The 288,358-nt window shown below is 43.5% G+C and overlaps 4 protein-coding genes, 1 long non-coding RNA gene and 1 pseudogene across 11 annotated transcripts; 4 read left to right on the top strand and 2 right to left on the bottom strand.

Moving 5' to 3' along the window:
- Positions 1 to 548: 548 nt before the first annotated feature.
- On the bottom strand, positions 549 to 2,733 carry LOC121488845 (histidine triad nucleotide-binding protein 1-like). Its single transcript, XM_041751125.1, has 2 exons — positions 2,644 to 2,733; positions 549 to 1,045 (listed from the first exon to the last, which is right to left on the bottom strand). Exons 1-2 carry the CDS (start codon positions 2,731 to 2,733, stop codon positions 656 to 658), a joined length of 480 nt encoding a protein of 159 aa, XP_041607059.1. The 3' UTR covers positions 549 to 655.
- A 15,455-nt stretch (positions 2,734 to 18,188) lies between these two features.
- On the top strand, positions 18,189 to 20,022 carry LOC121489736 (annotated as a pseudogene).
- An 11,476-nt stretch (positions 20,023 to 31,498) lies between these two features.
- On the top strand, positions 31,499 to 52,557 carry LOC121489352 (translation initiation factor IF-2-like). The gene is made up of 2 exons (XM_041752315.1): positions 31,499 to 32,007; positions 52,431 to 52,557. The coding sequence occupies exons 1-2, from the start codon at positions 31,501 to 31,503 to the stop codon at positions 52,452 to 52,454; spliced, it is 531 nt and encodes a 176-aa protein (XP_041608249.1). The 5' UTR covers positions 31,499 to 31,500; the 3' UTR covers positions 52,455 to 52,557.
- A 47,441-nt stretch (positions 52,558 to 99,998) lies between these two features.
- Positions 99,999 to 222,079, top strand: CHD2 (chromodomain helicase DNA binding protein 2). Of its 5 annotated transcripts, none has more exons than XM_041752310.1 (39): positions 99,999 to 100,576; positions 100,919 to 101,051; positions 123,383 to 123,614; positions 126,960 to 127,046; positions 128,756 to 128,817; positions 138,039 to 138,146; positions 140,125 to 140,265; positions 141,507 to 141,640; positions 143,676 to 143,901; positions 145,390 to 145,490; positions 146,491 to 146,535; positions 146,709 to 146,887; positions 148,819 to 148,943; positions 151,492 to 151,708; positions 153,546 to 153,635; positions 154,450 to 154,640; positions 164,853 to 165,041; positions 170,281 to 170,443; positions 170,763 to 170,915; positions 173,058 to 173,129; positions 176,727 to 176,876; positions 177,614 to 177,762; positions 178,814 to 178,910; positions 179,333 to 179,425; positions 183,047 to 183,217; positions 184,041 to 184,216; positions 187,538 to 187,579; positions 188,930 to 189,069; positions 192,651 to 192,789; positions 192,985 to 193,135; positions 194,270 to 194,392; positions 195,687 to 195,815; positions 196,738 to 196,878; positions 198,686 to 198,820; positions 203,892 to 204,070; positions 205,958 to 206,057; positions 208,294 to 208,507; positions 214,268 to 214,511; positions 218,472 to 222,079. In XM_041752310.1, the coding sequence occupies exons 2-39, from the start codon at positions 100,990 to 100,992 to the stop codon at positions 218,803 to 218,805; spliced, it is 5,484 nt and encodes a 1,827-aa protein (XP_041608244.1). In that variant the 5' UTR covers positions 99,999 to 100,576; positions 100,919 to 100,989; the 3' UTR covers positions 218,806 to 222,079. The 5 variants fall into 5 exon arrangements, with proteins under 5 accessions (XP_041608244.1, XP_041608243.1, XP_041608245.1 ...); XM_041752309.1 differs by lacking the exon at positions 99,999 to 100,576 and adding an exon at positions 101,930 to 104,848 and having other exon boundaries at positions 100,916 to 101,051; XM_041752311.1 differs by lacking the exons at positions 99,999 to 100,576; positions 138,039 to 138,146 and adding an exon at positions 101,930 to 104,848 and having other exon boundaries at positions 100,916 to 101,051.
- A 12,537-nt stretch (positions 222,080 to 234,616) lies between these two features.
- Positions 234,617 to 279,335, bottom strand: RGMA (repulsive guidance molecule BMP co-receptor a). Of its 3 annotated transcripts, none has more exons than XM_041752844.1 (4): positions 278,959 to 279,335; positions 261,568 to 261,683; positions 243,890 to 244,404; positions 234,617 to 236,896 (listed from the first exon to the last, which is right to left on the bottom strand). In XM_041752844.1, the coding sequence occupies exons 1-4, from the start codon at positions 278,970 to 278,972 to the stop codon at positions 236,216 to 236,218; spliced, it is 1,326 nt and encodes a 441-aa protein (XP_041608778.1). In that variant the 5' UTR covers positions 278,973 to 279,335; the 3' UTR covers positions 234,617 to 236,215. The 3 variants fall into 3 exon arrangements, with proteins under 3 accessions (XP_041608778.1, XP_041608780.1, XP_041608777.1); XM_041752846.1 differs by lacking the exon at positions 278,959 to 279,335 and adding an exon at positions 275,201 to 275,336; XM_041752843.1 differs by lacking the exon at positions 278,959 to 279,335 and adding an exon at positions 262,421 to 262,773.
- On the top strand, positions 271,355 to 278,569 carry LOC121489613. The gene is made up of 3 exons (XR_005987370.1): positions 271,355 to 273,593; positions 275,440 to 275,502; positions 277,059 to 278,569. It is a non-coding gene; the product is annotated as an uncharacterized LOC121489613 (long non-coding RNA).
- Positions 279,336 to 288,358: the final 9,023 nt, after the last annotated feature.

Genomic DNA, 288,358 nt, shown 5'->3' with positions numbered 1-288,358 from the left:
TTCCATCTCAGTTTCCTGACCTGACTCTCCTTCACCCATATCTGCATTCTCTTTAGTTCCATCCCTCATGTCTGTGCCCCACTTTGTACAACAGAGGTAACAACGCCCACCTCTAGGATGACTGAGGGGAGGCCTAGCACTCTACTTTTTTTCCACCAAAGTTTTATTGTGTAAGGTAGCCTATGGGACACCTGGGTGGCTCAGTAGTTTGGCTGTCCAACTCTTGATTTCAACTCAGGTGATGATCTCAGGGTCCTGGGATCAAGCCCTGCATCAGGCTCCCTGATCAGTGGGGAGTCTGCTGCTCCCTCTCCCCCTGCCCCTCCCTCTCACTTGTGCTCTTGATCTCTCTCCTAATAAATGAAATATTAAGGAAAAAAAAGAAAGAAAGAAAAAGAAAGATAGCATATGTGACTAATTCAGGACACAAAGTTGGATTCTTCTTGACTTACATCTTATTTGACTTTAATATATATTGAGAAAATATTTCTTTTTTTTTTAACCATGCAACATTGTCTTTTATTATGTATGGGTTTTAAAAACTACTTCCTCAATCTATCCATACACAGGCAAAAGTAAGTATACTGTTTAACATACTGGAACTTAAAAATATTGACCATTGCCTAGAGAAGGGAAAATTATCCCTAAAACATGCTTAACCAGGAGGCCAATTCATCTGCCGGCCTCCAAGGACATGGAGATGAACATGATAGTCAGACTGTCCCCCATCTGAACCTTCATTCACCACCATTCGATAATAATTCTTCAGGCTCAGATCAGCAGCACATTTCTTGCCAACAATCATTAAATGCCCAAGAAGACTTTCATCATCATCTTCCGCTACAGAAATCTGGGAAATATGTTTCTTGGGTATCACCAGAAAATGAGTTGGTGCTTGAGGGGAAATGTCATGGAAAGCAAGACACTGGTCATCCTCAAAAATGATTTTGGCTGGGATTTCCTTGCGTATGATCTTTCTGAAGATCATGTCACCTCCAGGCCAGGTGGCCTGAGCCTTGGCAATCTCATCAGCCCTTGCAGCCTCCTCCCACGCCAAGAAAATATTTCTGATTCAGCAATTACTTATGAATAAAAAGAAAAGTTACATATGTAATAGGTATATTTTCAGGTAAATAGCTAATGAGAATCACGAATATTAAAATCTAAGTGGCTAAAATAACAAGAATTTGTAAAACGAATCATGGATAACTGACATCCTAACAATACAGCCTGCCACTATCCTTGACATGCACTAAATATTCGAGAAACATTAGCTGTTTCTCTGGGTTGTCTATTCCTGTGAGACAGGAATCCAGAGAGGGATCAGCTGGTGGCTTTTCTGTTGCAAGTGGCATCAACTGGGTCATTCACTTAGCTGCATTCAGCTAGTGGCTGAACTGGAATAGAATTTTCAAGAAAGCTTCACTTCTTTTTGTTGTGCCTCCATGCTTTCTTCCACATGGCCTCTCTCTTTTTACATGGTGAGTATGGGCTTCCTTCCAACACGGTGTTCTCAAGGGTATCAAACTTCTTACAGTCTGGTTCAAAAGGAAACATTCCAAAGAGGAAGTCAGAGCTGCCAATCTCTGAAGGCATAGCCTCAGAAGTTATACTCCATCACTTCCATTGCATTCTGTTGATCCCATGAAATGAGGCCCAAGGCTATAGATTCAAAGGGAAGGGCATAGGCTCTACCTCCTGCTAGACAAGTGGAAAGAACCAGCAGCCAGCTTTCATCCTAGTCATCCACTGCATTGTTGTCTGGCAATCTTGTCCACTCTATGCCCCGAGTTTAGAAGATATACGCATATCTTGTAGATATGCGTATATCTTCTAAACCTTTAGCTATGGTCCTGAGACTTCTCCTGAGCCTGGAATCACAGATCTTTCCAAAATGCTGACCTAGGCATGTCATCATCTCTCTATTCAAGTCTTCAAGGCTCCCACTGCCTATGGAAGAGAATTCAAATCCCCTAGCTTGGCATTCAGGACCAATCACAAATTGCTGGACTCTGCAACCCAACCTCTGACCACTATGTGCACATGTGCATAAATACACTCACCTCCTTTTGCACTCACACACGTGAACACACACATACACACAAAGACTTTTACGTTGTGACCACCCAGAAAAGACCACCAGAACATCCTGTGCACAAAACAAAGCCATATTTTTTACCTATGTGCTGTCAGAGGCAGCAGCTCCACCTCAATCAAGCCTAGGAGGCTCTCAGGAGCAGACCAGAGGCAGATACCTATTGGGTTTTGGTGTCTGAGCTCAAGTGGCTTAAGGCAGGTCTTTTAATACAGTCTAGGATTGGCAGCCACGGCAAGTCAGGAACCTTAGAATGAGTCTTTATTAGTAAATGGTTGTTTGGTAAATGGACTTTTTGCTGAGGAGAGCAGCCAGTGCTTCTAAGAACAGGACTATGTGCCCAACTGGGCAATCTCTTGTTTAAATAAATCGGTTTTCAGGAGTGTCCAAAGCAAATGGTGAAATATTTAAAGGTTTACAGTCTTATCTTCCCGGGCAAGAGTTTTCTGGAGTAAATGGTAATCATGTTGACACAGGTGGTTTCAATCTTCCATCCTGTTAAGCCACCAGCATCTCAGTCTTGGACACACAGAGTCACCCTGACCCACCTCAGCCAGACTCTGCATGGTCTTGATCTTCCCCAAACGCTGCATTTTCAGATCCTTGCCCTCCTTCCTCTTAAGTTTATCTTCTCCCATTCCAAATGAAATGCATGCTCATCACTGGAAAGATCACTGCAAAATTTAGAAATAAAAAAGGTTAAAAGAAGTCCTAATGCACATGCAGGGGCAGAGGAAAAGAAGTGAGGGGTGGATTATTTTCCTAGGACTGCCAGTAACAAATTACCACAAACTCCATGGCTTAAAAAGAAACTTATTCTCTCACAGTAGCCTCTCTTGAGGCTACAAGTCTGCAGTCAAGTTGCTGACAGTGTTGCTTCCCTCTGGAGGCTGTGAGAATCTGTTCCATGCTTCTCTTCCAGCTTCTGATGACTCCCAACCACTCTTGAAAGTCCTTGGTTCGGGGCTGCACACCTACTGGGTTTCTGCCTCAATGTTCACACAGCCTTCTTCTCTCTGTACCTGTCTGTGCGTGTCCTGTCCTTAACTGACAAGGTCACCAGTCACTGGATTCATGGCCCACCCCAAATCCACGATGGTTTCATGTCAAGATCCTTCACTTAATTACATTCACAAAGACCCTATATCTTAACCAACTGAGCCATGCTGACACCCCCATGCTATTTTTAAATCATAATGAACATTATCATTATTCGCTACATAAAATCCCACCTCATAAATGGTCCATCATTTTACTTCACATTGGTTCCTATTTTGTTCACATTATGAATAACCCTGAAATAAATATCTCTGAGTAATTCTTTGTTTCTTGTATTCAGATGACTTCCTGAAAACAATTTCTAGAAGGTGTAAATATTTTGAAGACTTTGGATATATCTGCCAAATTACCTTCTGGAGGAGGGAGAGATGCCAATCTGTCCTACCACCAGATCATGTAAAATGCACACCCTGTCAATCTTGCTTCTCAATTATCTCAGTGACCTTGTTTCATAGGATATTAAACAGACTTTTCCTCCTGCCCCAAATTTTACCTATACAGATGGTGCCTGACTTAAGATGGCTTGACTTATGATTTTTCGACTTTATAATGTTGCGAAAGCAATAGGCATTCAGTAAAAAACGTACTTTGAATGTCGAATTTAATCTTTTCCTGGACTAACAACACATCGTACAATTCTCTCTCGTGATGCTGGCCATGAGCTGAGAGCCCCAGCTTCTGGTCAGCCACACAATCACAAGAGTAAACAACTGACATACTTAACACTACTCTGTACTTATGCAACCATTCTGTTTTTCATTGTTGGTACAGTACTTAATAAATTACATGAGTTATTCAATAATTTATTATTAAATAGGCTTTGTGTTAGGTGATTTTGCCCAACTGCAGGCTAATATAAAGGTCGTGGGCACATTTAAGAGAGGTGAGGGTAAGCTGTTATGTGCAGTAGGTAAGGTGTATTAGACATATTTTCAACTCATGATATTTTTTATTTAGGATGGGTATATTGGGATGTAGCCCTATTATAAATTGACAAAGACCTAGAGCCCCAGAGCAAAGGAATCTGAGATTACGCCCACAGCTTGCCAGAGAGAAGTAAACTGTCCTTCAATGCTCACTTCCAACCAACCAACAGAACCAGAAAACTGAAGTTTTTAATGCAGAGATCTATGAAGGGAAGTAAGTTGTCAAACTGGTAGGAAGTATTGGGGGGATCCCTGGGTGGCTCAGCGGTTTAGTGCCTGCCTTTGGCCCAGGGCACAATCCTGGAGTCCCAGGATTGAGTCCCACATCAGGCTCCCGGCATGGAGCCTGCTTATCCCTCTGCCTGTGTCTGCCTCTCTCTCCTCTCTCTCTCTCTCTCTCTCTCTCTCTCTATTATGAATAAATAAATAAATAAATCCTTAAAAAAAAAAAAGGAAGTATTGGGACATTTCCCTTCTTCAAGGCAAGAAAATAGACACAGAAACAGAAGGTGACTTCATGGGAGCCGGTCTTTCTTCCTCCAGGTACAACTGAGGTAAGAAGGTCACAGACCACCTGATACATATAAACAGAAAGCTCAACAATCACTAGATGCCTAACCAGTATTCATTTCTTCCTTCATAACGGATCACTGGTTTTATTCAGAGCACAATGCATCCAGAAAAAGGTTGCATTTCCTGGCCTCCTTTGCAACTGGATATGCCCCAGCCAATGTGGTAGAAGTAGGGTTTCTGGGTAAGCTCTTTAAAGGGAAATAACTAAAAGGGTTCCCACCTCCTTCCTCCTTCCTGACGTGTGGAATGCGGCCAGGAAGTCTGGCATTCTGGCAGCCATCCTGGGTCATGAAGCAAAGGACTTAAAAATGGCGGAAGATCTATAGAAGCAGCCCAGATCCCTGAGGATCATGGAGCCACCATCTAAGTCCTGGACTGTTTATCTCTGAACTTAATGTACATGAAAGAAACTGAACTCTTATATGTTTAAGCTGCCCTACAGTTTTTGTTTCACTTTCTTATTTTGCATTTGTAGGAAAGGTGAGAAGATAATGCAGCGAGTTTCCATATTCCCCCACCCACTTTCCCCTAACGTTAACACTTTATGTTACTGTGCTTCATTTGTCAAGTCTAAGAAACCAATGTTGGTACGTTACTGTGAAGTTGGATGTCACCAGCTTTTCCATGAATGTTTGTTTTTCAATCCAGTAGTCTATCAGGATGCCACACTGCACTTAGTCACCATGTTTCCTTAGTCACCTCTGACCAGCGAGTTTAGCGGTCTTTCCTCTGCCCTTTCAAGACCTTGACCTTTTGAAGAATACTGGTCGGCTGTTTTTAAGAATGTTCCTCCATTTGACTTTGCCTGATGTTTTCTCCCAATAGACTGGGCTTAAGGGTTTACAGGTAAAAGTACCCTTCTCACTGCATTGCATGTAGGGCACATAAGATCACCACGATTTATCTCTGGTGATGTTAGAACTTGATCGCTTGGCCAAGGTGGTGTCCGCCAGGTTTCTTCATTGCAAAGTTGTTAATTTTCCATATTCCCATGTTTGAATGTGAGTCACCAAGTCCAGACCACACTCAAGGAGGGAGGAAATAAGTCCCATCTCTTGGCAAGAGGGGATATCTACATAAATTATTTGGAATTATCCAGTAAGGTTTATTCATTCTCTCCTATCTATTTATTCATTCATTCATTCATTTGTTAATAATCACTTACTTGGATTCTAATCTAATACTATTGTTATTTATTTTGTTGCTCAAATTGTTCCCCTTTTGGCCATGGGAGCTCTTCCAGACTGGGTCCTAAGTCCTCTTGAAACACCTTCATCCATTGTTTGTTTTAGTTTCACTTTGTTCTGGGTTTTTTTGACTACTTCTTTACTTGAGTAGTTACATAATGCTCCAGGCGCATCTTGTACTCTCCCTCCCCCAATCCTGGAATCAGCCATTCCTCAAGCTTCTGTTCCTTTTATTGGAGAATAGTGTTTAGAAACTAAGATGTGGGCTTCGAGTATGTTTGTTGCTCCTGGAGCATCATTCTTCCAGATAGGCAGAGCTAGGAAATGTATGAATGCATACCAGCTGATGCTATTAAACCAGCCTATGGAGCAGAGGGGGTTACTTTATACTGCCAAACTTTGAGCCTTCTCGGAAAAGTGCAATGCATATCCATATCCCCTGGCATTTCAGGCCCGGGGTCTGTCTGCAAACACAGACACTGATGTCTCCTTCCTATCTAGAGAACAGAGAGTGGTAGGTGGGTTGTAGAGGCAGGAAATAACAGGGCAGGTTGGAGTTTCCCCAAATGGCAGCACTGAGGTAACCTCTCTCAAAGTTTGGAGTGGCAGAGATGTCTGTTTTCTCCTGGAACAATGGGTTCTGAGGAAAGCAGTAGGGCTTGAGCCAACCTGAATCTTCTGTGTCTAAAAAGGTAACCTGCTGGAGAAAAGGAACCCCAGCAGTGAGTTTTTCTGGCACGTACTACAGGGTACGTTTGCTAGATAAAATACAGATTTCCCAGGTAAGCTAGAATTTCAAATAACCAAAAAATAAATTTTTAGTATAAATACCTCCCAAACAAATACAGCTTATCTGTGATTCCAATTTGACTAGAGTGTTGGATTTTTATTCGCTAAATCTGGCCTCCCCACACAGGGGACGGAAGTTGAAACCAGGGTTGCCAGGGCTTGGCTACAGGAAGCATCATCACATCAAAGAAGTATAAAGCCCTGAGCTCCTGAGTAATCTCTGCATCTGCTCCCAACAAGGCCTGTCATACAAAGGCATTATCAGCCAAGAAAAATCTAAAAACAGCACAAGGTCAATAAACTTGGTACACCTAGTTATCCTTCAGAAGGCAGCTCCAATGTCACATGCTCTCTGAAGTTTCATTACCTCCACCCCATGCCAGATAAACAGTTCTTCAGCTGTGTTCTCCAAGGCACCACATGCAGGCTTCTATGCAGCCCAGCAATGTAAAGAAGAGTTTTGTTTTTTGTGTGTTTTTTTTGTTGTTGTTGTTTTTGTTTGTTTTGTTTTGTTTTTTGAGAGAGAGATTGGAGATAGGCAGAGGGAGAGGGAGAGAGAGAATCTTTTTTTTTTTTTTTTTTTTTTTTTTTTTGGAGAGAGAGAATCTTAAGCAGGCTCCATGCCCAGTGCAGAGCCCAACTCAGGGCTTGATCCCACCACCCTGAGATCATGACCACAGCCAAAATCAAGAGTTAGACACCTAACTTTGTAGCCACCCAGGGACCCCAAGAGTCAGGCATTGTTGATGGATTATTGGGGCAGTTGCTCTACGGTTCTCTGAGCTCCCTAAGCACAAAGCTCTCACTCTGTCCATTTTCGTAGGCTCAGGGTCCATTAAAGGCAGAAATAGAGTCTACAAAAGCTCTAAGAATGTTTATTCAGTGAACAAGAGAATAAATGAATGATTGCTCTCATTTTAGAGACAGAGGAGCCAAGCCCAGAGAAATTCAGTTCAATGCCACAGTTTTTGGTTGGTTGGTTGATTGATTGATTGATTGATTTCTAAGATTTTATTTATTTATTTAAAAGAAAGAGCACAAGCAGGAGGAGAAGCAGAAGGAGAGAGACAAGCAGACTCCCCGCTGAGCAGGGAGGCTGATACAGGTCCCAGGACCCCAAGATCATGACCTGAGCCAAAGCCAGACATTTGGCCAACTGAGCCACCCAGGCACCCCGAGGGGTTTTTTAAATTTATTTATTTAAGTAATTTCTATGCCCAACATGGGGCTTGAACTCACAACCCCAAAATCAAGAATCCCATACTCTTCCAACTGAGACAGCCATGTGCCCCATTTTTTTTCTTTTTTAATGGGTCTACCAAGACCAAGGAAAATGAATAATATTTCAGAAGCTGGAGTGGAAGACACTGTGCAGTAATGAGGGAGCTGTCCGCTGTGAAGGACACTGAACATCGCCCTTCCTAGTCTGGGGCCAACATGGCATCAAGGGCTACAAGTTTTCTCTCCTCTACCTAGCTGCTGCCTTTTTGAGTGGTAGAAAGAGCCCCTCCAAAAACGAGAGTCAAAAGTTCCAGGTTCCATTCCGATTCTGACCCTGGTCAAATCACTCTGCCTCCTTTCTCTCCTCTGCAAAGCACCGGAGATAATCTATACTAAGCAATCTCTAAAGTGCTTTGAGCTTGTTTCTCTACTCATTCATCAGTCAGCATTTGTTAGGGCTCTTCCATGCAGACCTCTGGGGATAAAAAAACAGTACACAGTCCCTGCACTTAGGGACCTGGAAAGGCAGGGAGTGGAGGGATGCCTGGGTGGTTCAGTGGTTGAGCATCTGCCTTTGGCTCAGGTCGTGATCCCAGGGTCCTGGAATCAAGTCCTGCATCAGGATCCTTGCAGAGAGCCTACTTCTCCCTCTACCTGTGTCTCTGCTTGTCTCTGTCTCTCATGAATAAATAAATAAAATCTGTAAAAAGAAAGAAAGGTAGGGACTGGAAATTAAATGGATTACCATGTGGCCAGCACCATGATAATAAAAGCAATGGCCACCATCTATTTTGCATGCACGCTCACCATGGAGCAGCCACAGTCCCAATGATCACTGCCACCTTATAAGCAGGTGTTGTTTTAACCCTCATTTAAGGAGGTGAAATGACTTGGTCAAGGTCACTTAGCTAGTAGTAAGGGCGGGAGTAGCCACTGAAACTCAGATTTGCCTGACTCAAAAGAACTAGTGTGCATAACCAGTTGGCTACACAACTTTCCTGGTAGAAGTATGTGAAAAAAATCACGAGCAGTGCAAAGGACGGCATAGGGAAAGTTTCCTAAGGCCTCCCTAATTGTGACTCAAAATCTAGGAACCAAAAAAATGTTTTAAATAATAATGGGTACCAAATATAGAACTTACCATGTTCTGTATAAAGCATTGTTACAAACACTTTAAATATATTAAGCATTTAATCTTCACAGCCGTATGAGGTTGGCACTATGATCCTCATTCTATAGATGAGGAAATGAGCCCGGGGAGCAAATTTTCAAAGTCACATACAGCGTATTGGCAGAGCTGGAATGTGAATGTGGACAGGCTGGCTCCAGAGTCTGTGCTCATATCTGTTATGTTATACTGTCAAGGTCAAAGGTAAATGACAAATGAAAGAGAATAAATAATTGAAATTCATAGCACAAAGGGCTAATCTCCCTAATATGTTAAGAGATTCCTCCCAAGAAAAAGGCCAACAACCCAAGAGAAAAACCCAAAACCTATGAATAGACAGTTCAATAAAATTAAATGCATACAAGAAAAATGCAGATTCTAACCCTAACGAGATAACATTTCTCACCTACCAGATTGGCAAAAACCCAGAAGTTTGACAAAACATTCTTTGTGAGGCTGTGGGGAAGTGGCCTCACATGCTGGGAGGTGCACAAATCAGAAGATCCACGGATGACAATTTAAAGTGACAAATCCATATACTCAGCAACATGACGGCTAGAAATTTTCTTGCTCAAGCAAAATGGCATTAAGGCAAGCCTTGTCATTACAACCTTCTTTGTGACAACAAAGACCTGGAAGCAACCTTCATGCCCATCAGTAGGGGCTGGTTAACCACATTTGGCACAGACATATAATGGAATACTTTGCACTGTTAAGAAGATTGAAGAAGCACTTTATGGATTGATATGAGGCCATTTCAGGATATATTAAAGAAAAAAGCAAGGTACAGAACGGTGTGTATACATTATTCTTAAATGTGTCTTATAAATTCTTTTGTATAAAAATAAAAGGAAGGAAATAAATCTTGTATTGATCTGTAGCAGCATAAGAACCACCTCTGGGGAAAAACAGGGAGTGGGTGGATGGGAGGCAAGGATGGGAAGGAGAACCTCCCCACACCCCTTTTGCATTTTTTGAGGCTTGAGCCACACGATTGTATTACTTATTTTTAAAATTTACAAAGAATTTTTTAAAGAAACCAAAAAAGAAAGGGCTTTCAGCGGAGGGGTCATTTTAGAACTCTCTGGCTCCAAGATGACAACTCAATGGTCCTATAATGAGAAAGAGTCTTCATGAACCCATTAGTGATAAGAAAACAAAAAGGGTATCAGAGATGCCCACGGGGGCAAAAAGGTTCTTTCATTCAGACCCACTCACACAGTTCCCATTGCCTCTCCCCATTATGCTCCCCAGGCTCATTCAAGCTAAGACTCAAGCACCAGTGACATCTGCTAACATAGGTAACCGTGGGCAACCGGGCTTCTTTCGTGGTTGTCATAGCAACACTGATGTTCCTACAGTCAGGTTTTCATTGTGAAGTGATTATCAGGCCTTGTGGCAGGCTCTTCCATGTCCGCTGGATGAATGAGCCTAAATTAGATGCAATTTCAAATGAACTGTTAAGAGCAGCTGAGAATTGGGTGAGATTTACATATCCTTCCATCAGGACCCTCAAATCTTTTGAGTTACATGCCCAATGCAACTCAAGGATGGGGCGCTACTTTCACCGCAGCCATCAAAAGCTGCTGGATGGCCAAAGACTTGCCATGTTTTGATGCAAAATGGGCAGTCCCTTCTCCACCTTCCTTTCTTACTCTCCCCTCTTGAGTAGCAGGAACAGACCCAGCAGGATCTTGGTTTCAACGGCAATATACATAACAAAACCTCCTGATTTACCAGAACGTTGTAAAACCCATCGTCCTATTATAATGAGCCCCCACTCTACACTGGAGAAATCTCAAGTTTCTGCTTGCCTGAGTATCTCTACTCCAAAGTGATGCAGCCAGGATCCCTAACCACCTCTCAGAGTTTCTTTCACCTCCGCTCCTTCACTAGGGGCCAGGATAAAAGTTTTCTTTGTGTTTGGAAAATGAAACAGAGTTTCATGGTATCCATGAGCCTCAGTGAAAAGACAGGTGCTCTGCATCCATCAGCCAAAGGGCGGAAGGAAGGGGCTCAGTCCCGGCAGCCAAACACTGGGGCAACATGACAAGCTCCCAGTGACTCATACACACCCTTAATCTCTGATTTCAGTGGTTACAATGTATCCACCCACATTCAAATCATTTCTATCTCCCCCTGTGCTATATTATTCCGTTCCTATGCCATGTACCCTCAAAGAAGTGAATTCATTTATCATTTATAGAGTTATAGGAAGGAAGCAGAGGAAAGGAACTCTCTGGCGTTTGGAAGCAGCATTGACTGTTCCCCAAACTGTCCTCATTCCTGCTCCAAGTATGTGACTTGTGGCTTCCTTTGCACCTCAGGCATGTGCGGCAATTCCAATAGCAAGAGGTGTAAATGGGTGAGGACAACAGGTGCAGGCAGAGATGTAGCCATCCACTCCTGTTGGGTTTGACAGGCGCTGTCTGTGTGAGTCCAGCAACCGGTTCTGTTGGCTTTGGAAAGAAGCAGGATGTTGTCCAAAAAGCACAGAAAAGCTCCCTATCAAAAAAAAAAAAAAAAGAAAAGAACTTCTGGGCAAGTAAAAATGTGCCCAGAAATTACATTCAGTCACCCTTTATCCTTAGGGTTTAACCTGCGGTTGATCCATGTATTCTTGAGTGGGCTTCTCATCACCAATGAACCCTATACCATCACCAAAGTATATGCAAAATGCTCTACATATAGCAGGTGTCAATCTGCAACAACAAACTCGAGTGTGTAAGAAATATAGCAATTCTTTACTCTTGTTCAATCGATTTAAGTCTGTCTCTAAATGCTATCTATTTGGGTTGGCCAGAAATTCAGACATTACTGGATCTCCTACCACACTATGCCCCTATTTTAACACACCCTTCACCTCCATTCTGTGCTGGTCTTAGCTCATGGGTAACAATCAGGCATTTGGAAGTCTCTTTGGTCATTAGTCCACAATGTTTGTCAACAAGATGCTTCCTATTCTAGCTCACATGGTTCTGTGTATGTGCCCCATCTGGACACTGAGCCAGCCTGTCTGGCATATTTCACACCTGCCCTCCCCTCTGAGGATGGGATCCCCAGACACAGTAGAAATCTTCAGTTCCTTGGATGTAGCACTAGGACTTACAATTGAAATCATGGACAACAATGAGATCTAGGGTGGAAGAAGGATGATATAAAGCAGGGTGTTCAAATATTTTTGAAGGGGGAGTATAATCCCAAAAGAATTTTGTAAAGCAATGTGTCTCTTTGCAAATTTTAAAGTCAGCATGCTAATTTTTCATTCCACAATTAAACAGTTGCAAATTATATAATTTCTAATCTACTAAAATAGTGGTATTTTTAAACTGTTATACCACTCTTTTAAATGTATCTAGTGGAATCCAAATATAGTGAGTTGATGTCCATCTTTAGCCTTTTAAGAAGTACATGAGCAAGCTCTTCTTCAAAAAGCAAAAACTTTGTCAATTCCCTCCAACCAAAGATGACCAGCAACAAGTAGAGTTTACGGACTCATTGCAAGAAGGAAGAACATTTACCATGGGGAACCATAGGGCACATCCAAGTGGCAAGGTATTAGAAACAACTCAGAGAATTTAGGTTTGCGTTAGGTGCTTTCTGGGAGAATTCAAGGAAGTGGGGTTCTGCTCTGAATTGGATGCTGTCAAGAAGGATTAATTCTATGTTGGGTTAAATAAAGTTTAGCTAAAAGGAGAAAATAATAGAGAAGGCTAAAGCTTTAAATGGTAGAGAAACAATCACTTATAGTGATTATATAGAGAGAGCAGAATTATATTAGTTTACTATTGCTTCAGACAAATTACCAAAATTTAGCAACCATTTATTAAGCACCATTGTCTCAGAGTGTCTGTGGGTAAGGCTGTAGCATGACTTAACTAGATCCTCCACTCAGTCTCACAAGGCTGCAATTCAAGTGCCAAGGGGCTGCATTCTCATCTGGAGGCTGGACTGGGAAATAATCCATCTTCAAGCTCCCTCTAGTTGTTGGTAGAATCCATTTCTTTGAAGCTTATAGAATTCATGTCAGTGTGTTCTTCAAAACCAACAAAGAAAAGTCTTTGCTGCTGGAGACTCTGCCATTAGGGAAAGCCTAGACTTTCCTCCAAAGGGCTCCCCTGATTAGGTCACGGCCATTCAAGTAAGTCTTCCTTTGATGAATTCAAAAATCACCTGATTAGGGACCTTAATTACATCTGCAAAATCCCTTCAGCTTTGCCACATAATTTAAAGTAACCCTCATCTTTATCAGATTCAATTTGTTAGAAGCAAGTTACAGGGCCCACTCACTCAAGGGGAAGGGATGATACAAAGGCATGGCCTCTGGGAAGTGAGAATCAGGAGGCCCTTCCTAAGGGGTATCTGCCATAAAGATGTTTAGCATCACTTTGGTTTGCTTGTTTTCATCCATGCTTACACAAAATTATAATGTGGTCCTATTTCAGGGTGCCTGGTTGGCTCAGTCAGTTAGGTGTTTACCTTTGGCTCAGGTCAAGATCTCAGGGTCCTAGGCAGAGCCCCAAGTCAGCCTCCCTGCTCAGCAGGGAGTCTGCTTCTCCTTCTCCCCCTCCCCTTGCTCATGCTCTCTCTCTCTCTCTCTCTCTCTCTCTCTCTCTCTCAAATAAATGAATAAAATCTTTAAAAAATAATAATACAGGGGATCCCTGGGTGGCTCGGCAGTTCAGCACCTGCCTTCAGCCCAGAGCATAGTCCTGGAGTCCCGGGATTAGGTCCCGCATCAGGTTCCCTGCGTGGAGCCTGCTTCTCCCTCTGCCTGTCTCTCTCCTCTCTCTGTGTGTGTTTATCACAAATAAATAAATATTATTTTAAAAATAATTTAAAAAATAATACAGTGGTCCTATTTCTTTTCTGGCTCATATTGCCTCAATCAAAGATTGACCCTATCTGATGCTGGTGTACTGTGAGACCATCAGGTGCTCAGGAGAACATCATGGCTGTGAGTGCTGGGTCAACTTCTAACAACACTGAGGCCAAGCTCTTGGAGTCAGGCCAGCCCCCCAGATGTCAGAGGCTGCCTCTTTCTCACTTTTACATCTTTTCTTTATTCCTTGAATGATTATTTCTCTTCCACTTCCCCCAAACAACCGTATTCTGATGTAACCATTTATATTCTTGAAAATCTTTAATAGACCATTCCACCAGACTGTCCAGCAACCAAAATATGAATATAAATTGAGCCATACATATTTTCTGTATATGGCTAAGTGTTCAAAATAAATCCTTTCAGCTTGAGTTAGCATTACAATGATGATTAGTACACAACTGACAGATGCAACATAAAGACATACATCTTGACATATAATTTTTAAACATATAAAGTAAAATTCTACCAAAATGTATCTGCTAATGAAACAAATAGGCTGGTTTTATTTCCAATTAACTCATGCATTCACAGATAAGTGTTAATAACTGCCAGCATAAGAAAGGTTCAGCCTCAGTTCCATTTCTAGGTTCTGCTTGTCCCTGGTGGTCTAGTGGTTAGGATTCGGCGCTCTCTAGGTTCTGCTTGTATATCTGCAAGCACTGAGAAAGCATGTCCATGTAGACACATAGGTAGACATGGGAAGAGTATCATTAAGGTAATGTCATTCAATTCTCTGAACTTCAGAATTACATGCCCATTGCGAATTAGTTAAATCAACTTATGTGAAGCAGTACCTGGGGGTGTGAGTGGTGAACCTCTTTCAATGGAATACCACAAGGCAATTGAAATGGACAAGTTTATTACTCACAGGCACTGGAGGACATACTCAGCACATTCTGATATGCCATACGGGGTGAGGGGAAGTCAGAGAGTGTGGTTGTTACCTAGGGAGAGGCAAATGATACCTAAAGAAGGGCTAGCCCATATAGACTGCTTGGTCACACAAAATGATGCTGATGGGTGCCTGGCTGGCTCAGTCCTTGGAGCATGTGACTGACTCTTGATCTTAGGGTTGTGAGTTCAAGCCCCACAATGGGTGTAGTGATAACTTAAAAATAAAATCTTTTTTAAAAATTATGCTGGGGGATCCCTGGGTGGTTCAGTGGTTTAGTGCCTGCCTTCGGCCCAGGGCATGATCCTGGAGTCCCAGGACTGAGTCCCACATCAGGCTCCCTACATGAAGCCTGCTTCTCCCTCTGCTTGTGTCTCTGCCTCTCTCTCTCTCTCTCTCTCTCCCTCTCTCTCTTTCTGTCTCTCATGAAAAAATAAATAAAAATCTTTTTAAAAAAATTATGCCGAAGCAGTAATATTTTGTAGTAGTTTAGCTAGATTCTCAACAATATGATCTAGCACCAACATTATTCAAACAAAAAGCACTTGGCTGACTCAGGAAAGCCTGTGACTCTTTAAAAAAAAAAGATTTTATTTATTTATTCATGAGAGACACAGAGAGAGGCAGAGAGAGAAGCAGGCTCCACGCAGGAAACCCGACATGGGACTTGATCCCAGGACTCCAGGATCATGCCCAGGGCAGAAGGCAGACACTCAACCACTGAGCCACTCAGGCATCCTTAAGCCTGTGACTCTTGATTTCGAGGTTGTGAGTTCAAGCTTCATGTGGATGTAGAGCTTACTTTTAAAAAAAATGACTCAAATACATTAAAACCAATTGTAAGGGACACCTGGGGGGGCTCAGTGGTTAAGTGTCTGCCTTTGGCTCAGGGTGTGATCACGGGGCCTCAGGATCAAGTCCTGCATCAGGCTTCCTACGAGGAGCCTGCTTCTCCCTCTGTCTATGTCCTTGCCTCTCTCTGTGTGTCTCTTGTGAATAAATAAATAAAATCTTAAAAATATATATATAGTTGTAAAAATGACATAACAGATAAAGGACTAGTATCCAAAATCTGTAAAGAACTTACCAAACTCAACACCCAAAAAACAAAGAATCTAGTCAAGAAATGGGCAGAAGACATGAACAGACATTTCTCCAAAAAAGGCATACAAATGGCCAATAGACACATAAAAAATTGCTCAACATCATTTGGCATCAGTGAAATACAAATTAAAACCACCATGAGAAACCACCTCACACCTGTCAGCATGGCTAAAGTTAATAACTCAGGAAACATCAGATGTTGAAAAGGATGCAGAGAAAGGGGAACCCTTTCTCTTAGACCATTGGTGGAAATTCAACCACTCTGTGTGCAGAGTGCAGCCACTCTGGAAAACAGTATGGAGGTTCCTCAGAAAGTTAAAAATAGAACTACCCTATGACCCAGGAATTGCACTTTCAGGAATTTACCCAAAAGATAAAAAAAATAGTGACTTGAACGGGCCCATGCACCCCAATGTTTATAGCAACAATGTTTACAATAGCCAAAATATGGAAAGAACCCAGATGTCCATTGATAGATGAATGGATAAACAATATATATAATGGAATATTACTCAGCCATCAAAAAGAATGATATCTTGCCATTTGCAATGATGTGGATGGAACTAGAGGGTATTATGCTAAGTGAGCTAATTCAGTCAGAGAAAGGCAAATACCATATGATTTCACTCATATGTGGAAATTAAGAAACAAAACAGATGAACAAAGAGAAATCAAAGGAAAAATAAAATAAGATAAAAACAGAGAAGAAGGCAAACCACAAGAGAGTCTTAACTATAGGAAATAAATTGCTGGAGGGGAGGTGGTAGGGGGATGGGATAATCAGGTGACGGGCATTAAGGAGGACACTCGATGTAATGAGCACTGTTATGTGCAACTAATGAATCACTAAAGTCTACCCCTAAAACTAATAATGTGCTATGTGTTAACTAAATTGAAGTTAAATAAAAATTTTAAAAATTAAATTAAATTGGGGAGGTAGGGTTGGATAGGATAACTGGGTGACAAGTATTATTGAGGTCACATGATGAGATGAGCACCTGGTGTTATACTATATGTTGGCAAACTGAATTTAAATCAACTTTTTTAAATATTAAATTAAATTTAAAATAAAAAATAAAAACAATTACAGTTTTGGTACTCAACCATTAGGGTCATTCACTGTCTCAAACCTAACACAAATATTTTTTAGTCAATTCTTTATAGGTAGCTTAAAGACTTGTACACTCAGCGTAATATGCCACAGTAGGATTCAGGATGGGCAAGAGACAGGAAAATAGGGATTGAGGAAGATGACGCTTTCACCTCAAAGGAGCTCCCAAGAAGATCAATTTTAGAAAAGAGTGCATATGAAAACACAGGATCTGGAAACTGATTCCCATAAAACAATCCCCATACTTTATAGAATGTATATGCATGAGTGCTCCAATTAGAAGATAATAATCTAAAACATTTGAAGATCTTTGTATTTGAAGAAAGATAAGAAATTGATCGACCTGCTAAAAAACAAAAAACAACAACAACAACAACAAAAACGTCACACTTGGGATGCCTGGCTGGCTCAGTTGGTAGAGCTTTCGACTTTTGATCTCTGGATCATGAGTTCAAGCCCCATGCTGGGTATGGAGTCTACTTAAAAAAAAAAAAAAAAAAAGCCCAAGATAAGTCACTCATGCTAGGCCATGTCACCAAACTGGCACTTAATACATAATCAAAATCCAGTTTCAACCTCCCCCAGAAATGTAGTCTTAACCAGTTGGTCAGGAATTTTTGGCCAACACCAGTGAGGTAACTGTCACATGGGCCCTCTCGATCCCCCACAAAAGGAAGATGAAGTTATCTGCATGATGAAACCCTTTCTCCTTCCCCTTAAGACAAAGTAACCCAGCCTGAAATAATCCTTTCTCTTCCTTCACCTTCCTTGCCTCACCCTCATTCCTATTAAAAAAAAAAAAAAAAAAAAAAAAAAAAAACAAAACAAAAAAACCTTCCATTTTGGGACGCCTGGGTGGCTCAGTGGTTAAGCACCTGCCTTCAGCTCAGGGCGCGATCCTGGAGTCCCGAGATCGAGTCTTACGTTGGGTACCCTGTAAGGAGCCTGCTTCTCCTTCTGCCTGTGTCTCTGCCTCTGTGTGTGTGTGTGTGTCTCTCATGAATAAATAAATAAAATCTTTAAAAAAATCCATTTTGTACAACTCCTTGGATTTCCCCCTACTTGCTGGATAGGATGCTACCCAATTCATGAATCACTTAATAAGGCCGATTACAGCCCCTCAGTCGCGGCCGGCGGCCTGCCTCGCCGCCCACACGCTCCACCACCGTCCAGCAGAAATGCTTCGATTACCCGCAGTCCTCCGCCAGATCAGGCCAGTGTCCAGAGTCCTGGCTCCTCATCTCACTCGGGCCTATGCAAAGGATGTAAAATTTGGTGCCGATGCCTGAGCCTTAATGCTTCAAGGTGTAGATCTCTTAGCCGATGCTGTAGCCGTTACTGTGGGGAAGAACCGTGATTATTGAACAGAGTTGGGGAAGTCCCAATGTAACAAAGCATGGTGTGACCATAGCAAAGTCAATTGACTTCAAAGACAAATATAAAAATATTGGCGCTAAACTTGTTCAAGCCAATAACACAAACGAAGAGGCTGGGGATGGCACCACTACTGCTACTGTCTTGGCACGCTCTATTGCCAAGGAAGGCTTCGAGAAGATTAGCAAAGGTGCTAATCCTGTGGAAATCAGGAGAGGTGTGATGTTAGCTGTTGATGCTGTAATTGCTGAATTTAAGAAGCAGTCTAAACCCGTGACTACCCCTGAAGAAATTGCTCAGGTTGCTACGATTTCTGCAAATGGAGACAAAGAAATTGGCAACATCATTTCTGATGCAATGAAAAAGGTTGGAAGAAAGGGTGTCATCACAGTAAAGGATGGAAAAACACTGAATGATGAATTAGAAATTATTGAAGGCATGAAGTTTGATCGAGGTTATATTTCTCCATACTTTATTAATACATCAAAAGGTCAGAAATGTGAATTCCAAAATGCCTATGTTCTACTGAGTGAGAAGAAGATTTCTAGTGTCCAGTCCATTGTACCTGCTCTTGAAATTGCCAATGCTCACCATAAGCCCTTGGTCATAATTGACCAAGGTCACCGTAAGCCCCAGGTCACTGTGCCCTGCTTCGGTGCATTCCAGCCTTGGATTCAATAAGTCCAGCTAATGAAGATCAAAGAATTGGTATCGAAATTATTAAGAGAACATTCAAAATTCCTGCTGAAGATGTTTATGGAGAAGCTCTGAATACACTTGTTTTAAATCGGGTAAAAGTTGGTCTTCAGGTTGTGGCAGTCAAAGCTCCCCGTTTTGGTGACAAAGCTGCTTAAAGATACGGCTATTGCTACTCATGGTGCAGTGTTTGGGGAAGAAGGATTGACTCTAAATCTCAGAGATGTTCAGCCTCATGACTTAGGAAAAGTTGGAGAGGTCATTGTGACCAAAGATGATGCCATGCTTTTAAGAGGAAAAGGTGACAAGGCTCAAATTGAAAAACGTATTCAAGAAATCATTGAGCAGTTAGATATCACAACTAGTGAATATGAAAAGGAAAAGCTGAATGAATGTCTGGCAAAACTCTCAGATGGAGTAGCTGTGTTGAAGGTTGGTGGGATAAGTGATGTTAAAGTGAATGAAAAGAAAGAGTTACAGATGCCCTCAATGCCACAAGAGCTGCTGTTGAAGAAGGCATTGTTCTGGGAGGGGGTTGTGCCCTGCTTCGATGCATTCCAGCCTTAGATTCAATAACTCCAGCTAATGAAGATCAAAGAATTGGTATCGAAATTATTTTTTATTATATTTTTTTGGTATCGAAATTATTAAGAGAACACTCAAAATTCCTGCAATGACCATTGCTAAGAATGCAGGTGTTGAAGGATCATTGATAGTTGAGAAAATTATGCAGAATTCCTCAGAAGTTGGTTATGATGCTATGCTTTTGTGAATATGGTGGAAAAAGGAATCATTGATCCAACTAAGGTGGTAAGAATTGCTTTATTGGATGCTGCCCTAACAGAGAGTGGCCTCTCTGTTGTAGTCACCGAAATTCCTAAAGAAGAGAAGGACTCAGGAATGGGTGGAATGGGAGGTGGTACAGGAGGTGGCATGTTCTGATTCCTAGAATAGTGCTTTACCATTCTTTTTTTTTTTTTTAATTTTTATTTATTTATGATAGTCACACAGGGAGATAGAGAGAGGCAGAGACACAGGCAGAGGGAGAAGCAGGCTCCATGCACCGGGAGCCCGACGTGGGATTTGATCCCAGGTCTCCAGGATCGCGCCCTGGGCCAAAGGCAGGCGCCAAATCACTGCGCCACCCAGGGATCCCTGCTTTACCATTCTTAATGAACTGTGAGAGGAAGCTCAAGGCTGTGTTCCTCAACCATAACTTCAGAGAAGTCAGTTGAAGGAAATGAGTAAAGAAAAGACTGGCTGATGCTTAAGAAGATCGCTATAACCATTAGTTACCGGTTTCAGTTGACAACATATAATGGTTTACTGGTCATTGTCCATGCCTACAGATAATTTATTTTGTATTTTTGAATAAAAAGACATTTGTACATTCCTGATTTCACATACTCACTGAGCTCCCTTGTGTGCCAGGCACTGCCTCCTCCCCCAACAATCTTTATCATCAATAAACCCCCAGGTGTTCAGGTTCCCCCTGGTGTATTACTGGAAACAGCCATGGTGCGCAGAACCCACTGCACCTATCTTTGAATGCACTCAATCACTCAACACCACTACTTGCTGACTATTGACTGTGTCTCAGGATGGCCCAGATGCTATGGATACAGAAATGGAGAAAGAAAGCCCAGTCCTTTCCCCTAGAGCAGGGGTCCTCAAGGTGCAGCCTCCAGACCAGCACCATCAGCATCAACTGGGAGCTTGTTGAGGAATTCTCAGGTCTACCCCTTACCTAACGAATCAGAAACTATGGAGTGGGGCCCAACACTCTGCCTCAACAAGCCCTCCAAGTGATGCTGTCACATGCTGGAGGAGCTTGAGACCCACTGCTCAGAGGAGTTCAAAGTCCAGCGAACATAAACCAGCAATGATAATGCAGTGGGGAAGGGCAGCCACTAAAACAGTCAGGAAGGGAGTCTTGAAAGCCTCAGAGGTTGGGCATCTGCCTTTGGCTCAGGTCATGATCCCTGGGTTGAGCCCTGCAGCTCAGCAGCAGACTCCTTGCTCAGCAGGGAGTCTACTTCTCTCTCCCTCTGCCTGCCACTCCTCCTGCTTGTGCTATCTGTGTCAAATATTAGTGATATCCAGAGTCATCACAGTAACATTGGTTATACAGCAGAATTTCCAAGCCAATTTTTTCAGAAACCATGAACATTACGAATACTTTTTTATTTTTTTTTATTTTTATTTTTTTACGAATACTTTTTTATTAACAGGAATATTTGAAAAAAAATTATTTGTTACTGATAACAAATGTCCTGGGCACATCTGCCACCTTGTTAAGGTATCAGCATGATCTGACATGTGAGAGCCAGGACTGTATAATCTCACAGTTTTGAATGGGGTGAAATTTAGGTAAAAGACAGGCAGGTATGTTTGCATAGCTCTGGCACTGAGGAGACTATAATGCAAAGGATGGTGATTTGCTCGGATCCTTTTGTTATCAACAAACATTCATTCTAGGGGAAGGCCTATTCTTGGCTCCTGATCTGGAGACACCAGCCCCTTTGGACCTAGACATAAGCATCTATCCAGACAAGGCTATCAAATTCATCTGAAAGCAGTCTTCCTTACTGCTTTAGACTGCTTTGGAAGGAGTCGTCACTCAGAAGCCTTCACCAGAACAGCTGCTCAGAAGAATCAGGTCAAGGCTTTGTCCTTAAATTCATTTGGACAGAGCTTCTGAGTCAGATCAGCTTCTGAGTACTGCAACATTTGATCCCTAAACTGTTGATAAGATTTGGTTATTAAAAATCCCCAGGGGTAGTCAGAGAATCAGATCCACTGTTAATCTCTACAGAGAGTCAAGAGAATTAACCAACCAAGTTTAATTTAGTTTAAGTTTTTCTTACTGATTTAATTTAATAATTATTTATAAGCATAAAGCATCCCTCCTTATGTAAGATCTGCAGGAAATTAATTACTTTTCCCTCTAGACAGGTTATTTGCATTCTTTTCAACATTTTTTAATAGGAAATACATAATGCCTGGTACAAAATGTGAAAGCTATAAAAGAGTACAGAAAAAAGTATATTATCTCGTTCCCTCCCCCACAGTCTCTGGCACCTATGGAAAGCATGTATACATACCTTGTTTTGGATTTTTTTTTGGGGGGGTGGTATTATACCAAAAGGAGATATTCTATTTTGGTGACTGTTCTATGCCAGTATGGGAGAAGCCCCATTCTTCCTTATTCCACTGTGAGGTCATGCCTACTTTATACCACCAATCCCCCACCTATAGACATTGAAATGGCTTCCAATCTTTTGCTACCTCAAACAATGGTGTAAATTAAGTCTTGTACAAAAATCTATTCTCCGTATGAAAGAATAAACAAAAGGCAGTAATTGAATATTATTCAACCTTTTAAAAAGGACATTTGGACGCATACAACAACACAAATGAACCCTGAGGACATTATGCTTTGTGAAACAAGCCCATCACAAAGGGACAAATGCTGTATGATTCCACTGTACCTCGTAAATTGTATGTTACGTGTATGTTACCACAATTTTTAGAAAACCATTTTCTGTATTCTTCTGTATTCACTTATTCATTCATGCATTTGTTCAATCATTCAATAAACCCATGTGTGCCAGAATCGGAGAATTATGTACAGATTTATCCTCAGGTTCTGGAAGACAAAAAGGAATTAAGTAAGCAAAGAAATGATGCAAGGAAATTCTAAGCAGAAAGTTCGGGATGTGAGAAATCAAAATGCCACACTAGAGAAGAAAGGATGGAGAGGTAAAGAGGAACCATATATAAAGACCTCTGGCAACTCACTAAAGGGAAGATTTTGTTCTGTAAGAATAAATAATTATCCTGAAAGGTTTACACAGCACATCAACCACCTGACTTGTATGGTAGGAGGGCTCTGGCTTCCATGTGGAAGCTGGATGGAGACCAAAGCTGAAAAAGACTCTCTCCTTGCTGCTTTCCTCCAAAGGCTTGGTGAATCTTGACCTGTCCAGAAAAGACTGAAAGGAAACAGACTGAAGTAAATCAGGGTGTATAATTCACTGCTCTAGTAGTTTTCAAGGTGTGGTCTCTGGACTAGCCACACCAGCATCACTTGGGAGCTGGTTAAGATGCAAACTCTCAGACTCTCTCCTAGCTCCATTGAGTCAGAAACTTTGTGGGGTGGGCCCTGGAAATCTATGCTTTAACAAGCACAGGTAATTCCGATGCAAGTTCAAGTTTAAAACCATTCTCTATAGGATGCCTGGGTGGCTCAGTTAGTTACTGCCTTCAGCTCAGGTCATGATCCCAGAGTCCCAGGATCAAGCCCCACATTGGGCTCCCTGTTTGGTGGGGAGTCTGCTTCTTCTCCCTCTGCCCTGCCCCTTGTTCATGCTGGGCTTGAACTCAACACCCTCAAGTCAAAACCTGAGATGAGATCAAGAACCGGATGCTGGGGATCCCTGGATGGCTCAGCAGTTTAGCGCCTGCCTTTGGCCCAAGGCATGATCCTGGAGTCCCGGGATCGAGTCCTACATCAGGCTCCCTGCCTGGAGCCTGCTTCTCCCTCTGCCTGTGTCTCTCTGCCTCTCTCTCTCTTTCTGTGTGTCTCTCATGAATAAATAAATAAAATCTTTAAAAAAAGAAAAAAAAGAGTCGGATGCTTAACCAACTGAGCCACCCAGGTGCCCTGGTGTCTTTTAAATAGTACGTTTATTATACCTCCACCCAACTTGCCAATAAAAGTTAACACTCTGGCTCCTTTTATTTTAGTTTACTTGACATTGAAAATACGATCAAGGGGCACCTGGGTGGTTCAGTTGGTTAAGCATCTGCCTTCAGCTCAGGCCATGATCTCAGGGTCCTAGGATCAAGCCCCTCGTCAGGCTCCCTGCTCAGCGAGTCTGCTTCTCCCTCTCCATCTGCCCCTCACCTCACCCCACTCCACCCCACCCCCGCTTATGTTCTCTCTCTCTCTCAAATAAATAAATTACACCTTAAAAATAAATATATGATCAAATTTACCTGCCCCACCTAAAATCTATTTGCATAAACTTGTCATGAACATAATGCAAAGTACAACTGTCTCATAAATTTTATGTATGTTCTACCTTTATTTATTTATTTATTTATTTATTTATTTTTTCTACCTTGCTTTAAAAAACATTTGAGGCAGGACGCCTGGCTGGCTCAGTGGTTGAGCGCCTGCCTTTGGCCCAGGGCGTGATCCTGGAGTCCCGGGACCGAGTCCCACATCGGGCTCCCTGCATGGAGCCTGCTTCTCCCTCTCCCTGTGTCTCTGCCTCTCTTTCTCTGTCTCTCATGAATAAATAAATAAGATCTTAAAAAATATATTTGGTGGCCTGTGTACATATAATTAATGTATACCATAGATTTCAAATGAGCTTTAGGAAGAATGTTAAAAAAAAAATGTACCCCATGAAAGATCTGAAACTTTGTAGAGACTTAAAGACCAGAGCTTTCTAGGCCATAAAGTCAAAAAGCTTAAGAAATACATGCCTCGAAAAACCATCTGTGCACCATCCAGAAACACAGGGTAGCCAAAAATGTCCGGGAGCCCTGGAAATGAGAACACTCACAGGTCCTCATTTATTGAATAACCAGTAAATATTCCTCTGGGAGTTCAGACATTTTACTGAAATCTGAGGAGCCCCAGAGTATCCTCCCTAGTTACAAAATATGCTTCCTGCCATTAAACAGAGTTTTGTTCAGGCCTCTGCAAGCACTACAATTCCAGTCTTCTTATGAATACATTTCATATCATAAGTGGCAGAAACGCTGGAAACACAGAAGCAGTGGGGCACAGTAAATAAGTAAACAGACAAACAAACAAATAAATAAAGGCTCTGGTGCACGGTGTTGAATGAAGGGTCTTGTCTCTAGCTCCTGACCTTGGAAAGGCAGCTTTGCTCAGGTATCAAGCAGGCAGTGTTGTGCCTACTACAATGCTTGAAACAAAGCAAGCACGGAACAAGTATCTATTATTCATATATTGAGTTCCTTCTATGCCAGGAGCACAGCAACAGATCTTGCCAACCGTGAAAGGCAGTCAGCGACCATAGGCCCAACAATATAATAACATCAGCCACCACAAGATGGCGATCATGGCGCTGAGTAATTAGTTATTAACAGTGGTTCTTGGGACTGAGTGCTTTGTCAATCAGTACTCATTCATTCATTCAGAAAATACTTATTCAATGCCTGTTATGTGTCTAGCATCACGGTTACAGTACAAGGATCAGCAAAGGAAGACAGAGTCCCTGTCCACAAACCTTTAGTTCTAGGTGAGGAAATGGACAAAAAATCCGAACAGTAAACCATCACAGATGCTGTGATACTGCACAAGGGGAGAGTCACGCTGCTGGGGAGGAAACCATCCCTAAAGAGAGATGAGGCCAAGAAGGGGGAGCTAAGGTCCAAAGAACAGGAGTTCATGGGTGGGGGGAGGGAAGGGAGCACTCAGACAAAGGGAAGAGGCTGTCGGAGGCTCCCAGGTAAACCGGAGAACACCAAGTCCATGAGGCTGGAGCCCAAAGTGCAGGGCAGCAGCATTGGAGCTGCCCATCCTGGAGGATGAGCTGGAGCCAGGTCATGCAGGGCTTCACCAGCCTTGATCATTCAGTGGGATTTGGGTCTAGATCCAAATGGCAATAGGAGATGACTGTTGGGTTCTCTACATCCTGGGAGGGGAGAGAGCTGGGTGGTTAAATTGGATTTGCCTTTGACAAGGTCAGATTTGCATTCTGACAGGGTTGGATCTGTTCCAGGGATTCGACTGAAGGGTAGCCAGGTGGGTACAGGGAGACCAGCTGGAGAACCATCTCTGGTTCTGGGAAGGAAGGAGGAACCTTGGATCAGGGTGGGGGCAGTGAGGATGAAGGAACAGGATGGGGGGCGGGGGATACCAGGGGTGGTGGTACAAGGAAGGGAGGCGGCAGAGATGGCTCCCAAGCATCCAGCTCAGACAGGACAGCAGATGGAAGATAAACTGAGGCAGGAGGGGGAAGAGGATCTCAAATAGTGGTTGGGTAGTGGGGAGTCATGAGTTCAGTGTTAGACACACTGACTGTGAGGGGTTTTTGAGATATCCAGGCAGAACCATCCAGAAGGGAAAGAAACATTTGAGTCTAGAGTTCAAAGACAGAACTACATTGAGTCAATTGGGCGAGGGTGAAATCACCTTGGAGTAACACCTGGAAAAGCAGCCAAGCCAATGTGGATGAAGACCAGCCACAGGTCAAGGACAGAGAGAGATGCTGAGGGGGTATTAGAAATCTACAGAGGTCACGAGAGAGATAAGGGAAGGTCTCCAAAGAATCAAAGCAAAAAAAAAAAAAAAAAAGAAGAAGAAGAATAGAACTGAGAGATAATAATAGGATTATAGGAAGGATGTGATTCCATTCCCTTTGCAGCAAATTGGTCATTCTCCCAAATTCACTCTTAGAGAAGAGGTTGTAGCCTTTAATGACCTCTAATTGCTTAGGGGGGCTGTTCAAATAGGCTGCTCCAGAAACCTGAGTGTTAGCATTCCAGACACCTCCTCACATAAGCAGCCTCCAGCTCGGACCACATGGAGGGGCCAGCATGGCCGGGTAGATTGAGGGCTCTGAAGAAGAGTTCTTAAAGATTTTTTATTTGTTTATTCATGAGAGACACAGAGGCAGAGACGTAGGCAGAGGGAGAAGCAGGCTCCTTGCGGGGGGACCCCTATGCGGGATTCATCCTAAGACACTAGGATCACACCCTGCCCCAAAGGCAGATGCTCAACCACTGAGCCACCCAGGCATCCCACAATCAATCAATCAATCAATCAATCAATCAATAACACACAGTTGCTGTGTGGGGTAAAAGATATGCAAAGTGCCAGCACCCCGTTCTGCTGTTTGTTTAGCAGAGACCTTAATCCCTCCCATTTATCGTTTGTTCTTCTGCCCCAGGCAAAAGTAGCCCTATAATGCCATTTTCTTAGATTTGCTATAAACTATAGGGTTTGGGTTGAGGAGCTGGGTTTTGGTTTTTTTTGTTTTTTTTGTTTTTGTTTTTGTTTTTTTTTTTTTCGTAAAACAGCTGATAATGACTTAAAACACTGCTGGTGACTAATTGGATGCTTTGCACAATAACTTGGGTTGGAGAGCCCTACAGCCGAAAGGCCTTCCCTTCCAGTGGGCTTATCAACTCTAAAATGTAGAAAGCCACAGGAATGCCATGGACATAAAGGTAGGAAGACAGAGGTCCCCCCCCCCCTTAGTAGCCCAGTGGCCCAGCACTGCTCTGACCAAACTCTGAGCTTCTCGGGGTCCTTCTTCCAGGAGTTGAGGGGGACCCTGCAGCACCACAGTTGAGAAGCGAACCTGCCCCAGTGTGAGGACACAGTGCCCACTTTTCTGCCTCTCGTCCTTTCTCGATGCTCCATCACCCCACATCCCAAGCACCCTAAACAGGTAGTTCCCAGCTGGCCCTTGCCAGTGGCTCATGCCTGGGAAGCCTGACTCAGCATTTTCCCCAGCAATCCTGCCTCTCTACTTACCAGCTGGGTCAAACAGAACTAGTTGATTAAGCTGCTAAGGCTATTTTTTTCTGAGGGGATATTATTACCTTCTTCCTGGAATTGTTTTTGGCAGATCAGGAGAGATGGCATATAGATATGGCACTTAGCATAAGGAAACCAGTATTATTACTTAATACTCAGCGAACAGGCTCTACTGAAATTATCTTACTCCTTGCCAGATTGTAGGCTCCTTGAGAACAGGGAGGTATTTACCCTGTTTGCATCTTCAGTGTCTATCATAATACACAGCAGACAGATGGACTTGCAAATACCCATGATTCAGAATCACACAAGGGTTTGCCTTCACTTGTTACAAAATATAGATTCCGGGGCTCCAGACTCACTGGGAAACCAGTGACTGCGAGGCAGTGACTGAGTCAAGATATTATCCTCTGGGGTGCGGGGGGTGACTCAGTCGGTTAAGAAATCTGCCTTCAGCTCAGATCATGATCCCAGGGTCCTGGGATTGAGTCCCACATCGGGCTTCCTCTACCTCTGCACCTGCCCCTGCTCACTCTCTCTCTCTCCAATAAATAAATAAATAAAATCTTTTTTTAAAAAAAGGTATCACCTGATCTTTGTCATCTCTGGTATGGACAACTGTGTCTGCTAAAATCATATAAAGTGCCACACACACACTTCAAAACAAGTTTGGTTCTACTTTGTATTAGTTTCCTAGAGCTGCAGTGACAAATTCCCACAAACTAGATGACTTAAAACAACAGAAATTTGTTCCCTCATACTTCTGGAGGCTAGCAGGGCAAAAATAACACGTGGGTAGGGCTGTGCTTTCTGGAGCCTCAAAAGGAAGATCTGTTCCATGCCTCTGTCTCTGTAGTCACATACTCTTCTGTCTCCTGTTTATGGGCATATGTATGATGACATGTAGGGACCACCTTGACAATCCAAAATCTCCCCAACACAAGGTCCTTAACTTAATCCCATCTGCAAGGGTTTGGTTTGATTTTTTTTTTTCTTATATATATATTTTTTGCCAGATGAAGTAACATTCACAGGTTCCAGAGATTAGGATGTCTTCCACGGGGTGTGACATTATTCAGTGTATCACACACCCGAACCGCAGCAGATTAAACGGAGGTAGATTTGTAAGCTTCCCATGTGATTCTGTTGCAGCTGTGAAAACTACTGAGCTGGGCACTTACTACAGGTTTGTTGAATGAATGAACTCCATGGTGAAAAATGCCCCTCTCCTCCACTGCCTGACTTTACAGCTAGCCCTCAAGGGAGAGACTTTCTATAATATTCTACCCCTTTAAAAAGGTCTAAAAAAAAATGTTTTGGTGTTCCTGACTCCCAAAATACAGTGGGCCACAGACAGGTCCTATCAGCGAAGAATATGACCCTCTGCTCCTTTCATTCTCTTTCCTGGGATCCCTGGGTGGCTCAGCGGTTTAGCGCCTGCCCTCTGCCCAGGGCGTGATCCTGGAGTCCAGGGATCCAGTCCCACATCGGGCTCCCTGCATGGAGCCTGCTTCTCCCTCTGCCCGTGTCTCTGCCTTTCCCTCTCTCTGTGCCTCTCATGAATAAATAAATAATCTAAAATAATAATTCCCCTTCCTTTAAAAAAAAAAAAAGATTTTACCTATTCATGAGAGAGGCAGAGACATAGGCAGGGGGAGAAGCAGGCTCCCCGTGGGGAACCCAATGCAGGACTCACCCCAGGACCCCAGGATCACAACCGGAGCCAAAGGCAGATGCTCAACCACTGAGCCACCCAGGTGACCCTATTCCCTTTCCTTTTCAATGCAAGTTTCTTCACGGGGGGAAGATAGCTCCCCGAACTGCTCAGTTTCCCCCTTGCTCCAGAAATGCTTGTGCAATACTAAGCAGACTCACCCAAGAAAAACCCGTGACTCGGCCCTTGTTTACAATCTGATTTAAGAGAGGAAGGTTGTTGAAATATTTTAGCCCAAGGCCACTAAGGGGCTTCAGAGTCCAGGCACATCACACCAGGCAACCTGGGAGGAGCAATGTGCCTTCTCTGGGCTCCTCCCATCAGGGCTTCTGCGATAGGGTCACAGCCTGTGCAGATAAATATTTAACAACCAGGTTCCCAGGGGCAAACCTTGGATCTATAGCTTTACCTATTGCTGAGACATAAATATTCCCATGGTGGCCAATTTCAAGCTGCCAGGATGATGTCACCAAGAGACCAGCACGGTCTTACCTGCCAGCTGCAGCCACTACAGCTCCCAGCCATTGACCTATGGAAAAACCACTTTTCCCTCAGTGAGAATTTGCAGGCCCAAGAGCTGGACAGAGCAGCTTTTGGAGGATCACTATAAAGAGTTAATTTTCTAATTTCAGGGACCAAATACTACTACTAGGAACAAGGTTTAAAGGAATCACAAATCTTTTTTTTTTTTAAGATTTTATTTATTTATTCATGAGAGACACAAAGAGAGAGAGGCAGAGACACAGGCAGAGGGAGAAGCAGGCTCCATGCAGGGAGCCTGATGTCGGACTCCATCCCTGGATCTGGGATCACGCCCCGGGCTGAAGGCAGACGCTTAACGGCTAAGCCTCCCAGGCGTCCCAGGCATCACAAATCTTTATGATCCCTACCCAACATGAGAGTTCTAGGCACAAAACATCACTATCTTTCTCCTCTGACTGCTCTAAAACTTTATTTCTCTATCTCCATCTCTCTAAGGATTTATCTGCCATTGATTCCGTGCCAAACCCTATTCCAAGTACAGCACACACCTTGACTCAATATACCCTCCCAAATAACCTATGAAGCAAGCACTTTAATGATCTCTGTTTCAGGAGATGAGCAAATTGAACCACTGGGAGGTTAAGTAAATATGCCTAAAGTCACAGAGCCCTAAATTGCCCTTGGAATTCCCAATGAAGAGTGACAGAATGAATGACAGTCTCCCAACCCAGGAACTAGTATGTTTTAGGGTATAGATCTGTGTAAAAATAAGGAGCATTTATACATATTTAATTGTAAATTGAACCTAATAGACACATAAATACAACCGATAAAATTTTTCACAATGATCAATCTTGGGAATAAGAGCACTTTGTCTTTCCACATTCATCTTCACTAAAAAGGCTCAAATCTCTTTGCAATTATCAATTAATTACACATCAATATTCCTCTGAGGCTAGACAGTACATTTAGGGTCTATTTTATGGTCATTTTATTGCTGTTATTAGTAATGAAAATAAGATCAATGTTATGCACCATACAGTGTGTCACGTAGAGACCAGAATTAGACACGGTCATTGTTCCAAGGTTTATTTTATTTTTTCGTTCCAAGGTTTAAAACAGAAACGAAATCCCTAAGAAATGACAATTTCATTGTTAATAACAATGCCTCAAATTTATGGAGCATTTTATGCTTCACTTTTTAAAAATATTTTATTTATTCATTCATGAGAGATACAGAGAGAGAGAGAGGCAGAGACACAGGCAGAGGGAGAAGCAGGCTCCGGACCGGACTCGATCCCGGGATCACGCCCTGAGCCACCCAGGCGTCCCTGTGCTTCAGTTTTTCCCGTGTCTCAATGGAGCACATGGAATATAACCCGCAGCCAGCCAGGCCTGAATTCGAATTCTGATTTCTGCTCCTAATGCCGTTCTGAGTATGATTTTTAACCGTTTATTTGGAATAAGCGAGACTCATTTGATTGCAAATCACAAGTCACAAAGATTTATAGACAAAGGTTCCCAACTCAGTGCCCCGCAGGGACCCACTTCCTTTCCTTGGAGGTTTAAAAAAAAAAAAAAAAACTTTTTGATCTCCTTCCAGGGAAATTTTACGCATATATGGTACAAGCAAAAGCACACATAACCCTGCACCATTTTGCACCGATGTTAGCATTCGACCCTCGTGGAGAGTCTGATGTTCCTCTTCATACAACAGCGGCGGGGGAAGGTTACATCAGACAATCCCAAGAATACCTACAGCCAGTGCTGGGCGCGGCGCTGGCCCCAGGAAAGCCTGGGCGGGCAGGTGGGGCCCGGGGAGCGCCTGCCTAGCCCCGGGCACGACCCCGGGGTCGCGGGGTGCAGTCCTGCGCGGCCCCCCACGGGGAGCCCGCCTCTCCGTGACTCTCCCTGGGGCGAGTCACTCTCCGGGCCCAGCTTTCGTGTCTTAACGAACCGAGCAACTCCCATCGCAAGGGCTGCTGTGCAGGTCGGGGAAGGCGCGGCAAGGGCGCGGGCTCCTTCGTGCCACTCGCTCCAGAAACGCGGACGGACGGCAGCTAGGACGGCGGGGACGCCCCGGGCCCGCGAGCCGGCGCCCCCACCCACCCCCACCCCGGGGCCCGCGGGGTCCAGGGCCGCCACGTCTCGCCACCGACCAGGGGAGGCTCCAGTTTCAGAGACCTCGCGCCCGGATCACCAGGTACCGCCCCCGCCCCCGCCCCGACCCCAGGCAACCCCACGGCGCTGGCGGCTCAAACATGCAAAGACGCAGGTGACCCCGGCTGAACCCCAGCGTCACGTGGGCGCACGGGACCCTGCGCACGCCGGAGCCCCGCCCACACGCGCCCGGACTGGCTGCGCGCGCGGACGTGCGGTCGGCGGCGAAGGAAATGGCGGCTGCGGCGGGCGCGGCCGGGAGCGGCCGGCCGCCAGGGGGCAGTCGCGCGTCTGCGGGCCGCGGCCGGCTGGAACCGGTCTGGCCGGAAGTGGGGGCGGCACCTCGGCTTCCGGTGCGACGCGCCACGTGCGCGGCCGGGAGGGACCGCAGAAAACAACAAGATGGCGGCGGCGGCGGCGGGGGCGGGGCCTCCTGGTGCCCTTGAGGCCGTCGGTCCCTTAAAGGGCGGCGGCGTCCGCGCGGCGGGGCGGGGGCGGTCCGGCCGAGTCGGGCCGCGGGGTCTTCGCTGCGCTTGTGCACGAAGCTGCCGGCCCGCTTCCCAGATATTGTCCCGCTGTCTTAGGGTTCTGTTTTTTGGGTTTTGGTTTTTTTTTTTTTGCTTTGGAGGTTGCTCGGGGTTGGTTTGTCCCTGTGTTTGCAGCTGTCGCGGCCTGGGACAGCAGAGCCGGCTTTGTCCGGGCGTTTCCCGGGGCGGCGAGGGGCGGCGAGGGGCGGCGGGTAGAGCCTGGGCGCCTGGCCGGCCCAGGTGCGGCCCCTCCTCCCCGCAGCGCCGCGCGCTTCCGCCTTTGTTCCGCTTAGAACCTCAACCCTGTTGTTTTTTATTCTTTTGTTTAAATTGGGCTTGCCGACAAGTAGAGCCCCCGGTGCTCGCCGCGCCGCCGGCCCCCCGGAGCCCGCCTCCGCGCGTAAGCCCGTGGCCTGCCGGGTCCCGGGGGAGGGAGGCCGAGAGCGCCGAGAGCCCCGAGCGCTGCAGCCGCCGGCCCTTCGGCCTCGGCCCCGACAGTTGCCCGGGGCTGGGTTTTCCCAACTCACCGGGTGATTTGACGGGAGGTTGAGGCGCAGAGGAGCCAGTGTGGGTAAAAATAGTGAGCGCAAGTCATGCTGGTTGCGATGGTATATTTAGGTTAAAACAGACGTTTGTCCTTGGTTTTGTGCATAAATATGCCGTCTCGTTTGCATTTCAGATGCCCTCATTCTGGGTGACTTGTGAGGTCATTTAGCAAGACTGAAATGATGTGACTGTTTTTATATGGAGGGTGGGAGTCGTTTTTAAATACTAAAACTTGACTCTCAAAGCTTTGGGAGGTTTAATTAGCAAAACTTTCTTCATGTAATAAGGGACCCCCCCCCCCCCCACCACCACCACCACGAGGGCATGTTACAGTGACAGCTCAGGAAAGACACCGCTGTTTACAGGGGCGCCCTTAGGGTTTCCTCTGTCTGGCAGGGTTTTTGACACTTGCGCTGTGATCAAAACTGTCGCTCTTAAGGGACAGGCTAGAAACTGCATAATATGGTCAAGAGGGGAAAAGAATACTCAAGGCTTTTATTTTAAGGTTTAAATGCAGATTTTTGACCCTAACATGGATTCGAGAGCATTTCCCTTCAGCCATTCATTTTTGTATCCATGCCTTCCAAGGTTTCACTGCCATCATTTTGCAAAAAAAAAAAGGGGGGGGGGGCTGGACTGTTTCCAAAGGATCCTTTAATGTAGGGGGATAAGGACCCTCTTCTCTCCCTTCAGCCTGCGAAAAGATTGCAGCTTACTTAATACCATGTCGTTAAAAGAAGCCTGCTCCGTTTAGTTTTTATATTCTGCAGTGATTAACCACTTCTTTGTCTCCCTTTGGTACACACGATTCAGATCTTGGGAAACTTTTTCTGCAAATATCACTGAGCACAAGAATTGGTATATTCCCAGGCCATAAGTTGTTTGCCAAGAATTTCATTAACACTGCCTTCCTGTTGAAAGGAGAAAATGTACTTTAATTTTAGAATAAAGTATCATTGTAGCAATTTTTTTTTTCAATCTGGAAAAGCAGTAAGAAAATTAAAAGAATCTGTACTCCAATAATTCAGAGATACGTGTCTTTCTAGGCATAGATTTAAGTTTGTTTGGGGGACATTATGTTGTGTTAACAATTCTTTTAAAAATACATTGTTTTAGTTTATATTACTAAAGCAAATTATGCCCAATGGAAAACATGACAAGTACAGAAAAATACAAAGAAAAAAAAAAATCACCCAGAACGCCATCATCAAGGAAAGCCACTATTAAGCAAATTGTATTATTGTATTTGTCTTAAAGTAACACTGTATCTCACTTTGTAATCCAGGGTTTATATTTAGCTTATATACGGAACATCTTCTTATGTCAAGAATGTTAATGATTTTTAGAGCCTGCATAATATTCTATCAGATGAATTAACCATTAACTATATTCTTACTACTGTACGCTAAATTTGTTTGCCAATTTTTGCCCCTGTAAGTAATGTGGACACGAATACTTCGCAAAAAAAGCTTTTAAGATTTTGTAAAATAAAGTTTCAGGTTTGTTGGTACATATTTGACCCCCCAAACTAGTGAGTTAATGGTGTTCCATCTTGAACGTTCTAATTACTGTACGTCAGCATGCCACTTGAGGTTACATCCCATCTCTTGTACTTTCATTGCTCTCCTCTAAATCTATTTGTTTCCGTTAATAAGTCATTTATTCTTGGTGTATTATTTTTGATAGGGATGTGTGTCTAACAAGTTCCAGACTTGGATGTTTAAGTTAAATATTTAAAAGGAGTCCTTTTGCTGTCAACCTGTTAAAAACACAGAAACCTCTTTTCCTCGTAACTACTTCATTCCTGTGTGTAGACGTGACACAAAAGAAATTCATTGCTGAAGTTTTCTTTCCAGAACGAGACAAGTATATCAACTATGTAGTTCTCGTAAAATTAATGAACTAAGGGAATGTAGGCTCTTTTGGTGTAAAATCTCTAACCATCACATATCATCATTTTGTTAGTTATTTCCAGTTGTTGTGGATAGCTGCTAGACCTTTATCCACAGGGACAGGAAAAACAGCTCTGTTGGAAGCCAGGTGACAAGCACAGTAGTTTTAAGGTTTCTCTAGATCAGTGTAATGATACTCAGATACTCCTTACCAGGAAACCATTCTGTGTAGTCTGTTCTATCAAAATTAAATTGTTTGCTACGGACATCCTTCTCTCTAAAAATCATTTAGAGAATACCAAAAATAGGGATCCCTGGGTGGCGCAGCGGTTTGGCGCCTGCCTTTGGCCCAGGGCGCGATCCTGGAGACCCGGGATCGAATCCCACGTCGGGCTCCCGGTGCACGGAGCCTGCTTCTCCCTCTGCCTGTGTCTCTGCCTCTCTCTCTCTCTCTGTGACTATCATAAATAAATAAAAATTTAAAACAAAAAGAGAATACCAAAAATAAAAAGGAGTAAGACAAATGTATGAATAACGGATACGCATCAATCAGCAGCGATTCCGTGAGCATCTCAAAATTACCTCAGAGAATAGGACACTCTTTCCTAGGGCAATATCCATTTTAATCACCCCATCCTGTAAACTGCCCTAGTCTCTCTATTTTTTTAAGATTTTATTTATTTATTTGAGATAGATACCGAGAGAGAGAACATGAGCAGGGGGAGGGGCAGAGGGAGAAGCAGACTCCCCGCTGATCAGGGAACCTGGATGACACAGGGCTTGTCCCATCCCATGACCCTGGGATCATGACCTGAGCCAAAGGCAGGTGCTTAACCATCTGAGCCACCCAGGCGCCCCCCTAGTCTCTCTTTAAATGACGTCCTAATTACTAAACTTGGAATAAGATCCATTCTACTAGAAGAGGGAACACAGTGTGTTAAGAATATTTATTCAAATAGATTTGGGACTTGAAGAGCTACCATACATGGCAATCATTATTATTCTAGAAGTCTTCCTTTTGGTGACAGTACCCCATGCAGAGGTTTATCTCGAGACTATCATTTTTTGACACCACCTACTTCATGGTCTGATTCTACATATAAATGGCAATAAACACGCAAAGATTTTTTTAGTTATATCAGCGCTGTGTATCTGAAATTAAAACCTGTAATTAGAGATTCATTCACTATAATCCTTTCAAAAACAGCTCTAGATTTTTCTTGCTTTATCATTCGGATTTCATAGATGATATCCAAGACAGCAAATGGATGAATATTTTACATTTTAGTTCTTTTAAGGGACAATTGACTTTGAGCAGCTTTTGGGAGCTATATAGCTCTTAGAAACCTGTCTTCTTGGAGCTGAAGTTTAAAATCTGCTACTGATATAAATGAAGAAGGGGGGTGGGAGTAGGAAGAAGCAAGGGGAGAAGCAGAAGAAATACATATTTTTTTAACATTGAAAAAGTATTTAATATTCTTTAATCTTGAAAACATCCAGATTCCACTGTCAGGTACAGTTAGTGTCCAGCTATGAAAGGTAGAGGTCTTGTCAACTTGCCCCTTGAGTCAGCCCTGCCAGAAATAATAGAGGGGAGCCAGGTTGTCTTGTGTCCCGGACTTCAGGCCCTAGAGTCTACACTACTGTATTGGCACATTCCAGCAGGGCCAAGGTTGACAGAACCTTGCTGACCAAGGCATTATTCATTACCTTTTAGTTCCCCGCCCCCCCCCCCCCCCCACCAAATCTCCTCTGTTCTCATATTTAATTGCCTAAAGTTCTCATTCTTTCAAGGCTCCATAGTGCAGTGATTAACAACTGGGGCTTAGGAGTCAGAAGAGACTGGAGTTGGGTTCTAGTTCTGTGACTTACAAACTATGTGACCTTAGGCAGAGTACCATGTCTGGGCCTCAGCTTCCTTCCCTGTAAATGGGGGCTATCTCCTTCTTTGAGAATTAAATGATGGTCAGTACATAGTACTGAGCACAGTGCTTGGCCCAAATAAGCTCTCAATAGAAGGCATTGATTTTTAACCCCTCTACTTGCTTAACCCATCCTCTGCCTGCACTCAGTTCCTCATTCTCCTTTGGCTAGTTGCTTCCTGACCAGACCAGTCAGCATCCCGCCTAGTGCTCTAAGTGCTTACTATTCCTTGTCCCAGTTTTCCCTTTAAATGTACCCTTAGCTCTTTTATCTGTCTGGCAAACTCCTATTCATTCATCAACACCCAAGCTTTAATATCCTGATGATGAAAGTATAAATTGTAACTCCTTCAAAGGGAAATTCTTACAAAAACAATAAGAATTTAAATGCACCAACCTGTGGATCCAGGAATTCTGTTTGCAGGAATGTATGCTATAGAGATCCTCACCCATGGGCAAAAAGGGAATGTGCATAAAAATACTATTTCTAATAACAAAAAGATATTAAAACCCGACATGTCCAATGGAGCACTAGCATCAAAATTTTAATTTATCCCTGCTAGGAAATACATGGGGATATTAAAAACAAGTGAGTAGCTCTACAAGTACTGATTTCCAAACTATATTGTTACATGAAAAAATTGAGATGTAAAAAAGTTGAGAAGATACCTCCATTTGTCAAAAAAAAAAAAAAAAAAAAAAGAAAACCACCACAGAGAGACAGTACATTTATATTTATATTGATGGAGTGGTGGTGGTTGCCTCTGATGGGAAGTCAAGGGTCTGAGCAAGGAAAGATTTCCTTTTCACCATATATATCTTTGTTCAATTGGGAAAATGACTGTATAAAATATTAAATTTCTTTAAATTAGAAAAAGAAAAACCTTAATTCCAGCATCTATTCTTTTGGGAAGCCTTGACTGGCCCTCTTCCTCCATTTCCAGCCAGTTTCTTCTTCCTTCATACTTCCTGGGTTGCCCCTGAATTTTGAATGTAATTCACCCCATTGTATTGAATAGAACTATGAGACTGGTTTCCCTAGAAAACCAAGAGCATCTAGAAGCTAGGATTGATATTATATTCATTTTTAAAAATATTTTATTTATCTGAGAGAAAGAGCGAGCAGAGGAGGAGCAGAAGTAGAGGGACAAGCAAACTCCATGTTGAGCACAGAGCCTGATGCAGGGCTCCATTTCAGGACCCTAAGATCATGACCTGAGCCAAAACCAAGAGTGGGATGCTTAACCAGCTGAGCCACCCACGCATCCTGATGTGGTATTCATTTTTATGTTCCAAGGATCCAGCCTAAGATGATATACATACACACACCCTTTCTTTTTCTTTTGAAGGAATGAATTGAAAAGGTCTGGAATGAGTCTCTCCCACCACTGCCCTGATCCTATTCTGGTTGTCCAAAGGAGAGTTTGAGCTCTTGCAGACTTCTTACTAATCCTGCCCCACTCTATATTATCAGACATTCCCAGCAAACTCTCTTGTAGCTCCAATTACATCTGACTTGTTACTGTTTTTGTAATCATTGTTGTTTTGTCCTGTTACATAGAATTTTTTAAAAAGCCATAGTCTCTGCAAACTTCTTGCCTTTGGATATGCAGTATCTTCCACTAATGTTCTTTCCTTCTTTGGTCACTTTGTCTCCATCATTCAGAGTCATTTCCTCTTCACATTGGTGTTTTGGTAGTGAGCATAGCTGCCTTCCGAAAGCACTTCCCCTTTGAAGCCTTCCTGTTTTTAGCCTGCCTTTGTCAGATAAATGATGTCCCCATGGATCTCTGACCAAACTCATGATCACTAGTCATTTATTGCAATTATCATTTTGCCTGTTGGTTCACCTAACAAAAATAAGAACTCTTGAAAGGCAGGGATTTTTACCTTGTTCATCTTACTTGTCCTGGAATTTATGCCTGACTCATAGCAGGCACTCAATAAATAATTGTTGCATGAATAGAACAAGGTAATAGTAAGTGCTCACGGTATTTTGATGGGCTGCACGTGATAGCCATCTGTTACTTATTTGGGGCAACAGAGTTGTACACTGTGTGTGTCACATTCACACCTCAGCCTGGCATCTTGAACTGGGAGCTTTAGGTAGTGGTTACCACTTGAATGCAGGTGGAGAAACCTCATTAAATGTGTCCCTTTCAAGTCCCTCAAAGCAGGACTGCCAGATTTAACAAATAAAAATTTGATTTTCCCATAAACATATTTTTAGTGTAGTTATGCCCCAAATATCGCTTTTACTAAAAAAAAAAATTATTGTTTATCGGAAGTTCAAATTTGACTGGGTGTTCTATATTTTATCTGGCAACCCTACTGCAAAGACCGAATTCCCAAACTCTATCTTCCTGTGTTCAGACCCAGTTAATTCTTCACAGAGAATATTAAGAACCATGCAGTCTTATCATCTTTATGAAATAAACTACCCAAATCTCCTAACTCAGGTTACTAGAATTTTTTTACACATTTCAAAACCCTGCTTCCTTCCAAAACTCCTTTATTATATTTTAACCATCAGAGTTAGATTCTAATTTACACTAATTTAGACTGTTCGCCACTTAATAGTAGAATTAGATCTGTGAGGGAAAATCATAGGACTCTTTCCATTTGAATTTTCTGTATATTTTCTCTCTCTGGTGTCTCTCCAAAGTATGTCTTAGGTAACAGGAAATTATGTCTCAGCATGGGTAGGGCAGTAGGGCTGGTCTGGGTGGTTAGAAACCTTGAATTGCTGTTGGGGTTGTAAAGTGCCACTTTCCTGCGGAGGAAAGATAGGAGCCCCACTGCCAAGTGCTGGCACCTGCCCTTGCCAGCTCAGCCGCCATTTAGTATTATTACAGACCAGGCTTTCCACAACAAGGCTATTTTTAAAAGTTAGAAATACCATCTGATCTGAAACAGGCATTTTCAGATTTCAGTCTCTTAGCACTGGCAAATTATCTTGCAGGCCAAAAATGCAGACACCAACAGCGACTGCACATATTTTTGTTTCAAAGGAACATTTCCCATGACACGAAGTCACATTCCCCTGCAGCTTGGTAGTGAATGGCAGCTCTACAGGATACACCTTTTTGTTACATGTCATTAGTTTTCCCTCTGGTTCTATAAAGTAAGATCATGTCACAAGTGTCATTCCTTTCTTTAACACCCAACTTGAGAATTACAGGCTAAACATGGTCCTACGTGTCTAAACTCATGCAAAAAAAAAAAAAAAAATCCCTTAGTACTCAGATATCACAGCTGTGAGTTCTGAAAAACAAACCAATGACCGTCAAAAATTACTAAGAAGTGGCGATTAGAATGTGAGAGAATTTACATTAGGGGAGAAAGGGGACATTTTAAAAAAGGGCTTGGAGTGAAAATGCAGTGACTTAATATGGCAAAGAAGCATGGGAGAAATGGCTCAGTCCTGGAGTAGAAAATCAATCTGCCAGAGACATGGTGAGACTGGAACATCACCTCATTTCCAGATCACTGTGACACAGCCATGTCTGCAGTCAGAGCTTGAGCACAGGAGTGCATGAGGCCCCTGATACTTTTCAGCAGAAACGACAACTAGCACCCAACAAACCCCAAGAGAAGTAACAGCCTGAAAAGAGCCATCTTTCACATTTTTGAAACGGACGGACTGAACAGACATGCATTATGTCAAGAGCTTTACTTTACAAGACCAGTATTTCTTTTTCATCCCGTGGTTTCCAGGACAGCCTCTAGTAAATACTGCTTGGTAAGGGAAATAAATTCAGAGCCACGGAGTGCAGTAGAATATAGTCTCGATGTTTACGTTGCCCAAAACCAGGAGAATTATGTCATTTATTGGTTCTCTCGAAAAAGTAAGGCAGCAATAAGCTACCGCTTAACTGGTAAATCATAAAAGCCTCGCGCATGAAGAAAGTTCTTTGACGACTAGGAAGGAGAAAAGATCTTTTATAGATTATTTATTCTACTGTAAAAACTGATCCATAAAGAGAGTAAGTTTTCTGATCCACGCTGAATCCATTTTGTGGCCTCTTCGACACGTTTATCTTGGTTTTTTGGTAATTTTTAGTATGTTCTGATTGGTCAATGCACCTGTCAAAAATAGATTTACTTTGCTTCACAGCCCAGGCATTTTTAAACCTGTTGCATAGACAGCGTAACTTTATTCCTTAAGTTTTTTTCCTTTTGTCCCGTTCCTGGGTGTTTGGTGGCTCTTCCTGCACCAGAGTAGCTATATCAAGTGTTTGGGAGGGGTTTTTTTCTCCCCTTTCCTCGTTATAAAGAAGCCAATTCGTATCGACATTATTTGCCTAATTATGGACTAGTCCTAGAGACCTCGCACTGCATTTTATTTCCTCTAGGAAGATAAAACGGGGACCTCCCGTTTGCAATGACCACCAGTGCAGGATCTGCGGGTAGGAGACGTGGCGGTGCCTTTAAGAGCAGCCGCGGTAATTTTCCACGGCCCGGACAGCCCCGCCCACGCGGCAGCCGGCGGGGGTGCGTCCGAGTGCGGCTGCGCGCCGCGCCGCGCGCGCCTCCCGTTGCCTGGATACCGCCTCCTCCGCCCGCGGCCGCCGAAGGCCTTTTGTTTCCAAGATGGCCTCCGAGCTCTGTGTTAATGCGCCCGGAACAAAGCCCATTGACCAGCCTTCAGCTTAGCGGAAAGCAAGCGTCGTATGGCTGGCTTCAAGAGTGTTCCATGTCAATATTTATTTACTCTTATAGGTTTACAAAAATCCTTTCTGTTGGGTTGTCTGGATGGGAGAGAAGTCGGGGAGTCCCCGGCGCTGTGAGCCACGGCCGCTCAGCCTGTCGGTGACACGGCTCGGGGCTTCAAGGCTGGGAGACGGTCGTGTCTTTTGATAAGAATTCTGGTGGTGGTGGTGGTTTTGTCCTGTTAAACTAGCTCAGGAAGAAGCCTTTTCAGATTTCAACTGGACTCTGACGCTCAGCGTTAAAGACCATAGAAAATTAGGGGGAGCTTGGTCGAGGGAACCCCCTTCCCCACCGTGTCCGCTCTCCGTATAAAATACCTGTTGATTTTCCTGTTTTTCTTGAAAGATTAGTCTAAACCCAGATTAATCTCCTGGTACCATTATCATAAGATGGTAAATGCCTCTGGGAATAGGAATTAGGTTTTAGTCATCTTTATGTCCCAGAGGTGTCTCTGCCTGTAACAAATCTTCTAATAATGTAGCTAAATAATCCTAATTACCTTGAGGCTGCGACTCTCGCACGCACCGGGCTAGGAGGCGGTTCTCCGAGATAGCTCCTCGCTCCCCTTTTACAGGTGGGGAAACTAGGGTTAAGTCGTTGCCTCCAGGCGCACCTGGGCGGCTCAGCGGTTGAGCACCTGCCTCCGGTGGGGCCGTGACCCCGGGGTCCTGGAATCGAGTCCCGCATCCGGCTCCCTGCGGGGAGTCTGCTGCTCCCTCTGCCTCTCTCTCTGTGCCCCTCATGAATAAATAAATAAAATCTTAGAAAAGAGAAAAAAAAAGTTGCCTGAAGCAGCACAGCTAGTCCGTGTTGGCAGGGGGATTTCAGCCAGCCTGCCCTGGAACCTTAATGCCTCTGCAAAGACTGCAGGGAGTGCATGATGCCCCCTCATTGCAGCACTTCCAGGGAGGCGCATGGAAGTCTCTTTTCTTGAAATACGTTCCTCTTTGTTGTGAATAGACTTCTGGCTCTTATATCAGGGCATTTAGATGCTTGCCAGAGCTGAGAGCTAGAAGACACAAACCCAACCAACCTTGGTGGCAGGTTGTTGGGGAAATACCATTCAAAATCTGACAACCCAAAGAAATCTCTCCACAAGTAGGAGAGAAAAAAACGGTTTTGTTATCGAATAAAGAAAGCATTAAGCCAAAATAGGATGTGCATCACCGACAATCTGTTGCGAGATGGGAAGGATAGGAAGAAATTTCACCTTTTTGCACAGCTCAGCAGATAGACCTGTTATGTACCTGTTTTCAAAATAAACAACTAGTTTTAAAGTAAGAGGACTTGACAGCACCAGTTGTCACACCTAGTTCGTCTTAAACTCACCTTGGCAGTGGGTAGCTGGTACTCTGTATCAGCTAATTAGCATTATCCAAAGGTAAAAGTAAACATCTTTATGACTGGAGGTAGATTTGCAAGTTAGAACAAGGAACCTGAGTTAAACTCCCACCCTCCCACAGAAACTGGGAAATAGGGATTCTATCTTCCTTTTGGTGATCCATTTCAAAGAGATGCCTCCGTTTTTGAGAAAGACATTCCTGAATTGTAAAGCTGGCAAAGGCTTATTTAGCTTTTAAAAAGGATTACATACTTCTCAAAGGGGCAGACAATTTGCAATCATAAATTTTCTAAAGTCAAGGCTGAAAGAAAGGAGGGAGAGGGTCGCTTTCCCTTACTGTGAGGGAAATTTATTTAGACTTATTTTTACCCTGACATAAGCTACAGAGACAACTCAGGTCAGCTCTTCCAATCAGAGTCGGCTTGGGTTCAGATTTTCACCTCACTAGCCCACTATTTCCACAGACACAATAATGAGTCAAATCGTAGGAAGGCAGGAGCAGCATTACCTAATGCCGAGACCTAGGTTTTCTATTTTGGTTTGAATTCTTACTTCCTGGTTTCCTTGAAATTACATCTAATTTCTAGCAGATGCTGAGTGAATTTCCGTGCAGCACCAGACCATGAAAATAAATGTGTCCAAGAACTGCCAAACAGACAACTGGCTCTCTTGTACTCTTGAGTTCAGGCTTAACTCTTCTGTCTTCCCTCTCTTCATTACACACGCAGTCTTGGAGACGTCTGACAGGAAGGCCTCCCTCCCCTCCCCCCTTTCTTAAACCTCCACTAATCTACCTCAGCTGTAACAAAAAGGCTCAGGTTGCTCAGCCAAGGTATTGGTGCCTTACTTAGTATGTGGTGATACCTGACCCTGGACCACCTTCCTCTAGGTTTCTGCTTGCCTTGCTCAACTAGCAAGGCAGCTCGGCCATACCTTCCTACTGGAATCCTTCCCTGACCAGCCTCCCTGCTCACTAGCCTGCATCTGACTTGGTCTCCCCTGGGCTCCGGACAACTCGGTAACTTCCCCCAGTATGGCACGCACCTTTTTAACTTATTAGTTTGTAAACTTCTTGAGATTGAAGATCTGTTAACAAAAAAAATCCTTAAATCCCCAACACCTCACAGCAGGGTATGTAGATGAGCAGATCTGGGACCTCAATCATAGGCTTCATTCAGCCCACCAAACTATTTTGTTTGACTCTTAAACATTTTTTTTGTGAATTCCAGGTCACAATTTAAAATCTGGATTTACATGCGAATCAGGGTCTGTGACTTCTCTTTAAAAATAACATGTGGCCGTCCTGGGTCTGTTTCCACATGAGCAGGTACCTGGTACAGAGATCAGCCACTGTAGCTGGGACAGGAGCTTCCCACTTTGCCCCAGCCTTTGCCACTCCCTATTGCTTTCCCACTGAATCTAAGCATGAGGCATCATTTATAGAGAATACACACTGATGTTTTATTGGAGTAAAATACTTCTCAATACCGAAAGAGGGGAAGCAAGACTAATGTACCTTTCAAGGATAGTGGGAGAGAGCCTGTTTCGTGGTAGGAGAGAAGAGTTGGCTCTGGGTTGATTAGGCATATAAAGCATGTCTGTCTCTATTTTTCTTAAATACACCTTTGTTTATTTATGTTATCTTCCTGGCCACTGTAGATATTTGGGTTTTTGACCAGTAGGGTGGATACTCATAAGCTATTTGAAGAGACGAGGGAAGAAAGAAGAAAAAGTTTAGCAAATGGTTAAGATTCCAGACTTTTTAACCCAGCTACTTAAACAGACTTTCCAATTTAGCACCTTTAGCCAGTCGTCTAGTTTCACCCTGAGCATCTCTTCTGCTGTTTGCTGCAGTTGGGTTGGGTGCATGATACTCAGATTCCTATAGCAATTACCTTAGCAAAAGCCAGGGAGGAAAATTTGTGCCTATGCTCTGTTCTTGATGACTCCACGGGCATAGAACACACACAACAAAAAAATGTTCACTTCATGCAGGTAATTCGTTTTCAAAAGATTATTCACAGCACTTTTTAAAAAAAAATTTTTTTAACTTTTATTTATTTATGATAGTCAAAGAGAGAGAGAGAGAGAGAGAGGCAGAGACACAGGCAGAGGGAGAAGCAGGCTCCATGCACCGGGAGCCCGACATGGGATTCGATCCCAGGTCTCCAGGATCGCGCCCCGGGCCAAAGGCAGGCGCCAAACCGCTGCGCCACCCAGGGATCCCTGTCCACAGCACTTTAAGAGAGAGAATGTTTGGATAGAACTGAGAGCTATTTTGTAAAACTTATTAATAAGAGAAAATTGTCAGTCCTGTTGCAATCAGTGTTTACATATCACAACGAGCATCCAAACAAATACTACCTTTTCTCTCTAAACACCAGTGAGGTAAGAGTCACCAGTGCCGTACAAAGTAGGAGGATATTGATATTCTGTCTCACATAAAACTGATCAAGATAACAAAACCATATAAAGAAGTCACAAACGTTGTTTAATAGAGCTTCTGTTTTCAAGGAAGGATTTTTAATTAGCATTTCCTCCTAAATTGTCATAGCTTAGATTTACATTGTTTGACAATGTAAATGAACAGCTTAATGGGGTAGAGAATCTTTCTGAACACCTTGATGTTTGCTGTCTTTTAATGGTATTACTGAGTATGAAGTGATAAAACGGAGCCACCGAACATGCTGTGACATCATAAAAAAAAGAAAACCTCAAGTCCTCTGTCTCCTTTTCCGTGCCTGGGATTTAAAAGCCACTAAATTAGTGTTTTGTCTGGCCATATCTGTCCTTTTCAAATGTGTAGAGCTGCTGGGGCGGTAGTTGGTGGTAGGATCAGTTAGAAAAAGCTTCCCAGTGGATTCTGGTGATATCCTGCCCTTTAAAACTCCCAGTTTTCCTTTCAGGCCTATTTAAAAACAAGTGAAGGGTATACAACACGGATTCTACAGGGGAAGGGTACATCAGAGACTATTACATTTGTGAAAGTTCTATGCATTTGGAGAAACAACAATGGGCCATGCAAATTGCATTTCTTTTGGACTTGAGAAAAGCTGAATGAACCCTCCACCTACTAGAAGGGACCTAAAGCAAAGCTGGCATCCTGAGACCCGTGTTTTGTTGAAAAGACTGTAAGGATGAGTGGAAAGTGGCTATACTGCTGAGAAATGGAAATAAATTGCCTCTTTCAGCACCTAGAAGCTGCCCAGAAATTTAAATTCCCTTCTCTGTTAGAAAATCCAAACCATATTGCACGTAGTAGGGTTTGTTTATTCTCCACATCCCATCACAGTCCTTCAGATATTTTAACAGCCGTGCTCGATTATGTGGTTGGCACAAGGACCACAAAATCTTTAGTAGCTAAGGAAGCTCGTTGGCAAATAGATTTCTTGTATGTGATGTAAAACAGGCTCATTCAGAGAACTACACATTTACTTGTGGTTAGATGTGAGAAGCTGAAGCTCTGATTATTGCTGTTTCTCGAGGCATGCTGCAATAATTGTGTCCTGTCTACAAAAACAGAGAAATATTTACTCTTTGCAGGTTTTTGTTAGCTTCAACAAGGGTAATTGCAAATATTGATACCTCACTTTATTTTAAGGATACTGACAATCAAAGAAGAGACCCTCAATTTGCTAAATTATAGTGTTCGTTTGAAAGAGAGGGAAATATTTTTGTTATTTGTATTCTTTGTCATTCGGGATCTGCATGAGTTTCCATCCATGGCATGGAGTAGCCCTGTGAATCACAGGAAACCAGCCCAAAGCAAACCGGTCTCCTATTACTGCAGAAATTTGAAGAATACGTGAACTGATTGATGTCAATTACAGTGAGGGCATCTACTGCCATTTTATTAATCATCCTATGTAATCTTCATATCTTATGCATATTTTCTTTTCTTCAATACCATCTGTCCTTGTCTTTGTTCTAAGTCAAACTGACTTGGACTCTCTTCAGGGCTGTTACTTAACTTGATGAAGAAAACACTGCTGAGTGCTAACCTCCCAGATTTCAGTGAGAACCTATATCTGAATCTGCAGGACTTTTTTCCTTGCCTTTCTATTTATTCCATTTTCTACATCGTCCTTTTGAATATTTTCCTAGAAATCCCTAAACCGTAGGTAAGTAGATGGAAGAGGCCGTGAAACAAGAGTTCAAAATGTGTTGCACGTGACACACTTGCAGAAAGGTAGTACGATGTCTGCACAGTCTGGCTCTCAAGCTTTGAGGCTGCGATGTACTTATGGAAGGCAAAATATCCCACAGTCCAGGAAAATCTACCAGTCCAGTTTCCCAAGAAGCATAAAACTTGCTGACATTGAAGAAGGGCACCATACAGGGAAATGTGAGGTAGGGCATGATCATTAATACCCTGCTTTAGAATTGGGGGTGTGGAAGACTCATGTATGGGCTTCGATGCATGTGTGTCTTCAATTTGGCCATGGGAAACAATCAGTCAAAATTTCCATTTATACCAAGCGGGAATAATATAAAATCGAGTACTGAATCCAGTCCGACCACCGGTTTAGACAGATGGGAGGTTTATTTATTTATTTATTTATTTATTTCAGATGGGAGGTTTAAACCAAGTTTGCTTTGTGTCATAGGACTGTCACACAAGCTATAAATAAAAGGACCTCTGGCTTTAGGCCTCTTTCTGTTTGGAGACAGTAAATTTAAATCCTTTGTCCCTGCAGACCAACTCAAAGCAGTAACCTTGGCTACGGTGGCTGCAAAAGAAACACACTCTCCAGATTTCCAGTTCTATATTCAGTTTCAGAAAATTGGTTATGTCGAAAGGGAAAAAAAACAATCTTACTTTGCCTGGGTTATTGACACCTCAGAAGAAGCACTCCTCAGACGTTGTTAGGAGGGGAAACAATGAGTCATTCATGCTGTCAGCCCAGGTGGTGCATGAATTCCTGACAGAGGCCGCAGAGTTAACCCATGCAGGCCTCCTAGAGCAGAGAGAGGGCTCAGGCAGCCTGCCTTGGGCTCCCAGCAGCCTCTGGGGGAACCACAGAGCAGGCCTAGGGCTGGAAGGGAAGGTGAAGCCTGTAACCAAGGCAGTACCTCTGCAGTGCCAGTCCCAGGGGGCCTCGGAGCTGTTTGTCACCCTGTGATTGGCTCCAGGAGAAGGGTGGAGAAATGAAAACACTCTGCCCAGGATATATTTAGTTGAAGTGCAGCTGGGGAAGCGCTTAAAACAAGGGAGCTTTTGTCCTCATGCTCAAGTTTTTTTTGTAACTCCACAAGGGGGGCGGGGGACTTCAGCCACCACCTACTGATTTCTTCTTCTCCCCTTCCATGTGCTCCTCTTCAGGGGATGCTCTTATTCCAAAAGTTGAGAATTTTCCGTGGTTTGTTGTAGCAGAGGGCACCGAGCCATTCTGAGGCTGAGCTGACACAGAAATAGGAAGCACACACTCTTGCTGGAAGAGAGACACACTTAAGAAATTCAGACATTTCTTCACATGTTGTATATGTCTGCATCCTCACAATTAATTTTCTGTCAGTTCAAACTGGCAGTTAGGTATTCTCAAACGTCTTTACTTGGGTGAATTTATGGAGTTAGAAACATAATTAAGTTTTATAAGCTGACAGAACCCTGTTTCACTTGAGTTGATTCACATTTTCCAGTAATGAAAGATTTACTTCTGCGCCGATGAGCACAGCTTCTTTGCAACAGATTACTGATGAGCCATGTAATGGCTCCTGTTCCCGTTCTCTTCGGAGAAACCAACCACTGAGAACTGCCACCTTGCCATGAGGCTTTACAGCCACTGTGGAAATGCTGTATAATAGGGGTGCATTGTCTACCATGAAGAAGGTGCACAGGAAATATTTTATTTTAAATGAAAATGCTAGTTCAGTTCTGAACCAAGGGCAAAAACTCCTAAACAGGAAGCCCATGGTTTTGATGATACCTGGAAACCAGCTTGTATGAGTCTTAGGCACCTCTAGATAAGCAGAACCAAGAGTATATATTCTCTCCATATGGAGAGAGGGAGTGAGAGAACGAATGAATGAGATTTGTTTCAAGAACTTAGCTCACATGGTGATATAGGATTTCAGGTCCAAAATCTGCTGGGTGAATGGACAGGCTAGAGACCCAGGAAGGGTTAGTGTTGTAGTTCAAGTCTGAAAACTGCTGCCAGAATTGCCTCTTGCTGGTCAAGTTTGGTTCTTCAGTTCTTCAACTGATTGGATGAGGCCCACCCACACGGTGGAGGGCAAGCTGCTTTAATTCAAGTTCCTTGACTTAAATGTGAAGTTCATCCAAAAATACCCTCACACAAACATCTAGAATAATGACCACATGCCTGGGCACTGTGGCCCAGCCAAGGGGATAGATAAAATCAACTATCTCACAGGTTAAAACACCCATTTTGAAAAATTCACTTGCTTAATTACAAGCTTATTTACCAGGTTGAAGCCACTGTGAGGGTTTAGAAATGGGTAAGATATGATAACTCTTGAGAACTCTTTTTAAAAAATATTTTATTTATTTATTCATGAAAGACACAGGGAGAGGGGCAGAGATATAGGCAGAGGGAGAAGCAGGCTCCTTGCAGGGAGTCCGATGCAGAACTTGATCCCAGGATCCTGAGATCACGACCTGAGCCTAAGGCAGACATTCAACCACTGAGCCACAGGTGCCTCTTGATAACTCTTTTGATAACTACTTTCAGGTATTCTCTCTCTCTCTCTCTCTTCCTATCCCTATCTCTCTACATCTCTCTCTCCTTCTCCCTCTCTCCCTCCCTTCTCTCCTCTTTTGGGAGGCTTATATGGGGAATCAACCCAGACATAGTGAACCCATGTGAGGATATTCTAGACAGCAGCTCCCAGACAACACCAGCCTCATCTATAAACATGTGGGTAGCCCAGCCCTCCAGTGCTCTCATCCTCAGCTTTATCTTCCAGCCATACCCTGACATGGTGGACCAAATTGTGCCCTGTTCCAATTTCTGACCAATTTCTCAGAGAAACTCTGAGAGACTTCTTAAAAAAAAAAAAAATTAACACTTTTTTTAAGCCATGAAATTTGGAAGTAATTTGCTAGACAGCAATAGATAACTAATATAGTAAGATTATGGTCAACTTTATAAGAAGGTACCAAACTGTTTTCCCAAGTGGCTTTATCATTCTGCAATCCTGCCAGCAGTGGATGAGGGTGCCAGATGCTCCATCCTTACTAGCAATTGATCATTAGCAAGTGTTCCAAATTTTAGCCCTTTAAATGGACGTGGAGTTGTTTCTCACCGTGGTGTTGCTTTGCATGTTCCTGATGATACCATACTTACTTTGGATCAGAAATATTATTACCCAACTTAGAAACCAACCTTGTTTGCCACGATACTTCCTAGCCACGTGCCATAAAACCAACTCCTCCCTACCCTCAATATTAGCTTATTCTTGCATTTTCAATTTGTTTTAAAAATAATTGCTACCGGGATCCCTGGGTGGCGCAGCGGTTTAGCGCCTGCCTTTGGCCCAGGGCGCGATCCTGGAGACCTGGGATCGAATCCCACGTCGGGCTCCCGGTGCATGGAGCCTGCTTCTCCCTCTGCCTGTGTCTCTGCCTCTCTCTCTCTCTCTGTGTGTGACTATCATAAATAAATAAAAAATTTAAAAAAAATAATTGCTACCAACATGAGGCTGTGTCATTAATAATTATCCACATTGGGATTTCTCATGTGAGTTTGAAAGCCCCTGGAAGAATGAGTAAGAACAGTCTACCCACAGATGTGCGACTCCTGAGCCTGACTACACCATCACCTGTTGTTAATCACTATTGATATTATTACCATTGATTGAGAAATGCTCTGTGCCAGGCATCTTACACTTACCACAACAAGGTTCATGATTTTTATCCTCATCTTATTCCCAAAGAAGAGTAGGTTTAGGGAGGTCAAGAAACTTGGCTGTGGCCACACACTGAATTTGAACCTGATGTTGTTTTATTTGGTCCAAAACAGGTTTTTTCCTCACTTCTTTCTAATTTTATGCTGGGATGTAAGAAAACATTCTGGCCTAAAGTAAATAGTGGAAAATATTCCAGACTAGAAGTTGAGAGACTGGGTTTTACTCCTGGCTCTGTCACTAATAAACAGTCTACTTTTGGATAAGTCCCTTTCTGGACCACAGTTCCTCATTACGAAAAGTAAAAAGGTTGAGCTTATCCAACTCAAAAATCACTACAGACCAGGCACTAGGCTAAGCATTTTACAAGTGTTAACTTATTTATATCTCCTAAAAGCCCTATCACACTGGTACTATTATTGTGTCCATTTTACAGGTGAATGAACTGAGGCACAGACATTAAACTACTTTTTCCAAATTCACAAAACCAGTACATGTGATTTCAACCCAGTCTGGCTTTAGAGTCTATGATCTTACTAAACTAGGTAACGTTCATTGAAAGCTTATTTTCAACAACCACCTTATGACATTTTTTTTAAAAGATTTTATTTATTCATTCATGAGAGACACAGGGAGTGGCAGAGACATAGGCAGAGGGAGAAGCAGGCGTCCTGGGAGGAGCCTGATGTGGCACTCCATCCCAGGACGCCAGGATCAGGACCTGAGTCAAAGGCAGACGCTCAACACCCAGGTGCCCCAATTACCTTATGACATCTTTAGCGGCATTATTATCCCCTCACCCCACATTCCCTCCTACTTTTCTTTCTTTCTCTTTCTTTCTTTTTCTTTTTTTTTTTTTTTTTTTGGTTGGGGGGGGGGGGAGTGAGGACAAGGAGGAAGGCAGAGAGAGAGAGAGAGAATCCCAAAGAGGCTTCATGCCCAGCGCAGAGCCTGACATTGGGCTCAATCTCACAACCCTGAGACCAGGACCTGAGCTGAAATCAAGAGTCGGGTGTTCAACAGACTGAGCCACCCAGGTGCCCCCTCCTACCTTTTGAATGAAAAACTGAAATTCAGAAAATTTGTTGTCCCCAGTCCCACAGCCAGTCACGGGTAGAACTAAGATGGGAAGGAAGCCCAGTCATCAAAGTCAAAGTCTAAATGTCCCCACAAGTCAGAATGTGAGAGACCGCAGCCTCGTAAGCCCCAGGGAATCTTGCCAAAGGCCCACTTGGAAACCCCCTTACTGACCGACAGGGCCACACCTTCCTCTCTCAACCCCAACCTGGCTGCATTTTTCTCCTCTCTTTTCCTCCTATTTTACAAAACCAGTTGCCTGGAAATTAGAAATTAGAACTGCAGATGCCTAAGGGACACTGCCCTGGGGGCATTGGTGGTGGCAGTGGTGGTGTGGCTTCCGGAACAGACCCTGCTGCTGGCTATGGGGGAAGGGCTCTCCTTAGCCGGTCCTCACTGCTATAAACTGGAGTTCATGCCTCCAGGCCCAGTGTTGGATTAATTACCTGGGACTCCTGTGCGGGTACATGGGTGAGCTTGAGCAGCTCAAAAACCACAGTCTGGAGGCTGTGGTTTTGACAATCTGGTTTTGTTTTTACTTATTTGATGTAAGTATATCTTTTTTTTTTTTTTTTTTTTAGGATTTTATTTATTTATTTATTTGAGAGCACGAGAGAGAGCACGATGGCGGCAGCAGATGGAGAAGCAGACTCTCTGTGGAGCAGGAACCCCATGTGGGGCTCAATCCCAGGACCCTGTGATCATGACCTGAGCCATCCAGGAGCCCCTAGGATTTTATTTTTGAGTAATCTCTATACCCAATGTGGGGCTGGAACTCACAACCCTGAGATCAAGAGTCACACACTCCTCCAACTGAGCCAGCCAGGTGCCCCAAGTATATCTTTTTAAATAGAAAATATGCACATAATAAAAAAAATCAAATATCACAAAAAGCATATAGTATCTAGTGAATAGGATTCTTCATCCTACCCTTGCCAGCCTCTGCCCTCACCTCTGGAGATAACGTTTCTTATACATCCAGCCAAAGGGATTCCTGCACACATGACCACGTGGGCATAGATTTCTGACCACACAAATGGGCACCTGTGATACACACCCCTCTGCATCTCCCTATTTATTCCTCTTTAGCAATCAATATAGCTTGGAGATTATTGCTTGTCAATACCTAAATACTCTCTCTCCCTTTTTAAAAAGATGCCGTGAAGATTCCCATGGTAGGGCTATCCGTCTGCTCTAATGCTTGCTGAGGCTGTTTGTGATCGGAAGCTCTGACAAGTCAGCCTCGTGAATCTGTAGTGTGTGTGCTGTGTTGTATTGCTGCGCAGGCCCCTCTGAGATCTCGTATGTCACGTGTGTCAAGGAGCAGAGTTTATGGCTTGCCCTCCCCCAAGGCATAGATTACTGCTGGAGTTGGCTCCATAGGACTGTCATCAGAGGACAATTCGTCCGAGGAGGTACAGCTCAGAGAAAGCATCCAGACGGCAGCTCAACTGAGCACTGAAATTTGGTAGCAGCAGCAGCAGCAGCAGCAGAAAATACAACACTGTAAGCTTTCCCGAACATGCCTGGCCAAATATGCCACTGTCATCTATTGCAGCAGGACCTCCAGTCCCAGGGATGGGGCTGGTTCTCTGACTCATGTGGCTGGAGGCACTGCCTATAATTTGGGGTGATGTGGCCAACAGATAGTGAGAGAGTGAACAAGACGGGGTTCTCCGAAGGTGATCCAGCCTATGGCTATTTCTCTTAGGAAGGGACCTGAGCAACCGTTCTCATATTCTCTTGCCTGAGGTGAAAGCTTTTGGGGAGGCTCCTTGCAAAGCCAACAGCTGAATGTCTGCCTCTGCTCAGCTTTGTTCGAGGATGCCTGGGGACTGTCAGTCCTGGGCAAGCCCCTGCGTGATTTCCTTTCCGAAAGAGACACCAACACTGGGGAGCTCGCCCCCTTCCAAATACACTCCACCAGGAAGACAAGAAACCTTTTCTTATACTGAGGCCACTGTCCCAGTCCTCCTCACAACCAGAATTAGTTCAAAGTGACAAAAAGCCATCAATTCCTCCTGTGCCATCACCACATTTTATCATGAAAACTCTGAAACATACAGAAAACTTAGAGAATTTTGCAGGGAACTCCCATCTATTTTCCCTGTAGATTCTACGATGAACATTTTGCTAGATTTGCTTTCCTTTAGAAATCATTCTTCCAGGGATGCCTGGGTGGCTCAGTGGTTGAGCGTGTAACCTCTGGCTGAGGGAGCGATCCTGGGGTTCTGGAATCGAGTCCCACATCGGGCTTCCTGCAGGGAGCCTGCTTCTCCCTCTGCCTATGTCTCTTCCTCTCTCTCTCTCTGTGTCTCTCATGAATAAATAAATAAAATATTTTTTAAAAAGAGAAAGAAAATATCCTTCTTCCATCTCTGTAAGCCACCGATGCTTGAGGTGTTTTTTTTTTTTGTTTTTTTTTTTTAAAGCCTGGCCTAAAAATTCCATTCATTTGCTTCTAAAACTTCAGAACAGGAAACTTAACACCTTGTTTAAAGAACACAGGATAATTTAGTTCCATCCTAAAACAGGCTGTGTGGAAGGAAGACAGAGAGGACGTGAGAGGAAAGTGAGAAGGGAAGGCAAAGAAGTGAGAAGGGAAGGCAAAGAAGGAGTTAGAGAGACGAAAAGAGGGGACCAGGGGCTGCTGGCATGAAGATGCAGGAGAGGTCTGGGGTCGCCCATGAGCTTGGCTAGGTCAATGACATGGCTCATCGCAAGCTTGGGTGCAGAGGTTTGGCACCCAGTGGGCAGCTGCTACTATTAGGGATGCTGCGGGCCTCTCCCTGCTGCAGTGGGGGCAACCACGGGCAGGTGTGCCAGGACCATGGAGCCCACCACTGTTATCTTTCTTCGCAGACTTTCTGGCCCAGGGTCTCCAGCTCCTCAGACAGCTATAAAACAGAGCAGAGCCCAGATCTGGAGAACCAGACACCAGCTTTGAACCCCAGTCCTGTTATGACCACCAAAACCCCAGCCCTCGGGTAGTTATTCAACCTCTCTTCTCTCCTGTATTCTCTTCCGGGAAATGGGCCTATTAGGCACAGATGCCTCCAGGGGTAGGTGGGTGGGCAGGTACACTGTAGTAATGAAGGCCCAAGTACACGGAGTGCCAGCTGCCTGCCCGACATCAAGCTCACAGGCTTGCATGCTATTTCTCACTCCATCCTTGTGATGGCTCTAGGAGCTGGACGTTATTATGGGACTCATTTTAGAAATGTGGGAATGGAGATGTGGGGTGGTGAAGTCACTTCTGCAGGTGGTGCAGCTGGGAATGGTGGAGGCAGGCCAGGCCCCCAATTGCTGTGCTGCTCTGGGCGCTGTGCCTGCTACCAACCCTGCACAGTGTGACTAAACAGGCTTGCCAATGTTGGGTTCTTGCAAGGTCAAGGTGGGACAGCTCATGTGAAAGTGCTAATACCTACCAGGTCTTTAAAAGCGTTTGCTGAATGACTAACAAATGTTGGTGAGCTCACCAAATACTTGTTATGTTCTTCAGCTGTTTTCTCTAATTGTTAATTCCATAGAAGCTTCCCTCTGATAGGGATAACCATGGCGGAGGTAGGGGGCAATCTCCCTCAGCCTGTATTATACAAATGTCAGGTTTAACAAACAAATTACAAGGCAGTTGATTTTCTTTGTTTCTGACCTCATATTACAGCAACATTGAACTTATTTTTATTTTTTTATTCATTTACTCAAGAGAGACAGAGAGGTAGAGACATAGGTAGAGGGAGAAGTAGGCTCCCCATGGGGAGCCTGATATGGGGCTCGATCCCAGAACCCCAGGATCACAACCTGAAGTGAATGCAGATGCTCAACCACTGAGCCATCCAGGCATCCCAAACCTATTATATTTTTTGCCTGTGATCATACAACAGAGAAGCAGATGATAAATGTCAGGATCTAGGGCAAGCCCTTCCTCTCCTGCCTGTTCCAAGCTGGTACTGGGCTTCTCTAGTGTGCCAAAAGTAATCCAACACACAGAGCTGTCCTGGGAGCACAGGGCTGGGAGCCTCTTCACGTTCCTTGCCTTTGATTAAGGCCTCTCCACAGACTGGTTGCTGTGGCTGTTTTCCACCTGTTGTGATATACTTCCCTTTCAAAACTTGTAAACTAATAATCCTATGAATTTATCTCTAAATGCGACAAAGAAGATACATAGAATAAAGCAAGGCCACATATAGAAAAGTACTTTCAAACTTTCTCTAAAGTTTCTGTATAAACGCAAGATTTTAAAAACCGGCTTAAGAGCCAAAAGGTTGAAAGCAACCCAAGTGTCTATCAGCAGGTGAAGGGATAAACAAAATGGGGTATGTACAGACAATGGAATATTATTCAGCCTTGAAAGGGAAGGAAATTCTGCTGTGTGCCACAATGGAGGTGAATTCTGAGGATGTTATGCTAAGTGAAACAAGTTTCCAAAGGACCAATACTGTATGACTCCCCTTACATGAGGTACCAGAGTAGTCAAGTCAGTGGATTCAGAGGGTAATATGATGGTTGCTAGGGGCCAAGGAGGAATAGAGACTTACTGTTTCATGGGTACCGGGCTTCGGTTTTGCAAGACGTTCTGGAGATGGGTGATGGTGATGGGCGCACCGCAGTGTACCTTTAAACGTGGTTATGATGGTGAACTTTATGTGAGGCATATTTTTCTACCATTAAAAATAATGAACTAATTAAAAATAGGTTGACTTGCTTTATGACAGTGGTTTTGTCTCATGTTCCCCTTAGCCAGGTAAGAGGACACTGTATTTTTCACTTTTATTTTTTATTTTTATTTTTTTTAAAAGATTTTATTTATTCATGAGAGACACACAGAGAAAGAGAGAGGCAGAGACACAGAGACTCAGGCAGAGGGAGAAGCAGGCTCCATGCAGGGAGCCTGATGTGGGACTTGATCCAGGGTCTCCAGGATCACGCCCCAGGCCAAAGACGGCGCTAAACCGCTAAGCCACACGGGCTGCCCTATTTTTCACTTTTAATAAGATCCGGAGACCAGAGCTAGGACAGAGGCACACCATGACAAGGACACAGTACAGGGCGTGAAGCTGGAGGTTAGGCCTTTAGACTCACCTGGGCTCCAAAGATGGTTCCAAGGGCTCCCTGATGGCTCTTCCTTGGAGTCAGCAGACACAGTAGTTTTGGGGACTAAGTGAATGATGCCCCACTGAGGAGTCTTAGGACTGAAGGGAGTTCACATAACAGAGGGTACCCAGGAAGATTTGGGACCACAGTGCTACCTCTGTGAACCTAAAGGCCTGATACCATGTGGGAGCCTATATCCTGGCTCCTTCTAACTCCAATGAATCATCAGCACCAACAAAGAAATAACTCAGCCCATAAACCTTTGCTTTTAGACAAGACCATATTAAGCCAATCCCTCAATTTCAAGGGATATGTGGTGTTTTGGGAGAGAGCAGAAAATCCCAAGTTAAGTGTTTACAATTCGCCTCTGTACGTGTAAACACTCAACTGTGTTACCATTCCTCTTCCTCCTCCTCCTCTCTGTGTGATTATGATTTAAAATATCAGCAGGCCCCTACAGTCTCCGTTTTGTATCACGGAACACTACATCTCTTTTCAGCTTTTCATTCCCAGTATAAACTCATCCCATTTTGTTTTGTTTTGTTTTGTTTGCCCAAAGGCCAAGCCTTTCAGCATGTCATTATGACCGGTTGTAATTTCCATTCCTGTGGGTTCAAGATTGATGTAAAGGAGTTAAAAGCTTTCCCATGCCCTTCATTACCTCTTTCCCAGAGGTGAAATGTAACTTAATGTTACAACAACAGTTCTGCAGGTAATGTCCCACATGCTGATTTCTCCTTCAAGCATTTACGCTGATGGATGGACGGAACCCCAGCTCACAGATGTCCTTGTCTCTGACTGTGGACGATGGTCCTGTAGAACATGGAGAGGAGGGGAATCACTGTTGTCAGGTCCTAGCCTGGCTCCATCTGTCCATAGCTGCACAGCCTCCAGCCTCCTTCACCTGTACGATGGAAATAAAAGCAGGCTCTGGAATTCTAGAGAAGAGGAAATGAGGTGACATCTTTAAATGTCGGCCCCCTACTTCTTTCCGGTGCTTTCCCCCTCTGTCCTTCTTCATTCTCTTTGAAATCAGAATTTCTCCACGCTCTGTTTCTTTTATTTTTTCCTCTTTCTCCTTGTCTTTCTTACTCTTATCAAGGGAAACACTGCAGAGACCACAATAAATAGAGCACACTCACTGTCCCCTCCCCCTCAATGACAACGCATTTGTTTTATTTTTTATTATTATTATTTCTTTTTTCTGGGCCACCATTCCTGATTTCTGGTTGCAGGCTGGTAATTGGCAATTGGTCATTTGTCAGTTGGTGCCCTGAGATCTGCATACATTGTCACCAGCATCTCAATCTTTCTTTGCGAGTTTAATAAAATTTTCCAATTTCCTATCATCTAGCCTAACTGCATCCCAACAAATCTGTGTGTTTCCTTCACTAGGGAATTTTGCAGCAAAGTCCCTTCACCCAGCTGGGAGAATTTTGCCTCACTCTGGTTTTCATTGAGCTTCCTCTTTTTTGCTCCCGCATTAAGAGGCCTTATTTACAGCTCCGCCTCCAATGCTGTTTTCACATTGGCCCAGGCTTTCCTGTTAGCTTTTCACCAGTAGTGCTTAGTACTTCATTTAACATCAAACTGTTTCCTTCGTTTCAGAAACAAAACAGATCCTTTGTTCAAAAGTTCCTTCATTCTCCTCCTCAGGCTTTCCCCCTGCTTTGTAACGTTGTACCAAATAGCAGCTGTACCTTCTGGAATAGTTTTGGACTGTTTTATGCTATACAATGCAGAGAATGCACTTTCTCATAATCTGAAGTTGCTGGCGGAGCAGAAAGAAACAAAAAACAAAAGCTGCATTTCAGGAACTTCATTTAGTTCAATATACTTCCCTTTGGTAGGATGCCAGCTAATTTCTTCAGCAGGCAATGATATTTTGAAAGTAAATGACTATGGGGGGGAAGGAGGGAGTCAGTGAAGGGAATCAATAAACCAAATCAGGTGCCACTTTTAAGTGATGTTGTCCATTCATTCATGAAACTGTAGAAAAGAGATAAATTTACTGGTGAATGCAATGTATTACTTTTTAACAACTTTGTTCCCTGTTTCTCATATAGAGGAGAATAAAAACAATAACAACACCTCTTTGGTGATAGAGGAATTACTGTAGATCACAAATATCTTATAAGGTATATTAAAACAAATCTAATCTCTTACAGATGCACAAAACAGACCTTATATTAAAAATTCCAAATTTTGTGATAATTAAAATCTTGAGATTATCTGTATGTCTCCTTACTCGATATTTTCTTTTTAATTTTTATTTATTTATGATAGTCGCACACACACACACACACACAGATACATAGGCAGAGGGAGAAGCAGGCTCCATGCACCGGGAGCCCGATGTGGGATTTGATCTCGGGTCTCCAGGATCACGCCCTGGGCCAAAGGCAGGCGCTAAACCGCTGCACCACCCAGGGATCCCTCCTTACTTGATATTGAAGGGTCTTTAAATCTATTTATTAAGATTACAAGTAGATGCAGAGGAACTAAAAGGTCATTTTGCTTTTCTCTATATGGTTTCATCAAAGAATTCCATCAACTATCTTGTTTTTTCCTTATTCTAGATTAGCAAACTATGATCTAAACAGTAAGTGATATGCTTTTAAATACACAAGTCAACATGAAAGCAATATGCAGAGCTATTGATTTTAACATCTATTTTTTTTTTTTTTTTTGATTTTAACATCTATTTTAACTAACTTCTGAGCACCAAATTACATTTTTTCCTATTCAATAAATATTTTTGAACACCCATTATGTGCCAGAATTACATACAAACTATGGGAGAATACAAAGAAATAGAAAACAGTTTCTTCCAATGAAGAGGATTCTACTTTCAAGAAGACAAGACGCCTATGAAATGACTTGAAAACAATAAAGACTTCTTTATGAGAAATGATTATTTATGTATCATGCCCTTTCAAAACGTTAACAAAATCTATGAACATGTTTTAAAAATTCGGGATGGAAAAAAAAATAAAAAAATAAAAAAAAAATAAAAATTCGGGATGGTATAAGAGCACAGTGAAAAGCAATTCTCCCTTTCCCCTCTCACCCAGACTGTTGTGAGTTCCCTGTGTAGACTTCCAGTGAAGATACAAGCAGATACAAGCATATGTATAATCACATGCATCACTAATTTATCTACACAAATTTCTACCCACATTTTATTTTTTTTATTTTTCATTTATTTTTAAAGATTTATTTATTTATGATAGACACACACAGAGAGAGAGAGGCAGAGACACAGGAGGAGGGAGAAGCAGGCTCCATGCAGGGAGCCTGATGCAGGATTCGATCCGGGGACTCCAGGATCGCACCCTGGGCCAAAGGCAGGCGCCAAACCTCTGAGCTACCCAGGGATTCCCTCTACCCACATTTTAAAAGGAGATTAAGCAGCCCGGGTGGCCTCAGCGGTATAGCGCCGCCGTCAGCCCAGGGCCTGATCCTGGACACCTGGGATCAAGACTCATGTCGGGCTCCCTACATGGGGCCTGCTTCTCCCTCTGCTGTGTCTCTGTGCCTCTGTGTGTGTGTCTCATTAATAAATAAAATAAAATAAAATAAAATAAAATAAAATAAAATAAAATCTTAAAAAAAACTTTAAAAAAAACTTAAAAAATAAAAAAATAAAAGAAGATTAATCTAGAACAACTAGCCATTGTTTGGCAATCTTAGGGAATGATCACATGGTAGGTACTCAATAATTATTTGGATGGTTAAATGAAAAAACATTTCTCTTTGGTAGAACATTTCAATTTCTTACTATTTGAAATAATGCTGTGTGAAACATTTTTGTGATCCAACCTTTCTTTAGGTAGATTTTCAGAAGGTAAATTACTAGGTCAAATCTTTTAGGTATTACCAAACTGTGTTCCAACAGCTATTTACTCCTGTCAGCACCATCAGAGATCGTTTCATTTTTTTTTTCCATCTTTGCTAATTTGGTATATGGATAATGCAATCTCACTGTTGTTTCAGATTGCATTTCTTTGAATCAGTGAGGTTGGACATTTTTCCAGATATTGGCCAGTCATTGATATAACCTGTTTTTGAGAATTTTCTGGTAGAATCCTTTGCATGTTTAACTCTTAGGGTTTTTATTCCTGAATGGCATGGGCTCTTTAAATATTAAAACTATTAATTCTGTTCCTCATTATTAATAAATAGTTCCCCTCATCTAGTGTTTGCCTTTTGAGTTTTGATTTAATTAGCTTATTTTTGGCTAATTAAATATGATGTACATTTTTATCTGTTCATTGCTATCCACTGAGTCATTCATAATTCATTTTATTACCTTTGAGGCTAGAATAACCTACTTATTGCATCCTTTCAAGAACTGTGTAGAGACAGAAGGAGAGTCCACCTTATGCTAACAGCCTGTCAACAGGGGAGTTTTCTAAGCATTCATCTGTAGAGGCAGGTTGAACACTCATTCTCTCTTTGGGTCTGATGTATTCGGATTTAAGAAAACATCTTAGACATCCTTTTTGGAAGGATTTTGCCTTATTGGTGCAATTTCCAGGTGGGAAGCAAATCATTTGGAGTTGTGAAGTGCCATTATCTTCCTTCTCTCTTTCTCTACGATCCAGATTGGAAAATTGGTAATGTTTTGGTTTCCAGTCTCTAGCCAATGAGTTCATCTTACATCCTTTATTCAAACAATTCTTCCTGTTTTCTTGGCCACCATTAAAATAAGTCTGAATTTATCAATCACTTCTTCAGAGAAATAGAACCAATAGGACACACATGCTTTATCATCATCATCACCATCATCACCACCACCATCTATCTAGAGAGGCTCAACTTAAGGAGTTGACTCCCGTGACTGGTTGAGGGTAGTTAGCAAGTCTGAAATCCAGGCACGATTCCCATACTACAGTCTTGAAGCAGAATTCCTTCTTTGGAAAACCTCAGTTTTTTGCTCTTAAGAGCTTCAGATGATTTCAGGAGGCATTATTGGAGAGTAATCTTTGTTACTTAAAGTCTACTGATTATGTTAATTACATCTACAAAACTCCTTCACAGTAACATTTGGACTAGTGTTGGACCAAACAATTGGGCACCACAACCTAGCCAAGCTGACATATGAAATTAACTTTCAGACTGATTTTCCCATTGATTTCTTTCTCAGCCCATGCTTTTATGACCCTATAGGCTTGTTTGTGAGTGTGTAGTCTACTAGGTTTTATTAAGCATATTGTAAGATTTTGATAGTATTCACTTGTGAATACAATCATTGCCAGAATGTTTTTATAGCTGGTTCACAGGCTATATAAATGTACTGCTCCAAAAGTTGGATTGAATTGAATCCCATTCTAGGAATTAGGAATACACTATGTATAATTTTGACAATATGGTTATTGGAGAGTTTCAGGTCTAATAGGACATGTGATAAGAGGAACCATTGAATGTGTGGTTATGTATTGTTTAGGGTGGGTATGGAGGCTTGGGCTAAAACATCAGCTCTGAACCTTTTTTTTTTTTTTTTTTTTTAAGATTTTACTTATTTATTTATGAGAGACACAAAGAGAGAGGCAGATACATAGGCAAAGGAAGAAGCAGGCTCCCCACAGGAAGCCTGATGGAGGACTTGATCTCAGGACCCCGGGATTATGACCTGAGCCAAAGGCAGACACTCAACCACTGAGCCACCCAGGCACCCTGCTCTGCACCTTGATAGTCTTGAGAGAACAAGGCAAGACCTGGGGCAAGGAGACTGGAGGCATTAGTTGGCTAGTGTACCACTAATTCAGGGGAATAGTATGGAGCTGGATGTGATAGGTTGCAATTGTGACCACTCAGGTACCAAGAGGGTGAGAAGTGGGAGTTATGCCATCCTGGTAATGGGAGTGGAACTATGTGCATAGTTGCTGCCAGGCTGGTAATGAAGAGTAGTTTATGTACAAGGATTGCATTTGAATGAAACAAAGGACTCTACCACCAGCACTGGTGGTGGGGTAGGGGGATCCTGGTTACAGGTGCTTGTGTGAGCAGAAGAAGCAAAGCTGGGCCTGCTTCTCTCTCAGGCTATTCAATAGGACAGGCCAGTCCCTGGTCTCCTGGAGACACAGTCTTGGGAATGAGAATAGTCACAATAACCCTCCTAAGGAATGAAGACTCTGAGGTTCAGAGTAGGTAGATCTCTTGTACAATGCCATGTGGTTATCTGTTAAGATAAATGTATTCATATGTGTTTTTGGTTGAACTATGTCCATCCCCCCCTAACTTCATGTGTCAAAATCTTAACCTCTGGTATCTTAGAATGAGGACTTCTTTGGAAATAGGGTCATTACAGATGTCATTAGTTAAGAGGAGGTCCTACAGAGTAGGGTGGGCCACTAATCCAATATGACTGGTATCCTTATAACAAGGGAAAACTTAGACACAGACATTACATGCAAGGAGAACACCACGTGAAGATGATGCAGAAATTGGGACGATGCTTCCGTAAGCCAAGAAACAGCAAAGATTGCCAGCAACTGCCAGAATCTCGGGGTAAGGCATGGAACAGATTTTTCTAGCAATCCTTAGAAAGAGCCAACCCCACAAACATCTTGATCATGAAATTCAAAACTGAGACAGAATAAATTTCTGTTGTGAAGTCATTCAGTTGGTGGTAGTTTGTTATAGCAGCCTGAGGAAACTAATACAACATGAAAGCATACATTACCCTTTTTGTTTGTTTTTAATGAAAAAAAATCTCAGAAATCGGTTCAATTTCTTTTTTTTTTTTAAGATTTTATTTATATATTCATGAAAGACACACTGAGAGAGGCAGGGACACAGGCAAAGGGAGAACCGGGTTCCCTGCAAGGAGCCCAACGTGGGACTTGATCTCAGACCCGGGGATCACACCCTGAGCCAAAGGCAGAGTTCAACCACTGAGCTCAATTTCTTATTTTAAGTGAGAACAGTTTTTGCTTAGCAAACACATAAACAGAAGTTCTTATAATTTAACAAAAATGGTGGCATGAAAATTTGGATGCTGAGTATATGTTTATCCTGTAAAAAAAAAAAACCCCAAAAGATTTCTCAATAAGATAATTTGAAGGTGTACGTTATTTTCCATTAACCCATTAACTATGTGAAGACATTTAGAATGCCCGCAGAAACTTTGAGAATCACTGAGCCAGAATCACAATCCAGGATTATTCTGAAGTCTCAGAGACTTTCTCTGTAAGGGAAGTAGTAACCCAACATTCACCTTTTTGCACAATCCACCCTCAGACTAAATTATATTTGTTTGATTTTTATTTTCATGAGCATTTTTTTTCAATAACAGCTAATTTGAAACTTATACTGGGGATCCCTGGGTGGCATAGAGGTTTAGCGCCTGCCTTTGGCCCAGGGTGCGATCCTGGAGACCTGGGATCAAATCCCACGTCGGGCTCCCGGTGCATGGAGCCTGCTTCTCCCTCTGCCTATGTCTCTGCCTCTCTCTCTCTCTCTCCGTGACTATCATAAATAAAAAAACAAAACAAAAAACAAAAAAAAAACTTATACTGAAGCAAGCTGAGAGGTTTTTTTTATTTTTTATTTTTTATTGAAGCATAGTTGACATGGAATATTATATTGGTTTCAGGGGGCAGCCCAGGTGGCTCAACGGTTTAGCGCCTCCTTCAGCCCAGAGCATGATCCTGGAGACCCAGGATGGGGTCCCACGTTGGACTTCCTGCATGGAGCCTGCTTCTCCCTCTGCCTGTGTCTCTGCCTCTCTCTCTCTCTCTCTCTCTGTCTCTCGTGAATAAATAAATAAAATCTTAAAAAAATAAATTTATAATATATATATATATTGGTTTCAGATATACAACATAGTGATTCAACATTTATATACATTATGAAGTGATTACCACAATAAATCTAGCTACCATCTGTTATACAAACTTAATACATACTATTGACTATATCACTCTATGCTGTATATTGTATCGTTGTGTCTTATTTATTTTATAATAGTAACCGTGTACCTTTTAATCACTTATCTTTATATAACCAGTCCCAGAAATCCCTCTCCCCTCTGGCAACCACCATATTGTTTTCTGCATTCACGAGTCTATTTCTGTTTCTGTTTTTTTTTTTTTTTTTGAAAGAGAGAGAGAGAGAGATTGAAAATGAAGAGGGGGTAGGGGTAGAGGGACAGAATCTTAAGCAGACTCAGCACTGCGTGCAGAGCCAGATGTGGGGCTCAAACCCACGACCCTGAGATCATGAGATCTTGAGCTGAAATCAAGAGTTGGACACTTAACCAATGGGGCCAAACTATTTCTGTTTTGGTTTTTAAACTCCACATATAAGTGAAACCAGATGGTATTTGTCTTTCTTCACCTGACTTACTTCACTCTAGATCTACCCATATTGTCACAAATGGCAAATTTTCATTCTTTTTTTATGATTAATGTTCTATTGTGTAAATATACCACATCTTTATCCATTCATTCATGGATGGATATTTAAGTTGTTTCCACACCTTGACTACTGTAAATAATGCTGCCCTGGTCAGCTCTGTTGGTGGAGTATGTGACTCTTGATCTCAGGGTTGTGGGTTCAAGCCCCATGTGGGGTGTAGAAATGACTTACAAATAATATGTAATAATAATAATAATGTTTCAAGGAACATGGGGGTGTCCATATCTTTTCAAAGTAGTGTTTTCATTTTCTTTGGGTAAATACCCACAAGAGGGATTGCTGGATCATATGCTGGTTCTATTTGTAGCTTTTGAGGAGCCATACTGTTTTCCACAGTGGCTGCAGTGATTTACATTCCCTCCAACAGTGCACAAAGGTTCCTTTTCCTCCACACCCTTACCAACATTTGTTATTTTCTGCTTTTTTCAGACTATCCACCTCTGTGTAAGGTGCTATCTCATTGTGGTTTTGACTTGTGGGAATGTTCATTTTACTTGTTTTTTCTAAACGTGATGGAATTTGTTTTAACAGATTGGAAGAATAATAAATTATCTTTTCATAGATTCAGCAGCAGCAGCTATCCAAGAGGAGCTTGTTTCCACTAGATCTCTGGAGAGAGAGAGACATTTAAAATTTTCCCTCACTCCACAGAATAATATAGAAGATATAAATCTGATAGAGATACAAACATAGAAGTCCTTCTACTTCTGTGTTTCTTGGTGAAGTATGTTGATGGAAAAGTTAAAGTATCAAAGACAGAGTCCTGTTTTGGAACTCTTTGTTTTTTAGGTTGATTTGTTTGTTTTGTTTGTTTTTGCTTTTTTTTTTTTAATTTTTTTTATTTATTTATGATAGGCACACAGTGAGAGAGAGAGAGAGAGGCAGAGACACAGGCAGAGGGAGAAGCAGGCTCCATGCACCGGGAGCCTGATGTGGGATTCGATCCCGGGTCTCCAGGATCGCGCCCTGGGCCAAAGGCAGGCGCTAAACCGCTGCGCCACCCAGGGATCCCCTGTTTTTGCTTTTGAAACAGCAAAAGGTCAAACGTAGTCAATCACAGTTATAATGTGTAAACCAAAGGTAATCGGAATCATTCAAGGCTATTTGGAAGTTTCAGCTTTTTCTGTTGTCCTGTAAAATCCAAGGAAGGAATTTTGATTTGAGCACTGTTTAGGGACCAGAGATGGAATGTCTGTTTGGTTATTTACTTTTTCATCTGAAAAATGGAGTACCATTATTGATAATCTCACAGAAAGAACAGTAGGAAAAATATTGGTAGAATATTTCAAAGCTAATGTATATCTTTTAAAATTATTATCTAGTTAGATAAACTGCATGTGGTTTTAGGGCATTATTTTTAAAAAAGTAACTTCTGTTGCAAATATTTTCTTCATAGAATCAAGATCATCTTGGTTGTTGTCACTAAAGGTGACTGCTAACCTGAAAATATTTGGATGATGGGAAAAATGCCACCAAATTTGTGTATGTTACATGCCTGAAAAGGGATGGCCATTGAAAAACATGTGTTAGTTTTTAAAAGCATCCAACATGCTCTGGAAAGTTAGGAAACTGAAGAAATAAAGGAAAAAATATATAAAAGATGGTAGCAGGCAACACGGAATGACTGACTAGGTTTCTCACCACTGTCCTACTACTGTGCCCAAACACAAGTCAGCCTGCAAGGTTAAAATGGCATTATCTTACGATTTCCTTGTATTGTGGGTCCCCAAGACCTTCCCCAGCTTAAAAAATTTGCTAGGAGGATTCACAGAACCCAGAATATAGTTATATTCACAGCTATGGTTTACTACATCAAAATATTGTACAAAACAAAATCAGCAAAGAGGAAAGGCTCTCAACTTGGCTCAGACCCCACTTCACAAACAGTGCCTGTATCATAGACAGAAATCACATCTACTTGAGTTTGTTTTGTTTTATTTTGTCTCTACCCTCTTGTATTGACATGGCTCCATTTCTTTTAAGGCTAAACTGCAGAAACATCACCTCTGTTCCACCGCCCATATCCCGTCTACCCTCTCTCTCCTCCCCCAGGAACGATAGCTGAATCTCACAGCATGGCAGACACACCAGGTGCTGTTCTTAGGACTTGATGTATTTACTTGACTAAACCTCAAAGCAACCCAAGGAGGTGGGTGTTATTACCCAAGAGACAATAGAGGCACAGGGTTAAGCAGCCTCTCAAGGTCTTACAGCTAATAAGTGGCACAGCCTCAATGCAAAGCCCTACAGTCTCCAGACCCATGCTCTCAGCTCCTGTATGACACTGCCTCTCAGAATGACATACCCTGGGTTCCACACAATCAGGCCCTCATGGCCCTACCACACCCAAGGAAAAACAGGAGCACTAGAGAATCAAAACCTGTCCTCTGCTAGTTGAAACCCTCTCTTTATAGGCATTTCTAAGTCTCCTGAATAGTCTTGATTAATGTTCTCAACAGTGACTAATTGAGCCACAAAATCCTGAAGTGCTTCGGGACCTCTTAAAAAGCAGATACAACAACATGAACGTGTTTGTTATTGAACTGTATGTTTAAAAATGATTAAGGTCAATCTTATATGTACTTTACCACAATTTTTAGTAAGCACATGTAATTTCATGCAAAGCATATATGAACATATATGAATTTTAGGGTGTCACAGATACCCCTTCCTCATGCATCTAGGTAACTGTTGGGGAAAGATGTTTTTTAGTTTGCTGGACTCTCTATGCTGAGCCTGGGGAGCTCACAGATCAAGCGGTATTCGCTAATCCCTGCTCCAAGAACAAGCCTGAGGATAAAGCTATTGCTAATTATTATCCCTTTCTGTGTGTGAGCCCAATGCTCTTTAACAAGGGGGTTCTTTCCCTGCATTATCTCATCAGATCGTCATAGTTAACTGCTCTGCAAAGAAAACGGAGCAGGTCTAATCATCTATATCGTATGACAGATGAAGTTGTGAGGGCGAGGCCCAGGCAGCCCAGATCTTGAAGCTCATAAATGGCAGAGTTGAGGTCAGAAACAGAGCCTATTGGTTACCAGAGCCCTTTTCTCCAAATTGATAATCCCAGGAAAGCTGGGATTAGGATGAGCCAAGTGAGGCACTTGCCTGGGGCACAAAATTTAAGAGGCACCAAATCAAGACAAATATATTTTTTTAAGATTTTATTTATTTATTCATGAGACACACACACACATACAGAGGCAGAGACACAGGCAGAGGGAGAAGCAGGCTCCATGCAGGGATCCCAACAAGGCACTGGATCCCGAGTCTTCAGGATCATGCCCGGGGCTGAAGGTGGTGCTAAACCGCTGAGCCACCAAGGCTGCCCTAAGACAATGTTTTACGATAATATATTTTAGAGTTAAAATTAATGTTAAAATATCCCCAATGGATATTTTGGTTTTTAAACTCCACATATAAGTGAAACCAGAAGCCCAATGGGGTGCCTGGGTGGCTCAGTGGTTGAGCATTTGCCTTTGGCTCAGGTCGTGATCCTGGGGTTCTGAGATCAAGTTCTGAATCAGGCTCCCTGCAAGGAGCCTGCTTCTCCCTCTCCTATGTCTCTGCCTCTCTCTGTGTGTCTCTCATGAATAAATAAATAAAATCTTATAAGCAAGCAAATAAATAAAATATCCCCGATGAACAAAAATATCAAACTTGTAAACAAAGACCAGCTGTTTGCTTATTTTACGACCCTGCATTATTGTGCAATAGGAGCAATTGTTTCCCATCGGTCTCAGGTTCCCAGACTCACATGGCCATCTCCTCCTTGCCAGGTGAGGGTTATGAGGGTGGCCAATGGTGTGCAGACAGAGTGGGTGAAGCAGGGTTGTCTATAGAATCATGAATTTTTATTATAGAGGAGGTTCAGAACCCAGCTAGGGTCAGATCACCAGAAAATGGTCAAGTTCAGGTTGGATCCCAGTGTTCATGGTGTCAGAGAGCTTTGCTTGCTGCTGTGCTGTCTCTACCCCCTCTGTCTTCCTAGTGCTTTTATACCTAACAGGGAGAAAACACCTGTAAAGGAATCACTCTACTGCACACTGAAAATCATAAGAGCCCCAGTTAAGTCCCAAGGAGTGTTTGGCATGGAGATACTTCTGGTTGGCTGGTCAGGGGCTATTGCATAACATGCCAGCAATTCCAGAGATTCTATCGGAGTGCCAGGGGCAAGATCTATTTTTCACCACCCACAATACAGGGTGTGTCCTACTTTTAAGGAGCTCTAATAAATGGAAACCTATATTTACATTAAAAGTACATTAAGTTGTTATGATTTACTTTGGCTAAATCATGCTGAAGCCCATTCAATATCAAGTGCTCCTAATCTATGAAATGGAATTTGGTTTATAACAGGTGGGTATTTTGCCAATCTGTTGGGTAATTTTAATGTGGCAAATCTTCAATTAGCTGTTATTTGAGCATCTACAATTGTGTGGTGGTAAACAAAATAAAGTCTAAGTCAAGGTCTCTACCTTTAGTAAAGCCACACAGAGTCTACTTAGAGAGATACGATCCATATATCCAAGTAGACAAATATTAACTCATGATAAGTGCCACCTGACTACTGACTAGCATGGCCATTAACTCATAGAAATTCCAAGGAGGCCAAAGCAATCGCTTTTTATTTATTTATTTATATTGAAGAGAGAGAACAGTTTGCATGAACTGATTCTACAGGGTGGGCACACAGGTGGAAATGTGTACAGCATATATTTGAGGGCTGTAGGGAGGGCTGTGCTAAGGTAGGGGGCCTTCAGGTGCCAGCCAGGATCACGGGAGAGAGACACATCGGTCCCCCTGGGTAGCAGCTATATTAAGCTGGCAAAGCACCAATCTGCGACCTCAAAGTGGCCTTAGTTCAGAGTCATAAACAGATGAGATGTTCCAGGGAGCCCATCAAGAACAGCTCCTGGGGCTGTCTTCATGAGGAGATTCCAAGAAGAGCAGGATGGCAACCGGGAAGATGATTGAGAAAGAAATGGTTGATGTAGTCAGAAGGAAGCAAGAAGCATGCAGAGTCAGAAAGAGCTAGATTCCAATCCCAAGAACTACACCAATGGTCAGTGTGAGGTGCAGCAGAGAGGGCAAGGAGAGAAACATCTGAGACCAATGGTCATATTTTTAGGGAAGGGGTTTCATGATGGCATGGCTTCTCAAGGACTGTACTGGTCTATGTGATGCTGAACATGCCCTTGACCCTGCAAGCTTTTCTTTTGTTTCTTCAACTAAGGCAGCAGAAGAGATGATTTACTATGTACATGTAACATTCACCCACAGCTGAGAATAGAACTAGTCTAGAATGTCACAGGTCCAGGGCAAAGGACCAAAAGGGACTGTTTTGGTCTTAGCAAGGTGGATCCCTCAAAGATGGTGGCTGTGATCAGGTGGCAATGGATGTTCTAGACCTGTTAGATTCTGGACAGAGGCATGTGTCCAACAGTTGGCACTAGCATCCCTCAACTCTGGCTTTCCTTGTTTCTACTCCCGGGGCTCCCATGGGTATGTAAGCTCGTAATTCACTTGGACCTCGGCCTTGTCTTCTGTTCTTTTTCACTTCACCTGCACATTTGCTTCTTCCTGCACTTGGTTCTCATGGTGTGGAGGTTCCTAAGAAGATGACCCTAAGGCCAAAAGCTTTGAGCCAACAGGTAAAATACAATCTAATACAATCTAATTCATTTTAGTAGTCTGTTCTCTATAATAAAATCTGGAATGTCCTTGGAAGGATACTTAGGAAACTAGTTGCATGAACTGCTTTCCGCAAGGGGTACTGGGTGGATGGGAACAGAGATGGGGGACTTTTCATTGTATACCCTTATGTACTCTTTGAACTTCAAACCAGATGTTAACTAATTAAAAAACTAAAAATTGGGCATTAAGCAGGGCAAATGATGAGATAAGCACTGGGTGTTATATTATATGTTGGCTAACTGAATTTAAATTAAAAAAAAAAAACTATAAGTGAAAAAAAATCAAAGACTAGAACATGATGCTAAAAAAAAAAAAAAAAAAAAAAAAGGAATGGGGCAGCCCAGGTGGCTCAGCAGTTTAGTGCCGCCTTCAGCCCAGGGTGTGATCCTGGAGACCCCGGGATTGAGCATAGAGCCTGCTTCTCTCTCTGCCGGTTCTGTTCCTCTCTCTCTCTCTCTCTCTCTGTGTCTCTCATGAATAAATAAATAAAAATCTTTTAAAAATAAATTAAAAAAATAAAAAAAGGAATGAAATAGAAAAGTTTTAAGAGTACAATCTTCATAGGATGTTCCATAAAAAAATAAGCAAACAAACAAACCATTCTGCGTTTTTAAAGGAATAGCCTTCTTGATATATAGTTGACTCATGGTAACCTGCACGTATTTAAATTGCACAATTTGATAAGTTTCAACATGCCTTTCCATCTGTGAACCATCAGTATAATAAAGATAATGAATATATTCACTACCTTTGAAAGTTTACTCATGTCCATTGAAATCTGTACCTCCCACCTCTCCCCATCATTGTCTCCTACCCCCAGGCCACCAAAGCATGCTTTCTATTGGTTTGCATTTTCTCACTGTTTATATAGATGGAATTATTTTTTTTTAATTTTTTTAAAATTTATTTATGATAGTCACACACACACAGAGAGAGAGAGAGAGAGAGGCAGAGACACAGGCAGAGGGAGAAGCAGGCTCCATGCACCGGGAGCCTGACGTGGGATTCGATCCAGGGTCTCCAGGATTGCGCCCTGGGCCAAAGGCAGGCGCTAAACCGCTGCGCCACCTAGGGATCCCTATAGATGGAATTCTATAGTATGTACTTTTTTTTTGTTGGGCTTCTTTCACTCAAGCAAAATTATTATTTTAAAAGATTTTATTATTAAGTAATCTCCATACCTAATGTGGGGCTTGAACTCACAACCCCAAGATCAAGAGTCACATGCTTTACCGACTGAGCCAGCCAGATGCCCCAAGCAACATTATTTTCGAGATTTATCCACATTGCATTTATCAATAGCTCATTCATTAAAAGTTATTGAGTAGTATTTCATGTCATAGATATGCCATTTGAGTAAATACCTAGGAGTAGGATCATATGCTAAGTATATTAAACTTTAAAAGAAACCCTTTTGGGATCCCTGGGTGGCGCAGCGGTTTGGCGCCTGCCTTTGGCCCAGGGCGCGATCCTGGAGACCCGGGATCGAGTCCCACATAGAAACCCTTTTGAAGTGGCTATACAATTTTGCATTTTCACCAACAAAATGTGAATGAGCATTCCAGTTGCTCCACATTCTTACCACCTGGCAGGGAGTTTTTAATTCTCAACTTTCTATTACATGCATAGTGGTATCTCATTTAATTAAAAAAATTTTTTTAAAGATATTTTATTTAATTGAGAGAGAGAGCACAAGGAAGGCAAGAGGCAGAGGGAGAGGGAGAAGCAGACTCCCTGCTTAGCAGGGAGCCTGATGTGGGGCTGGATCCCAGGACCCTGATATCATGACTTGAGCCAAAGGCAGACACTTAACTGACTGAGCCACCCAGATGCCCCTCGTTTTGGTTTTAATTTGGATTTCCTTAATAACTAAAGTTACTGAGGGTGTATACAATGTTTGTCAGCCATCTGTAGATCTTCCTTGGTGAACTGTCTCTTCAAATACTTTGCTGGTTTAAAAAATCATGTTATGATTATTGAATATTGATAGCTCTTTATATATTCTGAATACAAGACCCATCACATATATGACTTGTGAATATCTTGTCCCAATCTGTTGCTTGCTTTTTCATTTTCTTAGTAGTTTTGAAGAAGAGACTTTTTATTTTTTATCAAGTCCACCTGGTGTGGTAGCCAGTCTTCAAGATGGCCCCAGTGATAGTCTCCTGCTCTGGCATTCCTGCTCTTTTATGGTCCTCTTTCACACTGAATCAGGCTGACCTGTGTAATCAGCAGAATTCTGAGGAGATGATGAGGTGTGGCTTCCTGGGCTGAATCATAATAGACATTACAGCTGCCTGCTTCTGCCTTTGCTCTTTCATGGATAAGTCACTCTTAGGGAAGCTAGCTACTTTGTTGTGGAGACACTCAAGCAACCCTGTGTGAGATCCATGCAAAAGCCTTGTGAGTGAACCATCTTGGATCCTCCAGCCCCACTCAAGCCTTCAGATGACTGCTGCTGTAGCTGACCTCTTGTCTACAACCTCACAGGAGACCCAGAGACAGAATCATGTAGCTCAGTTGCTCCTGAAATCATTGACTACAGAAACTGTGTGAGATAATAAATGCAAATTCTTTAAGCCACCAAGTTTTGTGGTGATTTTTAAGAATATTTTATTTATTTATTCATGAGACACACACACACACACACACACACACACACACAGAGACAGAGACACAGGCAGAGGGAGAAGCAGGCCCCATGCAGGGATCCGTATGTGGGACTGGATTCTGGGTCTCCAGGATCAGGCCCTGGGCCGAATGCGACATTAAACCGCTGAGCCACCAGGGCTGCCCCTTGTGGTGATTTTTTAACACAATATAGAAAATAGTGGAGTTTCTATCATTTGTAATAGGAAAGAGAGAGAGCACAAGGAAGGCAAGAGGCAGAGGGAGAGGGAGAAGCAGACTCCCTGCTTAGCAGGGAGCCTGATGTGGGGCTGGATCCCAGGACCCTGATATCATGACTTGAGCCAAAGGCAGACACTTAACTGACTGAGCCACCCAGATGCCCCTCGTTTTGGTTTTAATTTGGATTTCCTTAATAACTAAAGTTACTGAGGGTGTATACAATGTTTGTCAGCCATCTGTAGATCTTCCTTGGTGAACTGTCTCTTCAAATACTTTGCTGGTTTAAAAAATCATGTTATGATTATTGAATATTGATAGCTCTTTATATATTCTGAATACAAGACCCATCACATATATGACTTGTGAATATCTTGTCCCAATCTGTTGCTTGCTTTTTCATTTTCTTAGTAGTTTTGAAGAAGAGACTTTTTATTTTTTATCAAGTCCACCTGGTGTGGTAGCCAGTCTTCAAGATGGCCCCAGTGATAGTCTCCTGCTCTGGCATTCCTGCTCTTTTATGGTCCTCTTTCACACTGAATCAGGCTGACCTGTGTAATCAGCAGAATACTGATGAGATGATGAGGTGTGGCTTCCTGGGCTGAATCATAATAGACATTACAGCTGCCTGCTTCTGCCTTTGCTCTTTCATGGATAAGTCACTCTTAGGGAAGCTAGCTACTTTGTTGTGGAGACACTCAAGCAACCCTGTGTGAGATCCATGCAAAAGCCTTGTGAGTGAACCATCTTGGATCCTCCAGCCCCACTCAAGCCTTCAGATGACTGCTGCTATAGCTGACCTCTTGTCTACAACCTCACAGGAGACCCAGAGACAGAACCATGTAGCTCAGTTGCTCCTGAAATCATTGACTACAGAAACTGTGTGAGATAATAAATGCAAATTCTTTAAGCCACCAAGTTTTGTGGTGATTTTTAAGAATATTTTATTTATTTATTCATGAGACACACACACACACACACAGAGAGAGAGAGACAGAGACACAGGCAGAGGGAGAAGCAGGCCCCATGCAGGGATCCGTATGTGGGACTGGATTCTGGGTCTCCAGGATCAGGCCCTGGGCCGAATGCGACATTAAACCCCTGAGCCACCAGGGCTGCCCCTTGTGGTGATTTTTTAACACAATATAGAAAATAGTGGAGTTTCTATCATTTGTAATAGGAAAAATTATGATTTAAAAAAAAAGATTATTTATCTTGACAGAGAGGGATAGAGAGAGAGAGCACAAGCAGGGGTTGGGGGCAGAGGGAGAGGGAGAAGCAGGCTCCCCGCTGAGCAGGGAGTTGGACACACAAGGCTCCTGCCCAGGACCCTGGGATCAGGACCTGAGCCAAAGGCAGACACTTAACCAACTGAGCCACCCAGGTGCCCAGAAAAACTGATGGTTAATACCTGTTTTTATGTTTTTTTAATGAGGAGTCTCTGGGGATGGGATGAGAACTTGGGATCTTTCTCTTCATAGTAACTACCATGAAAGCTTACTATAAATAGACTGAGTCCTTTATTTCGCTTGATATTCTCTCCTTCTTGGTCCTCTGACCTATTCCTGTGACTTCTCTGTTGTTCCTTAGCATTCTACAGCCAACTGATTTGGGCTAATGCAGTGGTAACAGAAGACACTGGACAGAACGTGACCTTGGGCTTACACTTGTGACGATTCCTAGCTCACCCATCTCACACAGTGGGCCTTCCTCAGACATTAACTATTTCAGTACAAAGCAAGTTTGTTCTTGCCTTAGGGACTTTTAAGTGGCTTTGATCTCCTGGATCATTGTTTTTAAAATTATCATTAATGTAATTGAATTCTAATCAAATTATCTTATGAAATGTTCTTACATACTGAAGGGTATATAAAGCGTACACACACAGGTAAATAATAACCAATAATCTGTACCCACAACTCAGCTTAAGAAATAAACTGTGAACAGTACATTTGCAACCTCCTGGGTACCCCTTCATGATCATGCCCCTCCACCATCAGAGGCTACCCATATTTCTGAGTTTTAAGTTAATTAGAATTAATTTTCTCTTGCTTTTATTGACAGTTGAAAAAAAAAAATCAACTACACAAGCTCCTAGAATGGTCCCTATGTTACAGTCTGACTTTAGCTTCTCTGGGATTTTACCAGAATGTCTCCTAGGCAATGTTGTGAGTGTGGGAAACAGAGTACAGCATAGTCAGGGCATTGGTAGTAGAGCAAGAGTAGGAGGAAGGTGTTAGATGCCTGGCAGTTATGTGGGCAGGGGAGTTCGCCACTCTGTTTTTAATCTGTTTTCATGCTCATCATGGCCAAGCAGTAGATCAAAGCAAATCAATTCCATGAGGGAAGATGTGAGTCCTTAGCTGATCTAGAGTGGCCAGGCTCAAGGAGGATAGAGAAAAGCTTGTATCAAATAGATACATGGATAGATTGCATCAGATAGATCATGGATAGACTACAATCTGGGTCAGGTCCACCTGTGTATTTGGTCCTCAGATAAAAAGGAGGGAGCAATGGGTGGCAGCACTTGGATGAAAGCCATCCTCAACATGTCTGTCTCTTGGGTTACTTCTGACTGGTAGCCATCTGGAGCACAGTCGACATCCTGGAATCTCTCTGCACCATCCATCTAGGGACTGTTTGCTTGCTTTCTGCAATAGATCTCCTCCGTCCTCTGACTTCCTCTTTTTTTTTTTTTTTTTTTTTTGGTTAAGTGTCTTGTGGAATCCATTCCCTAGCAGCTCTTTGAAACAGCATGCATGGGAGGTAACATTTTTTGAGATTTTGCATGAAAATTGCCTTCATTCTCTCCTCATATTTACTAAATGATTTGGTTAGGTATAGGATTTTAAGTCAGAAATCATTTTTCCATACCATTTTGAAGATGTTACTTTACTATCTTCTTGATTCCAGCCATACTGTTGAGAACCGCAAAACTGTTGATTTCCAGTCCTTTATACATGACTTTTCTTTTCTCTCGAAGCTTGTAGAATCTTTTCTTCATCCCCTGTGTTTTGGAATTTCACAGTGATGAGCTTTGATGTGTGTGTGTGTGTGTGTGTGTGTGTGTGCATGTGTTTTAGAGAGAGAGGCAGAGCTTGTGCACAGGGAGGGGGAGGGGCAGAGGAAGAGGGAGAAAGAGAATCTCAAGCAGGCTCCATGCCCAGCACGGAGCCCAATGTAGGGCTCTATCTCAGGATCCTGAGATCATGACCTGAGCCGAAATCAAGCATCAGACACTCAACCTACTGAGCCTCCCAGGTGCCCCTTGGTGTGTGTTTATATTCATCTGTTGGTCTTATTTCTTGATCAACCTCTTCCATCTGGAAGTTGTTCATCTGGAGAGTTTTCTTGAATTATTTAATTAATGATTCTTTTGGGGGCAGCCCTGGTGGCGCAGCGGTTTAGTGCTGCCTGTAGCCCGGGGTGCGATCCTGGAGACCCTGGATTGAGTCCCATGTCGGGCTCCCTGCATGGAGCCTGCTTCTCTCTCTGCCTGTGTCTCTGCCTCTCTTTTGCTCTCTCTGAATAAATAAATAAATAAATAAATAAATAAATAAATAAATAAATAAATCTTTAAAAAAATGATTCTTTTGGGTTCATTGTGCTTTTTCCCCTTTTTCTGGAGTTCCTATTATTCACATGTTTAACCTATATGACTTGTCCTGTAATTTTCTCCCCTATTGTCCATCTCTGTCTTTTGGTTTTATTTCCTGTGAATTTTCTCCAATTTCGTCATTCTTTCTACTGAGTTTTCTATTTATGGGATAATGTTCTAGATTTCCAAGAATTCTTTTTGGTTCTTTGAATTATTTCTTTATATGGCATCCTTTCCTTTTTTCATGGATGCAACATCATCTCTTTTCCTTTTGAAAATACTGATGATAACTTTCTAAATTAATTTTTTGGTGTCTTTTCCCTGCATGGTCTGTTTTAACAAGTTACTTTTTCTTGCCCTGCTGGTTTTAGTCCTTATCTCTCATGTGAGAAGCTTTCTTTGCTGTTTGGCATTAGCTGTTTGCTCGTGATTAAGAGTACAGTTTCAAAGACTGTTTGGAAGTTCTGAGTGTGGGATTAGACCTTGCTGTGTATCTTACTCAAGGTTTCCCCCAGAGCAGAGCCCAAGACTTACATGGAGGTAGTACATTTGTTAAGCAATCCAAAGAAGCAGGAATAAGGGATAGTGGGAGGGGAAAAAAGAGAGAGAAAGCCAATCTAAGTGTTAAATGTGTTATCCAGCTGGCCATTGCTGTAGTAACTGGTGCTCCATTCCCTGGGATATTCTGAGTCTTATGGAATAAGACTGTCCACTCAGGAGATGAAAGAAGGCAATATTTATCCTTGAAGGTAGCTCCACAGATATTATCTTCCCTGAATTTCTGGGTTGCACTTGCCTGAATGTAGATGCTGAATGCTTCTGCAAACCCACATGGATAACAAAGAAGCTTTAGGACACAGAGCAAGATCAGGTCTGAAATGAGACTTTCCTTGCTGTATTAGTGAAGGTTCTCCAGAAAAACAGAAAAAATAGGAGATAGATATAGATGTAATGATTTGGCTCATCTGATTATGCTGCAAAGTCCTATGATTTCCCATCTGCAAACTGGAGATGCAGAAGAGCCAATGGTGTAGTTCTATTCCAAGTCCAAAGCCTGGGTCCCAACATAGCCAATGGCATAAGTTCTAGTCTGAGTGCAGAAGACCAATGCCCCAGCTCAAAAACAATGAGGCAGGGAGGGAGAGAGTGATCAAATTTTCCCTTCCTTCACCTTTTTTGTTCTATTTAGGCTTTCAACATTTGGGGTGAGGCCCACCCATAGTGGGGAGGGCAATCTGCTTTACTCAGCCTACCAATATGAATGCTAATCTCAACAGCAATATCCCCACAGACTCACTTAGAAATAAAGATTAATATCTGGGCATTTTGTAGCCTGGCCAGGTCGACACATAAAATTAGCCATTGCATTTGCTCTGGGAAGCTGTATGGAACTTGATGGGATAGTGGCTGTCACTGTGGGCTGAGTAAGAAGTGAGATCAAGAGGATTAGATGTGGAGCACACAAGAGGTCTGGCACTCTGACCCTGAGCTTCCCTGAAGGAAGGGTGACCAGGTCGGACTGGTTGGTGGATCCCCCAGTGTCACAATCCATGGGGCTTTCCTCATAGATTAGAGTTTTCCAGTCTTTTATCTAGTAGGTGAAGATCACGTTGTCAGCATTCTGAGAGCCAAATGGGTCTGCCTTTGGTGTATATCTGGCCTCTGGATTCCCCCATTTCTACTGTAGTTCCTACACCTTCAGTGTGTCTGGCATCCTCTAGACCAGGGACTCTTCCTGCAGGATAAACCTCCAATTTTCTGCTAGGATCAGGGATGGGGTGTGGCATCCCACCCCTGCAGGAATGCAGCTTTTCAAATTGCTTTCATTCAGTTCTCCTTCTTCTAGCCTACGCCTCTACCCTCAGGCCCAAAGATCCCTGATTCTGCGAGTTTCTGAGCCTTTTGAGGTAGTTCCAGTTTAAGTTGGGTTGCAGCTCCATTTTCTCAGGTCTCCTAAATCAGTTAACCACTCGTTCATCTATTTTTCAGCTTCTGAAATGTGTTGTTCTTTCCTCTTCTGTTCTCCTTTCCTTATGAGTTTATAACTTAAATATAAAAAAGAGAAAGAAAGAAAAGAAAAGAAAAGGAAAGGAAAGGAAAGGAAAGGAAAGGAAAGGAAGAAAGAAAGAAAGAAAGAAAGAAAGAAAAAGAGAAAGATTAAAAAAAGAAGAAAATCTGTTTAGAGCAGTTTTGGGTTGGAGCAAAATTAGTTGCATGCATACCATCTGCCATCTTAGCCTGAAACTTACATGCAGTTATACACAACACTGCTTCCTTTGTGTACTTCCTGCTTCAATTTAAATATCACCTCTTCCGTGAGGCCTTTCTTGACCACTCAACTGTAGTTAGGTCCCCTATAGCACTTATCACTACCTGGTATTTTCTAATTTATGGACTTCTGCCCATTAGAATATAAGCTCCATGAGAACAGGTACTCTGGCATCCCTAGCTTGCAAAACGGTACATCAAACACAGAAGAAGTTCATTATTGAGCATGTTATTATAATTGTGTTTGGAAAGGATGTTTTGACTATCAAATGAATGTCAATCCTATGTGTGAGGTACCCTGGGAAAAAGAAAGAAAGACTGCCACATGGGAAGAGGGAGGGGCGTGTGTACAGAAGCAAGACAGAGTTTGCATGTAAATTATGCAGAATATGAGTGGCAAGAGAAACTGCAGACAGCAGGAGCAGAACTACAGGAATCTGGAAAGGTCTGTATTTGAAAACTGTGTCTCTGACTAGAGTCAAGGACATCCTTAATTTCTGTTGAGTCTCCTTCATGAGCTGGGCTGGTCATTGAAGGGAGACATCCCAGGCCAACGTGGCCTCAGAGGATGGAAAACAGAGAGAAGTTGACTTTACTGGTGTCTCTACTTCTTTAATTGCCACAGGAAGACAGGAGGGTAGAAACAGGGTAACAGACCTGGAGAGCTTCCGGGAAGTAGGGGGCATGGTGGGAAGTCCTGTTCTGCAGTGTGTGAGGTCATGCTATATTGGGAATGAAAGTTGCTGCCCCCATTTTTATGTACCAGGAATCCTTATTATCAACTGGGGACATTTTAGGTGATGTTCACATCCTTGGAGATACTGAGTGTGGTGTGACCTTTATTCCATTAAAAAAAATAATAAAGGTGTTTATTGTAATAAATGCAGATGTCACAAAAAGTTATCTTCCTTACAGTGTTAGTTTTTAGCTCAGCAGATTGTTTGAATTTCATTTTTTTCCTTTTCTTTCTTCTTTAAAAAGGTAGTACTTTCACATGGTTCAAATTTCAGGGTCACCAAGGATCTAAAGGGAAAAGTGACGTTCCCACCCCATTCTCTGCTTCTGAGGTCTCCCTGGAGGCAACTGGTGCAAACAGATCCTTGTATCCTTACAGAAATATTCTCTGCCCATCATGTTTTCATTTGGTCACAGTTACATAGGACCAGAACTACTCAGAGCGTACATAGAGGTCTTTCCGTTAAGTGAGCCCAGGGTAAGGGCTCTTCATTTTCACCTGTAAAGAAACAGCAGTAATAGGAGCCAGTGTGACTGGGGGAGGGAGGAAGGGATTTCCTCTCTGTTCATTGGCAGATCACTTTGCATGAAAAGGGACAGGGAAGGGGACAGGATGAGGTCCTCCAGGTGTCAGGTGCTTTTAATTTAGGACAGAGCTAGTCTAGCTTTAACAAGGGATGGCTAAAGACATGGTAAAGATATGGCAAAAGAAATCATGGCTGATGTGTGTGGCAGGGAATAAAGTTTCAACATGGCAGTTGAGGGCCTTCTCTGAATATGTTGTGTGGGATGGAAGCTCAGAAGAAAGCTGTTTTTTGTAAGCCACCCAAGCTGTATCTTCATAAAGGGGAGTCACCCCACAGTTGAGCTGTGGGGGCCTACAGTCAAAGATGGAATAAAACAAGAGGTAGATGGTTCCGGGGTGGCAGGCCAGGAGATTGACAGTACTAGGGTGGGGCCCACGTGTAGAAATTTAGATAGAATGGACCTGACATCTGCCAAATTGGAGGGAAGCCCAATCTGGAAGGTGAAACATTTCAACAAAGTAGAAGATGGAGCAGCTGGCAAATCAGACAACTCAGAAAGATGGAAGATCCAACTGAACCTATCTGGCAGAGGGGCAGTATTCAAAAAGAAACTGGGAGATGCAGAGGGAATGGGTCTAGAGCCCTAGCACCTGGGCTCAAGCCTGCTTCTGGTGTGCCTCAGCAGTGTGAGCCTGGGCAAGTTAAACTTCTTGTGTCTCAGCTTCCTAATAAAGAAAATACAGGGGAGTAACAATAGTCTCTCATCAGGGGTGCCAAGTTAACCTACAATGAGGACTTAGAACAATGCCTAGCACATAGCTAACTCAATGCTTTTTGGCCCTTACTATTTTTTTTTTTTTTTTTTTTGGCCCTTACTATTTTTAATCAAGGCCTGTTCAGGCCTGCATCGCCGGCACAGAGTACTTGGTGAAGAATATGGAAAAGCAGAATCATAGATGGATTCAGGTAGTGGTAGGAAGGGAAAGGTAGTGAATGATAGCATAGCAAGCACACACAAGAAGAATGAAGAAAAAGGGTTCAGGGTGGGACTATTTCAGAGGAAAAAAAGTCTTGTTGCAGGCCTACAGGGCTCAAAGCTAGACTATAAGGGAATGTCTCTTGGAAATTAAATGGAGAAAATTTAATTTCAGTTAAAGAAGTACTCTTTCTGTGTGCCCACTTAGTGCTCAAGTTAAACTGCTAAGAAGGGTGGCCAAGTTGCATAGAAGGAACCCTAAGATCTTTATGTCAAGAGACTTAGATTCTAAGCTCCGCCCTAGGTAGCTGATGCCCAAGTCAATAAACAACTGTGCCATTTTTAAAAGAATGGCCAGAGATTGTTCCTAGGCCTGACTTAATATTTAGCATACTGAGCGTAACTCAGGGGCTGAGTCTCAAGAGAATTTAAGAGTTGCCCCCAAGAACCAGCCTCTCAAAGAAATCTGTTAAAACTAAGAGCCTCCGGTGTTCCTCCGGTGTTCCTTTTCTTTTCCCAAGGTCCCTTGCCAAAAGAAGCAAGACTTCTAAAATGCTGGCAGCCGGAGAGAGCCACTTTTTCTTTTCTCATCCATTTCAGGAAAGTTGAGGTTTTTCGGTTGTTCCGTTGAGTGCCTAGATTGCTTCCAGATCAAAGTAGGAAGACCTAGTGGGGGAAAAAAAAAAAGAGAGATTTCCCTAAAGAAAATGAAGTTTGTTTCGCTGAATTCTCTGGGAGAAGGCTGGACAGGTAGACTGTGATTGCTCAGGTTAAAACTACGCCTTTAAACAAGTAAGTGCCCAGAAGTGGTATGGGGTCCAACCGGGATTATAAAACACTGATTCACGAAGTTCTAAGGACACTGGACCTGGGAACAGGCTGTCTCATGTAAGTGGGCAACAACAGGAAGGTCACTGGCCCTCAAATAGAGGGCAACTACCTGTGGGTGACGGGCTAGGGGGAGCCGCTAGGCTGGAACACCACTGGTCCTGACTTGGCGACCCTTAGGCAAGGACCGGTTGGTGGGAAGAAAAATCTTGAGTTCTACAGCTCAAGATGCGGCTTGTTTGCTCGTCAACCCGTCAGTCATTTTCCTTTTTCTAAAAAAAAGAAGCCAAAAAAATCTGAGCTCAGACACACCGGATTCCGAGCTTTTTCCAGAAGTGCAGCCCTCCCCTCGAGGTCTCCGTACTAATGGCAGGAGACCCTGGCCTACGCGGCGCCAGGAACCGGCCCCCGACTCCCCCCCTTCCCCGGCCAGGCCGGAGGGGTCCGCACTGCGGGGCGCAAGGCAACAGCCCAGCTCCAAACCCAGAGGTTCCATCACCAGCCAATCGCGGGCTGGTGCCCCTCAAGAAAAGCAGAAACACCGACGGGAGGTGAGTGGCAGTAATGTCAGCCTATCCGCGCGCCTGCAGCCGAGGGGGTGGGAGCACAACCAGCCAATAGAATCGAGGTGGTTGTTGTCAGGAGGGAGGAAGACGCCTGCGAGCGTGCGTGAGGCCGCTCCCGGGAAGGGGTGGCAGGAAGCTCGCGCAGCCAATGGCCGAGGCGGGCGGGCGGCGGCGCGCGTGCGCGCTGGGACCCGGGGCTGCGGGCGGGAGGCGGGGAGTGGGGGAGGGGAGCGGGCAGGAGCGCGGCGGAGCTGCTGCTGCCGCCGCAGCCGCCGCCGCAGCGAAGAGGCCATGTTGTGTGGTGTGTGGGGCGGGGGGGAAGGAGGAGGAGGGAGTAAAGCCGAGAGAGGAGACGGGAGAGAGACACCACACACACACGGCACAAGATGGCCGGAGAGGCAGCAGCACCCCGAGCTGTCAGGCGCTCCGCCGCGGCCGCAGGGCTCGCCGGCCGGCGGGGAGCGGCGCCCGGGCGGTGCGCGGGCCCGCGGGAGCGAAGCGGCCGCGGCTGGGGCGAGGCGGGCCGCGCGCCGGCGTCGGAGCCCGCGCCCGAGGCGCCCGGGCGGCCGGGCCCACGACGCCGAGAGCGGCGCTGCGGCAGCGGCCGCGGAGGCTCCCCGGGGCCCCGGCGGCTCGACCCGGCGCGGGCGGGAGGCTCGGGCGGGCGGCCCCGCGCGGGACGCGGGTGCGGGCGCCCGGGAGGTGCCGACAGCCGCCTCGGACCCGGTGAGTGGCTCCCCGGCTCCTTTTATTGTCCTTTGTCCTTGGGAGGAAAAGCAAAATGTCCTTGAGCGCGCGAGCAGGAGGGGGCGGCGGGCCGGGCCTCGGCGGCCGGCTCTCCCCGGGCGGCCCCGCCGGCGGCGCCTGCTGGCTCTCCCCGCGGGAGGCGCCGGGGCCGGGGGCCGGGGCCGGGGCCGGGCCGGGGGCCGGGCCGGGGGCGCGCGGGGCCCGCCGCAGACCCCACGGGGGGCGCCTCGCCGGCCTGGCCGCCGCAGCCCGGCCGGGAGAGGGGCGGCGGCGGCGGCGGCGGCGGCGCAGGCGGGAGCCCGACGGGGACCGCGCCACCACGGCCCCTTTCTGTCCGGGTGAGTTATTTTGCTGTGGAGGGTGAGGGGCAAAAATTCCTTTCAGGTTCTCCAACGGGGGAGCTTTTTAACCCCTTTCCGGCGAGGTGGAAGCTCCTCTTCATGGTGGAATTTAAAAAAGAACAATGGAAGCCTGACTACGTTTAAACAAAAATAAAACTTGTTTTTTTTTTTTCCCCCTTTTGGGTGTTGGCTTTTAACTCTTTGCAAGCCGATTTTGAAAACGGCTGCAGTGTTAGAGCTGGGAAGGTACTTGCTGCTTGTTAAAAACCCCTATGACGTTAAGGTTGTCTTTTAAAGACGCAAGTGGGAGAAGTGCCGCTGGTATTTCAGAAATTACGAAGACAAGTTGACTGTGCCGTCAAGGCTGTTTGGTGGAAGTCGGTTTTAATTTCAGGGCTAGACGATGACGTTTGACTAAGATAGTTTATGTTATCGATTAGTTATGCCAAGATGAGCTGACATTCTTGATGTTTGAATAACGCTTAAATAGACTGTTTGGTACTTTTTAAAAGGTCGTAAGGAGCCGTTATCTGTAACTTAATCACACCTGAACGTTAGAACGTACTTGGATCAGTTCCTGGACTTCTAAAAGTTGAAGTTAGCACCATTTTATTGTTTTTAAGAAATAATGTACGTTAGCACAAGCCATGGTCGACAAAACTTTTACAAAGGAATATTCTGACGCCAAATCTCTTTGTGAAGTTACTTTCTCGTAGTGTAAATATTAAAGTAGGACTGTTCTCGGTAATGGGCGATGAAGAGGAGCCATATTTGTTGCATTTGTTGCATGCATAAAAATCTAGATATGCTCAAAACGGAACAGTAGTTTAATAATAAATCCTGCTTTCTCAAAAATTTGCAGAGTCCTCTGTAGTTCTGAGTCTGAAAGAGAATCGAGGGGGGATTTAAGTCTGATGATTCCAAGAACAGACCACAAATGCACAAACCTTTGTGTATTTTAGAATATATTTGTCTTCATTCTGCGGTAGCTGTTGTGTTGTAAAGGTGCAGATCTGCGTAAATATAGTGTCGGGCAGATATACGTAGTACCTAGAAAATCAGAGTTACTGGTGTAATCCACTGTATTTCTGATGGTAATTTTGTCAGTGAAATTGTTTTATGTTCTGAATAGCATTCATATAGTCCTACATGTTACATCAGTTGCGCATATCTTGATTTTACAGAATCTTAGGTGCCAATGTTGGTTCTTCAAAACAACATTTTTGAAATTTGGGAACACTGAAAGTAGTTTTAAATGTATATTCGGAATCTTTTTTTCGGGCTCCTTTTTTTGAATGGTGAAATGCAAAATAATTGTTAGCATTTTAACCTCATAAGATCTTTTTACGGGAGAAATGGGGGAAGGGAGAGACTGAAAAATGTTCAAGACCCTGGTTTGAAATTGAATAAAGGTCATAGATACTACATGTTTTAGACTTGCTTAAAAGACAAAGCTCATATCCCACTTGGTGAGATCAAATAACTTGTGGTTTAAAAATTTAAAGTAACCAGTAGCCATTTTAACTTGACCAATTTCTCCTGGAGGAGTTAATTTTTAATTGCTTATAATTGTAAAAGGTATTTTCTAGATGCTAATGGAAATTTTAACATGATTTCGGTTCTTAAATGGCAAACTTTTGTGTATTGCCTGGCATCAAAAGAAAAAATAAAAAAACAAGGTTATAATCCTAAATCTGTCTGAAGATGTGAATTTTCTGTAGTTTATTTAATCTCAGTGCCTTAATATCTAGTGTTTGTCCATGCCACTAAAAGATGAGGACAACAAAGACTGATGTGTTACTAAGAAATAACTGCAACATTAAATGTAAAGGTGGTGTCTTAAGCTGTCCCCAATTTGTCCATAGATTGTGTATTTGGAATATTTTCTCATTGTTTTATCACACTGAAACTTTGGCCAGGAAATGTTTAAAAATCAAAACGTTGATATCATCTTTTTTTTTTTTTAAGGTAACTTAACAAGATTAAAATTAAATTGGTTGATGATGGTTCTGAACAAATACAGCCCTTTTATTTGAGGTAAGACCATAAATTTTTATTACTTTCACTTAAAAATAAGCCTATTTGGTTTTTATTTTGCTCTTTGGTAATTTATATTTCTAGTAAATAGTGATGATAAGTATGAATATACTAAATAGCTGAAATAATTTTGCCAAACCTTTAAACCTGTCTATCGAATGAAAAGTATATGTGCTTAGCCGTTGTAACTTAATGTGCCTTTTGAATAGTTTAAAATACTGAAGGTCTCTTAAGCCTTTGTTTAATTTTGGGAACAAGAAAAGACTGATTATATTTTGAGAAAAACTGAACCAAAGATACATTTTTTTTCTTTCTAATTCTCTAGTGTACTGTGCAAACTAATTTTCTAAGTATTTAAAGATGAATTTATTGGAAAATTTGAGCTAGTCAATATTCATAGTAGTTCATTTTAGGGAAGAACATTTTAAAAATCAAGTTTTGTGAGCATGGATTTTAGTTTTTGTTCTCAATTAAGTTTTAAAACACTTACTCCTACTTGCTATTTGTTGTTCCATCAATAAATTGTTTAGAATATTGGTGTGTGTGTTTTTTTTTTTTTCTCCTCCAAAAGGTATGCCATTTTGAAGACTGAGATCCATGGAGTTTTATCCTTGAGTATAAAAGGAAATATTTGCTAAAATCTTTATTTTATATAGCAAGTAAGTAAATGTTTTATTCAATATCTGAAATTTAATAGCTACCAACATTTGAGAAGGAAAATATCACTGAAGTTTGTCAATGAAACATAAAATGTAGACTGTTTATCTCAAAAAGGAGATGAGAAAAAAGCCCATCAAATTCCTTTAACTTATATCAAAACACTTTTGTATTCTATTAAAACAGTTGATGTATGTAATTTATATCAGCAATAAGACATTCAGTACATTTCAGTATTATATTGCATCAGGATTATGGTTAAATCAGTAGTTGAATTATCAGAATCATATGGCTTTATAATCTGAAATTCTTAAGCCATTTTTTTTGACGATCTAGATCATGTTTTTGAAAGGGCCTAGAATTTTCCCTTTGCTGATCTTACAGTTCTTAAAAGAAGTATATTTTTAAAATGGAAGACACTTTTCACATTTCAGTTCTTATTAATGGATTTAATATATTTTACCTGTCTTTATGATTTTGTTTTCAAACAGGTACTAAAACGAGTTACCTTATAAGAAATTAGAATAATACATCTAAAGAGACTTGTAATTTATAGCTTAGTAAAATTATTTTTAAAACATAAAAGGAAAATAATTTTCAACATGTGTGGGATAGTTTGGTACCTTAAAACTAGATATGTGAATGAAAAAAATACGTCTGCTAATATTTTTCAAGAAATGTTCTTTTTGAGTTAACACTGAACATGGAAATTACTGTCAAGCTGATGTTAGGGATTTAGCAGAGAAATATGTATATATAGTAAAAAGATATCTTAGGATATTTTAAGAGTAGCCAAATAAGTAATACGAGGGCAAATTTATCTTTACCCTTGAAATCTTTTATATCTTGATGTTGGCTTATTGTATTCATTGAAATAGGTGATATAAAGGTAATTATTTTTGTTGTATTTGTTCTAGCTTAATTTTTGCTTTTCAGTCATTTTACGATTTGATCAAATTTGTGTATATTTTAGTGTGCAAAAGAAAACTAAATGTTAGACTTTTAACTATAGTGTTTTTAAAGATATACAAACGCTTTTCATTTTAACCTTTAACACAAATGCCAAGGTTAGGGTTTCTTGTATGCAAATGATAGGATATTAGATTAGTATTCAGCTGTGGTTGGGTACTATTGTAAAAACTGAGAATTGGGCACTCTTATAAAAGCTGAGAATTGTCCTCTTAGACACAAGTGTATGTGAAGTATAATGTAATTTTAAGTATAAATCAGCAATAAATTTATGGCTACCGAAGATACAGTTTGACCCATTAAAATAAAAAACGAATGGTCAAGGTTAGAAATGTTAAATGATGATTTTTATTTTTGTTTTTTTTACTCCAGTATCAATAAATATTAAAAAAATCTAAATGGTGTAGTAACTTCTAAATTAACCCCCGAATCTAGTGGAATACAGCTTCCCTTTTATCACCAACAAGATAAAGGATTATAGCAAATCACATTCTAAAAAGGTCTTAACATGTATTTTGACCTTCATGATGATGCTTGTATTCAGTGTTCTGATATTTGCTGCTTGAGTCATGCTTGTAAAATAGGCAGTATGTTTGATAGACAAAAGTAATGGACAAATTTCATTTAAAAAGTAACATTTACTTTACTAACTGTATTTTGCCTAAGAACTAAGGTAACACATTTTTATTTTGGCATTTTGAACTATTAAATCATAAAAATCACTTGATTGAATTGGTGACAATGTGTCATTGCATTTGTCACTATGGTACTGTTTAAAAAAGTACCTGAAATTCCACAGAAATGAAAGCAGCCATGCTCATAGTTAATTACAACGTTTCCATGAACTATGGTGTGCTACTTGGAGGCTACATTATGTGATACAGGTAACTTTGAATATAAATTTTCTTCCAAGTTGAATTCTCTGTTATTTGTAGTTTTTTGATTGCTTAAAAATTTGGACTGGACAACCAATTAATTTACTTTCTCTCCTCCAAGATTTTTTGTTGAGAGATGTAAGGGGGAGAAGATAATAAGAGGACCTCTCCATCTTCATTAATGAGTGGTGTGTGTGATAGAGTGGAAAATACAGCTGTGATTCAGCAATCTGGAGGGGAGCTTCTAAGTGTAGATTAGCCCTGTAATCTTGACATTGACTCTGGACCTTAGTCTCCTAATCTACAGAAAGTATTTGGAGTTTCTAATCTCCTAAAATACTTTTAGCCCTTAATTATGTGATAAAAATAATATTAAAGAGTATCTTATTCCTATATACAGGGAATAATTTGTAATTTTTGCATTAGAAATGCTGTTTCTGTGAAGAAATGATGTGAATGTGATATATAGTGTACCTGACTCTTCATGGTAGACATTCTAAAATATTAACAATATAAATGCAGAAAGTTGATTTTAAAAAATAGTTAAGGTGTGAAATTGTATTTAAACGATTGAGATTTAGAATGCTGCAATAACAAATTTGTTGGATTTTTTCCCCCTAATTATTAGATATACTTGAAATTTAGTGTATTTTATGTAACATTTACAGCTGGCTATCACAGTTCTTTATGAGGATTCATCATTTATATGTTTGACATAATTAATTTCCTTTAAGAAATTTTTATGCTTCAAAGCTAAATATCCTCATTTCACCAACTACTTTGACCTTCCGGGCTGAGCGGCTCAATACAAACTTCTAATTTTCAAATTGGCTGTTATTTCTGAATGTAATTAACCTTTACAATTTAAATTCAAGGATGTTCTGAAGTTTATAAATAGAAATATATGACTTGATTTCATAACATTCAAGTGGCATGTTTCCTACAATCAGATGAAATTTTGATTTGTACACTGTACAAAGCTAGATCTGTGTTTTGGAAAACAATCCTTTGCTTTTTGAAATTAAGCTATTTATTTGATAATATTTCCCAAACAACGAATTATACCCTTAATGTGTACTACATAGTGAATTAAAATGATCATAGTCATTTTGATTTAGATGATCAAGATAGTTTGCTTAAATGGTTTCTGAGTTGACTTATGAATGTTAATGACTTTATTGCTACATTATTTTTGTGGAAGATATCATATATTTTACAGTACTCAGGTATTTTTTTTAAAAAGATTTTATTTATTCGTGACAGAGAGACTCAGGTATTCTTACTTGAAATGTAAAAATTGTTCTAAGGACTTTCAGATTAAGATTAAAAGGTGACAAAATTTTTTAAGAAAAGCACAAGTGGGGTAATAAAGATAGGAGTCTGCCTTTAAAAAGGATCAGGAGTCAAAATGTACATTGCACCTATAATTTTATATTAAATGAGAATCTATAATATTGCAAGATATTAAAGGTAGGGAGGAATAATAGCAAAATTACCAACTTTTGTAGATTGCTTAAGCCAAGCTTGGCTCCTCCCTGCCCTTTTTAAAGGAAGGCAGAGTACTACTTTCTTAGTTTTAGGGAAGGAGATAGTATGGTAGATTACATTGGTGTCAGTAATTTTTGAAGTGATGCAAAGTGAGATCCAAGTCCTTTTTTTGCTTCTGGTGGAGTGAGGCACATACTCTTACTCATAGTAGCTTTTTAATCATATCTTCAGACCAGTGTGAAGGATTTCCCTCAGATATTCTTTTACCAATGAAAGTCAATTCCACTTTTCTCTTAGGAGTTAAGTCAGTTTAGTTCACTTGATTTAATATTTGTCTTTGTTCACAAACTATCCCTTATTAAAGTCAGATTAAATTTGGAAGCTTAAAGGTAAATAATGCTGTTTCTTGTAAATTACTTGATTTGTTAACTTGGTGGGGGAGGATATTTTATTTAGCATCTAAAGTCTTAGAGATAATTTTTAAGCAGATCTTTATATTTATTTATTATGATTGGTCAAAATGACTTAAGGGATTTAGATTTGGTAGTATAATCAGGAACTTTTCTTATATTTTGAAAATTTGAAATCTTAGTCCTGTAACAACATTTAAGTAGGTTTTAATTTAAATCCTAAACTATTGTGCATTATAAAAGTCCTTAAATTACCTTTTTTTTTTTTCTTTAAAGATTTTATTATAGTGCACATGCACAAGCAGCCTGGGGTGGCAGGGAGGGAGAAGCAGACTCCCTCATTGATCAGGGAACCCAAGCTGGGCCCAGGGATCCTGACGTGGGGCTCCAGGATCATGACCTGAGCAGAAGGCAGATGCTTAATCACTGAGTTACCCAGGCGACCCAAATTACTACACTTTAATATTGAACTTGGAGCTTTTTTGATAGCGTTACGTTATGATTTTTATAGTCATACTTAAGAGCAGAGTGACAAAAAATACATATCTTAATTCAGAGGGCATTTGAAACAAACATTATTTTCCATGTTTAGTTTATGGGGCATTTCCATCTAGTGAACAGCATGGATATGAGACTTTTGTTATCAATTACAGATTTTATTTATTGAGGACAAAGAGCACACGGGCTGGGGGAGGGGCAGAAGGAGAGGGAAAAGCAGACTGCCAGCTGAGTGGTGAGCCTCATCCCATCCCAGGACCCTGAGATTATGACCTGAGCTTAAGGCAACATTAACCAGCTGAGTCACTCAGGTGCCCCCCCCCCCTCAGTTAGATATCTTAAAAAGAGTTAGTGTTGCTTGAGTAGGTCAATACAGTTGGTAATAAAAGTTGTTTGAAATTTTGTCTAAAGTTTCCTTTCTCTTTACCTTAAAATAGTTGGATTAAAGTATTTGATGATGTAAAATAATAAGATGATGATAATGAGTGAGAAACATGACCCTGTAGGTGGGTAATGGAAGTTTTCTTTCAGAAGTCTTGAAAGTGGGGAGGGTGGGGTGCCTGGGTAGCTCAGTTCGAAAAGGGGCTGCTTTTGGCTCAGGTCATGATTCTGGGATCCTGAGATTGGCCAGTGTTGGGCTTCCTACTCAGTAGGGAGTCTGCTTCTTTCTCCCCTTCCTGCTTGTTTGTACTCTTTCTCCTTTCTCCTTGTCTCTCTCTCTCAAACAATCTAAAAAGAAAAAGTTAAAAGTGGATTAGATGAACGACCAGAAATTGGGTAGTTCTGTACTGTTAAGAAGTGATGTTGGGCTCTTTTAAACAACTAGTTCTCCACCCTGATTGCTCATTAAGTCTAGGGAGACCAGATTTTATCTACTCTGTTGGAGTTCTTGGGGACTGAGGCTTACCCATGGTTTTTAGAGTAACTTACTCTGCAGGTGAGCCTCCTGTACATCCAGATTTCAAATCCTCGGGATTAGAATTTACCTTATGCTTGGACTATACTGTTCAACAATACGTAAATGTCTTGGTTTTCTGATGAATGATCCTTAGGTTGAAGTTTGGGAAAAAATCATGGCATTTTAGTAGTCTTTTTATCTTTTTCTATGCATAATATTAGGTTCTTTTTGTTTCCTGCAGAAATGTGAATCCAGAGACTGAATTCTCTAAAGGGCCTGTACAACGTAATAGATGTTGGTGGAAGCATTTAGTAAGTTTTATTTAATTTTCATGTTTCTGTTTTTTAAGTTTTCAATGACTTTGGAAATTTGAATAATTGAGTCAGTTGGAGAAATATAAAGGGATTTAGTGAAGCTCAAAGCAGTACTACAAAAAATAAAAACTATGGTTAGATGTGTGTGAAGTTGATTAAAATTTTGCTTATTTGTTTACTCCATTTTTTTTTTTTTGTTTTGTTTTCTTAAACTGATAGAATGCAAAGTAATGTTTCTAACATTTCATCCTAGATCTGGGTATTGATAAACTATCTCCTGTGTTTGTAAATAAAGTTTTATTAGAACACAGCTACACTCTTTTATTTATACATTGTTTCCTCTGCCACTATAGCTGCAGAGTTGAGAATAATTGTAGCTAATGGTCACAAACCCTGAAAGGTTTATGCTATCTTGTTCTGTAAAGAAAGCTTACCTGTCCATGTCCTAGACCCATTTCTTGTGTCAACTTAATCCTTTCTATGTAGAACTTCCAAAAGAAGCTCTTGGGTTTTCTTTTGGTAACAGAACATAATTTTTCATGAATTTCAATGTAAAAATTATAGTAAATAAAGTAGTTCTGAACTTTGCTTAAACTTGAAAGCCCAACAAAAAGTTCTTTTCACACTGGAGTTATCTTTTGGTATTAGAAGACTTGGTTACTACTACTGTGAAATAGTTATTCTAACCCACAACATGAGGAAAAACTATAGAAATGAATTTGGCTGAATCCTCTAAAGGATTTATTTATTATGACAACTTTTTTTTTTTTATTATGACAACTTTTGAGGTACGATAATTACATACCGGCTGTTTCATAAATACTTTTGAATCACATTTGAGAATGTAAATTCTAAATGATAATTTTGCTTCTAATTAGTACTTCAACTTAAATTATATAAATGGCTCCTAGATCCTGCATAAGGGTGAAGTTCTGGGGTTTCGTTACATTTTGATGGGAATGGTAAGGGCAGAGATGAAAACTTTCCTAATGTACAATTACTGATCTCATGCCTCATATTTTAAAGAGATTAATTGCCTGGCACATAGTGGATGCTCAGTAAATAAACTTGATTTTTGGTATATCATTTGTTAAACATTATTTATCAACTAGTGTTTTAGGTCTAATTGGAAAACAAAGTTAAATTTATTATTAAAATTTATATTTTAATGCATTAACTATGTCTGAAAACTAAAACTTTGACTCCGTAAAGATTAAAAGGGATAAGAAACTACAACTTTCTGTATCAACACGTACATTTTGTCAGACTATAAACTAATACAGTGACAGTGAGGAAGATTTGTTGGATTGTAAAGCCTTAGATGATTCTTTTTCTTAGTTACCATAATTGATCTTACTCTCTTAGGGATCAAATAATTTTGTAGTTAGTTTTTATTTAGGACCCAAACTTAATAATACATTGTAATCCTGTTGAGGATTCAAGCTACTTTTGGTAGTAAGACAATCTATGTAAGTTCACTATTAAATGTTTCCAAATTTAAAGACCAGAACAAGGAAGACTAAAATCTAGTCATAAACACCAAGAATCTTAATTACATGATGGGAAGAATCAATTTCTACTCCTTATCATTATATTTGTCCTTTTGGTTTTGCAGTAAGTATTTGAGTTTTGAAGTGATATAAATTAACGTTAATGTTTTGTGGCATTATTAGAGCCACCTGCTTTAAAATTAAGAATCAAAAAAATAAAAAAAAGAAAATTAAGAAGCATTAATCATTTCTTACTCCTTGTAATCCTTCCTCCCTGTCCCCCACATTTTTTTTGCTATTTAAAAAAATGGGAGTTTGCTGGGAAGTAGAGGTAAGGAGATTGCTTATGCTTACTTTAGGGGACCCCCTTGTAAACCCAATGTAGTAATTGGATTGCTGAATTGCATTTCAACTGATTGTTTACTTTTCAGCTAACTTAATTTTACAATGTCCAGTGATTTTGGAACAAACTTAATGAATTCGAATTTTGAGAGATTTCCTTGCTCAATTTTCTATTCTTAAATTTCTGGATGTACAATATTTAGGGATTTTAAGAGATAGCTGTTAGTACCTTCTTATTCTTACCATAGAAACTTACTTTTGCTTTTGAGAATTTTCTTAGAACAAACAATTTTCCTTAAAAAGGAGATCTAAACTATAAACATCAGAGTGGAAAAATTTTACCTGTTCATCGAATGATCTTGAAGCCTGTATATAAAAACACAAAAGATCTAGGTCTATTTGATGATGGAATTCTAGATCAGACCATCTTTTCAGTATGTCTGCAGTAATTCACAAGTTATTGGAAAGATGTAGAGTAGTAGGGCTTTGATATCTGAACCCTACTCAGTTTTCTGTACTGACCTTATTTTAATGCAAGATTAAATTATCTTTTTAGAGCAGAAAATGTTTTAAATAATTGACCTCATTTATCCAGTGGATTTTTCAGAGATCTTGTTGCTATTGGAATATAAACTACTTTGATTAGTAAGGTTAGTTTGTAGATCTTCATGTACTTTGATCAGTGTGGTATATAGGAATAGTACCTAAATAACATTTATTGAGGTCTTTCTACGTGCCAGATAATGTAAAAGCTATAAATGTACTAATTTAATTCTCAGTACTGCCACATGAGGTAGGTGATATATTTCTATTTTACACATGAAGAACTGTGGATTTTGTTACTGAGAAAATACTCAGGCTCACAGAACTCATACCTACTTTCTTTTTTATTTTGTAACAAATTTGCATATTTGCAAATTTAGTTTTTGAAAAAATTAGGAATTCCATGAAAATAAATGGCTTACTTATGAATGCCTCATTGGTGTTTTTAGAATTGTTGATAAGTTTTGAGCGCTTTGCCTGTTAACAAAATTCTCACTTTTAGCTTTCATTGGCTTTGTAGAAGTGCAGACTGACCATGACATTTTTAATGCTCTTGGTAGCATTTGCTTGCTTTCTATTTTTAAAGCCATCTTTATATATATATATTTTAAAGATTTTATTTATTCATGAGAGATGTAGAGAGACAGAGACATAGGCAGAGAAAGAAGCAGCCTCCCTGCGGGGAGCCCAAGGCGCAGTCATGACCTGAGCCAAAGGCAAATGCTCAACCACTGACCCACGTAGGTGCCCCTTAAAGCTATCTTAAATATAATATGATAGAATGATCAGATTGCTAGTATTTTCTAATTTCTATTGTCACACCAACTAGTGCATTTTATTGAGTAATTTTAGAATGATTTTAATGTCATCAGGTTTTCTTCTGAAAAATTTTAAAATAATGATTTTAAAGGGAAAATTTGATGTCCTGGATAAATTTTACCTCTTGTCCTGTGGCAAAATAATATAAAAGCATTGAGTTTATCATTTAATGTTCTAAGAAACTCAATAAATTGTACCTATAGCCATTTAAGTAATTATAATGTGTTAACAATACATTAATGTTGTTGATCCATAATATTGTTTACATCCCCCTCTTCATTTAGAGCTTGATCATACATTGTAACAATCGAGATTGGGGTTGAAATTGTTTTATAATTAACAGTGCAAGAAAAATGATGGTATTATCTTTATACTTTTGTCCCTTAGTTTTAAGTAATGAGTAGTTCAAATGGAAGGTACTTTATTGATAGGAAGAATGAATGAGTTATGTAGTTCTTATTTTAGGGCGGGGGGAAATCAGGAAGGTATGTTGAGGAGAAACATCTTGTATTTCATGTTTATTCCTGATGATGTGACACTCCTTTTTAGTCGTTTTTTTATATGAGTGGCAGTGTCTCTTGGTTGTCAAGTATTTTACCAAGTAGATACTTATGTTGTGTATGTAGATAGCAGTTTAGGAGTTAAGATTTAACTACCTAAAGAGCAAAACTGCCTTATACTTAAATCTCCTAGTCACCCAGACTTTGTCTCTACAAATTTAGTTTGAGAGTTGCAAAATTGATGGAGAAGAGAGAGTTAAAACTTATTTTTGCAATTATGTTTGCTAATGATGGATTAGGATCATTAATAGTAGAATATCCTGGCTTCCCACTTAATCCCCTTAGTTAAAATTATTTAAATAATGGATATGTTTGTGTATGAGGAACATTTGATATTTTGGCAATAGGAGTATTTTACTTGTATTTAATGTGAAATATGCTAGCAGTTCATGGCAAATATTAAATAGGCCAGGTAGATATTTTGCATTTTTGATCATTTTTTTCCCTGGTTGCTACTTATTTCCTGTATTCTCAAATAAGTAGCTGAAGATGCTACCATCTCTGTTGGCCATTTGTGTTATCTAAAGCAAAATTAATTAACATCTGTTGGACTGGAAAACTATGCTGTTATCCACTGCTTTGGTTTTTTCTTTTTTTAATCTCAAAATTCATTTCCATAATTAGTTTTATTTGAAGAAGCTTGGAAAGTTTTCTGCACTGAAATTTAAAATCCATAGTGTTGCTGTAATTTAGCTTTCCAGGATTTTGAATTTGAATTTTTGTTTTTACTTCTCATATTGACAGTGTAACAACATTACGTATGTAAAATTTGAGTATTCACTGCCACCTTTTTATAGTTACATATGTATCTGTGACAGTAGAACTTTGTTACTTGTTTGCAGTCTTGCCATGATTCTCTGAGAAGTGTGTAGTACATACAACTTTAAACTTTAATACAGTTTCATAGTTTAAAGCTGTTACAGCATTAAACCTTTGTGTATGGTAAGAGTATCTTCAAGGTGGGTGGATGTTCTCTGTTTGAAGGAATAAGATCATTGGTATTCCAACAGCATTTTTTTCTTTTAATGTTTTCATCAAGCACCCAGTCAGCTTGAAGAGTCTCAAATGGATCCTACCACTGAGAAAACAAGATGGCAGTCCACTATGGGGAATTGAGGAAAATGGATTAATACCAGAGTGCTGTGATAATATACAACCAAGACAGGGTTCTTTTAACATGGATTTCATGAAATGAATGAAGACATAGGTTTCTTACCCAGCACAAATGGACAGTGGATTTGACTTTCCAAAGACTTTTTGTATCATTAAAACAAGTATATTTTTGACATTTGGAGAAGAAAGATGGCACATTAACACAGATGTTAGTTTGTATGCCTGGAAGTTTTTGCAGTTTGATTTGTATGAGTATGACTTTGTGGAATGTTAACTTTAATAAAATTTCTAACACTTTAAAATTTCTCAGTTTGGGCTTTTTTTTTTTTTAAGCTGAAATTTTGTTAAATGTTCACTTACTGCCTTAACACTTTGACCTTTACAGTTCCCCAGGGGTAACGTGTACAGAATAAAGCTGGTAAAATGGAAATGGTGTGCTGGAAGATGTTTTACTGGGTTCATTAAGATTGGTCTTTTTTTCACAAAATTGTGGAAATTTATTTCAGCATTAAGAAATGGTCGTTTGGTTGAAAAGCTATTTTGTGCTTTTATGAAACATCTTGGAAAATAACTTACCAAGGGGTAATAATAGGAGCTTTAATTTGCCATGAAGATTGTAATTAGCTTATAAAACAAAATGCCTTTTGCCTCAAAATTCAGAATGAGTGATAAAATATTTTTATAAGTTATTTTGTGTTGATGGAAAGGGTCTCTTTTACTTATGCTTTTTAATATTATAAATGTCTTAGAATATTCATCTGAACATTTAAACATATGCCTTCTGTTTTAATAGTTAATATTAATTAGGGGAAGAGATGTTGGATTTATATGAAAGTGTCCTTAGGGTATTCATAAAGGACTTAAAATTTTGGTGGCAGTAATGTCAGTGGTACATTTTATATAAATATGAAATAGGGCTATAATCTATCTAGTATTTTTCTTACTCTGTTTAGGAATTTGGAATAAATCATACATGTCATGGATTACTGTTTGAGTTCTAGGCAAATGCTGCTGTTCCATTTATTGATAATTGACTAAATACCAGTTTTAGCAACTATTATAAAGATGGGGTAGACTTCATTTTGATACACCAAATGACTTGTTGATTCTGTTTTCCCATTATACAGATAACAAGGACTAGTTGAGCTTGAGTTTTTTGTTTTTTTTTTCTTTTGGTGAGAATCATTTCTTGCGATCAGTGTCAAATACCATAATGCACACATCTCTCTGGTCAATACATGTGCAGTATTCTCATTGATTGATTTGAGGTGGTTGGTCGTCTAAATCAAAAGTGGAATTTTGAATTTTGATTTTGGTAGAAAATTTATGTTCTGTGGAAAGTACAGAATTGAAACTAGGTTTCGATTATGGATTTTACTACCTAGAGGCAACATTGTTACCTTTGTTAGGTATAAACCCAAAATAGTTTTTTTCAGTGAGGGGAGGATATTGTTCTGGCATAGTCTAATGTTATGTGAGGAAGGCTTATTTATTTTTGGATTCATGAATGTCTTCTTGGGGTGCTTGTTGAGAGAAAAGTATTAAATAATTTGTTTTTGGCCTTCGTCATTTTGTTTCCGTAGATCAAATGGTGTTGGTATTTAGGAGAATTCACCCTGTGACAATACTTTGATAACTTGCTATAAGATAGGACCAATTGTTATTAATTTGCCATTGTTGAAATGAGGGTATATACTTAGAATTTGATTTGAAATACAAGGGAATGGCTGGGATATATGTGTTCTGTTGGTTTGGAGATGGAGTTTCTTGGGTTTGTTTCCTAAGGGTGCCCATAGTAGTTTCACGCTCTTGAATTTAAGAACTTTGTTTTGTCCGACTCTGTGTGAAGTAAATATATGGTGATTATGAGAGCTTTGGTGAAGTTTGCAAGGTTATATATAATGGGTTAAAGAATTTTATTAAAGGAAAATTGAGATTCTTAGATAAAAGCTAGTTGCCTTAATTTTTGCTCTAATGCAACTGAACACTAGGGAGGCGCTGTTGAGTTGTACCCCCGTTTTCCAGTTGGGATGGAAGATTCCCCCTTTAACTTTGTCTTTAGATAATTTTTGGCTTCACAAAGAAGGCAAGACTTGAATTTAATTTATGAAATAGAGGTTTTGCTTTTATTCAGAAACCATTTTACCCTTGGGGGGGTTAATTTTTTAAAAGATTAATACTTAAGCTAAGCTTTATATTCTCTAAGAATTATCCCTCTTTCAAAATGGCTTGATAAAACACCACTTCCTGTCCAGAGAGGAAGTTATTTTAGCTCAAGGACTGAAATATTTAGCAGATCTTTAGACAAAAGGAACAAATTACATTTCTCTCTGGCTTAAAAAGGGTGCTTGAGCCAGAGGGGGTTAAGAAACCCTCCCTCCTCCCCTTGATGGGGTGGTCTGGAGGGGCAGGGAGGTGTGGGGGTAGGGGTCCTCAGGCTCCCTGGGATGGAGGATCTTTTTTTTTTTTTTTTTTTTTTTGGTGGAGATGAAGGGGTGGGTCTATGGTACATCACCTGAGTTGTGGGGTAAATGTAGAGAGTGTCAATCAAAGGCAGAGCTCTCAGAGCTGGGAAGGAGGCTCTAGATGGCGGCTGTGCCTTAGAGAGAGCGCGCTCTGCTCCCTGCCTTCGCCTCACTTTACGCAACTTTCCCTAACTTTCGGGCAGCCTCAGGGGGCCCCCGCAGCCCCCTGCCTCTCCTAGTGACTTACTGGGGTCGATTTGAACCTTTTTAAGGGAGAAAAGCAGCTTTTAGGAGCTTTCTTTTCGTGCCTTGTTGGAAAGAAGCAGCCGTACTGAGAGCCCAGGTCGTTGTTTTTTCCAGCTTAGAAGCCATGGCGCACCTCCATTTTTGTGCGCTCTCCTAATGAGGTTTTTTTTCTTCCGGACCCGTTTTAGTATTAATTATTGCTTTATTTTTTTGACCAGTTAACATATTGGAGGATTATTGTATTTATTTTTCGTTTTTGTAACGGAGGATTTTGTTTTTATTTTTAATTATTTGGGATCTGCTATTTTTCTACTACTAGATAGGACTCTTGCTCTGGACCTACTACATGGATCAGGTAAGTCCATGATCGTTAGTGATAATTTTAAAGATTTATATGTATAAGTTTGCTTTATTTTCTGTAAATATGAGAAATTCCTGGATGACGCAATAAGATACAGAGATTGTTATTTGTATCCAGTGTGTTACTTTGAGAAACTTTCCTTATTGATAGTGATGATTTCCTCTGTTCGGTTTATCCGTTTTTGGTTTTTTTTAAGGAAAAAATAGAAATGTTTTGTTTTTTGGTGCTTACCGCTGTTGTATTATAACAATATCGTTACATCGTCAGGACTTTGTTCCTGATAATAAAAACCATCGATAGAAGCTGGGACCTTACCTTTCTTTCAACTTTTGACAGTAAATACCTGGGCACAGGACTTCAAAGCAAACACAGATTCCCCCTCCCCCTTAATATTTAAGAATTAAAAGATGATGAGAAATAAGGACAAAAGCCAAGAGGAGGACAGTTCGCTACACAGCAATGCATCGAGGTATGAGCTATCAACTTTCTTCCTTTTTTCTTTTTTTTTTGGTGGGGGGGAACCTCAGCTTACATTGTTTACCTTGACAGACAGGGAGAGCTGTCTGTTTTATTTTAGTATTTTACTAATTTGAGTTCGTTTTTTAAAGCGTGACCTTGAGATTGCTAATATGCCACACCCTAATTTTTTGGTAGCAATTTATGAAAGTTGAGTTGTGACTTAAGGCCTCTTACAGCAGTCAAAAGGTAAGGTACCTTTATTCAAGGGGGCCTTTCCTGCAAACTACAGTTTTTCTGTCAATAAATTTCAGGTTTTAGGTTTTTGTGCTGTAGAAAAATGACCTTGTCGGTTTAGCCATTGCTGCATTGCACCATTTTACATACAAGGCAAATTTTTTCTTTGAAGAATCTAGGATACCCAAACTTGTAACTGAAGGCCATAGAGGAGCCTTGTGGTAGTAAATTATAGTAAATAGACGTTTGAGAAAGTTATATGAATGAAAAAATGTACATTTTAAAATGAAATTGCAAAAAGGACCCTTTGACTGATGCCTCTCAGTTTATATTTTTATTTGACTCTGTATTTCTTTTGATACTCTTGACATTTTAAGAAATTTTGGTAAGATTTATCAAAACCTTTACTCCATGGTTACAGTTCCTGCATTTATGAAATCAAACCTGTGATCACAGAAATCCTGGAATACTCTTAATATACTTCTCTTTTGTGTTTGTTACTGATTATACTTGTATCATTTTGCATTTAAAATATTTTAAGGTTTGCATTTATATACTTATATTCAGACAGTGCTTTTTGGTTGGTAGATGTGTAGTGTCTTATTTTTGCATTTTAGTTGTAGCTGCTTTAAATTTATTGATTTATTTTGACAGAGTCGCCTGGAATGCTTTATCTTCTGAAGCTTACAAACACACTGTTTGTTCAAATCACGATATGTTTCACATTTGTTGGAATATCTTATTAGTGACTAAGTAATAAAGCCTCTCAGATGTTTTGTTGTTACAATCTGTATATTAATTTTTTAAAAGTACATATGAATGCATTTCTTTGACATGTGCTCTTATAAATTGTCATGTTATGAATTTTAAATCCTACAGTTAAGGATGTGATTAATTATATGATTTTTTTTCCCTCAATTTTGCTTTTACTTTTATAATTTTATAGAAGTAATATTAGGTTAGTGAATTTGAAAGTTTTGTTGAACTGGTTTATTACAAATGTTGAATTTTATTTATGTTTTATTATACTTAAAATATTTTGACCCTTGCTTTTAAAAATACTTTTCCAAATTCTTTTGCAAATTAAGTTGTCACACAATTTGGATTGCTGTCTTTTGAAGTGAATTTGCTCTTGTAATTACCTAGATTTGATTTAGGACAGAAAACTTCTCTACTAAACCTAAACTGATTTTTTTCTGAAAAGTAACGGTAATTTGAAGAACTAGGAATCCCCAGGTGTATTTGACAAATTATTAAAGATTCAGTACCTAAAATTGTTGCTCCCTTGAGTATGTCTGATTTGCATAGTCTCACATAGGTTTTGGCTTTCTTATGTAGGGTTTGTGGTTAACATCATTGATGAGACTGCCTTCTAATTTAAAAAATTAAGCAGTGTTGCTCTTCTTTCTTTTAATAATTTGTTTACCTAGAAAACTATTTGGAAGTTGTCATGCATCTGCCTGTTGGCAGTGGGAGATTACAGCTTAACAAGGAAGCGTGTACTGTTCTTTCAATTGATTTTTGTCAGGTAGTTTGATTCACATACCTGATGAATGTTCAAAAATATCTGAGAGACTCCTTGGAGTTTTAAAATAGTTATCTGAAATTGCATACCTTAATACATGTACATAATTATGACATCACTTCCTTTTAAAATTGTAAAGCTTAATGGGATGCTAGTGGTGTTTATTGTGGTAGATGAATGTTAATTTTAGGAAGCTCAAGTTAAGGAGATTGTTCAGGTACTAGTACTTGGTTCCTTAATCTATCACAATTTCTTTGCAAGGACCTAGTTTCCATGGCACAAAGTCTAGTGTTCAGGGAATTCTACAAAAATCACTTTTACAGCCTGAGCCACAAGAGAGGAAGGGAGGCGTTTGCAGGTCAAGTAAACTCTGTTCTGAGAATTAGTTTAGGATCTGAAAGGATTGAGTGCAAGTTTAGGTAAACCTGATACTTCACTGTTTTTGGAAATAATGCAGTGACTTTATAGTTTCTATATAAAGTTTGTTATTCTTGTATTCTTTTGTTAATGCTTTTAACTATGTTATATGTTGTATATCCTGATTTCTGAAGATTAAAAAGTTCACTTTCAAAAATATGATTTCAAAAATACTTGATCTATCTGTAAAGTTTCTAAATATTAAAAGAAAGTTTTAGTGATGGACATACAGAAACCATATACCACACACTTCTTTCCTAAATAATTGTCAGTGGGGTAACGAGTAGTATTGAAGCTTGGAAGCAGGAGACCAGGGAATGTGAATGGACCTGTGTGCACACAAAGGTTCTGTGTGTTCTAGGACGCTGCGTTTGCAGTTTTATCTAAAGAACTGAGACAGTTTATTAAATTTATCTCTGAATCGTCTGCCTTTGAACCAGATTTATTTTGACAACCTGCGGTGCGGCAAAAACCTTCTGCTTTTTAATCCTTTTAGCAGTTAGCCGAAAGACTGGGGCTAATTAGAAATGGCATAATGCAGTTGCTCGGGACTGAACAGGCAGTTTTTAAGTGGCAGCCATTTTATGATGCTGATAATTCTTAAGAATCGGGATTTTTGGGAAGACTCAAAATCGAATGTAAACTTGAAATACCAAAACTCCTTCCCCCCCGTCAGCCTTCCGTTTTTTTGGTTCTGTGGTGCTAAAAGAAAGGGCAGCTTGGTAGTTAGCGCGGGCAGCAGCTCTGTGAGCCCCTGGCATCTTGGTGCAGGTCCAGCTCAGTCACAAAATGGCTGTTCCTTTGTGCCGCAGCGCTGACAGACATACTGCATTGCACTGTGTACTCGCCAAACAGCAGGAAGTTGCCGTGCCGAGTTCAAAGGCCGGCCGGCGCCGGCGCCGGCTGCTGATTGGCTGTGCGCACGCCTGGTAACAGCGGGTCAACAGCGGCGGCCCCCGGCAGGCCCCGCCCCGCGACGTCAGGCGCGTCGTCTCGCCCCTGGGAGGGGCGAACGCAGTGACGTGCTGCGTGCGCCGCCGGGGTGCTTCCTGTCGGTCCAGCGAGCCCGCGGCCTTGGGGCGGAGGGTCGGAAGGGGAAGGGTGCGAGCTGCGGCCGGGCCCGGGGCCGGGGCTTTCCGGGGGCGGCCGCCTCCCGGCCGGTTCGCTTCGGCGGTCCTCTGCGCCCTCCCCTCTAGCCGTCCGCAGCCTGCGGCGTGTGTTCCTCGGCCCGTCCCTCGGAAGGGCGCTCCTTTCTTAGGAGCCGCTTCTACTTTGGGACAAAGTACAAGCCGCTGGTCGAAAAACCTGTGGGGTTTGACTTTTTTTTTCCGCTTTCCTTTCTCCTATCCTAGCGGATTTTTTTTCTTTTTCCTTTTTCTTTCTTTCTTTTTTTTTTTTACCTTTTCCTGTTCAGTGAAGAGATTAGTGAGCTTAATCTTATCATCACTGACCAAAACCTTTTCTCTGTCAGAGGAAATATTTTTGTTGGAAGTGAGACGTCCCAGCGGGTGTTAGCGCTGGTGTCTAATCATGGCTCATAAACACAGGGGCGGTTGTGTGAACTTGTCCCCGTGCATTTTTACTTGGTACCACACATTTTCTCAGTTGGCATTTGATGGAGGAACACTCAGGTCAGTATGTGCAAAGTGATTTATTTTTAAGATTACGGGATACGTAGAAACCAGTGTTAGGAGTTTCCACTTACCAAGACGATGTTAACTTCAAAAATGACAGAAGACGGCGTGTGAGGCACCCGTTAGTGTGCACACAAGTGTCAGGGAGAAAACCGCTCCTTCCAGGTGTTGGTCGCAGTTTGCCAAGGAGCCGCGACTCCCCGAAACTCCGTTGATGGAACGAAGCACTTGGAAGGCCTTGGAAACCTCTCAAGCCCCCCGTTCGTTCTTGGGTATTCTAACTCGGTCCTGGTAATTCTTAATAAAATGCTTTGCTTGTGTCCGGTCTGGTTGGGAAAGCTTTGGCAAGGATTTCTGGCTCTAAAAAAAACAAAACAAAAAACAAACAAACAAACAAAAAAACCAACCCCCCCCCCCCCCGCAAAACCCTAGTTTAGCAACGATTATTTCATGATTGAGTCACAAGTAATGAATTTAAGCTCCAAGAGAAGGCTGTACTACGTTTTCCAACTGTACCCCGACGAAGCGGTGTTGTTCCCCCTGCGCTGCCGGAGTGCTGTTAGCAGGCCGGGAGGGAGTCGTCGGTCCTGGGCCGTATTTCAGAAGTTCCTTGCAGAGTGAGAGAGAGAGGCCGCCTCCGGAGAGATGTGCATTGTAGGTAGACGGGTTTACCTGGGCATCTCTTACGTTTCCGAATGAAGTTTAAAAAAGTTAAAATTTGCCATAGTAGTTGGCTTTGTAGGTTCACACAATTTTGAAGCTTTTGGAAGAATCTTTTGAATAGCTTATAGAGACTTCAGGTGAAACTGGAATTTTGGTTCTGTAGACTTGCCCATCAGGTTTAACAAGAGATTCTTAAATTATGTTCTCAGGTATAAATTACATATGCAAGAATTAGCTTTAGAGGTGAATACTTGTAGAACTTGACCATGTAACTGGAGCTTCAAACCTCAGAAGTGCGTTTAAAGCAACAAGAAAGAACATTCTTCTTGTGTATTGAGGTTGAATTCTGGTTAGTTGTATAAATTTTTTACTATTTGCTGAATGTCTTTAAATTCCTAAAAACTGGAAGAGAAGTAGTATTGCAGTCATGTTTGAAGATATAAACTACTTTGTTGAAGATGTTTTAACCCAAAATGATATTATTAATACGTGAGTTAAAATTTATATTATGATAACAGCAATTTATTTGCAAACTGTTTGCATGCCACTTGGAGCCAGTGAACTTTTTAAAGAACCAGAGTAAGGTCTGTTCATTAAGACTTCTGAGCGTTTTTCCTTCTGTGCAGAGAATGGCAAAAAATGGCAAGAAAAATGTTGATTTAATCTCTTTTCTGTGGCTTATTTATTTTTTAAAAAAGATTTTATTTATTTATGAGAGAGGCTGACACACAGGCAGAAGGAGAAGCAGGCTCCTCACTGGGAGCCCGATGTAGGACCCGATCCCATGACCGGGATCATTGCCTGAGGCAAAGGCAGGTAGATGCTCAACCACTGAGCCACCGAGCCATGCAGGGGTCCCTCTGTGGCTTCTTTTAAAACCTACATGGCACCTTGAAAATTAAAATCTGTAAAGATTAAGTCCTCACAGGAACATGGTTAAACAGTATTTGATGAATTTTGTGAAAGTTTTAGCAAGTTCTGGTTTGAGAGGTGAATCTGGAAGTTGAATTTTTTTCTGACAGTATCTGACACAGATTTTAGTTCTTTCAGAGACAGTGTGGACAGGGGGAGGGGCAGAGGGAGAGGAAAGAATCTTAAGCAGGCTCCAGGTTCAGCTAGGATCCCAACTTGGGACTTAGTCTCATTACTCTGAGATCATGAGTCTGACACTCCAACTGACTGGGCCACCTGGGCACCTCTCAGATTTTATTTTTTAAAAGATTTTATCTATTCTGACAGAGAGGCAGAGACACAGGCAGAGGGAGAAGCAGGCTCCCTGTAGGGAGCCTGATGTGGAACTCTATCCCAGGACCCTGGGATTACAACCTGAGCCACCCAGTTGTCCCACCTCTCACAGATTTTCTAATTAGTTTACTCCTCTCCTTTCTCTCATATGGCAAATTCCTAATGATTGTGAGATACTTTTTGAGGCCTCTGGGATTTCCAAACTCCTATCCTTTCTCCCATAAAATGTGGTAGGGTAAACTTGTTCCTGACAAAAATTAAGTGTTCTGTGTGATACCTAGTAAATTTTTTCTGGTTATGACCTTTTAAAAAACAAAAAAGTTTTTAAGGCCCTTTAGGTTCTTCCTGCAAATCTTAGAACTCAAGAACTCAGTTGGCTTGCTTGAGGGGTGGTGGTGGGGGGGTCACAAACGTATTATTTGTTTACTTTTTTTAAAAAAAAGTTTTATTTATTCGGGGATCCCTGGGTGGCTCAGTGGTTCAGCAGCGCCTGCCTTTGGCCCAGGGTGTGATCGAGTCCTGCATCAGGCTCCCGGCATGGAGCCTGCTTCTCCCTCCGCCTGTGTCTCTGCCTCTCTCTCTCGTGCGTGCTCTCTCTGTCTGTCTGTCTGTCTGTCTCTCTCTCTCTCTGTCATGAACAAATAAATAAAATCTTTAAAAAAAAAATAACTTTTATTTATTTGACAGCAGAAGCAGAGGAGCAGCAGAAGGAGAGAGAGAAGCAGGCTCTCTACTGAGCTCTTGCAGGGCTCAATCCCACGACCCTGGGATCATGATTTGAGCCAAAGGCAGACACTTAAGTGACTGAGCCACCCAGACGCCCCATGTTGGCCAATTTATGCTGAGTGCTTGTTGTTATTCTAGCTGTTCAGTTGTCTCCTGCTTTCTAGCCCGCCCCCGGGCATTGAATTCAAATTTATACCTTAGCAAAATTGCTAATTGCTGCTGTTTTGGAACTTTAGTGTTAGTGTAAAGCCAGAACAATAGAAGTTGACTAAGTCATCATACCCATCAAACCAAATACCATCAGATAGACTTAAGGTCTATCCAATGTTTATTTTGTAATCAGTAACAGTAGTACAGTGTGAGAACACATTGTTTATATGTCTGCTATGACCTTTTGACTTAAGTGTTTAAAGTTTAATTGACAGGGCAAGTCTGGGGACAGACTTTCTAAAAAGCTCGAGTGCAGTTTATGAGGTGAGGAACGAACTTTTTGCTTTGTGAAATAAATCATGGAGAACCTAGGTGTATGGAAGCCTTTCATGGTACATTTTGAAACAGTTCCTATGTAGTATTTTAGTGTTAAGATACTTGGTTAGGGTTACCTTTTTTGGTTAATTCAGTGACCTTATCAGGATTATATTCCATACTGAAAAGAACTGTAAATTCCCTTTACTGGAGAGTTCCCATAGTTTGGGGAAATGCTGCCGAGGAGCCTTGGCTAAGGTCCTGATTTTATGCTTTGGATTCAATATAATGAGTTATTTTGTTGTTTGTGGTGGGTTTAATTGTTAACTTCTGTGCCTGGCAAGAGCTGTGTACCTAATACACACCATTGCGACGTTTACTTCAGTACTGAAGGTTTTTTTCCCAATTTAGGCCCATGATGTCTACTGTTGGACTTGCAGAATTCTCACTTAAAAAATGTCGATAATGATAATCTTGGGGTTATGAAGTCAAGTAACATAAAGCCTATAAAGTGTTTGTTAGCAAATAACCTGTTACATTGAAAGTGCTCTTTAAATGTAAGCAATGAGTACTATTTTACTTCTAATGCTTTATCTTACTTTCTTACCCCTCCCTCTGCACTTATTCCCTTGTTAAGAGTCAGTACTGTTCCTAGAGTAGAGGTTGGTGTCCTGGCCTCCCATAAGAGATCCATTAGGCCTAATCTAGGCCCCTTTCCCCTCCTGCTGATACAGGTATCTGTCTAAATCATTCTAAAATGATTTTAGAAGGCAAGTCCTCTTTTAGTTAGCTGAAACCTTAGGTGTATTTTGTAGTTAATCCTCTCTTAGAATTTTCTTCTGAGACAGCCAGCCTTTTGAAGGGAGTGTTTGATGCTTTCTGGACCAGAACAGCTTCTTGTTCTATGCTTGTGAGTCACAGCGCAACTGTGGGCAGTCACTCTGAGTAGATACCTTACCTCACTTCCGGAGCAAGTGGTTATTGCCCTGGTTTACCCTCTCAAGCTGTGCAGGAGTGAATAATGAATACCAAGGAGCAATGCTGTTTGGATACAGATGTAACTGCAATAATACTTGAAACTAATGCCCAGTTGGCAGTCGCTTGCTCTTCCTAATCCACCTTCATCATAGCACCATATATCTGACTTAACATAATGCCCAAAGTCCAATATTATTCTGCTTTAGCTGTAGTCTAGGTTTAAGATTTCTGTATTGTTGGTCTTCTTAATGTTATTCATTTCCCATTCCTTATGGTTTGTGGGTTGAGTTCTATTATTTGTTCCTATAGCAGACCCTGGAGAGGGCATCTAAAAAGACTCAAGTCTAGCCCAGTTCTCTAGGAGTCAGTTAATTTTCCAAAGCCCTCCATGCGTTTTAAATGTGCATGTATTTCCACAGGTTTGCATGTGTTTTGATTCTTTTGACAGAGAAACTCTTGTTGGATTCCTTTCTAACCCTTGGTGTTCCTGTTGCCTCTCATTTTTTTCTCCTTGTCCCTTTAGGGCAATTTTACCAGTAGCTTGCGTTTGGAGGTCTGGAAGGGAAAAGTGGGTGGGGTGCTGGTACGGGTGGTTGTGTCTTGATGGAAGAGGGACATTTTCGGCACTAAATGTTATGTCAGATCCAGCAGTAGTGTATGGTGATAGAATTTTTCACCCCCAGGATTTTTGAATTCTTGTCCTAATTGCTTTAAATCCTAGTGCTGTCACTTCCTTACTATAATTCTCCACTTATGCCCTTTTTAGATCCTTCTAAAAGTTTGGATTCCAGAATTAACTTTGAATGCAGTGACATTCCATTCAGAATTCCCTTTCCCTCAAGCTGATACAAGTAACTGTCTAATCCAGTGTATGTGGGCTCTGCTGTTTGGAATAGGGTTTGTTACACATTGGTGGGTTGTGAATTGTCACCAGCATTAAAAAATAAAATAGGATAGAATATGATAATAAACCTTATGGAATGGCATGTGTATGGCTTATTTCTAAGTTCAGCAGTATCCATAATGTTGGTAATCTTTCATTTAGATTTTATCATAGGGAAAAGCAGTATGTAGTAAGAATTTTATGGGAAAATACTGGAGTAGATTTATGCTTTTTTGACTACTTGCTCTTGTGTCAGGGCACAATTTTTTTTTTTTTTAAGATTTTATTCATTTATTCATGAGAGACACAGGGACACAGGCAGAGGGAAAAGCAGGCTCCATGAGGGGAGCCCGATATGGGACTCCATCCCGGGACTCCAGGATCATGCCCTGGGTCGAAGGCAAGCACTAAACCACTGAGCCACCCAGGGATCCCCCTGTCAGGCACTATTTTAAGGTGTTTTTTTTTTTTTTTTTTTGATGTGCATTTTATTTCATGTGGTGGTTAGTGTAGCAGAAATGCTACTGACCTGCCACTGGTTAGCCAGTTCCCCAAATTAACTGTCCCAGAGCACTCTCCCTTTGAAGGCCTGTGGGTGGTCCGGCATCTTGCTGAGCTCTTTCATCCCATCCCATTGTGTACCTTCATTTGAGTCATATACATAAAAAAGGATTTACAGATTTTTCTCAAATTTGATTATGCTGGTTTTGCAGGTAATTTTGCATTTCAGTAACATACCAAACTAGTGGACTGAGGTAATTGTGAGAGAGAGATTTCAGTGAAAACTAAGTTGTTTGTTTTGGAAAAACACAGTAACTGTTATTTATAGTGCCTACTATGAGCCTGGAATTCGTTAGAACAAGTCCTTTATATGTGTTAATTTGGGTAATCTTCACAAGCCTATGAGGTAGATGTGATTAACCTCCCTATTTTGCCAATAGAAAACTCAGGCATTAGGGGGAAGGAGTAAATGGTAGAATTGGATTCAAACACTGGTAGTTTGGTTCCAGGGGTCACTAAAGCATTTTGTCGAAAATTACCATCAAATTAGATGGCTAAGAAGAAACTGTATAGTAAGGGAAAATGTAAAAATTGAATTATTCTGTATGCTCTTTTCTCATAAAAACTGTGTTTTAAAGAAACCGAAAACTCAAAATCTCAATGCATTGTAGGGTTAATGGGCACCAGAAACTCAGTGCTGCTCAAAAGTCATTGTTTTGGATAAAGAATTTCTAGTTAAAATGTGGCTGCTTTAAGTGATTCCCATGGGGGTGGTTGGGGACTCGTGATAAAAGAAGGGTGGATGGGAGGGGGAGGTACTGGGAATCTCAGAAGATCTTTTTGCAGTCCTGACTCCCATTGCCCCCCACACGCTTTGGATTTGGCAACGGATTATGAAGGCTGGGTTTCTAATTTGTTGTCTTGTTCTAAACTTAGTTCTCCTACTTAACTTCCAAATACCCTTTGCATCAGAATCATTTGAGAATTTTTTTTTTTTTTTAAACAGGCCCCAGGGGCACCTGCGGGGCTCAGTGGTTGAGCATCTGCCTTTGGCTCAGGGCAGTGATCTTGGGGTCCTGAACTCAAGTCCCTTTTCGGGCTCCCTGCAGGGAGCCTGCTTTTCCCTCTGCTTATGTCTCTGCCTCTCTCTCCGTGTCTCTCATGAATAAATAAAGTCTTAAAAAATAAAACAGGCCCCATACCTGATTGGATTTTAGGAGTTCTATATGTAGTAGGGCAGGGGCGATCATGGGCATTGTCATTGCATTCCAGGTGGGTGTATTAGGTAGCCAGGAATGGAAACCATTGTTCTCTAGACATGCCGTGAAAGGAAATAGCTCTAGTGTCTTCAGTTTCAGTAGAGGTTATTTGACATTCAAATAGAGACATTCAAATAGTGTCTGGCTGATAAGCTGTAATTTTGAGGAAGGTGAGTGATAGGTCAAATTCTCCATTTCCCTTGCTTGATTTACCAATAAAAATAAAAAATTGCTCCTTTTGAAGTTAGCTTTATAAAAGCATGTAAGTCCTCAGATTTACTTGTTAAGAGTCACTTGAGTGATTGTTAAACATATTCCCAGCCTTTCGCCTGGAAGTTTGAATTCAGTCAGGTCTGGGAGGTCCCAACCCAGGAACCTGTATGTTGAACACCAACCACGGTTGTTTCTTGTACGGAGGCTTGAGGCTGGTTTGGGAAACAAGGGCTAATTAGGACAGAAATTTGGGTCTCTGTTCTGCTTTTTAGCTGTAAGATCTTGGGCGGAAACCTCTGAACTTGTTTCTTTATCCTTTAGAAAAGGAGAAAGGGTAGACTGTGTGTGTCTCTTAGGGAAGTTTAGAATGAGATAAAGCAGTAGTTTCCTACTTGGGACATCCCCCCTTCCTGACTTTTGGCAGTGTCTGGAGATATTTTTGGTTGGGGCTGGGGTGCACCTGGTATCTGCTGGGAGGAGGCTAGGGATGCTGCGTAAATGTCTTACAACATGTAAGGACAGCCTCCCACAACAGAAAATGAATTATCTGGCTCCAAATGTCAGTAATGCCATGCTTCAGAAACTGTGGTCTAAAACATTTGGCAAAATGCTTGCCACAGTGAATATTGATTGTTACTAAGAAAGTTGAGGGAGTCCTCCCCATTAGTATTGCTTTTTCTGTGGCTTGATTCAGGGACCCCACTTAGGTGGGGTACCCAATGACTTTGGGTAGAAGTAATTTGCTATTGAGGTTAGCATTCTGGCTTTTTAAGCCCTCTTTGAACGTTGAGTTGCTACCTTATGGAAGTCTAGAGATTTATAGCCTAGAAGTAAGGAAAGATGAGACTCAAAGGGCTGCAAGGAATTTGTGGTCAAACTAGTTCATCTGTCCTCAGGGCTCTAAAATATACCACTTGAGATGGTGGGTTATAGGAAGAGCTTTCTTTCTCCCCGCTTTAACTACTTGTCCTGTTCTTATATGATCCTTAGTGCATTAGCAGATCTGAATTGGGTAGATGTTCATAAAGTGGTTATTTGGTTTTTACCTCATCCAGGCTCCTTGCTCTAATTCACTTTTTCCTGGTGGTATATGTCCATGGATGCTTCCTGAACTGTTTATTTGATGCTTCTGGAGCTATTTAGGACTACTCAGTATTAATTGGTTATGGGGGAGCAGAGGTAGCATGATGAAGACAAGGTGACTTCCGGCACCAGTTGAAGATGTTAGGAGCATGCTTATTACATACAGGTGGATGTTTTTCCCTTGTTAGCACTGAATTTCTGAATCTGAGAGACTTTGCCTTTTACCCCCTGAAACTGGAAGTAGCTTTTTGTGTGCTTTTTTTTTTTTTTCTTTTTGAATGTACACCTTTTTTCTGGAAAAAAGAGCCATGGTTTTAAAACAGTGTTTGAAGTAACTTCCAGGGAACCCTGGGTGGCTCAGTGGTTTAGCGCCTGCCTTCGGCCCAGGGCCTGATCCTGGAGTCCTGGGATCGAGTCTCACATCACGCTCCTTCCATGGAGCCTGCTTCTTCCTCTGCCTGTGCCTCTGGCTCTCTCTCTCTGTCTATCATGAATAAATAGATGAAATCTTAAAAAAAAAAAAAGTAACTTCCAGCACTGTCAGACCCCAGGAAGATCTGCTTCTGAATAGTGATCAGTTTTGCAAGTCTTTTTTGAGAAATTCAGAAAAGCTCAGAAAAATTCAAAGAATACAGTTTAAAGTTCTAAACAAATTAGATATGGCTAAAGTCCTGTTTACTATGCCTTCTCTTTAGTTACGGTCATGAACTTGACATATAAAAAACTTGGCATTTTAAAAATATACCTGGTTTGCATAATGGGTTTTGTGTTTTAAAAATCTAATAGTTTTGCAGTTGTTGTGTTGATGTTTATAGATCTAATCCATTCCTAGTCTAATTTGTTAATTGCAGAGTATGAATCTAGATTAGATTAATTCCTTTATTAAGGAATTAATGGTCTTTATGAGCAGAGCTGTGAATTTTTATACTTCCACTTCTTGCACAAATTTAATAATGTGTCTGCTTTTATATACCCATAGATCAAATTGCATGATTCATATGCATATTTGGAGGTTTACTGGAAAATGGCAAGTTGCTTTGCAATGCCTCTGCCAATTGCTTTTTCAGTAATGGTGTATCATTACTATCTTGCCTATTTTCTCCACATCACTTAGTATTATCATACATTTTAATTTCTACAACGCAGATGGATGTAGAATAACCTGTTTTAATAATACATTTCTCAAATTACTCCTGAGGTTTAATTTCCTTTTCATAAGTTTCTTGGCCAGTTTCTTTTCTGTGGTTGATAATCCCTGTCCTTCCCCTGGTTATCTGTGGATTTTTCTTTGATCTGTAATTCTTCTTATGTTATTGAAATTTCTCTTCTCAATTGGTTGTCTTTTAACCTTGTTTATAGTGTGGTGTATTCCTCATAATGGTAGGACTTGAACCAGGGGCAGGCAGTCCCAGGTCTCCAGGATCAGGCCCTGGGCTGAAGGCGGCACCAAACCGCTGAGCCACCCGGGCTGCCCTAATGCTGTTTTACCGAAGAATGTCTGCATGGCGGGGACAGCACTGTGAGTCCCATAGTTCATGCTGTGGGGCTGGGAGGGGTGACATCATGTATATGCACTTGGGCTAAGCCTCTTCTATAATGAGGGTAGTTTGTCTTGGTTTTTGTAAAGGTTTAGAGGAAAATTTTTGCATATGCTTGACACCTAAGCGCTTCATAAATATTAGCTACTGAATCATCGATAGAATTTAGTCTGAAAATGTTTTAAAAAAGGAATTTTAGTGTAGGTTGCTTTGTGTTAAAAGATTTTGCTTTCACCAACCAAAAAAAAGCATCCTCTGCCAAACAGTTCAGCCATTTTGTAAATTTCAGAAAAAATAAACACCCAAGTGCTGAAATGGCAGCTCCTGGGCAGAGCACCCACAGGCTTACTTTTCTCTCCTTGAAGTGTTGCTGTGCTGCCCTCTTGTGGCCATTTGGGAAACAGCGATAAAGAATTGAAACGGGAACTCTGGGTGGCGCAGCGGTTTGGCGCCTGCCTTTGGCCCAGGGCGCGATCCAGGAGACCGAGGATCGAATCCCACGTCGGGGTCCCGGTGCATGGAGCCTGCTTCTCCCTCTGCCTATGTCGCTGCCCCCCCCCCCCCCTCTCTCTCTGTGACTATCATAAATTAAAAAAAAAAAAAAAAAAGAATTGAAACGGGAACAATAGCTCTTACAAGGCTGCTTGCTTTCAAAGCCCAGTTGTAAAATATACTTCATCACTCCATTTTTGCCAACTTCAGTTTTAAAAAATATTTTATTTATTTATTCATGAGAGACACACACGAAGAGAGAGGCAGAGACGCAGGCAGAGGGACAAGCAGGCTCCATGCAGGGAGCCCAATGTGGGACTCGATTCCAGGACCCCAGCATCACGCCCTGAGCCCACAGCAGGCGCCAAACCACTGAGCCACCCAGGGATCCCCGATTTTTGCCAACTTCACAAAGGATTTTGAAGAGATACCAAATCCTTTTCTACCGACAAGTGAAAAGAGATGTTAAACTTTTTTTCATAAACATTTATTTTCAATTGGAATCCAGAAATCTGGTTTTGATGAGTCCCTTTCATTATTTTTGCATTGTATTTCCTGTGTAGTGATTTTTCAGACTCAAATTACAAGACTTGTTTGCAAATTAGATTTTGAGTGATTTTAGGATACACTTATTTTTCATAAGGATTCTGTGTGACAGATTCCTGAATATTCCATTTTTAATTGCTTTATCACCATTAATGTCGGAAGTCAGGTAATGTTATGACTTTGTTTAGGTGAGAGCTTATTTAAAGGACTCCCCCATCTGCCCCAACTCCATTTGACCCATTTAGTCAAGTCTTGTGGATTTTCCACATCTCTGGGTCTAAATTGGCATTACAAGCTACAATTGAATATTGATAATGATTTAGTATTATTATAACTAGGCATTAATAGCAAGTCAGCATAATAGTTAATCTTGTCTTTTGAAATAGATTGTCAGCGCTTTAAGTGTGGAAATATAGTTTTTTGGTTTGTAGATATTTCTTTTCTATTTTAACACTTAGAATCTTGCCCTCCTAAGAGAGAAGTATGCAAATTAATTGTTATGCCTTTATTAAGACTTTTTTTTCTTACAAATAAAGTATATTTTTTCAGTTTTACTGAGGAAATAATTGGTATAAAACACTGTATAAATTCAAGGCATACAGGGTGGGAGTTTAATTTACATATACTAAAAAATGATTGCTACAGTAGCATCCATCCATCTATACAGTAACCTAAAGAAGAAAAATTCTTTTCTTGTAGTGAGAACGCATGGGATTTACTTTAACTTTCCCATATCTCCTACAGCAGTGTTGGCTGTAGTCATCATGTTGTATGTTACATCCCTAGTACTTACCTATCTTATAACTGAAAGTTTGTACCTTTTGTAAATACCTTTCTCCAGTTTTCTCTCCCACCACCATCTGTATCCAGTAACTCTTCAGTTTGATCTTTTTCTCTATGAGTTTTTAAAAAAGTTACTGTTTTATTTATTTCTTTTATTATTCTTTTATTTATTTCTTTTTTTAGATTCCACATCTAAGTAGGACCATTTGTCTTAGTTTGTTTCCATGTCTTGGCTATGTAAGTAATGCTGCCCTGAACATGTGAACATGGAGTTAGGTATCTTTTTGAATTAGTGTTTTTGTTGTTTTGGGTATATTCCCAGAAGTGGGATTACTGGATAGTTCTAGTTTTAATTTTTTGAGTATCCTCCATACTGTTTTCCTTTTTTTTTTTTTTTTAATCCATACTGTTTTTCTTGGTGACTATACCAATTCACTCGCAGTGGACAAGAGTTTCCTTTTCTCCACATCCTTGCTAACTTGTTTAATCTCTTGTCTGTTTGATATGGCCATTCTAAATAGGTGTGAGGTAATATCTCATTGTCGCTTTAATTTGCATTTCCCTACTGACTAGTGATGTGTTGAGCATCTTCTCATATACTTGTTGATTTTTTTGTATATCTTTGGAGAAATGTCTTTTGAGGTACTTTGCTCATTTTTTAATTTATTAATTTTTAAAAAAATATTTATTCGAGAGAAAGAGAGCGCATGTGCATGAAGAGGGAGCAGAGGGAAAGGGAGAAGCAGGCTTCCCACTGAGCAGAGCCTGATGTAGGGCTTGATCCCAGGAACCTGGGATTATGACCTGAGCCGAAGCCAGACTGAGTCACCCAGGTGCCCTATTAACTTGTTAATTTTCAATGTATTTGCTTTTTGCTATTGAGTTGTTAGGAGTTCTTTCTATATTTTAGATATTAACTACTTAATCAGATCTATAGTTTGCAGATGTTTTTCCATTCTGTAGGTTGTCTTTTCATTTTGTTTGTGGTTTCTTTTGCTGTGCGGAAGCTTTTTAGTTTGATGTGGTCCCAGTTGAGTTTTTGATTTTCAATTTTTGATTTTGTTGTTGGTTCTTCAGATATCATATCCAAACAATCATTACCAAGACTGCTCTCAAGGAGCTTTATTTCTGTGTTTTTGCTTGGGAGTTTCATGGTCAGGACTTACATTCAAGTTTTTAATCCGTTTTGCATTAATTTTTGTGAGTGAGTGAGTAGGATATGGGTCCATTTTGATTCTTTTACATGTGGATTTATTCCAGCTATTACAGCACCATTTATTGAAGAGACAGTCTTTTCTCGGTTGAATTTTCTTGGGTTTTTTTTTTTTTTTTTTTAAAGACTTTATTTATTCATGAGAGACACAGAGAGATGCAGAGACACAGGCAGAGGGAGAAGCAGGCTCCATGCAGGGAACCTGACCTGGGACTTGATGCCAGGTCTCCAGGATCACATCCTGGGTTGAAGGCGACTCTAAACCGCTGAGCCACCCGGGCTGCCCTTTCTTGGATTTCTTGTCAAATATTTGTTGATTGGAGACACCTGGGTGGCTCAGTCGTTGAGCGTCTGCCTTTGGCTCAGGTCATGAACCCAGAGTTCATGGGGAGCCTGCTTTGCTTCTTCTGCCTGTCTCTGCCTCTCTCTGTGTCTCTCATGAATAAATAAATAAAATCTTTAAAAAGTATATATTAGTTGACTGTGTATGGCTGGGTTTATTTCTGGGCTCTTGATTCTGTTCCCCTGATTTATTTTTCTGTTTTAATGCCACTACCATCCTGTTTTGATGCCTGTAGCTTTATAGTATAGCTTGAAATTAGGAATTGTGATACCTCTTTTATTCTTTTTTTTTCTCAAGATTTTGGCTCTTGGGGTCTTTGGCGGTTTCATATAAATTTTAGGATTGCTTTTTCTCCTATTAAAAAATACCATTGAAATATTGATATGGATTGTATTGAATCTAAAGCTAGCTTTTGGTAATAGTGATATTTTAACATTATTCTTCCAACTTATGAACACGGGATACTTTTCCATTTGTGTTGTTTTTTTTTAAGTTTTTACTTTTAAGTAATCTTAAAAATAATAATCTGCATCTACTGTGGGGCTTGAACTTAAAACCCTGAGATAGTCACAGGTTCCACTGACTGAACCTGCCAGGCATCTCCCTGTTTGTGTCATCTTTTATTTTTTTCATTAAAGTCTTATAGTTTTCAGAGTGAGAGATCTTTCACCTCTTCAGTTAAATGTGGTCCTAAGTATTTTATGGTTGGTACTGCTATTGTAAATGGGATCAATTTCTTTCTTTTTTTTTTCTGAAAATTTATTTTTAGTGTATAGAAATACTACTGATTTTTGCGTGTTAATTATGTATCTTGCAACTTTCCTAAATTCATTGATTAGATCTAACAGTGTTTTGGTTGAATTTTTAGGATTTTCTCCTTATAAAATCATGTCATATGCAAATAGAGACAAGTTACTTCTTTTTCAGTTAACTTGTATTTCCTTTTCTTGCCTGATTGTGCTCTAGCTAGGACTTACAGTACTGTGTTGATTCGGAGAGCTGGGAGTGGGCATACTTGTGCCTGATCAGATGGGAAAAGCTTTCAGCCTTTTCACTACTGAGTATGTCATTAGCAGTGGGAAGCCTTTTTCTTCCCTTTTTTTTCCTTAAGCACCTTTTTTTTTCTCCTGAATATTACTTTATTAAATATGACTTGCTGGTTTCAAAAATAATTAAAAAACACCTAGTCTTACTTTCATTCACATCTTTAGCTCATTTTGTGTTGGATTGGGGTAATTTATCCCTTGCTTTGCATTTGATTCTTTTGTCTGGATTTATTATGAACCATTTTAAATGTTAAAAAGGCTAATACTTACATAATGAACAACTGTGAACTCGCCACTCCGCTTCAGTCCAATATCATTCTCTGATCACATCTGCCTCCTTCAACCCTAGAGGTAAGTACAATTGTGAATTTGGTGTTTATTTTATTTTATTTTATTTTATTTTTTTTTTGGTGTTTATTTTTTTAGAGGTTTGATTTTCATACTAATTTATCTATATATATTTTTGAAATTATCTATATATATTTTTGAAATTACACAAGTAGTTCATTGTATCCGTTAGTATACTTCAAATAACTCATCAAACAGAGTAAACCACTGTTAACAGTTTGGTGATTAAAATGTATCTGTGCATATAGATTAGGTGTTGATAGAAACATGATTGTGTTTTTTTTCTTAAAAGCTATTGTGTGCACTGTTAGATTTCTAGAGTCACTTTCCTACACAAACACAAATATACAGCTGCACAAGAAGCCTTATACAAGGATATATATAGTCTATTACAGTGAGCAATTTGGAAAACTAAATATTCTAGTCAGAGATAAATATGGAAGTATATCAAGGATATTTGTAGCTTATTGGTTAAGATAATGGTTTAAGAATAGCCTAAATGTCTCATGAATAGGGGACGGATTAAATAAAATATAGAGCATCCATATTATCATCATAGAGGCTGTCAAAGGGAGTGAGGCATCCTATGTATACACGTACCCTTATTGTGGGTGCTGGCAGGGGATGTTTCCATCACGTCTCAGCACAAAACGCTCCCAGGATTTCTAGCTCTGGACTGTCCTGGTATCTTCAGCAGATTAATGCTATTTGTGATTTTCTGTTTGAGAGTTGAATTTTTTTTTTTTTAAAGATTTATTTATTTATTTATTCAGAGAGAGAGAGAGAGAGAGAGAGAGAGAGAGAGAGAGGCAGAGACACAGGCAGAGGGAGAAGCAGGCTCCATGCAGGGAGCCCAACGTGGGACTCGATCCTTTGTCTCCAGGATCACACCCCAGGCTGCAGGCAGTGCTAAACCGCTGCACCACCGGAGCTGCCCAAGAGTTGAATATTTTCTGTCCTGTTGCTGGAGTGTTCTGTATTTCATGGAACATCCTATGATCTTGCGACAGTTTTAGCTGGTGATGATTGCCAAAATGGGATTCTTGCCTTAATCTCTTGTCTGGAGATACTGAAGCAGTATAGTAATTAGAAAACTAAACCATTCATTCCAAAAAGGTTGCAGAATGAATGCATATTCTAGCAAAGTCAGTGATTCCCCCTGTCCTCTTCTCCAGCATTCCAGGCCCAGGGAACATCAAAGAAGACAGTTTAGCTCTCAGGAGGTGGACACACGACCAAATTACTTGTATAGGATGGGATATATGAGAGGCAAAGGAAGCCTAGATGTTAGCAACTGGGGCTTTGGAGCCTGTCCTAAAGGTTGAGATGTGTCATTGCTAAAAGTGAGAGCCAGTGGAGCGTGGTGGTTGAAACTCAGACCAAAATGAGCCTGCCCGTTTCAGTTCCCAGTGACAGTAACTGCTGTGGCAAAGTATCATGGAAGTACTTAATAGGCGCTGAGTTTAGGATTGGAGAGGGCACAGAGAATTTTCCTAGAGAAGGTAATGCCTGAGGCTTCAAGAATTGGAGAGGTGCCTCACCAGCAAAGATTGAAGGTGAACAGTACTCAGGCTTACTGTGTTGTGTGCTGTACAAGTGGTTCAGTAAGGCTGGACTGGTGGGGGTGAGGAGGGAAGGAAGGGTGAATACTAGATCTTGAGAACTTGGAGAGGGAGGCCAAGTTTCCTGGGGCATGCTGAGACTGGATGTTCCCAGGGACCAGGCCCGGGAGGTGGGCAGCCAGCTCTTCCTCCTCCAGGCCTCTCTAATCACTCAGCCCCTTTGGCTATGTAAATGCAGCCTCCAGGTACATTCCTAACACTTTTTTAAGTGGAAAGGAATTTCTTTCTAAATTCTTCTGGTGCAGAAATGCTGGAGCTGCCTCTGTACCTTTAAAACTGAGCAAATTATGGAGGCAAAGGTAATAAATTCCAACTAGTGCCATAAATTATGTGGTACTGATTCACTAATGAGTGCTAGCTGGGGAGAACTTTGTGTTAGAAGAGCTGGGAAGTGAAAATCTGGAAATCCTAATGTTTGGTAAGGCCTTGTCATTTATAGGGTCCTGGTGTCCTATCTGCCCTCTGGTGCTCTCATAACCTTGCCAGGATGGCACGGTTTACAAAGTGCCATGGGGGAGAGATCTAGGACTAAGACCTGAGCCGTCGATGCTGAAGCCTGCACTTGTTGCTATACTGTCCAGCCTTCGTCTTTTTATTATTTGCCAGGTGACCCACCTTATGCTTGGTCACAGAGAATAAGTGATTTATGATGCCATAGTCAGCTGGATTAGTTGGCTTTTACTGTCTGGAGGGCCAGGGAATCAGTCTAATGAGACCTTAGCAGTATTGAGTCACTTATTACTGGGGTGCCTGACTGGTTTTGGACATAGTATAACAGGGAAAAGTTTTACTTTCTGAGTCGCTAAAGTTTTGAACTCCTGTGATAAAATAAAGGATATGGGCATTAGAGCCAAGCTGGGGGCGGGCGGGGGGAATCCCAGCCCTGCTGTCTCATTTCTCTTGTCCTTTGCATGGGGATACTGATTCCTAATAGGGTTGTTCTGGGTAATAAGCAAAATAATGCATATAAAGTCCTTCGAGGGATCCCTGGGTGGCGCAGCGGTTTGGCGCTTGTCTTTGGCCCAGGGCGCGATCCTGGAGACGCAGGATCGAATCCCACATCGGGCTCCCGGTGCATGGAGCCTGCTTCTCCCTCTGCCTGTGTCTCTGCCTCTCTCTCTCTCTCTCTGACTATCATAAATAAATAAAAATTTAAAAAAAAAATTAAAAAAAAAAGTCCTTCGAATATTGCTAGGTACCTGTTAGATGATTAGGCAATTAATATGTGGTTTTACCCTTCCCCGCACCTCTCCGCCTCCAACACCCTTACCCCCTCTTCAGTGTCACTGATTAATTACTTCCTTATCTTTACTAAAAGGCTGCTGTGCTCTAATGTGCGTACTGTGGGTCACATGGCATTTGGGGAGTCAATCCCATTCCCCAATGTACTGTCTTACCCATTCTGTGGACATGTTTGTCAAGTGATAGGCCCTCATTTCTAGTTGGGAAGGTACAGTGGTGGTAAATTCAAAGCTTCCCTTCTTTACCCCCTTGGGTTTCATGCCACATGTCTTTTCTCTCCTGCTTCCTAAACACCAGGCCCCTTCTGTTAAGTGGCTATTAACCCTGGGTTCTGGGTTGCTACTTGCCTCCCTTCCTGTGCTCTGACTCTAAGCAGAAGAGTTCTGTGAACTGTCCAGGTCTTTTTGTGGAGTCTACCCAGTTTAGGTCTTTCCCTTTAAAGTAACTTCACTATTACCAGTGTGCCCCTGAATTGCTTTTTTACTTTATGGGGAGGGTATATTGCCTACTTGGCTCCCAGGGTTGATACTCCCATCTTCCATCTCCTTCTGATATTTCTGTTTTGTGGCTTTTGCTATCATGTGCCTCCTTAGGTTGCTCTTTCTTGAGGGGTATTTGGAATGAGGAAGGGGTGGGATGTATGCTAGCCCATAGTGGGTCTTTATTGGATTCACATCAGACTCCGAATGCTCTTTGTGTTTATTTTTTTCTGTTAAGTCTACCAGGTCTGGAACTCCGTTGCCAGAGATTGCAAGGCAGGACCTCTGGTTGGGGTTAATGTGTGTGTGTTTTCATACTGCTCCCCAGATGAGTCTGATTTGAACCTGTTGTTGAGAACCAGTGATTGGATAATTGCAACCAGATTGCATTCTTACTCTTTGGGTAACTTTGCCTTGGTTTTGTTCTATGTTGGTTTTTTCCTTTGTGTGTGGTGGTAGAGTTGTCTTGAGGAGGAAGAGACTGATACAGAACAAATAAGACTTAGTGGATCCAGACTGATCTGGTTTCAAATCCTGCCTATGTCATTTTGGGAGACTTGCTTAATTATTTCTGAGCTTCATTTTGAGTTTTGTAAAAGATTTAATCTATATAAATTAAATGGTATATACCATCATCTAAGCACTCAGGAAATGGTAGCTACTAGGGATGTTGGGAATGATGGTGGTAACATTATTTGCAATATAAGAATATAAATCTGAATTTGAAGATTTTGATTTTGTGTTACCAGAATTATTCTTTGCTGTCATTTTACAGCTTTTTAAAAATAGATTTATGTGGAATTTTTTAAAAACAGATTTATATGGTGGATCTTAAGTATTTTTTTTTTTTTTTTTAATTTAAGTCACTCAGCATCTGAAGAAGCTTCCGGTTCAGACTCAGGCAGCCAGTCGGAGAGTGAGCAGGGCAGCGATCCAGGAAGCGGACATGGCAGTGAGTCAAATAGCAGTTCTGAGTCTTCAGAGAGCCAATCGGAATCTGAAAGTGAGTCGGCGGGTTCTAAATCCCAGCCAGTCCTTCCAGAAGCCAAAGAGAAGCCTGCCTCTAAGAAGGAACGGATAGCTGATGTGAAGAAGGTATCTACTTTGCTGTACATTAAAAATGTGCTGCTAGCTAGGACCAGTTAGCAGACCTTTGTTTCCCATGGAAAACTCATTAGTGGATCTGGATAATGAAAACTATAGTCACCTTTTGTAATAATACACTGTCTGTGGGTATAAACAGAGATTGCATTCTCTCCTGCTATTTGATATAGTAGACACAAGGCCATAAGGAAAATTACATGATCTGTCAAATTACAAGGCAAGGACAAATTTTTATAATTTTGTTTTTTGTCTTTTTAGAGTGAATGGTAGGGGGAGGGGCAGAAAGAGAGGGAGAGAAAGAGAAAGAAAATCTTAAGCAGGCTCCATACCCAGCACGGAGCTGGACATGGAGCTTGATCTCATGACCCTGAGATCATTACCTGAGCTGAAATCAAGAGTTGGACGCTTAATGGACTGTGCCACCCAGGTGCCCCTATAGTTTGGTTTTTAACGTTTAAAAAAGGTAATAGTCAATACTGAAGAATACCAGAGAGAATCACTGACAGATGATTATGCAATGCAGTTGTAAAGCTTAGTGATGGATGATAATTTAAGAATAAGGGCAGTTTCTCTTATCTGAAGGATGGAAGAAAAATATTTCTCATAAGAAAAAAGTTATCTGCATTTAGGCAATGTAGGTATTGTTCACTTAACAAAAGAGTTCTCTCTCTCTCTTTTTTTTTTTTTTTTTAAGATTTTATTTATTTATTCATGAGAGACACAGAGGCAGAGGGAGAAGCAGGCTCCTCGAGGGGAGCCCGAGGTGGGACTCGATCCCAGGACCCTGGGACCATGCCCTGAGCCGAAGGCAGATGCACAACCACTGAGCCACCCAGGCATCCCAACAGAAGAGTCTTCTAGCAAAGAATGCAAAGAGACAAAATTGAAATGCAGAGTGTGCTCTCATTGATGCACAAACTTTGGAGTGCATTCCTTTTGGTGAAAAACGAATGACTTGACCTAATTAATCACAAGAATACAGCTGATCTTTTAAAATTTTGTTGAGACCATTGCATTTGAATCACTGAAAATACAAAAGAATATTCTTTTAGGAATTTAAAAATAAAATGGCCTAATGAAATTAAAAGCTATTATGCTACATCAGTTTTTATTCTTCTAAGATAGAAGTCTTCTGAGGTCTCAGATTTTTGTAGTAGTACAGACAATTTTAAATTACCTTGCAGGTTCTGTAGAATAGCTTCAACAGATGTGCTGTGAGGGGTAGGGAAATGAGAGCTATCCTTGTTGCTTCACTCAACAGAGGAGTGACTTTCAGATACTAAAGTTATTGCACCGTGTTGTCTGCTCAGTGTGGGTGGACCTTTCACAGAATTCAAAAAGACCCTGCATGTAGAAGCACCACTTAGAGATTTTGCTCTGAGTATCACTAACCTCAGAGACTTATTACGCAGGCTTGTAGCAGAAGGCATTGCTTGTGTGATCTTCAGTGTGTCATGTGTCATGCTGGAGCCTGGTTTTCTCTGCATCTAGATCAAGTGTTCTTTTCAGAGCACCACAATACACTTTTGAAGGAATGGTAAAGGAAGGAAAAAAATCTGAATATAACTTTCATCTGTGCAGTGGAGTGTTCTTAACTTGCAGAGATTAAAGGAAAACAGACGCCATTACTTAACATAGTGCTTAAAACTTCACTGAAACTGTGTTGACCACCAGGATTCACAGCTGTTAAGTTTTAAGACCTTATATAACTTTATATAAAAAAATAAAAGGTAACTAAGAAAGAAGGGAAATCATTGCTAAGATCGATTTCAAAATAGAAATATGGCTTCAGGCAGAAACATTCAGATAAACATATCTACTTTGGCAATATCCTCCCTTGCCTGAGTGACATTCTGTTTTTCTGGGTTGTCTTTCATCAGTTTTGTCTTTTTTGGGGTCCATTTTTCCACATACTTCATGAGTCTCAACCAGTGGTTTCTCCTCTGGCCTCACTTTGTAAATATTTTAATGATATATTAGCTGTCACCTGTATTTTGACAACAAACTCACATTTCTAATCTTGGCTATCAGGCATTTCTTTCTTTCTTTTTTTTTTTTTTAAAGTCTTTATTTTGTTTATCAGCCTGTATCAATGTATGGCTATAATATTCACAGTAGACCTTTATCTTTTTTTTTTTATGATAGTCACAGAGAGAGAGAGAGAGGCAGAGACACAGGCAGAGGGAGAAGCAGGCTCCATGCACCGGGAGCCCGATGTGGGGATTCGATCCCGGGTCTCCAGGATCGCGCCCTGGGCCAAAGGCAGGCGCCAAACCGCTGCGCCACCCAGGGATCCCCTATCAGGCATTTCTTCCACATTTTTTTAACATCTTCATTTCAGTGTTCCACAGCCCATCCAAATTCATGTTGGCTCCTTGTGACTGATTTCATTAAGAGAATACATGATACACTTGGTAGTAGTTATCTGTGGGAAGGAGAGTGAGATTTGGGGTTTATAGACTCTCATTGTTAGAGGTCTTTTTTACATTTTTTCTATAGATTTGTTGAGTCTTTTTATACAATGATTTGGTATATTGTGAAGAAAAAAAAACTTTTTCTCCAACTAATCTCTCCTTTCAACTTTATTTTTTTATTTTAAGGTTTTATTTTATTTAAGTAATCTTTGCATGCATGCAACAAGGGGCTTGAACTCAGAACCCTGAGATTAAGAGTTGCATGTGACTGAGCCAACCAGGGGTCCCTACTTGTTTTTTTTTTTTTTGATTGCTAGTGAGGATTGTTATTGAAAATCAAATCCTGAAGGCAAAGGGTAATTACTGTTGAAGAGTAAAACAGAGTGTTCCAGAGAATGAGGGGTGGTGGTGCTTATTCTGAGGACTTGTAGCTAAGTGTCAGAAATGACTATTATCCATGCTTCTGGCATGTTATGTATCCTGAGGATTTTAAAGAAATACACAAATGTCCTGAGTTTTACTTAAAATTAGACATGTTGGGGCCCTGGTGGTTTTTTGAATTCTCAGATGGATCAATACACAGTCAAGAGCTGAAACTGGAAGGCATTAGGGAGTTAAAATTCATCAGTAAAGATTCTGTATTGTTTAACTGTATGTTTATATTTTAATGACGAGTAAGCAGTGTGCCATGTAGTTTAAGTTCGAACGAACTTCATTCAGTAACGAAGAGACATTGTTAAACTTTACTGTGTTCCAGGATAATACAGATGGTACTTTATTATCTTTAAACAGCTAGTAAGAAACAAGCCTTTTGATACTTAGTTATTTGAATTTTCTTAGATGGAAATACATGTTCTAGTGATGAAAATAGTTAATGGAGATCAAGAAAAAAGGATTCACACATGGTCTATTAATTTTACAGATGTGGGAAGAATATCCTGATGTTTATGGGGTTAGGCGGTCAAACCGAAGCAGACAAGAACCATCACGATTTAATATTAAGGAGGAGGTAAGAAAAATAAATGTTTTAAGGGGATACATTTAAACTCCTTATCTTACTTATCATTTTCAACTCTGGTTGTGTATGTTATCATTAACATGACTGAACATTATGCCTCAGTTAAGTGACTCTTATGTGAGGTTTTTCAACCTAGAACTGCGAGGAAAACCATAGGTGGCTTTTAAAGAAAGAACTTTCCCAGAAAGATTGTTTTGTCATATAATATTTTAGGAGAGTGTTGGAGTATTCTACAGTATTGGTTTCACATTTGTATTTTCATTTTTTTTAATGTTTATGGATTTCAAGTGAAATTGATTATCTCAACAGGTTTAAATTTAAAATACCTAGTTTCTAAATCTATGTTTTGTTAGAGTCACTTGCGTGGTAAATGTGATAATGGACATACTTTCAGATCTATTTCTGAGAAGGGAAGGAGAGTTTAACTTAAGTAATGTGTTTTAACTAATTATTTAAGTTTACTTTCTGTTTTTAGTGTGTACTATATTTCACACATATTTACTCGGATATAATTGAGAGAGATTAAATAGATGATTTTTTAAAAATTGGTATTATGTACTGGGTTCTGTGGTTTCTATAGCATCAGACTTTTCTCATCTTTCTCAGTTTGTGTGGTATTTTTTATCAATTTTTACCTCTATATTTTATAGACCAGTCTGAAGAGATGCTCTTTTATGTCTCAGTGAAATACCCCCTTCCTGCATTCTTAGGAGGACTTTGCTATTCTTAACTTTGTAACATCTTTCTGATGAAAGTTAAATATTAATATCCAGAGGTTAGTGAGTGGAGGTGGGTTTTGGTAAATGTACTTTACAGATCAACTGGACTGTTAACATCCACATTGCATTCAAGGTGTTTTATTTTTGGTGACCTGTGAGCTGGTTTGCCTCAGCTTTCTTTTTCCATAGTGTCTAGGATTAGATTCCTGACCTATGTTTAACAACCAGTCGCATGGTTGTGTCAGCCTTTTCCTTTTTTTTGTGTAAATTAACAGGTTCTCGCTAGGGCGCAAGACTAACAGCAATAGGAATATTAGCCAGTTTGCCCAATTTGGGGGGAAAAGAGCTTTGAGATGTTTCTGACTAATGAACTTTCCTTAGCTTAGTGCTGTCATCAGAGCACTGTTGGCTGACGATTGAACATGCTCTTCAGTGAGTCTGAAATAGAGTAGATCAATAGGTCACCACCTTTAATGGTACACTAGATGTGGCATTTTCACATGATATTCTAGATCTGCAGTATCCAGTATGGTTGCCACTAACATGTGGCTTTTTTTTTTTTTTTTTAACATGTGGCTTTTAAAATTTGTATTAAAGTCCAGTAAAAGGAAAGATACCTTTCCTTAGTTGCACTAGACACATTCAGGGGCTCAGCAGTCACACGTGGCTGCTGGTCACTAGATTGAACCCTGCAGAGACAGAAAGAACATTTCCATTACCACAGAGCATTTTATCAGACTGTGCCTTGTAGAAGTCAAGCGGAGAGAAATATTTCCTGGTGTTAGAGGTAACCACATTGTAACAAATTAATTTTCAAAGGAAAATAAGAGTGAGAACCACCAAACACAGATTTCTTTTGTCTGAGAAGCTCATACTGAATAATGTTATTATTGAGTAAATTGTTGAACCAGGGGGTTGTGTTGTCCCTAAGAACTGTGAATTAAAGTCTGTGATCGTTTTTCCCCCCCTCACACACTGAAGGCAAGTAGCGGGTCTGAGAGTGGGAGCCCAAAAAGAAGAGGCCAGAGGCAGCTGAAGAAACAGTAAGTTTTTTCATGGGGCACTTATTTCACCCAGGAGTTTCGAGAATGTCCACTTCTCTGGGGCTGTTATTGCTGTGTTGTAGTCCACCCAGGGTCCCAGAGCCCCCTGCTCCTCTTGTTGTCATGGGCTCTTGTCCCTGTGACCTGCTGCCGTGGAAGCCTCTGAAGCTCAGATTCCCTATCTCGTGTGTGTGCCACCTGGGTACCCCGTTAACCTGGTTGTTTTTCTTTAAATGTGCACAGATTCTCTTCTGGTTGAGCAAGGAACAAATTTTGATTTGCTGTTTTTCATTTGTTCTTTTTGTGGGTGTGGCAAATTTATATTGATTGGGCAAAGACACCCAATGTATTGTGAAATTTCATCTTGTTACCATATGATTTTAATACTGTAGTTCACAAGCTAGAAAATTCTAATTCTTGGGCTTATGTGAAATTCCTTTAGGACCTAGATTATATATAATTTTTAAATTTTACAAATTATACTTAAGGTGAAAAGTAATTTGCCTTTTTTTTGGGGGGGAGGGGGAATTTAAAAGTCCTATTTGGAGCGGGTATGGATCTCTGACAGTTTGAATTCTACAGCCTGTCTCCTCAGGGACTGCACTTGAAAATGTAGATATTAAAAACCTGGCAGATAGGGCAGCCCTGGTGACTCAGCGGTTTAATGCCGCCTTCAGCCCAGGGTGTGATCCTGAAGACCCGGGATCGAGTCCCACGTCAGGCTCCCTACATGGAGCCTGCTTCTCCCTCTGCCTGTGTCTCTGCCTCTCTCTCTCCCTCTGTGTGTTTCTTATGAATAAATAAAATCTTACAACAAAACCCAAACACCACCTGGCAGATAAATTCAGGGGTCTCTTGTGGTAAATAATTGTGGCATCTTAAAATAGAGCCCATTTATGTATATTCTCTGTCCTAAAATATTAGTTCTGCATAATAAGTATTTGGCCTAAGGCAAAGGAGTTTGAATTTTTTAAACTCTTTTTCTCATTTCTAAAATAGAGTAATACTTTTTCTGCCAACCTAACAGGGTTGTTGGAAACTATGGTAAGAAAAGACAAGTAGTTTTGCCATCCCCAGAACACCTGCAATTTTCAGTTGTGTTTTAAGTATTTAGTTAGATTTTGAGGAAAAACTGTAGGCAAGCCTGTATTTCTTGGCATCTTAGAAGAAGGCTTTTGTTCTACTCCAATCTCATGGCCTGCTTGGGGGACTTATTTTGGTCTAATGGCCTTTTGGAGCCTTTTGGGAAGTCCATGCATATGCTCTTTCCTCCACCATCTGGCTATGTTCTACTGGTCTCTTGGCTGGGATCTAAATGGTGCTGTGCTTGAAAACCTCCACATCCTGCTTTAATGGCCTTCTCTGGGTGTACAGAAGGCCGACTGGCCCCTGTACTTCTTTTCCTTCTGTCAATCCTAAGAGTTTTCTAAAGTTGATGGCCCTCAGAGACCTTCTTTCCCCTGAGTAGAACCTTAGTTCCTCCTAGGGAGGTGTATGTTCTGTAAGGCTGCTTCCCCACCCCAGGCCTTAGGAACTTAGTGGGAGCTGAGGAGTTCCTATCAGGCATATTTGTTGGGGCACTGGGCTAGCCTCCCTTCCTGCCATCATCTGGGCGGCAGGTTGGGAACTGGGGCTTATGGGGAGCTCTTCTGAGTCCGTTTAATTCGTAGAATTAGAGGAGGTGCTATAGGCATAGCACTACAAGGGGCCCTCTGTTACCTGAGCAAGCTTAACAGAACCTAGTGTGTGGGCACAACGGATTTCAGAATTGAGAGACTGTAAGGGAGCGGAGATTCTGAAATATTAGCGCAGGGAAATGCTTTTCTGAAACCCTGCAGACTGTACCACAGTTTTTGAAGCTTTTTAAAAGGAGCTATTTTTGTTAACGTTTTTGTTTTTTTGAAATTGTAACTTTATGAAAGTTCTAAGAATAAAAATAGTACAAGAAATGCCTGTGTACTTTGCGTAGAATTACACTGGTTAGCATTTTTGCCCCATTTGCTTTATTGTTGGTGCTTTCTTTGTGTGTGTGTGTGTGTGTGTGTATATATATATATATATATGTGTATAGATACATATATGCATGCCCATAATATTTTTTTCTGAACCATGTAAGACTAAAATTGACATACATTATGGCCTTTTATCTTTAAATACTGAAGTGTGGACTCCCTAAGAAGAATATTCTCTTTCATAAGCACAGAATAGTTTTAATATAGATTTAACTTTGCTAAAATTCTTTGTGTAATTCATATTCCCATTTTGTTAATTGAACCAATAATGTCTTTTTATAACATTTCAGGCTGCCACTGCAGCGTCTTGTCTGGGGTTAGATGTTGTGTATTATTGGTCATGTTTCCTTAGAGTACTTTCACAGTGCTTTCACACTTTGCTTTTATGACCTTGGCATTTTTGAAGAATAGAGTCATAGGGATTAACTCCCCAGAGTCATAATGTGAATTATCATTTTAAAAATGTAGAAGTAAAGCAGTATAATGCTTCTGTACAATATTGGGAACATTTTTTTTTTTTTTAATTTTATTTATTTATTTATTTATGATAGTCACACAGAGAGAGAGAGAGGCAGAGACACAGGCAGAGGAAGAAGCAGGCTCCATGCAGGGAGCCCGATGTGGGATTCGATCCCGGGTCTCCAGGATCGCGCCCTGGGCCAAAGGCAGGCGCCAAACCGCTGCGCCACCCAGGGATCCCAATATTGGGAACATTTTTAAAATTAGTTGGCAATGTTAAAAATTTGAGAAATGATGCTTAAGAATCCAGATTTCTAGCTGCTTCTGAGAAAATCTGTTAGTGATGACCCCCGTAACAGTGGATATAATTTTTAAATTTTACAAATTATACTTAAGGTGAAAAGTAATTTGCCTTTTTTTTGGGGGGGAGGGGGAATTTAAAAGTCCTATTTGGAGCGGGTATGGATCTCTGACAGTTTGAATTCTACAGCCTGTCTCCTCAGGGACTGCACTTGAAAATGTAGATATTAAAAACCTGGCAGATAGGGCAGACCTGGTGACTCAGCGGTTTAATGCCGCCTTCAGCCCAGGGTGTGATCCTGAAGACCCGGGATCGAGTCCCACGTCAGGCTCCCTACATGGAGCCTGCTTCTCCCTCTGCCTGTGTCTCTGCCTCTCTCTCTCCCTCTGTGTGTTTCTTATGAATAAATAAAATCTTACAACAAAACCCAAACACCACCTGGCAGATAAATTCAGGGGTCTCTTGTGGTAAATAATTGTGGCATCTTAAAATAGAGCCCATTTATGTATATTCTCTGTCCTAAAATATTAGTTCTGCATAATAAGTATTTGGCCTAAGGCAAAGGAGTTTGAATTTTTTAAACTCTTTTTCTCATTTCTAAAATAGAGTAATACTTTTTCTGCCAACCTAACAGGGTTGTTGGAAACTATGGTAAGAAAAGACAAGTAGTTTTGCCATCCCCAGAACACCTGCAATTTTCAGTTGTGTTTTAAGTATTTAGTTAGATTTTGAGGAAAAACTGTAGGCAAGCCTGTATTTCTTGGCATCTTAGAAGAAGGCTTTTGTTCTACTCCAATCTCATGGCCTGCTTGGGGGACTTATTTTGGTCTAATGGCCTTTTGGAGCCTTTTGGGAAGTCCATGCATATGCTCTTTCCTCCACCATCTGGCTATGTTCTACTGGTCTCTTGGCTGGGATCTAAATGGTGCTGTGCTTGAAAACCTCCACATCCTGCTTTAATGGCCTTCTCTGGGTGTACAGAAAGCCGACTGGCCCCTGTACTTCTTTTCCTTCTGTCAATCCTAAGAGTTTTCTAAAGTTGATGGCCCTCAGAGACCTTCTTTCCCCTGAGTAGAACCTTAGTTCCTCCTAGGGAGGTGTATGTTCTGTAAGGCTGCTTCCCCACCCCAGGCCTTAGGAACTTAGTGGGAGCTGAGGAGTTCCTATCAGGCATATTTGTTGGGGCACTGGGCTAGCCTCCCTTCCTGCCATCATCTGGGCGGCAGGTTGGGAACTGGGGCTTATGGGGAGCTCTTCTGAGTCCGTTTAATTCGTAGAATTAGAGGAGGTGCTATAGGCATAGCACTACAAGGGGCCCTCTGTTACCTGAGCAAGCTTAACAGAACCTAGTGTGTGGGCACAACGGATTTCAGAATTGAGAGACTGTAAGGGAGCGGAGATTCTGAAATATTAGCGCAGGGAAATGCTTTTCTGAAACCCTGCAGACTGTACCACAGTTTTTGAAGCTTTTTAAAAGGAGCTATTTTTGTTAACGTTTTTGTTTTTTTGAAATTGTAACTTTATGAAAGTTCTAAGAATAAAAATAGTACAAGAAATGCCTGTGTACTTTGCGTAGAATTACACTGGTTAGCATTTTTGCCCCATTTGCTTTATTGTTGGTGCTTTCTTTGTGTGTGTGTGTGTGTGTGTGTGTGTATATATATATATATATATATATATATATATGCGTATAGATACATATATGCATGCCCATAATATTTTTTTCTGAACCATGTAAGACTAAAATTGACATACATTATGGCCTTTTATCTTTAAATACTGAAGTGTGGACTCCCTAAGAAGAATATTCTCTTTCATAAGCACAGAATAGTTTTAATATAGATTTAACTTTGCTAAAATTCTTTGTGTAATTCATATTCCCATTTTGTTAATTGAACCAATAATGTCTTTTTATAACATTTCAGGCTGCCACTGCAGCGTCTTGTCTGGGGTTAGATGTTGTGTATTATTGGTCATGTTTCCTTAGAGTACTTTCACAGTGCTTTCACACTTTGCTTTTATGACCTTGGCATTTTTGAAGAATAGAGTCATAGGGATTAACTCCCCAGAGTCATAATGTGAATTATCATTTTAAAAATGTAGAAGTAAAGCAGTATAATGCTTCTGTACAATATTGGGAACATTTTTAAAATTAGTTGGCAATGTTAAAAATTTGAGAAATGATGCTTAAGAATCCAGATTTCTAGCTGCTTCTGAGAAAATCTGTTAGTGATGACCCCCGTAACAGTGGTCTTTGTAACCTTCTGATGGACTTGGGGGTTCTCCATTTGACCCCATTTAGAGTCCTTACCTGGCCTCAGTGGGTATTTGAAATTATAACCCCTGACCTAGTCACATAAACCAATAAATTTTTAAATTTTATTTAACCTACTCCTGTTTTGATCACTGAACTCTCTTCCATGCAGTACTTTTTTAAAAAAATATTTATTTTTATTTATTTATTATAGACATAGAGAGAGAGAGAGAGGCAGAGACACAGACAGAGGGAGAAGTAGGCTCCATGCCGGGAGCCCGATGCGGGACTCGATCCCGGGACTCCAGGATCACGCCCGGGGCCAAAGGCAGGCACGAAACCGCTGAGCTACCCAGGGATCCCCTTCCATGCAGTACTTATTTAATGTTGTCCAAGTTTGTGAAGTGTTGTATAGGATTTTTGCTGACTCATTATGGTCCCTTCAGTGCTTCAGACTACTCTCTAGAATTGTTCTAGAATCTTCTCTCCAACTGGAATAAGAAAAAAATGTGTTAGCTATAAATCACTTGAAGTTTTTCTCCTGGAGAAAAGAGTTATTTTTTTCTCTCTAGTGCTTTGAATTGGAACTCTTTGACAAACGCATGACACAGTGGAGGAGAATCTATTACCCCAGATTATCATTTTTCATTGGAACTTGCTCCTGAATGGGGTTCTCTCTGGGAAAATGTACTGAAAATAACTGAAATTTAAGCAGTTCTTTTCTTCTTTTCCTGATCTGCCTTCTAATGTAGAGGAGAAAGGAATCGCCTTCTTTGGGCTCTTACAGATAGTTACTAAGAAGCATCATTAATTCTTGGCCAGAGTTTAGGCCTGTTTTACTTACAAAGGAATTTTGTTCATTCCCTCCTTCACAACTGTTTATTTATTTTTTTTAAATTTATTTATTCATAGAGACACAGCTAGAGAGAGAGGCAGAGACACAGGCAGAGGGAGAAGCAGGCACCATGCAGGGAGCCTGATGTGGGACACGATCCCGGGTCTCCAGGATCACGTCCCTGGCTGCAGGCGGTGCTAAACCGCTGTGCCACTGGGGCTGCCCGCACAACTGTTTAGATTTGATTTGTGTCTTAGGGTCTGTGTTCTGCCAAACACCTTTTTCCAATAAAGGAAGAAAACTATACCTAGTTAGCTTGGATTCTCACTTTTTTATGTCTATTTACATTGTCTTGGGGCCTCAGTGGCTAAATCTTAATATTTTTCTCCCCAATTCTGACAATTTTGGTAAAGAAAAAATTACAGTGATTCCCCTTTAGGGAATCTTAGGGAATCTCATGATGCTCTCTTAGAGCTGGGTCTGGCAATTCAAGTCTCCTTTGAAATACAAAAAAATTTTTAATTACAATATTGTATTTTGGATAACTCCTCATTGTACTCTTACTTGTAGTGTATGGCATAGTCAAGGAGTCATCCTCATACATTTTTTTTTTTTTTAAGATTTTATTTATTTATTCATGAGAGACAGAGAGAGAGAGAGAGAGAGAGAGGCAGAGACACAGGCAGAGGGAAAAGCAGGCTCCACGCAGGGATCCTGATGTAGGACTCAATCCCGGGACTCCAGAATCATGCCCTGGGCTGAAGGCAGGTGCTAAACCTCTGAGCCATCCAGGGATCCCCATAACATTTGTATTAGGTATAAGAAACCAGTGATCTAGGAGAGCCCTTGACATCTACAAGGTTGAGAAGTAAATCGTTTTGTAACTGATCACTTTCCTCATCTCTTTATACAAAGTGACTTACCTAACTTACTTTTCCTCCTGTTCTTGAAAGTTAATAGAAAATTTAAAACAATCCAGCCAATTTCAAATATATGTGCAAACTAACCCAGTTAGGCCTTTTAAGCCTTTGAGTTCAGATCCTCCCAGAATGTGCAAGCCTGGTGTTTTCCTGATTTCTGTGGTCTTCAGTGGGTTATGATGGAGAGAAGGATGGCTGGAGGTTTGACATGTTATGACAAACACCTTGTTTTCACTGGGCTTTGGTTTCCTTCTTTAAGAGGAATCCTTTGGGCCAGTTTGTTTGCTCAGTTTTTGTACATTTCTCATACTGGAAGATTCTGAGTCTTCCTGATTGTCCATAAGTATATAAACCTGCAACTTTAAGTGGAAAACTCTAGCCTCAGCACGGATTCTGTCAAGTTGACTGCCATTTTAGTCTCTTAAAGTTGTAGAAGTGGACCTCCTTAGCTGCCCAGATTTAGATTCTCAGTTCCTGTGGAGTTATGTAAATTACAGTTAATATTTGACTGTGGATCTTTCCCATCTGACCTGTTCTCCCTTACATCTTAGTTGTTTATGTTCTCTCCAGGTTCTTTCCTGTGAAGTCACATCTCTACTTAGGCTATGTGAGCCCCTTCCTTTTTTTTTTTTTTTTTTTTGTGAGCCCCTTCCAAGAGGTTAACTGTTCTGGACTTGGTCTAAGGAAGATTGTAGCTGCATGTACCCATCCCCCAGCACCTGGAGACATCTTCCCTCCTTCCTTCCTAACCATCCCCTTCTATTCCTTAGCAAACATTTATTGTACTAAGTTCTAGAAAGGAGACTAAGACAGGTGCCCAGAGAGTAGTTAGACAGAAGGAGGTGTTTGTTTTTAAGAGAGATGGAAGGATATTAGGCAACATTAATAGGCCTCAGTGTCTTAGCAGTCTGCTTCCAAAGTACCTACCTGTCTGTTAGACTGATAGGGTTTATTTTTAAATTATTTCTTTATTTAACAGAGGAGTATCTCCCTCCATTTGTTTGCCTTTGTGGTAAGCTCTGGTACAAAGATGAGCAGAAGTGGGCCTGCCCAGAAGCAGTCCCCTACTCCCAGCGTAATGGGTATTAAACAAACATGCCAGTTGAACTTGAGTGCTGTACATAGACATGCTCTACTGCCTTCTCACTCATCCTAGAGTCTCCATTCACTTAGGTGTAGGGTGGCTCAGGAGTTGGTACATAAGCCACCTTCTGGCAATAAACTTCCATTATTCCTTTGACCTATTCTCCTGTGAAGAATGACTTTGTGATTCTCTAATAGTTGTCTTTAGTATAAGCTTATTTCCTAGTCATGGACCCAGAGGCACAGAGGTAATTGTTTTGGAAAATCTCAGGTACTAGGAAGCCCGGCAGGTACTTTATCGCCTGCCTTCAGCCCAGGGTGTGATCCTGGATTCCTGGGATTGAGTCTCACATCGGGCTCCCAGCATGGAGCCTGCTTCTCCCTCTGCCTGTGTCTCTGCCTCTCTCTCTCTCTCTGTGTGTCTCTCATGACTAAATAAGTAAAATCTTTTAAAAAACAAACAAAAGAAACAAAAAAACAAAACAAAATCTCAGGTACTTGGCTTTGAGTTTCAGTGTCGTTTTTCTTTTGGGTATTTCATGCCCAGTGGCGATTATATGTTCCTTCTCTAGAAATGAGCTAAGTCCCACATTTGGTCTTTTAAGTAAACCTCAAAAACTGGGGTGGTAGGAAAGACCTATAAGGTATGGCTCTTGAATGCCCTCTGAGATCTCAAGGAGCAAAGGAACACCTGCTGTATCTAATAATTACTAAAAACTGCATTTTTAGCTGAACAGATTTTTTAGTAGGTAGTAGGTTTATTAGTGAAAAATAATTTTAGAGACTGTTTAATCAAATATATTTTAAAGATGTTAAAATATGTAGCATAGTAGTTCTAGAATGAGTCTATAACCAGTATTAGCATCAGCTTTGAATTTGTTAAGATTCAAATTTTTAAGCCACTTATTAATGACGTACTGAATCAGAACCTGTGGCTGTGGTCCAGAAATTTGTTTAGTAAGTCCTTTAGGTGGTTCTGATCATCTTAATTTGAGAACCATTGGTCTAATTTATATTGCAGCTTCAATCTGTTCGAGAATAGTAGTAAATAAAAATAATAGTAAATAAAAGTAGAATATGAGAAATTTAACTGCTTCCCCGCCACCCAGAATAGTTTAAAAAATACTTCTTCAGTTTCCATTTTCATTTATTTTTGTTACCAGAGAAAAAAAATAGGAAAAGAGAATAACAGCCAGAATTTAAGTGGAGCTAGAATAAACTTTAGCTATAATACTAAAACATACATGTTCTGCCTTTTGGAGAGTACAGTTGAAATTAATTTTGTCAGATTCTTCAAACTATATTATCTTCAGGAGTTCTTTTAGAAAAAAACATTTTGCTTTGCTTTTGATCACAGAGAAAAATGGAAACGGGAGCCCTCAGAAGATGAACAGGAGCAAGGCACCAGTGCAGAGAGCGAAGCAGAGCAAAAAAAAGTGAAAGCCAGAAGACCTGTCCCCAGAAGGTGCAGTGTTTACTTGAAGATCTCTGCTTCTGGTGGCGCTTAATTTGCGTTAGATGGAGGATGATATAGTGCTTAGAACGACAGCCTTAATGGATGGGATACATGTTACGATTCTGGGCTTTGGAAGTCTGGTTCACTTCTTGCTGGGCTACCTCGTTAGCAAGTGATTAGATGATGGGGATGTTACACTTGACTGGGTATTTGCATGGTATGTTGTGCAGGGCAAAGCTTCTGTTTCTTACCCCATGGCATACTGGTTATTAGGGGTGGATATATCTTCTGCTTTTAAAAAACCTCCCTGTGTATTTGTGTAGCATGCAGGTTCTTTTTGGGAGAAGACATTCCTAAGTTTAAAACACTGGCTGGTTGAACACATTCTTCACTATTTATTACCTTGTTCTTAGAATCTAGCATTAAGCAGAGAATCTGATTGTGCAGAGAAAGAAGTAGGCCGAGGTGGCAAGAGACTGGTAATTTTTGGTCAGATATCAGTAGCGGAGAGAGGTACTGCTGTTGGGAAAAGGAAGGTGGGAGGCAGATATAAATAGGGAAATTTACCCCTCAGTATTGCTTTAGGATGGGGTTGACTAGCCAGATCCTATCACCACCTATTTCTGTAGGGCTTGCAAGTTAAGTATAGATTTTGTAAATAAACATTTATAGTTTGATGATAGGGAACACTAAATTTGAACCTCAGTTAAGTGAAATTAATTCAAAAAGAATTTTGTTCTTATTAGCTGTGTATCACAGTATGTGTACTGAGTGATGATTGAGTTTTGTTAATAAACATTGTGTGAAAACTTACTTTCCCTTGTTATGTAAGTACCTGTGTAGTGGCCTCAGTTTTGCCTCTTGTCTGGGAAAGCCAAAAATGTTTATTATGTGCTAGCCATTTGTGGCAAAACATTTGCCTACTTCTGACTTAGGATATTGTACACCAGTCCCACCCCAGCAGGGAAATTTGTCATCTGAGTTTGGTCTCTTTTGGTCCAAATTTAAGCTCACAGGACTAGGAAGCTACTTTAGCTTTCTCTTTTAGAGTTTACCTGTCATTTATTGAGTACTTGATCATCTGTCTCTGTAGTGTTGTTTGTGGAAGGTACAAGAGAAACAGGGTTTTGAGTTTCCATCTCCCTCTACCTCCTTTCACCTTTCTACCATGGGTAGAATATTTGGGAATTTCCTTCTGAGAGTATCTGGGCTGTGGCCCCCAATCCTGATTGTAAGTGGGAGTCACCTGTGGAGCGTCTCCTCAGCCTGTTCTGCTGGTCTGTGGAAGGGCACGCACTCTCAGGTTGTCTTTCAGGTATATTTTGTACACATGTAACACAAATACATGTGTAGTGATTTCTTTTGCTCCTTTTATATAGATAGAATTTCATGCATCTTGTTCTGCATTTTTCTTTCGTTCTCTTGGAAATCATTTCATATCAGTTCTTGGAATTTTTTTTTTTTTTTTTTTTTTTTTTTGTGGCTACCTAGTATTCTGTTCAGTGAACTGATTCCCAGTTGATGAAGACTTAGAGATTTTCTAATCTTTTGTTATTGCAAACAGTACTACAGTGGATACCTTATTATGCCTGTATCTGTAAGATCAGTTCTCAGAAGTAAAATTGTTAACATTTGTGAGTTTGATAGATATTTTCAAATTGCCCACCAAAGAGATACCATCAGCAACATGTTGCGTATGTATTTTTATATCCAATAGCACTGAGGAATAGTTGAGAACCATTGCCTGAGAATCCACTGCATCTTCTGTATATGATTGGGGATTCTCAGCATTAGAATCACTTTTGTGTTGAAAATGCAGATTTTCTAGTCAGTTAGAATCTCAGCAAGTGGGACCCAGAAATAGATATTTCTGACACTCCACAGGTTAATCTTATTTGTGTACTGCTACTCTGGGAAATTATAAAGATGTGAAACAGACACCAAGGGATAGAGTGAAAACTTTGCCATTTTTCTTTTCTGATTTTAGAACAGTGCCCAAACCTCGTGTTAAAAAGCAGCCTAAGACTCAGCGTGGCAAGAGAAAAAGACAGGATTCTTCTGATGATGATGATGAAGACGATGAAGCTCCTAAGAGGCAGACTCGGCGCAGAGCAGCTAAAAATGTTAGGTGGGTGATGGCTTCATGTGAGGGTGATAGTGTAGTTGGTTAGAGCTTGGTCCTGGTAAGTCCAGGATGTTGCATTTGAAAGGCAAAAGTAATGACCTGAGGTATCTGGAGGTTGTGCTCAGAAATCTGATCAGAGTTCTTGCAGAAGGAATGGTGTGGACCAGTGGGAATATGGAAGAAATAGCAGTGACTTATTTCAGGCCTTCATTTGTGGAAAGAAAACTGCTTCAGGTTATGTTCTGTTGAGATGACTTAGTGATGCTCTCTTCATTTCATATCATCCTTTCTCAGGAAAGATGCTTGGATTGTATTCTCACTTCTAAATTGGTCCTTTAATCAGATTCTCCTGAGGGTCACCTTATATACTTGGGTGCCATAGTTTTATTAAGTTTTCTAATAGGGTATGAAACATTAGTAGGAAATAAAACACTGGAAGGGACACATGCAGGCATCAAGATTTTACTTTATAGTATAGGAGTCGAAGAGCATTTCATTTTCTTCTAGAGGATACACAGGTTTCTTCTGGTCTACTTAGAGATGGTGAAGCTAAGTCCTGGAGATCCTAACCTGTCCATGTGTCCAGGTATGATGCCACAGCTAGGAATTAGGTGCGGAGTATGCTGACATATAGTTAGCCCTTCTTCCTCCTGCACTTGTTGTACATTCAGGAGTGTTTTTCTCACATGTAACTCCCAAACCATTTGTTGCCTATTTATTGTAGGAGGTTACATTTTAATATTTTATTACCAGGAAGTATGTTAGTTGTAGTTTTCAACACTTTGAGAATACCTAAATTTCATATTCTGTTCACTGATAAAATACAGGGTTCAAACATTCAGTCTTAGAAGTAACTGCTTCCTTTGTGCTTAATAAAAGAGTAACTTTTTTTCATTTATCATGCATTTTCTTTGTAGTTGTTCCCTCGTTTCTGTGGTCATGATCTCCTATCACAAAAGGAAAGCATAGCCGTGTCCTTGGAGTTGTGTGTATCTTACTTACACAAATCACTACAAAATGTAGTCTGGTTTTATTTTGAACTATGAGTGAGCCTTCCTGCAGTTCTTTGTGGACATGCATAACTACTTAAGTAGGAAAAAAGGAACTCTGAGCCCACTTTAACTGTGGCTGATCTTAAGACAACATGGAACCAAAAGGGTATAGTTCTTTAATGGTGATATATTTAATGTTGTTTAAGTCTGAAACGGTAGCTTCTCATTTATTCGGCATTATTCCTCATGCAGTTACAAGGAAGATGATGACTTTGAGACCGACTCTGATGACCTCATTGAGATGACTGGAGAAGGAGCCGATGAGCAGCAGGATAACAGTGAAACTATTGAAAAGGTCTTAGATTCAAGGCTGGGAAAGAAAGGAGGTATGTGTCTTTGGGAAGCAAATTACTTCGTATATCTGCTCAGCGAGGTCCAAATCTTGTGTATTTTCAGCTCTGAGATGAATTTCAGTCCATGCTTACATTGGTGGTGAAATGTGGATTTTTTTTTTTATCAAGTCTTAATTTAAATTTTAATTAGTTAACATACAGTGTAATATTAGTGTCAGGTATACCATATAGTGATTCAGCACTTCCATGGATCATCTCATGCTCATCAGAAGTGCACTCCTTCATTCTCATTACCTGTTTGACCCATCCCCGCCTACCTGCCTCCATTCTGGCAACCAACCATCAGCTTTTCTCTGTAGTCAGGAGTCTGTTTTTTTATTTGCATCTCCCCCCCGCCCCTTTCATCTGTTTTGTTTCTTAAACTCCACATAAGTGAAGTTATATGGTACTTGTCCCTCTCTGACTTATTTCACTGAGCGTAATACTCTCTGGATCCATCTATGTTGTTGCAAATGGCAAAATTTCATTCTTTTTTATGGCTGAGTAATATTCCATTGTGTATATGTACCATATCTTCTCTGTCCATTCATCTGTCAGTGGACATTTGGACTCCTTCCATAATTTGGCTGTTGTTGATAATGCTGCTGTAAACATTGAGGTACATGTGCGCCTTCAAATCCATATTTTTGTATCCTTTGGGTGAATACCTTGTAGTGCAGTTGCTGGATTGTAGGGTAGCTCTGTTTTTAACTTTCTGAGGAACTTCTGTATTGTTTTCCAGAGTGGCTGCACCAGTTTGCATGAAAATGGAAGTTTTTCTGACCCAGTCTCATGTTTCATTGCTGAGGATGTAGGGATATATGTGCTGTATGTCTTTGAGACTTGAAAATTAAGATAGTAAAGATATGTTAATCTCTTAGAAAGCAGTGATGTAGCAGAGATTCTTGCTCACAAACATTAAACAATTTTACCTTTAATTAGGGGTTTCTGAATCTCCTTGTGAAGTGTGTCAAACTGGCGAAATACATATGTGGATGACAGTGAAGATTTTTATTTTTATTTATTTTTTAAGTTTTGTTTATTTATTCATGAGAGACATGGAAAGAGAGAGAGGCAGAGACATAGGCAGAGAGGGAAGTAGACTTCATGCAGGGAGCCCGATGTGGGACTCGATCTCGGGACTCCAGAATTATGCCCTGGCCTGAAGGCAGGCGCTCATAATTAAATGAAATCTTTATTAAAAAAAAAAAAAAAAAAAAGAAAGGCAGCTCAGGTGGCTCAACGGTTTAGTGCTGCCTTCAGCCCAGGGTGTGGTCCTGGAGGCCCAGGATCGAGTCCCACGTTGGGCTCCCTACATGGAGCCTGCTTCTCCCTCTGCCTCTGTGTGTCTCTGCCTCTCTGTCTCTGTCTCTCTCTCTGTTTCTCTGTGTGTGTGTGTGTGTGTCTCTCATGAATAAATAAATGAATTCTTAAAAAAAAATAAATGAAGGCAGGCGCTCAACTGCTGAGCCACTCAGGCATCCCAAGATTTTTTTTTAAATATCTAACTTGAGGTGTCTCCTAACTCTGTTTCTTTAAAGTAAGCTTCCATGTAGAAAATATGAAATATTGCCTAATTCTTTTTTCTTTGTCTTTTTTTTCATCCAGCCTCATTGGAGGTTGAGAGTTAACAGAGTACTTTGGGTGGATGGGTAATTGGACAGGGTGATGGTGGGGATTTTTGTTTTCTTAGATTTCTGGGAGAGACAGACTTGTTTTCTGAGTTAATAGGGACCAAACCAAAAGGATATTTCTCTTCCACCTTTACTTTGGATACAAGGATTTCTTTGATTTCATCAGCAAATTTTGGAAAACATTTTAAAGTTTAGAAATTGGGTTTGCACTTTGAAAATATTTGAAATTACAGATCTTGTTCATCCTGTATTGTTTGTGAATTTGTGCATATTTTTAAGTCAGAGTATTTTGTGCTTCATCCAAAAAGAGACTCTTCAGATGAATCCATACTTGAGAAGCTTTTTCAGAGTCTGGTTTAATACACTTTTCAAAGTTTATATGAATTGTTTTGCAGCCACTGGAGCTTCTACTACTGTATATGCGATTGAAGCTAATGGAGACCCTAGTGGTGACTTTGACACTGAAAAGGATGAAAGCGAAGTCCAGTACCTCATCAAGTGGAAGGGTTGGTCTTATATCCACAGCACATGGGAGAGTGAAGAATCCTTACAGCAGCAGAAAGTGAAAGGACTAAAAAAATTAGAGAACTTCAAGAAGAAAGAGGATGAAATCAAGCAATGGTACATTTTTAAAGTCATGGGATATTTGCAGCCTTCAGGGAAGGGAAGGTTTTTAAATAATGTGGGGAATGCACAGCTGTCTAGGAACTCAAATTTTGCCTTGATTATTGAGCACAGAGCCAGCCAAAATTCCGTTTTATAAAATTGTGACCTGAAGACAGTATATATTTCCATATGTGGTCACCAAGTTTGTAGAGTTGAATAGTAATAAGTAGTTTATGGAGCATTTTGTGCACGTGATTTTTTTTTTAATCCTCACAATAAGCCCATGAGATTCTCCTTGTTGTATACATTTTGTAGGTGAAGGAGTGAGGCACAGAGCAGCTTTTCTGGGGGGACCCAGGTTTGGAACTCTGGCAGCCAGAGCTCCTAAACACTTTGTTATTTCTCATGTATGTTGGGGTTGCTTAGATGTCAGGAGCTAATATTCTAGAACTATCTGGGTTCTGATGTACTTAACACTATTCTTAGTTTTACACCGTTTGCAGAAATGGTGTGACAAAAACAGAACTCCTGAAGCTGTGTTAGACTGTTGTGTTTTTAGTTTTCTTATAACTTTGAATGTGATTGAGTTGCATATGAGAAATATGTGGGGGCTGTAGTACCCACAAACCTAAACTAATAATCAAGTTCAATCCTGAAGACACACCTGTTAGTGTAATGTGATCTGGTTTTTTTTTGTGTTAGAAGTAGGGCCAGATGGGTTCTAGGTCCCCTTTCACTATTACCCACAGTATGGTCCTTTCTTTCTTTATTTTTCCTTTGAGTGTCCTGAAGATGGTGTAGGTTGTAAAGTGGTTAGAAATTTAAAGTCCTAAGAGGTACAGTAGCATTTCATTTCTGGTTACTGCTGTTATCCTTCTATAGAATTTTGATGCCAGGAATAACTGGTTTTTCATAAAAGCTACATTGAATCACTCCTAAACCTCATACCTATATGAAAAAAGGCATGTTTCCTTTTAAATATAGAAGATTGTATTATTGTCCTATTCTTTTTCCTTTTTTTTTTTTTTTTTAAGATTTTATTTATTCATTAGTGACACAGAGAGAGGAGTGAGAGGGAGAGCGAGAGAGAGAGAGGCAGAGACACAGGCAGAGGGAGAAGCAGGCTCCATGCAGGGAGCCTGATACGGGACTCAATCCTGGGTCTTCAGGATCACACCCTGGGCTGCAGGCGGTGCTAAACTGCTGCGCCACTGGGGCTGCACTTATTGTCCTATTCTGTTTAGATATATGAATTTATCATACAAAGTAGTTATTTTTAGGTTTCTCTGTAAAGAAAGAACAATGGTGTGTCCTATGAGTCTTAAGAGTTTTTGAAAGTGTATTTTTTTGTAAAATATCTGGCCTTACTAGTAGTAAAAGATTTCCAAAGGGACAGATGGAAGTAAAGACTCCATTTCCTTTTCTCTTTTTGCCTTGACTTTGATAGATGTATATAGATTTTCCAAATCTAACTGGTATGCATTTTTTTTTTCTTCTGTGTAGGTTAGGAAAAGTTTCTCCTGAAGATGTGGAATATTTTAACTGCCAACAAGAGCTGGCCTCAGAGTTGAACAAACAGTATCAGATAGTCGAAAGAGTAATTGGTGAGCACATGGAAACTTACTTGAGCAGTGTTTGATCTCCATGAATAATGGCTTTTGGTTTTGGATAATGTAAATGACAAAATGCATTTTGCGGGCTTACTCTTTGAGACTAGATATTTTGAAGGAGAAGTTAACAAGATTTGCTGGTAAATTATGATTTGGGGCTTGAGAGATAGATGTTAGGGTGATATCAAGATTTTTGACCCAAGCAAACAGGAGAACAAATATTTACTGAAATGGAAAGATTAAGAGAAGAGCTGATTTTTGGAGTGAAAATCAAGAGCTTGGTTTGATATTTGTAAGTCTGCTTTACTTCTTAGTTGTCTAAGTGGGAATATTGTGAAGGCTGTAGCATATGTGAGCCTGGAGTTTCAATCTCTTAGTCTGTGCTGGGGATTTAAATTTGGAAATTTATCCGTGTATAAATAGTATGTAAAGCCTAAGATTTACTGAGAATATCAGAAATAGTATACATAGTGAGAATAGGAAGTCTGAGAACATTACAGGTTTTGGAAGACAGGGGGAAGCCCCAGGAGACAATAGCCAGTGAGATTGGAGTGGGTTTGGGGGAGTATATCCTGGAAGCCAAGTGATTCATGGGTTTGGGAAGGAGGAAATTCTGCTAGCCAAATGCCAGGAGGGCTAAGAGTTGATCCTTGAATTTGGCCCCAGGTGTGATGCTGGTGAAGTGGAACTGTGGAATGGTAGGGATGATGCAGGCCTGACTGGGGCGGGGGGGGGGGGGGGGGGGGGGAGGGGCTTTAAGAGAGAATGAGGGGGTACAGTGAGTAGAAATAAGTCTCCTGGGGAGTTTTGAGGTAAAGGGGAACAGAGGAATGGGGTAATTGTGACACAGAGCTGTGGGAGGACTGTGGTTTTTTGTTTTGTTTTGTTTTGTTTTTTAATGCAATATTGTATATTTGTGTTCTTACTCATAGGACCTAAAATGTCACTCTTTGTTATAGTGATAATTTTTTTATCTTATTTTCCATTTCTTTAGCTGTGAAGACAAGCAAATCTACACTGGGTCAGACAGATTTTCCAGGTGAGCAAGGGTTCTGGTTAATAAATGTTATTGAGCATTTAAGAGCAGTTCATGTTTTGCAGAATATTTACTGTTTTGCCAGGTGGCTTTTCAGTGGTTATATGTAAAACAGAATGTCACTCCTCCTCCTTTAATGACAGTTGGTAATTTACCAATTTTTGTATATGAAATAGCTCACAGTCGGAAGCCGGCGCCTTCAAATGAACCTGAGTATCTATGCAAATGGATGGGACTGCCATATTCAGAGTGCAGCTGGGAAGATGAAGCCTTGATTGGCAAGAAGTTCCAGAGCTGCATTGACAGCTTCCATAGTCGGAACAACTCAAAAACCATCCCAACAAGAGAATGCAAGGTGTGGTGATTGCTGGCTTTTGATTTTCCAGGGGAAAGAGGTGTTAATAGAAAGGGTTGGTCACATAGATATTTTATTGGGAAGAGAAAATAGTACAAACCTAAATGATAGTTCCCGTTTTGAAGTGAAAGAAGTTGAATTAACCTCAACATCACAGTAAAAAAAAAACAGGGAGAGCATGAGTTGTATAATGGCTTTGCTGACCTCTTTATTCTTAAAATCCACACATCCAGGTATGTCTAATTGGAAATCATGTACAGGATATTTGAAAAAGATTAAGCACTTTAAATAGAAGGGACAGGAATGAGGAGAGGATTTAAATTCTCAGAGCCTAAATAGATATGGTCCTTTATTTAGATTTATTTATTTAGATTGATCGCACGTATGCTTTCCCTTCATTGGAATCCATTCCACGTATTAAAAAATGTGCCTCCGTAGTAAAAGTCTATTAAGACATGGGCTCTGTCTCTGAGAAGTTGACATCCAGTTCATGGCACCAAACCTCCATCTGTGAACTGCTGTGTGTAATTAAGGGGGCAGTGAGTGTAATAAATAATTGGTGTCAGAGAAGTAGAGAGGCAGAGTCACTGAGCTCCAGTAGTCCTTGAGGTTTTAAAGAGCTAAAGAGGAGGTTGTGGTACTTGAACTTTCCTGGTCCTTGAGGAATGGGTGAGTGCTGGACAGACAGACAAAAGGGGGCCCAGGTTATTACCCTCCCATGAAGGATGCAGGAGAAGGATACACTTTGGGTGGGAAGGGAGGAAGGTGATGTTGACGAGTGCATTTAAGTCGAGTGTGTATGTCTTGAATAACTTGAAAAGTAATTTGAACTTTATCCTGTGGGCATTGATGTGAGAAGAGCAGCTGCATAAAAAACGAGTTAGAAAGCTCCATCTCAAAGGAGTGTGCAGGAAACTCTGGAGGAGGCTCTTAGAAAAGCCAGAAGGTCCAGCCAAGAAGATGCCATAGAAGTCCTCCATTAGGGAGGAATAGTGTAAGGATAAGGGAAGTGCCATGGGATGAAAGGATCAGATGGGAGAAGCATTATGGGGGAGACTTGGCAGAAGTGGATACAGTGTTCAGTGTATCGAGCACGAGGAGTCAGATTCGATTTGCTGCCTGGTGTCACAGAGGAGAGCTGTGATGATGAGTAATCACCTTATCAAACTGCTAGGATGACACTCCATGTAATAGCATGCGGATTCCACAGAGCCCTACTCTTCAGGGAAATACTCCCTGAAGAAAGACTTCATGGCCAAAGAACTTTGGAAAGCATTCCTAAATGAATTTTTCCTGTAAATTCACAATATGCACAAGCATTTTAGACATGGGAAAGGCACAAGTAATGAAATCAGTGTAACCTATTACATTGTTTCCCACATGGATTTAGCCACAGAGTCCATATTTTGTACAAACCATAGAGACGTGGCCTTACTAGACTGCATGGTTCTTCATGTCCTTTTCATTAGAAAAACCAAACTTGCACACTGGGGGTTCCAACTAGGTGGAGGCTGCTTTTCAGGATTTGCAAATGCTATCATGGTACAGTTCTGCTGGGTTTAGTGTATAGAGACTTTCCCAGAGGTGGTGTTTTGTACGGTTTAGAAGGAGATAATGTAAAAGTGATAGTATAGCGTTCCTTGTTGTATGATAGAGATGATATAAAACGAGTGCTGTGTAATTTTGTTCATGGACTGATTTCAGGACCAGGAGCATGTGAACCAAAAACTATTTGGGATGCATCTGGCTTTGGGAATACAGACCACAACGGAAGGAGGTGGGGTAGGCTGGGTTGGGTGGTTGGTGATGCAGATATGAAATTTAAACATTTGTGCTATGGTTCAGAACACATAAATCACAGCTAGCATTTTATATAGGAATAGCAAGAAAGTCTTCTTCAGACCTGGACTTTGTTAATTTTTGTTTTTCAGGCCTTGAAGCAGAGACCACGATTTGTGGCTTTAAAGAAACAGCCGACATATTTAGGAGGGGAGAATCTGGAGCTCCGTGATTATCAGCTAGAAGGTCTCAACTGGCTTGCTCATTCCTGGTGCAAGTAGGTAGAAAAAGACGTTTGACATTTTCTTTACAGTTTCTGACTTCTTTATTGTTAAGTACAAATAATTACTTCTTTGTTTCTTTGTGTATTACAGAAACAAAAAGTATGTGATTGAGGGAAAGCTTTTCTAGGAGTTTATAGAAGTATGTAATAACCATTTTAATCTGAAGTAAATAGTACTTGGTTAATTAGTTGGGGCTAATTTGTCATAGCCAGAGACCTACATCATAACATGTTATTCATGGGTATAGATAGCAAGATAGTTTGCCCAGATCTTTAATGTAGAAGGAGAATGAAGAAAATGTCTGTTTTCCACTCATTTTCCTTCTAGGCCAGGGAAACCTTTGACTTAATGTCCTGTGGCCATGCTGAAGAATAGTGTGAAATTTGCCTTCCTGATATTGCTGTACATGCTGTTTAGGGAAAAGTCTGGTTGAATCTATAAAATTATTCTTTCTTCTTTTAACAAAACCATCTTAATCTTAAAAAAGAAAAAGCTGTGATGATAGCGTTAGAAGTTTAAAGATACTTTGAGACAGTACTCATGAATTTCATTCATCAGTTCAGTTGCAATTCGTAGTCTCTGATTACTGTGTCTGAGGGGTCCCAGAGGTGTTTTCATTTCATTTCCCTGCTCTCACAGGGTATATACAATGTGAGAAGTACCTGAATGCCTGCCTACAAACTCATTCACCTACATGCAGCTCTTAATTTCTTCAGTGTTTTATAGTAAAGCAGAAATTCTTGTTTGAGAGTTAAACTGCAGCCTGAAAATAAAAACGTGTGAGCAGCTTTTCTCGATGCCAGAAAAGTGGTTTCTAGTTAGGGATAAATATACAGTGTCTGCTTCCCAATCCAACCACCTCTGTGTCCTATAAAACCTAATGCAGTATCTGACAGGAACATGAGAGCTCTTGAGATTCTGTTTGCATGACTAAGAATGTGTATCTCATAGAATTATTCTAAATTGTTTGAAAATGGGTTTGGTTTCAGAGAATAGTGAGACCTACTCTTCCTTTAGGATAGTTATAAGGCTAGGTGGAACCTCAAGCTATGTCTCCTGACCCTCTTATGAAGGCTCCTAGGAACGAAGATGTCATGTACCTGATTCATAGTTCTACTTGTTTCTGTGGAGTCCTTGGCTAGCTTTCTCTACTTCCATCTGAACAATTCAGAGTCAGCTGAACAGGCCCAAGAAGTCGTTGGGCCCTGGTCATAGGAACTTTATGTTAAATAGTATGCTGTATTAGCTTAGTTTTAGAAAAATGGGCAGATGATTTCAAGTCTCTTATAATATGTATATACAAACAGTGGTAGCTTGCTAGGGAGAGGAAATGTTGGAGGAAATGAGGTTAGTTGCTCCCCGCCGGAAGGGTGAGAGAAAGAGGAGGGAAATTACTCAAAGGGACATACTATGTCTGAATAGTGCATAAAATAGGTCAACCTGATTATAGAAAGGTATGGCTCCTCCTTTTCCCTTCCCCCAGTATATTTTTGACTTTGTTCTTTCCCTCTAAAATTAGCTATTCTGTGGAACATACAATGTATTTTTAAAAATTTAATCTCTTCTTGGTAAATAGAATGTCTTGTTTTTCTAATCAGTTCTCTTTAACTTGCATATTACTTTCAGTTCTTTCTGGTTCATTGATTAAGCACTTGTTAGTATTTGTAAACCTTCATAGCCTGATTTTCAACAGTCTCTTAATGTTTGTAGCCTTTTGCCATATATCTATTCCTAATTCCATGCCAAATGGGTTGTTTTCTGTTTCCTGAACATACTTCCTACTCTGGCCATTGCTTGAGTGTTTTTCTTCTATCTGGAAAATCCTCTCCTGTTAGTATCCAGTTGAAATCTAGACTGTCTCCTAGAGCAGTGTTTCTCAAAATGTAGTCCAAGGAATACATCTGCATCAGAATATCCAGAAGTATCTGTAAAAGTACAGATCCCTGAGCCCTTTCCCAGATATTTTCATTTGGTAGGTGTAAGTGGATTCAGAAATCTGATCTGTAGCCTGCCTACCTTTCCTGTAGACTGTCCTGTATCTAAAACAAGCTCCATGCCCTACAGCACATGTGCCTAGGGAGTTGCGTGTGTAGCATTAAACAGTCCAGTGGCATGTAGTGGAATGGGTGGATGATTTGGGCAGAGACACAGGACTGTCAGGCTGTAGGGTTCACCAGCAGTGGTGAATAGCCAGTTTGCTTCTGCTTTCTGTAATGCTGAAACCCAAGGTCCTGTTCCTGGACACCCCAATATAATAAAATCTGCCTGCTCTGTTACAAGGAAAGAAAGACCAAAATGCAAGGTAAAGAATATAGTCTGAATAAGGTCTCATAGTAATCCAAATTTGGTTATACTCTGATCACTTGTTACTTTTCCTGTTGTATAGCTTCTGCTTTCTTCTTATGCAGGAGAGGAAATAAATTTGAGGCTTGGATGGAATCGGTGCCTTGATTGGTGAATTGTGAGGCATTGGCTTCTTTGCTGTGTGTGTGTGTGTGAACTAATGATTTTGTTTTGTTTTGTTTTTTTCTCTTTCTGCAGAAGTAACAGTGTAATCCTTGCTGATGAAATGGGCCTAGGAAAGACCATCCAGACCATATCATTCCTCTCCTACCTGTTCCACCAACACCAGCTGTATGGCCCCTTTCTTATAGTCGTCCCTTTATCCACCCTCACCTCATGGCAGAGGGAGTTTGAAATCTGGGCACCAGAGATTAACGTAGTGGTTTACATAGGTGACCTGATGAGCAGAAATACGGTGTGTAAACAAAAAGAATTGGGATAGAATCTGTGTTATAAATGTATTTTGGAAATTGACCTGAAATCGTTATAGTCTTCAGTAACACTATGATTCTGACACTGTGCTATGTCCCCAATGTTGGGAGATTTATGTATCACAAAAGTGCAACTCAGATGTTCTTTAAAACATGCTGACTGCTTTAAAGGAAAGCTACGGCAGTACATAAATGGGAATCTCTTTTAGTTGGATTGCTGTAGTTTTTTCTTCTGTCTTTTGTATTTCTAAGACCACTTTATTTATAAATGAATAATGTAATGTATTTGTGGAAGGTTGATATTTTTGCTGTTTGAGCAGAGACCTACTACTAAAACCAAGTTCTTATAGTTGATTTCCCAGCCTTTTAAAATAGTGAGGTTGTAGAACTTGAAAGAATAAAGAGAAAGGAGAATGAGCCATTCTAGGGCTATAAAAATGAGAATTATTTGTCTGTTTTCAACCTTAACATGAGCTTCAGGAACTTAGAACATGGAAGGTTGAGTTGATCTCTGTTTAGCAAATCATTTCTTCATAATGACTGACTTATTCAAAAGCACCTGTTAATATGCGAGGACCTGTGCTGCGTGCTTTGTGTATATTAGCTGTAACCCTCGTGATTTTCCTCCAAGTAGATGGTGCTTTCTAACCAATTGATGAAGAAAAAGGACTCCGAGAGTTTAACACTTGTCCCCACCATCTAGGATGTGGCAGAGCTGGGGTCTGGACAGAGAAGTGTCTGGTCCCAGACCTTTGCTCTTTTGTTCTGTGTGAAGTTAGAGTAAACTGTTTCTAGTAGACTGCTTATCACAAGAGCAAACAATCAGGAATCCTCAGACCTTTAAAAGAGATGTTATGTATTATGCTTTTTGAAATTTATTTTTTATTAAATATTTTCATTCAAATTGTCTAACCTAAACCTTGGCAGATTTCACTGCTCTAATTTTGAGTTTCTAAAAAAATTGCAGTTCTTAGCTGTGCTAATCCATTTGTTAGCCATTACAAAAGGAAAAAAACCTCAGATTATGCAAAATGGCTTCAAGCAGTGCATTCACAGGTGAAGACAAAGTGAACTCTGAAAATTTGTAGAGTCAGGGTAGTTTCCTATGTGGACTCCTCCAATCCTCCTTTTCTTTGTTCTTTCTGCCCACTTGCTAGTGATCACCTGCACACACTCCTTGTCCTGTTCTCCGATCCATACAAACTGCGGGAGCTTTTTCTTGGGCCATTGTGCTTGCTGGAGCTCATTACACTGCAGTATGAATGTGTTAGTTTTGTGTTCCTTTACATTGACATTATTTTCACTCATTAAATTGCATTTTCATCCTAAACCCTTCTTTCCCTTTTTCTTGGAGGCCACATCTTTCTGCTCTAGATTAATGACATTTCTGACTGAGCCAGAGGTTGGGATTTGTTCTACTTGTTAATAAAAGTATTGCCTTACCAAAGAGCAAAGAATAATAAAATATCCTTAAGAAAATTAACATTCAGGGAGATCACTAGATAAGTTCAAGTCACCAGGGTTTAGTTGTAGTTGCAGTGAGGTTTTTTGGTCAAATGTGTTGGGGCAGGGGTAGGGGTTGATGACAGTTTATTTGAATTCTCACAGTAAAGTTTTTGCTGCTCAGTGAGTGATCTTTTTATTCTCTACTGCTTAATATTTTGGTTGCCTAGGTCAATTTAGAATGTATAAAATATTCATTAAATTCTACTCAGGTTTATTTTTTATTTGGCATGTTTCTGTTGCATTTGTCACAAGACTGCTGGTGATCTAGAAAAGTAAAAGTAGAAATTGTATCTTAATTACTGGTTTCTCTTCTAGATACGGGAATATGAATGGATTCATTCTCAGACTAAAAGACTGAAGTTCAATGCACTTATAACAACATATGAGATCCTCTTAAAAGATAAGGTGTGTAATTTTGTAGTGTGACTTGTGGAAATGGCGGGGCCTGTGCTTCCCACTTGCCATGTTACTTTTATTTATTTAAAAAAGCAAACCGTGAACAAGCAATCTGCAAAGAATATTAAGGTTGTAAATAAAAATCAGAACCTTACAGTTGAAGGGGACTTTAGATCACATCTAACAGGATGAAAGGGTATTGAGGCCAGTAACTTACCTGAGCGCCATCCTGGGCATTTCCCATCATATCATTGTCAAGCAATTTTCCCACAATAGATGATGTGAATGGTCTCTGTGAAGAGGACAGAAAAATGAAGGTTTTTACACCATCTCCTTTCTACAGTTACTAAGAAATGTATGTGGCAGGTGGTTCCATTGGTGACAATAAGTGTAAATGAGTTCAATTTGGTGGCTCTTAAGTGTTTCTGTGCTTCAGGGTTGGGGTGGAGAATAGGCAGAGAAGAATCTTATTTAAGGAGAGACTGCAAAATCATGTTGTTTTTTTTTTTTTTGTATTGTTTTTGCCCAGCATACCAATTTTTGTGTTCTTGCTGTGGGGCATGCAGCAACACTTGGCATAAAAGACTCCCTTTTCCCCCTGAATAACTCAAAAGTGATGGTGGTGATATGCTCTTCTGAGTAGACACCAATCTGGCCAAAAACAGAATAAACAGAGCAGTCCTAATATAATTTAAATATGTGAAGAATAAATGTTTCTATGTATACCTTTGTGATGGTATTTGTACAGAGATAATTAACAGTTGAAAGTACTTTTGGGTTCCCTTCTGACCTGGTGGCTCGTTCTGTTTTGTTTTTACTTTAGACTGTGCTGGGCAGTATTAACTGGGCCTTTCTGGGAGTGGATGAAGCCCATCGGTTGAAGAATGATGACTCTTTATTGTATAAAACTCTGATTGATTTCAAGTCCCACCATAGGCTCCTGATTACGGGGACCCCTCTTCAGAATTCCCTCAAAGAGCTCTGGTCCTTGCTGCACTTTATTATGCCGGAGAAGTAAGCTCCTTCCTGTGTATTTCGAAAGATGCAGAATGTCTGAAATGCCAATGCTTCTTAACTTTTTAAAAATAGACCTTAGGGAAAACAGATGGCATGATTTGGGGACAGCAAAACATTAAACTGGTGCAGGAACAAAATTAGTAAAATGTTCCATAATAAATGGTAGGAGGCACAGAATTGAGCATGTCAAGGAGGAAAGCCTGTTACCTAGCAGATGTAAATCAATCACTTAATGCTTTGGGGAAATAATTGGTAAATAGGTAACCTCAGACCTTCTCCCTATTCTTATAAGGTAATCAGTAATTGAAATGAAGTATATAAGATACACAGTCTGATAGCATTAATATCTTAAACCCAAAGCTTTGATAACAGAAGCCATCAGCATTGTGTATTATTCAGATCTTTAACTTATTAAGGAATCATGGAATGTCTTTTATTGAGAAGATTTTTATGGGAGAGATGATATGCACGTTTCTTAAAACTTACCCAGTGGTATTCAGTGATCCTTGGCATGAATTCTAAATTTGTTACCTTAACTTGGAAGACCCTGCCCCATGTGGTCCTTCATAGTACTCTGACTCATCCCATCCCGCTTTGTTCACCACTCCTTCTGCTTCAGCCAGTCTGTCATCTCTCTGTACCTGTAGTGTGCCACGGCCCTGCCACTCTCTGTCTGCAATGTTCTCCCTCCTCCTCATCTTCACATGGCCGTCTTGTCTTAACATTTTTGCCTCAGCCTATATGACCACCTCCTTTTAGATGTCTCCTCAGACCACCTAACTGAAGCTGCCTGTGGGACAGGCATGTCACCCTACCCTGTTTATTTTCTTCACAGCACCTCCCTTTCCTCATTTCTTCCTCGTTCACTTCATGTCATTAAATTACATATCAGGGGGCAGCTCTGGTGGCTCAGAGGTTTAGTGCCACCTTCAACCCAGGGCGTGATCCTGGAGTCCCAGGATCGAGTCCCACGTCAGGCTTCCTGCATGGAGCCTGCTTCTCCCTCTGCCTGTGTCTCTGCCTCTCTCTCTGTATCTCTCATGAATAAATAAATAAAATCTTAACAAATTTTTTTTTTACGTATCAGAAGCATCAGGGATCTTGTTTACGTAATTCGTTGATGGTCTGTGTGGCCTGGAGTAGTTTCTGGTATGCAGTAAACGGTCAAGGGTTGTCCAATTGACAGGGAAATGCTCCACAATTTTTTTATTTTAACTCAGAAAAGATTTGAGTGCGTACTATGTGCCATAAACTGAGCAAGGCGTTTTGGATAGTGTAATTAAAACCATAAAGGAGGCCCCTTCCCCCATGTGTTGTTAACGTTTTGTAAACACTGTTGAGATAGTTTACATACCATAAGATACATGACTGTGAGTATACAATTCAGTATTTTTTAGTAAATTTCTGGAGTTGTGCACCCATCATTATCTAGTTTTAGAATACTTTCTTCACCCAGAAAAGTTCCCTCTTGTCTGTAGTTAATTTCTGCTTCTACCTCTAGCCTTAGGCAATCACTAATTGACTTTCATCTCTAGAGATTTAACTTTTCTAGAAATTTCATATAAATGGAGTCCTAATACGTAGTCTTTTGTTTTTGGCTTGTTTCATTTAGCATAATATTTTTGAGATTTACCTGTGTCACAGAATTTATCAGGAGTTAGTCTCTTAAAATTGAGTACTATTCTTTCATATGTTTGTCCAGTCACCAGTTGATGGGCATTTTGGTTGCTTTAGTTTGGGCCTGTTGTGTCTGTGTGTGGACATGTGTTTTTATTTATCTTCATTAGAACTTTTGAAATTGCCGGTTGTTTGGAAAGTATGTGTTTAACTTAAGCTACCAGGCGAGGCTGTTTTCCTGTTGCCATTCCCACCATAAATGTCTGAATTTTTAGTTTCTCTGTATTATCACCAAAACTTGGTGTATTGTCAGTCTTTTGGATTTTGGTGATTCTGGTAGGAGTGTAGTGATACCTCATTGTGGCTTAGAATTGCATTTTTACAATGACTAATAATGTTGAACATTTTTTCATGTATTCATTCGCCATTTGTGTATCTTTGGTGAAATGTCTGTGTAATTAAATTATGTTGTTTCATGAGTTGAAGAGGTCCTTCCTTGTATTCCAGATTCAGTACTTTATGATTTGCAAGTATTTTGTTCCAGTCTGGCTTGTCTCTTTTCTTAATGTTGTCTTTTGAAGAGCAAAAAGTCTGTTAATTTGATAAAGTATAATCTTACCAATCTTACCAATTTTTTTAATGGATTCTGCTTAATGTCCTATAAAATAATATAATATATATATTATATATTTATATATTGTATTATTATAATATATATTATTATATAATATATTATATATTATATATTTATATATTTATGTATATAAATATATATAATATAAAATAATATATTTGCTCAACCTACAGTTACAAAGACTTTATTCTTTATTTTCTTATAGGAATTTTAATTCTTATGCTTAGGTCTCTGTTCTGTTTTAGCATTATTTTTTGTTGATAGGGTAAAGTATGAGGACTTAAGGTCATTTTTTTGCAGTGGGATTTTGGAAGTTGTCCTAGTGCCATTTGTTGAAAATAACCTTTCTTTATTGAATTGCCTTGATACTGTTGTTGAAAATCAGTTGAGATCATGAATGTAAGGTTCTATTTGTGGTTTATCAGTTTTGATCTACTGATATGTATTTCTGCCCTTAATGCTGATGCCTCACTGTCTTGATTACTATGGCTGTATACTGTTTTTTTAAATGGTGAAATATAAATTAAATTTTGTTCCTCTTTACCAAAATTATTTTGGCTATTCTAGATCCTTTGTATTCCCAAAGGCATTTTAGGATCAGCTTGTTAATTTCGGAAAGGAAAAAAGTTCTGCTAGAATTTGGTAGGCATTGTGTTGAATAGAGATACTGATTTAGAGAGAATTATCATCTTAACAGTATTGAGCCTTCTAAGCTATCATCACAGAAAGTTTCCTGTTTATGTAGATCTTTTGTAATTTTTCTCAATAGTGTCTAATAGTTTTCAGTGTATAAGTCTTATATACTTCTTTTGTTAAATTTATTCCTACTTATTTTGATTTTAAGTGGAATTGTTTTTTTTATCTAATGTTCAGATTGTAATAGAGTAACTGAGTTTTGTCTTTTTTAAAAAATATTTTATTTTTTTATTCATGAGAGACAGAAAGAGGCAGAGACATAGGCAGAGGGAGAAGCAGGCTCCATGAAGGGAGCCCAATGTGGGATTCAATCCTGGGACTCTGGGATTGCGCTCCTGAGCCAAGGCAGACGCTCAACTGCTGAGCCACCCAGGCATCCCAAGTACCTGAGTGTTTATTAGCTATCTTATATCCTATGAACTTGCAAAAATTCAACTGTATTTGTTATTGTTTGTTTATTTCTTAGTGTTTTTTTGGATATAGGATCACACCTCCAAGTAAAAGAAGTTATGCTTTTACAATGTGGATGGATGCTTCTTATTTCCTGGCCTGTGGTATTTATTCTCTGTAACATCCATGTTGAATATAGTTGGGAACAGGATGTTAGCTGTAGAATTTTTGTAAATACCTTTTTGGGCTTGAGGACATTTTCTTCCAAGGTTTTGAGAGTTTTTATAATGAATAAGTGTTGGATTTTGTCACATGGCATTTTTTTTCCTGGGTCTATTAAAATGACTATGGTTTTTGTTCTTTCTTCTGCCTATATGGTATATTATATTAGTTACTTTATGGATTTTAAGACAACCTCTCATTCCTGTGATATATCTGACTTAGTCATGATGTTGTATCCTTTTAATGTGTTTCTAGATTCATTTTGCTACTGTTTTGTTAAAGACTGTTGGATCTGTGTGTGTGTTTAATACTTTATTGACCACTTAATCAAAGGCAAGCATCTGTGTTTTTTGATGGATATTAGTCTCTAGTTCTATGCCTGCCTGTGTGATGTCTGCCTGGCTTTGGTATCAGGATAATAGAATGAATTGGAAAATGTTCATTCTTCCTTTATTTTCTGAAAGAATTCATTAGGATTGGTATTACTTCTTAAAATATTTGATAGGATTCATCTGTGTAGCCTTGTGGGCCCTATCTTTTCTTTGTGGGAAAACTGACTAATTCAGTTTCTAGTTACAGATCTATTCAGGTTTTCTGTCTGTTTCTTCATTTAGTTTTGTTAATCTGTGTCTCTAAGAATTTGTCCATTTTGTCTAAGTTGTCTGATTTATTGGCATAATCTCATAGTGTTTCTTCATGATCCTTTTACTTTTGAAGGATATATTGTGATCTCAGTAAGTTTTGATTGTGGTAATTTGTGTCTTGCCTTTTTTTCTTGGTCATTTCAGGTAAGGGTTTAACAATCTGAAGAAGGATATTTCAAAGAAACCAACTTTTGACTTTATTTTGTTTTGTTTTGTATTTCACAAATTTCTGTTCTCATCCTTATTGTCTTTTATTTAATGTTCTCATTTTCTTTTTTCTTTAGGTGGAAGCTTAGATTATTGATGTAAGGCTTTTTTTCCTTTTTCCTAATATAGGTGTTTAATGGTGTAGGTTACCTTCTCTGTGCTGCTTTAGCAGCATTCAGCGAATGTCGATACATGTGTTTTTGGCTTTCATTCAGTTTTCATCTGTTTTCTCTTGTGATTACTTCTTTGGTGCATGGGTTTGTTTTAAGTGTGTTGGTTAATTAAAAATATTTAGATACTTCCCAAATGATTCATAATTTAATTTTGTCTTATTGAACGTGTTTTAAATGAATTTACTGTTACTTGTTATATTGTCTGGTATGTTTCCTATTTTGGAGAATGTTCTTTGTGTACTTGAAAAGAAGAATATTTTGCTTTCCTAGGGTAGAATTTGTTATATTAACTTCGTTAATAAATAGTTTTACTCAAGTCTTACATACCTTTTTTAAAATTTATTTTTTACATGCCTTTGCTGACTTCATGTCTAGTTCTCTCTAATATTGACAGTTAAACATTTAGATATATAATTATAGTTGTTGAGTGATCTACTTCTTTCGGTTCTGTGAGATTTTCTTTCATGTATTTTGAGGGGTTTGTGTGTTAGGTTTGTGCACATTTGGAATTGTTCTATGTTTTTGATGTATTAATCTTTTTTCAGGAAATGTCTCTTTATCTCTAGTAATATTTCTTGTTCCTTAGATCTATTTTGTGTGATATGACAGCTCTTTAGTTCTCTTTTGGTAACTGTTTGCATGGTATACTGTTTTCCATCACTTTACTTTCAACTACTTTTAATTATTCTAGAATATGTCTCTTATAGACAGAATATAGTTGGATCTTCCTTTTTTAATATAGTTTGATAATCTCTGCCTTTTGATTAAAGGGTTTAGTTCATTCACATTTAATGTAATTATTGCAGTGATTGAATTTATGTCTGGTATTTTGCTCCCCCCCCCCCATATGTCTTGTATCTTTTTTGTTTCTGTTTCTCCTTTACTGCCTTTTTTGTTTCAACGATTATTTTTAGTGTGTCATTTTAATTATGCTGTTAATTGATTTTGTTAAAAGTATTTTCTTACTGGTTGCTGGGGCTTTTAGTGTGCATCTCATCACAGTCTTCAGTTTAATGCTGACCTACTTCTGGTAAAATAGAGCTTTTCTCCAGTATGGCTTCATGAAGTGTAAACTCAAGAATACAGTGATCAATTTATTGCTTTATTCAGGCTTGTTTTTTAAAGAAATTAAGAAAAGAGAAAAATGTACTTACATAGTCTTTGATATTGCACATTTATTTTATTATTTCCAGTGATCTTTATTTCTTCTTGTGGATTCAGCTTGCCATTAGGTATTATTTCTTTTTAGCCTAAACGACTTCTTTAGTATTTCTTGTAAGGCTGACCAACTAGCAACAAATTCTGTGTTTTCATTTGTTTGTGACTGTCCTTCTTTCACTTTTATTTTTCAAGGATAATTTAAGACTCTTCAGAAGATGGGTAGAGAAACTTGACCACTTTGACTGTGCTGGCCTCACTACAGCTGTTAGTAGAGTAGGCTTAAACTATTTCCTGTGTTTGCAGGCATCCTGTTGATGGGGGTGTGCTTTTGGGAGTGGGGGGCCCCCTGGACACCCTCCCTTCCTCTGCCTTCTCTCAGAGCAGCATTTCTCATTTCTCATCCTCAGCACTATTAACATTGAGCTGGATAATTCTTTTTTGTCAGGGGCTGTCCTTTGTATTAGAAGGTGTTTAGCAGCATCCCTGGCCACTACTTCACATGCCAGTAGCTGCCCCCTTTCTCAGTTTCAGTAACCAAAAATGTCTCGAGGCCTTCCCAGGAGGCAGATTCATCACCAGTCAAGAAACACCGTTCTATAAGAGATTCCTTTTCCTGTGATGTTTCACCCATCCCCGTCTCATTGCTGCTGTCTTGTCTGTCCTGTTGTTGCTCACCTGGGTCTTCTGTCCTTTCTGCAGAGCTCTGTGAGTGGATACTGCCTAAGGATGGAGGCAGTTGCCTTCTTTTTTTCTAATCTGATTTTTTAGTTTCAGAGGTAGAACTTAGTGATTCATTAGTTGCATACAACACGCAGTGCTCATTACTTCAAGTGCTCTCAATTTAATGCTCATCATCCAATTACCCCATCCTCCCCACCGCCAGGCCCTCTTCTTTTTTTTTAAACATTCTGCTGTACATTCTGTAATGAGTAACCTATTCATGATGTATTAGTAGAAGGCTGTGTTTTTATGAAGTGTGCTTTTCAAAGGTACAAGTGTTGTAAAACAGATAATGTATAAAAGTTCAGAACTAGTCAAGATTTTCAATTATTGGTTACATTTTTTTAAGAGTTTATTTATTCACGAGAGACAGAGAGAGAGAGGCACAGATACAGGCAGAAGGAGAAAGCAGGCTCCATGCAGGGAGCCCGACATGGGACTCGATCCGGAGTTGCCAGGATCATACCCTAGGCTGAAGGTAGTGCTAAACTGCTAAGCCACCTGGGCTACCTGGTTTTCAATTATTTGTTATTAATCTTTGTTTTCTGAAATGAAGAATTTTCATGTGTATTTAAATTTTTCGTATTAGATCTTTTTGGTACACCGGAAGTACCATATATATGGAAGTACCAGTGGTTTAGCACCGCCTGCAGCCTGGGGTGTGATCTGGAGACCTGGGATCGAGTTCGGCGTCAGGCTTCCTGCATGGAGCCTGCTTCTTCCCCTGCCTGTGTCTCTGCCTCTCTCTCTCTCTCTGAATAAATAAATAAATCTTAAAAAAAAAAAAAAAAAGAAAGAAATGCAAGTGTGTGTGTGTGTGTGTGTGTGTGTGTGTAAGAGAGCTTTTTCTCTTGAAAACTTTGTTTTTAAAATACTGTCATTTTCAAACATTTTTTAAAAGATTGTTTTCCACAAATGTGCATATAACTCCATTAGTTGAGTTAAGATTTAACCTTTGTTTCTGCTTGAGCTTTGCTGGGCGGGTGACCAAATCCTGTGCAGTATTTTCCCCATCCTTACCAGTAGTTTCTTAGGTTCCAGATGGTTTTGTGGGACCACTTAGTCCTTTCAAAGAAATGATCCATTGAAGAAGTATTAGTGGATAGAAAGGAATTAAGTTTGGTCAGATAACTTTTGAACCTTCATCTCCTTGATTATGACAGGCCATCATTTTTTAAATTCAGAAGTTAGTTCTCATTTTAGCCAACTGAAATGCTATTTCCTTTCCTGCATGGTAGCTTTGACCAGACTACCACCATTTTTATAAATCTGACCACTACCCTTATTGTAAATATATGCCAATCAATTAGTTTGTATGTAGTATTTGGCAAAGCACAGGGCTTGGTAATAAAGGTAGAAAAAGATAAGGCAAGCCCGAAAAATTGAGTTTATAATCACTTGCAAAGTGTACTGCATACCCATTCCACAAAATAACTTGATAGAGCATATTTTAGAGATGTGACCGTTTCATGTAAGAAATGGTTTTTGTTTTGCTTTGCTTTGCTTTTGTTTCTGCTGTCTAGGCCAGTCTGATTTTTTTTTTTTTTTTTTGTACCTTTCCCTTCACATATTTATCACATGACTTCTAACATACAATTTTCACTGCTCTGATTTAATTTTCTTCTTTGTTATTCCTCAGTAGAGTGAACTTCTATTTTCTAAAACCCCAAAGTCTAGAAAATTGAAGTAACCAAAATTGCCCCTACTTTCGTGAGAGACCTATGTACGCAGGTTAACAACAGGGATATATCTAAAATAATCTCTAGGTCATTTCAATGGCATGCCATTATTAAGTTCACTGCTGTAGCCCTATATCTTTTATGTATGTAGTATTTTAAGTTGACAGTTCTATTGCAGGGAACAGCAAACTTTTTCATAAGGGACCTGATAAGAAAGATTTCTAGCTTGTAGGCATTATGGTCTCAGTTACAGCTACTCATCTCTGCTGTTTAGAGAGAAAGCAGCCATAGACCATTCATAAACCATTCAGCATGTATATAAAGAAATAGTGTGTCATATTAACTTTAAGTTTAGTAAGAATACACTAGGCAGGTGAAAGTATTTGTTGCCTGAAACAGTAGGGGAAGTAAATCTTGTAAATAAGGTTTGTATTTAAGTTTTTAGACTAATATAATAGTAATTCATGATAATGAGTGTTAAGTAAATTGAAACATTTTCTTGAAACTGTCTCCCAGCTTTTCAGAGAATAGCTTGATAAGTGATAGTCCCTGTTTTCCAGTCGTTTCATACATTTTGTGGGTGACCTGCCAACCCTAGCATTGAGATAGTTCAGTTGGCATTGTTCCTTTTAATCCTCTTACTATTTTTAATTCCTCACTTAGTTTTGTTCCTGGAGTATTTGCATAGCAGTGACAAAATACAACTTATGTTAACTTTATCAGGCTGTAAGCTTTGACGTTTTTAGATTCCTACCCTAAAAGTTCTTTTTGTCCACTTCCCTAAGGGTGGCTATTTTGCGTGTTACCAGGCGTTACTGAGGCTGGTGTAGACCTTCCTCCCAGTACCTGATATAATGCAAGGCCATTTATCCGTTCAGAAATGGCAGGAGACTCTGTTGATGCCATTGTAGTCTCTGGCGGCACTGGCATCTGTGCTCTGACTTTCCATCTCCTCAGAGGGCAGATGCTTATTGAGTCCTCCAGAGCTCTAGATAATGTTGAGCTATTCTGTCTTCTGGGGTGTGATTGACCTCAGCAGAGGAGGGCCACCTGGTGTCAGAAGGCAGACTGGGAAGCAGTGACTGATTGAGCTTTCAGTTCTAGCCTTCTTCCATGGCCTGTTCTCCCCTGTGGAGCATCCATCCTTATGCACATAGGACCCAGCTGGTTCTTCCAAGTGCTTCCCTGGCTTTCTAGTGGCAGAACAATGCACATTTTTTTTTTTCAATCCTCATGAAAGAAGTTTCTTTCTTTTTTTCTTTCTTTCTTTCTTTCTTTGTTTTGTTTTGTTTTTGAAAGAAATCTGTTCACAGTATCCTATTCTGGACTTCTGCCATAGGTCTTTTAGTAAATCAGAGATGATTGAATTAAGATTTAAACAAGAGAAACCTTTGTCTATTGAGTTGAGGCAGAATTACTATGGTGACAGGTTTTAAAATTTATTAGTAAAACTTCTGTCCCCAAGTTCTAATGCTATTAAAGTGGCATCACTCATATTGCTATTCTTGTTTGGGGGCCATGGTCTTGTTTACTGTTATCATAATTCATTAATTTTTTTCATCTATAAACTGTGAAGATTATTGATGAAAATTATGTAATAAACTTTCACCTTTGAGTAGTGACAGCTGTAATATTGCCACTAATTCTCTTACCTCTGAATTTGTTTTCCCAAGAAATTGCAGCTTTACAGATAGCTTACAATTTTTTCTGCAGAATGTTACATGACAATAACTTGTCTATACTTACATACACATTGCATGTTCCACTGAAATATCTTGTGACTTCTAGACCCAGTCTGAGAATTGGAAACTTAATGTTACCCAATACAGACAGATGGAATTGATTCAGGTGGTCCCTTTCCTTTGTGTTTTCCCGTCTCTTGTGTTCACGAGTTAGTGACTGGTAAAATTTATATTTCCTTATAGGAAAGAGTCTTTTTAAAAAAAATTTTTTTACGGATTTTTTTTTTTCCCATTTAGTTAATTAAAATTATAGTTTGAAAAAAAAATTTTTTTTCCCCCTTCCTGGTTGCTTCTGTAACAATTGCTGTCCTGTTTTATTTCCAGGTTTGAATTCTGGGAAGATTTTGAAGAGGACCATGGGAAAGGGAGGGAGAATGGCTACCAGAGTCTCCATAAGGTGCTGGAGCCCTTCCTCCTCCGGAGAGTCAAAAAGGATGTGGAGAAATCCCTTCCTGCCAAAGTGGAACAGATCCTCAGGGTGGAGATGTCTGCTCTGCAGAAGCAGTATTACAAGTAAGCTGTGGGCTGGGTCACCCTGCAGTAGGATTAATACCCATACAAAGGGGCCCTGAGGGGGGATCCCTGGGTGACTCAGCCGTTTAGCGCCTGCCTTCAGCCCAGGGCCTGATCCTGGAGACCCAGGCTTGAGTCCCACGTCTGGCTCCCGGCATGGAGCCTGCTTCTCTCTCTGCCTCTCTCTGTCTCTCTCTCTCTCTCTCTCCCCGTCTATCATAAAAAAATAAATCTTAAAACAAAACAAAACAAAAACAAAGGGGCCATGAGATAGACAGTTGACAAGCTGCTTTTTTCAGTGATGCCTAACAGATGTGAATAGCAATATATTCATGGTTAGAAAGAAGTTTTATTGTTTTTGCTTTTTTATTTGGATGAGAATTTGCACACAGCACTTTCCATTCTGTAGGTGGTCTGAAGTATATGGTAAATCTTAGTGCTAATCCCCTCCAACAGGCAGGCGTATTTCACTCACTAATCCATTTCTTCTCCACTATTCTTTCAGTCATTTACCAAGATTCTGCAATGTGTCAGGCATTCTGCTAGATACTGAGAGTATGAAGATGAGTGGAATGTGTTTCTGCCAGAAGTGTTGCTTAAGAGGAAAGACAGAATAGAGGCAAGGATTTAAAACAGTGTTGTTTAATAACCGAGGCGTATGCAGGACTCTGTGAAAGTTCAGAAGGAAAAGTTCTCCATTATGTGCTGGAAGGGGAAGATGCTCTCCTTTCTGGCACTCCCAAGTGGCCCAGGCAGGTTGTGGACTTGGTTTAGGTTATGATGGGCAAAATATTGGGTTTAGGACAGGGAGTGGTAAATAATGTGCTTTAGTTTTGATGATTTAAAGTTGAATCTGGAATGATTGGAAATAATTACATGCTGTGAACATTACGGTCTTTTACAGTTAAAACGTGGTAGCCTTTCTAATATTCCCTGCTTGTTCTAAATGCAACTGAATAAAAACAAGATTGTAATTTTCAAAAATTACTGTCTGACCCTTTTGCCTAACACTATATTGACTTTAAAAAATCTTTTTCTTAGGGGAAATCTAAGATATGTACAAAAATGGAATAAGAAGTAGTTATATACCCATAGTCCAGCTTCAGTTATTGACATGGCCAGTCTCAGTTCACGTTGTCTTCTTTTGCATCCTCATGTCCACCCTTAGATCATTTAAAGCCTGTTTCAGGCACTTATCAATCAAATATTTCTGTATATCTCTAAAAGATGAACACTGTTTTATGAGTTAACAGTGGTAACAACAAAACTGAGCTAATAGGTACAGAGAACAGAAAAATGGTTGCCAGAGGCTGAAGTGAGGGTGGGGGTGAGAGAAATGAGTGAAGGGGGTCAAAAGGTACAGACTTCCAGTTATAAATGAGTCATTAGGATGTAACATGCAGCACGGAGGCTGTGGTGATAATACCGTTGCATATTTGTAAGTTGTTGAGAGAGATCTTTTTTTTTTTTTTAAGATTTTATTTATTTATTCATGAGAGACACCGAGAGAGAGAGGCAGAGACATAGGCAGAGGGAGAAGTAGGTTTCATGCAAGGAGCCTGATGGACCCCAGGATCACGCCCTGAGCCAAAGGCGTATGCTCGACTGCTGAGCCACGCAGGTGTCCCCCGAGTCTGTGTTCTGTGGATTTTTTTACAGCCTGGACTTAGCTGATTCCAGCTTCATGGCATTATTTAACATTTTTCTCTGAACCCTTCATATTTACAGATAAATGTAGAGGCTTGATTAGACTCAGATTCAATATGAGTATTTCATAGAATGCAAAGGTACATTCTTTCACAATAGATTATTGTCTTTTTTTGATATTAGCAAGTAATAGTATGCATTGCCTAGGTCATTAATTCATTAGGGATTACAAACTGGTGATATTTAAATTTTATTACTCTCTGTTTATTAGCTGGAATACTACAAAAAGAAACTTTACCATATCAGGTGAGGAACAGTTCATTTAGGAAAGACAGAATAAATGCATGATTCTTCTTGATTCTTGGCATTTAAAAATCTGTTATTATTTTTTTTTAAATTTTTATTTATTTATGATAGGCACACAGTGAGAGAGAGAGAGGCAGAGACACAGGCAGAGGGAGAAGCAGGCTCCATTCACCGGGAGCCCGATGTGGGACTCGATCCCGGGTCTCCAGGATCGCGCCCTGGGCCAAAGGCAGGCACTAAACTGCTGCGCCTCCCAGGGATCCCAAAAATCTATTATTTTAAAATTATTTTTTTTAAGATTTTATTCTTAAGTAATTTTTGCACTCAGCGTGGTGCTTGAACCTACAACTCCAAGATCAAGAGTTGCATGCTTTACCAACTAAGCCAGCCAGGTGCCTCTGTGGTTTTTAATTTTTAATTTTTTCCTAAAGATTGGATTTATTTTTTGAGAGAGAGAAATAGCAAGAGGGAACACAAGCAGGGAGGAGAGGGAGAAGGAGCGGGAGAAGCAGCCTCCCTGCTTAGCAGGGAGGCTGATATGGGGTCTGATCCCAGACTCTAGGATCATGATGTGAGCGAAGGCAGATGCTTAACTGAATGAGCCACTCAGGTGCCCCACCTCACTTGTTTTTTAAATTGAGATGTATTTGGCATATAATGTGAAAATGTAATGTGTACAACATGTTGCTCATATATGATACATTCATATGTAAGAAGATGATTGCCATTGTAGCGATAATTAAGCACCTCTATCCACATCACGTTACACAATGACCCTTTCTTTTTAATGGTTGCGATCTTTAAGTTCTAGTGTCTTAGCAAGGTTGATGATGATAATACAATATTGTCTGTATTCACTATACTGTGCATTAGATCTCTAGGGATTATTTACAGATTTTAGGTTCATACCCTTAGTATCTGTCCCATTCCCCCATTTCCAGGTAACCACTATTTTACATTCTTTTTTTCTGAGTTTAGCTTTTTCAGATTCCACATATAAGTGACATCATATAGTACTTGTCTTTCTCATTCTGACTTCTCTCACTTAGCATAATATGCTCAAGTCCATTCATGTTGGAGTTTTGACATCTTTAAAAGAAACAATAGGTTATATCTACCCTTCTTCAAAGGTTTCGACCAGTAAGATTTGTTTTGGTATGATTATGAATTCATTGATAAGCATATTCGTGTTTCATTCTGTGATTGTTATTCTTTTTATACTCTGTGACGTTATTCTTGATAGCTCCTTTTTTAACCTGGAGGAGCTCATTCAAGTCCGTTCTGAGTCCTTTTGACATAATCCTACTTGAAGCTCAGAGCTTTTTGCTTTCTGGAACAAATTGTTCACGTTCATCTTGTAGTACATTTGTGCCCCATAGCAGGAGTCAGCCATATATCCAACGAGCTCTGTGTACTGTTTTATTGGAATGTGAAATTTGGAGGCCTCAGGCTGGGTACTGGAGCTGTGACTTGCAGCCACACTGGATATCACCAGGCTTTTTCAGTGGACAGAATTTGGAAATTGTTTTTATTTTTATTTGTTTTAGGAAATCTGTTTTTAAAGATAATACATCTTTTTTTTTTTTTTTTTCAGTGAAACAGTGAAACATAGATATTTTATTTGACCTTAATGGTCTTGTCCCCATACCAAAAATTCCACATCTCAACTCCACCAACTTAATTAACATTGCACATATGGTCTTAGTAATGAATAATAGTGCCAGGATTACCATCAGCAGTGTGAATAACGAAAACAGGTTAAGGGTAAAATGATATTTTTTGGTTTGTTTTTAAAGGTATATTCCACTAGAAATGGATAAGAATCTTAAAGTACTTTGAGATAGTTTTCCTTTTTTTTTTTTTTTTCAATATTTTATTTATTTGAGAGAGAGAGAGAGAGAGAGAGAGAGAACAAGTGAGGGAGGAGTAGAGGGAGAAATAGACTCCCTGCTCAGAGGAGTCTGGAGCCTGGTGTGGGACTCAATCCCAGGACTCTGGGATCATGACCTGAGCTGAAGGCATACACTTAACCAACTGAGCCACCCAGGTGCCCTCGAGATAGTTTTTCTTTTCTTTACTTGTGGTTACGTTACCAGCTAGATACAATGGTTTATTTATTTCATTTTAGTTTTATTTTTTAAAAGTTGGCTTTGCTTAATTTTGCTTCCTAATATTTTGCAATATTTGTAGAGTTCCAAAGGCAAAGCTACAAAGCCTGCTATTCTTTCCTTGTCCTCTCATTCTAGTCCATCTTTCCCTTAGGTAATAATAATTATCAATTTAAATGCTTACTTTTCCTTTATTTTTTAGTTTTTAAAATATAAGCAAATACATTTTAACTTTTTTGCTGTTTCCTTCTCCTATATAGACAACATACTATACATGTTTTTCTTTACCTTACATTTTACACTTAATGATGGCTGAAGAACACTCTCATTGTTTATAAAGATATTCTTGTTTCCTTTTTACATATGTATAGTATTTCATTGTGGATCTGTATCATAGTTTATTCAACCAGCCCCCTGGTGGTGGACATTTAGAGTGTTTCAAATACTTTACTCTTAGAAATAGCACTTAAAATCCTTGAACATTCTACTTTGAGAGAGTCCTAAAATTGGGATTGCTAACAGTGTAAAGAAATTCCATTGTTCAGGACAAAAAGCACTTCTAATATTTTAGAGTGGTTAAAACTTACATGTGGATATATGTGAATACACATACATTTCTCCTTCCCTTTTGGAGATAAAACATAGTTACTGTGAGCATTTTATTTTATTTTATTTTATTTTATTTTTTTTATTTTTTATTTTATTTTATTTTTTTTCTGTGAGCATTTTATAGTGTAAAATGTCCTTTTATAGCAGTTTGTAAACGGGTACATAGCTTCCATCTGATGGTAATCTTAATGTAACTAATCCCTTATTAGCTTACTTCCATTTGTATGTTGTGATAAAGAATGCTTCAGTGACTCCTTGTATGACGTGTGTGTGTGTGTGTGTGTGTGTGTATTTATTTCACTCTTGTTAGTTTCCTGTGTTCAGATTGCAGTGCCCAGTAGAGCAGTGTTTTCCCAGAGTCTAACATTTGAATCAGACCAAAGATGTGAGTGGTCTCCTAGGTGGTGGGAGATGCAAAATACCATATCCCTCTGTGCCTTTTTAACGGTCTTAGGTCTTTTCTGCTTTGGTTTTTCTGTTTCCAGTAACACAGCTCTCTCTCACAATCTTCTGATACCTCTGATTCTCTGTTTCTTCAAATTGAATGACATCATTATTTTGATTTATAGGTGGATCCTGACCAGAAACTATAAGGCTCTTGCCAAAGGGACAAGAGGCAGCACATCTGGTTTCCTGAATATTGTGATGGAGTTGAAAAAGTGCTGTAACCACTGCTACCTGATCAAGCCCCCCGAGGAGAATGAGCGAGAGAACGGGCAGGAGGTTCTTCTGGTGCGTGGCCTCTGTATTTGTAATTAAATTCTCAAACACTGTGGTTTCTATAGATGCTCTTTTCTTTCCTCCTTTGATGACTCTTCAAGGAGTGTCAAAAGAAGCTTTGAAAAGAGGTGAGGAAAGTTCACTAGGAAAAATATGGAAAGAATGATGTCACAGATGCCAGGTAAAGAGCATTTTGGGTATTGTCAGCCAGATGGCAGGGGGCTTCACCAAGCTGAAAGATGATTGTCAAAGTAGGAACTCTTAGCAGTTTTAAGGGCAGATTGAAGTATGGGTTTGAGTGTAATGATCAGAATGTCTTTTCAATCTGCAGTCCCTGATCAGGAGCAGTGGGAAGCTGATTCTCTTAGATAAACTGTTGACAAGGCTTCGAGAAAGGGGCAACAGAGTCCTAATCTTCTCCCAGATGGTCAGAATGTTGGACATTCTGGCTGAGTACCTGACAATCAAGCACTACCCTTTCCAGGTAAGGATGTTCAGTGATTGGAATCCCTCCTGGCTCCCTCCCTGCAGTTGTATGCTTTGCTTGCAGAATCATCCTAATGTTAGGAAACAAGTTTTTCAGCTAGAAACAAATTGAGATGAAGGTTCCACGAGGGTCTTTGTGTTTACTTCCATACTTTTCAGTAACCTATAATAAAAGTGGTCATGTGAGGTCCTTCAGGTTTTCAGGGGGTGGTACGGAGGTGGGTGATAGAGGAAAAGCAGACAAGAGTAAAGGCTGTGAGATGGTATCTTCCAGCTCCAAAATCTTGGTTAACACTATAGAGGAAGGAGGTGTGGGCCTAATTCCAGAAGCCCAAATCCTAGGAAGAGAAAGGGAGTAGTTCTGTGCGGTCACCCTGGAGAAAGCTGACCCTGGCTGTGAGGCTGGGAACTCAGCAGAGTGGTGCATGTGAGAGCTTGCTGGGCCCTGAAAGGGGTGGTGATGGTCCTCTCATCTCTGTGAGATTGTTACTGTGGCTTTTCATCTTCACTCAGTTGTCTCCTACAAGATAAGGGGGAAATGAGTTTCTTCAACACAGTATTTTTCTGGGTGTTAGAGTGTGTGAAACTTTTTTTTCTGATCTGTTTATGGACGTATCTGCTATTTTTCTTGACTTTTGGCATAACATTTTTATAGTGACTTTTGACTTTTAAGATTGGCTTAATATTTTTTCTTTGAGTGGCTGGACTTATGAACCTACTTCTGTAATTGTCTAGTATTAAAGAAAGTGAGGTTAGTGATTGTACTGGGAGATGGCCAAGCTTTTAACTCACTAATATTGTCTTTCAAAAATGCCCTGAAAGACAGTGCTCTATCATAGTATCTTTGTGTGGTCTTTCTGCAGCTATCTTAGAATATGGTTTGATACTGTGGTTATTTAAAAATGGACTAACAAAAGCCCAGCACACTGCAAAAAGATTATTGTCTCTCAATGCATCTGATCTCTGTGAGCTTTCAGGTCAAGCTAATCATTCGATACCACATAAAATAAGAATGCATTGGTTTTCTCTGTAGGGAATATTTGGCTGGGATCCACTAGAGTCTGTCATGTCTACTGTCTTCTATTAATGGGGATATTAAAAGGAAGGCATTTGGGTTTTCTGATATCAAATATAGGCTATGAATCTGCCATGTAAACATATCTTTGGGTTAAGGCTCTGAGTAGAGTTGGTAGTCAGAAAGAAGAGAGGGCGTTCCCAGGTGTGATTGACTTGTTTTTTGGTAGCTCTGGGTCTGGTCAGCAGAGCTCTGAGCTGGGGAGATATAGGTTCTTCTACAGCCTGTGTCCCCATCACTGGGCAGCTGACCTCATCTCTCAGGTCAGTTTTGCCTTCTGTAAAATGAGGTATTTTGTTCATCTCAAGATGTGACTGTAAGGGGAAGATGTGAAAATATCTTTAAAGGGTAAGAAATAAACACTTTACATGTATAGCATACAGGTAGTGATTCTCAAGTGTCTATTTGACATGTGGTTTTCCCTGGTGATATTTGGAACCTAGAACTGACACATACTCAAAAGAGCTAGTAAATTCCAGAGGCTTTCTTAAATATGCACTTTGGCTACTTAAACACTTTGCTTTGATTTCAGAATGTAATTTTTGGAAAAGCTGGAATATATGACCAACTTAATTTTAACACTTTCAATGTTATGGCAGAATGTTTACAAACAAACTTGTACAAATGAATTTTTGGTTTGTGTAGCACTTAATAACTGTGGGACTTGTGGTCACATTATTTAAAAAGGATCATTTTCTGCACAAGCTAAAATGACCAGTGGTCTGGTGACCTAATCTCTTCAGGACCTACAGATGTAGAAGCAAACATAGCTTCTGAGCATAGCTTGGGTTACCATCATTCTCATTAGAGGTTCTAGCAGTCGTTCTGATCCTTGGGTAGACCTAGATAGTTCTTTGAGTCAGAAGCTTTTGACCTTGGGTTTGTAACCAGAGAGCTTGGGCAAGTAGAATATGCTGCTTAAGCAATGTCCCTTGCCAGGATGTTGCCAGTGCATTCCGGTTATTTTTACTAAGTGGGTGTTGGAGTGATAAAGGTTGCAAGTCTGGTGTTCTGAGAATAGCTGATCTGCCTACCTTATGATTTTCTTGTGGTTTATTTTTACAGCGTCTGGATGGTTCCATCAAGGGAGAAATCCGAAAACAGGCCCTGGACCACTTCAATGCAGATGGGTCTGAGGTACACCATATATGGCTTTGCTTTTTGGGCAGCGTGGGCTCTGTATCCAGGAGAAAGCCTTTCTGGCTTTAATGTATTTCATTTCAGAAACAGTTCACAGCAAAGTTCTCCTGCTTTGGGAAGGAAATGAGAAATCACTAATATAAAAGATGCCTCTTAATTTTGTTTGTTATTCCAGAAAAGCATATGCATGCTTGTTTATCTGCCCTGGTCTGGATTAGTGACAGAGCAGTTCTAATAGCAACTGCGTATTCCATAGTGGCTTCCAGACATCAGATTTCTGGACCTAGGAGAACAAACAGTAAGGCAAGAGTCAGGAAAGCTGGTCAGTAGAATTAATTTTGACATGTATGTTACATCAGAAGGTTCTGATCTGTTCTTTTTTGGTGACTGAGGCATGTAAAGTACATTTACTGTATCTCAAATGTGTTGGATTACTGGTATGATCAGTATAACTTATGGTCTATTGTCCAGCTTGGATTTGCATTCTAAAGTGATTTTAAGACATATATAGAAGGGGTGCTTAAAGAGAAGTGAGAAACCATGGTAAGATTGTAGTTCGTGCATATCAAGCTGTGAAGTGCTGTGGGATTTGAGAGAAGTGGGGGAGAAGAGGTTCAGCAGAGGTAACTGCAGCACCCTGTGTGGGTGAAGGCAGCAGTGGAGAGAGCCAGAACTAACTAGTGTTTTGGAGAGAACGCTAGTGCTTCTGAAGCCTGGGCCACTACTTCATATAGATGGAACAGACTTCATGTTCTGCTTTCTGAGGGGCTTTAAAAACTCTCTCTGTACAGTCTGTTACTCCAAAATGGTATGCCTTCTGCCTCTAGAAATGGATGTGGTCCCAGTTAGACTATAGCATTCTGGCTTCTTTACCCTAAAATGTTAGCTGTACTTGAGGAGCTTTGGGCGTGAATCTGGATAGAACTGAGGCTCTGAATGGTTCAGGAGAAGAGGAATTGGATTACTGAATACTGCTCACCCATTAATTCCCATTCCTTCTTTTTCTGTTTCCTCGAGTAAAATCATGATAATTTCAATACCTGCTTTGGAGATTAAATGCAAGCAGTAGGCTTGCATTTACTGCCTGGGGCATAGTGAGCACTCAGTAAATGCTAGGCTAGTGTATGATTTGGTATTTATTGAAACTAGTTTTGTGTTCCCTATTCTTAGTTTAAAAAATGGTATGAATGTTTCTTATTACCCTTTCTTAGAGAAACACTATTAAAGCTGCCTTTATAATTCTCAATTCTCCACCTCATGACTATATATAGAATACAGGTTCTCTATCATTATTCTGCACATCTGAGCCTTTTTTGTTAAGAAAATACTTTATCATTGGGTGGAAATATATGCACCTTTAGAAAATTTAAAAGATAGTATAAAGAAGAAAAATCGCACAACCTACCCCCAAACAACTTGCTATTCTTATCATTTGGATGTATTTCCATTCATACTGGATAAAACCGATTTTCTGTATGTTCACCTAATTTGGGATCATTCTGCATATAGTTTTGTCACTTTTCATTTAGAATTCTGTGATCATTTTTCCCATGTCATTAAGGATTAAAAAAAAATTTAGTTTCTAATGTTTTCTCATAGTTGTACCATTATTATTTAACCCAGTGATTAAACTTAATCACTTATTTTGTTGTTTTGGGGTGTTGAAAGCATACGAGCATTTTAAGAAAGGTTTTTCACATACTTTGTTAAATTTCCCAAAGCAGTTTATATCATTACTATTTGTGTATGCATATTTCTATCTCACCCTGAGCAGCATTGCATGTCATCAAGTTTGTTTTTTCAGTCTGATAATAGACACAAATAACATCTTCTAATTCACATTATCTATGGTAAAGAGTGCTTGGTTGGCTCAGTTGGTTGAGTGTCCAACTCTTGGTTTTGGCTCAGGTCATGATCTCACGGTCCTGGGATTGAACCCCATGTTGGACTCTTGTGCTCAGTGGGGAGTCTGTTTAAGGATTCTCATTCATTTGGGGAATATAAATAATAGTGAAAGGGAATATAAAGGAAGGGAAAAGAAATGTTGGGAAATATCAGGAAGGGAGACAGAACATAAAGACTCCTAACTCTGGGAAACAAACTAGGGGTGGTGGAAGGGGAGGAGGGCGGGTGTTGGAGGGGAATGGGTGACCGGCACTGAGGCGGACACTTGACGGGATGAGCACTGGGTGTTTTTCTGTATGTTGGTAAATTGAACACCAATAAAAATTAATTAAAAAAAAAAAAAAAAAGGATTCTCTCCACCTCTCTCTGCCTCCTCGCCCCCCCTAATAAATAGATCTTTAAAAGAAAGTAGTGACAGGGGATCCCTGGGTGGCGCAGTGGTTTGGCGCCTGCCTTTGGCCCAGGGCGCGATCCTGGAGACCCGGGATTGAGTCCCACGTCGGGCTCCCGGTGCATGGAGCCTGCTTCTCCCTCTGCCTGTGTCTCTGGCTCTCTCTCTCTCTCTATGTGACTATCATAAATAAAGAAAAAAAATATTAAAAAAAAGTAGTGAGAGTGAAAATTATTTATGATTATTCAGATCCCAGATTTTATTTGGTTTAGGTATCTTGTTCTCAAGTCTCCAGCATTTACTTGCAGGCTTCTGTAAATTAGAGAGTGTGATGTCACTTGGTATTTCTATGGATCACAGAGCATATGTGCCTCAGCATTTGTTTAAAGTTCTGAGATCATTCTCTCCATTTTCATTTCTGTGGCAGGATGCTGGTGAGTGGGATTTAGTTAGAGTGTGGAGAGCCTTTCATTGTTTCTGTGTATAGTAAATACACCCATTGATCAAATATAACTCAGAACTATCAGCTTTTGAGCACCACTTGTGTGCCAAAAAGGTGTCAGCCTTTGACATACATGATCAAATGCCCTAAAGACAGAAATCTCTGTGGCTTTCTTTTCTTCTGGTTCATATAATTTAATTTTTGCCTCCTGCTCCATATTTTCTGTGCTCTCAGATGCAGGCAGGTATACCATGCTTGCTCAATCTCTTATTATTGCTGCGTAGAATATGTCAGAGCCTGTATCTTTCCCACACGTGGCTCTTCAGCGACATGTGCTTTGGTTTTCTTTTTGTGTACGCTGTGCTGATCGAGGACCCTGTGCTTCTGAGCAGTGCTGGTGCCTGATCTGTTGATGTAGTGTTGTTCTATTCAGCCACTTCATTATAAAGTACCTTTGCTTATACCAACTACCTTATGTGGTATAATCCACCTTTACCTGAAAATGAGTGTGTGGGCAACTTGCTGGAATGATCCCCTTGCTAATTAAGTTTTTCTGGGTTTTGTTAATTGCTTGTAATGCTAGTTTTAGCAGAGAGAACACTATTTCTTTTGTTCCAGTTGACTTACCAGAATCAGCTTTACTCCTTAGTTCTCTGCACTGATTCTTCCTGCTTAATGAAACGAAAATTCACTCTACCATCAAGTCCCTGGCCTTCTTGTAGCTTCCATAAAGTTTGTCCATCATATCTCACTTTTCTTCACACCTGCAGGGGTTTCCAGGTATAAGGGCTTATTGGACTGTGAAACTGTTTCTGAGAAGGCCACTGCATAAAGTAGTATATTGCATTGTGTACAGGACTTCTGTTTCCTGCTCTCGACAAGGGCTGGTGGCCTGGGAATCAATCTGGCTTCGGCGGACACAGTCGTCATCTTTGACTCTGACTGGAACCCCCAGAACGACTTGCAGGCACAAGCCCGAGCCCATAGAATTGGTCAGAAGAAGCAGGTCAGTGGAGTGAGACATCTGGATGTGGTTTGGGTGAGGTGGGAAAGAGAGGGGTGTTGTTTAGCCCTTTCAGGACATTTGTAAAATGCTTTTTTCCTGTTTTGCTCTCTTTTCCCCAAGGGTAGATGCCTGTCTTTTAACTAGTACAGAGGTGTCTTTGGGGCTCAGATGAACTTCTTAGGGAACTATTTTCTTGTGCTGTTTGAAAATTATGTCACCTGTAAGTTTCAGGTTTACCCTAAGAAAGAGATATGATGAATAGATTAAGAACTGGAATGTTTTTCTATTTGAATGTGGATAAATTGTTAAATAGTCCAACATTTTTCAGGATGGTCTACTTTTATTATATATGATTGTTAGCTCTGAGCTACATTGGGAAAATACATGCTTGTTTTTTTCATGTGAGAATCTCAAACTCTGCTCTAGCATTGGGTAACTCTTAAGTTTCACACTCGGCCAACAGTTCAGTTTGGTGAAACTTTCCATCAGCAAAACTATTTTTTAGCAAGATTTTTATCATTAGACTAGGCTGTAATAATTTTTAGAGGAAGTTTTATTTAAGATTACAATATGTTAGAGTAAAAATATTGCATCTACTTAAGCTGCCTGTTTGTATGAATTGCTTATAGTCATTTTTAGTAGAAGAGAATAAGTCTTTTTTACTTATCTTTTGGTTTTAGACAGGTAACTTTTTTTTTGCTGATCAAGTATAAACATAACATTTTGTTTTTCTATAGGTAAATATTTATCGCTTGGTTACAAAGGGGACTGTGGAGGAGGAGATCATTGAACGGGCCAAAAAGAAGATGGTATTGGACCATCTGGTGATTCAGCGCATGGATACTACTGGTCGGACAGTTCTGGAAAACAACTCGGGAAGGTCCAAGTAAGTTCTAGAAAGGTGGAGGAGGTGATCAGAACCAAACTGATTTTACATCAACATTTGATAGAATTTATCCTTTTAGTAGGATTTTCTATAATTGACGTTACCTATTAATTACCTAGAAAAGGCCAAGCCAAAACCACGAGAAGGTGTCATTTTCATTTTATCTTGTTTTCCCTGTTTTCTTTTTTACCTCTCAACCCTGTGCTACCTCTCTTTCTTATTCCCTCTCTTGCTTTTAGCTTTTGGCTCTTTTTTGGCTTTTTGTGACATATGACTGCAGCAGTGGCAGCTGTGTCCCTCAATTAGGCTTTCATCCCAACATAAAGTTGCCTTGAACATATTAGTAGTAAGAATCTGCCAGATGGAATTGGCAGCTGTTTTCTTATTATTGGTAAAAATATTTGTATGGAGATTGTTACTTTTCCTATTGAAAACAGAAAGATGTAGAAGGAAAACAGTCAAGTTTCAATTGACTTTTTTAGAAGCACAGCTATTTCTCTGAGTTTATATTTTGGCCAAATTGTTCAGTGTCTTCTGTGGCAATTGTGCAGTTTGTGTCACAGGTGGAAATCAAATGAGCCCTTCCCTAAATAGAATATTTTCAGATAATCTTCCATTCAAGAAGAACCTAAATGGGAAAGGCTTAGTTCTTTTATTTTAGACTGGAGATGAGAAGGTTGAAAATTGTTGGGGCGTGGGGGATAAATAAATAAAAAAGAAAATTCTTGGTGAATGATAACTGCCTGAGTCAAAAGACAAAGAGCAAAGAACTGTCTTCTTCACTGTTGCTAATTTTCTTGCTTAATCATGTAATAGATAAGGCATTAGGAAAATAATTCATTTTCTAGTCTTTTGCTAAGTTAGATTTATCATCACAGACTCATCCTAGGGATAAAAAAATGAAATCTTTGAGAGATCATTTTTCCTGGGGCAGAATTTATATTTTCAAAAGTAATTTCACCCCTTTGTGAAGGGTAGCTATTTTATAGTAGAACTTCATGGCGGTTACTTGACATTCCTAAGGGATTACAACTACATTTTACTTCTACAGCTCAAATCCTTTTAATAAAGAAGAGCTGACAGCTATTTTGAAATTTGGAGCAGAGGATCTCTTCAAAGAACTTGAAGGGGAGGAGTCAGAGCCTCAGGTAATTAACAATAAGGAAAAAACTTTTTTGACGAGTATTTGTAAGAGTCTAAATTTTTCTGGAAGTAGATTTTTAGTCTGTGTTAGAAGCTTTTATAAAGAATAGTAATTGAAAGATCTAGCTTTTTAAATTATAGAGCTCAAAGCTCTTACTAAATAGAATTGGAAAGAATGAGAAAAATATTTGAGGATTTTATCTTTGGTCCTTTTAATTCTGGTTTTATTTTGTGTAATTTTTGAAATTCACCTTGTCGTTTGTATAAATAATAGTTTGAGACATTAGAGGTAAAGGATATAAACCCAAGTACTGTAAAGGTAAATGGGATCTGAGGAAAGAGATTTGGTTTATTCACACCAAATGTTTTCAGTCTGTACTGATCACTGTTGCCTGTTTACCGTTATCATATTGTTGGTGTCCCTAAGGAAATGGACATAGATGAAATTTTGCGCTTGGCTGAAACTAGAGAGAATGAAGTGTCAACAAGTGCAACAGATGAACTTCTGTCACAGTTTAAGGTATGAAAATTATTGTGGGAGAGAGTCCTCAGCACTGATACATTATCTAATAATAACCAATGTCTGTGAGTACTTCCGTTGTGCAAGGCACTTTACTTTCTCCTTTACCTAACTTGACTCCTTTCTTTCTGCTCCTGAGTTCCAGGTCCGTTATGAGTGTAGGTTTAGTCTTCTGCATAGAGATAATCACTGATGTGGTCTCTCCTGCCCAGAGTCCGTGGATAGAGGAAAAGCCAGCAAAGAGGGCAGAATCTGTGTCAGTGGGATGGGTGGAGAACGGGATAATGTGGAGCTCCAGGAGGTGTGGAGGGCATTGTGGGAGAGACATTGATAGAATCAGAGAATGAGGAGAGGCCAAAGGTATAAAGCAGAAGGTAACAGTTAGAAAGCCCTTGATGACTTGGTAAAAATATTAGACCACCTGGGCTTTTTTTTTTTTTAAGTGTGATGATTATGGGTGGTATCTGATAGAACAGAAAATTAAATGAGATCAGGACTAAGTGCAAAAGCTGGGCACCAGGTGAATAGGAGGTGGCAGCATTGAGTGGAGTTACTTTTAAAGCTTATAAAGAGTACAGTGAAGGTGATTTATGAGGTTAGAAGAGTCCAGCAAGGCAAGGGTTTTGAAAGATATTCTAATGTCTCCTGGTTGAAGGAAGAGCTTGAGAGTAGGGAGAGATGGAAGGCTCTAAGGAAAGAAGGAAAATTTGTTAGCACACTGCCTTAGAAGAGACTTAGAATGGATGTAATCAAAAACACTGGTGGTGCAGTTGCCTTCAAAAGAAAAAGGAGACTTCAGGGAATGGGGAGGAGAGAAGAGGTGGGATACCTTTCTTTGTGATGGTAATTACCAGTAAGTAAGTAAAATAGAAATGATTTGGAACAGCCACAGGTGGGGCCAGGAAGGAGGAACTTGATAGTGAGTGAACTGAATTTGGAAGGTAAGACTTCACATTAGAGCTGGTCAACAGGGTCTTAGGATTTTCTCCAGCAGTACTTGAGGTCAGAGGGACTGGATCATTTTGTTGTCCTAAAGTGGGAGGTAGGCTTGGGAGACTAAGTCACAGTTGCAAAGGTTTCGCAATTCCAGGTGAGAACATGGGTAAAGGAATTGGCTTTGGGTTTGTGCCCTACAGGTTAGAGAAGCAGTGGCGACTCGAAGGTTCCAGTGATGGTTAAGCACAGTACATCTTGTGGGATTGAGGGAGATGTGGGCAGAGTGTTTAGAAGGAAGTAGTATTGTGTAATGAGGTCCACAGTTGGCCACAGGTAGAAGTTGTCTCAGCGAAAGAACACAAAAGGAGCTGACTAGACGAAAGAGCTCTAGAATCAGAGTAAGTGTGTTTGCAGTTGAAGGTGAATTATTACCGTTTCAGCTGGACTGCACTTCTTACACTGCTGCTCTCTTTTAAAGAGAAGCAATCTTCATGACAATGTTTTGGTCAGAATAGTATATGATGATTTAGATATAAAAATTTCTGCATATTAACAGGTTAATCAAAAGTGGTTGGCTGGTGACTTTTGCCTTGCTTAAATAAGCTCTTTTGGCTGTTATGTTCTAGCACCTGATCAAGTGATGTAATTAACAGTAGGAGTCTGTCTACCTGGAGGCTTTTTTATTTCTGGAATGCTTCAACTGAATTGACTTTGTTTTTCCCACTAATCTTCTCTTTCTCTCTCTCTCTCCCCCTTTCTCTATTAAACCCTAATTTAACATGTTGGAAACATAGCAAAGCTTTTTTTGAGATAATTTAAGATTATACTTTTCTTTAGTAATCATAACTGGTACTTGTATAACTCTTACTGTGTATGTCAAGCCCTTTTAGAACCTTAGAATGAATCAGATATTATTTTCTTCATTTATAGATAAGGAAACTGAGGCACAGGCATGCCAAGTAGATTCCTAAGGTCACAGATATGTGGAGTTGTGATTACGTCCTAGGCAGGTGGTCTGGCCTATATATAGCATGTGGCTCTTAGCCATAATGTGCCCTGGGAAAAGTTCAGTTCCCAACTGTGTGAACCACTAATGTATTTATTTGTCATTTTCATCTGGCTGTTTTAAAAGTCAGATCTAGGGACGCCTGGGTGGCTCAGCAGCTGGGTGTCTGCCTTCAGCCCAGGGCATGATCCTGGAATCCTGGGATCGAGTCCCACATCGGGCTCCCTGCATGGAGCCTGCTTCTCTCTCTGCCTGTGTTTCTCCCTCTCTCTGTGTCTCTCAGGAAAAAATAAATAAAATCTTAAAAAAAAAAAAATAAAAGTCAGACCTAAAATAATTAGAAATAGGGGCATCTGGGTGGCTCAATTGGCTGAGCATCTGCCTTTGACCCAGGTCATGATCCCATGGTCCTGGAATTGAGCCCCATGTTGGGCTCCCTGCTCAGTGGGAGTCTGCTGCTCCCTCTGCCTCGGCTCCTCCTCCAACTTGTGCTCTCTCTCTCAAATAAATAAGTCTTAAAAAATAAAATAAAATAATTAGAAATAGTATTTAATTTAAGAGTTTGGTCAAATGACTCATTTCATAAAACAAAAATTGATAAATTTTCAACCTAAGAAATTACACCTGTTATTTTTGTCTTAGAATTTAAAAAGTCTGATTGTGAAGATCACAGTATCTTTGGTGAAAATGATAATTAATTGGGCCAAAAGTCATGAACTTCTGACTTCACTGTCAGGTCCACATGGCTTTGAGGAATGGAACCTCCAAGAAACTCTTCTGGGGCACCCCCTGTGGCTCAGGGCAGCCCCGGTGGCTCAGCGGTTTAGTGCCGCCTTAGCCCAAGGCATGATCCTGGAGACTCGGGATCAAGTCCCACATTAGGCTCCCTGCATGGAGCCTGCTTCTCCCTCTGCCTGTGTCTCTGCCCGCCCCCCCCCCCCCCCCCCCCGTGTCTCATGAATAAATAAATAAAAATCTTTAAAAACAAAAACAAACAAACAAAAAACCCAAAAAGCTCTTCTGTACTTGATTATAGCTTTAAAAGACTAGGTGAGAAGGAATAAAAAGGATGTGGAGCCCATGCCTGGGGCCTTCCCACCACTGCCCATAGCCTGGCCAGAGCTGATAGATATGTCTGTGTGTAGCCACAGGCTGCGACTTTGAATTGCATAGATATTTTGAATGCCAGATATGGAATATTCTTCTAGATTTGTTTGAATTTTTTGCATTTTATGTTCTCATTTTCATTTCATTTATGTTCTAAGAGTAGAGTGCACTTTTGAGTGTATGAGATCATTACATACCTTTAGTTTCTGTATTCAGCATTTGATCATCTGAGTAAAAAAATTTCTAATTAGTATCGTATTTATTAGAAAATGTGATAGACTTTTCATAAAACTTATATGACAATTTCTATCTTTCCATAAAACTTATAAGACAATTTATATCTTTATGTTTCCCTGTTTCTCAGTAATGTTTCTGATGAACTTGAGGGTTTGGCAAGGTGATTTACGGATGATAAGGGAGAGATTAGCAGAAAATTGATGGCCTGATTATCACAGGAGTTCTGATATTACTCATAGCATCATATTTAGATTAAAAATGCTGGGTGAGATTAAAAATGATGGTGTTTGGGAAAGAGGGAAATGTCAGACAATGAGTTATTCATGTGTCTTAAGGTTGCCAACTTTGCAACAATGGAAGATGAAGAAGAGCTGGAAGAGCGTCCTCACAAGGACTGGGATGAGATCATTCCAGAGGAGCAAAGGAAAAAAGTAGAAGAGGAAGAGCGTCAGAAGGAGCTAGAAGAAATTTACATGTTGCCCCGAATTCGGAGTTCCACGAAAAAGGTGATCGAGTTAGGTGAAAGATAAGAAAGGACTTCTTCTATTGTAAAGGCTAAGGAAATGCTAATTATTCAAGGAAGAGGCTTTGCATTATTGTCTTGACGGGGAGGCAGTTATTTTATAGTGAACCTAGCAGAGGAAAACTGTGGAGTACCCCTGGGTTCACTTGTGAGACATTTGATCTTTGTAAATTGGCTTTTTGTGGCACCGGTGTAAATACTTAGTAAGAGATTATATAACTGTAAACAACATACACGTACTTCACATCTTATAGCACCATTACAAGCATGATCTAATATGATTTTTGCAACATCATTGAAATAGGTAGAATAAGTTTTATTATTACCCAGTTTATTGGACATAGATTTATCCAAGATCGTAGCAAATCAGTAAGTATTAGCTAATAGTAATAGCTACCATTGATTGAGCACTAATTGTGTGCCAGGCATAGTTGTGTTGTTATATCTATCGACTCATTTAGTGTTCGTGAAAACCCAAATAAATAGGTATTTATCATCATTTTACAAATGGAAAGCCAAGACACAGAGGGGTAAAAAACTTACCTAAGCAAATAAATAAGAACCTACAATTCACGTATTTTTATTCTAGTTCATTTGTCATTACATTGCATTATGTCTCTGGAAATGTGACTTTTTCCCAAGCAGATCTTCTTCCTTTATGTGACGCCTGCCTCCTTATTTTCTTAAAGGAAAAAGGGCTTGTTGAATATGATGAAAAGTTTGAGTACTAAAGAATTGAGATGGGCTGGTTTTAGTCTTGACTTCTTGTGCCTGGCACTTGCTACAATGAGACTTTGCCTTTTCAGGCTCAGACAAATGACAGTGATTCTGACACTGAGTCCAAGAGGCAGGCCCAGAGATCCTCTGCTTCTGAGAGTGAGACAGATGACTCTGATGATGACAAGAAGCCAAAGCGCAGAGGGCGCCCCAGAAGCGTGCGGAAGGACCTTGTCGAGGGATTTACTGATGCAGAGATACGAAGGTTAGTGGAGGCTCTGCTCCCTCCCCGGAGTCTGTGTGGAGGGCATGCTATGAGCTGTGGGCTTATGGTATTCCTGACATTGAAGACAAGGTAGGCAGAGGCTGCAGTGTGCAAGGAAGGCGGGGGACAGAGTCATACCCCACAGATGGAGTCCTGCCCCAGAAGATTCTGCCCTCCAGGGTTTTCCTCACTTGAGGTCTCTTTTGTTGGTTGCTCAGCTCTTGTTTTCTTCCTATTCTCTGGTTACTCTGAGCATTTTCACAAAGAAAGTCCAGCCAAGACAAAAACAGTTGGAGGCAAACTGGGACTGAGCGTTTTTTATTTTAAGAATAGGAATACATGTCCAAACATACATAGACACACACACAGGTCTATGCATATAAAAGAGATAGTATAAATATAAAAAGTTAAAATGGTACAGATAACGCTGCCCTCCTATCCCTTGTCTCCCCAATTCACTTCCTGACAGTATTAGTACTGATAACAGTTTGGTGGTGGTGGTGGTTTGGTTTGTTAGTAATCCACCCAACATAGTCTTCTGTAGCTTTTTTTTTTTTTCACCTGTAATTGATTTTAGATATCTTTCTATGTCTGTACTTATTGTACATTTGTTGGTATTTAATTCATACATCTGCCTTCCAATAAAAGAAATCTAAAATTGTTGCTTCTAAGTGATATTTCCCCACTTTGCATGCATTTTTTGTTTTAGGCTGAAGAAAATAGTATTTATAGTATTTACTTACAGTAGCTTTATGGTCTAATCCATATTATAATAATTATGTCACATATAGTTACACTAACTCTTTTAGGTTAGTATATTTTAAACCAAGTCTTTATTTTTCCCTAAATGTTATAACTCTTCTTTTTTTCTTCTCTTTAATTTATTATGGAAAAATATAAATATATATAAACATTGATATATACCCTCCAGTACTTATCATGTTATCATCTTAACCATTTTGAATTTGTAGTCAGTCTTCTGTGTACATGCTACATCCTCTCACCTCCTACCCTCAGTATTGTTTTGAAAAGAATGTGTATTCTCCTGTAGGTAACACAGTGGTGTACAGATGTTTGTGAGGCCTCTCTGACTCTGGATTGTCTGAGTCTTACATTTCCTTACTCATATTCTGCTTTAATTTTTAAAAATCTGTTATTAGTGTAGCCACTTCAGCTCTCTTTTGGGTACTGTATGCACATTATCTTTTTCTATCTTTTTTACTTCAGTATGCCTGTCTTTGAGTCTAGCTTGTGTCTCTTATAGACAGCATATTGTTCTATCAGTTTTTAAAAAATTTATTGTCAGTCTCTTCTTTTGGTTGGAGTCTTTAATCACATTTGTATTTCATGTAATTACTGATAAGTTAGAATTCATATCTGCATTTTGCTATTTGTTTTATGTCTTGTGTCTTTTTTGTTCCTTTATTCTCCCATTACTACTGTTATTTGTGTTATGTAGGTATTTTTTAATATAGCATTTTAATACCCTTGTTTTTGTTTTTTTGTGTTTCTCATTATTTTCCCATATAGTTTTTTACTATTTCAAAGTTATTTTCTTAGTAGTTGCCTTGGAGGTTATAATTAGTACCTTAATTTGGAACAGTTTAATTTAGATTATCATCAACTTAATTCCAATGGTAAAATAAATTGTACTCTAATATAACTTCATTCCTCTCCCCTTTTCTGTGTTCTTATTGTTGCAGAAGTTATATCTTTACACTTTATATGCCTGTCAACACCGTTTTGTAATTACTGTTTTTTAAAAAATCTAAAGAGTTACAAAAGTACATTTATGCTGTCTTTATATTTATTTACCTTTTTTTAAAATAAAGATTTTATTTATTTATTTGACAGAGACAGAGCGAGCACAAGTAGGGGGAGGGAGGGACAGAGAGGGGCCAAAACAGACTCCCCACTGAGCAGGAGCCCGATGCAGGGCTTGCTATATCCCAGGACCCTGGGATTCTGACCTGAGCTGAAGGCAGACACTTAACCGACTGAGCCACCTAGGTGCCCCTATTCAGTTACTCTTTGTGAGGCTCTTAATTCTGCCTGTTTAGTGGCTGCTGTGATGCTGCTTTGGACAACTACTGTAGTTACAAAGATGTTGATTTTTCAAGACTCATGGAGCATGCAGAGAGGAGCACGGGAATAGAGCAAGTTAAAATGCCAGAGCGCGCTTTCAGTTTTTACTGACATCCAGCCATCTGCTTGAGTAAACGCTCCTGTGATAGTTGCAAGCATTTGGTTAATTTCCAGAGTTCTAACAAAGTCGATCTTGACTATATTGCTGGTGTTCTTCTTGCTTTTATGGAGGAACAACAGATTTTCAGAAGTCCTTTTCTTGACCATTCCAGAAATGCTTCCTTCTCCTAGTGTTATTTCAAAGTAATTCCCAAACGTCATATTCTTTTATACATAAATTATTTCAGTATATATGAATGGGAGAAAGGTAGAGTCGAAGAATAAGCTAGACATTCACTTTCCCCGTAATGCTTTCCTAATCCTTGTGTTCATGCTGTTCATGTAGTATCATTTCTCAGCAACAGGCCTACTCATTCCCTCCCCCTTTTTCTTTAATTGCTGTGTTCTCTGTTTCCATTTATCCCTCCGTAGTGTCTCACCTTACACTGTTACCTAACGAGATGATTTTAGTAATGTGGTCGATGACAGTGATGACTATGATATATCGTAACATCTTGCTTCTTAGTGACAATGGTAGTGGTTAGTTGTAAGGAAGGAATAATAGTATAGGGTAGAGACTTGTGAAAGGATTGGTTGGATATTTGTTTGAAGACAGGGTCCGGTAGGCATAGTCAGCAGAGTTTCCAAAATAGATTTATCTAAGAAGTTTTAAATCACATTGCCTTATTCCCAGAAGTATTTGAGACAGTCTTAAAAATTTTACAGCTGTGTAATTGACCAGAAAATAATAAATATTACTGTTTAGAATCGATAGTAACAGTAACTGAGTAGAGCGGCTGACCATTTTGAGGTCTTATCACAGGAGTTAAATGGTGGTTAAATCATTTATTATGTATTGAACTCTATGAACTTGCACCTTCTAAAAGGGTAATATTAAATTTAGGTCACTTTGCGGTTACATTCCTTAATGGTTTCTTGATTAGTATCTGAGAATAAATTTGACTGCATCTCTAACACTCGCTATTTTAAGTGGACCAGTTTCGAAGACTCAGCATTCTTTGACTTAGTGGCAATTCCATGGTTTGGGCTCAGTCTATTTTGACAGTGTGCATGGCATGTTTTACCACTGAGCCAAAACCTCTGTTTTTTAATGTGTTTTAATGATCATGTTCGCAGGTTCATCAAGGCATATAAGAAGTTTGGTCTCCCTCTTGAACGGTAAGCTTCTTATCCACCTGTTTTTCATTTTTATTACATAGCATGCTTTCTTTTTTTTCCTTGTATTATTTTCCACTTAGTACTAATGCTGGGAACATTTTTTTTTGTCCTGGAAATGTTCTTTTACAAATATTTATATATTGTGCAATTGTACATATGTTTTTGGGGAGGGATGACAAAGATGACCATCTGTACAGAGATTTTACTTGAGTGGAAAATGAAGCAAGTACATGCAAAACTACAATACAGAGAGAATTTCCAGAGGAGATGTTCAGATAATTCAATTTGAAAGAATGCACCTATTTACTATTTGCATCCTAGTTCTTATTTAGTAATAACAATTTGTGATTTTTGTAGCCTCTTACTTTTTTAGTAGAGTATCATGAAGATTAAACGCAAATAACACCTTGCCAGCAGCAACTTACCAAAGGGTTGGCTGTTGTTACTCTTTTACAGGCATTCAGGAAATGAACTCAGAAGTTGGATTTTAAGAAAAGACTATCTGAATCTGAACTAGTTCAGTATTTTGCTTTGTCCAGAATCAGCAGTATGTCCTATGAATAATAGTACTGACTTAATAGAAATAGTAGATGCCTTACTGTTTTTCCTAGTAAACTTCTGGAGTGGAAGAAAATTATAGTCTGTATGTTTTGTTCTGTCCTCTCCATTTAGAGAGGAAGCAGTGATGTGTAGCATTAGTGACGGTGAAACCGAGAAAGTCAGGTGCACCTTTTGGAGGTTGTTGCTGGCCACCCAGGATAAAATGTGTGTCTGTGAGCCAGTGACCATAAAAACCAGCAGGGTGAGGAAGAGTGCATCTGGCTGCTTCTGGCACACTGATTTTTAGACGTTAAGTATGTTTGCATGCTCCATATGAGATCACTGAAACATATTGTAGAAGTAACTGTACTTTGCTTCTAGGATAATGTGATGAATGAAAGTAGGCTGGAGGAAGAGAGGTGAACACAGAGGATCGGAGGAGTGCAGACAGTCGTTGGCACCTCACCTGCCACCATTGTCAGGCAGCTGTCTAGTTAGTAATAAAAACCTAGTAAGAAAAGCCGACTCCTAAAAAAATAAGAAAAAAAAAGAAAAAGAAAAGCCTACTCCTTTCCCTCTGTTCTTTGAAATTACTTTGTGGATTATTCCAAAGAGCAGTTCTTTATGATGGAAAATGAGTTACCTCTCAGTCACTGTTGGAGGCTTCTTGTTGGAGCCTTGGAATGATCAATAAAATTGAGGAAAATGTCTTTGCAGGAGCAAGTTTCTATGAGACCAGATAGTATCTCATGTGACATTAGAAAAATGGGCATAGGGCATTGACAAGTCTCCGTATTTTTCCTTCCTCAGGCTGGAGTGCATAGCACGGGATGCTGAGCTGGTGGATAAGTCTGTAGCAGATCTGAAACGACTGGGGGAACTGATTCACAACAGCTGTGTGTCAGCAATGCAGGAGTATGAAGAACAGCTGAAAGAAAATGCCAGCGAGGGTAAGTTCTCCCAAACCCAGTATTGTGGATTGAGAATACTGCTGCCAGGGGGTTTTGTTTTTGAGGAACAGACTCCTATCCCAGGCATCCCTCATCCTTTGAGGTGTGTATTCTGACCTGCCTTTATGTGAGCTCAGTGTTGTAAGAACCCAGATATCTACTCCACAAAGTTGATTTGCAGCAAGTGGAGAGTAATAAGCAACATGAATGATTTCATCTTTTTTTTTTTTTTAAATAAAGATTTTATTTGAAAGAGCGTGCATGCATGAGTCGGGGAGGGGCAGAGGGAGAAGCAGGCTCCCCACTGAGCAGGGATACAGACTACCTGGGGCTGGATTCCAGGACCCTGGGATCATGACCTGAGCCAAAGGCAGACACTTAACTGACTGAGGCACCCAGGTGCCCCATGAATGGTTTCTTCTGATGTTATAGAAACCTTAGACTGGTTTGAATGATGTAAAGACCTGAGTGGGCAAAGCCTAGTGGATACATTTATATTTTGGCTGGAGGTGAGGACATTATAGACCACAAGCATCACTAGTCATCTTGGATATACAAATATGGATTGTAATATGGCAAACTTAAAGAATTTAGAGAATTAATTGGAATATATAAAATTTTGGATGAATATTATAAACATTTTTGTTACTATGCGATTTTCATGGTGCTAGAATTTCTTTTAATTGAGCTCAACAAGTTCTTCCCACACAATGGTCTCATTTGCAGAGGGGAGTAACAGTGTCTGCCTCAGAGGCTGAGGGTGACTCCTGGCTCAGTCTGTTCATGGGAAGTGCATAGTGTGGTATCTGGCTTGCCCCATTCGCTGATACCAGGAAAGAAGTATTTGTGCTATAGATTTTCTTTTTAAAGATATTATTGAAGGTAGTATAATAATAAAGTATCTTAAGTATAGTCAAAAATTTATTTAGCTGTATTTTCCTATTTTGTAAAAGACATTGATGTGGTTAGGACAGTGATCCAAGTACATGCTTTTATATGTATGGCACTCAGAAAACACCCAAGAGTCAACTCTAAGTTTACCATGTTTTCATTTTTCATTGTAATTGTTCTGAATAAATTTTACATTCACATGGTTCCAAATTGAAAAACTGGTATCCCTCTTTCTTGTATCTTTCTAGAAATGAGAAAATATGTACTATGGAAAATGAATAAATCATGTTTTTTCTCCTAATACCACAAATGCAGCAAGCACACTATTCTGCACCTTGCTTTTTCCATCTCTCATAGGTCACTGTTTCTATTAATTTCAGGTGTTTATCTTTCCACTCTTTCTATGTAAGAATTTCAGTGTGTGTGCCCCTCTTATACAGAAGATAGCATAGTGCGTATTGTGTTCTGTATCAACATATTTTCACGTGTGGAGATCATGCCGCATGTTGTAGAAATCTCTTTCCTTTTGCAATTGCAGTGTTCTATGTTCGGTAGATGTTGATTCAGACTTTACTGTTTCTGAGCGATGAATATTTGGGTTGTTTTTAGTCTTTGGCTGTTACAAAGACAGCTGTAATGAATTCATAGTCTAAGGGAGATGCTGTGTTGTATCTCTACAAGCATGTCTCCTGGATGGGTTTCTGGAAGTGGGACTGCTGGATCCTGGAGAAGCATGACTTGATTGGATTTTGCCAAATTCTCCAGCAGTCATACCATAACTTATAGTGCCACCAGCAGTGGATATTGGTACTGGTTACAGGTCTCACAAACAAAGGATATTGTCAGATGGTTGGGTTTTTGCCAAACTGATTGGTGAGAAATGGTATCTTGTTTTTCTTTTAATGAGTAAGATTGTTGAGTGTTTTTCTGATGAAAGTTGCTGTTTTTCACCTGTAGTTTGTGACTTGTCTTTTTACTCATGGCACTTTAAGAAAACTTAAATATTTTATATAATTAAATGTATGTCTTTTACCTTATTGTATTTAGATTTTGAGTCCGTTGAATACATTTCCTCTACTCCCAGTATAAACAGGAATTTGCTGTGACTTTTCTTCCTCTTATACTTGTGTGATTTCATTTACTTTTATATCTTTGATCCACTTGGAGTTTCTCCTGGTGTATCCAGTTTTATTTTTCTGTATGGTTATTATATGTTTCAGTGCCATTGAAAGTGGTTAGTTTTATCCAGCTGCCTGATTTTTGTTTTAAAGACTTGCATAATCTATTATGGATATACTATATGTTAAAGGACATTCAGCTATATGATCTTGCTTTACAGTATTGTGGTAGATAATTTTGTATGCACACCACTTTGCACTATACTCTCCCACTAAGCATTGAATAAGCATGGCTGTTTCCTCTTGGTCTCATCAACATAATGTTTTCAAATTTTTGAATTTTTCAACATGATAGAAATGTTAGAAATGGTATGTATATATATTTAATTTGCATTTCTCTGATTATGAGTGAGGTCAAGTATTTTTCAGATGTTGAGGAATCATTTATTTTTCCTTCTCTGAATTGTCTCTTTATCCTTTGCCCATATTTCTGTTGCAGTCTTTTTATTTTACAGATGAGGAGACTGAGACCCAGAGAGGTCAACAACTAGAAGTGAGAGGGGAAAAGGGAAAGGAACCAGGATACTTTGTGCAAATTTGGGAATAAATCCCAGATTTCTGATTTTGAGAAGTGCCTTTCCCATTTTCTCACATTCTGTTCCAGCTCTCTTCAGAATTGCTGGGAATAGCATTTGCAAATGAATTCTAGAGGATTACAGAAGAATATCTAAATAACTATATGATCATAGCACCATTTCATCAACTTGAATGTTAAAAAAGGAAACCGTTTCTTAGGCTCTGAGCCCTCTCCTCTCACAGACAAGTGTCATTATCTTGTGCTGCCATCTTCCCAATATCTGGCTAAGTTGACGGAGTTTCATCATCATTTTTATTTATTTATTTATTTTTAAATTTATTCATGAGAGACTCAAAAAGGCAGAGACACAGGCAGAGGGAGAAGTAGGCTTCCTGTGGGGAACCTGATAGGGGACTCGATCCCAGGACCCTGGGATCACAACCTGAGCCAAAGGCAGATGCTCAACTACTGAGCCACTCATGTACCCCTGGGTTTAATTTTTAATTCTAAGATTATTTTCATTTGGCACTAGGGCTAAGGAAATCTTTTCAGGACACCTTTTGTTCATTTCAAATGGTATTAACTTGATCCCCTATTTTTTCAGTAGAGAAAATCATCTTTAAGACACTTGAGTTTTCTTGAACTCTGTTAATAAGGTAGTTAGAAAACAAAAGGAAAAACTTCAGTATTACTATTAATCCTTTAGGATCTTTTTTACTTTTAATTTTAGAACCAAAGTATAAAAGATAGGAAGATTAAAATAGAAATAAATACTAGTGGATTAAAAAAATCCTCAATCTTAAAAAACTGAATTGTTTAGAGGTTATTTTATGCCTGTTAATTGGAAAGCTTTTTTGACTTTAGGTTATCTTAAAACTAACAATAAACCAGAGATACATATCAAGTGTGAATAAGCATTCAGGGTGTGCTGATAATGTTTTCTGTGGAACTGCAGCAAATTCTCACTTAACTGATATGAAATTGGTATCCTTTAGGGAAAGGACCAGGGAAAAAAAGAGGCCCAACAATCAAAATATCGGGGGTTCAGGTTAACGTGAAATCCATTATACAACATGAGGAAGAGTTTGAGATGCTGCATAAATCTATCCCTGTGGACCCTGAAGAAAAAAAAAAGTGAGTCTATTCTGTGCATATGCATGAGTGGTTGTGCTGTCAGAAATGCGATTCCAAGTTAAGAGTTGTGTGTTATGTAGGGTTTTCATGGTCTTGTGTTTAACACATCACAGTGCTTTGTCCATGTTCATTTTTGTTCCTTTCCAAATTCTAAAGGCCCCTCCTCATGTCCTCCTGTTTTTGAAATCCCTTTAGATACTGCTTAACCTGTCGAGTGAAAGCTGCACATTTTGATGTGGAGTGGGGGGTGGAGGATGATTCAAGACTACTGCTGGGAATTTATGAACATGGCTATGGAAACTGGGAGTTAATTAAGACGGATCCAGAGCTTAAGCTAACTGACAAAGTAAGTAAATCTGTGATGCTGGAGATTTCCAGAAGATTTGTTACATAATATTTTTATATTGATAACTTATTTTTAACTATTCTCTGGGGTTGGCGGATCACATTGGAAATTAGTACAGTAATAAATTCCTGGGATTTCTTTTGTTTTGGGGAATATTACCATCTTTAGTGGACTGTGGTACTGTTAGATGAAGATAATAGCCAGGTAAAATTTTGGGGAAATCACAGGAGAAATCTTAAAATTCTAATTCTTACTATACATCAAATCTTATTGCAACAAATACCAGGGTAAGATTATTAAGAATACAAGGATTCCTTGGCCTCAATCATTGACCCTCTTGTTTAAAACAATATTTGAAGCAATTGTGTTTCAGTTCTCCAAAGAATGAGCTACACCTTGGTATTTTTTGTAATGGAATTAAATATTGGCTGTACTTCTCCCACAAAATCGAGCCTCCCACCCTATCTGTTGTAAATCAGGCTACCAAGTAGTAAGGCCGTACTCAGAGCTATAAGCAGGGAAAGCTGACTGGCTCAAATTTTAGTAGGATGCGCTCCATGTTGTGCTCCTGGCAGGGCTTTTCCTGGCACGTCAAACAATGCTCATCCCATGTGTGATGCTCTAAGAGGGTGACAGCACCCTGCCATAAGCACTGAGACCAAATCCAGCCTGGCCTGAGAGGTCCAGCTGTGGTAGCAGGGACGGATCATGTCCTGGCATAGCTCAGTGCTCTCCGGCAATGCTCTAAGAAGCATTTTCAATCTAAAACGAAGCTTTAACCTAGCTCCAGGGATTCCCTGCTCCTGGAAGGAGGAAATCCACGACGGCTGGGATGCTCTAGCAGATGAAGCCAACAAGCCCCTCCTACCTGAGTTGTTCTACCCTGTTAACAGCACAGGTAGGAGCCAGTGGGAGAGCTGGATTTCTCCATCCCATTTTGTAAAATGAGAACGGCTCATAAGGGATTTTCAGTGACTGGGAGCCATGGACATGAGATAGGATCTGAGGCTTTTTCTGTATTTTGGGTGGTTGGGGAGGGAAAGGACTGCTTAGTTCTTTGTTGACTGTATGTATCCTGATCCACTAACCGGGACATGGGTGGTGGCGGGTGCTTCTTTTCCTTTCCTGTTGAAGATTCTGCCTGTGGAGACAGATAAAAAGCCTCAGGGGAAGCAACTGCAGACCCGAGCGGACTACTTGCTGAAGCTGCTCAGGAAGAGTCTGGAGAAGAAGGGGGCTGTGACGGGCGGGGAGGAGGTGAGTGCAGCTGCCAGCAGAGCATCCTTCAGAGGGCTGAGGCTACCACCCCCCACAGTTAAGTAGGAGAAGGGATGCCTGCCTTCTCTGGGCACAGCACACAATGCAATCATCCCATAGTTAGGTGTTGCTTTTGAAGTTCCAGTAATGATGGTTTGGTTGGTAATAAATAATAGGAATGTTCATTCAGTAATTGGCCTGAACATCTTGACAACTTTCTTACAAGCTCATTCTCCTCCAGTTCTGCCTCAGAATAGTCCTCACCTCTCCCAGTGCCACTGATCCAGACATATATGTTGCTGTTTTTTCAATTTTGGAGCTGCTTCCTCAATTTTGGACCACAGTTCTTGTTACTGTATGAATACCACCAGATTTAACTTGTATAACTGACCCTGGGCTACTTGTAACAGTGGGTCTCAGAGGTACAATGGATAGAATCCACAGTTAATGCAGAAGCTGGTTTTCATTCTGACTGCCTTACTTACTCTGTACCGAATACCAAAGAAGTTGCTTATGATCTCATTTGAACCTTATCTCCTTTTATTTTCCCAATTTTTCATTTCAAATTCAGGCCTAGAAAGCTGGCAATCACAGTGAGATGTTATATCTGGTACTAGTGGTCCTTGTTAGGTGTGTGTTCTCCATGCTCTGAGAGCTCTGCCATTTGCATATATTTCCATATATTATAAACAAAATGAATTTTAGGGAAAGAAAATCCCCATGATCCCACACCTTGTTTTTGTTTTTTTGTTTTTTTTTTTCATGTAATAGTGTTAAAAGTAGTGCCATTCTCCAGATAACATGTTGAGTATGAACTATATGTTGGGTTCTGGAGGGACAGATTAGGTCCTGTTTATACTTGTTTTATATGTCTGTATCCTGTTTGAGGGGATCAACAGTATTTTAACCTTTCCCTTAATTTTTAGATAGAGCGTATGTCTAGATTTTTTAATGTTACTGCTAAGTCTCATGTGTTTATTTGTGTCTTTGTGCATAAATGTGCTTTTTCCTTCTTTTGAATTCTATCTTTAGCATAAATTCTGAGCACTGGAATTAATACAGTCAAGGATATGGGTGCTTTTATGTGGTGTAGGGACATGTGTAGGGCTTACATTACTGTTTTCCTCTCCCCACCCTACCACCCACCCCCAGGTAAAATTGATGACAGCCTTTTGAAATAACTATGAATTTTCTCATTTGAGTTAGTGGCTACTACTGCTCTAAAGAGTCCTAATGTTATTTGGTCTTCCTTTTTTAAGTTTGTGGTTTTATCATCATTTTCTCTCCTTTCCAGGCCAAATTAAAGAAGCGGAAGCCTCGAGTAAAGAAGGAAAACAAAGAACCCAGGCTGAAAGATGAGCATGGGGTTGAGTTTTCATCTCCTAGACACTCAGACAATCCATCAGAAGAGGGAGAAGTAAAGGTATGCAGCTGGATTTCAGTTGAGGGTTGCCTTTTAGGCTACATTTATTGTGCCAACTGGTATAAAACCATTTTGGTTTGGCTTATATGCAGAGTCAATAAAGTGAAAATAGAATATATATGTCTCTGCTTACCCAGTGAGAGAGCAATTTGTTCATTTAAGCCAGCCATCACAGATTCATGGGTAATGGAAGTAAATGAAGTGAACCATGCAAGGTGTAATGATCAGTGGCCTGTGACACCCAGTCTTGTGGTTGAAGAAGATGGAGTAGTGGTGGGGACTGCAGCTCACCAGGAGCCTCATGCTTGAGGCAGGGGGGCAGGTGCTCTGCAGTTTAGTTTATTGTGGGCCAATAAGACACATCTGTGGGTCAGGTTTGGCCCAGGGCCTGCCAGTTTGTGACCTCTGGTTTAAGCAAAGTGAAAAAGTGGTAGCATTCAGTGTGTTGTTTCAGTGAGTGACAGCCTTATGGGATTTTATGTTGTTGCCCTTTGAGTGTGATTGTACTTTGAGATTAGCTCCAAGAGGATCAGCAGTGGGTACAGAAACTGGCATGAAATTGTCATGCACAAATGAATTCAAAAAGTTGTAGCAACCGTGACAATTACTTGGTGACAGGTATATCTCTGGTCCTCAGTTTTTTTCTATCTGTGAAAGGGCAATGATAATGCCTATGGTTGAAGGGTTGCTATGAGAATTTAAGAGAGGATATGAGTTGCAGAGCATCTGTTGCTACAGGCTTACCTGGTGATTACCAGAGAGCTTAGAATTGTGTGAGCGCCTGCATTAGGGCTGTGTGCTTGAAAACAAGCTTAGTGTGGATGCAGTGATGAACCACTGTGGACAGTGCTCCTGTCTCTAGAAAGTAGACCAGTAGATATAAAGTTTGTGGCAAAAGCTCACAGCCCTGTTTGTTTTCTAGGATGATGGCTTAGAAAAAAGTCCAATGAAAAAGAAACAGAAGAAGAAAGAGAACAAGGAGAACAAGGAGAAACAAATGAGTTCTAGGAAAGACAAAGAAGGGGACAAGGAAAGGAAGAAGTCAAAAGATAAGAAAGAGAAGGTATCAGCGTCCTTGTGCTTTACTGAGATTCCCATAGCCTCGGAGATTTCTGCTAGGACCTAGACAGAATGGGCCTGGAGCGCCCTGAAGTAATCGTCTTTGTGGGCACATCCAAGAAGGAAGGTCTGGGCTGTCAGAGGGATACCTGCCCCTCTTCTTACAGAGAGGAAATGTGCAACTGTGGGGTATTTATAATACAGAAGGCCTTTAGTTGATCTCTTATTACTTATTTCAGAGGGGAAATTTTGAATGGATAGGACAGGTGAGAAATGTGCACTTACAAGTAATGACCTGAAATCTTCTCATTTTCACGGTACAAGAGTACAATCCATAGATGAATTTGAATATTTGAAAAGTTTAGGAGTCAGCCCAAACATACCAAGAGAAACTTTTGGAATAGAAATGGATGAAAAGCCCAGCTATTATATAATCTTCCCTTTGGGACTTCTGTGAGGTGAATCCCAAACCACAGGATTCTGGTAGAGTGTTGCATGTATGCTTTCTGGCTTCTGATGAAATTATTTTGCATCTGTGTCTCTCATGAATAAATAAATAAAATATTTACAAAAGAGGGGGCAGCCCTGGTGGCTCAGCGGTTTAGCACCGCCTTCAGCCCAGGCCCTAATCCTGGACACCTGGGATCGAGTCCCACGTCTGGCTCCCTGCATGGGGCCTGCTTCTCCCTCTGCCTGTGTCTTGGCCTCTCTCTCTCTCTCTCTCTCTCTCTGTCTCTCATGAATAAATAAATAAAATATTTTTTTAAAAAATTATTTTGCAGTTAACCCTTAATCCTGCTTTTATTCCACCCTCTATTGATAATCTCTAGTAGATTTTTTGATCTTTGGAACTTTTCTTATATATATATATAAGTACAAAATGAAGATCAACTCAGATTCCTTGGGCAGCCTTTTCTCCCCACAGAAGCAGTATATCAGAAACAACTTTTCCAAGTGAATAAGTATTAAAATCACTTTTTTTTTTTAAATCACTTTGAATAAATAAAGAAGATTCTATTTATAACACCTTGGAAGCAGTGTACACTTACCATGCTGAAATCACTTTCAAATTTTTTTATGTTAGGAAGCTTGCTGTGCCAGATACATTTGCATTTGTACTCCAAATTCTTTTTTTAAGTGAAGTATTTCCAAAATATAAAAGTACAGGGAGCCATTTCCCATACATCCACTCATCCACCACCCAGATAGAACTGTGGCCAGCATTGTTTCACGTTTATTTGCAGTGCCTTTTGTTGAGCTGATATATTTTGTGTTTCGTGCACATTACAAATACTGTTGAAGCCCCTCTCCATTTCCTCTTTCCCAATTTCATTATTCTGCCTCCCTCTTTTCTCCTCTCCTGGTTTGAAACCTTTCTGCCCATGTTTTTTATACCTTTACTTTATGTTATATACAATTGTAAACAAAGCATAGTATTATTTTTTTAAATGTTTATACCTGAAGTTATTATATATATATGTATCTCCATCCTTTCATGGATAAATGAGATTTATCCATGTGGCTTCATTACACATCAATCATTTACAGCACTGTAGTTAATACAGACTCCTAGATGAAACTGTATGATTGATTATAAAGCTCTTAATAAAATACGATACATGATACTGTTCAAGAGCTCTGCCAATTTACAGTCTTCACCTGTGGATGTTTTAGATGACTTTATTTTACCATTTGTGTGAACTGAGCCTGTCACATTTACTCTCTGGAGTGATGTGACATAGATAAGATGTCCAGCTTACAAGGCAGGATTGCACAAATGACAATGATTCCTTGTAACTCTTTTTTAAAAGCCTAAAGGTGGTGATGCCAAATCTTCAAGTAAATCAAAGCGATCTCAGGGTCCTGTCCATATTACAGCAGGAAGTGAACCTGTCCCCATTGGAGAGGATGAGGATGATGATCTGGACCAGGAGACATTCAGCATAGTAAGTCTTGAAATGGAGGGGTGCTGGTGTGTGGCCATAGTGCTTGCTGTGGCTCTGCCTTTCTCGGGCCCAGCCTCACAGCCTTAGCTGGCTTGATTGAGCATTAGTATGTTACTTTGGAATACATTGCTTCTATTAGCTAAAGAACTTTTGCTCAGGAAAGATAGGCAGGAAGAGATTTCCTTATGCTCTAGTGAGAAAGAAGTCTGGGGACTTGACTTCTTGTCTTGTGCTCCGAGTCAGAAAAGCTGCAGGGGAGGTGGGAGACTGGGTGGCTCAGTTGGTTAAGTGTCAGACTCTGGGTTTCAGCTTAGGTCATACTCTCAGGGTTGTGGGATTGAGCCCTGTGTCAGGCTCCATACTGAGTGCAGAGTCTGCTTGAGATTCTCTGCTTTTTTCTCTCCGTCTCCCTCCACCCTGTGTATACCCCCTCCCAAATAAATGAATAAATGAATACATACATACATTAAAAAAAAAAAAAACTTTTAAAAAAGAGAAAGGCTGCAGGAGCCCTTAGAGGCATTTGGGAAACAGACATGTTCATTGAGCTAACTTTTATTGAATACGCTCTGTGTGCTGATCCCAGAGTTACCTACGATGTTGCGAAGAGAACTGCTGTCACTGCAGACTTCACACTTGAGTAGGGGAGATAGTCGGATAGCCATACAGATGGAGCTTGTGCTACTGGGATGGGCTTTGGGAGAGGGATAGCAGATGCTCTGAAGATTCTGTGAGAAGGGGATCTGACCCAGGCAAGGGCTGTCGGGAAGGCAGCTTTAAGGAGATGATGTAGACTTGGGTTCTGAAGGAAGAGGGAAAGGTCACAAGAGATGAGGGGAGGGAAGAACATGTCAAGGCCAGGCAATGGCATGTGCAAAGGCTGTGTGGCAGGGACTGCCTGTAGTGCAGCAAGGAGGTCACAGAAGGCCACTCTGGCTGGTGTGGCGAGAACCAGGGAACAGCACGACATGAGACGAGGCCAGAGTCCTGGCTGAGTGAGCTAGAGCAATGGTGTGCGCGAGCATGGTGTATCTTTCTTACTCCCACACCTCAGTGCTGGGGGCTAAGTCATGGCCAAGTTGTGGCCTAGGACACTGTCTCTTTCCTCCTGTGAGATGATAATGTGATAGGGAAAGGGAGTGCATGGACCAGGTTTCAAGTGGGAATGGAAATAGGCTAGCATGCCCTCAGGGATCCTAACCCTTCACCAGGGCTCCATGGTCCACGTGTGCTGTGCTCTGTGATTCCTCCCACCTCCTCTGCCCAGAGGTGTGTAAATCACAGCTAACTGACCGTTACTTCAGTCTCAAAGAGAAGAGAACCTGATCTTCCAGATCAAGATACTCCTGCTGTGTGGCAGCAAAGGATAGGATATTGATCTCATCCTGTAAGGTAGTCTCCTCTCTCATTGCTCCTTTCTCCTTACTCTCAAAAATCTATATACATATGTATATATATATTTTTTCTTTGTACTTACCTAATTATTCTTAATTCTCTGTACTGTTCTGTTTTGAGCTGACGGCAAGTAGTGATTCTTATGTAAAGTATGTTTAGGTATTAGAAGTATGTCTAAAGAAATATTTTTAATGAAAAGGGTATATCAATGAATGTGTAAACTGACTGAATGAATAAATTCATTGTACAACCAGCATCTGATCTGCTGACCTTTTCCTGATTTTTCCTCAGTCCAATATTTATAAGAGAAAATCCTAACACAGTATTTCTAATAGTAACCATTTATTTTAAAAAATGTTTTCACCTATTGGCTTTTTTTATGTTTTAGTATTATGAAATCTTTAAAAACTATAGAAAATTTAAGGAATATAATAGTGATACAGGTACCACGAAACCTTGTCATATGTGTATTTTAAGACTCAGAGTAAAGTTGAAGGCCTTACTGTTTCTTACTCTAAACCCACACTTTCCTTTCTTACCTCTCACAAGTAAGGCTGGTTTCAGATTCAGTTACTGTTCGTGTTTGGTTTTAGCATTTTATGACTTCTGTTGGTCTGTAAAGACAATAATGACTCACATAAATAGCCAGGCACTGTTTGTGCATTTTTGTTTTTTTTTTCTCCACAACAATCCTATGAGATAGGTAATTCTCTCCACTTTACTTACTAAAAAAATAAAGATGAAGAAGGGCACCTGGCTGGCTTACCAAGAGCATGACTTTTGATCTTAAGGTTGTGAGTTTGAGCCTCACATTGGGTGTGGATATTACTTAAAAGTAAAATCTTTAGGGTCACTTGGGTGGCTGGCTCAGTTGGTGAAACATCCCAACTTTTGGTTTCAGCTCAGATCATGATCTCAGGGTTGTGGTCTCAAGCCCCGAGTTGGGCTCCATGTTCAGCAGGGAGCCGGATAAAGTTCTTTTTCTCCCTGTGCCTCTCTTCCCGCTCCCTGCTCATGTTCTCACTCACTCTCTTTCTAAAAAAATAAATAAATGAAAATAAAATCTTAAAAAAAATGAAGAGAGTTACATAAGTTATGTGTTAACACAGTAAAGATGTAGGGCAAAGGTTTGACCTAGATTGTGTGGCACGAGCACCTGGGTTCTTAACTGTTCTAGTGCACAGCCTCCCATGTGTCCATACATAGCACACAGTATTGCTTTTCATGTTTAAAAACTTTATATAAATGCTACACTGTGCATATCCTGTAGCTTGATTTTCCTCCTACAGGATCTCTATTTTTGAGGTTTACCCATGTTGGTAATTTAAACTGTTTCAGGGGCTCCTGGCTGGCTTATTTGGGAGAGCATACCACTCGTGATCTCAGGGGTGTGAACTCAAGCTTCACCCTGGGCATAGAGCTTACTTTAAAAAATTTTTTTTTTAAAAGTTTATATTATTATTCTGTATCGTGACTTCCACAATTGATGGTTTCTCCTGTAGATAACCTTAGGGTTTTCCAAATGTTTATTACTAAAAGTAGATGGCAGCAAAATTCTTGTAAATATTCTTAGTTATACATGTATGAGCGGTTTTCTAAGGTGTATAGCTTGCACAGAGCTCTGGGTCTTTCCTTGGGCACGCATGTCCACCACTTTACTAGGTACTATTAAATTATCCCTTCTAAGCTACTTGTGGAGATTTATACATTCCTAGCAGGGAATTTGAGTTCTGATTGCTTCCCAGTCTCAGAAACACTTGGTCATTTCTGATTTATTAATTTTTGCTAATCTGAGGGGTATGAAATTGATCAGTGGCAAAGTTGAACATTTGTTTTTGTATCTGTTGGGCATTCATGTTTCCAGCAGATTGCCTGTTTGTATACTTCGCCTATTTTGGTAATTTGTTCTTAGCTTTTATTTTTTATTTTTTTAAATTTATTTTTATTTTTTTAATTTTTTTTTTGTTCTTAGCTTTTCTATAGAAATCCTTTATACATTCATGATACTAATCTCTTACCCATTATAGTCCTTAGAGACTCCTTCCAGGTTATGATACATCTTTTAATTTTGTGTCACTTTTGAAAATTGAAGTATAACTATGGAAAGTAAATGGAATTACCACAGATAGAAGCTTCAGGATTTTCTTGTGAAGCTTCATGGTCATCTTTAGTTTGTTGTACCAGAAGCCTTATGGTTGACAGCCATGCCCTATGGGTCTGAGAAGTTTTCCTGAATTATTGTATGGTGATTTCCTCCTGATTCTTAGTTTTAGCTTTATAGAAGTTTTTGTTTTTGGATATTGGACTCTGGGAGTGGTTCCCAATATTATTACTTCCTTTTTTTCATTTGTGCTTTTTAAATTCTGCTGTCTAGGAGATCCCCTCCACGTTATCTCACATTATTTCTTTTAAGCTTTTTATTTCTTTTGTTTCATTTCTAAGATTTCTCTCCTGTCCGTGGTTCTCTGAATGTTTTTTTATATTTCTCTTTAACTTGTTTTCCATCATTCATGTTAGATGCTTTTTCAGGTGATGGTGATTTAGAATTGTTGGTTGTCTGCACACACATTTGGGAGTAGGGGACTAACCATCCGACCAAAGCTCTGAGCATGTGAGTGGAGCTTGGTGGACTTCGTGTGATCACTGTTCGGTGATGTGGCTGGGTTGGTTCATTGGGAGACTGGCTGGCAGGGGGTAGTTCCTCCTCTTAGATGGTCAGATTTTGTGGACAAGGACCCTCCAGTCTCCTGAGTGAAGGGTGAAGGCCTGGCTTTCTTCATTCTGGAGTCTGGGAGGCAGAAGGCCAGGTGCTGACTCCTCTGGTATATGCATGGTCATTACTCCTGTTTCAGGAGTAATTACCCCTGCCTCTCCCCTGTGCCTGTGTTGCGCAGTTCAGAGACCTCTCCTTCATCCTCCTTAGATAATAACCTCTGTACCTTTTGCTGAGCAGAGTTGGAAGTTTGGGTTTCTCTTGTGAATCTGGGTATTTGTTACTTTTAAGTATTGTTGAAAAAACCAGTCCTTAGTTTTAACTCTCCTGCTTCAGAGATACATCGCTCACCTCTGTGGGGGATGTTACAGTATAAACCAGGTTGGTTCTCATCTCCTGTCTCTTAAGTCATTTCCTTTGCTGCCAGTATTTTGTTACTCTTGTTTTCTCTGCATTTTCCCTTGGTTTGAGGGCCCATCTCTGTAAGACACTCCCTTTACTGTTGTTCAGTAGAGTTGGGCAGGGGGAGAAAACAGCTCTTGTTTACAGCTCACCATCTTTATCTGGAAGTTAGCATCTTACAAGCCCAAAGGACTTGTGAATATTTTATTCTGTAGTTTTAGATAGTTTATCTGGTGTTTCTAGGTTAGTTCCATAATCTTCTCATTTTATCTTCACAATGACCTCCTGAGGCATTATCATGCCCCTCCTGCAGATGAGGAAACACCATTTTGAGCTATAATGAAGGTATAGGAGTCGTTGCTCTAAGGGCTTCTTTTGGGCCTGCGCTTCAGGTTTTCCTGACGTACATTTGTACTTGTTCCCGGAGCCTTAACCCATCCCTCCTCTAGCAGTAACATGGCATGAGGGTGAGCTGGGTTTTCTCTGGGAATTTAGGGCACAGAAAGACAAGATGTTTCTGCTGCATGTGTGTCATGTCTCTTCTCTGTTGTCCTGTTGCAGTGCAAAGAGAGGATGAGGCCTGTGAAAAAGGCACTGAAACAGTTGGACAAACCTGACAAGGGGCTCAATGTGCAGGAACAGCTGGAGCACACCCGAAACTGCCTCCTGAAAATTGGAGACCGGATAGCCGAGTGCCTTAAAGCCTACTCAGACCAGGAGCATATCAAACTGTGGAGGAGGTCAGTAACCTTGGCCTCAGATGGCCAGGAAACTGTGGGTGTGTGTTGGGGGAGGGAGGGGGTATGTTCGGTTTTTGTTTTATAAAAGGTTCAGAGTCACCTAATGAAAAAAAAATTTTCCCCCAGTAAAAACCCGTCTATTAGTAATATGCAGGCTTCAATTCCATTTTTCCTGTAATAGGCCATTCCACTGAGACCAGTCTTTTGAATAGGTAGGTGGATGTCATTATTTCATAAGAGAACAGCAGGAGTACCAGATTTACTGGCCTATTGTCAGAACACACACTTGGTCTGTAAACCTGGATCTAGTCTTATGACTTTACCTGCCTCAGGTTGATAGATACAATGTGATAACTATTTAAATAGTTCTCTCCTAACACATGACATGAAACAAAGACTAAAGTCACCAGAACTGTCATTTCTCCGTTTTCTCAGATAACTGAAGAACTCTGGTAGTAATTTGAGTTAATTCAGAACTGAAGAACTCTGGTAGTTAATTTGAGTTAAAATCCAGTTTAGTCCAGAACTTTAATTTGCATGGCTCATATATATTCATTTATGTATTTACTTTTGATATTTTAAGAAAATACAACTGAAATTTCTTTCTTAAAGATCACTGTAACATTAAGTCTCTTTCTGTAATCCAAAGTTATTTTGAACTCCTAAACTTTGTAGTTTATGTAATTATCTTGGTATAAGAGGCCCAATCTCAGTGGATTGGTTTTGAGTGAAAAGTGGCAGTTAAGAAAGCTTCTTTATGATGCTATCCACCACATGCTTCACACCCATAAAAAAAAAAATAATCTTCAAAATGTTACTTTTGTTCCCCGTATACTGTTAACAACTTCCTCCTGCAGAAGAACAGGCAGGGAGGACACTCTTAGGAAAGGTGGACAGGTGTCTTTGAGCTGGGTGTGGAAGAGTAGGGCTCAGATGAGTTTTCAGGCTTTGGCAAAGGCTTAAAAGTAGGGCAGTGAACTGTGAGAGGTTTGTAGGGTTTCATAGGTTTGTAGGGTTTGTTAAGACCCAGGTCCGTTATAGAAGATCTTAGAAAGGGAAGTGGCTTTGCACACGATGCAGCAGGTTTACGACTTCAGGAGCCAGTACGGTTTCTGTGGGTGGCATGATGTGGCGATACTGTTTTCTACGAAGTGTGGAAGGAGATGAGACTCCTTTTCCAGCTCACCGTGAGTTACTGCCTCCTTGTTCAAGATGCCCGTTAACGGTAATGCCTTGCTAGGATGAGTGCAGTGGTATCTCAGTGGAGGCACTTCTGGGAGTTTTAAGAAGTGATAGGCCTTGGTGGCGACAACTGGGAAGGAAGGAGGGTCAGCAACATGAGGGTACCTGAATGTATGTAGGTCCCAGCCTGGAAGATGGTGGTAATGAGGTTTTTGTGGCAGAGTCCAGGAGGTGTGAAATGTGCAGGAAGACTCTAGGACTTTCCTGGGTGCTGGTGTAAAGCAAGGGATTTTAGCTAGGAGACTCCTCGGTCAGATGCTGTTGACTCTGGCATCTAAAGATGTGTTATGTTAACGAAGCACAGACCTGAAGGAATGTTTCTGTCATTTAACTTTTACACTTGGGAGAATATCCATAGCAGAATTCAGTAGCTTGCCATCAATAGAGAGAACAAAAAGTCATTTAAAAAATTTTGTACTTTGGGCAGTCCGGGTGGCTCAGTGGTTTAGCACTGCCTTTGGCCCCGGGTGTGATCCTGGAGACCCGGGATCGAGTCCCATGTCGGACTCCCTGCTTAGAGCCTGCTTCTCCTGCTGCCTGTGTCTCTGCCCCTCTCTCTCTCTGTGTCTCTCATGAATGAGTAAATAAAATCTTAAAAAAAAAAAATTCTGTAATTTATTAGAACTATATATTTTTTTATTTTAGGAACCTATGGATTTTTGTTTCCAAGTTTACAGAATTTGATGCTCGAAAATTGCATAAGTTATACAAGATGGCTCATAAGAAAAGGTCTCAAGAAGAGGAGGTAAAATACAAATTTAATCCTAATATATGAAGATAAAAACTGGTTCCATAGAAAAATTCCTTAATTACTGTTTTTTCTTGGGGAGATGATCATGGGATGATATTGTTAGTGCTAGAAGGGTCATTGGTTACAGAAGAAGATGTAGGTCTAGCAGTGGGGAGGTGCCCACCATAGCCCTTCCTGCTGGCACAGTGTGCTCTTCAGCGATATTAGCTCTGTGCTCTCTTGGAATGCCACTGTAGTATGAAAGTAACAGTAAGATTTGACAGGTAAAATAGCCAACGTATTAGAACCAAAGCGTGTTCGCATTCTGACAAGGACTTGTGACCCTGTGTTCTTATGTCCTAGAGTCATTGATTCACAGTCTTGTTTTAGCTTATAAACGTGGCTCCTGGTAAACAACAGGGTTGTGGGCAGAAAATACTTTTTCTTTTCTTTTCTTTTCTTTTCTTTTCTTTTCTTTTCTTTTCTTTTCTTTTCTTTTCTTTTTTTCTTTTCTTTTCTTTTCTTTCTTTTCTTTTCTTTCCTTAGCCATGTATACTTGGTGTCCTTCTAGCTGTTGTATGTAGCAACCCAACTGCTCATGTCAAGGAGCAAATATGAGAAGGTGCCCAGAAGTGCCCTTCTTTGGCATAGAGAGGATGGGTACTTGAGTGACTTTGCTGATTCTGCAGGGGCAGTGCAGTGTTCCTTATGCTGGCATGCCCACTTTCAGATCTGCTGACTTGCCATGTAGGCCCTTCCCAAATCAGCCATTTAAGGCCAGTCTGTGAACATTTAACACCTCCTCCACTAACATGTCAGCTTTGTTGTGAAGGTGGAGATGTTATGTCTTTCGTCCCTCTGCTTTGCCTGAAATGGTGTCAGACATGGGGCAGTACTCAGAAGTATTTGTTGCTTGAACTTACACTGTGCTTAGCATTGTCCAGGACTATAGAGTAGTAAGTACTTTTAACTACTTTATAATTTAATTTTATATGGAAGAGTATGATCTAGCAGTAACATACAGAAATAACATATTAATGTCACTGAATGTTAATGCAAATTTTAAGTGTTATAAAAGTCTGAGAGAATAGTCCGGAAAAACTCCAGGAGGGAAAGACCCTCTAGTGGGGAGTGGAAGTTATACAGGATAAAGTTAGAAACATGATGGTAAAGGGCCACATTAGTCTTAAGTATCAGAAGTTAGCATCATTGAGTGAAAGTAGTGGTCCTACTTCGGGGGGTACACACTGTCACAGCCTTTCTGAAGGATAGTTCAGTCAGATTTGTCAATTAAGGATGTAAACATGTTTATAGGGGCACCTGGGTGGCTCAGTCAGTTGAGCATCTGCCTTTGGCTCAGGTCATGGCCTTGGGATCCTAGGATTGAGCCCCGCATCAGGCTCCCTGCTCAGTGGCGAGTCTACTTCTCCCCACTCCCTCCCTCTATCTGATCTCTGGCTCTCACTCTCTCTCAAATAAATAAATAAAATCTTAAAAGTAAAATAAGCACATTTATAGTAGAAATGACTTAAATGTCCAACAATAAGGAATAGATTAAATAGATGATGATATATCCATGTTAGAAAGTATTATTCAGCCATAATAAAATGGTGCAAATAAGTGTTTACATGATAAAAATTTCACAGTACATTAAGTGAAGGAAGAATACCAAATAATATTTTCATTGTTGAAAAAATACAAGCTTAAAAGGACATGGACCAAACTACAGACAGTAATTCCCTTGGTGGTGAGATTTTAGGTCACTTTACGTTTATTTTTTTCTTACTGTATTTTGTTTTATTTTTATGTCACATTTTACTTGTGTGGTAAAGAAGTAAACATTTACATGTTTAGCTTGATGACTTTGGCATAAGAACTAGTTCCCACTGGGCTAGTCAGAGCTTGTTGGTTCTAGGAAAGGTGATGGTCCTAGTTTACATGGTCCAAGCTAAGTCTCTGAGTGAGAACAAGGACAGCCTGGGCACCTGTTTATGCATGCCCTATGTGGGGGCAGCCAGCAGTCCATGTGCACATGCTCACAAGGACTTGCCAGCAGAGGTGCTGCTCTAGGAAGCTGGCATGCTGTGGGAGCTCGGGGGAATTTACAAACATGTTTTGTTAAGAATGTAGTAGGTGGCAGGTGGGATGCCAAGACAGGCAGGAGGGGAATACTTAAAGGTGATGATCTCTGTACTGTTTTTGTGAAGTCAGCCTGGAGGCTTAAGAGTCTTTGGTTTCTTTTTATTCTCAGGAGCAAAAGAAGAAAGATGATGTAATTGGTGGTAAGAAGCCATTTCGACCAGAGGCCTCGGGCTCCAGCCGGGACTCCCTGATATCTCAGTCCCACACTCCACACAACCTTCACCCTCAGAAGCCTCACTTGCCTGCCTCCCATGGCCCACAGATGCATGGACACCCACGAGATAACTATAATCACCCCAACAAGAGACATTTTAGTAATGCAGGTATGTCATTAAATGGAGTTTTAAAAAGAGATGCCAAAAGAATCATTTTATTTTCCAAAGGTAGCAGCTAAATGTTTGTGCTTTGTTCTCCTTTAGGACTTTATTGTCTCCTGTCTCAGACAGACCATGCAGTAAAGATCTAAAAGGCTGTTACTCTAGCTTGAAGAAGAACTTGGCCACCATAAACAAACAAGCTGAGAGAGGAGCAATTTATATTATATAGCACAGTGAAATGGTTAAAACTGCTAATACTGAAAGGGCCCTTGTAAATTGACAATAACAGGATAACCAAACAGAAAAATGGGCAGAGGTTAGCAAAAGAGAATTCATACAGAAGAGAAAACTCAAATGGCCAGCATGACAAGGTGACCAGCACTGCTTTTAGGGAAATGTAAATTAAGGCCACAGCAAGCTAACCAATATTTTTTTGCCCATGAAGATCAACAAAAATTAAAAGAGTGGAATACACAAAAATAGCTAAGAGAGTGAATTGCTACAGTTTCCAGAAATTAATCTGAAATATCTAAATACATAAGCTTTTTTTCTGTGTGTATGAGGATGTATCAGGATGCCATTCCAGTCTTACAGTGGCAAAAAACTGGAAATAGCTTGGATATCCATTAACAGGAGAATCATGAGACAAATAGTAGGACATTGTTAGTCTATGTACTATCATCAGTTATTAAAAAGAATGAGTTGGCTTTAGAGATTAAAAAAATAAGAGAGAAACCAACAACAAAACCTGTATATGTCTGTTGAGATTTTTTTTTTTTAAGATTTTATTTATTCAAGAGAGACACACAGAGAGAGGCAGAGACAGGCATAGGGAGAAGCAGGCTTCCTCCAGGGAGCTCGATGTGCGACTCGATCTTAGGACCCCAGGGTCATGCCCTGAGCCGAAGGCAGATGCTCAACCACTGGAGCCACCCAGGCATCCCTGTTTAGATTTATTGAGGTGACATTCACATAACATAAACTTTACCATTTTATTTTTTTTATTGTATTTTTTTTTTTAAGATGTTATTTATTTGTGAGAGAGAAAGCATGAGAGAGCAAAGCAAGCAGGAGCAGGCGAGAGGGAGGGTCAGAGTGAGAGGTAGAAAAGCAGACTTCCTGCTGAGTAGGGAGCCTGCTGTGTGACTCGATCCCAGGACCCCAAGATCATGATCTGGGTGGAAGGCAGAGGCTTAACCAACAGAGCCACCTAGGTGCCCCAAACCTTGCCATTTTAAATACCCAGTTTGGTGGCATTTAGTACATTCACAGTGTGATGTAACCATTTCTCTTAATCACAGAACATTTCCATCAACTCAAATGGAAATCCCACACCTGTGAGGCAGTTTCTCCCCAGTCCCTGCCTGTAGCCCCCAGTGTGTATTCTGTCTATCTGGGTTCATGTGTTTGGGACCCTGCCTCTTAATGGAATCATACTATATGTGTCTGATTTCTTTCACTTGGCACAGTATTTTCAAGGTTTATCTATATTATAACGTGTATTAGGACTTCTTTCCTTTTTGTGACTGACTTATATGGACACAGGGCACAGTCTGTTTATTCTTTGATTGATGGACGTTTGGGTTGTTTCTATGTTTTGGCTATTGTGAATAGTACTGCTGTGAACAATCTGTGTGTAAGTTTTTGAGTACCTGTTTTCAACTCTTGGGAATATGTATATATCTGGCAGTGGAATTGCTGGGTTACATGGTAACTCTAATATTTTGAGGAACCACCAAACCGTTTTCCATATTATATGTTTGAATAAGCATCCAGAAAGATGTGAAGACATGCACAGTACCAGTGATCTCAGGATGCTGGGAATGGAAGGGTGATTGTAGAAAGTTAATTTCTCCATCTTCTGTTGCTTCACTGATTACAGTGAGCATGCATTTTAAAGATACAAGTAAGAAGAAAGGGAAAAAGTGTATAGAATCAAAGCTAAAAGTATATACTATCTATATACTATCTATTTATCAAAGCTAAATATATGCTATTTATAGGTATAGGATTTTACAAAGGATCAGGCATTCCATAATTATCAGAGTGAAGTATATATTTCTTTCTAAACTTCAGTTTTAGGATTTTCATTTGATTCTTTTTTTTTTTTTTTTTTTTAGATTTTATTCATTTATTTGAGAGAACAGACAGAGCAAGCATGAGCAGGGGGAGGGGCAGAGGCAGAGGGAGAAGCAGAAGCCAACTCTGCTGAGCAGGGAGCCTGAAGTGGGTCTCAGTCCCAGGACCCCCGGGATCATGAACCAAGCTGAAGGCAGATGCTCAACCAACTGAGCCACTCAGGCACCCTCCATTTGATTCTTTTGAAGAATACATGTCAGTCTTCTTGTAAAATTCTCAACTTTTAGAAAACTTGATTTTCCCCCATCATCCTCTTTTTTTGAACAGATGAATTATAGTTATTTAAAAATCTTTTTTTTTTTAATTTTTTATTTATTTATGATAGTCACAGAGAGAAAGAGAGGCAGAGACATAGGCAGAGGGCGAAGCAGGCTCCATACACCGGAAGCCTGATGTGGGATTCGATCCTGGGTCTCCAGGATCGCGCCCTGGGCCAAAGGCAGGCGCCAAACCGCTGCGCCACCCAGGGATCCCTATTTAAAAATCTTTACCTGCTAACTTCAGTATCTGAATTATTGTGTGTCCTTTTCTATTGTTTTATATCTCTTGGTTTCAGTCTAAAGTCCTGTCTTTTGGCATACCTAGTTATTTTTTATGAAATGGGGGACCCTGTGGGGCACCTGGGTAGCTCAGTCAGTGAAGCATCTGCCTTCAGCTCAGGTCATGATCTCAGGGTCCTGGGATCCAACCCTGTGTTGGGCTCCTTGCTCAGCAGAGTCTGCTTCTCTCTCTGCCCCTCCCTGCCCCCTACCATTTGTGCTCTTGTGCACTGTGTTTTGCCCTCTCAAATGAATAAATAAAATCTTTAAAAATAATAAATGGGGGAATCTATGTTTTAGAAATTATGGAAGCTCCAGGTATGTTGCTTTCCCTAGGGAGCATTCATTCTTTCCCTTCCTGGGCACACAAAGTGTGAGGCGATCATTCTAATCTAGTCTGCCTCTGGTCCCCCTGTTCTGGGGCTCAGCTCTTCCAAGTGCTCATCTGGTGGCCTGTACTAGCATTCTCTGATCCTCCCCTCCCACAGGCCTTAAACTCCAATCTGGGTTTTCTCAGCACTGCAAGACTGCCCCAGACTGCTCTGCTGTTCTGAGAGTTCCCGTTTAGGTTTTTAAGCCTTTTTGCTCCCTGCAGATTCAGCACATGTCCTAAGGGAAGACTGGTTGTGCATTTGAGCTCCTCAGCTCTGCTGTGTCCCTCTAGCCTAAAAGGACCTCCGAAGGCTCTACTGGTGTCTTTGGTCCTGTGCTGGGAGGAGCTCAGATATTCAGCCTCTCTCACCTGGGCTCAGAATCACAGCACCCCCTCTCCGCCCAGTGGATACGGCAATCACCTCTTACCTCTCTGAGCTTTTCTGCTCTTTGGAGTCTTACTCCTTCTAGTTTTGGTGGCTCTGGCTGCTCTTTGATGTCTTCAGACAGGTAATTTTTGTTTACATGGCCTTTCTTACTGTTCTTGGTGAAGTATAGCTCTGCAGCAAGCTGCTCTATACTACCCAGAAGCAGAAGTTCCAGGTCTTCTAATCTTAAAAATCTAAGTAGTTCAGATTTCACTGATCACCATTTGATTGAGGGGGAGAAAGGTAATTACTATACAAGATGATTGGGTGGAGTTTCCATGTTCATAGATCTAATTGTATTATTTGTCCTGACTTTTTCCTGGGATCAGACTGGTTTTGTGTTATTTGTGTGACGTCACTGATTTTATATTCTGATCTTTTGAAAGAATGCTTCTTAGCTCACTGTAGTCTTTTATTTAAATCTTGGATTCTTCATCCATCTCCTTAATAGCTTAGCACTTCCTCACCAGCGACCTACCTCATGGAGGGTTCAAGAAGAAAGAAAAGCACTGTTTGGTTTCTCTGGAAGTAAATGGCTTGACTAAAGTTGTAAGCATCTGCACTATACCGCAAACACTGACACCCTGTTTGAAATATTACTTTCCATTTGGTGTGAAGCCATCTGCAAGTGTTTTGTTTTCATGTTGTGAAGGTGTTTCTTTTTGTTGTCTATGAAGTTATTAGGCTTAAAGAGTCAAAGTTTTCTACTTGTTGGTCCTTTGGCCTGACCCACTCTGGATTGGCAATGACTCTCAGTTGCTGGTCGACTGTGTTTTGCTTCGATGGTGTCGGATTTGAAGCTTCCATCATGGTATTAATACAAAAATGCTTAGAAGACCAGCAAATTAAGGGGCGCTTGCGTGGCTCCGTAGTTAAGCGTCTGCCTTTGGTCATGATTCCTGGGTCCTAGAATCTAGTCCCACATTGGGCTTCCCCACAGGGAACCTGCTTCTAGCAGGCTCTGCCTTTGCTCTTCCTCTGCCTCTGTCTTTGCCTCTCTGTGTGTGTGTGTCTCATGAATAAATAAATAACATCTTAAAAAAAAAAAAAAAAAAGACGACGACCAGCAAATTGAGTAGAGAGACATTTACCTGGAGGCCTGTTAGTGTAGTTGTAGATGAAGAAGACGGATTTCCCTTGAGGCCACGTAGTTCTCTCTGGTTAAGCCCCTGTCCCAGTTTCCTGGAGCTACCTGTAACAAAGTGCCACATTCCGGGTGGCTTAAAACAACAGCAGTGTATTCTCTCACACTTATGGAGGCCAGAAGTCTGAAATTAGGATAGCATTCACGTTCTTTCTGAGAGATGAGAGGGAGAATCTGTTCCCAGCCTTTCTCCTGGTGTATAGGGCTACCAGCAGTTTTTGGTGTTCCCAGACTTGTGGCTGCAGGCTGCATCATCCCCATCTCTGCCTTCATCTCTGTATGGCCTTCCTCCCTGTGTCTCTTTATCTCATCCCTCCCTCTGCGTTTCTCTTAGAAGAATATCTGTCTTTGGATCTAGGGGCCAATCTAAATCCAAGATGATCTCCTCTCAAAATCCTTAAGTATATCTGCAAAGACCCTATCTCTCAGTAAAGTCACACTTAACAGGTTCTGAGTGGACATACATTTTGGGGTCACACTTGAACCCACTGTAACCTCCATTCCTGGACTTTTGTGTGCTCACTACCTTTTCTAATTCAAGTTAAGTGTGGTTTTTCTCCTGGCAGGGGAAAAGAGAGACTAAAGAAGTGAAACCATTTCAGTTTGTCCCTGTCCTTGAGAGCACACTGATCCAAATCTAGAGTTAAAGGAATTCCTTTTTACTGGAGGGAGGTTTATCTCTTTGGTGTGGGCTGGAAAAGAGTAATAGAATCAGTATGTATAGTTTGGAAATATTTTCAGAGACCAGGCACAGCTTATGGTACCAGTAGGTAAATAAACTTTCAACGTGTAAACAGAAGATACCTTGTGACTGTGAAACTCAGCAAGTGCTGTTTTCTGAATTAATGATTTTTTTTTTTTTTTGAGTGAAATCTCATTGGAAGATAGAGAGGCTTAGAAAATAAAAAGCCATAGTTATTAGGATTTCCTAAGAGAAAGGCAGTGAATTTTTTTTTGCTTAAAATTTGAGGGAGAGAATGTGGGGACTCATTATTGGAATGTTTACCAGCAGCAGAAAGGCTATGAAGGAGGAAATTCAATGTCTATTTCTCTAACACATGCCAGCCTCTGAGTTTAAAACTTCAGTGGATGTGAAACTCAGCCATTTGTTGCAGTTGTGAAACTGTTCTTTCTTTTCCTGCAGATCGAGGAGACTGGCAGAGGGAAAGAAAGTTTAACTATGGTGGTGGCAACAATCCTCCGTGGGGTAGTGACAGACACCATCAGTATGAGCAGCACTGGTATAAGGACCACCATTATGGGGACCGGCGACACATGGACGCCCACCGTTCTGGGAGCTATAGACCCAACAACCTGTCCAGAAAGAGACCTTATGAACAGTACAGCAGTGATCGAGACCACAGGGGACACAGAGATTATTATGACAGGTAGGCCGAAGGTCCTGAGGCACTAGTTTGACCTCTGCCAAGAGTTTTACTCTTCGAGGGGGAGAAGAGTGCATGGTCCCTGGTCATGTTTTTTGCCCTCAGGGCATCCTGGGAAGTGGGGGAAGAATCCCAGTATAGACAGCTGACACTGTGTACTGAGTGGATGGTTGAAAGTAGAGGCTTTTGAGTTTCCTGGGGGCTGAGGAAGAGGAGAGGTTCCTGATTCTTGCTTTGGGCATGTAGAGTCTGCTAAGTGGAGAAATGGGAGTAGCTATCATAGGCCCAAGCCAACTGATGAACACAATGGCTAGAAAGGGGTTGAATGCCAAGTTACAGGTCTTAAGTTGTGTTCTTTGGGTCAGAGGGAGCTATTTGCAGTTGCATTTTTCCACTTGTACAGGAAAAGAATTTTCTTCCTTCCTCTGAGGAAATGTAGAGAAGTTATAGCCTTAAAATCTTAGAGTCTACAACCAAATTATTAAGCTTTGTGAGAGGCACTCAGAACAGGATCCTGAGAGGGGTCCCAGCCTATAGTCCTTGTCTGCCACCAACCCACAGTTCAGGGGTCAAGGGCTTTTGAAGTCCTACTCTGTCTGCAAGTAAACAGTTTAGTACCATTATGAGCCAAGATAGTAACCTGTGAGAGTTACCAAGTACAGGAATGCCTGAAGAGGTTTTATTTATTCTTCCTAATTTTAGGACTTGACTATATTTTAACCTCATGGTAGCTTTGGTTTTCCTTAGGCTAACAACATGCTTTGTTTGGACTTGAATTTAAATCTGGAAAATTTTGTATAAATATCTTCTTTTTTGGGGAGGATCTGGTAACACATTAGGACAGAGGGTCTTGCCAAGTAGCATCTGTCTCCTTTAGAGGGATCTGTGTCCGCCTCATTGCCCACCCTTCTGTATCGTCTTGTCTGGCTTCAGTGGGCATTTGCCCAGCATTTCTTTGTCTCGATCTGTATTTCCATTCAACGTGACTTTTTTTTTTTCCCTGCCTGAAGGACTTTTCATTTTATAGGATGGGTCTGCTGGTGATAAATCCTTTCTGCATATCTGTGTCTGAGAAAGTCTTTAGTTTGCCTTCATGTATGGAAGATATCTGTGCTGGGTTTAAATCCTAGGTGAACGCTTTCAGTACTTTAAGGATGTTCCTTTTCTTCTACTTGAACTGTCTCTAATGAAAAGTGTCATCTTTTTCTTTCTCTTTATATAATGTGTGTTTTTTCCTATATTACTAGGTTTTAGCAGTTTAATTACAGTGCATCTTGCTGTATTTTTCCTCCTGTTTGTTTTGCTTAGAACTGTTGAGCTTCTTGGATCTGTGAGTTTATCTGATTTATCAAATTAGGATTTTTTTTTTAACCAGTATTTCTTCTGTTCTCCCTCTCTTGGCATTTCTAATTACACCTGTAATTAGGCTGTTTGCGTTGGTCTCCCAGCTCACTGATGCTCTGTTTTCTTTAATTTCGTTTTTTCTCTCTGTTGGATAGTTTTCTATTGTTGTGTCTACAAGTTCACTGAGGTTATTTTTTCAATATCTAACCTGCCTTGAGGCCCATTTAATATATTTTGTGTTTCATACATTGGTTTTATTTCTAGAAGCTGTACCCCTCCCCCCCTTTTTTCCAATTTAAATCTTTCTCTAACTTTTTGAAATCTGGAATACAGCCTGTAAGTATACATCCTTGTTGGCTAATTCTACCATTTGGGTTTGTTTCAGTTGATTAGCTTATTTCCTCACTACGGTCTTAGTTTCCTGGTTTTCTCCAGGCCTGGTAATTTTTGATTAGATGCCTCACGGGGTGCGTAGAGTGCTGGATGTTCTGTGTTCCTGTAAGTATTCCAGAGCTCTGCTGTGAGACACAGGTTACTGGCAAACAGTTGGATTCTTCCAGGTGTTGCTGTTAAAATTCTTTGGGCGGAACGGGAACAGTGCTCTGGCAAGGGCTGATTGTTCCAGCACGGAGGCAGGAGCGCTGCATGGTACTTGACTGCTGTCCCTTGAAGCCTGAGGTTTTTTGGTACGGCTGGTGAGTGCAGGGCACTCACACCTCTAATCTTCTGGGTGGTGATTTCCTGGTCCTGTGTGGTTTCTTCGCGGGCACGCCCTGGATCACTGAATCCCCCCCTTTGTAGGTCTTTGAACTTCTTTGTCTGTGCAGAGTAATTTTGTGTCCCATTGTTTGAACTCCAGCTGCCTCGGTTCTGCCCCGTCCTCTCAACTCTGGAAAGATGTCTCCCCTTCCCTGTGCTGAGGTCTGGGAACTGTCTGAAGGTGGCGGGGTGGGGGTGGGGGGGTTATGATGAACTTCATCTCATTCTCCTTCCATCCCTCGGGAAGTCACTGTTCTTTGTTACTGACATCTCTGACATCTGGTGTCTTGAGAAGCCTGATTCTATACATTTTGTATTTTGTCCCTTCTTTGCTTGTTCAAGTAGCAGGGTGAGTCCAGTTGCCGGGACTCCACCTTGACTAGAAGTTGAAGTCACCTTCTCTCTCTCTCTCTCTCTCTCTCTCTCTCTCTCTCTCTCTCTCTCGTTTAATGAGGGGAAATTCACACAATACAAATTAACTATTTTAAAATATTTTAAAAGTGAACAATTCAGTGACAATTTAATACATTCACAATGTCATGCAACCATCACTGTTCCAGTTCCAGACCCTTTCATCACTATGTAGAAAACCCCATCATCATTAAGCAGTCACTGAATTCTGCTCCCTGCTCCTGATAATCCCAATCTGTATTTTGTTTTTATGGATTTGCATCTGTTGGATATTTTGTATAAATGGAATCATGCAAGATCTGGCCTTTTGTGACTGGCTTCTTTGAACATGTAGCATAATGTTTGAATCTCATCCACATTGTACCAGGTACCAGTACTTGTTTCTTTTCGAGGCTAATATTCCACTGTATCTGTGTGCCACATTTTGTTTATCCATTTATTTCTTGGGAAGACATTTGAATTGTTTTTACCTTTGGATCTTGTAAATAGTGCTGCTATGAACATGAGTGTAAAAGTATTTGTTTGAATATCGTTTGAATATCTGTTTTCAATTATTTTGCGTATATACCTGGGAGGGAATTGGGAGTTCCATTTGACTTCTTAGAAACCACCTAACTGTTTTCTGCAGTAGCTGAAACATTTTACATTCCTACTACAATGTGTGAGAATTCCTATTTTCCCTCATCTTTGCCAACACTTAACCTTCTGTGTGTGTTTAAATGTGACCATCCTAGTGGGGGGTGAATCAGGGGTAGCTCATTATGGTTTTGATTTGCATTTCCCCGATGATTAATGTTTATTAAAGATGTTGAACATCTTCTCATGTGCTTAGTGGCCATTTGTAGATTTTCTTTGGAGAAATGTTTGTCTGCATCCTTTGCCCATTTTTGAATTGGATTGTTTCTTTTTGTTGTTGACTTGTACCAATTTTCTTCTAATAGGATAACAAGCAGTTTACTGTGGTGCTAATTTAAAAAATTTAATATTCTTCACATTGAGTCAATTTTTTAAAAGTTTAATTAACCCTTCACTTATTGTTGCTTATTTGGGTTGACTGTGGCTTTTGCTGTTACTAATAGCTTCTCAAATAATTTTTGTGGCTCTTTTTCTCCTGGGCCAGGTCAGAGAATATGAAATTGTTTGTAGATCTTGCCAGTTTTCCTGAAGGGAGTAAGGCTTTACAAAGCCACCAGTGATTCAAATGTGTACTTGTTTCATTGCAGACTTGAGGCTTATGTCATTTCATAGGATGTGTTTTGCCAATAGGTATAAAATAGCCCTTTGTTACTACTTTTGTGGGGTACCTTCCCCCAATTCCTGGTAATCATTTGCAAACTCTGAGTCCTTTGGAAGTGTCCTTGAATGTGAATGCATTAGGAAGAGCCAGTACATGACAAAGAAGGGGATGAGTTTGGTCTCTCTTGGCTAATCTTTGCATTTCCATTTCAGGCATCATCATGACTCTAAGCGGAGGAGATCTGATGAGTTTCGGCCTCAAAATTACCACCAGCAGGATTTCCGACGAATGTCTGACCACCGCCCCCCGATGGGCTATCATGGCCAAGGACCCTCAGACCATTACCGCTCTTTCCACACAGACAAATTGGGGGAGTATAAACAGCCCCTGCCCCCTCTGCACCCTGCAGTCTCAGACCCTCGCTCACCCCCTTCTCAGAAGTCTCCCCACGATTCCAAGTCACCCCTGGATCACAGGTCTCCTTTGGAGAGATCATTAGAACAGAAAAACAATCCAGATTATAACTGGAATGTTCGGAAAACATAAAGGACGACTGGGAAAGAAGGGCAGAGCAAGAGTCATTAAGCACCTGGATATTTTTGGTCTGATCCAGTAGGAGCCAGTTATCTAGACCAATAAGTGGAGTTTCTGGACATGCTGCTGTTGTCAGCTCACCGGTGGAAGGAGCACCTCGAGGAGTGGAGGGCCTTTCACTCGGTCCAGCTTGGGTTTGGGTCACCACTCCTACACTTTGACACCCCATCCCATTCCAGCCTGGTTCTGGCCTGTCACTGCGATGGGTGCTAGGAGGAAGAGGTGACTTCTGTGTACCAGCTTTGTGAGCTGTGTGTCCCCAGAGAAGGAAGAAGGGATCTTAGAGTCATGAGTATTTTGTTGCCCTGAGCCTGGGTGCAGTGGGCTGGGTAGGAGCGTGTGTGTGTGCGCGTGTGCGCGCGAGCGTGTGTGTGTGCGTGTGCGTGCGCGCGCGCGCAGGCAGCCAGAACCTGCTGGACGGCACACGATTTGCTTCACTGTGACGTAACAGATGCTGCTGACAGGGAGTGGGGCATGGGTCTTGCCCCGTGGGACTTGAAGGGGAGCAGTATACTCCTCGGATGTGTTCTTGGGAGAAACCGTGCTGGGGCCTCAGCATGACACCTGTGGTGCAGGGGGGCTAGACAGAGGAAAACAGCTTCCACAGTGGCCCCTTCCCGACCAACACTAATTTTTCCCACACTATCTGTACATTTCAAAGGCTTGGTCTTCTGAGTGGGCCTCCTTTGCCCTGGTGCCAGGGAGAGTAGGGTCCGTCCAGCTGACTTCTGAGTACTGTGAGCTAGGCAGCATTGGAGTTGGCGTGGGTCTGCCTTTGTTGGGCATGGGCTGAAAGAGGGGCAGGGGCAGTGTGGCCAGGGACTCAGAGTCCCTCGGTGCATTTCTGATCCTGTGATAGGAAGTATTAAGTTCAGAGCCTGGGAAGGAGGGAGAAGCTTGCTGCTGGCAGGGGCCCAGGTGGGGGTGCAGGTGTTAAGCAGGTTTCCTGGGGTGGGGCTTCAGGAGTGCCAGGGAATGGGGGCTTTCGTGTTGTGCCAGGTCAGCATTTGCAGCTGCCTTGTAGTTAATTCTAGTTCCCTTTGCACAGCGTGAATAAGTAGATGACGCACAGCACACATCTCCTGACCCCGTGTGGCGGGTGGACAGGTGGAAACTCCGTTACCTATCGGGAACCCACACATTAGAATTGAACTGCTTATTATTATTATTATTATTTTTTTTTTTTTTTTAGGATGAGATCAAAGTATAAACCTAAGTTAAAGTTTTTCCAAACTAGGATGCCTCCAAGGACAGGGGACTGAGCTGCAGACAGTAAGAGTCCTGGGGTTGAACGAGTCAGTGGTGGGAAGGCAGATTGGTTATACCAATTAATCAGGCTCCTTTCATTCTGCGGATCCTGGGCCTTCCATTTTACTCATTTTAAATATAGCTTGCCAGTATTGTTTGAGTATCCAAAGGCCTTTCTAGGTGGGATAATGGACTTGAACCTACAGCATGCCTTCACGTGTCCAGGCTCAGAGCAGGTAAAAACCTTCCCATTGGGCATGCCCAGGGTCAGCTCTCTGAACTAACCCGTGAGGACTTCATAAAATGATCATCACTTACTTGCCGGGACCCTGGGCAGCACCATTAATGCCTTTACTAAGGAATTCTCAAGTCCTGTCACCCTAGTGAAGCAGATGTGGCTTTGGTGGTTCTTGCTGTCCCCAGTATCCTGGGGCCGGCCAGGTGTGCATCCCTCTAGAGGAGGGACTGGGTCCTCACAGCTTGTTTTGGGAGTTCAGTGGGCCTGCCCCCTCCTGATCTATCTCCTCATGGTACTGGGTAGTTCAGCGTGGGCTTGTACATACCTGGTCAGCATGCCCTGGAGCATAGCCCAAAGAAATGCATAGGATCCCGTGGCCACAGTCATCCCATTGGGACTGTTCTGTGAGAGAAGAGTGTATTTGCTTTGGCCACCACCAGTAGCTTCTTATGACAGTACTGAGACTACCCTGTGTGTCTGTTGCCCAGGCCAAAGAGGAAGGCTAGGTTGGTTTGCTTGTCCTTTGGGTTGGGAGGGGAGGGAAGCAGGAGCCCCCAGCATGTCTCTCCCTGTGGAAAGTCACGCCGTGTCTTCTGGGAGGCATGGCAGGAGGCCCTGAATTTCAGTTCCCAGCCAGGGTGGTTTTCTCTGAAGTTGATAGGAGGTGTGAGTTATTCCCAAAGATATCTCATCATGAAGAAAAAGGAACTTCCTTTTGTTTACATTCAGGACTTTTAGTGCCATATGATGTAGCAAAAGGCAATATTAGCCAGATCAGTGTTAAATTGATTATAAAATTACAGTATCCCCATAAAAGCGTCTATTTTAGTGTTGAAGTATGTTTGAAGAGTGAGTTGGGAAAAGGAGGCATTTCCTCATTGACCTAAATCAGTATAAATACTGTATGCTTTTGTCAAAAACGGATTTGCACAGGTAGGTATTCTCTCCCCGTGGGGATGGGATAAGCTGCCCTGGGAATCTGCAAGGGTGGTATTCCATGGAGCCTAGCTTTGAAGGATTTCATAATTGGGTAGAAACAGCAGGGTTGAGGAAGAGGGGAGTTAGCATCACCTGAGCTCTGGATATAAACAAGGATTAACGTGGTACACCACAGCCCTGGAAAAGGATGCCTAAAAGCCCAGGTCCAGCCCTGTGGTCTTTCCAGAGACAACTGGAGAGAAAAAGCCAGGCCCTCTGCAGAGCCCGAGCTGGTGGCCCCTGGGCCCCCTCTCTCTCCTTCTAGTCATTCCTTTAGCCCTTCCACGGGAAACCAGAACACTTCTCACATCGTGCCGCAGACATTTTAGCCTGATGCCTGAGAGCTGCATCAGGACGTGCGGTGCACATGCAATTCAATTACAAATTCACACAGGGACACTGGAATCCTACAGACCAAAATCCACTCGTCAGCAGGAGCGGTGGCCCTGGGCGGAGCACCAGTGGTTTTCTGGCTTGTCTGAGGGCTGCCGTGTGGGGCGAGGAGAGCCAGGCCAAGGGTCCAGGCTGCTGTAGTCCATCCGTACCCCATGTTTGGGGACAGATGGTTTTTCTTTATTGTAAAATTGTGGACTTTTAAAAACCTGTTGACTAAACAGTAATTAATTTATATTTGTGAAAAATGCCACTGTCCTAGTGATTTCTGATGTAAATACTGTTGTTTATATAGTATGTATTAAATTTTCCTACATTGTAAAACTGCTGTACTTTTGATTCTTGTATATTAAAAAGTGTCACTAAGGATTTTTAGAATTGGTCGAACACAGTTACATTGCGTTGGCGTGAACTCTGACTGGATATACCTCCGGTTCCCTCCCTTCCCTTGCTGTTTGGGTTGTTCAGATCGCTCGCTTGTGTGCTTGTGAAATGGAGCCTTTTAAAGTTGCACTGTTTTTCCTACCGGCACCGGTTGTGGTGTTGGGTCCAGAACCTTAACCACCACAGGTTTTGAGATTGTCCTTGAGCAGCCACTGGTGAGGGTAACAGCCCCGGGCCGAGCCACTGCAGTCCTTAGCCCTTGCCCCTGCGCCAGGCAGGGTGACCTGGAGGGGCTGCCACCACCGGTTGAGCGGAGCTATGCCTAGTTCCCCACACTGGTCGTGCCAAGGAAGGTGCGTGTGGAGAGACCTGTGTCGTCCAGATGGGGATCCTGCACACCCCCCGCCCCCGCCTCCATCCAGAGGAAGCGAAAACACACTGTCTGCCAGCCCACAGCCTTGAGGGTAATTTAACAGTTGGGTTATATATTCATGAAGGGGGAAAAGGCATTTTATAATGGAAACACTGACACAAATGTTAACTCTAGCAATTTGGCACAGGGGCCGGCCCAGCGCTCGCGAGGCCCAGACAGAGGAAGGGTGGCACAGCCTGCGGGTGGAGATCCGTCTGAGTAGGAGTTAGAGAAGTTTGCCAGACCCAAGGGGTTTAGCTAATACTTAGGGGACTGCAAAATCCACCTCCAATCTCCGTGAAGCTCTTAATTCTTGATACCAAATAAACCCATATGTTGGCTCAGTTAACTCCCATGGCTGTCAACCCAGGAGGATTGGCTGCAGGAGGGGCCCCGGAAGGAGAGGCTGGGATTTTTAGCGCGAAGAACTCTTGAGTCAAAGACTCCGAGTGGAGGGTTCTTCCTGCCGATAAACAACTCACAATCATGTTGCAACTCACAGCTCGGCTGGAACCTCTTTGGGAAACTTTAAAGCGCTGCAATAATCAGCTTATGATTTACAATAGCAACGCGGCTTCTAAACCGACTGCTGCCAAGAAGCCTGCCTTTTACTGGAAGGAGCAGGCCCCAGGCCCCCCTCCCTGCTCCCTGGCAGGGCCTCGCATGTCTGGAATCAAGGCAAGTCCTCCTCAATTAGCACCAACAGAAAGGTCACTTATTGAAACAAGGCCCCGTGGTTTGCCAGACCCGTCTGCGCTCCGGATTCCAACCTGTGGCTCTTAAAGGAGCAGGACGGTTTGCCGTAGAGGCCGGTCTTCCCCTAGGCCCTACACCCGCTTGGAGGCCGGGCCCAGCGGCCTGTGCTGCGTTCTGTTCCCAGCCTTGGGAAGGAGACAACTCTCTGCCCTGAAGAAATCTGGCCCCTTGTGGTGCTGGGGGTCCCCATCCTCGGCTTGGGGGGCCTGGGTGTCGTGCCTCCAGGTCAGTTCTGTGGCCGTGTGAGTCCATACCTCCAAAACAGGCAGATTATCTACTCTGGCCAGCTGGCCCCTGGACGGTTCGCACTTGGTATCTTTTCTTTAAATATGTTTCGTGACCCACAAGGGGATTGTCATTGCTACAGCCCAGTCCTTGCTGACCATGTGCCCCATAGTTCCCGCGGGGGGCGGGGCCTTGTCTCCATTTGGCTCCACCCTGCGTGTCAGGGGGCCTAGGGCATCTTCATTTGCACACGGAGGAGGCAGCTCTAGGTTTCAAATAGCGAGAGCCCAGTGAGAGGGAAAGGTTTGTAAACCCTGAGAGCCTACCCAGAGGGAGACAGTGTTCACCAGTCCTTGCTGGGAGTGGGGGTGGGGACAGCACCATTTGCCCAGGCTAGAGGGCCGGCCGGCTGAACATTCTGCCACAGCAGCCTTCAGCCCAGAACCTCGAGCGACCAGCAGGGTTGCTGCTCTTTGGGGCCCAGCTCACTGGAGGGGCCCAGGGAGAGGTCTCTCTCTAGGGAGAGATGAGAGCCCAGTAGGAAGGCCCAGCAGGGAGCTCACGGTCCCATGGGGACTAGACAGTCACAGGAGAGTTTTTCCCTTGACCAAGATCTTGAGCACTTCCTGTGAGCCAGGCCCTGTTCTAGAAGCTGGGCTTGCACACAAGGTGAACACACAAGGTGACCAGGCCCCCACCCTCTGAGCCAAGGGTTGGCAAGGCACATGGGGACCAACCACAAGAGGACAAATATCACTTGAGTGCCAGTGAGGAAAGAGCCAGGTGATGGCGGGGAGCAGGGATGCTGGTAGGCGAGCCCTGGGGGTGGGGTTCAGGGAAGGTGTGGGTCTAGGAAGTGGACAGAGCTGGGTTTGAAGCAGCTGGCCTCCTCAGGCCTATTCTCTCCTCTGAGTCTCAATTGCAGAAGAGGGATAATGAGAGTTTGCCCGGCTGTGGTGGAATGAGTAAGGTCACTGAGGGTGGCTGAGATGAGCTCAGCACTTGTCATCACTCTCCAAGGGCCATGTCAAGACCCGCTAAGGCTCATTGGAGACCACCCCTGTCACCAGAGCTGGGGCCTACCCTTGTGTTTGGAAAAGGAGCAAGATCCCATGCATTCCCTGACTTGAGGATCCTGAGTGAATGTGCTTCTAGAATATTCCTGCAGGGGGCAGCAGATTTCCACAAACGGCCTGCCTTGCCGCCAACACTTAAATTTACAGAACCCCCCAGGGAAGCTCTCAGTCCTTCCTCTGCCCTGGCTTCCTTGGCTGCAGAGTCCACACTGGAGCCAGAGATCAGGAGCCACCTCATCCCTGCAGGAAGTGTGACAGGATGGGGAAGAGGAGAGGCTGCAGGAAGAAGCCAGCCTCACCTGCTCCACTAGCAGGAGGCCCAGCCCTCTTAGGAGCCTTAGCCAGCTGGGTGGCTCTCTCTCTCCACACAGGCAGCCCCTGCATCACAGACGCGTCCAGCAGCCCTTCGGGGAGGCACAGGCTCCCACTCCTTCCGGGTGCAGCCTGTCCTCCCTCGCCTCTCCTGAGTCACAAGGCCCAGGGATCACTGCTGCTCCCCCTGACACCCTCCTTTGCTCTAACCTCCCTGGTTTGGGTCGGAAGCACCCTACGACCTGCCCTTGCTCGGACCGTCTCCGTCTCATGGACCTCTGTAACCGCAGCCAGCCAAACTGCTCTCGCAGCCTCTTGCAGATAGTCGAGGCAGAGCCTGGCCTCCGGGCTGCTGTCCCTCTACCCCCTCCATCACCTACAGCTGCCCGATGGATCTCATTCATCAGATGAGATTCAGATTCAATTCAAGCTTGGTTTCCTCTGAGTAGCCTTCTTGGCCTCTGCTGTTCCCATTTCCATTCCCGTCTGTCCCTTCCCTGTGCCCACAGTAGCCATCAGAGAGAGCCCAGGCGTGCTCTGGTGCCTCCACGCTGTCACAGCTGTCTCCTCCCATGAGTCTGGCCACAGCCTGGGGCATATGGGTGCTGGGCTCAGAGCCCTGTCCTGTGAGATGCCCAGAGAAGGGGCCCTGGGGGCTGAGACCAGAGTTCACGTCACAACAGGCAGGGCTTCTTGCCCAGGGGGATGTTTCAAGCCCTTAGAAGCCAATTCTCTCTCCAACAGCTTCCCAAATGCTCCCTGGCATGCCAGACGATAACCCTTTGTTGGCCGGATCCAGGGAAGCTCCAGGGGCCTGCAGGGAGCTGACTGGAAGAACGGTGGGCTGCAGAGGCAGCTCACAAGCCCCGGTGGTACTATCCAGGGTGGTGGTGTCTGGGGGAGCCGAGCCGGGGCCGGCAGCTGGCTTCACGGCCCCAGCTGCCTCAGCCCAGGCCCTGGCCCAGGACTCCCTGTACCAGGCCCAAGGGTAAGGAGGCAGGAAGGGGTGGAGGCAGTGGCAGCAGGTATAGAGCAGAGTGGGCTCACGCAGGAGGGACCTCAGTCCCAGCAGGAGCCGCAGGGCTCTCACAGCAGCTGGGCCGAGAGCGTGGGGTCTGGAGAGACCGTCTGCCTTCAAGTCAGGGTGCATCCCCGACTGCTGGGACCTGGCCACTTGTTAACCTCCGGAAGTGAAAGAGTCCCCCCCATACCTGATGGGGGAGCAGGGCCAGGCACATGCTAACGATGAGGCCAGGTGAGCCATCTGTACTGCGGCTGACCGCTCAAGGCTACTGGGCCTCGCTGTGGCCAGGCCAAAGCCTGGTGACCTGTGCTGAGGTCAAGCCCCCACCCTGACCCTCCCTGCCCTGAAGAACCTGGGGATGGAGCCTCTGTGGGCCTCCTTGGCTCCTTCTAGAGCCACCTCTTCCCGCGTTGTGGAATGCTGCTCCATCACTCACCACAGGGCCCATTTGTCTCCTCTGAACCCCATCCCACATGTCACCATGTCCTCACTGCCCTAGAGTGCTCGGTGCTTCCCTCACGTCCTCTCTGACGCCTGCTGTGACAGCGGGCGCACGTAGTCATCAGATTAGCTAATTCCCACTCGACTGTGCCCTGGAAACCACTCAATGTTTCCCAAACTTGAGGCCGACAGATGTATGATGGGGAGGAGAAGTCTTAGAGATATCTGGAAGAATTTAAAATTTTTCTGTTTTCATTTTTATGAACATTTTAAAGAAGTAACCTATGCAAATCCTGGATCATTTGGAATGGTGAGAAGGTGAAAAGAACCCAGGGCTCTCAGGTCGTCTACTAGGTGCCAAGGGGTCAGTGCTTCTTACCCAGGTGGACAGGGGGGCACATGGTGACAGGTTTCACAGAGTCCAGAGTGAAAAGTAAAGGGGACCGGGATCACTCCCTGGCACCAGTGACAGGAGCCTGGACAACCCCACTTTCATCACACAGTTTTGTGTGTTTTTTTTTTTTAATTAAAAAAAATATTTATGAGAGACACAGAGAGAGAGGCAGAGACACAGGCAGAGGGGGAAGCAGGCTCCCTTTGGGGAGCCTGATGCAGGATTCGATCCCAGGACCCCAGGATCATGCCCTGAACCGAAGGCAGATGCTTAACCACTGAGCAACCCAGGTGCCCTCAGTTTTGTGGTTTTTGTTTGGGCTTAATTAGTAACCGTGTCTGGGTTTCATAGTTGAAAGGAGCTATAATTACAACTTATTACAATTGAGAATTTATACCTAGCCTCATGAATTATAAGAACTCCAGCCATGGAGGGAGGGCCTGGAGAAATATTGGCCCCTGGGAGGGGTCTGTATGTCAGGTATGTTTGGATACTCTGAGCTATTTGGTTTTTTTTTTTTTAATTTTTATTTATTTATGATAATCACACACACACACACAGAGAGAGAGAGAGAGAGAGAGAGAGAGAGGCAGAGACACAGGCAGAGGGAGAAGCAGGCTCCATGCACTGGGAGCCCAATGTGGGATTCGATCCTGGGTCTCCAGGATCGCGCCCTGGGCCAAAGGCAGGCACTAAACCGCTGTGCCACCCAGGGATCCCCTACTCTGAGCTATTTGTGGCCGAGACCTGAGAGTAAATGAAGCCGCCCATGGGATGCACCTGTGAGCAGAGGCCACCATCTGCAGACAGCTACTGGGTGTCAGGCTCCGGGCCTGGGCTTTTACTGTATTGTAATAATCTCCTCCTCATGAAAATGCTAGGAGGTAGGATATATCCCCTTTCTCGGTTGAGGATCGTGAGGCCCCAAGACTTTAGGTAACGAGCCGAGATCACATATCTAGGGAGTGGAGCAACTCACACTCCACCCCAGCTCCTCCCACCTCTCAAGGCCAGCTTGTCACTGCCTCCTTCCATGGCTCCTTGCTGTCACCCAAGTAGAATCATCTTATTCCCACAAACTCTCATCCTTCCCCTCGTTGTGGATGAACAGGCTCAGAAGCCGCGTGTGACTGGCTCAAGGACCGAGAACCAGCAAGTGGGGACGGCCAGCATGCCGTCCCCCAGGTCCTTCTGCCTCCCTTCCCCTGCTCTGCTCACAGTGAACTAACCTGTGCGCTACCTGCCTCTCACTCCAAGAAGTTGGTCCCAGGGAGGCAGGCACGGTCATCTCCTGGGGTCACCGCTTTCTCCCCAACAATGAGTCACTGCCTGACTCCTCCCAGGGTCTCTAGAATAAATAAACGGATTCCCCAAACCCAGACTGTGGTGGGACACATAGAGGATGCTCCTAAAAATGTTTGTGCAAGGAAGGGAGGGGAGAGAGAAAGGAAAGGAGGAAAGACTTCGCTGCTGTGTTAGACCATCAGAGTGGACACCCAGAAGGAGGAGGCCGTGGGCACTGGCCTTAAGGATTCATCCCCCGCCATTAGCAGGAACAAAAAGGTGTGTTAAGTCAACGTGGTGGATGCCGTGGTTGTCCTGTGATGCCCAGGGGACAGGGGTCCTGGCCCTTACTTTGGCATTTGGTTTCTGGTGGTCCAGGTCTGCAGCCTTGACCTGAAGGCCACCCAGGAGCTCTTTTGTGGATGGGGCCTGGCTTTAAGCAACCTGAACTCCAGGAGGGAGGAATTGGAAGGGGGCACCACCATGATAAATCAGCACGGGGATCAAATACTTGGCAGGGTGCCGGACACATGGCAGGTGGCCAAAAAATGTAGCTGTCATGCTAGGGTGACTCCAGCCTCCATGTAAATGGGAGTGGAGTCTGTAGCAGCAGCTGGGTCATGTCTGGGATTGCTGAGAAGGCTTGTCTCTCACCTGGGGAAGCTGATGACCACCCCCAGACTATGGTGAGCCTTCCAAGAACCCACCGGCACCCTGGTGTCATCTCTCTCTGAAACCCTAAGCCTCTCCGACTTCAGATCTCTCCCATCCTTCTTCTCTTTGGGGTCCAGGTGTGAAGTCCATCTGCCCACCTAGCATCCCAGCAGGGGTCTGGCCCCACTCCTGCTCACCCAGGACCAGAACTCCTGATGGCCTCCACAGAGCCCCACCTGCACAGGCAGGTGACATGGGTGTGGATGTTCATCTTGAAATGAGCAACAGCATCTACTTTCAGAAGTGTCACAAAAATTGTCAAAGCATCTGTGAGACTCAAAGTCAGGTTTGGTGTAGGTGGGTGCTCTGCAGGAGGATAGTGTGGGGGAGGTGGTGTCATTGTTGCCTCCTGGTTGAGGTGGCTGGGGCTGAGAATGAGGCCGCATCTCACCCCTGCCATGCGGTCAGGAGGTCTGAGCACCGCTTTAGACAAAGCAGACACATGAGGCCTGCCATGGGCTCTGGTTCCCAGGGGAGGGAGGAATGAACTGAGCAGGAATGTGTTCGAATGTGGAAAAATCTGTGAGCCATCCCAGTGATCTTCTGGGCAGGTGATCCTGGCCTTGGGATCTAGGCTGTCTGGGATTGTGGCCCCACAGATTCAGGGGGTGGCAGTTCCTTGGGGACAGCGGGTGCCTCCATGGCATTAGAGGTCCTTAGATGGCTGGTGGGGGTGTGCGGGGTTCCCACTGACCCCTGGCCAGGACACCAAGCTTCTCTAGCCCAAGCTCTTCAATTATTTCAAGATTTCGACAAGTAAGGCCCATCAGACCCAAGAGACATGATTTCTGAAGCACACCTAAGAGATGAACACATGGAACAAAATCAGGTCTCCACCCTTGGTGTCATGGGAGACACAGGCGTGGGAGACTAGCGGGTGGGACTCCCCAGATCTCAGTCCGCCTGGGAGCAAGCAGGGGCAGCGGCCTGCCTGGTGTGCTGGGGTTCCCTCCGGATGCTGGATCAGGCGGTGAGCCCACAAAGGTGGTGTGACTTGGGGGGGATGAGAAGGGACAGGGAGTGGATGCTTGCTGGGGTGCAGGCCTGCTCGGGGCATGCTCCCTATTTCTTGCCCTGGTCTTCCCAGGCATCCCTGCAGGAGGGCCGCCGCCTTCACTGTGCGGACAAGGATTCTGAAGTTCCCAGTCACACAGCCAGCAAGTGGCAGGTCCATGAGTGAGCTGGGCCTCCTTGCAACTAGTAGCTGTGCCGAGTTGGTAACAAACGCCCCTCCCGGGGTTCCTTGCTATTCTTTGAATTTTCTGTTTTACAGTTTTAACACCCTTTTCATCATCAGGATCAGAACTTTGGTATTTGTGGTAAAGTCCTATCCTGGAAGCCCAGCTGTCTTTTCCTAAGCCTGTGGCCTGCCCCGCCCCTGACCTGTGGGGCTCCTGAGATTCCGTGCTGGAGCGTGGCCTTGGGACTAGCCACCAAGAGACGGCCCCTAGACTTTCTGCCAATCTTACCAACCACGGCATTGCGACCAGTTTGTTCAATGGGAACACCTCTTTGTTCTGGAAGTTCCTTTTATGAGCACTGTGCTCTGTAAACATTCACTCCTTGAAAGTGTACATCATTTAATTTAAAAATTAAAGACAATCCAGGGACTCCTGGGTGCCTCAGTCTGAAGGGCACGCAGCTTTTGGTTTAGGTTCAGGTCGTGACCTCAGGGCCATGGGCTCAAGCCCTGCATCAGGCCCCTCGCTTAGCTCTTTGCAGGCAGCCTGCCTGAGATTCCATCTCTGCCTCAGCCTCTGCCTCTCCCTACCCTCGAAATACATAAATAAAATCCTAAGAGAAAAATGAAAGACAGTTCGGCTGCATGTGTTTTCTAGTGGGGCCCAAAGTAAAATGTTCATTTTAGTGTCCCAAACCTGCCCCCCCACAGTGGCTAAGTGGTGCCACAGTAAGGGTTAGTAAATACACACATATTGGAATCATGGTGCTCTGTTCCTGAAGGGAATGGTCCCACAGAAAAAGCACAGGATACAGCACAACATAAGGGCACCTGTTACATATGAAGTGAGCAAAAACACACTGGCATTTTCTAATTGCATTATGAGGAAACCTGCATAGATTAGAGGGCCTTTCATGCTCATTTAAAAGTCAGGCAAGTTGTCTGTAATGCATTTTTCAAATAATTTGGAGAGCACTGCAATCCACTGTAGGATATGCTGATTAGTGTTGTCTTTGTTGGCATTGACAGTCTTATGTGGTCACATACCAATATTTTTGCTGTAGCTTTTGAGTAAAAGAGATTTAAATGCATTTAGACAATACATATCAAAAACTGTTTACATACACTAAAGCACTCAGAGCACTCACACCCAGGTCTCCTGCTTGCCAACCCCTGCCTGCAGCCCCCTCGTGTTATACCCCCAAGGGGGACATTCATGGCACCTCCAGCACTGCCCCTACCACCCCACGCCTGACTAGCTTCGTGCGGAGCCCCCAACTCCCTTTCTCCCTCACCTCACCAAGCCTGGAACAATGCCTTTCTTTCTTTCTCTTTCTTTTTCTTTCTTTCTTTCTTTCTTTCTTTCTTTCTTTCTTTCTTTCTTTCTTTCTTTCTTTCTTTCTCTCTTTCTCTCCCTTCCTTCCTTTCTTTTCTTTCTTTCTTTCTTTTTCTTTCTTTCTCTCTTTCTCTCTCTCTCTTCCTTCCTTCCTTCCTTCCTTCCTTCTCTTTCTTTCTTTCTCTCTTCTCTCTTCTCTTCTCTTCTTCCTTCCTTCCTTCTCTTTCTTCTTCCTTCCTTCTCTTCTTCTTCTTCTTCTTTCTTTCTTCTTTCTTTCTTCTTTCTTTCTTTCTTTCTTTCTTTCTTTCTTTCTTTCTTTCTTTCTTTCNAAAAATATTTTATCTATTTATTCTTGAGAGACACACAGAAAGGGGCAGAGACACAGGCAGAGGGAGAAGCAGGCTCCCTGCAGGGAGCCCGATGTGGGACTGGATCCCAGGACCCTGGGATCACACCCTGAGCCGAAGGCAGATGCTCAACCACTGAGCCCCCCAGGTGCCCTGGAACTATGCCTTTAAAACCCAAGCTGGACACTTTCTGTACCTGGTCAAAGCTGCAAATGGCTCCCTCTGGTAGCCAGAATAAAGCAGCAAGTCTCGCCTTACACACCTAGTTGAGGGTCTGCAGTGCTCCCTCCGGCCACTCTGCAGCCTCACCTGGACCCTGGGCCATCCACCCAGTGTGGCCTGTCCCATGATTTTCTGCTGCCTCGCCAACTGGGCCACCGTTGGGCCAGGCTCTTTGCGCTCACTGCCCTCTCTGCACAGAAGGCTCTCCCCAGCTCTTTGCCTAGCTCATCCCCCAAATCCATGCAGGTGATCTGGTCAGAGGTCTCCCTTGCTCCCCGCCCCCTGTGAAAGCTCCTCCCCACCCGCCTCCCATCCAGGTGGGTCTCTCTCAGATGAACCTGCTTCCCTTTCCTCTGTGGCGCTTGTCACCAGGGGATATCTGATTGTGTCACTGCCTATGGACTGGTCAGTCTGAGGACTCTGCTGTCTGCCTTCAGCGCAAGTGATCATGAAAGAATTATCGAATGAACACGTGAGGACACGCCACTGCAAGGGGAGGGGACTCATCCTTGTTGGCGGCCTCCCTGTGCTGCTTGGGGGCCCCTGTGCGAGGCCACTTATGAGCATTAGCTCGTTGGAGTTCTGTAATGACCTCGGGAGGTAGGTACTCATAATTCTGTTTTACAAATAAGAAATCTAAGCCTCCAAATATCCAAGGGAGACCACACAACTAGTGACAGGCAGAGCCAGGTTGGACGCCAAGTGGGCCTGCAGCCTGAGACCAAGTGCCACCACCCTGCTCTGTGCGGCTCCCAGGCATCACTCTGAGACCCGGTCATGCCTGGCTTGATGGCAGCTCTGCCCAGAGGTCCCCATGATGTTTTCACCCCAGATCTTTGCCTCCTTATAAATGACCCTCCCTGATTTGTTTCTGGTTGCCCTTCCTCTCTTATGAATTTTGGTTCTCCACACTAAATCTCCAAGAGTTCTTGCCACACATCAGTGTGCAGGGGTGCAGTGAGGAGGGACGCACCCCCCCCCCCCCCCCCCCCCCGTCTGCTAGTGCATTAACCTCCGGGCCGCCTGGCCTCCATCTCGCTGGCAGAGGAGGCCGCTCCAAACCCAGCCGGTGGTGCAAGATGAAGCCACTTCTTGGGGATCATTTTAGCTAAAGACTCTGTGTTCCATATTCATGATGAAATGCAAATTTCCATGTTCATGGGCAACCAGTAGCATGGTACTGGGAAAGAGTTCCAGCTGGTTAAATTTAGGGTCCTGAACAAATTCCAAACCAAGAATATTTTTTGGCAAGTGCCATAGCATTTTCATCTGATGGCGAACGGGATTTTTTTATTTTCAATCCTGTGCGCCCTGGCTTCTCAATAATCGGTTCTTCTGCGAGGGCCAAGTGCCAGTGGCTGTGCTGCCTCCATGGCGCCTCCCCTGTGAGTTATTCCATCCTGGCTGCTACAGAGAGAGAGAGAGCAAGAGAGAGAGCGAGAATGAGAGCAAGAGTGAGAGGTGCCTCTCGATCCTGACAGTTTGGGAAACGGGATAAGATGTGTACGTATGTTCCGACTCCTTTCATCCCCTCCAGTCTGGTTATTCCTCCCCATGCCCACAATGCCATGCCCTCTCTGGGAGCCTAAGAGCTGGGTTCTAGAAAGTTCTCCCTGCCTTTAACCTTCTCCTTTGGCTTAGACTGGTTACATGCTCACCCTCTGGATTCCTCCGCTGGCTGGCCTTTCCGCTTACCTCCCTCCCAAGCTCCCAGAGTCTGTGTGACCCTCTCCCCTCATCCCGCCCACTGGCTCACTCAACCCCTTCTGCTCTGGGAAAACAGGGCTACCAGCCCTGGACACTCCCTGTGTGCCAGGCCCCTTTCCAAGCCCTTTATAAGAAAAACTCATGGAATCTCCCAACAATCCTATGTGATAGGCACTCCCCACCTTATAGAGGAGGAATCAGAGGCTCAGGGACATTAAGTGACCTGCCCACGGTCACCGGGCTAGAGAAGGGGAGACCCCCGGGATGCGGCCTGACCTAATTAATGGTGCTGCTGTTCTGCTTCATGACATCTGGTGTTAAGAATAGGCACAGGGGAGGAGGGTGGGGGATGGGAGTGAATGGGTGACAGGCACTGGGGGTTATTCTGTATGTTGGTAAATTGAACACCAATAAAAAATAAGTTAAAAAAAAAAAGAAGAGGCACAGACAGGGCAAAACAAACCCAGGTGTACGGCTAAGCCCCGCCCTGCTAAGGACCCTAGGCAAATCAGATCATCAAGCCAAGTGTCTGTTTCTTTGTAAAATGGGCATGAATTTGTTCCTCTCTCATTGGGTGGTTTTAAACGATGAAATGTGAGGACAGCTAGCAGTGAACCTGGCGCCATGCAAGTCTTGGTCCTCTTTGCAGAGCCATCAGTGTGGCCCTGGGCTGTGTGAGCAAGGGGCCTGCATGGAGGGTGGGCAGCCACATGGCAGCATCCTGGATCTGAGTCCAGTCCACCCAACCTCTCACCCCACACCCCTGTTTTCATGTCCCTCTGCCACATGGCCATCTGTTCCTGAAACTGTTCCGGCTTAGCCAAGGCAAGAAAACTTGGGAGGCCACAAGCCCCATAAGGAGAAAAAGCTGTTCTGGAGAAGTAGGAAGCTTGTGTTCAATGGCTTCACCCTCCACAAACATCTGCGACGCCCCTTTCCACGGGCACGCGCTCACACGTGCGTGAGTTGCATCCAGGTGCACACACTGTAAGTGGACTCCCACGACCGAAGCCTATTCTCCACCTTTCCAAAGGGGCCAGTCTAATCAGAAAGCAAATTCCAACACGCAGTCCAAAAGAAAATAACAAAACAAAAAAAACCCCAAACTTTACTTGCATTTAGCCGTTAATAAATAATTTACAATATGTACATGCGGTGACACTCGACACAGGTCGCAGACACAAGGACGCAGTGAGGAGTCCCCACTTCCAAGCAGAACGCGATCAAACACAACCAAAATAAAGTGCTTCACTTTTTACTTCCAACATAGGGACCATCTAAAAACCAGCAGGGCGGGCGGGGGGCCGCGCCTCCCACCTGCCGGCCCCTGCTGGGGCAGAGAGGGGACCTCTTGGAGGGGAGGCAGGGAGCCTCCTGGGCCAGTGTATGAGAGGTCCCTGGGGAACAGCAGGAGGGCTGCCAGGCTGGGGGGCCAGGTCGGTGTGGGGCTGTGGGAACCGCCCTCCTGGACCTTTGGGAGTGGAGCCCGAGCCGGCCTTGGCCCCTGGGCTCTCTGGAACAGCAGCAGAGGCAGGGACTGGCTCAGGGCTCCTCGGATGGGGGCCAGGGCTCTGGGTGGCAAGCGTCTCCGGGCTGTGTGGCCACGGGCTGGAGGGCGGGGACTAGGTGGGACCATCCGGGGATGCTCGGGTGGAGAAGCTTGCAGACCCTGCTCCTCCGCCTCCCCAGCACGCAGACGTGGGTGGCCGGGTGGGGGGCGGGGCTTGGCGGGCAGGTGGGGAGAAGGGCGAGGATCAGGGCAGGCCAGCTGGCCCTGTCCACCGCGTCTCCCGCCCGCGCCCTGCGGGCCCAGCTCCCTGCCCAAGGGCTCTTGCCACCTGCTGGAGAGAAGGGAACAGGGATCAAGGGCTAGAAACGAGGACGTGAGCTCCCAAGCACAGTGGACAATGGGGGGCCGGCGAGGCCCGCCCGGGCCCACGAGTGGCGTCGCTCAGACCTCGTGCTGACAGCGCCGCTGCCCCTGGGGAGCCTGCGGCCCGGGCCCTAAGCGGGGACCCGGGCGCGGACACAGGCCGCGGGCTGCGCGCGGCCGCTCTCCGGGCCCCGGCGGGCGCCACCTGCTGGTCAAAGGGGTTACAGCCCGCCGGGGGCGCGGAGCAGCCACCGCCCCGGAGTCGTCCCAAAGCCCGAGGGGAAAGGAGGCCCTGCCTGGGGGGGGGGGGGGGGGGGGGGGGTTCAGCCTCGCGGAGGCCTGGGCACCTCGGCCTAGTGTGTGCGAGTGTGCTCGTGTGAGTGTGTGTGTGCGTGTGGCGGGCGCGGGCAGCAGTCAGCTGGGCCTGATTCAGTGCATCGCTGGGGTGGGGGAGGAGCTCGACTCTGATCGGTCCTGGGTCTCCCAGTGTCTCCGGGGGTGGGGCGGGCGTGGGGGCTCGGGCCTGAGGGGCTGTTTTGCACATTCACACTGCGGGGCGGGTGGAGGGGAGCGGCTCCCCCCTCGCACAGCTCAACTGTCACGGACGGCACCGCACCAGGTCCCCCCCAGGCAGGGGGTGGGGAGCGGGGGCCCGGGGAGGTCACCCCGTCCACAGCCCCGCGGCCCGCCCGCCGGCCAGCGGCTCCGTCCGCCTCTGAGCTCCGCAGACGCTGCAGGGCGCCCCCGGCCCCCCCCCCCCCCCCGCAGCCGCCCCCCGCAGCCGCCCCGGGGCTGGGGCCAGGAGCGCGCCCTCGGGCCTAGGCGGCCACGGCCACGGCCACGGCCCGCAGGAAGGCGGCGAGCAGGGCCAGGAGCGCGAGGCTGCCCGGGCGCGGCCGGGGCGCGGCGGCCCGGCCCGGCGGCTCCCGCGTCCTCTCGTACAGGTGCAGCCTGTCCTTGTTGGAGTGCAGCATCTTGACGTCCTCCAGCGCGTAGTAGGCGGCCAGCGTGAAGTTGACGTCGCCCGTGGTGAGCAGGTCGAAGACGCAGGCCTGGTAGTAGAGGTCCTCCACCGGCAGCTTCTCCTTGCACTTGGCCGCCGCCGCCTCGTAGGGGAAGGTGTCGGCGGCGGCGGGCGCGGGGCTGCGGGCGCCGGGGCCCGGGAAGTCGATCTGCTGGTTGAGGGGGCAGCCCCGCAGGCAGAGGTAGAGGCCCTGGCCGTCGCGGTCCTCCACGGCGTGGACCACCTCCTCGGGCATGCGCACGGCGAACGTCAGGTAGCGGCCCACCTGGCGCACCACGATGGTGGTGCCGATGTACTTGGCCTGGATCTCCACGTGCTGGCCCGACACCTTCTCCGTGATCTTCAGACTGTTGGCCCCGTGCTTGTCCCCGCCGTTCTTGGAGCCGTCGGCGAAGGCGGCCGGGAGCTCGTCCATCTCGGCCTGGTACACCTTCTGGTCCACACACTCCTGGAAGTTCTTGAAGATGATGGTGAGCTGGGGGGGAGGGGACGGAGACGGGGTTAGTGGTGCCGCAGGGCGTGTGCGGGGGCGGGACGGAGGAGCCCCCACCGTGCCCCAGGCCGCCGGCCCCTTCGGTCACCTTTTGGTGCCACCGGCATTATTAAGCACTTAACAGTTTTCTTTAAAACAACGTGTTTTACTATAGGACAAAGGGAGTTAAAGGAGAGAAAGAACAAACCAAGAAACAGACTCTGAACCACGGAGAGCAGACTGATGACGACCAGACGGAATGGGGTGCGGGAATGGGGGGGTGCGGGAATGGGGGGGCACGGGGAGGGGATGAAGATCATACTTGTGATGGGCACCGAGTGTGGTACAGGTTCAGGATACTGAGATGGAGAAGTTATCCTGGATTATTTGGGTGGGCCCTGCATACAAGCACAGTGTCCTCCTAAGATGGAGCCAGAACCTGGAGGGGTAGACCATAGCCCAGGGATGCTGGCAACCACCAGAGGCTGGAAGAGCCCTGAACATACTCTCCTGGAAGCCAAAAGCACTGACCCTGTTAACACCTTCATGTTAGCCCTGAAAGACTCAGTGTAGATTTCTCACCTCCAGAGCTACAAGAGAAGACATTTCGGCTTGTTTGAAACACTGACTTCATGGTGTTTGTTACAGCAGCAACAGGAAACTAATATGGTCCACAGCCATCTAACATGGGACTTACAGCTAAATGCCTTAAAAAGGACTGTAAGCCACTGGCTAAAGGTAACAGCAGGTGGAAGAGGAGATTTCGTGCCCCAGGAAAGAACAAGCAGGCAGAGGCCACTGTGGCCGGGCTGCCCTGAGGAGTCACCTGGCCACGCCCTGGAGGGAAGCAGAGGGGAGGAGAGGAGAAAGGCACCAGTCAGAGAAAGGAAGACAGGGAACGGGGGTGGTGGGGGCTCCAGGCTGAGCATGCAGCCCTGGCCAGGGCAGGAGCAGGGAGGCCTATTTCTGCTGGTGGCTGCAGCCGGGGGTGAGGGCCTGGGTGAGCTGCTTGAGGAGAAGCAGATGGCTGGGCGGCTCCACTAGTAACCATCCTCCTGTGAACCACAGACACAGGCATCTTCTAGTTCTGTGTGGTGTGGCAGGGGAGGATGACATTACCTCCCATTTAGAGTGGAGAAAATTTAGGCTCAGAGAGGTCAAGTGACTTGCCCAAGGTCACACAGCCAGCAAGAGGTAGAGCTGGGTTTCATTCTCCTGGTTTCCAGCCCCGAGGCGCTTCTTGGCCACAAGCCCACAGAGTAGGAGGCCTGGGAGAAGGATGGGAGACAAATAGCCTGGGGAGTAAGCATGCTTCCCCTTGTTATCCTGGGTCAAGTGCCAGGCTGCTTTCTCCCCCCATCATCATAACTAGGAAGACTGCATGGGCTGGAGACAGGAGTCACATTTGGGAGAGAAACAACACCCTCCTTCATTTCTCTTCCCAGGTACCAGCTTTTTACCACTGGTGGCTTTAAGGTCCCTGCCCCCTGAGCCAAGGGCAGCTGGGACCTGAACTCCAGCCCAAAGCCAGGGAGGGAGGCTGTCTCATGGGGCAAGTGGTGCTCAGGCCCTTTGGGGCCCTCTGGCAAACCCCCACTCCTAACCCGTGCACTGCCCCCATCCCCTTGGCCACCATTCCTAGAACTTCTCCCTGCCCCCAGGAGGGGAGAGGCCTAGCCAGCTGTCTAATGGGACCCCTGAAGGGTACCCCACATCCTCAGAGAGTCTGCAGCCTGAGGCAGGTCCCAGATGTCCTGGCTGTGGCTGGGTTTTGTGCCTGGGCACCCTGGGCGATGTGGCAGTTGGAGCAGCACAATGAAGGCCTGGGACAGCCCTCGGGGTAGAGAGGACTGGCGGTGCCACCAAGCATTAAAGGAGTTTCTGGCCAAAAGGCACAGGGTAAGACAAAGGCAAGGCCCAGGCCTGCTGGAGACTGCAAGTGGGTCCTGTAGGCAAAGGGAGCCTGGAGAGCCGTGAGGGACCTCAGCTCAGGCCCAGGGTCCAGAAAGGCTGGGGCCCAGGGTGGGGTGCATGGCCGGGCCACAGGCCAGGCAGTGTGGCTGCAATTCAGGGGGCTGCAGGGGTGGCCAGGGGCACAGACAGGAGGACGAGGGGGTAGCAGGCAGGAAGAAGCCTCAGCCTGGAGCCTCAACCATGGAGCTGAAGTTCTAGGCTGAGCAAACCAACAGGTCACCGAGGGCCCGGCTGCAGGTGTCCAGGGCTGTCTCGTCACTGATCTCGGGTCCCTCCATGCTGGTAAAGAGTCGGGGTGCACGAGGGGACTGGACCTTCAGGGAGAAACTCCCCCTTCTCACCCTGATACTCAAAAAGCTGAGGATGAGAGAGACTGCAGCTGGGTTTTTGGGGACTCCAGGCTCTTCGGCCTTTGCAGGCCCCTTTCTCCATCAAAAATATTAAAACTACATTTTGTTGATTGCTTTGGTGCGAAGACTAATATAGTCGAGGTTGGATTATGCTGATTTTTTCCTTCTGACTGTAAAACAAATTAAGGTCTTTTCGTGGTTCCCTGAAAGTCTTGGGATCCCTGGTGCTGTGCCCGTGGGGCCACGTGAATGGTCAGGATGGACGGGGGCACATTCTGCTGTCCACACGGGACACGAGGAGCTGGTGCTCCCAAGCTGGAAGCCGGGGACCCTGCCAGGAGCCTGGGGGTGCTACACGGGAGGCCTGGCCTGCACAGGGCACCCTGGGCACTGGACTCCATTTCCCCATCCTTCCCTCTGGGGCCACCGCCTGGTCCCGGGTGGCCGGGCCCTTCTGGTTTGCTGTGGGATGTCACAGGTGGCCGCAGCCCCTCCATCCTGCCGCGACGCTGCCATCCCTGGCCTACAGAAATGGCCACTTATTAGTTCCACCTCCTGCTGCTCCCTTCTCTCCATCCCACAGCTCCCGCCCTGATGTGGAGGCTGCCTGCGGGGGGCGGGGGGGTGCAGCCAGGGTGGTCTGGGCAGTGGGTGGTCCTGCCACTGGGGAGGGGGCGAGCGACGAGGGGCTCTGGTGTCCCTGCCTGGCGTGCTGGGGAGCGGGGCTGGGGGTGGGGGGTACTGCCTTCCAAGTGCATCAGTCTCCTGGAACAGGAAAGGCTGGTTTCCCTCTAACCGTCATCTCTCGTGGAGACAGGCTCCTGGAAGGCTGACAGCCTGCTAGACTCTTCTTGGCACCAGTGCCAGGGACTCAACCACAAGTAACAGCATGAAGGGGCCTGTCGAAAGCCGGGCGGCTGGCTGCCAGCACGGCCACGGGTGCGGCTGCCACTCCTGCCTTTGCCGCCCCCCCCCCGGCCCCTGCCCAGAGCGGCCTGAGGCCCAGCACCAGGGGCTGTATCTACACAAGGGGGCCAGAGTCCAAGACCCTTGTCCTCAAGGAGCTCACACTCCGGGAGTGGGGGTGACAGACCAAAGAGATGAGTCAGGCGGTGTGAACAGATGGGTGGTAATTTCTAGGCGGAACCAGCAAGGAGGTGGGGGAGGGGACGGCAGACACACGAATTCCTCTCCTCCCTGAGCCTCGGTCTTCCGATCTGTACAATGGGGTGCTCCCAGTACAGCTGGAAGGAGGGTGGTGGAGTGGGGGCTGAGCAAGAAGGAAGGCCCACGGCGGCGGGGAGCTGGCTAATGTTTCACCTTGGGCTGGAAAACAGGACATCTTGCTCATCTATGAGGACAGAAGGCTGGGCTGGGCTGGATGATGCCGGTTTCATGGAAAAGGAGCCGAGGCCCCCTCGGGTGAGGAGGGGGGTACACAGGGCAGTGGGTTCAAGTGGCCAGAAGGGGCTGGCAGAGGGCTCTGGCGGGGAGGCACGAAAGCCCCTCAGAGATAACAGCCTCCTGGCTTCTTGTGCTTCCCCTGAGGCTCCAGGCGGCTCCCCCACGCCTGGCCTGGCTCTGCTGTCTCTCCCCTAGTCTTCTGCTCCCAAGGACTTGGGAGGAAGCCCTCCCCAGTGCTCTGGGCAGAGCATCCTGCACCCACCACAAGCACCCCTCTGCCTGCCTTCGTTCCCCATTATCAGCCTGGGAGCTGCCAGGAGGGAGGAAGCACCCAGCGCAGAGGCTGGCACAAAAGAGGTGTTTCGTAAATGTTTGTTGAATCAATGAATGAACAAAACCAACACACCTGCGCAGCAGAGGCCTAAAAGAACAGGTGTGGGCAGGCCAAGGGCGCTGGAAACCAGCCACTGGCGGTTCTCACCCGGGGAACCCAGGCTGCCCTGAGGCCGGAGACCGACTTGGCCACAGACCGACTTGGCCACAGACCCACCCTGTCGCTGCTGGGTCTCCGGGGTCCAAGTCCCGTGCTGCTTCCTGGCCAATGGGGGTGTAAACGAGGGCCGCTGGGCAGGAAGGGGCTGGGTGGGTCAAACTCTGCAGCAGAGCCCCATGCTTTCTGGAACCTCCAGGCTGGGATGGGATGAGAGGGGCTCTCATCCCTGTGTGGGCACTTCCGCTGGCTGTGGCCCAGCAGCGAGCCTGGAGCAGAGTGGACATTTGAAGAACACAGACAAGTGACTGGATCATTAACCCATTTGGTTTTGGGACAGTGTCGCTGGGCTCAGGGTCCCAGTGCACGCCAGTGAAGAGCTGAGGTTGGTATCCAGGGGTTCTAAGCTCAGGCACGCTGCCCCAGCCTGCAGGACCAGATGGGATGGGGCCTAAAGGCTCAATCCCCCCTATCACCCCTGTACTCTTCTCCCCCTGGTCAGTGGGGGCAGCAGCCCAGCCCCGCTGGTCACAAGCCACACTCCCTCTCAAGTCTGTGCTCTGCTCTGTTATCACATCTGCTGCTCACAGCTCCCTGGGTGAAGAGGGGGCAGGGCTTCTAGAGTCCATGTCGCTCTCATACCCTCAGACTTGTCCGTGTGCCCCTGCCAGGGTGGACAGGGAGGCGGGGTCCCCTCCCGCAGTATGTTTGCTGCTGGATTTAGAAGCTGCAGCCTCAGGCTCCCGGCGTTCATTTATCTTGGCTCTAGGGAAGGAGGGAGGCGGGTAGGCTAAGGGCCCCAGGGAAGGCGGCTGGGTCTTTGACGTGGGCCCCCCTCATTTTGTGGAGTGCTGGGAGGGCGGACAGGGTGGAGAGCGTGCTGGCCATGATTCTGTTGCCCACTAGGCTTCATGGCCTGGTGCCAAGGGCCTGTAAGGGCGTCCATGGGGCCAAGACCCATTTGTTTCTTATCCTGCAGTGGGGCCCAGAAAGAGACCCTCTGGAGGCATGCAGGGCCACCAGGGCAGAGGGAGATGGCGGGGTTTTCCTGGCTGCCAGGTCACCTCACTGTCCTGCTCTGGGGTGTGGAGGGATAGGAAGGAACAGAAACAGCCTTGTGGACCAGTGTGGCGCTGCCCAATGTGCTGCCTTGCAACGTGCTTTTCCTAGGAAAACAGATGCACTGCCAACCCGGAAACCCAGGGGATCTGGTGGGCCAGACCCCGAGGAGGGCCATGCGTCCCCATCCTCTGCACCCTGAGAACCCACTGGCCTCCGGGGCTTGAGGCTGCGCCCTCTGGCTGAGTCTGAGTATGAGGTCAAGGGAGACCCTCCTGGAAGTAAGTGATGGTGAGGGGAAGATGGGGATGTCCAAGAGCCTGGGCCGCAGGCCACATCCGTGGCTGCCTCTGGCTGTAGCCCCATGAGCAGGACTTGAGTCCTGCCACCCAGAGACTGAGGCCTTCTGGGGTCAGAAGATGACCAGCTCTCAGTGGCCCCTGGGGCTCCAGAAGGCAAATGAGAACATGCCCGTCTCCACAGCCACCCAGCCCAGGTCAAATGCTAGCTCAGCATTCCCAGCCCACTGCACTTTGGGTGGAGAGGCACAGCCCACTTTTGGGATGTGTCAAAGGGAGCTGCCCCAGCCAGGCAGGGCTGGCCCAAGGGAGGAGGGAAAAGCTGCATGGGTGGCCCCTCGGAGGCTCAGTAAGCTGCTTCTCTATCCTCACTTGCTCCATCTCCTTCTGCCCCCAGACACCACAGCCTGCCTGCCTTGGGCTGCAGCCTGTCAGTATAGGCAAAGAGAGGGCAGGATGGTACCCTGTAGCCTTGCTGGTCCCATCAACATCCTACAGCCCTGGCATCTAAGCTGGTGTCCCTAACCCCTCCATGTGCCAGAATCACCAGGGGCTTTAAAAAAAAAATCAAGACATGCTGACCCCACCCAGAGATCTGGTGTTATACCAGCCTGTAGGGAGGCCCAGGATCACTATCTAAAATCTATTCAGTTTGGGGTGTGTGGGTGGCTCAGATGGTTAAGCATCTGCCTTCAACTTAGGTCATGATCCTGGGGCCCTGGGATCAAGCCCCACATTGGGCTCCCTGCTCAGCGGGGAGCCTGCTTCTCCTTCTCCTTCTGCCTCCACTTCCCCTGCTCGTGCTTGCTCTCTCTGTTAAATAAATCAATACAATCTTTTAAAAAAGAAAAATAAAATCTGTTTAGTTTGTAAACACAACCATGTGAGAACCCCTGGATAGGACCATCCCCTCCAGGGGCTGTCGAGTCCACTTGTCCACAGCGGATGGGGTTCGCCCTCCCTGAGGCAACGATGGGAGATATACCTGTAGAGAGGCTTCTCTTTTATCAAGTTTTAATACTGGAGTTCTACCAAACACAGTTTGGAGGCAAGAAAAGAATATTCCAAAAGCTTGAAACTGAGTGCTCTGGCAAATGTTTCTAAAATTTGCGGACAGGGGATCCCTGGGTGGCGCAGCGGTTCGGCGCCTGCCTTTGGCCCAGGGCGCGATCCTGGAGACCCGGGATTGAATCCCACATCGGGCTCCCGGTGCATGGAGCCTGCTTCTCCCTCTGCCTGTGTCTCTGCCTCTCTCTCTCTCTCTGTGACTATCATAAATAAATAATAAAAAAAAATTAAAAAAAAATAAAATTTGCGGACAATAGTCCTAGTAAGAAATCCACTTTACACCTGGCCCCAGCATTCGCACAGCGATGCAAGCACACATACGCGCATGCACACAACCCAAACTCACCCTTACCTTGCTGGTGGCGGTGGCGGCCGAGCCAGGCAGCACAGGTGTGTTGGTGACCTGCACGTTCAGGTAATTATTGTCGATGAGCGGCCAGGCGCCCTGCACCTTGCAGGTCTGGAAGCGGTCTGTGAAAGTCCTGAGGTGCGGGTCCCCAAAGAGGCCGCAGTGTGTGTAGTTGGGGGCTGCCGAGTGCTTGTGGAAGCTTTTCTCGTAGTGGCAGATCTCGGGGCTGTCGGAGCGCTCCTGGCTGTCGCTGGGTGGCGGGAGGGTGCGCAGGCGCGGCTGCGACGTGGGGCCATCCTTGGAGCAGTTGTACTGGCTCATGAGGTCCTCTATGCCATGGACGGCCGAGTGGTAGGCCAGGTCGCCCCGGCAGGTGCGGGCCGTGCGCCGTGTGCACAGGGCGTAGGTGCGCAGAGCAGCGCAGAACTCAGGGGCGTCGTCCGAGGCCGGGGAGTGGCTGCCCGCTGTGGCGCTCCAGAACTCAGAGTTGCACTTGAGGATCTTGCACGGGGACGTGGCTGTGGGGAGAGGAAGGGACACACGCTGTCAAGGGCAGCCAGCAGCTCAAGGCCTCCTGCCCCCGGAGGACATCTCGGCCCATGCTGCGGAGCTCCCCGAGTGGCACATTCACACCCTGATGGCAGGTAATCCCCACAGGTGGGAGGACTGGGCTGCACCTGCCCTTCCCAGCCTTCTGCTCAGGGTGACCCCCCAGTGGGCGTCGGGCACGCAGAGCCACCTGCTGCAAGGGCCAGGGGAGGCCCAGCCTACAGTTCCCAGCCTGTAAAGAGGACTGTCAGTGTTTCTGGGCAGCAGGACTCTGGGAGCTGGGGAACCACCCTTGGGTCTTTGACATCTGCTGACACTGACGGCTCTCCCCAAGTGTTTTGGCAAAAGTAACAGGCAGCAGCCTGGGAGTTAAAGTGTTTTGGCAAAAGCAACAGGCAGCAGCCTGGGAGTTAAGCCTCACTACTGGGTGACCTTGTAGGAGTCACCAGACTTCTCTGTGCCTCATTAGATTTACCTCAAAAATGGGTAATAGGGACGCCTGAATGGCTCAGCGGTTTAGCACCTGCCTTCCATCCACGGCATGATTTTGGGGTCCCGGGATCGAGTCTCACATCGGGCTCCCTGCATGGAGCCTGCTTTTCCCTCTGCCTGTATCTCTGCCTCTCTCTCTCTCTCTGTTTCTCATGAATAAATAAAAATAAAATCTTAGAAAAAAAAAAGAAAATGGCTAATAGTAGTATGGGCCTTATGAGGTTGGTCAAAGTGTTAAGTAAAGGAGTAAGAATGGCACTGGCGTAGAGAACAAGGTCAGTGCACACAGGTTAGTGTGCTTACTCTATGAGCTTTGGTCACAGAAGGCCTAGTTCTGGTCACCTTGTCTGCAGAGCAAGGGCAGCAACTGAGAGCCATAACCTTGGATCTGCCTTAATTCGTTTTTTTTTTTTTTTTAAAGTCACTCACAAGCTTTGAGACATTAGTGACAATTAGCTACAAATGACCATGCCTGAAAACTGTGGCTCTGACACACCTGTGTCTTGTACCTGGACACGTGGAACCTACTCCTTCCTGGCCCCCTAGATTCTTTTGCACCATTCCTAGTGACTTCAGTGGCCAGGCATGCAGATGGGTAATAGGAAGGAAAGTTCTACACAGGTTCCAGGAGCAAAGGGGCTGGCTGGCCAACCAGCTGGGAGGCCTGGCCTCTGGGGTCATAGCCCAATGCTGGAATCATCAACAGGAGGATGGGGCTATTGCTCTAGGCACTCCTGATTGGGCTGCCAGCTTGGCTCACAAACCCTTGGAAAAGTCAGTTTGCTTCTCTGGTGCTGCCTCTTTACCTTGAGTTTTACAAAATCAAGTTGCCAATAAAGCCAGGGACAGAAAGGGCAGGCAGAGGGAAGAAACATCTGAGCAGCTGCCCTGATCCTGGACACCTGGATGGCCTATCTCTTAGAGATCTGCCTCCTCGACAGACACCTGCCTGGACCTGAAGCTGACCTGCCAGGTCACACACCTGGGCACGGGGGAGAGCCAGCACTTGTCCAAAAATTCACACTCCTCCCCTAACTTCACCTGTATTTGTCACACTGCTGGCAAACCAGGTTGTTTCAGGTGGAATCTGGGTGGACATTTTTTTCTTTTGAGACATTACGTATTTGCTTAAATGTGTATTAGGAAAAATAAGGAAAATTTGATAGAAGAGTTACAGACTTCCCATTTTAATAGCTTTATTTTAAGTTGAAGAAGCGTGTTGACATAAGCAGATCTGGTTAGTCATCGGTGATAATTGCCACAAAGAGAAACCTGGGGTGAACGTGGGAAGAGCACTAGGTGAGACGCTCCCCCTGCCCGCATGGTCTCCCTCCCACAGAAGCGTGCTTCTAGGGGCAGGTGTCCCTGGAAAAGCAACTAAAAGATGCTCTGGCCCTTCTGTGTTCATATTTCACCAACCGACAGAAGACACCCAAGGCCCAACCCTCCTGTGGGTTGCAAAATGCTAATGTGGTCAGTGTGGGAGAAGGTGGAAGAGTCCCTCAGGGTGAGGTGAAGTGAGGTGGGGGGGTAGGTGTGCGTGGACGGGGTGCTGTGCAGAGGAACAAGGTACAAAGGCACTGGCTGGGAGGGGCAGGGACCACCAACTCCCCCTCTTTGGTCGGCCTCACTAATTCCAGGTGCAAGGTGTGCAGACACGGGCCTGGGTGGAGTGGCAGCTACCTGGGCTCTGGGCTCTGCCCACCAGCCTCGGGAGCCCTGTCTGGAGCCAGGCTCGGTGTACCCAAAGGAGCGAAAGGCCACCACCTGGCCCTTTACAACCAGACTGCTGCCACCCTCGCAGGAGCTGTGTTGGCCTGGGCTCTGCCAAAGCTGACCTGGGACAGCAGAAAGCGAAGTCCCATCTCCTTGCTCCGTCTCGGGCTGGTGCCTCAGTTCAGCCAGCCCCAGGGCCATGCACCACTGGCCTTCCCACTCCCTGCGGGGCAGAGCCAGGCTCGGCGTGGCTGCTTTTCTTCCCCAAAGTCTGGTGAAGAACCCGAAGCAGGATTTGTACCTGGCCTGTCAGACCTAAGAGTCCACGCCGTGGGCAGCTCCACGTCATTATACAATGAGCACATTCACAATTGCTTCTGCCAGCTGCTGAGGCTGCCTCTGTGGGATGGAGACCCTGCGGGGGTCTCACCTGGTGGTCTTCCCACATTCACCCCAGGTTTCTCTTTGTGGCAATTACTACCTATGATTAACCACATCTGCTTACGTCAGCACGCTTCTTCAACTTAAAGCTATCACAATGGGAAGTCTGTGACTCTGATATCAAATTTGCTTTATTTTCCTGAATACACATTTAAGTAAACATGGAACTTCTCAAAAGAAAAAAAGTCCAAGGGCACACCTCACCTCCAGTGAGTGACCTGCAGCCTCTCCCTGAGGACCCTGCCTGCAGGAGTTCCCCACCGGCTGGGAGGCCTGTGGTCCCTGGGCTCTCCAGGGCCTGGCCCCCAGCAGACCAGCACCCAGGGGCTGCTTTTCAGGGTAGGTAGGGGTCACGAAAGGGGCCTAGGGCAGGGCCAGCCTGCACACAGACAGTGGAGGGTATGCAGGGTGTTTCGCTCCTGACCCCCGTTTTTGGCTCCAGCCCCAAACATGGGTGACTCCCCAGGTGGTGAGAAGCATCTAATGTCTTCACAGCCTTAAAAGTGGCTCAGAGCAGTGTCCTGGCAGCAGAGCTCTCCAGTGTGTCTGGACTTCACAACCAAAATCCTACAGAGGCGCCCCAAAAAGGGGGTCCCTTGCGTGCTTTGAGGTCATCAAGTGGGATCTGCCAGCACAGGTGTGGCCCTTCAAAGGTCATTGTGCATACCGACCCCCTGGGCTGAGTCACCCGCCTCAGCAGGCCTGAGGCTCTACATTTCTAGGCCCCCAAGGGAGGCCCATGCTGCTGGTTTCACAAGCCACGCCTTGGTAGAGTTGAGCCATTTTCTTTCCAATAGTCACAAAAGGGCCAAATTAGAACCTGCTGGAGCCCAGCCAGTGTGGAGTACGCGAATGGGGCATTTTCTCTGCAGTGGGAGGGTTGTAGAGGGGACAGCTCTCTCAGGGACCAAACCCATCAGGGACACAGCTGCAACCCTGAGCAGCCCTCAGCCCTTGGAGAACTAGGTCTTTCATCTCTCAGTTCAAACTCTGAGAGGAATCCATTACTTGTGCCCCCCTCCCCCAGCATCCCAAGAGTGAACATGGCAGCTCTGTCCCTCACCCCCAGGGGACAAGTGAGGTCATTCTGGGGCTGTCCTTGCACCCCAGGCAGGGTCCAGAGAGGGATGCACTCCTCTAGCCCTTCACTCCCCTGAAGTCCTGCTGATCCTATTTCTTGGCCATCTGAAGAATGTTCCTGATGGATGCTATGACCCAGAACTAGGGATAGAACTGGACAGGTGTGAGGATGACATGGGTCAGATGGGGTGACAGGCAGTGGGCACTGGAGAGTGTCTGATTCAAAGTCCCCTTCTTGTCCCCTACCAGTAGTTGTGTGAACTTGGCTCTGCCTCAGTTTCCTTATCTGTGAACTGGACGTAGCACCTGCCTTAGAGAGTTGCTAAGGATTGGATGAGAAGATGCACGTAGTCTGCCTGGGACACAGCAGGTGCTCAACAAATGGGGGCCCTCACAAAGATCTGAGGGCGATAAACACCCTCATCTATGACAGAAGAGGTTAGCAGTCACAGGCAGGGACAGGGGAGGGTCAGGAAGGACACTGGACTGGGATGTGCTGTGTGTGCAGCTGCCTCAGTGCACTGACCACCCGCTCCTGCAGCGCACCTGGATCGATCCAGGACCACGACTGTCTTGGCACCACATTTCCCAAGGGCACCCGGGATAACCTCACCTACCACCTCACTCACCGTCTTTCACTGGGGAGGACACTGGTGGACTGAACACAATCCCTGTGTTGAAGTCCCAACCCTTGCGTGAAGGTCCTTGGAAGTGGGGGAGGCTCTGGGAGATAAGGTTCAGATGAGGTCATGAGGTGGATCCCCTGTGATGGGATTAGTGTCCTTCTAGGAAGAGCCACCAGAGCGTTGGCTCACACTCGGCCACGTGGGGACACAGCAAGAAGGCGACTGTGTACAAGCCAGGAAGAGAGCTGTCACCAGAGCCCAACCATGCTGGCACCCTCACTTTCAGCCTCGGGAACTATAGGCCTTGCCCCATCTCTTTTCCCCCTCCCAGACCCTCCCAAAACCCCCTGCAGAAGCCAGATCACTGCAGGTTCACTTGGCCAAGGGCCAGAAGACTGGGTGGACTCAGTTTCACCTGTTTCATTGTGCCTTCTCCCTAAAAGGACCTGTGGTCACGGAGGGGTGGCTCGGGCTGGGACGACTGTCAGGGCTCTTGAGTGGGGAGAGGGCATCAAGGAGGTGGTGAACCCAGCTCTGATCTCCTACTCGGTGCCCCTCCAACACGCCGGCCCGTGTGACCCAGTCTCTCCCTCTGGCCACCCCTTCCTCCCTACTTTCCCAGGCACCCTCACAGGCCTCTTCCATCTACATTTCCGGGAAGATGGTAGAATCAGAAACTTTGGGTACCGAAGCACAATTTCAACAAGGTCGCCTTTGCTCTTACTAACGAATAAAGGAACAGAGCTTGGGTTCCATGCTATAAAGAAAAATGAGAGCATTTGCAATTTCCCCACCCAGAGAGAACACCGGGTGAATTCAGTGTCAACAAGGCAGCTGGCGCCAGGTTTTGTGTCACCGGGCAATGGCACGTTGGAGATTCTCGGGAACTGGGGGACCTCACTTTAGGAGGCAGTGCTGACAGGGAGGGTTTAATGGTATGTGCTCTGGGGTGGATGATTGAGGTCCAATTCCAGCCCTGGCGCTCAGTAGTTGTGTGGCTACGGGGCAAATCCACTGACCCCTGTGAGCTCAGGGTTGCTCTCTGTGCCACGGAGACACATCAGTACCTTCATCAGTACTTCAGGGACCAGCAGAGGCGATGCAAGCAAACCCTGAGAACAGAGGCACCTGGGTGGCTCAGTAGTTGAGCGTCTGCCTTTGGCTCAGGTCGTAATCCCAGGATCCTGGGATCGAGTCCCGCATCGGGCTCCCCGCAGAAAGCCTCCTTCTCCTTCTGTCTATGTCTCTGCCCCTCTCTCTGTGTTTCTCATGAATAAGTAAGCAAAATCTAAAAAAAAAAAAAAACCCTGAGAACATTGGAAGGAAGCTCAGTGGAAACCCATTTTGTGTTATCGAGGTTTGCTTAAATAGTGATTCCTGGGAGAGACTAAGCTGTACCTATCAGCTAATGTGTGCAGAGCACTTACTATGTGCAACACATTGTACGGGTATCCCCATTAACCCTATGACAGCCCTGGGACTATCTGTTACCCCCATTCAACAGACAGGCAAACTGAGGCCTACTGGGCTTACATAGGCCCCTCCCCCCATGTGCTCTGATGGAGGAGGGAGGCAAACTACAGCTCTCGGGCTCCAGGCTGCTTACCCGTCCTCGTTCACCTCCTACTTCTGTTTGGACTTCCTGTGTGGACTGCAAACTACTTGAATGCTAAATCCTCACTGCTACTCTGAATGGGTGGGCAAGAATTTTTGTCTTCATTTGATAGGGGCACACACGTCTGGCTCCCACAGCCAACAAGGCTTTGAGGCTCTTTCTATGCCTTTCAAAGTGCGTGTATCATACCTTTCTTGGGACACCAGCTAGGGATGATCCAGGCCCTGAAATTCCCAAAAGCAAGATGTGTTTTCTCTGGCCATGCCAGGTCCTGACATGGGGCCATCACCACCCCTCTCTTCTCAGGGCAGTGGCCATCCTCTAAATGGACCATGAACCCTTCTCTACAGAAAGGCCTGCATGGAGCCACCAGGGCCAAGTCCTGCTGCAAAATGACCCCTCCCTGATTTGCCCCAAACCCCTGAGGGAGCCGGAGTCTTTCATATCCTCTGATAGTTTAAGGTTCCCCTCCAAGCCCTCCCACCACAGATGGATGAGCCAGACCTCAGGGTACATGGGGGGTGGAGGCCAGTGACTGGCTGGGACCAGAATTGAGGGCTCCTGTCCCCCCTTGTCTTCTCTCCAGGCAGTCTGGAGAGAAAGCCGGGAGAGGGGAAAACCCACCACCTCCTGGGCCTGTCTGCCTAAAGTGGTCACGCATGAGCTGTCATTTCCTGGGGGTCACAAGGAAGGGCTTCGGGCATGCCAGAGCTGGAGAGTCCCCACGGCTGGAGAGCCAAGAGGCCCATGATCCCCCCCTGCTGGAGTCATCCTGCCGCCCCATGTCTACTCCACTAAATCATGGGCTGGAGGCCACCCCAGGTCAGGAACCTGAATGTAACCTGGCCCAACATCAAAAGGAAAGGCTCTTGGCTGTGGTGTCACCTGCCAAAGAAACCACAGAGGGGCTGATTTTTATGTACCGTATCTTAAAAAAAAAAAAGAAAAGAAGAAAAAAAAAAAGCAAAGCACGAGACTTTAATTCCAGGCAGGAAACCGTGGACTTTTTCTGATGTGAACGTCCAAGGGAGGAAGCAAGGAGAGGGAAGGGGTAAGAGTCTGAAACAAATCTTACTGCAACTTATGCAGGGGGAGCCGCCCTTGGTGCTTTCCGGGTGACAGAAGGGCACAGCTGCCCCCTCCCTGCCTCGTTCCTGCAGATGGCAAAGTGGCCCCTTCGGGCTCTTTGGCTGATATGCCCAGAGCCAGGGGATCAGGAACCTGTTGGAAGTAAGTTCTCCTGAGCTCCATTTCCATCCTAGCCACTGTGTCCTTGGGCAGGGTGGCTCTGAGCCTCTGTTAAAGAAAGCCTCAGTACCTGGGGCCCCACCTCAGACATCCAGGGAAATGCAAAGGTGCCTCACAGAACTATGTTTCTTAGAAGCACATGATTTATGTCTGGTTTTGACCCAGGCCTCTAAGACTTAGAACTTCAGGATTAGCTAGCAGGGGACAAACAGAGGGGAATCCAGAAGCGAAGATGGTGACTAGCTGGGACTCATGACAGAAAGCCCCTGTCACAGAAATGACCCATGAAGTAGGTGATGGCTTTAAAGGTGGGACATAGGCAATGCCTAGGTGGTGGGGTGGGCCCTCGGTGCTCAGGTGGGGGTACCCCAGGAAACATTGGACCCATCTGCTCCTGACTCCTGCAACTGGGGCCGGAACTCTTGGCCTCTGTGTGCAATCTCCTTAATCAAGATCACTTTATCTAACAATCACTTTGTGACCAAACTATCTTGGCTTCTCAAGACGCGCCCAAGTTTTAGAACTTGGGATCTGAGGGACGCCAAGGGTCACTGGTCACCAGTTTCCGCCTCCAGCTAGCCTCTAAGGCAGAAAACCTCCCTATAACATCCCGGACTGGGGGGCATCCGGCCTCCACCACCACCAGAAGTCTGCCAAGGCAGGGCTGGCCCTTGCTGCTCCAGGTATATCCCAGGGGTATCGGCTCTTCTCTAGAGCCACATAGAAAGAGCTCACAGGTGACCACCCTGCAAATACTAAAGATGACCCCTCGGCTCCCGTGGATCCCCTTCCTCAGCTTCTCCCTCTGGCTGCCGTGGGCCTCCCTGAAAGGTCTGTGACCTCCATTGACGCCCCAGCGGAGGGGTCACCTCCTGCCTGCAAATCCCCAGGGCTGGGGCCCTTCATCTTGCACACCCCACGCTCAAAGCATCTTAGCAGATTTGATGCCTTTTTAAAGCCCCCCCAACCAGTGCTCTGCTAGGTCTCTGGGGACTTTTGGGTGCCCCAGCCCCCCACATATGCAACATTGCACTTTTGGGGGGAGGTGGGCTCGCAGTGCCTCCTTTGTGGGCTGAGACGTGCCCGCGAGAGAAATCACAGCCTCACAACCTGCCTGACTTAATTCCTTTCAATAGCAACCCAGTGCCTCTTGGAAACAGCCAGACGGGGGCAGGGAGCTCGCAGCATCAGCCGTACCCACCCGGGCAGGAGGAAAATATTTATGCACCAGCGCGGCGTTAGCTGCTTTCAGGGACCTCCTTTGAACTGTTAATCAAGCCCAATCTTTCGGAATAATAGCCTGATTATTACCGCCCTGTTTGCATAACAAAGAAGCCCAATAAAACTTATTTCACATCGCGCAGAGGGGGTGTGAAGGATCGCCCTGAGAAACGAGTCTCAGGAATGCGGCGAGCTGCTCCACAGTCAGAGCCCAGGAATAAAGACAATGCAATTTGCCACCAAGAAAAGCCCAATAGACCAATAAATTACCCGCGTGCAAAGGGATTAGATCGGGTTTCAGTGGCTGAGTGGGAGGGGTGGGGTGAGCCGGGACAGGGGAAAACCTGCCTTCTCTTAAAGGGGTAAAGGCTCGTTTTGAATCCAAGCCCCGTGGCTGCGTCGGTTTGGTCCAGCTCTGGGGCTACCAGGGTAACTGCCTGAAATCATTTCCTTGCTGAAAGTTCTGGAATCATTCTGCTTCTGCCACCAGCCTCCGTGGGTTTCTCTGCTCAGGTGGAGTCACCTACCAGACTTCTGGAAGGCAGAACAAACATGTTTCATTGGAATCCCAGTCCCAAGAGAGATTGAAGCATGGAGGCACGCCTGGGTGGCTCAGTGGTGGAGCATCTGCCTTTGGCTCAGGTCGTGATCCTGGGGTCCTGGGATCGAGTCCTGCATCAGGCTCCCTGCGGCGAGTCTACTTCACCCCATCTAAGTCTTCACCTCTTTCTGTGTCTCTCATGAACGAATAAATAAAATCTTTTAAAAAAAGAAGCATGGAGGCAAGAGAAGGGATTTGGGACGTAGCGTTTCTGCCAGGTCTCAGAGGGCAAGTGCGATTTGGCAGGTGCACACCGGGAGGTTGGCTGGAGCTGACATGCTGGTTGGTTGCAGGTAGCAAGCGTCCAAAGCGCCCAAGTGCTTTCCTATGCTGTGTGTTTGGGGGGCCTGGGGGCTCTCCTCTGGTCCCCCAGTTCTGTTAGATTCCTCCACAAGGGGGCGCTGGCCCCAGGCTGTTTCTATCACGGTGCCCAAGTTACCCTCCTGGGACCTTAGCATCTTGCCCCCCAGCTCCTCTTCCCTGTCCCCCAAGCCCCAAGGGTGGAATGGGCTTCCTGCAGTTTATGTACCTCTGTCGTCCCTTGTGGACTTTTCGGTGCTCCCCAAAGCGCCCAACAATCCCCTGTATTAAAGTCCCTTGGTGGAAATACCCCAGCCAGTTTTGCTCTCTTGCCTGGACCTTGCCGTGCCAGCCTAAGGATTTCAGACTAGACGTGGCTGATCATGGGGAGCCCCCGGAAAATTTTTCAGTAAGTGCATGGCAGGAGCAGAATCCTATTTTTAGGAGGCGGTGGCTTTCGTCCGGGTGGAAGCAGTGAGAGCAACACGCAGAATGGCTTAAAAGAGCAGTCACTACCCGGCCTCTGTGGAAAGGCATCCATCCACTGAAGCCCTGAGACCTCCTGTTCCCGTCCTGCACCCACTCTGGGCAGCAGGGGCACTTGGGCTCCCCTGTCATCATAAAACTCTATTGGGGGGCTTCTGAAGGAGGTAGGGAAGGCAGCACCAAGCCGGAGGGTCAGCCTGTCCCTGCAGCAGCAGGAACAGCAGGCCACTCCCCACCCTCCTCCGTCCCCTAGCACGGAATCAAGGACAGGGCAGCCAATGGATCTGGTGCCAGTATGTGGCAAACCCTGGCCTGGGCAGGGTCCCGGAGTCTCCTTGAGTTAGGAGTTGCCCGGAAACTGCCTGTTTGTGCCTGTCCTGCAGGAACTGCACTAGATCACCCTGGCGTCAACATCCAGGTGTTTGACATCAGATGCCTGTAGGAACACACCCAGGTGGGAGACTGGATATTCGGTCAGGTGCAGCCGACTACCTTACCTAACCTGCAAGAGGCCAGAGGTGATCATCTTTCCTAAAAAGCACTCCTGCTCTTGCAGCCCAAGATCAATCCCAGGGAACCCACCTAGCCTGCCTCTCCCTTGAGAGGCACAGGGACCTTTCTGGGAGCTTCCTCCAGGAGGTGGCCTCCAGGACAAAGAGCCGGGCAAGAGAAAGTTACAGAGACGCTCTCAGCTGATCTCTCAGCTGATCGAGGAAGGGGAGGTGGGTAGGCTGGGGAGCTGGGGGGTGAACTCACTGTCCAGTGAGGAAAGAGGTGGCCGGATGCCACCCACTGAACTGAACTGAGGCGCTGCCCCCCTCGTCACACCCAGCCAGGGCTGCTCTGCCCTGGTCACACATGCCAAGTTGCTGCAAGAAACCCCGCCGAATGCCAAGAAACAAGGGCACACCTTGGCTTGCCAAACTGGACACCCCCCCTCCCTCACACTGGAGCCATGCGGAGCCAAATCAGTGGCAAACAGGACATTGACAAGGCACCTGTGTTCACCTCAGGCCCCAGGCCCCTAGCAGGCCTGGCAGTCAGGTGGGTGAAGAGGGACCCATGCGGCCGAGGGCTGAGCCTGGAGCAAGATTCCATACCAAGAGCATCTTGCCTTAGGGTACAGAACTAAGCTACCCCGGATTCCACAAGGTCCACGAGGAGGGTGGTAATGGGCAAAGGCATCACTTTTCTGATATAAACGAAGCTTTCAGGTGAGCAATTTGTTCTCCGTGCTTTGAGGCATAACCCCTTTTCCTGAGTCTAGGGCTTGGCTCTAGAAATGATAATTTTCCATCCTGGCTCTGCCTCCAGCAACCCTGGGCTCATCTGCTCAGCCGCTCCAGGTCCAAGTTCATTTGAAGTGGCTTTTTCTCCCTCACCGCCATCCGCAGGCCGGCCCCCCTCGCCGCCTGCCTCATGCAGTGGGAGGGCAAACGCACGCCAGCTGGGCACACGCCCGGCTGGCGCACACATGTGTGAGCCTGTGTTCATGGGACATTCCTTAGCATGGGGAGCTATAATGGGCTCCTTTCTGCAAGGACCTGGGTGCAGACGGATCACTTTAATAGGCGTCTCGGTATTCCGACTGCTTGGGTGAAATGGTGCATGAAATGAATAAATAAGCAAAACCCAAAAGACATAAATCTGACTTGGGAAAATTTGCACCATGACAGCCCTGCCAACTTGTTTTCCTGACCTATGGCTGGGTGGCATCTTCTTCTTTGAAATGCTCAGCCAGGGAGGGATAGGGAGCAGAGAGGGCCTTTGGGATGGGGGCAAACATGCTCGGTCTGCAGAAAATGTGGTCACTCTTCATTCTGCTATCTCCTATCTCTCCAAATTTTGTTCCTTGTTTTTAATTTTTTCCCCACTTTAAAGCCTTATATGCCACATAGCACAAACTCTCATATGCCACAAAGCAAACTTAATGAGCATGTTTACTCAAAATTCGGTGTATGGGAAAGGGGGTGGTCCTGTGTTCTCCCCCTGGCTCTGTAACTACTTAGCTTTGTAACATCAGGCAACCTCTCTGACCCTCTGTCTCCTCTTCAGGGCAGTGGGAGTGATGATGTTCGTGAAGAAGGTGTGGTGATCTCATGAGGTGTTGAATTTAAAGCATTTGGCAGAGCGCCTGGTATACTGTGTCTGCTCAATAAATGAAAAGAGCTTTCAAAATTATTGTTCCCCTTCAAATGATCAGACTTTGGAGAGAACAATATAAGGTATTATGTCTCAAAGGATGTGCATAATATTAGGTAGTGATGGCTGTCTGCGGGAGGTGGGAATTTGAGTTATTTTCATTTACTTATTTATCCTTTTTGGGTTTTAGATTTAAAAAATGAGTATTGCTTTTATAACCAAAAGCAAGTTTAGAAAAAGATTGGGGCAACTGGGGAAACCCCCCACCCCCTTGGTCTCCTGTCTCTTGAGAAAAAACAAAACAGAAATGCAAAAAGCCCAAGGGCCCTACAATTTCCAGATTGTGCCAGGTGTGTTCAGGGTGTGTAGCAAGGAGAACGGTATGAAGAAAACAGAAAATGGGCTCTTTCCTTATAAGCAGAACTAGTGATTGAGGAGAAGACAAAAACCCAAGACCCACAAAATAATGAACCTGGGAGGAAGCAGAGGTGTCTGCAGCCAAGGGAACAGGTGTCTAGGTCATTGGAGAGATGGAACTGGACCCCCACAAATGGCTCTGAACCTAGGCTTTGATCAAGCGGGCATTCCCATTCCAAACCAGGGAGTGGCACGAGCAAGGAAGGCCTGGAGGTGGCCCACAGGGAAGGTGTGGTGGGGTGGTGGCAGAGTTGGGGGTGGGGCAGCAGTGACTTGGAGCCTGGGCATGTGCCAGAAGCCTGGGGAAAGTGGGTGGGGGGCAGAAGTCAGAGGGTCCTCCCCTTTTGGATGCTCCAAAGAGGACTATGAGGAGGCACAGGTTCCTGAGGAGGACTTTTAGGACAATTCATTTGGGGGTGTTCACGGGGGTTGGGGGACTGAGAGGCAGGTCCCAGGGCTGGTCAACTGTTTGTAGCCAGGAGACAATGGGAACAGACAGGAAGGGGTGTAAGAAAGAAGCCCAGCCCCAGCAGCTGGCTTGAATGGACAGACCCGCCTCATGCTCAGGGCTTCACGGTTCTGGGCAGTCCCTAACAGACTCAAACCAGGCCCCTAGTCCTGGGGCCAGGATGGGGAGAATCTAAGGTGAGCAACAACCTTGGTGTGCCCAGGACTGAGAGGGTTTCCAAGGACACCAGACTTTCCAGCTTTAAAACTAGGAAAGTTGGGGGTATGCTAGGATGAATTGGTCACCCTAGAAGAAACAGTGCTTTCAGTTTTCCGCAGGTTGAATTCGGCCAAGCAGGAAAACGGCAAAGTAGCTAACCACTCAATGAAAACATAAAGTTGGGGTTCTCTGCCCAGTTCTGTGCAGGGCCTTGCATATTTCACTGAAGAGAGTTTTCGTAGGAACTGAATGACCCCCATTATATAAACTGGCCCCCACCCCATCCTCTTACCTCCAAAGGGTCCTGGGACCACCCCTCGTCTTCCCCATCTCACGGAGCATCCTCATCTGAGCCCATGGATCACCTGTCTCCACTTCTTCTTTGAGCTCTGGGGTGACTGCTAGCAATTGCTTAAACCTTACACACAGGTTTCCCTTCTTCACCCACAAGACCAGAGATCCTCTCCTTATTCTCTGCTCACGGGCTAAGGGGCAAGCCGTCCATAGGACTTTATGCGCTGCCCTCCCTGGGAGCTAAGGCCCTGCCCTGCAGACCCCTTGGTGTGTCACGTGCAGACCCACATGCTAGCTGGCTCTGCTGTCACCTGGCTCTTGCAACCAGACATCACTTCATTCTCTCCCTTTAGGACACCGAGTGCCATGGGGAGGACAAAAATGTGAGCAAACCAACTGGCTTGCACATTTCTAAATACCAGCTTTTTCTCATCTCTGCAATGACCCAGATGCGCTTGGACACCACAGAGAGCCTTGGTCTCCCCGAGCCTTAGCATCTCTCCTGAGGGCTAACATTCCTGTAACAGGCGCAGTTTCAAAGTTAAAGCAAAAGAAAGGAGTGGGGCGGGGGGAAGACAGGCAGTAATGGTCCTCCCACCTAAGCATGCATCAGAACCCCCTAGAGGGCCTCGTGGAGTAGGGACTGCAGGTCCCACCCCAGAGCACGGGCTTCAGTAGGTCTGGCCTCAGCCCAGAACGCATGTTTAGCCAGCTCCTAGGGGAGGCTGACGCTGCGGGTCCAGGGGCCACACTTTAAGAACCACTGCTAGAACACAGCATCCATATGATGTTAACGGGAGGCATGCCAACGTATCTACAACCCTTTGATGGGTTTCTCTTAGCAATCTGTTATTATTAAGTCACAATGCTTTCAAAGTTGAAGAAGTACCTATTAATTGTATTTTGAACAAGATGTTATTTGTGGAAGACTCCTCTAAGAAGTCTTTTTAGGCCTCCTCCCCAATCCCCCAAAACCAGCTAGACGTGGCTACTGGTCCATCCACATCCACTGTGGGCACAGCATCGTCCAAGCACACACCCTTGCGGTCTGGGGAACACTGCAGAGCCGTTTCCCATTCAGAGGCTGGGGATCTGCTGGCCGAGCTGGGAGGAAGGCCCCGAATGCCCATCACTGAGTCAGGAACACAGTAGGTGTGCCAGGGTGCCATATGCACCGAGTGAGTACATGTAAACACTCTCCAAAAACACAAACCCTCTCAGTCTACAGAGGTTAAGGCATCTTTCTTCACATCACCATGTCCAACTTAATTTGCACTCCTATGGGTTTACTCCTGGCAGCCACTCAAGTTAACTAGCGCTGAACAAACCTATTCTTTCACTGGGCTGCTCTAGCCAGATTCCACTTGTCTTCAGTGGGAGAGGCTGAGGCCTCGCAGGGCTCCTGGGGGTCTCCACGGCTTGCATTTGGCCAATGCTCTGCGTTTTCTCCAACACCCACCTGGCGCTCCCCACTCTCCATCAGCCCTGCCGCTTTCCTGCCATTGGGGTCTAAGAAGAGAACAGTCCATCTCTATGTGGCAAGAAGACAACCCATTTCATCTCTTCCTTAAGAAACTGTCTTTTGACCCTGATCTCTTGAGCACGCAAGGTTTTGGAGCTCCTCCCTTTTGGAGGTATTTCGTTTGGGGAGACTGGAAGCTCAGTTTTCAGTAAGGTGGGCAATTTTGACTAAATGCAGCTGTCAAGGCCTCATACTAGAAGAAACCCGAGCCAGTTGGCATGACAGTCCAGCGGCTATCCATTCCCTCTGCCAGGTTTTAGTTACCAGCCTTGAAGCCAAAAAACAAAATGGGCTTCTAGGAAACAAAAGTGATGGAATTCGCCCTGTGAATTATATAACCCACCAGCTTTCTTGGGACAGCGGGGGGAATACTTTAAAATAAAGTTCTTCAGATGGAGACATGAAATGAGCAACAAAGAAAACACCACCACCCCAGGGGCTGGTAGCCGCCCCTCTGCCAGCCCTCCTTTTCCTCTCCCCAATTCAAGAAGTTAACAAGTGCTGCCCCTTTAAGAGCGGGAAGGTGTTGTTTTAAGGGCCTCTAAGCCCCCCTTCTCAATTTCAGCTCAGAGCTGAGATCACATCCCCCAAGGCAGCCAAGGGACAAAAGCTATTTATCAACCCATCTGATAAAACTTCCAATGGGCCGGATCTTTATCTAGACCGAACCGAGATGCACACGCAGAGCAAAGTCCTGCTTCACCAAAAGGTGGATTTCCTTGTAAGGAAGGCTGTCTTTTACATTTTCATTTTATTTTTTTTTGAGTTTTGGGAAGAGAATCAAATCAGCCTTTCGGGCGGACCGTTCGTTCCGTAGATGAGGAAACTGCCTTTTAAAAGGTGTGTGTGTGTGTGTGGTGGGAGGCGTAGGCCACCCTGCAGCGGGGCTCACTGTTCAGGGGTGTTCATATTACAGGCCGGGGGCGCGCGGGGCGCACGGGGCTCCGAGGGCTCGGTGGGTCGCTGACACCCCCGGCTCGTCCTCGGCCGGGGCCCCCCCGACGGAATCCGGAGCCGGGAGCAGGTTGCGGCTCTCCGGGACGCCCCGAGGGCGCGCAGCTGCCGAGGGAGCGGGGCTGGGGCGAGAAGGGAAACTGATCCCTGGCCGCCCGCCGCTGCCGGCACGGTCCGCGCGCCCGCAGCCCCAGCTCGCAGCCAGGCCCAGCCCCGGGCTGCCCGGTTCCGCCAGTCCCTGAAACCCAGTTGGCTGCGAAGCAAAACAAAACCACCCCCTCCCGGTCGGACCCAGCTCCTTCCTGGCCGAGGGCAGCCCCGGAGCTCGCGCTTCTGCAGAGGCACCTCGGCGCCCCGCAGCCCACGGGCCGGCCCGGGTCCCGCCTCGCACCGGGGACCCTTCGGCCCGTGACACTGGGTTTATTTGTACTCGTAGCAGGAGTACAATGGGTATAAAGGGTTTAACTGGCCTTTCCAGGCTGTGAGCAGCATATGGCCAAAATAAAATAAAGTTTTATGAAACATTATAAAGAAAACAGACCGGGGATTTAAGTTTCGTGCCTCCCCCCTCCCCCCGAAAGGGAGGGGGGGAAAGTAAAGAAACTGGAGCGTTTGGGAAGGAACAAATGCTTCTCTGTGGAGCTGGTTTCCCTTCCCCCAACAAAAACAAGAGGTCCGGGCTCGGAGGAATTTGAAAGCAGCGATCTGCCAAAAACATTGTGAAAAACTATGGGGGATTCATTGGAAACAGATGGCTTTTTCAGCTTTAATTCTGAAATTCTCTCCCTTTCTGACACAATAAAAACAAACAGGGGGCGACGCGGAATGTTATCAAACAGGCACCCGGGATCGCGTGAGCCGCGTGCGTGGGCTTCCCCGCGGGGGCGGGGGCGGGGGCGGGGGGCGGCTCCACCCCCGGGCACCCGCAGGGCCGCACGCCCCTGGGCGAGTAGCCCGGGAAAGTGCCCCCCGCCGCGAGCCCCCCTCCCTCGGGGCCCCTAAGGGGCGCGTCCCCAGGACCCCCTTCCTGGGAAGGAGGGAGGCGCGCCCGGCCCCCGCGACGCCCCCCGCCCCCCGCCTCGGCTCCTTCCCGGAGCCGCCCGGGCGGGGGCCTGCCCCTCGCCCCCCGCCCCCCGCCCCCCTCCCCGGGTCCCCGCGGGCATCCACCGCGCCGTCCGCGGGGCGCGGGAGAAACAAAGACCGGTGGGCGTGGGCGTGGGCGTGGGCGGCGGGGGCCCGGGGCCCGGGCGGACTCCAGGTGGACGCGCGCGGGCCCGGGGGCTGCGGCCGGGCCGCGGGCAGCGCCTTACCTGCCGGGAGGCTGCAGAGAAGGAAGGCGAGGGTCGGCCAGAATCCCAGGGCTGAACGTCCTGCCCCTCTCCCCATACCCATCCATCCAGCTCGGCCTGTGACCACTAGCCTCTCCCTGGAAGAAGAGTTTAGAAGAAAAGAAGAGGAAAATAAATCTCGCTGCGGAGGAAGGGCAGCCTCGCTCCGCCGGCGGGAGCAGCGAGCCGGGAGGCTCGGTCCCCCTCGGCCGCGGGCGCCCGGCGCGCCCCCCCTCCCGCGCCCCTCCCCGCGCGCCCCTCCCTCCCGGGGCCCCTCCAATGTCTGCGCGGCCCGCCCCCTCGCACTCGGGTTTCAGCGCGGCCCGCGGGGGGTGGGGGGGCCCAGCTGGGCGGGGACCGAGGCGGCGGGGTTCCGACGCGGGCCTCGGGGGACTCGGGAGCCCGGGCCCGGGGAGGGGCGCAGGGCGCGCCCCGGCTCCCCGGTCCCCGCGGCGGCCCAGGCGGAGGGGGCCCAGCGCCCCGCCCCCGCCCCCCGGGACGGCCTGCAGAGGCCCCCAGAATCCGACCTGCAAACATCCAACCCGAGTAGAAACTGCGCTCGGAGACCGGCCCCGGGACCCCTTTCCACTCCGACTGCCGTCCCGAAGCCGCCACCCCCGCCCCCGGGTTCACTTCCCTGGCTCAGACGTGTCCCCAGGCAGGAGGCTGGAAAAGCCGCTTCGGAGATGCCCGGGGGTGTCGGGGTGGCCCGCTGGATCGCAGCAGCCCAGGCACCTCGCGGCTCCCTCCCCCGACACCCCAGGCCACCCACCCGGCCTGGGCTCCGAGCCTCCCGCACCCCCTTCAAGCGCCTCGCTGCTTCCCCAGTACTTGCCCGGGCTGCACTCCCGAGTTGGCGGCCTGTGAGCCTGACGGAGGCGGCAGGACGGCTGCCACCCCGGAGGAGGTGTGGACGCAGCCGTCTCTTCGGTGCGCCGGGGCCGGCCTCCTGGGGCTGCCACGGTAGGGCCACCAAGGCCGCTCTTGGGAGGGCATCAGGGTGGTGACTTCCCCTAACTTGGTCGCTTATTTTTCCAGGAGAAAAATGTCTCCTCCCCAAGGTTGCCTAGGACCTGGGGCTCTTCTGCCGCTGTTGGGATATTTAAGAGACTGGCAACTTTCCCCAAGAAACATCTTTTGGATGGAACACAAATAGGCCAGAGCAAGTGTTTTGAGTCGAACCAATTCCTCCCTTGGCCCCCCCTCACCTCTCCTCCAAGCCGACTCATCTGGTTCTTTGGAAAAAAAACCTGAATTTTTATCCAATTTTGATGTTTCTCTTAAGCACTATCACAGTCCTCACTTGCCGAAAGGCCACACAGGCTGCGAGGCTGTGCCTGCACTCAGGACTCTGCCTGCCAGGAGGGAGTGTTGCTCTGGAGGAGCAAGCTTTGGGCAAGGGGAAGAAAGCCCCAGTTCCCGTGAATTCACAACCCAGCCACTCGTACTTCTCAATCTGGCTTCTGCAAAAAAACAGGTGAGAAAGGGAGCTCACTGTTTCAGCCAGCTGTGCCATGGGGCAAAAGGAAGCTGTTGTTTCCTTGGGGCAAGATGCCATGAAGGCAACTGCTCGCCTGTAAAGTTGCACCCCCACATCTCCCCCAAAGAGTTAGGTCTGGGTGCAATGGGCTGTAATTATCATTCCCCCAAACTGGGGTTCATTTTAAGCCCCGATTTGCAAAATGCTAGCCCAGGGCTCTACTGGTATTTCTCTGGAGCGTGGCCCCATCCTTGGGCCAGCCCTAGGGGTTTATTCTCCGGAACAGCCCTGGCCCGCTGAGGCAGGCACGGAGCCAGTCTGCACAGTGGTACCTTTGAGGTCCATCCGTCAATTCACACCATTTGCTGGACTGTGCCCTTCATAGTTAGTTCTGAAGCTTCTCGCTAATGAGAGAGAGGGGATTCATCAGGATCCTCAGCAGCCCCAACAATGAGTCAACTGCTGTGGCATCTCCAGTGGGGAATGCGGCCCAGTGGGGAAGCCATGGAGGCTTCTGAAGACCTGAAAGCAGGCCTTTGCCATGCAGTCCTTGCCGGAGGTGGACCTCTGGAAGCAGGACTTGGAGCCCCTGTACCTCAATTTCTTCATCTGGAAGGGCAGACTGATAATATTGTCACTGCAAGACTGCAACAGTACAATTTGGGAGGGGCATTAACTGGGCCATGGGAATTCCCCAGAGTTCCTGCTACAGGATTGGGTGCCATTTTGTGAGGAGATCCAATTCTTAGGACATAAGCAAATGATTTAAGAAAGGGACGCAGAAGGCTTTTTTTTTTCTCACGAGGAGAGACGTGTGAGGCTGAATTTGGACACCATCAAAATGGAGATTTGGCCTTTCTGTAGTTTAGACTATCAGGAGAAATCCAGCCCCCACAAAAAAGCAGTATGGGGTTGTGTTGGCCTTGAGCAATCTGTCTATATGGGCCAAACCAACCAGCTTATTCCAACTCCACAGGTCTTTGCAATAAGAAATCTTGGAACACTGGGCTATGGAACTCAGCAGTCCATTCGCCAAAGAAACTCACTTAACTCAAGGTGTAGCTGACTTCATATAAACAGTTCGCGTTATAGAGGATGACCCTTATGGGTTCTCCTCCAGGCTGTACTCTGAGCCTCAGGTTAGAGATCTTCCCTCGCATGGCTCCTGCTCCCTTCCCCCCAACCCTGGCTGTTGGGCCCAGCACTGAACCTTGGTCCCCTACCCCTACCCCCTGACCCTCCCCCTTTAGGCAATGGGGCTGTGTGGTAGAGGGGCAGGGGTTTCGGAAAGGCGAGGTTCTACATAAGGCTGAAGTCCTCCCAGGGGGTGAGGGGTGTCAGAGACTCTAGCTTTCCTTGCCTCTGGGTACAAACAGGGTGCTCCCAAATCCAGGGCCTGAGTCATCAGTCAATAAATGTATAATCAGGACTATTGCATGGTAGTCTCTGGGAGGACGAAAGACCTAAATAAGACAGCTCCTAGCTTTGAACTGCCAGTAGAAGCAGAGATTAGAGGAAGGTCAGGGAAGGCTTTTCCAAAAAGGTAGGGTGTCTCTTGAGGATCTTTTGAAGGATGCATTTCTCAGTAAGAGTGACTGTAATAATGGCAAATACTACAATGTGCTCTCACATTATGTCAAGTGCTAGCTAAGTATGGTTTTAGACAACTTGAAGCTAAGGTAGGTTCTACGATCATCCCCATTTTACAGATGCGAAACTGAGGCTGAGTAAAGTTAAGGATTCACCCAATGACTGGCTGACAAGCCTGGAGCTGAGCACACCAAGCACATGCCTGATGTGCAGTACGGGGCCACTCATTCCAGTGATTCAAGTCTGCACTGGGCTTTAAGTCAAGGCTAGACAGGTGACCATCGCTTTCAATAAAGCAGAACACAGACTCTGACAGTGGAGACATGAGAACACAGGCGCCAGGGGCCTTCAGCCCAGACTCCCCACAGGACGGGCAGGGGGAGTGTTCTCAGTGTGGAAGAGTTGGGGGGGGGATGAGAGCGAGGGGAGGGGGGAGGAGGAGCAGGGCAAGGATTCCAGGCAGAAGGCACAGTGAGTATAACACATCCCAAGGTGTGGCCTGCCTGTGGAGCTGGGAAAGCAGGAGGGTGGCTGTTGGAGATCAGGCCACAGGAAGACAGAACAGGAGTTTGGGAAAGTGCGTGGAGGGCCAGCAGTGCTCTGCTAGGGTGTCCATTCTTAGCACCTGGGAGCCCAACCAGAGATCTCAAGAACAGGAGGGATTTAGTCTTTGGGGACATCATTCTGAGGAAGTTTAGCAGGAATACTGCCCAGCACCCATTCCGGAGTGGCCGAATCTGAATCCCTGGGTAGGGCCTGGGCATCAGCATTTTTCATTAGCTCTCCCAGGTGACTAACAGGTAGGAATTTGCTAGGTTTAGAAGTCCTGCCACGCTTCATCAATCCTGGGTACATGTGAAGACTCAGGTTGAGTCTGTCAGTTTATCCTCTTGGACTTAAAAGTCAAGGTGAGACAGATAACTTAATAAGCACTTCCGATAAAGCCGTGACTGGTGCATGACCCAAGTGGACCAATCAGAGTCTGTCCTGAGACTTGCAGGGGGCGGGGGGGGGGGGGGCTGGCCTGGTCTCTGGTTCCTGCATAGGATAGGTCTGCAGGTAGCAACCTGAGGGAGAGTGTTGGCACCTGGAAGCTGTGTTGGTAGGGTCATACTGGTTTTACTAAAATTGCATTTTATCTGGTGAGCTTTGTCTGGAACTGGTGGAGATTTTCAGGGCTCCCTGCACCTCCTCCGAGCTCTGTGAGTACCCATTCCAGCTGTGGGAGCCAACAAAGTTCCTTATTCTGTTGAAACTGGCTTGATTTAGGATTCTCTCACATGTGTGCCCAGACTCCTGACAAGGAGGGAGCTAACGGTCCAACACTGGTCCCAAGAAATACTTTTACCAACCTCACGAGTACAGGGGTATGTTGCCAACAGCTCCTAATCCATCAGTCATTTACTGGTAAAATTGCTTGCACTTACTCTCATCACCTTAACCCCCAAATTTTTGCTTATATACCATGTTTTGAGGAACTTACTTGCTTCAATTTGCAACTGAGGGTGGGACCCAATCCTCTTTAATCGAAATAAAACTTAGTTTCAAATTCCTCTTTCAAACTTCAGGGGCTCCCGTGGGTCTGGCTGTCTCAGATTTGATGAACCAGGCCTTGTTCACCCTCTCCGTAACTGTGTTGAGAAGCCGGAGCAGGTGTATTGCATTAGGAATATGCAGATTATGACCTGTGCGATGAGGGGGCACAAGCCCCCCACAAGGGGTCAGCATGGGGTTCCCTCAGCATCCAAGCTCCTACTTTGGGCAAGCGAGACCCACAGGGTGGTTTTGACTGAAGGCACAGTTTCGATAACCTACATAAGGGAACTGGAGTCACAAGCCTTATTACTTACAGATCTCAGAAAAAGTGGGGTTGGGGGGCATGAAGTGAGCTAGGTGAGGGGCAGCCCTCCATCCCAGGATCCCAGGTCAATTAAGAGCAGGAGACAGAGAGCGGGGTAGCAAGCACCTACTACTTGTAAGGCAGTGGGGGTGGAGGTCACTAACTTTTCTTGGGCTTAACTCTAAGGGTTAATTCAAAAGGTATCCTGGGAAAAGAAAAGCAGGAGCTACTGGAGAGAATGAACCCTAAACCTGAGTCCTGATCTAAATGTCCAGGCACTGGGTGCCAGCAGGGTTCTCACACTGTAAAATGCACAGGCAGCAACTTGGAAAAACTAAAGTTGTTTTTCTCATCATACTAACTTTTAAAAAAATATATTTTACTTGAGAGAGAGAGAGAGAAAGCATGAGCAGAGGGGAGGGGAGGGGCAGAGGGAGAAGGAGAAGAACACTCCCTGCTGAGCAGGGAGCCGATGCAGGAGCCCCATCCGAGGACCCTGAGCTCATGACCTGAGCTGAAGGCAGATGCTCAACCACCTGAGCCACCCAGGTGCCCCTTCATCATAGTAACTTGCAAGGTTTTATAGACTTTGATCATATCATCTTTTTGGCTTCATCTTTCCACTCTAAAGAACAAAGCATATGGTTTCACTCATATGTGGAATGTAAGAAATAATGAAAGGGACCATAAGGGAAGGGGGGAAGCTGGGTGGGGAAAAATTAGAGAGGGAGACAAACCATGAGAGACTCCTAACTCTGGGAAAAAACCAAAGGGTTGCAGAAGGGGAGGGGGGTCGGGGGATGGGGGTAACTGCATGACAGGCACTAAGTAGGGCATGTGATGGGATGAGCACTGGGTGTTCTACTATGTGTCGGCAAACTGAATTTAAATAAAATAATAATAATAAAAAGAACAAAGCAGTCCAGCATCCCAGGAAAATTCTTGTACCTGGCTGATTACTTTACTTACCCTTCTATGGTATGAAGGTGTTTTTCTCCTAGGGGCAAGTCATAACACCGCCAGGTTTGGGTGGATCCCAGGGAGAATCCTATTTTTGGCTTAGCTTCCAATGCAGTTTCTGAAGGCTTTTTAGCACTTTCCGAACACTTGGTTGTGCACGGCTGTTAGCAAACAAACACTTTGCAAAGACCCCAAGATCCTGTCCCGGGCTGTAAACACGCTGGACAGAGTCCATTCTGTTACTAGTTGCACGATGTTCTCCGAAATGCACTGACGGAGACTTGTCCCCGCTAAAGCTTCAGTGTGCCCTTCCTTGCTAACTCATCAGCTTATCCTGCCAGTTATCCACCATTGGTCTGCCATCTGTCTCCAGACCCTTCATTTCAACCGCAGGCCTGGAAGCATCTGAGCATTCTCTCCTTCAGATGATCTACGGACATTTAAACTAAGTTTGGGAGTACCAGTGATCCTTGGGGATCCCCACTGTTTATAATTCTTCATCCAGAAAAGTACCTGTTTACGCTATCTTTTGTTTCCTGTCTCTAAGGACAGTTCCAATCCATGGCGATTTACCCCCGCACATTCTAGAGCGACTCACTGTTGCAAATGACCCTTGGGGTGGAACTTTGTCAGGAGGAATTTTGAAAGTCTAAACATAATTCAGCCCTGGGTTTCTCCCTCGTCTCCAGGCCTGTTTCTCCCTCCTCAAAGAATGCTAATAGACTTCTCTGGTTTCATGTTCTCTTTCAGAAAGTGTGTTGTGCTATGTCCAGTTAATTGGGACTTCAGAATGTGCTTGATGATATTACTTTTTAGTATCTATTCCACAGAGGGGCTGTGAAGAGTAACCCTTCCTAGATGGCTGGGCTCCCTTTGTGGGCAGAGGATCCCAGGGTGTACACCCTTGGGTGGCAGGCCCAGTGTGGAAGGCCAGTGCACATTCTGGCCACCAGGACATGGCTGCCATCTCTAATTACCCCTGCTCCCTTCCCTCCAGATGGCTGGGGGTAGGGTCCGTAGAGTTTTCTTGACCTGTTTGTTTCCATGAGATTGAGGGAGAGGGCCTCTCCCTGCTTCTCTTCTTCCAGAGCATTTATGAGTCTTGTCCTTAGTGTGGCACAAAGAACCCCTTCCCTGTAGATTTCAGAAAGCCTTAACGTGCTCCTCTTTTGGCCTATGTTGTTCTCTTAGCTCTTGCCAAAGGTTTCCTTTGTCTCTGTGTACACCCTATTCCGTGATGGATGCTTATTCTTAGTAATTGAAACGTGAGATTTTATTCCAATATTTTAATGATGTTTTGAAACACAGATTTCCCTGGCATTCCTAGCTCTCTGTAGAAACTGAAGAACTATCTCACTTTTTCTTTGAATTCTTTCATATGGATTTAAGACACATTAGCTGATTTTATTTACTCTTGACATGGCTTTAAATGTATGTGATCAGATCAGTCCATTGTTTTGCCCCACAGAAGACAGATTTCTTTCCATTTATTTACTGCATTTCTGTTTTACTCATTCAACGAGCACTCACTGAGTTCTGGAGCACTCAGCTCCAGAGGTTTTGGGGGTTCTCAGATGAGTAGCAGACAGTCCTCCCCCCCTCCACCACCCACCACCTCCTGGCAGCTCAGGGGAGCAGTCAGATGTCTGCTGTAGATTGAGACTCAATGTAGATTGAGTCTATTGTCTCAATAGAGACAAATGACTTCCGCACCACATGCTCAGTACTCTGAGATGCGTGTTTGTGTGGTGTCTCGGGAACCCTACATTTACTCTCCATCGTTGTTACTGTAAATCAACCTGGAACTCTACAAAATTGATGAGTGTCTCAGAGTTGGGGTGTGGTGGGGGGTCTCTGTAACTTCTTTGACAAATGGGACCACTGACGGTGAAGACTGGTGACAACTACATTCTGTCAACCTCACACTGTCTGGAACACCTTCCATCAAAATTTCACCTGTCGGGATACTACATCAGACTGCCGCCTGGGTTAGCATTCCTGCTCATGAGTCCACTTCCAGGAACAGAGGCTGTTGGCTCTCAGAGCCTGGTGAACTGGCTGGGCTTGGGACATCGGTATGAAGTACCCCCCACAGAACCTCTAGGAAACACACCCCTGATGGTGGGCATGGAAACATTTACTGTGCTGGGAAGATATAAAAGGGTTTGTTTGTTGTTTTAAAGGAAATGCCAGAGTAACAATTTTCTGCACTTTCCATGTCCTTCGGTCCAGCATAAAATTTATTTCTTAAAAATGGAAAGAGTAATAGATGCACATGTTAAAAAAAGTCAACTTCTCATCAAGTGAAATTAGGTGACTCTCCCTGGAGGTAATAACTATCAAGAGTTTCATGTGCATCTCCCTAGACATTTCCATGGGCACATAGTCACATATAAAAAAGCAATCAATCTACCTCCGTAGCTATCATTTCACCCAAAATGATTAGCAACCTCCCAGTAGGCATTTTTTATTTTACTTTTCCTCTCTGTTTAATATTCCTGTGAACTTTTCCATCATGGTGGGAGCTAAGCAGTCAGAGAATTGAGCTCACAAAAGGGATTTACAGATATATGGACAGATTTCATCCTTTCCTCTTCTTGGATTTCCATTCCTCTTGAAAGATGCTTATTCCATCCTCTCTCATTTCGAAGTCAGACCACTTATGTTCACCCCCCACTTACACCACAGAAGGTTGGTAAGCCGCCAGAGGTCACCTGGACGGCTTGGTGGCAGAGTGGAGTACGGGTGACTCCTGGCGGTCACGCCACCTCTGATGAGCTCACCAACTCCTTCCCAGGCACAGAGATGTCAGGTCTTCCCTCTGCCTCTACTAATCCTACTTCCCCTCCTGTGCTCATCCTCTTGCTTAGACTCCCTTGGTGATCCCTGCCTACCGAGGCTGGGCTGGAGCCCTCCTTCCTGCTTACCTGCTAACAGTTTCTGGGGGCGCATTTCCATGGTGTTTGGATCTGAGCACCCCCTCCCACCTTGTCTCACCTCCCTTCTTGACTTCTGAGTTTCTCAGTAAACTCTTGAGGCAGCCTACATTTTTTCTTTTGAGGCTTCTCGCGTCTCTCCCTCTGGGGATTACAGACTAGCGTATAGTTGGAAGTTTCATATATTAAAGTGTCCCCTCACTTTTCTTGTGAGCCTCATGACTGTGACTCTGGAGCATACTTACCACCTGGTCTACAACTCACAAATTCTTCTGCCTACAAAGCCAGTATGAAAATGACAGTATCTGTGCATTGCTTAATTGTCAGTGTGGAGACTGAGACTTCTGAGACATTGCGGTGGATCTGGAGAAAGCAAGTGGCCCAGGCTTTGGGGCGGCTTCACCTCTGCATGCTCTGTCCTGTCTCTGGACCCTCAGCTCTGCACATGGCAGAATCATGGCCCAGCTGCCCCGGGGTCCCGGGAACCCCTGTTGGCTCTGTCACTAACTGGCTTTGCCCACACCTGACTCCAAGGAGCCATTCTGAGGCCTCATCTGGAACATTTCTGGGTTTTCCAGGTAAAAATGTGGCCGAGCTAGTAGGAAATGTTATTTGAAGAGTGACACTTTCATGTTTTAGTGTCACCATGAAATTCTTCAGCAAGGATCCTCAGCAGTACCACTGTACACCTGAAACCATGGCTTAAAAACATTTAATAATCTTTCTTTCTTTCTTTCTTTCTTTCTTTCTTTCTTTCTTTCTTTCTTTCTTTCTTTTCTTTCTTCTTTCTTTCTTTCTTTTTCTTCTTTCTCTTTCTTCCTTCCTTCCTTTCTCCTCCTCCTCCTCCTCCTCCTTCTTCTTCTTCATTTATTTTATTTGAGAGAAAGAGAGAGTGGGGGGAAGGGCAGAGGGAGAGAATCCCAAGCAGACTCCCTGCTGAGTGCAGAGACGCACATGGGATTCAGTCCCATGACCCTGAGAATATGACCTGGGCTGAAACCAAGAGCTGGATGCTTAATCAACTGAGCCACCCAGGGGCCCCAGTACCTTCTTGTTTTAAAGAAACTTTTGGGTACCCATACCAAGACACACCAGGTTCCTGTAATGGAGAACAGACCACCCAGTGTTTACTTCTCCCCATTCCAGTAAGTACTGGGGAGAAGAACCAGCTTGGAACCATTTATCCACCAAATGGCAACTGTTTGAACTGACAGTGAGTCTGTCTCTCTCAACCAGCAGAAGGCTGGAGGATTTGGATTAATGAACAATTTGGTGCCAAGCACAAATACCATAGACATTTAGCAATAGAAACAGATAACCAAGTTATTCATCAAATTCAAAACTGTTTAGAATGGCTAATGCAAAGCTGAAATAAAGAGGATCTCTGGGCTGATGGGAGGTGGGGAAAAATGCCAATGCAGAAACATTGAACAAATGTGTCGCTTTATGGGACATCCACTCCCCCCCCCCCCCCCAGCATTGTTTTCTCTTTTAAATCTGTCAGAGGCTTCACTTGGACACGAGAGAGTCAACACAGCATGCCGGCTAAGAACACGCAGTCTGAACACCGGCTCTCCTTAAATCTCAGTTATCTCATCTGTAAAGTGGTGATATGCTTTAGCTCCCTACAAGTATTACTAGGAGGATTAGATGAGTTATTATATGCCCACACTTTTGAGAACACACACTTGGCATAAAGTGAGTGCTGGTAAGTAGCTGACAATATTAGTTTTACATCATGGGCAAGAACTGGTGTTTGGATTAGAACATAGTGTCTATTGTGCACCAGATTCTGCTGGAGCCTTTGTCTGTGTGGGCACAGAGGGGAAATCTGCAGAATTCTCCAGGGACTCCTGGATACCCCTGACTCCTGCGTGGGTTCTAAGTGCATTACCAGTGACACTCAAGTTCTCTTGAGTGGCCACTATGCGGCAGACTCCCATATAACTGTTGAGTTGTCTCAACTGTGTCATGGGAACAGCTGTCTTCATTTCATAAAGGAGGACATTGAAACTCTGGGAGATTAAGTGACTTGTTCAAGGTCACTAAAAAAAACAAAAACAAAAACAAGAACAAAAAACCAAGGGCAGGGAGAGCCTCACACCCTGGCCTTATGATGCTGAGTTTAGTGTTTTTCCCCACCAAACCACAGCTGCTTCTCATCTTCATCTGGGGTTTACTTTTTTCAGTTAATCAAATAATATTTCCCACTTATAGAATAGCTGGTTTTGTGTTTGAAATGAGAATATAGGTGTGGGGAATGTGCACCTGCTGGCTCAGTTGGTACAGTATGTGACTCTTGATCTCACGGCTGTGAGGCTGAGCCCCACGTTGGAGTGTGGCCTACCTCAAAAACCAAAAAAGAATACAAGAAATGAGGATGTATTTGGAGATAGCTGTTTTCCAGAAATAAACACAAATTTAAAAATGTTTTAAGAAAAGAACAACTTCCCTGAACAATCTCCTCCAGCCTCTTTAAGATTTAGGCAGTTGGAATAGTTATAGAATTCCTCTTCTTTCTTTGGGGTATTAAATGGTATTTTTAGGTCAAGTTTTCATAGAATGTTTACTTGGACGTAGCCTCTGAATGATGAAGTAAATGTTACACAACAAGATGTTTAGGTAAAACTATCTGGAGTTATTAATTCATTGCTGTCCTTTCAAACCACAAGCCATTCGAACCCTGTCTCAAATTCAAAACTAGTGTGCTTCTGCCCCTAGAGATTGGTCACTGCCTCAGAAAGGGAAGGCTTGGGTGCCATCTTGGCTTGGGTGTGCTTTATCCTCATTGACTCCTGGCCCAGGCTCAGGAAAGGTAATATATTTCTAACTACGCCTGAAGTAGATTCTGCCAATAGCATCCATTTACTCATAAAGAAATCAGACACTTGGGAGCTTAGAGATCGCAGCAGAGAAAAATAAAAGCAAGCTAAAACCCTCACAGCCGAGGAAAGGGTGGCAGCTGGCTTTACCTTACCATATGCTCTTGAGATACTTAAAGACACATTTTGAACTCAGTATTCTGAAATGTGAATATCAAACTGCTTGGCTGCACTAAAGGATGTGAAGCAACATAAGTAATTAATGTCCCACGAATCCCTTGTTCTGGAACAAAATGACCTGCCAAACGTAACAGTGAGGGGTTACTGGCAGGTCCGGACCCGCTGAGGGGAGGCCATTGTGAACCTCATAGTGCCTACAGGTAAGCCTGGTCTCTAAACTCTACCTTTCTTGTTGCTTTGCCTCTCTTGCATAAATGGAAGCCAATCTGAGAAAATGTAATATTTATTTATTATTATTATAAATATAATAAATTATATTTATGCTCTACCTCTTTCCATATGGACATTAAATTAAATTTAACTGAAAGTATATTATATGCCCACACTTTCAAACAAACATTAATTCTTATTGTTTCCAAAGTACCAATTGTTTTGAGGAAACCCTATAGTGTTTATGATTCTGTGAAAGAGATATGCATTTCCATGTGTTTTTCTGTTATGAGACTCTGTCAAATTATCACTTGTTAAGGAGAGCACAGGGTGCTGGATGGTGAGCCATGGTTCAAAGGTAGACTACAGGAGAAATTGAAATAGAGAAGTTTATTATTAACAGATCCTAAAGGAAGAGCATGGCACACACTTGGAGGGACCCCATGGAGTCGGGGTCAAGGGAGAGTGCAGAGACAGGCTGGACCGGGGCTCAAGCCTTTATTAGGGTCCACGGGTAGAGCGTTTGAGGGTTTCTGTGCTAAGGCCAGATTGGTCAATTCAAAACAAAAGAGTGGGTTTTTGGTGAGCCCCATGAGGGTCTTTTCTAAGAAGCGCGTCAAGGGACAGCCCTGGGAGTCAGGGGAGACTCTTTATCACAAAGGCCATTGTGGAAGTCATTAGGACTTATATTTGCTTGGGACTCTGTGGCTGCTGTCCAGGGCATGCACTTGACCAAGGGGCTATGATCGATTTAAAATCCCCCCAACAAAACGGCTGCAGAGGTAGCAACACCATGGTGTAGCTTAAGCTCTCAGCAGCTCAAGGGAGATGTTCCTGTGAGAGCAGTCTCTTCTCCAGGATGCCAGCATTAGGCGCTGAAAATGCACACTGGCAGCAAATCTCAAAGTCACATTTGCCCAGCAGGTGTTTTCTGAGCAAGCCTCCCAGATTGCCAAGTAATATGGCATCCATCCCGTCAGGAGGTAACCAGCAACACCTTGTGATCGCAAAAGAGGATTAGACTTTGAGAGAGAGCATAGAACTTTGTGGAAGCACCTGGCACAATGAGGCATCGTGGTTTTTAAACAGCTAACTGGCTGGGCAGAGACACACCATGGCACAGATGAGCCAAATGTGTAAAAGTGGAGTGCCTGCCTTGTGGCCGACGACGCCTCTGACATGAATGTTTAGGAGGCCATAATGGTAAGTCTTTGTATGCCGGTGTGCTTCCACCTGAGCTCCTTTCAAAAAGTCACCAAGCAAGACAAAAGTCCTCACCGTGCCAAAAGAGGGTGAAAAATTGTTTGGGCCCATCTTCAGAAGAATGGTGTGCTGAGAATAAAGAATAAATGGTACTGAGATGTTTCTTGAGGATGTGGCCAGGATCTCTGTGTTCAGGAGGGCAGAAGAGCTGAGCATTATCAGGAAAGAGGGCAAATTGCTGCTATCAGCCAGGCAAGCTGCTGCAAAGACCTTGAGTAGGAGAGTTCCCGAGGATGGAAAAATAAAACCCAAGTTGCAGCCATGGGGGCTGGTAACCCCTAAACAATGCCTCCCAGATACAAATCAATACGTTTTAGGGCATTTTTACTCCTACCTGCTGATCTCTGCTCTGCCCTGTGGAGGCTGCGGAATCTATAGGCCTTGATGTACCTGACAGGCGATGGAATCTTTTGTTTCCAAGTTTTTGCCAGATTTTTCAGACTCTGGCAAATCTAGTATCCCGATTCTAGAAAGTTCTTCATTTTGCAGCGCTGCTTTAAACAGACAATTGATAAACAAGAAATAAACTCACTGGACTCTTTGTTTTTTTTTTTTTTTTTCCTGCATAAACAGTGTTTGCTACACTTTAATTCTTCACCCTCCTACTCTGGACGTGATAATAATTTTATAAGACAAGTAAGTACAGAGGGCATTTTTATATTCGTCAAAGTAGCAGTGACTTTAAATTTTTTAAATGAGGCTATGAAAGGTATTTGCATTTGCTTTGTTAATCTCTGCCCCAGTTTCAAAATGCCTTCTCACTGCCCTTAGAATTAGAAAAACTTTCACATGTCAGCAGGCATTCTTGCCTCAAGACCCCTCGGCTCTACTCATAGGGTCACACCTAGCTAAGAAACTGGGCATCCTTTTAAAACACGTTTATTCATCACCAAGGAAACTGACTTCGGCCTGACCTTGTATGCACAATCGAGTAAGGCAGTCCTTAGTTTTTCCACTGTCCTGTTCATTGCTCCTTCCTACCTCTATTGCTATGAAAGGATCGGAGGCTGAAATTCCACTGTCATTTGGTCAAAAAGGAGTCTGTCCTTTGCATAGAGCTGGATACCAGACAGGTGGGGGAGCCTGGAGCCTCCCTTCTTCGGGGCAAATTTATGTTATGTCCTTCGAATGAATAAACAATGGCTGTTGTCTGAAAGGCAACACCATTCTCCTTAAAGAGCCACAGAAACACCCAGAGTCGCTTAAAAGTTATTTGAAATTACCTCTGGGATATTATAAGTCAGGTTCTAGAACAATGATCTTTATGGAGTGGTGCCTTGTTTTCATAGAACCAAGAGATTGAAATGAGCCTGCACTGGTTTCCAGTGATCCCAGATCGTTTATGCTCAGTTTCACTTGGGTACATCCCCGTCTCTTTTCCCTGGATGGTAGACTTCTCAAGAGATTGGTGATCCTACCACTTAAGGCATGACCACATTTGGGGGCCACACTTGGTAACAGCAAGTGCTTTGAGTTTATTTTTTATTTATTAAAGATTTTATTTATTTATTCATGAGAGACACAGAGAGAGACAGAGAGAGAGGCAGAGACACAGGCAGAGGGAGAAGCAGGCTCCATGCAGGGAGCCTGACGTGGGACTCATCCTGGGTCTCCAGGATTGCGCCCTGGGCTGAAGGCGGCGCTAAACCGCTGAGCCACCTGGGCTGCCGAAGTGCTTTGAGTATAATTCATTTGGTAGCAAGGTCAAAGGGGAAACGGCACTTTTGACTTGCAGAACCTGAGCTATCCTGCTCTGGACATGAGTGTCTTTAGAGAAATGGAAATGCCAGCACCTGTTCTGGTGAGCAGCAGTGTGACAGTGGCTTGAAAAAACTTCCTGTCCCAATGTTAGGGATGTTGAGTACCTATTCATTTTACTTTGCATCTTCTAAGAATTCCTGTATTTGGCCCATCCCAGGGTGGCCAAAGGGCCAAGTCAAGGGTCCTGTCAAATAGGACCTGTTCCTGGCTCCATTCTGTGTTATGACACACCCTGGGGGGAAAGCAGTCATCATGCCTTGTAAGGGGTTTCTAAGCAAAGGTCAGAGAATAAGTCATCCTTGAATAAGATGCCAGGTTACCGCAAGACCCTTTTTGTTACAAATCTGGTTATTAAATAGACACTTGCAGGGGTAGAGACAACAACGGGGGAGGCAGATCCGCCACCCACCAATCCATGTCTATATCCACAGATACCCAGGAGCTGTCTATCACCTGGGAGGGAAATGGTAGGCGTGAGGCTATTGTTAAAAGGAATCTGGGACCTCCCTCACCACCACCACCACCACCACCACAGCAAAGAGGACTGCAAGGGGGCAATGGTCTTCACCACAAGGGGACCACCATGCTGCTCTCCAAGGAACCAGCGTATCCCTTAGTACTGGGAGAATCCGCTCATTGCTAATATCATCCTGCCTGGAAGGTGGCAGCAAAAACCAGCCACGGAGACTGTGGAGTCCGCCTGGATGGGTGGGTGCCCCACCCAGAGCCTTTGTCCGCTCTGCTTGTCACCCAGCAAAGTCATCCCCCCTCATCTTTTACTGGGGACCCCTAGCCCTCATAGAGGGGGCTTGCCTGGCACCTGCTATGGCAGTGGAACATCAGGAGACCCTTTATATGTGTTTAAAATTTTTCATTTTGGTGTACTGTCCTGTCCCTGCACAGATTGGCAGGAGGTCCTTTCCCAACTCGTCCTTCAGTTGCCCTTCACCGCAGATCTCTTTCCTAGGGGTCATGGCTCAAGATCTGCCTGAAAAATCACCCCTCTGTGATGCACTGGAGAAGAGAAAGAGGTCCATGCATCGTTTGTTTTTTTGTTTTGTTTTGTTTTGTTTCTACAATAGATGGTCGAACGACGGGGATCCACTTAGCTGGCAGGTAACATTTTATGTTTTTGCTAGTGGCCCCTAACGCCAGATGGAGAAGGTGATGGATCTCCTGCCCCGCAGTACAACCTGCAGTGCTGTCCCTTGAGCTTGGCGCGCTGAGCTGGGGGTGTCGGGCCGCTCCCGCTCAACCAGACTGTGGAGACCCTCAGGACGACTCTTCCCAGGAGGAGCGCATCCCGCCTCTCTACCTGGGGCTGGATGGAGTCTCCTCACTTTGAGGACACACAACTTCGTTGCCTAAAAGGGACGCGCGGCTCGCCATCCCCGCTAGATGGCGCGACTTGCCCTGCTCCGTCCGCGAGGCACCCGATTTATTAAATAAACACAATTCAACGCCTTCCGAAACCACGCCACATACTAGCAACTCGCAGGCTCCTATTAAAAATCTCAATCTGGGGGAACGGATTGTGCCTCCGAGCAAATCTAACGCAATTTCACGAGCGGGATGCAACCCAGAATTGCAACCTAGCGTCCCTTCCCTCCCGTCGGCCCTCCCCTGAATGCACCTGTGCCCCGGCTTCAGCTGGTTCCCTGGCGGAGCCCCGGCGCGAGCCGGGCGTGGAGCCGCGTCCGTGCCCCGCCGCCACGCCGTCCCCTCGGGAGCGCCGGGGCCCCTCGGGACTCCGATCCCCGAGCACACACCAAGTCCCGGACCCTCCCGCGCTCCGGTGCGCGCGGTTCTAGGGACCGCTCCGACCCGGGTGCAGACCGAGCAGCGCCCAAGCCCCCGGGAGCAGGCGCTCGTCTCGCGACCGTGCTGCCGGGCAGGCTGCCAGGCGGGAGCAGGAGGAGGGGGCCCGGGGCAGCCGGGCCAGTGGGGGTGCACGGCGGGTCGGCCCTCGGCCCGCTCCGTCCCGCGCCGGAGAGGGGTGACGCGCGGCAGGACCGAGCTCCGGCCCGCACACGGCCGAAGGGGCGCTCGCCGGCTCGCCCCAGCACGAGCACGCGCCGCCGGCGGCCCGCGGAGAGCATCTCAGGGAGAAAGCGCGAATACTAAGCCACAGAAACTTTACTGCTGCCAAGAGCTAGAGCGGTCGAGGCGCAGCAAAGCTCCGAATCTGGGCGAGCGGCGAGCAAGCGGCGAGCAGGACGGGAGCCAGACGGGACGCGGGGCTGGGGGCTCCGCACTGCCGTGGCCCCGCGGGTGCCGGGGCGCCTCGGGGACGTCGGAGCCGCGTCCGCCCCGCTCCCGGCCCGCGCTTACCTTGGCGGCTGCATGGGCCCCTGCGGCCCGCGGGGGGTGGCGCTGGCGGGGCTGCGCGCGGAGAGGGGGCGCGGGGCGCGGGGCGCCGCCCGTGGGCCCCGGGGCAAGTGGGAGGGGCTGGGCCGGCGCTGCTCCCCGCCGCCCCGGCCGGCTCAGCAGCGGCCCCGGGCGCGCCGCCTGCTCCCGGGCTGCATGCCTGCGAGCGCCTGGAGGAGCCGGCCCGGGAGCCAACGGCCCGCGCTTCCGCAGCCCAGAGGCTCGGGCGGCACAGCCCGCGCTCGGAGACAACTGCGGAGCCGGGCAGCTCGGGCCAGCCCCCTCCCAGCCCCCTCCCCCGCCCGGCCCCCGCCCGGCCCCCGCCCGGCCCCCGCCCGCCGCCGAGCGCGTCGCGAGGTTCGTTTGCGCGCGAGGGGAGGGGGCGGGCCGGGCGCCCCGGGCGCGGGCGGGGGGCGAGCGCGGGCGCGGCTGGGGGGAGGGGACGCGGGCGGGGGCGGGGGCGGGGTGGGGTGGGGTGGGGTGGGGGCCGCGCTCTCAGGGCCCCGCCCCGCCCCGCCCCGCCGCGGCCGCACCTCCCGCACCCGCTCGGGTTGGGCGGCGGTTCGCGCGCGGTAAAGTCAAGACCTGCCGAGGTGCCCCGGCAAGGCGGGCGCGGACCGCGAGCGCGGCGACCCTCGGGGCGCCTCCAACTTTCCAAATTTCCCGCTGGGATGCTGCGGGGGGCACGTTTTCCACCTTCAGTTCTGGGCTGGTCAATCCGGAGTTACTCTGAGCTTTCTGCAATGGACAGTTCCATCCAGAAGAAACGCTTCTGCTCCCTGCGGAGAAGCACCTTTGTTCTGTTGAGATGTTAGTTTTGTTTATGATTTTCTTGGAAGTAACACACACACACACACACACACACACACACATATGCATTAAATCTATATGCGTATTGAATGTGTCACACACCAGTACGTTCTTGCGTACGATTCTCCACAACCCAGGCGTGTGTAGAGTAAGAAGACCGTATCACATCCCCTCCCCATTGCAGCAGCTCCCCAGAGGTAACCTTGGGTCAGACTGTGATCCTCTGCGGTTCTTGCGAGTCCTTGCTTTTCCGTGCAAGCGCACAGACTGCAAGTGGATTCTCACGGGCTTTTCAAGGCTTTCAGAAGAATGTTTTACCGCGCAGCGCAGGCACACACATCAGCGAGGACAGCGGTAAATCCCCAGAGGCTTCGGGCATCCAGGGAAAGATCCTCGCAGGGCAACAGTAAAAAGCCACCCAATCGCCATGTGCAAATCTGAAACCCCAGCTGGGGCGTGAAGTCAGCCTAAACACACAGCTCACGCCCAAATTAGCATTGCACGGTTAGAGAGATTTGCCAGTGCGTTTTAGACGGGGTTATGACCTTCCCGTTCTTACTGAAAACAAACTGTCTTGGATTTTGATATGATGAGAACTTGGATTTGCAAAATGAAGAGGTATCATCCACATTAAAACACGATCGTTATTTATGCTTGTGGTCTAGAAGGATGTGGTTTTAACTGAATATTCTGCGTTTTATTGGCCAAATGTATTGAAATAATCTATGGTGGGGATGTAAATAAAATCCATGTGATTTAGCAGGAAGGGATTAGATATTGGGATGGCCGGTTTCTATAATTAGCCCTGACCTTGGGCAAGACATGGAGCTCTGCTGGGCCTTAGGTTCTTCAGGAATAAATGGAGTTGTACTAAGTGTGTACGTGTGTGTGCATGTGCCGGCACCCCCAGCTGGCGTGTGTGTGTGTGTGTGTGTGTGTGTGTATGTGTGTGTATGGGGGGGGGGGGCTCCAGACCTAAAAATGGGTGAATAACTAATCTCTCCCCACATTCATATTTCAGCCCAACTCCAATATCTCTTCTTTAGAGAATGGCTCTCCCAGCACCCCATGCTTTTCCTGCCAAACACTGATCTCACTTCTCAGTAATGTATTTCTTAGGCTGACCTTTCCATAAGTGTAGGCCTCTCCCACCAGACCATAAGCACCGTGAGGGCAGGTCCTCATTGCATCCCCAGCGTCTGGCATGTAATAGCATCTACAAGAATCTCTGATTATCACCCAGATGGTGGATTTCATACTGCTCTTCCAAATTGCTTGGTGTTGGCAAAAGATCTGTTAAGTGGAAACATCTCGTTTTAAAATGAAGCCTTTGGAGAGCACCCAGCAGGGTTTTCCCACGTTGGGGGACCAGCAGTTCACTGACTCGATGAGGACAGACAATTCTTAACTCAACCACAGGCAGTAGAGGCAGCCAATATTTACCTCGATGAGCGTGGGCTCCTATGGAGAAGACAACGAATATTAATGCTGCTCATTAAGTATTTGATTAAGTTGGAACTGTGCATAGGTAGTTGCAATCCACACGAGTGCTCAGAGGTAAATGAGACCATGGGGTGTGTTTAGGGTGCAAATTAACAAATGTACATGCTTTCAACCAACAATCTAGCAGCATTCCTAATATAAAGCTCTGGGGGAATGCTTGTCTTTCTTTACTGCAGAGGGCCTGAATTCTTTAGAAATAGGAATAGGAAATAGACTAACCTGGGTTCAAGTGTTAAGAAAAAAGGTAAGGCCATTGAGAAAAAAGGGGTGGGGGAACGAATGCCTAACGCAGTGCAAGAGCCATGTTCCTATTAGTTTCTCTATCGTCCTGCGCACAGACAAGGAAAAGGCCAAGGGAAAGGTTACAATCTGGCCTCACATTTGTATAGGAAAATGGGAGAGCTGGGGCTTCCACCCTGTCTTGGACACTCTTTCCTTTTGTCTCTCTCTCTGTTTCTGTTTTTTTGTCAGGAATATGTGCAGTGGCTGGATCCCTCTCCACGCCCCTTCTGGAAGTCCTTACATTATGGGGCGAGCTTTCGCCTGGAGAGAAGGGCGCAGGGTCAGTGGGGCTGCTGGGCTCGATCTGTAGGAGGAGGCATCACACCCAGCGCAGAGGGAGCCGGTACTACCAGGGTATGGGGCAGTTTGCTGTCTCTGGCTGCTTCAGATGAGGGGTGGCGCCTGCTGGCCAGGCATGCACCCGCAGAAGGTGGATTCCTGGTGGAACTGTTTGAGGAATTCTCCCAGCAGATGGCACAATGAGAAGCCAATTGGCAGAACTCTTCACTTAGGGCTAGCAGTGGGGCTGTCCCTTTGGATTGGGGGGGGATCACCCCATTATGTTTTCCTGGGTAAGTGCAGGTTCAAAAGTAAAAGACAGCTTAAAGGAGAAGCAGGTCAGAAGGTCTCAGAGTAGCCTGTTAAAGAAGGAGGGGCTGTCTTATGCCCCACACTTGGCCTCAGTGAGACGCCACAAGGGAAAGGGTGCTGGAGACTTGCTTGTTTTGCACAGACAGAAAGAAGCTGCTCAAGCTGGAAGGCTCCCAGAGGCATTGTCTACTCTTACAAATCCGGCGCGCTTGGTGTCAAGAAGCTCCTCCACAGCCGGTGTTGTGCTGGACCCTGTAGCAGGCATTTACTTAAGGAACATAGCCTCCACCCTTCAGGCATTTGCAGTCTGGTGGGAAGGCTGCGTGGCGTGGGCGAGGGGGGTTGTTGTGTGTGCCTGAGCATGGACATGTAGGAGTCGACACTGCAAGGTAGAGGGGAACAAGAACAAAAAGAAAGTAAGTGCAAATACAAGGTCATGAGATTTAGGAGTTAGGTTGATTGCTAGTTGGAAGGAATACCTTGTGGAAGAGGTATCCCTTGAGATGGTTTCTGATAGATGGATCTGAGTTTCATGTGTGGGTGAATGGGAAAGAAGGTGAGTATTCCAGGCAGAGGAATCACATGAAAAAGGCATTGAGATGGCAAAAGGTGGGTAAGTTCAATAAGGAGTGATTAAATCTAGTTGGAATGTGGATACTGGAGAAGAGACGTGATAGAGAAGGGAGTTTAGGGCCATACTGTGGACGACTTTGGTTGCAGAATGAGCAATAGGGAGCCAGCGAGGGTTATTGAGCAGATGCAGAATGATTCAACTAAAGCTGCACTTTTGGTAGGTCAATAGAAGATGGTTTGGAAAAATAGGAGGTGTGAGGCCAGCAGAAGACCCTAATAATCTTGGCACAATGTTATCGAGAGTGTAACTTAAGGTGCTAAGGGGATATGGGAAAGTAGGGACTGATGGAAGACCCAGATGCTTCATTGGGAGATAGGGGGGTATCAAAGTGTCAGAGGGAGTAAGTGCTCATTACAGAGACCAGGAGGTCATGAGGAGAAGCTTGGAAGGAGTAGGGGTGGATGAACATTGGACCAACCATCATAGTCTCAGCATGGGAGGGAGCCTCAAAAATGAAAACATTACTTGATTTTCCATTTGATATTATGTCCATGTGTTGAAGCTAAAAACACAGTGCCTGTGCCCATCATAAAAAGAAGGCCTAATTAATTCACTGGCCCTCTTTCCTCTAGGCCAGTCATTTGCTGTCTAATGGTAATGGTCATAATCAACACAAGTGAAGGATTTTTTTGTTTTGTTTTGTTTTTTGCTTTTTTTTTTGGTTTAATTTTTAAATTTTTGTTAAAGAAGTGAATTATTAGCCTCAGGAATAAAAAGCAAATAAGGCAGTCCTTCACAGTCGTTTATGAATTTGGACAACAGAAGAAGGTGACTGGAAAGCAGACTTTTCCAGAAGGCCTTGACTGTGCTTTGCTGGCTGCTTTAGCCATGAGAATAGTTGGAAGGTTTAGACAGCCACAGTTGCAGGAGAACAGCTGGAATGTGGTCAGCGAGCATATCTACCCGCCCCACAACAGCACCCACAGAAGCCTGTCCTTGACAATTTAGAAACCTTGAGGCCAGCTGGCGTGCTGTGTTCCTTCATGGTGACTTGGTGAAGAGGGCAGGCTTGCTGACTTCTTTATCTCGAGGCAGGATCAGCCTGGGTTTTGTTTTGCAGTCATTGACTGAGTGCCAAGCCTGCCAGAACATTCTCTATGTGTTTTAGGTGCTTCCTCAGTCCTCATAACACTCTATGGGGTGGGTATAAGTATCCATATTTTATAGGGAACTGAGGTTCAAAAAAGTTAAGCGAGTTGATGAGTGTATAGTAGAGTCAGGATTGGAATCCACATCCATCTGAATCCTAAACCAGTGCATTTCCCACTAAACATGTGGCCCCCTTTTACTTACTGTCCTTTCCCTACCTTTCCTGATGGGCTTATGCCAGAAATGCCTACACTTGCCACTCTGGGGAACAAGCTTGTGCTCCACTACTTATAGCGCTGTCAAAGCTGGTGGAGTATGACCTTCAGCCAAATGCACCCAGTGTCCACAGATTGTTTTCCTAGTGGACTTGGAGAGCTTTGTCAGTTTTGCGAACCACGGAGAAGTGTAGGGAGATCCTGGGCTTATTTCAGTATTCAGTGGAACTTACTATGAAGTAACTGAGTCACACATTTCTGGGGATCTTAAAATTGGTCTCTAAATTTGGACCTTTTGGGAAGTAAGCTCACAGGCTGATATAAACAAATTCTCATAGTAATCAACTAGGGTTTTTGGCTTGCTCCCTGACTAACCCACCACATTTAAAAAGTAATTGATTCATTAACATATGAGACCCAGATCCCACAGACTGGCCTCTCTGGAACAAGCTCAATTCAATAATTAACCACCCCCCCCTAAAAAAAATCTTTTCCCAGCAGATCTAATATTAGATTGCATGATTTTAAAATTTCACTCTATCAATTGTTAAACATTTATTAAGAAAGAGTATAAAACTTAAAATATTTTTATAAATAATGGCATGTAAAACAAAATCTTTCACACATGGTTGCAGTCTTGTTGATTTTGGTTTTCAACTTAAACTCAGTTTTAATTTTTTTTTAAAGATTTTATTTATTTATTCATGAGAGACACAGAGAGAGAGAGGCAGGCAGAGACATATGCAGAGGGAGAAGCAGGCTCCACACAGGGAACCCGATGCGAGACTCGATCCTGGGACTGTGGGATCACGCCCTGAGCCGAAGGCAGATGCCCAACCACCGAGACACCCAGACATCCCTAATTTTTAATTTTAATTTTAATTTTTTAAAAAAGATTTTATTGGGATCCCTGGGTGGTGCAGCAGTTTAGCGCCTGCCTTTGGCCCAGGGCATGATCCTGGAGACCCGGGATTGAGTCCCACGTTGGGCTCCTGGTGCATGGAGCCTGCTTCTCCCTCTGCCTATGTCTCTGCCTCTCTCTCTCTCTGACTATCATAAATAAATAAAAATAAAAAAAATAAAAAAGATTTTATTTATTCATGAAAGAGAGAGAGGCAGAGAGGTAGAGACATAGGCAGATGGAGAAGCAGGCTCCCTGTGGGGAGCCCAATGTGGGACTTGATCCCAGGACCAATCTGGTCACAATCTGAGCCAAAGGCAGATGCTCAACCATTGAGCTACCCGGATACTCCCTTAATTTTGAAATTTTTAAAAGATTTATTTTAGAGAGAGAGAGTGTGTGTGTGCAAATGGGGATGAGGGGCAGACGGACAGAGAGAATCTCAAGCAGACTTCCTGATGAGCCTGGAGCCCAACATGGGGCTTGATCTCATGACCCCGAGATCATGATCTGAGCCAAAGTTAAGAATCAGATGCCCAATCAACTGAGCTACCCAGGCGCCCCTAAACTGGGTTTTGAAGGTATTGACTCTAGTCCACAGACTAGACAAATTCGACCATGGACCAGAGTGGGGAAACTCAAGCATCTATGTATTGTTTGGAGGTACTGTTTGAGGGGCTTAATTATTATTTAACAAAAGAAGCCACTGGTATTTAAAATATATGAATCATGTTGAGGTGATGTATTAGTTAAGGCAAGGCTGGACTGCTGTGTGAAGGGACCTGACAATAGCATGACTTGAAGATTAAAGTTGATATTTTTTCTCTCTCACATACCCAGGCCAGGTGAGCTTTCCAGACTGGTGGCAGACTTAGCACCACGTGGTCATTCAGGGATTCAGGTTCCTTCTGAGTCATTGTTCCACAATCCCTCCAAAGCCTTATTGTGATTGGCATAATTGAAGCTGGCTTACTGCCAAGCCTGGCTTGCAGCCTGTAGGAAGGGGAAAGAGTGCAGAGGAGCCACGGCTTCTGCTTGCATCATCATTTCTTCTAATGTTCCACTGGAGAAAGTTGTATGTCCACACCTAGCTGCAAGGGAAGCTGGGAAATTAGTGTAGTTAGGCAGCCATTGTGCTCCTTCTGTGTTACAAAGGAGCTGAAATTTCGGGGCTTACCTAGCCATATTTCTTACTCAACTAGCATTTGGGGATATGTTGGTAATCCAGCATGGCAGAGAGGAGGGCATACTGACTCTGGACCCCGAAGACCTGGGCTTGAGTCTCTGCCACTCTGAACTGGGCGGGCTACCTCATCCCTCTGAGCTTTGCTTGTTTCAACTGCTGTGCCATCCTGAAGGGCTGTGGGAGGATTGTAACACAGCAGGTGCTTGATGGCCTCAGTTGAGCTAGCAAGGAATGAAAACTAGCCGAGGTAGTTTGAGGAAAGGGAGATTTAGTTTACGGTGCCAGTCATCCCACAGAACCCAGAGGCAGGAGGTACAGATGAACCTTGGCAGGAAAGGACTGGAAGTGGAGCTGGAGGCATCTGAGGGGAGCCAGAAGAATGAAGGTGAAGTCTTCAGAGTCATCCATCCATTAGCAAATACTGTTGGTACTAACTCCATTCTTGTGCTTTTATTTATTATTTATTTTTTAAAGGTTTTATTTATTCATTCATGAGACACACACACACACACACACACACACACACACAGAGGCAGAGACACAGGCAAAGGGAGAAGCAGGCTCCATGCAGGGAGCCTGACATGGGACTTGATCCCAGGTCTCCAGGATCAGGCCCTGGGCCAAAGGCAGGTGCTAAACCACTGAGCCACCCAGGGATTCCCCCATTCTTGTCCTTTTAAATCTATTCTTTCTCACAGCAGCCAGAGTGAAGTTTAGTAACATTGATGCGATCATACTTCCTGTTTGAGACCTGGATTTCTTTCCATAGCACCTAGAATGACATCCCAGTTCCTTACTCTGGTTTACTAAACCCCACATGATCCAGCCCCTACCACCTCTCTGGCCTCATTGACCACTCTGCCTCTCTCTCACTTAGCTTTACCTACATGGTCTGGCTAGATCTAAACACGTCATCTAAAGCTTAGTCCTGGACCTTTGCACAAGCTGTTTTCTATGCCTGGACCACTCTACTTTATCCTTCTCTTATTCAGATTTCAGTTTAAAATTTGGAAACATCACTAGTACGTCAGCTACTCTAATTCCTTGCATAGCAGTTCTCACATTATGATAATTGTCTCACCAACTTATTTATTGTTATCCAATCCTCAGTCCCCATCATCCCAGTAAATGCAATCTTTATAAGAGTAGGAAATGATCCATCTTGATCTTTGATGCATTCTTCTTGCTTAGTAATATTTATTATTGAAATGATGAGTTAACACAAAAGAATGTACATTTACTATTCTTTCTTTAAAAGATTATTTATATGAGACAGAGAGAGATCACAAATGGGAGGAGGAGCAGAAGGAGAGGGACAAATAGATTCCATGCTGAGAATAGAGCCAGACGCGGGGCTGGATCTCACCACCCTGAGCTGAAATCAAGAATCGGGTGCTCAAACGACTGAGCCACCCAGGTGCCCCAACACTTCCTATGCTTGAAACTCTTTTATAACTTAACGGTATATTTTAAAATGCTTTCCCTTTCAACAAATGAACAGCTACCATATCATGTAAGCTTCCCCTGTTCGATCACTTAGGTATACCAAAGCAGATTTAATCAACTCCTGCTGTTGGGATATTTAGAGACCATCCTTACATAAAGATATCTCTGGACATTTTTCTTTTTTTTTTATATGACATTTTTCATTATTTCCTAGAATACATTTATGCAGGTGAAGTATTGGAGGATATGCGGGTTCCTGAGGTTTGCCCTGTAAATTAAAACTGGCTTCCAGAAAAACAGCCATTGTTTCTGTTTCTCCTAAGGGGTGGGTTTCCTCAGAACTTAGGAAGCAAGATCTATTGTAACATTATTTTGCCAATTGGATGCACTAAAAGTGCACTCACTGTATCACTCACCAAATCTCACTGTGTCAATTCACATTTTTAAAAAGTTACCAACGGTGCTAAATATTTTAGATCTATTTGCTGGCCCTTTGTATTTATGTCTTTTGTCTGTTTCTGATGGCCTGTCCACCCGCTTGTCCCCTTTTCAAAATGAGCTTCACCTCCCTATGTTATTTCTTGGTGGTCAGTTTCCTCTTTCATCCTCAGAGGCACATATTCAGGTGAGAGAATATTGGCAGGCGGGAAGGAAATTGATTCTCGCCTTGCATGCCAGTCTCCCAAGAGGCCTCATCCTTCCTCCCA

The sequence above is a fragment of the Vulpes lagopus genome, chromosome 4 (assembly GCF_018345385.1).
Source record: "Vulpes lagopus strain Blue_001 chromosome 4, ASM1834538v1, whole genome shotgun sequence".
NCBI classification, from domain to species: domain Eukaryota; kingdom Metazoa; phylum Chordata; class Mammalia; order Carnivora; family Canidae; genus Vulpes; species Vulpes lagopus.
This window is presented reverse-complemented; position numbering and strand designations above follow the sequence as displayed.

Bases quoted from the DNA above. Each gene is read 5' to 3' on its own strand.
- LOC121488845 (XM_041751125.1), bottom strand. From the start codon at position 2,733: ATGGGAGAAGATAAACTTAAGAGGAAGGAGGGCAAGGATCTGAAAATG. The intron at 1,046-2,643 runs GTGGGTCAGGGT...TTGGCGTGGGAG, and splicing joins CCATGCAGAGTCTGGCTGAG to GAGGCTGCAAGGGCTGATGA.
- LOC121489352 (XM_041752315.1), top strand. From the start codon at position 31,501: ATGTTCCTCTTCATACAACAGCGGCGGGGGAAGGTTACATCAGACAAT. The intron at 32,008-52,430 runs GTACCGCCCCCG...TTTTTTTTTTAG, and splicing joins CCTCGCGCCCGGATCACCAG to GATTTTATTTATTTATTTAT.
- CHD2 (XM_041752309.1), top strand. From the start codon at position 104,748: ATGGCTCATAAACACAGGGGCGGTTGTGTGAACTTGTCCCCGTGCATT. The intron at 128,818-138,038 runs GTAAGTTTTTTC...TTTTGATCACAG, and splicing joins CAGAGGCAGCTGAAGAAACA to AGAAAAATGGAAACGGGAGC. The intron at 143,902-145,389 runs GTACATTTTTAA...TCTTCTGTGTAG, and splicing joins GAGGATGAAATCAAGCAATG to GTTAGGAAAAGTTTCTCCTG.
- RGMA (XM_041752843.1), bottom strand. From the start codon at position 262,581: ATGCCCTCCCAAGAGCGGCCTTGGTGGCCCTACCGTGGCAGCCCCAGG. The intron at 261,684-262,420 runs GCAAGTACTGGG...CTCTTCTTCCAG, and splicing joins AACTCGGGAGTGCAGCCCGG to GGAGAGGCTAGTGGTCACAG. The intron at 244,405-261,567 runs GTAAGGCGCTGC...CTCTCCCCACAG, and splicing joins TCTCTGCAGCCTCCCGGCAG to CCACGTCCCCGTGCAAGATC.